The 288,358-nt window shown below is 29.0% G+C and overlaps 10 protein-coding genes across 11 annotated transcripts in view; 6 read left to right on the top strand and 4 right to left on the bottom strand.

Moving 5' to 3' along the window:
• The first annotated feature begins 2,038 nt into the window (after positions 1–2,038).
• Positions 2,039–66,544, top strand: LOC123293737 (acetylcholinesterase-like). The gene is made up of 5 exons (XM_044874639.1): positions 2,039–2,082; positions 54,245–54,344; positions 54,709–56,433; positions 65,172–65,347; positions 66,348–66,544. The coding sequence occupies exons 3-5, from the start codon at positions 54,722–54,724 to the stop codon at positions 66,458–66,460; spliced, it is 2,001 nt and encodes a 666-aa protein (XP_044730574.1). The 5' UTR covers positions 2,039–2,082; positions 54,245–54,344; positions 54,709–54,721; the 3' UTR covers positions 66,461–66,544.
• Positions 66,545–80,644: 14,100 nt separating this feature from the next.
• Positions 80,645–82,349, top strand: LOC123293191. Its single transcript, XM_044873925.1, has 3 exons — positions 80,645–80,815; positions 80,879–80,929; positions 81,826–82,349. Exons 1-3 carry the CDS (start codon positions 80,734–80,736, stop codon positions 81,954–81,956), a joined length of 264 nt encoding a protein of 87 aa, XP_044729860.1. The 5' UTR covers positions 80,645–80,733; the 3' UTR covers positions 81,957–82,349.
• Positions 82,350–84,253: 1,904 nt separating this feature from the next.
• Positions 84,254–85,595, top strand: LOC123293190. The gene is made up of 2 exons (XM_044873924.1): positions 84,254–84,385; positions 84,877–85,595. The coding sequence occupies exon 2, from the start codon at positions 84,896–84,898 to the stop codon at positions 85,448–85,450; it is 555 nt and encodes a 184-aa protein (XP_044729859.1). The 5' UTR covers positions 84,254–84,385; positions 84,877–84,895; the 3' UTR covers positions 85,451–85,595.
• Positions 85,596–88,754: 3,159 nt separating this feature from the next.
• On the top strand, positions 88,755–102,882 carry LOC123293018. Its single transcript, XM_044873734.1, has 6 exons — positions 88,755–88,923; positions 89,662–89,733; positions 90,224–90,355; positions 100,232–100,321; positions 101,467–101,538; positions 102,673–102,882. Exons 1-6 carry the CDS (start codon positions 88,836–88,838, stop codon positions 102,822–102,824), a joined length of 606 nt encoding a protein of 201 aa, XP_044729669.1. The 5' UTR covers positions 88,755–88,835; the 3' UTR covers positions 102,825–102,882.
• Positions 102,883–104,763: 1,881 nt separating this feature from the next.
• On the top strand, positions 104,764–105,957 carry LOC123293019. Its single transcript, XM_044873735.1, has 2 exons — positions 104,764–105,130; positions 105,752–105,957. The coding sequence occupies exons 1-2, from the start codon at positions 104,950–104,952 to the stop codon at positions 105,955–105,957; spliced, it is 387 nt and encodes a 128-aa protein (XP_044729670.1). The 5' UTR covers positions 104,764–104,949.
• A 3,993-nt stretch (positions 105,958–109,950) lies between these two features.
• LOC123293020 (dual specificity protein phosphatase 23-like) lies at positions 109,951–111,094 on the bottom strand. The gene is made up of 2 exons (XM_044873736.1): positions 110,704–111,094; positions 109,951–110,202 (listed from the first exon to the last, which is right to left on the bottom strand). The coding sequence occupies exons 1-2, from the start codon at positions 111,040–111,042 to the stop codon at positions 109,951–109,953; spliced, it is 591 nt and encodes a 196-aa protein (XP_044729671.1). The 5' UTR covers positions 111,043–111,094.
• Positions 111,095–115,123: 4,029 nt separating this feature from the next.
• LOC123293695 (transcription factor IIIB 90 kDa subunit) lies at positions 115,124–206,635 on the bottom strand. The gene is made up of 12 exons (XM_044874586.1): positions 206,472–206,635; positions 206,157–206,386; positions 205,864–206,088; positions 205,178–205,282; positions 121,530–121,679; positions 120,898–120,991; positions 120,126–120,258; positions 119,033–119,132; positions 118,497–118,841; positions 118,130–118,409; positions 117,602–117,798; positions 115,124–115,623 (listed from the first exon to the last, which is right to left on the bottom strand). Exons 2-12 carry the CDS (start codon positions 206,371–206,373, stop codon positions 115,457–115,459), a joined length of 2,013 nt encoding a protein of 670 aa, XP_044730521.1. The 5' UTR covers positions 206,374–206,386; positions 206,472–206,635; the 3' UTR covers positions 115,124–115,456.
• Positions 158,730–203,164, top strand: LOC123293696 (BTB/POZ domain-containing protein 6). 2 transcript variants are annotated; one of them, XM_044874587.1, is made up of 5 exons: positions 158,730–159,258; positions 198,584–198,986; positions 199,103–199,319; positions 200,973–201,338; positions 201,846–203,164. In XM_044874587.1, exons 1-5 carry the CDS (start codon positions 158,958–158,960, stop codon positions 202,314–202,316), a joined length of 1,758 nt encoding a protein of 585 aa, XP_044730522.1. In that variant the 5' UTR covers positions 158,730–158,957; the 3' UTR covers positions 202,317–203,164. The 2 variants fall into 2 exon arrangements, with proteins under 2 accessions (XP_044730522.1, XP_044730523.1); XM_044874588.1 differs by lacking the exon at positions 158,730–159,258 and adding an exon at positions 197,944–198,134 and having other exon boundaries at positions 201,846–203,161.
• Positions 206,636–217,562: 10,927 nt separating the features above from the next.
• LOC123293021 (protein turtle-like) overlaps positions 217,563–288,358 on the bottom strand; it is a 434,897-nt gene continuing 364,101 nt past the window's right edge. Inside the window, exons 9-12 of the mRNA XM_044873737.1 lie at positions 269,115–269,426; positions 232,952–233,116; positions 232,611–232,885; positions 217,563–217,877 (exon numbers count right to left, since the gene is read on the bottom strand). Coding sequence (XP_044729672.1) covers positions 217,563–217,877; positions 232,611–232,885; positions 232,952–233,116; positions 269,115–269,426 — 1,067 coding nt within the window. The remainder of the gene's footprint in view (positions 217,878–232,610; positions 232,886–232,951; positions 233,117–269,114; positions 269,427–288,358) is intronic.
• On the bottom strand, positions 238,645–240,927 carry LOC123293698. The gene is made up of 2 exons (XM_044874589.1): positions 240,870–240,927; positions 238,645–239,810 (listed from the first exon to the last, which is right to left on the bottom strand). The coding sequence occupies exon 2, from the start codon at positions 239,776–239,778 to the stop codon at positions 239,023–239,025; it is 756 nt and encodes a 251-aa protein (XP_044730524.1). The 5' UTR covers positions 239,779–239,810; positions 240,870–240,927; the 3' UTR covers positions 238,645–239,022.

Genomic DNA, 288,358 nt, shown 5'->3' on the forward strand with positions numbered 1-288,358 from the left:
TTCCTACTTTTTTTTATATAAAATTTGAAATTCGTTTTGTCATATAATTTTTTGTTTTTGATATACATTTTGAACTGTTATTTTTTAGATTCAATGTTTTCATATACATTTTTTATTTTAATTTTTTTATAATTGTGAGAGAATTTTTTATTTCCTTGGAAATTTATGAAAAATTAGCTCGCGATTTACTTTTTTAAACCACATAATGACCCAAATTATTAAACAATTATTTTAATGTTTTATATAAGTTTTTAACAAATATTTCTGTTAAATATTATGTATCTATGGGCGTTGCAAACTGTAGTTCTTTTTATTATCGCTAGATAGAGTCTTTCTTAGAATTAAAATCCATATATAGGCCTATTGCGTGATTGACCTTTGAAAATGTTTGGATATCTTAACACTATTATAAATCCCAATTGATCGCAATTAAAGGTCTATCAAACAAAATGTGTCACCAAGCAAGAGAGAGTGTATAATGTATATGCATGTATACTAGTATCTACACTCTCTCTTGTTCAGTGCCACTTTGGATTGATAGAACTCTACCTTAAACATCAACTAATGACATTCGGTATGTTTAAATTTTCTAACCGACTTCAAACAAAAAAAAAAAGAGGTTCTCAATTCGACTGTATTTTTTTTTATGTTTGTTACCTCAGAACTTTTGACTGGGTGAACCAATTTTGCTGATTCTTTATCTATTTGAAAGCTTGTGCATCCCGTGTGGTCTCGTTTTAATTTGCTCCAGTTCTGACAATGGTATTCATGTGAAAACCATACAAGTCTTAAATTTGCATTAAGTATGTCCGCGACAAATGGACGAATCACTCAGTATCACGCTAACCGATTTCGATTATTCTTTTTAGATTCACTATAAATCATAAAATAAAAAAAAAATTTTAACCGACTTAAAAAAAACAAATAAATATGCACTAAAAAGTAAAAAATAACAAAAATATAATGTAGTTACAATTATTGTAATTTTTGGAGTCGGTGTCAGCGAAGTTAATGTAGCAAACTGTACTGTACCAGTTGTTTCCTTGGCCCTTGACTGACACCGACTCCAAAAATAACAATAATTGTAACTACATTATATTTTAGTTATTTTTTACTTTTTAGTGCATATTAATTTGTTTTTGAATTGTTATTATTTTATATTTTTTTCTTAAGTCGGTTTTTTTTTTTATAATTTAAGACTAAAAAAGGCATAGACATTTTCAAGATATGATACATGAGTTTTTTAAAACGCTTCCACCTTAGTTCTTTAGTTTTTTTTTTGTCACAATAACAAATTTCACTATGTTTTATCACGGAACTTAATAATTTAACTTTACTTTAAGTCCTATCAGAAAGTGATAGTTCTTAAAGCTCATGTTCACTACGAGTTGTTTCTGTATGATATAGTACAACATATATATGGTATTATGATTATCCAAAAGCGTAGCAGCAGCGCATGCTTTTGTTGACGTCATGAAAACGATGGTAGAAAATAGGAACGAAGATGATACCCCTGATAAAGTAAGCGCCTGGACGTTTTCCAGTATGTACCTGTTTAACAATTGAAACACAATTATACTATAAAATAGTATATAACAATTACTTACTATTATATATATATATATATATACATGTATATGTATAACCGTATGTATATATATTTTTGAGTTATGTGAAACAAAATATAGTAGTGGGTTTTTAACTAAAAACAATCGAATAACCAAAAAAAAAACTTAAACTTTCTTTTGTTTTCCTATTTTTGTTTTTTAAACGTGGTGAGTGTTTTTTATAGTAGTGGCTTTAAATCTTAATAAACTATATAATTAAAAAAAACTTCTTTTTAGTGGAAGAATGTTTTAAAAACCAAAAAAAAAAACAAAAAAAAAACATAATTTTATTTCATATATTTTTTAAGATTTTTTTAATCTTAAGACAGATATTTTATTTTTGAGTGTAATTAAACATAAGTGGTACTTAATTAATATCTCAAAAACTCTTATAAATTTTTGATTAATTAAGTCCTATTTTAAATACATGTATATATTATATATATACATATTTATGGAAGCTTTTAGTCAATAGGTTAGTATTATTCTGATATATTGATAAATTTATTTATTTTTCAAGATAGATAGATAGAGCTTTTTCTCAAGACCGAATAGATACTTATTAATTTCCGGGGTCAATTCAATTTAAATGACATACCAGGAATACGCATGTTTAATGTGTTTTACGTCGGAGAAAAAATAGCAAAATTTTTTTTATTTTGGAATCAATGTGGAAATATTTGTATAAAATGGCCTTGAAATAGAATTTTTGTTGCAAAAAAATAAAAAATAAAATACACGTTACGTTTTAGATGGCTCACACTGTATTTTTATGTCGTAATTAAAGGAAATTCAATATTATTTGTGTTTTTATCCATTTTCCACGAATAATGAAGTATACCGTGAAATGTCCTTGAAATAAATAGACATACACAGACGTTGGGTTGATAACAATGCCCTCTTCGAACAGACAAGTAATTTTTGTGTTATTTTCCTATTTTTGATTTAAGTATTGCTTTTAAAAGAAACAGATTCTGGATTTCTTTTCTATGCATTTTTAGTCAAATATTTTCATAATTGGAGTAAAATTGTGAATTTGATTTTTTTCCGGTTCATCAATTGACAGAAAAAAATTTATGAAAAAATCGTTATTTGAATAAAAAATTCTTTGATCTACTTTAGTTCGAATGAAATTATTAATTATACTAATTAAATTTACATTACGATACATTTTCGATTTTATCTTTTAATTACCAAATAAGTATTTTATCTTTTAATTACCAAATAAGTATTTTATCTTTTAATCTTTAATAGTAGAAGGGTTTTGAATTTATTAGCTCAAAAAATTATGATGTTATATTACTAAATGTCAAAATAGATTCTTCTTTTGATATTTTGCGCATTAAATTTTAAAATCATTCATTAATAGAAGCGACTACTAATTTAATACGTGTAAATTAGAAAAACATATATTTTTTAATTTTTGCGAGAAAATAACTTTTGAAAGAACCTCAAATAGCTTTAGAATTAAATTATAAATTAGAATTTATAGATATTGGAATTGAAATGATATTTCATTATTGAGATTTTACAGTCTTACATACATTTTATGCATTTTAAATCAAATCCGATTACTACGAAAATTTCTATACCCTATATCTATATATGAAATATATATCAAGGTATACTAATTTAAGTTCCAAGTTTGTAAAGCTTAGAAATGTTGATGATGCGAGCAAAATTTTGGTACGGGTGTTCATAAAATCTCCTAATAATCCATTTATGAATCACCGTCCGTCTGTCCATCTCTCTACGATCACGGTAAATCAAAAACGAAAAGAGATATCAAGCGGAAATTTTTATAGCTTGCTCAGGAAGTAATAAGTGAGTTTGAGTTCATAATTGAGCAACATAGGTTAACCAGGTTTTGGGTCCGCAAGACCCATCTTGTAAATTGCTTGAGATATAACAAAAGTTTAAATGTAAAAAATTTTTAATAAACAATAAACAACTCTTGTTTGAAATATTTTTTCGTAAACATCACTGTTTCCCCTGTGAGGGCGCAATTTAAGATAAAACTTTGGTGCCCATTTCTCCAAAACTATAACAGTTATTTTTTTTACTAAAATTATTAAAAAAATGAAATTATTAATTTTAAAAAAAATTTACTTGAGATGAATTTTTCTTTGATTTATATATGAATTTGTGGTAAAAAATTAATGTAACTTCTATTCTTTTTCCAATAAATAAAAGAGTAATCGAAAATATGCTGTTTTTAGTAAGAACAATATTACAATCTGGATTAAAGGTTTACAGGGTGATCAAAAAATTCGTACAAAATTTGGCAGGTGGATTATATAAAAAAATAAAATAAAGTTCCAAATCTCAATATTCTTGGTTTGCCTATGCTTCTTTTGATAATAAAATAAAAAATAATGTTTCATTGTTTTCAAATTTGACGGTTCAGAACGTCGGTTTTTTTATTTTTGAAATATTTTGGCAAATAATTAGAAAATTAAAATAATAATATAATTTTGACTCCTTGGCACAAAAAATAAATAATAAATTTGTTTAATGGAATTATGTTCAAGTTATTCGACAGTCCTGTTAAGAAAGAGACCTTTTTACAGGTCACTTCATAGACTTAGAATGTTATACAGATTTTTCTCCATAATTATGGTTGTTAATTAAGTGCTATTTATAGTTACGATTAATTAATTAATTTACGATTTACGATTACTATGATTAAATAATTTAGGTTGGATGTATTTGAATATAAATATTTTTTGATTTCTTTAGGAAACCACGAAAATATTTATCTTTAGGAAACCACAAAAACATTTATCTTTAGGAAACCACAAAAATATTTTTTTTGAATATCAAATAAAATGCCTTACTGAATGTGATTCAGTAAATGTTATTTTACATGTATTTCTCAAGTCAGAATAAAAATTAAAAATGAATGGGAAATAAATTAACTGAAGGGAAATTTGAATGGCTAGACTGGGAATTACGGCTATTAATGCTCACATCATGAATGATAGTCTGTTCAATTCATTTTACAAGAAAAGGCTAGCACGATAAAGTACAAAATTTACAAGAGAAACACTTATCAAAAATTATAAATATCAACAACACAAGAGAGCAATCTTTTTAAATAACGAAAGGAATGAACTGTCAAAAGCACGCTTTAAACACTATAATTAACGAATTCTATAATATTTTATTCAATGAAAATGACCAAATAAAATATTCTTTTTTTACTACCGCTGTGCTGAGATCTTACAAATATTCTCGGATACCGTACGTAAGTGTCTAAAAACTAATGATGTGTATCGATGAATGCTATATCTCTTAAGAGAGTATCTTTTAGCTGAAAAACCCAATCTGGTATATATTCTAATCGTGAAAGTTTGGAAGGATGGATTGATGAAATTTGCCACAGAGATAGATTATCGCCTGGAATAGCACATAGGCTACTATATGTCCCGATAAAATGTATGGTTCCCGTGGGATAGATTTGTTTTAGTTTTTAATAGAGCAACAGTGGTAGTTTAGGGGTTAGAAAATGATATAGGCAAATTTTTATCCTAAAAAATGTACGTTTCCTACGGGATAGCAAGCAGGCACCTTTTTTTTAAATGATTTGTAAAAGTTCGTGAAATAAATTTTTAGCTCATTTTTCCCAAGAAGCCTTGATTAATTTACACATCTTAGTCTTGTAATCGCGGGTACCACCGCGGGACGCAGCTAGTGTTTTTCTAAATCAAAACATTTTCAGGAATTATTTATTCAATCACCTTGTATTCCAAAGTACGTTTCCCCAGTATATTTCCTTTGCCATTGTATTATGTAATTCAATTGTAACTTATTGAAGTGAAAAATAGATGCATTATCGATGTAAATGATTTCACATCGCTTCGTATCGCATCATACCATACCATACACATATATGCAGATATATTTTGTTGGATAGTTGCAGTTCGTTTCAATCGAGTTACAAATGTAACGTTAACGTAGGTGCAACTCTATATATATACGTACATACCATATAGAGATTGAATTTTCGATTATTTCAATTGGTATTTGATAAACTTAACAAAAAGCTTTTTGTATGAATTTACTAGTAAAATTCTCTCTCTATGTAGTTATGTGTAGTACGTACCATCATCAATGATGAAATTGTGTTATTTACATAACGTTACATCAATTACATTATTGTGATGGATGCTTTCTATTCTGAACTGTTCATTGTCTTGTAAAATTGGGGTTGTTAACTAATTATTTTAATTTCTGATTATGTTAAAATTCGAGAGTTCATACACAAATAAACTTTCAGGATATATATTTTTTTCAACTGTATACAGTGTGATTATTTCAAAAGTATCCACCCTTAATAACTTTTGACCTGGTGTGATTATAAGGAATATTCATGTATTTTTTTTTTTTAAATATTTTTAAATCATTGTTTACACCGTTATAACATAGCAAAAAAATAAAAATACTGTTTAAAAATACGTTAATTGAGTGTAAAAAAATATTTAAAATACAGAATAATTTTAAGATGTTTAAACTCAGTCTTTGGCGCTCTCTGTTGATGACGCATAAGTACGTGATCTGTCAATTGGTTACAGTTCAATGTATAATTTACACTTTAAATAAATGAATTTACAACACGTTATTATTAAATATTCTAATAAAAAGTCGTAGAATAATATTACTCAATGTAATACCATACAAAATATAAGTAATTAACAACATACAGTATGTCAACAAATCTGACAAGCCCCATACCATGATGTCACGTCCGTTTTAAAATTTGAATTTCCGTTTTTGAAATTTGAATTTCTCTCACTGAATTTGTACTTTTATTCATTAATTTTAAGTAATTAAAAAGATATTAATTACTAAAATAATAGTTTAGTTGAATGCCCAGCCAATAAAGTTACGGAAAAAAATAATTTGAACCAAATTTAAATTTCATGAATATTCCCTATTGTTTTGAGTGATAACACGTTGGGTATCGACGGGAAAATTTTATGCTTTATTCCTTAATATCCATACACCTCAACTTTGAAAAACATGAAATTGATTGATTGGTTCTTAAGATAGACTACATAGAAGATGGAGGGTATTCATTCAATATTCTGGGTAGTCTATTTTAAGAATCAATCGATCGATTTCATTTTTTTATCATGGTTCAAGAGAGAATTTTATGTCCTTTCAAATGAGATATCACAAAGTAGGAAGTGCCATTTGAAATTTCAAAGTTGTGGTGAGTGGGGGTGAAGAGAATATAACCTAAACATGTGTGTTTATTCTGTTAAGGATGTACGTGCACCAAGACAATTTTCAATGAAAACCTTGAATTTTTTGTATATAATGTTGGACTAAGTCTAAATCAATTCTGAAAATTCGGGGGTAGCCCGATTATTTAAAGAAATGAGTGAGTACAAAAGTAGGCATATTTAACATTGGTTTTATGGTAAAACGGTAGATGGATAATATGTTTTCATAGATTTCTCCAAAACTAGTCGATGGAAATGAAAAAAATAAAAAAAAATTTAAATTAAAGTTAAAACCTTAATAAATTATTGAAAACATAAAAGTTGTGCCCGATTTATTAATAATGTATGAGCACGGTAGTGTGGAAACAATTTGAAAAAAATATATAAATTTTCAATTTTGCTTGTGAATTATGTTATAACAAGACGAAATCGATATCTGGAGTAATTTTCAAAATATTGAAAATTGAAAGTTTTGTTTAAGTATTTAGCTTTCGATATTTCGAAAACAAAGGCAGATATCGAAAAATTTTCTTCTATTTTTTTTTCTTTCATCATCAAAGTTGAAAATAAAATACAAAAAAAAAAAACTTTTAACAAAACAAATTAATATGCATTAAAAAGTAAAAGAAATAATGATAATATAATTCAGTTAAAATTATTTTTATTTTTGGAGTCGGTGTCAGCAAAAGAAACAACTCTGACAGAACAGTTTGCTACAATAGCTTTGCTTACACCGACTCCAAAAATAACAATAATCTTAACTGCATTATACTATCCTTATTTTTTTTTACTTTCTAATGCATAGATATTAATTTTTTTCGGAAAAGTTTTTCTTTTGAAGGCGGTTCTTCTTTTTGTTAAAAGTTTTTTTTACTTTGTGATTTTTAGTGAATCTAAAGTACACTAACTAATTTGTCACTGAAAAAGAATCATCGGTTGGTGTGATATTGAGCTATTCGCCCTCTTGTCGTGCATACTTAATGAAAATTTAAGACCTTTAGGGTTTTCTCATGGATGACGTTGTCAGAACTGGACCAAAATGAAATAAAACCACACGGGAAACATCAGCTTTCAAATAGATAAAGAATCATCAAAATCAGTTCCCCCAGTCGAAAGTTCTGAAGTAAAAAACATTAAAAGAAATACAGCCGAATTGAGAACGTAATTTTTTTTGGTTTGAAGTCGGTTAATAATTTCAAACCTAAATCTAAAAGTGCCTTGGTGCTTGAACTACCTTTAAGCGAAAAATTTTTTAGCAAGTATTAATTATAATGTAGTATAGTATAAAATTTTCCGATTATAAAATATCATGGGATACAGAGGAGAAAACACTCACAGTACTCACTTACATAAAGTACTTGTAAATCTGATAACTTACTCAAGCAGTGTTTATTCTCCTACCGAACAAATAGCAATATCCATCCAATCATTGTTTTAAAGCTCCTTAAACCATGGCTGGTTGATATCGCACTTTATTAACAATATCTGAAGTTAGAAAAGTCAATCTTTAAACTACTGTATTTTCGTAATAAATTATTTTCGGACATATGTTTGTATTAACTTTTTTTTGCTTATTTTGAGCTAAAGAATACGTGTGTACAATAGGGCTGTGTAATTTTAAAACATCCTGTACAATGAAAGAGCCATTTTAAAGCCATTTTTTTAAATATCAAAATTAAAATTATATATATATATATATATATATATATATATATATAAGCGATTTACCTCTGACTGGCGAAATCTTCGAAACTATCGGTTCGATTAACTTCAAATTTCGCATACTTACCTCTTTCGTGACATAGACATCCACTAAGAAAGGATTTTACGGAATTCTATCACAACGTTATGTATAAGCGGTTTACCACTGACTGATTCATCACGAAATCTCCGAAACTATCGGCCCGATTAACTTCAAATTTCACATACTTACCTCTTTCGTGACATAGTCGTCCACTAATAACGGATTTTTCGAAACGGAAAATTCGTTAAAAATAAACAATGAAAAAAAAAATTCTAATAGGTTAATTTTGTAAAAAATTTCTGTTTAATGAAAAAAAAAGATAGATTATTCTTATAAATTAAATAAATAAATAATTCAATATTTACTGAAAAAAAATACTATTTAATTACAAAATCGGGAACGCATCCCAATATACAGTACTTCATGGGTGATCTTCCTATTAAAGATTTGAAAAATTTAAAATAAATATCAAACCGAAATTAAACATTTCGTTAATATAAGAAGTATAGGTTCACATTCAAATGGTTAGTGTGCCCAGCGAAGCGGGCGGGAATCAGCTAGTATATATAAATGAATCTCAACACGCGTGAACGGATGGAATAATTTTGTTAATTCTTTTGTTGTTAGTAGAAGGTTCTTATTAAAGAAAAAAAAAATTAAGGAAGTAGAAATATTTGAAAAAATTATAAATGCAATAAATGGTGGAAACGCAAATAAATGCAAATAAAACATTCTATTAGCCTTTTTCTCTGAAGATTAAAAAAGATCCTCTAGATGGCAGGATATATTTGTACCCCCTAGTGTTGCCATCTGGCGGATCTTTTTTTAATCTTCAGAGGAGAAAGACCTGGAATTATTAATTATTGTATGTCCGGATTGAATGATAATATGATAATGTTTATAATTTGTCTTATGTAGTTAGTTAAAAATCTTTATTAGTATTATTTAAAAAATATAATGCTTTAATTAGCTTTTTTACTCAGAAGATTAAAAAAAGATCCGCTAGATGGCAACACTAGGGGGGGGGTACAAATATATCCTGCCATCTAGAGGATCTTTTTTTAATCTTCAGAGGAAAAAGGATAATTACAAAATGTTCTTATGTATTTATTTGCGCTTCCACTTTATTTATCTAGAATTGTAAACAGGTATTTGAATAGTATTGAGGTTGTATTTATTATTATTCAGGTATTATGAATATGTATATATTAGAGATATATGCAAGCGCAAATGTGGGAGGCTCCAGCCAAGCCGATGGTCTTAGGCTTACCCATGAGATGGAAGTTAAATTTGGTGGTTTTAACAGGATTAGGGGTTGAGTTAAACATAGTATAGCTATTAAAGAATTCAAGTTAATTAAGATGAATAATCGCTGATCAATAGTTTTAATTAAATAAATTGTAGATGAAACGAAGTTAACCGGGTATAGTACTAACATTACTCAACACTATGTATATTTTTTTCTTCGAAAATTTGAATATTAAATAAGAGTCTATGGACCATGTGGTAGCCATAGTACAATATCATAATGTACCATATCTTATAGTATAATATACCTAGAATCATCCCAATCGGCTATATCCGAAGCCAGTCCAGTAAGTAGCAATATTTGTTTAGAAATTACAGAATAGTTCTATAGATACACTAGACTTAAGATACTACATCTTATGCCGGTTTTCCGTTAAACGGACAAATAAAGCAAATCTCAAACTGCAACAAAAACAAAACTGAAACTGTAATTGCCATTGGCTAATACGTTGACTCCAAAAACTTTGAAAAAAGTTGTAGTTTTGTTTTTGTTTGTCCGATTATTGGAAAACCGGCATTACCCTATTATTACATATTTACACTGATTAGATGCAATAGGAGAACCGTCCTAATTGTCCATATCCAGTTTAAAAAAATATATTCTGTTTGAATAATTGAATATATATATATATATATATATATATATATATATATATATATAGCCTCCTATATACAAAATTTGTTAAATATCCGAAAAATTAACATTAAAAAAAATAGGTTACAACTATGTATGACGTCAGTTTAATGCTTACATGTGTGGAAAAGAGATAGTGATATAGAAAATTGATGCTTAAAGCTTCAGAGACCCATAACATTTTAATTTATAAATTTATTTACGTTTATATTTTTATAAAACAAAAAGTTTAAAAAAATATGAATTTCATAAAAAATTAGGAAATATGAGCTCAAAAAAAAAACCAAATAATTTCTCTTGTGACACGTGTAATGGCTTTTAATTTAAATCAAGAATATCTTTTGACGTAAACGCTAAACATATTTTAAAAAGATAAATTTATATTTTATTACCTTATTTGCGTTTTAACTTTAATTTTAATTTTCTATTTTTCAATCAACTTTATGCATTTCTATTTCCAATCATGTTCATTTTCTAGTCAGTTTATATCTTGATATGATTTATAATGTTTGTTCAGAAAGATATATAAAAATAATTTCCGGGCGGATATAGATCGAAAAATTATATAGAGTACGCATTTTTAGTGTTTATTATAAAACATATCTTTTTAGAAGAAATTGAATCATTTGTATGGTGGCGATTGCTCCAATTTTTATAAAATATCCTGTTTTAGGTAAGGTACGGGAACCATGTACGGCCCACTTAAATTCAAATAATACTACTCATTGTATTTGTTGAAAAGATCATTTAGTGGGCAAATATTATGTATAAAATTGCAAAAATTTGTCTACGGTACATTTTTGGGGCACGAATTGTACCAATCAAGAAACCGCTTGAAACTGATCTTAAAATTTAGTTTCAAATGTGCAAAAAATAATCAAGAACAAGTGCCTCGTTAAATCTTCTGCTAACCCCGGACACGACACTTTTTTCAATTTTTTTTTTGTTGCGTTACTGTACCCATCGAAAAGCTAAAACTAAATTAAATTTTAAACATTTTAAACAGAAAATACATTAGTGCCACTTCTATTCTCATGAAAAATGTCTGGCACGGTACTTTATATTTCTTTAAGTCCTATGCTATTACTATTCATTTAACAAGTTTTGACTATTTTGGAGTGAAGGGAGAAAGACTCTTGTATAGTTTAAAGCAGGTATGGACGAGTTATTTAAAGTCGAAGTCACCATTGTTATAACTTTATTGTGTGCCATGTCTCTTTATGAAAGTCCGCATTGCTCATAGAGGAGGAAGCGAGACGGGTATACGACTCTTCTACCTATCTCAGTTTCTCTAATAGTAATGAGATCTCTCTGTCATACTCGTATTTTTGGTTGACACTGGTTAGGTTGTCACTATCTCATTCGTTATTTAGTTACAGAAGTCTGAGGGACTTCTCTGAGTCACATTTTCCCATGCCTGATTTAAAACAGGCAAGGCAAACGTGGCTTATAGAAGACACTCAGACTTCTGTAATTAGCATACGAGTGAGACAGTGATACCCTAACCAGTGACAACCAAAAATAAGACAGAGAGACAACATTTTTTTCTACCTATCTCATTACTATTACAGAAACTGAGATAGGTACAGACTTGCATAAAGAGACACACAATAACGTGTATTGCACCCAATAAAGTTATAACAATGATGACTTCGACTTAAAATTGCTCGCGCAAGTTTAATCATTAAGTGGTAATTTATTTTCAGTTATAATATTTTGTGGGCCATGTTGAATTGGAGGGTCACGTTGGAGGGCCCTCATCAAATTCAAGAGGATCAAATTAAATATTTATAATCTTAGAAAGGTTTGATCTCAGGCCTTCTTACAAACCACGTATAGAGTCATCATACAAAGCCTTACTCAATTGTAATAAATTTCTGGTAAAAAGGTCACAGAAGCTTTCCTTTCATTCAATGTTGAAACGTTTTGGTATGAAAATGTAATTTTGTATGTAGATGGGTTGTTCCCTTTTTGTTTGTGCTAGTTTTTACGCATGTCCACGAAATATGCAATGAAATATATATATATTTTTTTTAATTTCTTAATTATGAATTCAAATGATAAACTTTTTTATGATAGAACTTGCAATATACATAGCTTGGATTTTGGAGAAATCACTAATAACATCAGCTGTAAATATGCCAGTCATAAACAGTTAGAATTTTCAAAATACCCAGTTAGAATTTTCAAAGCATCGATTTTTTTTTGCATTTCCGGAATGTACATATATTTAAGTATATTTTTGATCCGGTAAATATTCATAAAGATAAACGCATCGAAAAAAAAATTAAGTGAGTGCAAAGTCGGTGCCAGGTGTAAATCGAAGGAATATGACTTTTGAAAATTATTTCTATATTTTAAACCACTTTAAAGTTGGAAATTTATTGAAGAATTTTGAATTTTTTTTTTTTTTTTTGGAAGCCGCCATATTGTCAATTTTGACTATAATAATAATAATAATAATAATAATAATAATAATAATAATAATAATAATAATGTGGTTTAACCTCCGTTTTTCTGACATATAAGGCTATAACAGAGGCCACCCACACTATTATTTGTAAATATTTATTTAATTAACTTACAAATTAACAATTACATTTTGATGTGGGTGGAGTCGGCTACTTCGTTCTTATCCAAGCGACGATAATGTGATCAATTCTACCGGCCGCTTTAATAATAATTGTTCACACTACCGCTGCCTGGATTTGAACCCGCAACCTAAGTCTAAGCAGGCAAACGGTCAAAGACTAACGCCTTAGACCGCTTGGCCATTTAGGCTCTTAATAGTCAATTTTGACTATTAACCTGTATTCATCTATCGACTAGAGAAATTTTCTTGATTTTTTCATTTTGGATAAGATAATTAGTTACGGTGCTCACCACCAGACACCTTTTACTAGCGGACCTACAGAAGCAGTACCGTGTCAAATTTTTGAAATTAAAGAACGGGATCTTAAAATTAAATAAATGTTCTATATGTATACGTTTTTAATTTTTATGTGAAATAAATGGTCTTACCAAAAAAAAAACTCCTAAAAAACGTGTTTTTTGCGCTGGCAACTGGATATAACCCCTTAAAAAATAGCAGTGGTCTCTGGAAGGACTAGACCATTGAAAGGGTGGGCTATGTTTTAATATATTTGTTATATTTATTACATTTGAACAGTATTTTACAAATTACTAAAGAGATCTCAATAAGGTGGAATAGTGGTTAGTATTGCCGCTACTTATGCGGAATATTTGCAGGTCAAACTATCCACGCTAATAGTTTTTTTTTCGACTTTGTTACCCAAGCACGATCCTTGAGGTCCACAAGAATAATAGTTATTCCTTCCCAGTATAATAGTTATTTTAAAAAAAATAAAAATTGGCAGTACATAGCCGGTGTTGTACTGAAGTCGTGTGAGAGCGACCCCTGTAGTCCACACGACTAACTTTCCAGAGGGGGAAAAAAAGTAAAAAAAAAAAAGGTCTTGTTAGCTTTCAGAGATTATTCTTCGAACATGTACTGCAGTTTATGCTGGAACGATCATCATCTCCATAGATAAATGATGTAATTTATCCAATTTTCAGGTTCAGTTCTTAAATACGAGATTACGGTTCGAATAAGCCTAGTCACGTGTTAATGTCATAACTGGTTCGCGAAATAATCGAGGCAAAAAAAACCGAACGATTATACGAACATAACCACATAAGCACATACACACACACACACACACAGACATCACATTGAAAAGGTTTGATTCGGATATTGCGGCCTTGAAAACGTGGAAATATGTAAAACTGGATATTTTAAAAATTGGCCCTCTGGGAAAAAAAACGAAAAAATCGACCGACTCGAAACGACTCTACCGAATGTTACGATATTTTTCTCGTATCGTATTGTCGCAAATACCTAATAAATCGTCTTCATTAAAACCTGCATGCATCAACTATAATTTTTCTACAATTTCCATAGAAAACGTCTATAAAAATAATTTTTTCTACATAATACAAGGAACCAATTATTATTCTCATTATATATTTTTCTTCTTGCTCGATACACATAACTCTACACAACCTTCAAATAACATCTATAAAGTCAAGTCAAGTTATACAATAATACTAACTATATAGCTTTCTATATGTAGGTATAGTTAGAATTCTAGGTTACATTGATATATTTTATAAAACCAGAATAAATCATTATTTATGATGCAAAAGGATTAAGGGTTTAACTTGCTTCTTTTGTGTATATCAAATCAAATTATAAATGGAGAAATAAAATCAATAAATTGTGTAATTTATATAATGGAATGGAATAATGATGAACCTAACACAAAAAAATTATTATTTTTGCTATGAAAAACTTCTTAAGAAATATTTATTTAAGTTATGAATAAAAAAGTTCGGGAAATTGAAAAGCTTTTTATTTAATTTTTTAACAAATAAAATTTTTTGGTCGTTTGTAAAATTATATTTTCATTACAAAATTATAAAATTAAAATAATAACCATACTTTTCGTAGTATTTGGAACAAGCCAAAGTTTCTGCAGTAACTGCCCTAGGATATAGTTCTTGAAATAAATACCACGATACTCAAATTGTATATTAAGAAATTTTAATTAAAAAATATAATTAAAAAACATGCAACAGACTTACATTTCGCTAAATATCGATATTTTGATTAAAACGCAACCATCGTCAGTAGCTTTTATTCATATAATACATTACAAATATTTTTAACAAAGATGAAATTAAATATGTGAAACATTACCAACAAATTACAGTAACACTTATAAAAATAAAAAATAAAATTATCACAAAATAGACCATTTTCATAAAAAACAGAAATGCTTTTGGTAAATTTTTTATGAAAATATATTTCGAGTAGAACCTGTAACTCGAAAACTTCGCATTTTTAACAATAAAAACACTATGAAAAAATGGTAAAAAAGTCACAATATTTGAAATAATTCAAAACGATTTTTTTTGGCTCCACCGCACACGTGTTTTCTGACGTCAATTCGACAAGCAATAACAATAAAACAGTGTCAACAGTCGTATTAATATATCGTTAATATCAACTTGAAAGGGGTATTGTCTATGTTATTTCATTTCTGAAAGTGAAGAATAAAATGCTTCCAAAAATTGACCCGGAATTTTTAAAGGCAGATCAAGGAAATTTACCGAAAATAACTATTTTCAGGGTATGGGAGTTTTTAGTGCGAGATGACAGGTTCAATGCACCCGAAGTTCGTGGAGTAAAAGCAACTTTGTGAGTACTAATTTTAATAAGAAAATACGTAACATTCAAGAAAAAAAAGTGAATAATAAAATTTCATAAAAAAAAATTGTTAGGTCTTCAAGGGGGAGCTATGGGGACACTGCAATTGGATGGGTTTCTGTCAAAAGAGAAAATCACATTTCCTCCAGTAACATTTTTCTGGAGGAAATTCACTTTGTTTACGCCACTTCATTGCGAGTTTTGTGTAAATGACCTTGGCGTTTTTAAAGATGCGATAATACTATGACCTTTATCTATAACTAAAATGCATTAAATTATGTATGAATTTAAACAATTTTTATGTTCATGTCAAATTTTTTAATCAAATGACAAATTAATACACGAACATGATAACACGTGCTTTAGTAATACATAATCATATTATATATATTTAATATAATATAAAAATTTGTTCAAAAAATAGAATCGATGGAAAATGTACAAAATAGTAAAAAATAATTTTTAAAGGACCGACCTCAATAAATAATAGGGAATATTCATGTATTTTTTTATATTTGTAATTCATTGTTTACACCGTTATAACATAGTAAAAAATATAAATACTGCTTAAAAATGCTGTATTTAAGTGTAAACAAATATTTAAAATACATTACAATTATGAGATATTTAAACGCAGTTTTTTGGCGCTCTCTGTTGATGACGTATAAATACGTGATCTGTCAATTGGTGACTGTTCAATGTATAATTTACACTTTAAATAAATGAATTTACAACACAGAATTTACACTCGTTATTATAAATTTTCTAGTAAAAAGTCGTAGAATAGTATAACTCAATGTAATACCATACAAAATGTAAGTAATTAATACCATACAGTGTGTCAACGAATTTGACAAACCAATACTATGACGTTATGTCCGTTTTAATATTTGAATTTCCGTTTTAGAAATTTTGAATTTCTCTCACCGAATTTGCACTTTATTAATTAATTTTAAGTAATTAAAAAATTTATTAATATTAATTAATTCATTGTAATTAAATTACTAAAATAATGGTTTAGTGGAAATGTCCAGCCAATAAAGTTACGGAAAAAAATATTTGAACCAAATTTAAATTTCATGAATATTCCCTATTCTCTTATGAGCACTTACGGTATTCTACTCTTATCATATTTTAGCTAAGTATCGATTCATTAGCGTCGACTTCAAAGCAAAACTTGAATGATGAATGATAAATAACTGATCTCAAATTTTCCACATCATCCCTTAAAAATGTAAAAATGCAGCGAGAATTCTTCACTTGAAATGATAAAAAAAGTTTAGTCATGATCCGAATTTTCCACACAAAAAATTATTGATTGGAGTTGATTACATACACGTATTAGTGCATATATTAAAAACTATTGAACCGATTTGGATAAAATAATTATGGGATCATCTGAAGAGTACAAACAAAAAAATTAATAATTCTAATTCTGAAAGGTTTACAATTGGTGGAGAAATCGTGAAACACACTTAAGAATCGGTTCACAGGTGAAAATTTTCTGAGTGAACGAACAATCATTCTTAATATTTTAGCCTTAGGGGCAAATTCACAGCCGGTTTTCCACTAAACGAAAAAAGGAAAAACAAAACAGAAATTCGTGTAAAAAATTTCAAAATTGCAACTTTTTACCAACTTTTTGTAGACTGGTAATGGCCGTTACTGTTTCAGTTTTGTATTTGTTTTTCAACAAAAACTCAACTGTCAAACTGTTTAGTGAAAAACTGGTATAAAGACCTACTTTGAAGAATACCCTATTCAATAAAAAAAGAATAGTCGAAATCGGACTACTTTGTAAAAAGTTATGTATGATCGTACATTAAAAAAATATACTGATTGAGTTAAGAACCTTCCTACTTTTTTATCGGTTAAAAAAAAAGTTCGAATTCAACGTTTGACCTATTGAACTATAATTAAAGACTGTTATTACCTTCCTCTAGACCGTGTATAGTTATATCGTATTGTGTAATATACCTCCTATATACATGTTACCGACAAAGTATATAACTCAAAATTCTGTGTTTACTTTATCTATATCTAAAATCCTTGGTCATTTAGCCACTTAATTCAAGTATTATAATTCCTCTAAAATCGTTTATAGTCCATTCCGATCATCTTTAATCACATTTACTTCAAAAATAACGAATATTTTGTCGATTTTTGCATGTTTAATTATATCTCACATGCGATCACACCCAGTTCACTATATGTATATTAAAAAAATGAAAAATTAATCGTTATAGTAAATATATAAGAAAATCATCGCTGTTGCTTAGAAATGTTTTTTGGAAGTATTCTAACTATTGATGTGACTTGTCTAACTCTAAAAAATACCGTAAAATAATCTGTCTGGCATACTTTGATGGGGAAATGTATACAAAATTTAGAAATTTCTGGAGCAGAGTGATACAGAGGGAGAAATTCTAAACAGAAAGTTTTATTGTAGCTACCTTAATTGACTAACGTTTTTCGCTTCATTAGTTATTATTTTTTTTAATATCTCGAATATCTCGATAAATATTAGCCAATTGTAATTCATATACAATTTATTCACTTATACGTTTCTCACTTCAGCAATGTTTTAGATATATCCGTAGATCATCCTTAAGTTGACGATTTGCAATAACTTTAAAGGCTAAGATTTTACCTTAACTTGATGCAATAATTTAAAAAGTATAATTTAAATTATATCAATTTTGATATCTGTACTTCGCTACTGAATATTTGTTTAAAAAGGGCTCCATGTATCAAAAAAGGTGAAAGTGCATTTTTTTACGCATACTTTATAGTATGTATGTTTCAAATATAATTTAGTAGAAATCAGATCATGAGCTATAAAGACCACAGTGTTCAAATACAATTTTAGAAATTATATAGCTTTGCAAAATGTCAGATCACATTATTTGGCGGGACCATCTATTTTTACACATTCAAAAGTATTACAACACTAGATCGTAGAAAATTTTTGTTATCACTTCAGGTGAAGAATTCTCACTGGACGTGCAAAAAAGTGGAGTCAGTTTTTAAAAATCTTTACTAGTATGCAAGATATGAACGTTTAAAGTTACTAATTAAACAAAGAGGAATCCAGTAGTGAGAGGAATCGCCATAGACATTGCATATAAAACTTTGTTTTGCTAAAAAGAGATGGTAAATATTTGAATGCAATCTTTGATTGCTTATAACTTCTTCGTTTTTTAACCAATTTTAATTTCACTTTCAAATTTTGTCATAGTATCAAGTCTTGTTTTACATTTTTATGGGTAATATAGCCAGTTTGACATCAGGATTATCCCCTATTGAAATTTGTAGTGTTTGTTTATCTCTATAAGTAAGAATTAAAAAAATGAACTAGCCATCTTATTATTATAACAGGTTGTCAAAGGCCGATTACCGACTGCTTTTTGAGTTTTATAGAATTTCTAAGTAATATATGAAATAAATAATATTATTATGATTCCCTTAACATTGGAACCATTTTATAGAATATCTAGGGATTTTTCAGAATATTTGCAGTACATAATTTACCGGTAACAGATACACTACAGCGAATATTTTTTGACATTGATGTGTAAAATGATAACTGCTGTTAAAAACCGCATAGTTATGTATACTTGTATACTGCAGAATTCTATGCCGTATAATTTTTTAACACTACAATTACATGCAGTGTTATGTGGCATTTTTTTTTTTGAACACAATGTCTGTAATATTTGTTTATTATTTTTACTTTTTTTTTTTATCATGGAATGTTTTATTCATTTGTGCTTGAAATATATTGAAATAATCGATTTTAAAAATTGTAGCTGGATACGTTTTTGGAAAAAAAAATTACACAAATTGATATTTAATTTCGATTTGTGCTGAATGATACCAACAAAAGTTTTTGTTACATTCTAAGAAACTAGTTTCATCAGCCTCGATCGGGATTTACTTATTATACTTAAATGACATGGTCTGAAAAGTATTGATTTGTTCGAAATGTTTCTTAAATGGCACACAATATTTCAAAAAAAATTATATTTAATATTTTTAAATATCTACTATATATCTTTTTCATTCAACCTTTATGAAAACCTCTTAAAGTGAATGGTAATCAAGTTGATGGATTTGGGTAAGTTATTTAAAAAACGGAGACTTGATCTTTAACCTATTTTGAACATCGAAAACTCTTTGAGGTGAAAAATATCGACTGAAATGGACACAATGGGATGAGGTATAAGTTATTTCCTAGTTTAGGAAAGTTTTTGTAATCGGTGTTATAATTCAAATCAAAATTTTTTAACAAATCTTTACGGTTAATGGTCAGTATAATGTTTTAACATTACTTTTAGATTTCTCGGATTTTCGGATTTGCACCAATCGTTGTATAATCAATATCAAAAGGTAGAACGATAACCAAAAGTGGAGACTTATAAAAATTAAACCTGAAATTTTTCTCCTATTATTAAGAAACTGGAAATTTTTATTATCAATTGTAGAAAGTAACTTAAACAATAATTCGTCCCGTGAGTATTTTTATCGAAAACTAATATTTACAGAAATATTTAAGATAATTGATTTTATGAATTTTTATAATATTATAAAAGTTGGTTCTTGATTTCAGCAGCTCTGTTGAAATATAATATTTAATTTTGAAGTGTTTTAAGCAGTTAGCATAGAAAGTTATTTCCACCATCTGCGAAGTTTATTATATATTGTATCGTGTATTCATATTCTGTCGGCATTTATTTTCCGAAAATTCTATTAATTTTCCCAATTTTTCATTGTTAACATCCAGGTTCATTGGAATAAGAAAAAGTACCTGATTGTTACAATGAAAATTGGAAAAAGTTACAAGAATATGAATACCTATAACATATCCAAATTTCAAATCGATAAAGTAAAGGGTATAATTGAAATTCAATAGTAATTTTAATCATTCTTATCTGAAAAATCGCTTTTTTTATAATTTTTTTTTTCACCAATGAATATTTAAGAAGATGCTTAAAAATATTATTTATAAAGTTTAGTTTCAAGCAAATAAAAAATGTGTATAGAACAGTCTTAAATAGAACGCATATTATTTATCATCATATTAGTTAAGTTTCATTAAACTAATTATACCATGTATATATGAAATATACATAGTATTATAAGTTTAGTCCCAAGTTTGTAACGCCTAAAAATATTGATACTACAAAAAAAAAATTGGTATAGGTGTTCATAAAATCACCTAATTAATCCATTTCCGGTTGTCTGTCCGTCCGTCCGTCCGTCCGTCCGTCCGGCCGTCCGTCCGTCCGTCTGTGGTCACGATTACTCAAAAACGAAAAGAGATATCAAGCTGAAATTTTTACAGCGTACTTAGGACGTAAAAAGTGAGGTCAAGTTCGTAAATGAGCAACATGGGTCAATTGGGTCATGGGTTCGTAGTACCCATCTTTAAAACCGTTGGAGATAGAATAAAAGTTTAAATATAAAAAATGTTCCTTACAAAAAAATAAACAACTTTTGTTTGAAACATTTTTTTGTAAAGATTATTGTTTACCCGTGACAGCGCAAATTAGTTCAGAACATAATTGATATGTTATATATATATAACACATAGTATCAATTATTTGCATAGCAACAACATTGTTTATTTCAAACATATACGTCACTTATAAGATTGTATTATTTGTTTGTGTATCCGTCTGTGGACACGATAACTCAAAAACGAAAAAAGATATCGAGCTGAAATTTTTACAGCGTACTCAAGACGTAAAAAGTGAGGTCAAGTTCGTAAATGAGCATCATAGGTCAATTGGGACTTAGGTCCGTAGGACCCATCTTGTAAACCGTTAGAGATAGAACAAAAGTTTAAATGTAAAAAATGTTCCTTATCAAAAATTAAACAACTTTAGTTTGAAACATTTTTTCGTAAACATCACTGTTTACCCGTGAGGGCGACAATTAGGGCGGAAATTTTATAATATGTGCTATACTTGATTATCAGTTATGTATGTGTCACATGTTGGTATATGTAATGTGATAAAGAAATCAACACTGACTATACATGGTATTTCAACAATTAACTCAGTCAATTGTTTGTTTTCACTTGTTTCAATCTGACTTTTAGCATTGTGGAATATATCATTCCCTGAATGATTGAAAAAAAATTCATTAAAAACAAGTGAAAAAAAACAATTGACTGAGTTAATTGTTGAAATACCATGTATAAACAATGTTGATGACGCATTTGTTTGGTTTTTGACGTCATGTAAGTTAAAAAAGATACCTACTCATAACTGATATTCCCATATCAATACATACTATAAAATTTGCGCTTTCGTGGGAAAATAGTGATGTTTACAAAAAAATGTTTCAAACAAAAGTTGTTTATTTTTTTTTATAAGAAACATTTTTACATTTAAACTTTTGTTTTATCTCTAATGGTTTACAAGATGGGTCCTACGGACCTAACACCCAATTGACCTATCTTGCTCATTTACGAACTCGGTTTCACTTTTTACGTCCTCAGCACGCTATAAAAATTTCAGCTTGATATCTCTTTTCGTTTTTGAGTTATCATGCTTACGGACATACAGACGGGCAGGCGGACACACAACCGTAAATGGACTATTTAGGTGATTCTAAGAACACCTACACCAAAATTTTGTTCGTACCATCAGTATTTTTAACCGTAACAAACTTGGGACTAAACTTAAAATACTATGATATATTTCATAATATACATGGTATAAAAATAAAGTTCAATGTTGATTATTTTTTTTTTACTTTAAAATAAAAAATGTTGTTCATTTGCACATAATAATGGTGGAAGCGTAAATAAATGCATATTACATAATAAGATAGGATATAACAACTAATTTCATTGCGTTTCCACCACAATTTACTGCAAAATTGGAATATTTATTTATATTATATGCAATGAATATTTAAGATTGTTAAGGTATTAAAGAAAAAAAAATCTAGAGGTATCGTGGCACACCCTGTAGGAACTATATTCCTTTCGTACTTTGGAACATTATAAATGTAGCGCTTACTTATTTTATTTACAATATTTTTTTGTTGTTGAAAATTTAAGGTATTAATTTTAGAAGTTAAATACTTGTTTGAATCTTTAGAGAATTTAATTTTGTAGCTTTTTTTAGTTTTTACTGTAGGAACTAATTGTAGTATTAGTTTAAAAATGATATAAGTACTTCTGATTTAATAGTCAACCCAATATGTGAGTACATTACGTTTGGTTTGATTAGGATATTTATTATGACAACATAAAAATTGCATTGTACTTACTCTATTAAATTATCTCTGTTTTCTTTAAATTCTGATAACTAAATGATGATAAATCGTAAAGTTTCGAAAAAAAATACATATTGACAGTTATAAAAAGATTTTTGCATTTTCTCAAAATTTATGGCAACCTGATTCGATTGAAAAAGTTTTTGTTTCCTAGGTAATCTAGATATCGATTTTTGGTGTCTGTTGCAATGTTTTGGTTTTAACTCTCAACCAACAAACAAATATCGTGCGATCATATGCGATCAAATAACTTAAAATTTTGAGAAAACATGTTAAGATTTTTTCTTTGCAAGCTATTTTTACAACTAACTGAGCCAATTGTTTGTATTCACTTGTTTTAAAGTAAAATAACTAAAATTTAAGCTAAAAACAAAAAAATTAATAAAATTTCTATTACCGCCTTCCATGCTTTAATAAAATTATAATTTAATAAATTATTTAATAATCTTATTTTAGTCCATAATTGTATTGTATTATTGTCCTTCCAGGAAGTTTTTGAATGTAAGACGTATTGAAATATATTTTTCGAATGGTCCTCCTACCGTAGCTTTGAAAACTTGACGAATTAATGAAGTTTTATGTATTGCGTGTTGCGTGACCCTGTAAAAAATACAAATAAGATATTCAAATATACAAACATGTACAATGAAAAACATTTTCATAAAATTATGAATCTGAAGAAATATATATACAAACTCAAAGCGTCGTTATTTTCAATGAAAGATAAATTAACTAATGCTACTTTGCTTGGTTAATTGGAGCCATTTCACTGTATTTCAAAAGCTGGTATTATCAACATTGTTATAAGTATCTATGTTCTAGTAGTGCCCTCAGGTTTTATTTTTGTGTCGTTGACATTCTAGATTTTTTACACTTTGTGTATACTAAAGATAGTTTTTGTATTCTAATTTGTATGTACACTGAAAAAATAATGACAACCTCATCCCAAAGTTGGGCCGTTTCATATTGAAATAAAGTAAAAATACTTTCAAACAATATCCTAATGATTGGAACAAGTACAGCCAAATATTTGTATTTACAATAGAATGGGATTAAATTTAAAATATGAATTCATTGATACAAAATCACTGAAGTTAAATAAACAAAATCATTACTTCGATGAAAGAGATTGATTCTAGTTTAAAGTTATTCATTTTATTTGTGAAAAAAAAATTATACTTAGTTGGAATATATAATCGTGTAAATAAAGCGAATCGATGAATCAAAAGAACATTTTTTTGCTTTTACTTTAAATATAGGATTTGTTTATTACGAACACATACCTGTCTTGCCTGTATGCGATTGTGTCAACTACTAACAAAGATTGTTTTTATTAGCTTACAGAGAGTTTGAAATAAACTTATTGGTCATTTTTATAATATAAAGCATATTTGTGTATATGCATGACAACCTTCGGTAACGCAGTTGGTACACGCGGTCGACTTTAGACACTAAAATCCATAGGTTCAAATCCGACGTGAATCCATAGGTTCAAATCCGAAGTGGTAGAACCAACTAAAAAAAGATTGTTTAAAACTATTTTACATTTCAAAACAACAATATTTGAAATTTGTTAGACAGTATATTAATTTCCAACAAACAACTCATGCGATTGTATCAACTTCACCACTCAATCCCGTGCGGTAATTGTCAATCACATTCGTGGCCCCATTCGCCATATTTGATCTCGCGATGAGGTTGAGACAATCTCATATCGGTTGATATTAACATTTTTTTTTCAGTGTAGTTTCGTATAATGTATGTTTGTTTTTTAGATCCAAAAATAGCTAGTATTGTTTTGCCGAAGATAGAATTTGGCGAGCCATGCGTTGATCCTACCTTGTAGAGATTGAAAATAACCATCTTATAACTTAAAACCCATTGTATGAAAATGACCAATTTGGCACAAAACATATGTCACAAAAAAAAAAAAAAAACTGTTTTTTAATTGTTAAATATATATATTTTAATAAATCATAACAATCATATTGAAATAAATAAGCAAAGTATTGTGTTTTTTTATTTAATTAAAACATGTTCCACAAAGTAGAACTCCAAACTATAAGAAAGGATCTTAACTTATTTTTATACCAGCTATAAACATAATTAAAGTTATGAAAAGTATATATTTACAATGAAAACTTTTATAAAAAATTATGAACATGAACAAAATTAAAAACAATGTTTACACTTACAGAAACGTGACATTAATTAACTAATTTCAGTTTGTTAAACTAAAGTCATTTCACTGCAATTCAAAAGCAGATATTACTTTACCTACACCATTGTGAGTTTTGTAGTTTTCATTTAGTCCCCTCAGGTTTCGTTTTTATATTGTTGTCACTGTAGATTTTAACACTATGTGCAATCTAAAGGCACGTTTACTCTATTATTGTTATATATGTAGCTTCAATACTATCATGATCAATATGCGCGGGTTATTACCCGTCAGTACTCGCGCTATGAGCATTTTTCTCTCGCTTGATTTAAAACATAAATAACTGTTGTTGGTCTTTTATCTTTATTTGATTTTATCTATCTTCGAATAATGAATTTAAGATTTTTTCAACCTATACAATTTGAAAAAAAATATTTTTTTTCAAGGCCTTCAGAAATTGTGAAAATTTTTTCATCACTATAGTAGAGATGTAAGCAAAAAAATATTAATTTCGGGAATTTTCGGGTCTCTTCGCGTATTTTCGTTAGTGCACTATAAGTCGTACTGAGCAAATTAAAAAAAAATTGTGATAAAAGTATGGTAAACTTAGTTAAAATGTTAATAATTTAGATTAGGTAAATACATTTCCCTGCTCTAACATTTTCGCTCTCAAATATTCTTTAATAATCACGTAATCAAACTATTTTTAATCGGATAGTGCAGTAAAAAATTAATTTTAATAAAATTATGTAGAGGTGGTGATTTACAAAGTTAAATTCTTGATGAGGGAAAAATGATTTTCAATAAGTGTTAAAGTGCGAATAATATCTTTTAGCATTTTTTTGAAATAAAATGTTCCCTTTTAATAATTTGAATTAAAAGTGCCGTTTTGTCGCAAAGAAAATAGCGATTAGACAGATCGACTTTCAAAATATCATTTATAAAACTTGATCCAACGATAAAAACCTGTGGTACACCGTCTTTTAAATTCTGGATGAATTTGTGTATCATGCTATACCGAAGACTATTTCGATATCAATATCATAAATTCAGTACAATTTTTATACCATGCAAATATGTAATATGCAAGGTATATTAAGTTTAGTCCCAAGTTTGTAACGCTTAAAAATATTGATGCTAAGCAAAAAATTTTGATATAGGTGTTCATAAAATCACCTAATTAGTCCATTTCCGGTTGTCTGCCTGTCGTCTGTCGTCTGTATGTCCGTCTGTCGTCTGTCTGTCCGTCTGTCGTCTGTCTGTCCGTCTGTCGTCTGTCTGTCCGTCTGTCGTCTGTCTGTCCGTTTGTCATCACGATTACTCAAAAACGAAAAAAGATATCAAGCTAAAATTTTTACAGCGTACTCATAACGGAAAAGTGAGGTCGAGTTCGTAAATAAGCAACATAGGTCAATTAGGTCTTGGGTCCGTAAGACCCATCTTGTAAACCGTTAGAGATAGAACAAAAGTTCAAATGTAAAAAATATTCCTTATAAAAAAATAACCAACTTTTGTTTGAAACATTTTTTCGTAAATATCACTGTTTATTCGTGAGGGCGCAAATTAGGCGTAAATTGTATAGTATGTAATTATGGGAACATCAGTTATGTATGTGTGACATGTCTGTATCTGCAATGTGATAGAGTAATCAACACTGTCTATGCATGGTATTTCAACAATGAACTCAGTCAATTGTTTGTTTTCACTTGTTTACAGTAAGTTAATGATTCGAATAGTTTTTTCGATTGAAATAAAAACTGTTAGAGTGGGGGGAGAGGATTTGGTGTGTAAACTACTAAGCTACTTTCCTCATTACCATTACTTACATACTCTTTTTGATTATTAAGCTATCGCCAATTTGTTTGGTATTTATACATTGTTTACATATATATCATAGCAGTTTACAAACATAACAATTTTAATGAGTAAATATAATTTGCGTGTTAGCATGTAAACAGACATCATACATATGGCTGGCCGTAAAATAAAATAATAAGTAATATCAACATAATAATGTAATATGTAATGAACTTAAAACAAATATAATATGAGACGTAACTTACAATATATTCAGAGTGGGGCAGAATTGAGCGATTATGAAATTGATGTGACACAAAATCCTGTCAATTTTTGAAGTGAAAACTTCTTTTGGCACGTTGAGCACTTTTTGGGTGAACAAATAATTATGGAACACGAAACATCGTCATCGCGTGTGTTTGTAATTGAACTTCTCCTAACAGGTGGACCGTTTTGGATGAAATGTTTTGTGTTTACTTCAGACTACAGAGAATTTTTTTCTACATTAAATTACAGGAGTTAATTTAAATAGGTTCAGTATCACGTACTTAATGTCAATGTACAAAATCCTTACAAAAATAAGCGGATGGAGTGTCTCCATTTTAGGGAAAACCATTTTAGGCTATATCTCCATAACCGTGTCCTTTAGACCAAAAATGGTAATAACCTTTATTGTAGATAATTAAATAACCTACCTTTTTTGTGAACTATTTTTTCTTGTATCACTAACCGTTTATGACTTATAGGACTAGGACGATTTACTTATTGACTTTTAGACCGATATCTTTTCTAATATTTGTTTAAACAAGAAAATCATAACAACTTAACTTTTAAATCTACAAATTTCCTAAAACATTTGCTTACTTGTTTTTCTAAAATTAATACTTATGACGTTATAACGCGTTTAATGTTGCATTACAGCTACAGATAATTGAGAATCTTTTCTTGCACTTATTTACAGAAGTTATTTTTTTCTAAAAATTGGTTTATTATAACGTACTGAATGTAAATACACAAAATCCTTACTTTGGAGGAGGTGCCGCCATTTTGCGAAAAACCGTTACGGCCTATAGCTCCGGGACCGTGCACTATAAGCCAAAATTGGTAATAACCTTTTTTGTAGAAAATTTCCTATCTTTTTAGTCAATTTTTTTTATCTTAAAAAAATTTCGAGGTGTGGTCACTGCTTTTGCAAGGCAAACTATATATTGCTAATTATGTCACTAACGTTAACATTTTTCATATATTTATTGAATTTTTATCATTACGTTATGAACACGTCTTTATAGCATCTTACACCCGGTGGTTGCAAAATTAAACGCGTTATAACTTATGTAAATTTAAAAGTTATGTTATTATCATTTTCTTGTTTAAACAAATATTAGATTGACTATTTTACATATCGGTCAAATATTCAATAAGTAAATCGTCATAGTCGAATAAGTCATAAACGGTTAGTGATACAAAAAAAATTGTTTTAAAAAAAAGGTGGGTAATTTAATTATCTACAATAAAGCATATTACCATGTTTGGTCTAAAGTGCACGGTTATGGTGATATAGCCTAAAACGGATTTCCTTAAAATGGAGGCACTTACATTCAGTACGTGATACTGTACCTATTTAAATAATAAAATAAATCCTGTAATTTAGTGCATTATGGACAAGAGCTAGCTAACTACCTTCTATAAAACCTGTATTAGTTCAAGTGGATACGAGAATGGTTAAGAATCATAATTCGGTCCACTTCAAAATGTTTTTGTGATATTCGCACCAAAAAATGTAAACCCATGAAATATAAATAATATATTACATTACATCTTACTATTCAAATGTATTTATTTGCGCTCCCACCATATTTATCTAGAATTGTGAACAGCTATGTATACTGTATTTATATGTGTATTTATACAATTCACAATTTACTTTGTTGTCTTTTCTATCGACAGTCCCCAAAGCCTGCCCCGCATGTTTTTTTTAAAAAGCAATCTTTAATTACTTTAAACTGCCTAAAAATTAATTAACGTATATTGTTATTTCAAGTGCAAATTGTTTCAACTGAAAAAGAATCCTAATAGGCGTAGGTCCTATTCTTTTCAATCACATTTGAATCAGCTCTTAAAGAGCTCTCTCTTTCTGTGCGTCAATATGGTTTTGATACAACGATTGCATTGCGTAACCGCGGCACTAGAAGACTCACTGATCCATTGTGACTGAATGAGAAGAAAAACTAGTTCATTTTTTCACATTTATAAGCATTTTATCTAGTTTAAGATAATAAAAAGATAATTTGAAAAAATTGAAGGGAGTATTTTTATACTGCCTTTTCAAAATCGAACTCTTGTCTACTCTACCTTATACAATTATATTGTGCCAAGATATAGATAATAATAATAATAACAGGCCGTGCTGGATATGATCGTAAGAAGTTATTATTCTTCAATCAATTCTTTTCCTATTAAGTAAATCATAAATCAACATTTTTGTCGTCAAATTAAAGTCGAATTTTAATATTATAAATTTGATTATGTTTAATATTTCGATTTTACAAATTTCAACTAAGAAAATCAACATTATGTGCAGTAAAATTTATTTTTTGAACGGTCTAGAGGACACTATAGCGCAAGAAAACCTTAGCCTTTGTTTTCTTGAAACTGGGACAGTATGTCAAATATTTTTAACTAACCAGTTAAGGTAGTATGAGCGCCAAAGCAAGTTTAGATATGTGGTTGAAATTGTTTGTACCTTATGTTCAACTTTTATGATGAATTTTGTTATAATTTCACGAATGTAGACGAAAAATAAGGATAAAATTTTTCGATATCCTCCTTGGTTTTCGAAATATCGAAAGCTAATTAATTAAACAAAATTTTCAATTTTTTTTATTTTGAAAATTACTCCAGATAAAGAAAAATTGTATTACTACTTTTTGTGTTATATTGTCAAGTTATAACATAATTCAATATCAAAATTGAAAAAAAATATTATTTTAATTTTTGTCCCCACTAGGGTGCTCATACATCAATCAGGTTTTTTTTTTTTCAATAATTTATTAAGGTTTTAACTTTAATTTAAACAATTTCTTTTTAATTTCCACCGACTAGTTTTGGAGAAATCTAGGAAAACATATAATCCACCTACCGTTTTACCATAAAACCAATGTTAAATATGAATACTTTTGAAGTAATTTATTTATTTAAATTATCGGTCAAATAATTAATCCTTTTTCGAATAAAAAAAATCAAGACTTTTATCCAAAATTGCCTTGGCACTCGAAAATCCTTAAGTAAATCATAAATCAGCATTATTATTGATTGCGATAAATATGTCGATTTTAACTAAAATTTAATTTTTGAACCATCCCGGCAGCACTATAGCTCTCTGGGTGGTTTATAAGAACACCATAGCCGATTTCGTTTATAACCGGTTACCGTTAGGTCGGTGGGTCGATTTTTGTTCTTCGCCTAATCTTCTTTCCTCTACTCAAACCATGAATTTAAAAAAAAAAAATATGAATATGATTGGCGTCTTTTATACATAAACAAATATGCCCGTAGGTTCAAAGTAGAATAAAACTTTCAGTTAACTTAGAATTGAGAAATTTTATGTTTCAGAGGAGTATTAAGTTTTTATATATACTCATTTGCTCCTTCTTTTAATTTAACTTTTCTTCATATTTACTAAAATTCTTTAGAAATCCTTCGAGGTCGGTTTTAAAGTATTTTCAGACCTTTGACCATAATAAATAACTGCATTTTTTGATGAATGTCCTTAAAGATAGCATAACATTTTTTATTTCGATTTTCGAGGTAAATACAATAATTTTCCTCCAAAAAGTTAATAATATTAATAATAATATGAGTGTATAAATAACAGCTAGCATACACACACAATGTAATCAATCAATTTATATTTTAATTAGTATAGATAGATATATTTTAGTCAAACAATACATATTATACGATTTTATTTTCAAACAAATAACACAGAGGTATCTAATATTGATTGATTATAATGTTCATAGGTGTCACTATAAATCACTGATGACCCACTAACAACCGTATGCGTACGTTCTTTAACTGAATTCGACCGTGAGCTTAAAAGAAAAGCGAAATTTTCATGATTGATTTTGTTTGTCATTTGAATAATCGATGAAGGTAAGATTGGCACTGAAGAAAAATGAATTTGGAATGGAAATCGAGTTTTACTATTTTCTTGTTTGTCTTTGTTTTGTCGTATTTGTTAAAAGAAAGTTTCGAAAGTGTTGAAAAATGGAGTGCAATAATTGGGAAAATCATCTTTCCATGCATCACAGGCAATTTAGAATAGATCTCTTATAACAGACTGAAATTAGGTTTCCGCAGGCGTTGAATAAGTAGGTACAAGGAAATTAAGAAATCATACTACACTGTTAAAAACTATTAAAAATTAACACACTATGTTTTTGCAAGATGTTGTTTAACTTTACTTGTCTGTATGTATTTATGTTTCCATGTACCTCTTGTTTTCTGAGTTAAAATTTTGCATACTTATGTAAATCGAATGATAAAACCTTTTTATGGTAAATATAATCTGATTTTCCCATCCCTTTCCGCATATTTACCTTTCTAGGAATAAGCTTTTATTTAACTAAAAAGTAGAAAATAATTTTTTTTATGAATCACTCATATATGACTGTTTGTAAAAGCTTGAGAAAAGCAGACATCATACATATGGCTGGCCGTAAAATAAAATAATAAGTAATATCAACATAATAATGTAATATGTAATGAACTTAAAACAAATATAATATGAGACGTAACTTACAATATATTGAGAGTGGGGCAGAATTGTGCGATTATGAAATTGATGTGACACAAAATCCTGTCAATTTTTGAAGTGAAAACTTCTTTTGGCACGTTGAGCACTTTTTGGGTGAACAAATAATTATGGAACACGAAACATCGCCATCGCGTGTGTTTGTAATTGAACTTCTCCTAACAGGTGGACCGTTTTGGATGAAATTTTTTGTTTTTACTTCAGACTACAGAGAATTTTTTTCTGCATTAAATTACAATTTTTGCAAGATGTTGTTTAACTTTACTTGTCTGTATGTATTTATGTTTGCATGTACCTCTTGTTTTCTGAGTTAAAATTTTGCTTACTTATGTAAATCGAATGATAATACCTTTTTATGGTAAATATAATCTGATTTTTCCATCCCTTTCAGCATATTTACCTTTCTAGGAATAAGCTTTTATTTAACTAAAAAGTAGAAAATAATTTTTTTTATGAATCACTCATATATGACTGTTTGTAAAAGCTTGAGGTGCTGAGAACCGTCATTGATATTTAAAACTGAGTGTGTCCAGCATTTACAAATAGTTCTTCATACGAAAAATTATTTTCTAGTTTTTAGTTAAATAAAAGATTGTCTCTAGAAAATTATTTTTTATTTTATTTTTTTCTGTATAATTTAACTTTACTGAAACAAATCCTTGCTAATTTTTTCCTTGTATTAAATTGAAAACTCATTTTTTTTTCGCTGAGCACTTTTTGGGCGAACAAAAATCCTAGAACTCGCGTCATGGCGTGTTTGTAATTGAACCCTTCGATCCACTAATTCGGTCAACTACAAAATGTATTTGAGGGTTCCGCAGTAAAATATTAAAACCCATGAAATAAATGATGGATACGCATATAAATAATAAATTACATTACATATTATTAGTCAAATGTATTTATTTGCACTCCCACCATATTTATCTAGAATTGTGAACAGCTATTTGAATAGTATTGTGGTATTATTTATTATTCACGAAGGCTTCAGTCAAAGTTTTAAGTTTTCTCTTCCGTCGACAATCTCAATGACTGACTATGTTTTTTTTTCTGACATATAAAGCTGTCAAATTCGTATTCATAAATTTGACACTCGAGATAATTAAAATTTCATTTTTCTTTAATACCAAACTTACCTTTATCAACCATTCAAGTGGCAGAAATAAAAACAAATTTCGTATTATTATGAGCTCACGACCTGTACGCGAGTATCCGGCACGTAGATACATATATATTTTATATATAAATGTAATATCATTATATACGTGCATATATATTGTATGTGCTCTTTTAATGTTTCATTATATTATTCATAGGTGCCACTAGAATATTTTATTTATTGATCTTGATTTTAGTTATACTATTTGATTCCGATAAGGAATACCACAATTTTGATTGGATATACGAATTTAAGCCTTTAGTATTCTAAAGGCAATAGCAGTACACTCATTAGAAACAATATAATATAAAGATCGCCACACATTTTGTTCGAGTAAGACAAACCAACCACATGTGCAAAATCATATGTAAACACTAAAAATTAGAATTTATTAGTTTAAAGAAGCCAACAATATCCGCCTGTCTGTTCGCGAACTGTATCCAAATGAATTCCAAAATGCAATTTAAAAAAATAAATTCGATCATTTCAAATGCACACTTGTAGTATTGCATGAGTAAATATATACAGCGAGTCCACTTAATGGGCTTAAGTGGTTCCCTATGGAAAACTTTTTTATTATAAGGTTTACGTAAAAAAGATATTCGTTATAAAAATCTCTGCTTTCGGAAATATTAACATTCAGCTATTCAATTTTGAAATCGAATGTACAGAGTGTTCAAAAATTGAAAAAGTTTGATAGGAATGTTAATGGTCGTTTAGAAATGTAGACTATTTAGAACAGATAATAAGGGAAACGGTTCAAGAAATCACTCCAGAGATATGTAGGGGTATATTTAAAGAATTTTGTAAAGCAACAATAACATGTATGGAACACGAAGGTAATTATGTTGAGGCAAATCCAAACTGAAGATAAGCAGATTGGTAAATTAAATCTAATATAAGATACAAAAAATATTTACAAGTTTTCATGTTTATCATCATTTGCAAAATATTTGGAAAATTTTTATTTCTATCAACTGGATCAGTGGCTTAGCGAGTAAAGTAGCCTTTAATCGTTTGGCTACTGACTGATAGGTTGTGAGTTCGAATTCAGGCAGCGGCAGTGTGAGCAATTATAATTAATCGAGCGGTAAAATTGATCACACTATTGTCGCTTGTATAAGAACGTAGTAAACAACTTCACTCACATCATAAAATTTAATTGTATATTGGATGTAGTTTAAAATAAAATAAATAAAGATAAAGAAATAATGATGTGGGTGGCTTCTGATATAGATAGATGTCTGAAAAACGGAGGTTCAACCTCTACCCCTACATTATTCATTTCTATAAACGATCCTATTTCTGCAAGATTTAATAACTTACAACAAGATTAAAAAACGGGTTTATGTTGTAAAATATTTTACATTCGCTATAAGAAACTTCAACGAATTTTACTTTATTATATTATAAATAAAATAAAGTATTGCCATAGAAAAAAATCGATACCTGGGTTTCCACGGAAATACACGTTTTGAGGGTCCCTGATTTAAAAAAAGTGGTTTTTAAAAAATGTTGCGTCCGTCGGTATACCTGTTACCAAGCTGGAGCCTTCAATTATCAACCGATTTTTCTCAAACTCGGTACATAGGTTCAGTTTGGTCATAGTTCTAGATGATTTTCTCATTTTTTCCCTAGGCCCTTTTTCAAGGGTACTTCTCTCTAGGAAAAAACAGGATTTTTGGGGTTTTCTCAAAAACGGCTCTAACGATTTCGATTAAACTTGGCACAAGGCTAGACCTAAAGGTTTTCCTAGGATTGGTATAAGCCACATATCCGGGAAAATTCGAGAAGGCCCACACCCTAGGGAAAATCTTTCAAAATACAGGAAAATAGGATTTTCTAGGGAGAAGCTGAGGGGATAGTAGTAAAACTTCGTATCAGGGTTTATATCAACAAGGTCCTAGGTTTGATATAGCTCCCCTCTGGCACCCCTCCCCCTGGAGCCGTGGAGCTGGAGGGGATGAATTCGTCAAAAGTGGTCAAATCAACCTTACCCAAAATTGATTAAATATTATTTAAAATGTCTTTTTAAGTAACTTTTGTAGCTTGGTAATCTTTGCTTAACCTCCCCCTTGCCAAACTACATCCTTCTAAATATTATATTAAATCCAATAAATACCTAAGCCTGTTCCTCATTACTTGTTTTTAAATAATTCTTACAATTGGCTACTTTCAATAAAAATATTACAAGAATAATACCGTTTATTTTATTTTTATAAAGATTTTCGAAATGTATTTCAACGAACATAAAATTTGCAGTTCTTTTGTCAAATAAAAAAATAACTTTCTTGAAATATTAAAACAAAATGTTGTTTACGATAAAATTCCTTTAAAATTTTCACTATAAACATAAGAATGTAAAAGTTTTCGTATATAATTGTGATTGAAATGGAAATGGGTATAATAATAATAATAATAACATACAAATATTTGTATTATATTTATTATACAACGTTCAAGGACATCGTTCTTCAGACATCAATACTTTTATTGTCTAGGTATTTTGTTTAGGCTATCCTATCCTAAACTAATAATAATATTGTTCTATAGAATTGCATAATAGATATACACGTGACAAAGGCCGAATAAGCTGTTTTGAACCGTAATACATATATAGGTTGATCAAAAATATAGTTTGAGCCATTTGGGTCACGCTTTTGACTTGGCTGGTTAATGTAGGCATTTTACCAAGATTTTAGCAATTTTTGGAATAAAAAAGCTATTCGTTCAAATCATGTTTATTTTCTTTCATTTTAAGTAAGTGTAGTTAAGTCAGTAAGATTTTCTCGAGAAAGTATTGGAAGTTCGTTTTGGCTAGGAACTAAGCGCCCGTCTTTTTTTTTCATAGAATCAGCTCCAGCTCCGTCTTTTAACAAAACACACCAACAGAAATTGTTCTAAATTAGTTAGAATTCAGATTGAATAAAAGGCCTGTAGGTTGAAATCAAAATAAATACCAAAAATATAATTATTGTGATAATTGTTTTTGCGGCACATTTTTTTTTACGATTTTTTGGAGGGATGTTTTTTTGACGATTCTCTCGAATCTACTTGAAAATTTTCCACAACGGGTGAGGGGATAGTAGAAATCTGAGAAAAAAAGTGTATCCTAACCGGTTGGAAGCAACGATAAGTTAAAGCATTCGTTTTTTAAGGACCGGAAAAATAGGGCAGGCAAAACTTTATGGCGGTTTCGGAGGGGATTGATGTTGAAGCAAAACGGAAAAAATGTATCCTAACCGCATAAACTCAAGTGCGATTGTTTTTGTTAACCGCATAACATAGTATTTTAAGGAAAAATAGTGACAGACTGGCAGTACGACGGTAATTTGAAATTAATCTTGGGAGTATTCCCAATACTGCAATAAACCAGTATAAAGGAAGCAAAACTGAAAATAATAGCTGCCGCTTGCCAAATAACTTCCATCCCAACCACTCCAAAAGGAGTGGTTTTGCCTTATATATGCTATATGAGAGAAAATGCTCCACATCGACTCAGGAGCTTATTTACCACGCGGCAGAAAGTTACGGTTCATGGGTTTTTTGTCGCTCTATACCCTAAATGGTTATGACTTATCGGCTCGTTCAATTGCGCTCTTATGAATCTTAATCGAGCAAGAGAAGTCTTTGATTCAAGTCCTCGTGATTGTTTAATTAAATTCAAGGCAGTTAAGTTTCTCAAGGAATTTATAGACAATTTTGAACAAAGAATTTTCAACAACAAAAAATCAACAGATTGTTTGGCTAACATTGTAGTTCAAGTTGCTATGTAATACAAATTATGAAAAACTAAGTTTGTTATCCGGTCAATTTAAACATCCGAAGGTACTCGCACCTGGCTGAAATTTGGTAGATTGATCAAGGCACCATCACAAATGAAATCTAAAAAGTCCTCTTCGATGCGGGATGTGGAAAAAATTTTATATACGTATTACGTTAAGACTGATAAAAAAATAATTTTACTTGTATTACATCTTCAGTGATGATAACTTATATATTATAACGATTACTTTTTGATTCGTTACTATCTCAGACGGTGGCTTCGGAGAGGGAAAAAAGTATTGAGACATTTTTATTTTTAATTATCTGACCTAAAATGTTCTCCTGAGCTAATTTTATGATAAAACTTACCGTTTCAATGAAAATCATGAAAAACCCGTTTTTGTGACCTTTGGCCCAACGTAAATTTTTTCCGCGTCTCGGATTGATGAGGACTTTTTGATTTCCGGGTGCGGATTTTTGTACCTTCACTCAAATTTTTTTAATTTAATTTGACCGGATAATTGTACTTTATCCACTTAGATGATCGATCAGTTTTATATGTCTCTGTTCTTATTTTGGGCTTTGAGGTTACGCTGACTGTTCATATATTGGGCCATCCCGTAATTATATACATATATACATTATGTATATATATTATTATTTAAAATATAACATTGTTTTGTGTAGTTTTGTGTAGTAGTAACTGCACTAAAGTATATAATAATATAATATTATATACATATATATCACATTTGGTATATTGTACGTGTTCACCGCACTGCGGAACCCATAACGAAACTAAACATATAACACAACCAGATAGATACGAACCTTTATAAATACGTATACGTTATACGTTATACGTGTGCGTACTATATGATTGTGTTTTGTTTTGGTAGAGAATACTATGGTTTTAGTAGAGCATACCTACCTACAGCATATTATTATACTACCAATGTATATACGTTATACTACAACAGTACAGTACAGTACTATACTTACTATACTACATCTGTATATGTATTGTATATATAGTAAAATAGTATTATTATTGTAGTATCGTAAATTATTTCTTGGGTAATATAAATTATTTTTAAGGAACATCATGAGAGAAGGTGTAGTACCGCTGTACTTAGAATCAAAATAGGAATTATTCATGTATTTTTTTTATATTTTTAATTCATTGTTTACACCGTTACAACATAGTAAAAAATATAAATATTTTTTAAAAATGCGTTAATTAAGTGAAAAAAAAAAAAAAATTTAAGTAAAGAATAATTTTGATATGTTTAAACACAGTCTTTTGGCGCTCTCTGTTGATGACGTATTAATATGTGACCTGTTAATTGGTGACAGTTCAATGTATAAATTACACTTTGAAAAAAATGAAAACATCACAGAATTTACACATGTTATTATTAAGTTTTCTAATAAAAAGTCGTAGAATAATATTACTCAATGTAATACCATACAAAATATATGTAATTAATACCATACAGTATGTAAACGAATTTATCAAGCCAATACAATGACGTTATGTAAGTTTTAAAATTTTAATTCACGTTTTAGAAATTTCTCTCAAAGAATTTGCACTTTTATTAATTAATTTTAAGTAACTAAAAAGATATTAATTACTAAAATTTTAGTTGATTCCAGCCAATAAAGTCACGGAAAAAAAATATTTGAACCAAATTTAAATTTCATGAATATTCGCTTATTATGGCACTGTTATTCATTAAGGTAGTACGAGCGCCAAGGCAATTTTAGCCTAGAAATTATTTACGATTGAAATTATTTCTACTTTATTTTCAACTCTCGATAAAAGTTGAAATTTTTTTTTCTTTCAAATTTTTCGATATCTGCTTACATTGTCAAGTTATAACATAATTCTACCGTGCTCATACATTCTTAATTATTCGGACACAACGGTTTTTTTTTGTTATTTCAATAATTTATTAAGATTTTAACTCTAATTGAAACAGTTTTGTTTAAATTTCCACAGACTAATTTTGGAATAATCTATGAAAATATATCTTCTATCTATACCGTTTTACCATAAGACCAATGTTAAATATGCCAACTTTTGATGTCATTTACGTATTTAAATAGCCCCTTCCCCTCGAATTTCAGATTTGATTTTGACCCAACATCATGTAAAAAAAACAAGCTTCTTATTTAAAATTGCCTTATTGTTCGTACATTCTTAACAAATACCGACAAAAAATTTGTTTAGTATGGTACTGATTTGTAAACCATAGTACAACATCATAATGCACCATGGTTCACACTCTAATGTTCCTAGAAATGTCCCAACCGGGTGTCTTTTACAGACACTCACTTGGTATTTTGAATGAATTCTTGGAAACCAATAAACAACAAGTATATAATTATAAAATTGAATGCATACATATTACCATGATTCAATGGTACATGGTTGTTTGATTCAAGACATATCACTTTACGTATTTCAAGCTTTACTACTTCAAACTTTAATTTTATGTTAATAAGTGGAGTATAGTATAATAATTTATTATTATTTCATGTATAGTATAATAATTTACTTCCAATTTTTTACAATGAGTGTTTATAAAAATATCTGGATGACCAAGATATATGATAATATCTGGATATATATGATAATATGCAAGTGTCGGCAATGCACAGTCAGAGTAAAAAAAAAAGTTTTTACTTTTTCTTGAATTTTAAAATTTAGTATATTCGAAAAAAATGCCACTCTTCAGCCAACCTGCATGATGATTAAAAATTTTTATTTCGATGAAAATATTGTTCAGTGAATATTATTATTTGCCGAGAAACTACACAATGGTTCAAGGTATATTTTACTCGAGGTACTACAACCTTCCCTATTACCTTACCATACATACGTACGAACGTAGCTTTGGTACTTACGTACCAAATATTTATGCCGTATACGACACTGCTTGACTGCAATGTTTATTTACATTATGAATTATAGTAGGGCTATATTGTTAAAACTTTGTTGTAGCCTATTTTGTACACAATTATATTTTTGGTTTATTTTTTTTAATTAAATAATAAACCATTGGAATTGGAGAGTTATATAAGAAGAAAAGCATTTAACCTATATTTAACTTTACTGGAGAATAAAGATGTAAAAATACATAAAGACCTATTTTTAACGATCATATTTTTAAACTCTCATAAAGAAGTTATCGATTGAAGTATTAAATAATTTATCTCAGTGAAATTAATTGTTTAACTGGGCCTAGGTCGTTGTAGTATAAAACGGATTATTCAAAATTCAAAGTAATGCTAGTGGAAGTTCTTCAAGGATCTATACTTGGACCACTAATTGAAATAGCATCATTATTGTACTAACGAAAATTATTTCTTGAGTAATTGTTTTTAAGGAAAATGATACTACCTAACCATACTTACGTGTACATGCCAAATATTTATACCGTATGCAACGTGTTCTGTTATTGATTGCAGAAACCTAGCTTCCGAAAATAAGCTCATTAAGAGCAACAAAAAAACTCTTTTCCAAATTTGGATCTGAAGCCTAATGTATTTATTTTTGTCATACACGTATCTCCCAAATTAGGTCTCATAAATTAAAGATTTCTGTAAAAATTTAAAAAATGGTAAATGTCATATTAAATTATTTTATTTTATTTTTTTAATATATATCTTTATAAATTACAGTTCAGGTGTTACTCTGATATATCAGCTATATTGCTGCACAGTTTCATTAAAAACCATCCGCTAGTTTTAGCGTGAAAGCGTAACAAACAAACAAACAAGCATGCTTACTCTCACATTTATAATATATAGGGATTACAATATTATTTGTTAGAAAATGAAGGAACTATAGACTTTTATAGTATAATTAAACTATAATTTTATATTCGGTCCACGGTGCCCGCTCCCCAAGCTGGCATGCCAGTTCGCCAATGAATGTGCCACTTTAAACTTTGTTGTAACCTTTGTTGTAAGGTACACAACAATTATATTTTTGGTTTATTTTTTCAATTAAATATAAAACCATTGGAATAGGTTGTTAGAAAAAACATTTTTAACCTATTTTTTCTAAAGAAGAATAAACATGTCAACTTTAAATGCATGCCATTTATTTGTTTTCTGACCTTTAATTTCTTTAGTAACCTCTCATAAAGAAATTATTGATAAAAAAGTTTTCAATCGTTGAAAAATTTGTATAACCAAAACTATACTAATGTTAAAAGTCTGTCCGCATTTCTCGCTTCAAATCGTCAAAATACAACGAATAGTAGTGATTTAAAATAATGGTCAGAATAACTGATGATATTTTTATTAAACATGGATAAGAATTATTCTTTATTTTAAAATCGCATTCAAATCGTTCCATCTGCTTGCTAGCTACGACGATGTAGACAGAAATACAGACACACTAAGGATTCAAACCAGGAGCAACGCTTTTTTTGTTCGGAGTCAAATCGCTTATCTGTGAAAAAGTTGATATTTTATTATAATAAAAAAAAAGTAAAATATCTTTGTCAACTGAACATTGTTTGCCCCACGTCTTTTTCCAGTCTTATTATATATTGATGCTACGAAAGAAATTTTCGTATAGATGTTCATAAAATCACCTAATTAGTCCATTTCCGGTTGTCTGTCTGCCGTCTGCCGTCTGTCGTCTGTCGTCTGTCTGTCCGTCTGTCATCACGATTACTCAAAAACGAAAAGGGATATCAAGCTGAAACTTTTATAGCGTGCTGAGGACGTAAAAAGTGAGGTCAAGTTCGTAAATGAGCAACAAGCTCAATTGGGTCTTGGGTCCGTAGGACCCATCTTGTAAACCGTTAGAGAAAGAACAAAAGTAAATGTAACAAATGTTCCTTATAAATAAATAAACAACTTTTATTTGAAACAGTTTTTCGTAAACATCACTGCTTACCCGTGAGAGCGCAAAAAATAGTATGTATGTTCTGGCTATATCAGTTATATATGTGTGGCATGTATGTATGTGTAATGTGACAGAGTAATCAACACTGTCTATACATGGTATTTCAACAATTAACTCAGTCAATTGTTTGTTTTCACTTGTTTTTAGGTAAGTCTTTACTCTGACCTATCAATGATAAATCTTTAAATTGTAGCATCTATTATTGAAGAATTTGCAGAAGTTTCTGAACATCTTGCGACATCTACAATTCTTTTTATAGAAAATTATTATTTATAAACAGTGTTGCTTGGAAAAACTTGGAAAGAATCCATTGAGAAAATTGATTTTCTAATAATTTGGAATCTAGTTTACGAGGAAAAGTTGCATTCATATGAGGTGACCATAAAGTTTATGGGATTGAATAAATGATTTAAGGTAGTACGAGCGCCAAGGCAAGTTTATACTTGTGTTTGAAATTATTTGTACCTTATTTTCAACTTTGATGATACATTTTGTTATAACTTCATGAATGTAGACGAAAAATACGAATACAATTTTTCGATATCTGCCTTGGTTTTCGAAATATTATTGAAAGCTTAATAACTCAACAAAATTTTCAATTTTCGATATTTTGAATCTATAATATAATTCAACATCAAAATTAAAATAAATATTTTTTAAATTTGTGTCCCTACTACCGTGCTCATACATCCTTAATTAGACGGGCACACCGACTTTTTTATGTTTTGACTCATTTATTAAGGTTTTAACTTTACTTTAAACAATTTTCTTTTAATTTCCACCAACTAGTTTTGGAGAAATCTGTGGAAACATATCATCCATGTACCGTTTTCCCATAAAACCCATGTTTTAAATATGCCTACTTTTAATGTCATTTATTTATTTAAATAATCGGGCAACCCCTCTTAAAGAATTAGCCTTTTTCCTCTGAAGATTAAAAAAGATGGCAGGATGGCTCTAGATGGCAGGATATATTTGTACCCCCCCCTAGTGTTGCCATCTAGCGGATCTTTTCTTAATCTTCTGAGTAAAAAGGCTAATTAAAACATTATATTTTTTAAATAATACTAATAAAAATTTTTAATTATAACTACATAAGACTAATTATAAACATTATCATATTATCATTAAATCCGGACATACAATAATTAATAATTCCAGGCATTTTTTCTCTGAAGATTAAAAAAGATCCGCTAGATGGAAACACAGGGGGTACAAATATATCCTGCCATCTAGAGGATCTTTTTTTAATCTTCAGAGGAAAAAGGCTAATTGATTTAGATTCAGTATATTTATAAAAAGAAAAATAAAGCCTTTTATTCAAGATTGCACTGGCACTCTTACATCCTTAATTGAAATAAATACATTCTTCATGATGCAAATTAAATGGTCCCTCAAACAAGTCTCAATATGTAAATACTTCAATTTTTGCATATGGAGTGTACATCGGTATACCACTGGTGTTAAATAATTAAACCATACACTTCCAGTAATTAGGTCTTATTAATATTTATAATCATGAATAATAAACTATTGCAATCAGTGTATTTAACCTTTTGCTCAAAATTTGTTGTTTTATATTTCAAGGGGCTTATTAAGTATCTACTTCTAAAAGGTCTTTCATATGATACAAAATACGTGAATGCCATTCTTATTTTTACTAAAAGTAATAAATGTCTCTTCCATAATTGGCAACTTTTTTTGAGTTGTTTGACAGAAATGTATATTAATTTTACACAAATGCTACAGTTTGCTTACTAGGATTCGAAAAGTTAAGACTAAGAGGAATTCAGAAGAAAAAAGAGTTCAAACAAGTGAAAACAAACAATTGACTGAGTTAAAACTTTTATTTTAAACTTTTTTTTCTAAAATTAATATTTTTGAAGTTATAACGCGTTCAAAGTTGCACCAAATTTACAGGAGCTATTTTTTAAAAATTGGTTTAGTACTATACGTATTGAATGTATGTGCCGCCATTTTAAGAAAAGGCGTTTCGGCTAATATCTCCAAAAATGCTAATAACCTTTACTGTGTATAATTAAATCATTTTTGTCAATTTTTTTTTTTTGTAAAAAATATTTTGACGGGTAGTCGTTGTTTTTGAAGGTAAGAATGCAAAATTATTTATTGCTAATTGTGTCACTATTATAAATATTTTTTTATATATTTATTGATTTTTCATCATAAAAGCGGTGGCACAACCAACATTGAACGCGTTTTAACTTCATAAATACAAATTTTAGAAAAAAAAGTTTAAAGTAGGGAATTTGTAGATTTAAAAGTTAAGTTATTCGAATTTTATTGTTTAAAAAAATATTAGAAGAGATATCGGTCAAATAGTCAATAAGTAAATCGTCATAGTCGTATAATATAAGTCATAAACGGCTAGTAATACAAAAAAAAAAAAATTATTACAAAAAAGACAGAATATTTAGTTATCTAAAATAAAGTTTGTAAACATGTTTAAAGTGCTCGGTTACGGATATATAGACCAAAACGGCTCTTATTAAAATGGAGGCACTTCCGCCCTCTTTTTTTGTAAGGATTTTGTGCATTTTTATTCATGACGTGATACAGAAATTTTTTAAATAAAAAAAACCTCCTGTAATTTAGTCAATAGGGAATATTCATGAAATTTAAATTTGGTTCAGATATTTTTTTCCGTGACTTTATTGGCAGGACATTTCAACTAAACCATTATTTTAGTAATTAATACCTTTTTAATTACTTAAAATTAATTCATAAAAGTACAAATTCAGTGAGAAAATTCGAAATTTCTAAAACGGGAAATTCAAATTTTTAAACGGACGTGACATCATAGTACTGGCTTACTATATGGTATTAATTACTTACATTTTGCATGGTATTACCAAGTATAATATTGATTTATATTATTCTACGGCTTTTTATTAGAAAACTTAATAACGAGTGTAAATTCTGTGTTGTAAATTCATTTTTTTAAAGTGTAAATTATACATTGAACTGTAACCAATTGACAGATTACGTACTTATACGTCATCAACAGAGAGCACCAAAAAACTGCGTTTAAATATTTCAAAATTATAATGTATTTTAATTATTTTTTTACACTTGATTACAGCATTTTTAAGCAGTATTTATATTTTTTACTTTGTTATAACGGTGCAAACAATGAATTAAAAATATAAAAAAAATACATTAATATTCCCTATAGTGGCGAAGAGTAACTAGCTTCTATATTGCCTGAATTATATCTGTACTGTGAATACTGTGATATAGGTATAAGAATGCATTATTTCTATAGAAAGAAAATGAATGCAATCATATTGTACATTAAGCACTGTATGTCGTGTTTCAAATCGAACGATTTTTTAGGTAGAAGAAACTACATAATATTTATTAATGTTTTCACTGAAAATTCTTTCTCAAGTATTTCAAATATTTGATCATTCGTTTTTATGTGTTCGTATTTACTTTGACAGATTAATTTGCGTGTCACCCTTTTATTTAATTTTGAATGATATATTTTATTACAAATAATACATTTTCACTATACAAATAGTAAGTATTTCTTATACCAGGTGCCATTTTAAATAGTCTCGTTGAAAATTTTTTTAATGAAGTGTTTTTGGAAAAATATCCCAAGTTTTCTATTTGGGGATCATCACACCAAAGCCTTAAGGACGGTGGCAGATCCATAATGATCAAAGTATCATTTTTCTAAAAATAAAGATTTTGGCATGTGGGCACGAAAAAAAATATATTTCTTTATAATTCTTTCATGCCATCATCTTCCAGTGCCATCTTCAGTTTTTCACTGTTTATCCGTGATGGAACAAATTAGGACAAAATTTTGGTGTCCATTTTCTCCAAGACTATAAAAGATAGAGTTGAAAATTTTTGAAAAACGAAAAAAGATTCTTGCAAATACTTTCGAAAATTGTCGAAAACCAAATAAATGGGGGTCGGAAGGCTGCATAATTGTGTTTGTTTTTTAAACTCAACACTTTCTACACAGGGATATTCAACACTTTCTACACAGGGTATTTCAACAATTAATTCAGTCAATTTTTTTTTAATTTTTAATTTATTGAAATCATTTTTTAATTTTTAGTTCAGCTAGTTACGAAAGCGTGTTTTTCAGTTTTTCAACTATTATTTACTAGCTTGATACCCGCCCGCTTCACTGAACTTAAAAGTAAGAACCACCGTTTTATAGCCTTCACCTCTCTTGATCTCACTTTACCCCTTTCATAACGCTTGAAGGGATTGTTTTACGCAGCTAAAAGATTTGCACAGTTTTCAATTTTTTAAATTGTAAAATCGTCATAAATCATTGAGCTTATCAGAAAAGGTGGCCACAAATTGTTTGACATTTACTATTTAAAATTTTTACAAAAATCTATAAATGATGATCATAGCTTTGCTCCATCTGTGATCATCATTTCGAACCGTAAATTAAAGATTTCTGTAAAAATTTAAAATAGTAAATGTCAGATTAAATTCAACCTTTTTAAATTTTTTTTAAAAATCAATATCTTTATAATTTATAGCTCATGTGTTATTCTGATGTATGAGCTATATTACTGTACAGTTTCATTAAAAACCATTCGCTAGTTTTATCGTGAAAGCGTAACAAACAAACAAACATCCTTATTTTCACATTTATAATATATATAAGGATATAGGGATTTTCATAGTTTCATATATAGTTTTTTTTTTAATCGATTCAAATTGATTGTTTAAAATGGAACACTTGGTATACAAGTTAAATTATTAATGGTCACTAAAAATAATGAACTGATTTCGATATAATAATGCCCTAATTTTTTTTTTTTTTGTGTATAAAAATATAACATAAATCATCACATATTTTCACATTTAAAACTAGAGTATACAATATTATATAATCATATTTTTATAAATAATAATAATAATAAATATTTTGCATAATATCTGATTGAAATTAAATGTGCTAACATAAAAATGATAAATTTCTAAATACCCTGTATGTACAGATGATTAAAAAAAATACAATTACTTTCGTTCATATGGTAATCGGAAAAAAGAGGCCATAGAATAGAACATAAAATTTTAGAGACCCTTTTTAAGGTCTATTATATAGATAATAGACCTTTTTCATAAAAAACCGAAATGCTTTTTGTTAATTTTCTATGAAAATGTAGGTCGATGTAGAGCCTGTAACTCGAAAATTACGCATTATTAACAACAAAAACACTATGAAAAAAATTGTATATGAAAAAAGTCACAATATTTGAAATAATTTAAAAAGATTTTTTTGGCTCCACCACACACGTGGTTTCTGACGTCAATTCGACAAGCGATGACAATAAAACAGTGTCAATCGCCGTATTAATATATCGTTAATATCAACTTTAAAGGGGTATTGTCTATATTAATCATTTCTGAAAGTAAAGAATAAAATGTCACCAAAAATCGACTTTGTGAGTACTAATTTTAATAAGAAAATGCGTAACATTCTAGAAAAGAAAATGTGATTATTAAAATTTCATAAAAAAATTGTTAGCCCTTCGGGGGAGAGCTAAGGGGACTTTTGTAGCATGTTGAATTTTGGTAAATTTCATCATGTATAGTAAAAGAAAATGTTCATCATGGCAATGATAATATTCGTACTGTACTTACTACAAAATGATCTTCAACAATAATAATTAGATTGCACGATTAGCACGATCAAACCACTTTTTTTTTCTAATAGCCATATCCATTGGAAACGGAAAAAGAAAGTTTTTGTGGCTGTTTTGAAGTAGTATTTGGGCACAGAGGCACAAAACACGCCTGATATATTTTTATTCGCGATTTTTCATCATCAATATTGACCGATTTATCTGTCACTGCCCGTTTATTTCATTCGCAATTCGTATATTTATGATAATTAATAAAAGTCAACTAACGAACTGACGTCACAGAGCCATTCGTAAGCTTCGTGTGTTTCAGGAACGTTTTCACCAATTTCAATTTTAATAAATTTCATTGTCTGTTTTTTCGGTCATATGGCTTCAAAAAAATCGGGGAAAAAATTAGCCCATTTATCAAAATATTTACTTTCATTTGAAAAAAATTAAAAAAAATGGGCCAATGCAGAATTTCGTCTCATTTTACGTATTTTGATAGTTGGAAAATCATTTTTTTTTCAATGTTCACTTGCGTCTAATTAAATTATATAAAATTAATAAACATAATTCTAACACCTCATAAGAAACTGCAAAAATTACATAACAAATGAATTATTTTGTTATTGAATCGTGTATCTACTTAACCCTGAGACCCTGGGCACTACCCTAGAGAGTGCAACCCCAATGGAAAAGAGTGACCTGGCAATAATAAATTCTCTCCTATATAGGCCACCTATGATCAACTATCAATGATAAATTGACAATGCATGTTAACTGACATGACACCCAGACTAATTAATAGGGTGACAGTTTTCTTTAACTTGTATTTTTTTCTCTTTTAATCTCTTTTTTACATAGTTTCGTATGTTTTTCTTTTTTTTTTTTAAATAGATTGAAAATCGATACATGTTATATATATTTTTTGTTAGTTTTTTGTTGTTTGTTTTATCTTTTTTGTGTTATCACAGTGTGAATATTATATGCACAAAGTGTGCGCGCATATGTCGCATAATATAATAATAACAGATAGCTACTACTAGAAAAAGCACTGTGTATAGCTTGCAAGCGTATACAGAGAGGCAGCAAGCACAAGCACTTTATTATCATATCAAGTGGCTATTTGTATGTTAACGCAGTTAAGTTCTGCATGTTACTTACACGTGAATTGTAAGAGAGAATATCGAAAATCGTACTTTTTAACTCATCTTAAGGTCGCCCGGCTGTTTGAGCAAGGCTGTTTGAGCAAGTACTAAAATTTTTTTTTAAAAGATACGGTATCATCTACTGCTGTTTAAAGTCCCTTGATGACAATAAACACAGTTTTGGGGCCTCTTGCGGGTCGAATTTTTGATTTGTTTAATTTTAAAACTGTGATTTTTAGCACAGTACCTTATTTTAACTCACAATAATGTTAATTGTACAAAAATTAATCGGCGATTGAGCTTTAAAAAAGTTTACATTTATCACAGACTTTGTTTATGCAAACAAAAAACTTTAACTTAGGGCGCTTTCCAAAATGAAAACATAAAAATACTTTGATTATTGACACTTTACGATATTTTTAGAGCATTTGATTACATTTACGTCATACAAATTGCCCAGTTTACGATATTTTTAGAGCATTTTATTACATTTACGTCATACAAATTGCTTAGTTGACTTGTTGACTAGTCACGTGACGGCCGGATTATTTTAACTAAAGAGGCAGGTGATAAAATATTGATTTGTAAAGTGTGTCTTTTTGAGGCTCACAACTTTGTAACATTTTTGTTTAGTGACTTTGTTTGTTTAATAACCGATTTTACAGCAGTTAATTGCTTTGTGTGTGTCTTTGTAAGCCATTTTATAATAAAATGGCTCACGAAAGAGCAATGATTACAAATTTTTGAAATATTGAAATTAAATTGAATTTGAGTGAATTTTATTATATATTATTTTTTAAATTTCACGCAAAAGAACTGTTAATTGACCTCCAAAAACCGGACCAAAATTATTTCTAACTTAAGTAGACCTTACTAGTTTAATTAGCCATTCAGTTAAGAGTCTAGCCATTTTACTAAACGGCGCCGTCAACTAGGGACCTAAATAATATTCAGCCGTAGCTTCTAATACAAAATTTGATAAACTGTCTGTAGGATGTTTAGGCCATTCAAACTTTATATGCCATTTATAGAATAACGTCTTTAACGTGTAAGTAAAATGAAGCATTATTTACACGTTAACTTGTAAATATTAACGACCTTATTAATAACATATACAGTTCTCGTTTGTTCACATGTGATAAGTATTAAATCGGTTTTTCTATACATATTTTGCTATTAACAAATTAAATATAGTAAAAATGAGATAAAGTTTTCGTATAATGAAAAAATATGGTAAACGGTTTTGATAGAGTCAGCATAACAGATGTTTTATATGCGCGGTGGAAAAGTCTTGTTGAATATACAGAATGTCCATCTGTTGTTCAAGAAGAAAAACTCAATTTGTAATTATATTCTACCTAGCTGTCCATATTTTGCAATGCAAGCATGTTGAAAAGCTTCCCCGAAATTATTTCAATTTTGAGCGATTATATCTCCCCCAATTTACTTTAATAGATCGAGTCCTGGTGCCAAAGGCAGATAGGCAATATTTTTGACTAGAATTATAATTTGTCTCCCTAGGCTTGTCATGTTATGTTATCATTCTAAGCTGATAGGAGATTGGGCCAGTGTTGGTTTCTCAGCTTGACTCAAGAATAAAAAAATCTTCAGTCAGGCTTGAAGTCAGGTTATTTCCTTGAACATGATTAAATATGCTTATTACGTCGAGTCCTAAGCAAATACACATAAATAATTTAATCGACGCTGGAAATATTAAATCTTTTAAAAATTATATCAGCAGTAACTCTGCTGATATACTTTTTTACAGGCTGAACATATTGTTATTAAACAATAACTATTCAAATTTAAAAAAAAAAAAAAATGAAATCAAATTGATTAACTTGATTGAAATTGATGATGTAGATGCATATATAGTTAGGCTATGGCGTTTAACTTAATCTATTATTTAGTATGGGACGGAAAAATAAAGGATCCAAATCAAAAACTATTTCATCCGAACTTGCAGAGATCTGAGACAAGCCGTTTGTCTTCTTTGCATTTTAGTATGGGGTTAATCATCTTTTTGGGTTTTATCTTCTTTTTGAGGTATACCTTGCTTTTGAATGACAAAGTCCAATTTTTTCAGTTCATGATAAGAAATTTATCAATATTTTTACATTTATACCACTAATATTTGACTACCATATACAATTATTATCAATGAAAATCTCTAAGATTTAAAAAATTTAACGATATACAATTTTGGACTGCTAACTTTAATCAGAAGAGAGCTGAAAAATCGCTTTGAACCTATACGAATAATTCGTCAAATACAATAGGATTATCGTTTTCTGATCTGTGAAAAATGACCAAGCTGAAGGTTTCCCAGATGGTATGACATCCTTTATTTTCAAGGATTGTGTTTTCATAAACTGGGATCCTAGTATGGAAGATATAAATAATAAGGGACCTAGAATAGTTCTCTATGGTACTTTTGCCATAATCTCAGGAAATTACATTTTTATCCTTAATTTGGAACATTGTCTGTTAAGTATAACACCGGTTTTCCACTAAACGGGCAGTTGAGTTTTTGTTGAAAACAAAAAGAAAACTGAAACTGTAATAGCTATTGCATTGCCAGTCTTAAAAAAGTTTGTAAAAAGTTGCAGTATTGTTTTTTAAGACACGAGTTTCTGTTTTGTTTTTGTTTGTCCGTTTAATGGAAAACCGGCATAAGCGAAATTCTTTTAGTTTGAAAATATATATTCCATCTGATTACAGACTCTGTTCACTTATTTTATAGTTGAATCTAAACCAGTGGCCAGGAATCTATTAATGGACATAATTACTCGAAACAATATTATTCCAAATGTATTGTTAGTAAGTTAAATAACAGTTCTTATTAAATTATAGAAACTCTAACATTTAAAAAAAAAAAACACACGTTAGTAAGAATGATAAACCGGGTTAATTATATTCAGTAACCGGAAACATGTTCGATTGATTTTTCCATACTACTGCCCTACATTGTATTGATTTTTTTTGTCCAAGATTCACATTGCAGGTACCTATTATTGTTGTTGTTGTTCATCATGGCAGCTTGTTAGTTAGTTAAAGCTTGACTAAGTTTATTAATAAACATTCTCACCTCAAAGTATTAAAATAGATGCAACACGCGAACCTTTTTAATTTGTGGGATTCGATTCACATTAATTGAAGAATTAACCTTTTGTTAAAATTTCAAACTCATTCCATTAAACATATATACATATATACTAGGGTGGCCCAAAAAAAACGAATATATTTTTTTTTAAGTCTCCTATGAAAAAAATATAATACAAAAAAAATCCGACTTTTAACGTTTTTGGAATTTTTTTAAAATTCGGAGTGATCCTTTAAAAATTTTTTTTTTGAGCTGTTCTTTAGAGAGGGCTCTTAAAACATGATAAACTAACATTAATAAAAACATGAAATATTTAAAAAAAAATTTATATAATATATGTATATATTTAATATATATATTTATATATATATATATATATATATATATATATATATATATATATATATATATATTACTAGCTAATTCCCGCCTGCTTTGCTTGGCATACTAACCATTTAGATGTGAAACTATACTTCTTTTATTAACGAAATGTTTCATTTCGATTTGATATTTATTGTAAATTTTTCAAATTTTAAATAGGAAAATATAGTGCCAGTCAGTGAATGCACAGATTTCCACATTACTATGTGTTGGGATGGGTTCCCGTTATTTATTATGGTAGAATCCCCAGAAGCCTACACCACGAAAAAATTGCCATAAAACTAAGGATAAATTTTGAAATTTGTTTTTGATAAAATATATTTATTCATTTTTTAAATCTATTAAATTAAATTTTGTAATCAATTATATTTTTACGTCCTTTTTTTTTATGTATGACAATTTTTATACATAACAACTACATTTCCATTTTTCATCACATTAATCTATTTCTCTTAATTTTAACATTTAATAACATTTCATGTATATGAAACTCATAATAATGGATAAAAATATATAAACCTGTAAAATACTTTACTTACATTCTCAAAACTTCTCTGTAAACAACATTCTTCGTACGTTTATCTGGTTGGAGAACGATGAGATCCTCAGATGAACTCACTCTTGAACACGCCACATAAAATTGACCATGAGAAAAACAATCATTTCGTAAGTCTACACCGGCTAATTTTAAACTCTGACTTTGTGCTTTATTGATAGTCATCCCGAAACAACATTTTACTGGAAACTGCAAACGCTTAAAGTCAAAATGATAGTCCGATGGAATCAGAGGAATAAGTTTACTTTCACCCTCATACTTTCCTGTAAAAATTGTTGCTTTGATAACGTTTCTTTTCATGGTTTTTACTAGTAGTCTGGTGCCATTACACAATTTTGGGGGATTTAAATTACGCAACAACATTATTGGTGCACCAATTTTTAGATGAAGAATATGAGGTGGTATTCCCGGTGGGTTGAGTGTGTGTAGAAACTCGGCAGGATAGTGAACAGTATCTTCTACCTCTATGACTCTATCTACAGACTTATAAACTACAGAAAATCCGTAGGGATAGGAATTCCGTAAAAACCGTTCTTAGTGGATGTCTATGTCACAAAAGAATTCAGTTTGCGAAATTTTAAATTAATCGGACCGATAGTTTTGGAGATTTCCTGATGAGTCAGTTAGTGGTAAATCGCTTATATATATAGAAGAAGATAATCATGAAAGTTTGTATGGATGAATGGATGGATGCTCGTAACTCAATCACGCCAGAACAGCAGGACAGATTTGGATGAAATTTGACACGAAGATAGATTATAGTCTGGAATAGCACATAGGTTACTTTTTATCCCGGTTATATGTATGGTTCCCGTGATATAGATTTGTTTTAATTTTTCATAGAGCAAAGGATCGACATTATTTTTTGCGTAGGTAGTGGTAGTTTAGGAGTCAGAAAAGGACATAGGGTAATTTTTATCCCGGAAAAAAAGCACGGTTCTTATGGAATAGCATACAGGAATCGTGTTTTTAAACGGTTTTGTAAAAGTTCGTGAAATAGATTTTTAGCGCATTTTTCTCAAGAAAGCTTGATTAATTTACACAGTAACGATAAAAACTCTCAGATACTATTCAATAATAAATCCCTTCTCTCGTGTTTTTTGAAAATTATTTTTAGCCTACTGTAATTATGCAAAGATGTTAAAGTTATTGGCATGATAAGGCGTTAAGAAATTTTTTGTGGATATCACTAGGTCAGTATTGGTGGGAACGCCATTCTGATTTGATCGTTGAGGGAATAGTAACATTAGCAATAGTTATGACGGATCAGTCAATACAATATAGGCGTCAGGCCTATACTGGTTGGCGATATCACAATACTTCAAGTGGACAGTCCTATTCAATACTGAAATATCAATTTTCCTAGCATAGATACAATAGTACCTGCCTCTATACCATACCAGCATTGTAGTAAACACCATACAGTTCTTACTTTGTAAAAAATAAAGAACAATTTTAATAAAAAAAACATTTTTTAACCCTCTCGACAGTTGTAAACTTCCTGCCTTGTTTCCCGTCAAATTCTTTTGTGTTTCAATAACTTTCTTTTAACATATACGACAGGCTTATCGATTCTCAAAAAATGATAAAAAAATGGAAATTTTGCTTCGTTATAAGCTCACCGTCTGATTTACTGTTAGATTTATTTATTTAGTAAAATCAATTATTTTAAATTTTTCAATCTTTTGTTTTATCAGTTAAAAATAACATTTTTCTTTCATTTACAGAATAAAGTCTTAAGCTTCATGTGAATTAAAGAAAACTATTGAAAACGCTGCCTAAAAGAGACTATGGTACCACGGTCAAAATTTTGCTGTTGACAAATAAGTAAGTTTTTTTTTTAAAAGATTCAATTAATTTTCAAACAAATTAATAAAACACTTTACTTGTATTTGTGGTTCCAAAAGCTTATCCATTTTTTTGTATTAAGCCTTTTCGGAAATTTTTTTGAACAAAACGTTTTGTTAAAATGATTTGTTATCAATGTCCGTTAAAAGGCGTCGTTATTCAGTTTTAAGATCACACGAGAGAAAATCTGCCTATGAATCGTTTTAGCCATAACGAAACCAACTGCGAAGTATTCTCTTTATTACTCATCTATTATTTTTTGCTCATAGCACGAAATTCTCTATACTCAAATTCTCCATAGCACGGAAGAAATTTAAAAAGAAATATTTTTCTTATTTTACAGTCAGGGGATCGGTATGGTGTGCAGATGGCGAGAGGCGGCCTCGTGTCTGCTCACATTCACTTTATTTGTGATAGTGATTCCAAATTGTTCATTATCTCAACCAACAAATGGTGGAGGTAGCTCTTCAGCCTCATCCACATCACATCGAGGACGTCATCATTTTCTTGATCCGCAACGGCCATTCGGTGAAGAGAGAGCTTATTTAAGTGCAACAGATCGATTTGATTTACAACGTGATTCTGAAGAACTCCGTCGAGAATTTAGACGTCGTGAAGAACCACCAGTACCTGAAGAGGATTCACTTATTGTGAAAACACGTAAAGGTCGTGTACGTGGTGTAACTTTAACAGCTGTTTCTGGGAAACAAGTTGATGCATGGATGGGAATACCATATGCCCAAAAGCCTGTCGGGCATTTACGATTTCGTCATCCACGACCAGTAGATCCTTGGGATGATATCCTTAATGCAACATCCCCACCAAATAGTTGTGTGCAAATTATCGATACTGTGTTTGGTGATTTTCCTGGATCTGCTATGTGGAATCCAAATACGCCATTGTCAGAAGATTGTTTGTATGTGAATGTTGTTTCACCAAAACCACGTCCTAAAAATGCAGCGGTCATGTTATGGATCTTTGGTGGTGGTTTTTATTCGGGTACTGCCACATTAGATGTTTACGATCATAAAACATTGGTATCTGAAGAAAACATTATTTTAGTTTCAATGCAATATCGTGTAGCATCACTTGGATTCTTATTTTTCGATACTGCGGATGTACCCGGTAATGCTGGATTATTTGATCAGTTGATGGCGTTACAATGGGTCCATGATAATATTCATGCATTCGGTGGTAATCCTCAGAATGTAACGTTATTTGGTGAGTCGGCTGGAGCCGTAAGCGTGTCGTTGCATTTGCTATCGCCGTTATCAAGAAATTTATTTAGTCAAGCAATTATGGAGTCTGGATCTCCGACTGCACCATGGGCGTTAATATCGCGCGACGAATCTGTTTTACGTGGCTTACGATTAGCCGAAGCCGTTGGCTGTCCACATGATCGTAAAGATATTCCGGCTGTTATAGAATGTTTACGTAATAAAGATCCAATTGAATTAGTCAATAATGAGTGGGGTACGTTAGGTATTTGTGAATTTCCATTTGTGCCAGTTATTGATGGATCATTTCTCGATGAAACCCCACAAAAATCATTAGCATTGAAAAATTTTAAAAAGACAAGCATTTTAATGGGATCAAATTCAGAAGAAGGGTATTATTTTATGATTTACTATTTAACCGAACTGTTTCGTAAGGAAGAAAATGTGTATGTGTCACGGGAAGAGTTTTTACAAGCCGTACGCGAATTAAATCCGTATATAAATAATGTCGCTAGGCAAGCTGTGGTGTTTGAATATACAGATTGGTTGAATCCAGATGATCCGGTGAAAAACCGTGATGCTCTAGATAAAATGGTTGGTGATTATCAATTCACTTGTAATGTTAACGAATTCGCACATCGTTACGCTGAAACTGGTAATTTTGTGTACATGTATTACTTTAAACATCGTTCAATATCAAATCCTTGGCCATCATGGACCGGTGTTATGCACGGTGATGAAATTAATTATGTGTTTGGAGAACCATTAAATCCAGCGAAAAATTATGCACCAGAAGAAATTGAATTATCTAGACGAATGATGCGATATTGGGCGAATTTTGCTAAAACTGGGTATGTTCATTTTTTTTCTATTTAAAAATTTGGTACTTATTTCTTGAAATTAGCATTCGCATGTTTTTTTAAACTATTACTATGTAACGTTTTGGTATTTTCACTAAAAAATTTAGTAATCCAGCCTGTCTTACAGCTGGAAATATTCGATGGATGCTTTTGCAGCATTTAAGAATCTAATCACGCTTGAATAATCAAGGAAATAAACTAGCTAGCACTTATAAGGCAAGCAATAGTTTGGAGAGTGACTGAGATGCAGTTGCAAAAAAAGTTGGCATTTTTATCTTTTATTGCCAGTTCAGCTACTACTTCTGCAGTTCGAGGCGAACTTCGTTCATCCCTATTGCTTCATTTATATTAGTTGCACATGTACAAGCCTTCATGGAGCCGTATCCAGAATATTTGGAAACTAAACTTTAGATTCACTCATTATGTGAGATTATCCGGTAGTGAATTCAATGTCATCGGTTGAATCCATCTATGAATGCCCAAAATCAAAGTTACAGAAACAAACCAGAATCGTCCATCACGGTCCGATCCAGGGGGGGGGGCGGTCAGAATTTTACCCTAAGTTGTTTTTTCGTATCCAAGTAGTTATTTTGTATAATTGTTTCTGCGAACTCTAGACACTTTTCGAAAAAAAAATTCAAATACATCCAATAGCAGTGGGGCGTTTTTCTAACTCTTCTAAGATCATTTTAGTTCAATTATTCAGGGTATATGTAGAACACATTTGTACAACCTAGATTATATTTATTGACTTGACTACTTAGGTTAGTTAAATTTATCTTTTCATCATTATTTTTTAATCCAACTTCGACAATTAATTATTCCTTGGAAAACCTATCGTAAAAGATAAGTGAAGTCACAGTGGGCTTTATTTTATTGTTATAATCAAGTATAGACGTTACATTTCGTCACGTCCGTCATGACAATTGGCATGTTGTTTAATATACAGATTGTGTCTTTACATGTTTGCACCTTTGTGAAATCCTCCAGTACAATCAATTACTAACTGATTACTTTATTTCCGGAATATCACCATCTAACAATCTAAAATTTTGCATTAAAGTACTTCTTGTCCATTCGGCCACGGAAACTCCTCTGGCGAATTGAGAAATTTATCTTAGTTGCAAGATGGTGATACATTTTGTAATTTTATTTAAATGTTACTCGCCAGGGATCATCTTGTTGCCAAAGTTGATATTAATAATTATTTAGTTCAAAGAGATTTAGCATATTATTATCAATGGAAAGGTAATTTCAAACTGACTATAAATCAAATAAGTATAAATAAAAGTATTTGTTATATGTGAGATATGTGAACGCTATTACCATATAGCCCATAAACACTTAAGCCATATGGCCCATTGTGATATCATATGTGTTTTACCACCTTTTCCGCTGATAATTTCATTTATCAGCTCCTCAATTATTCTTAGAGGTTGAGTGAACCTCCTTCATGCATATACGATGCCCCACACCAGGCACAATTTTTGTTGCGACGACGGGAATCGACACCACTATCCAAGGCATACCGCGAACATAATTGGTTACGTTTTAATCAACTGAGCTACTAGGGTTGACTAGAATGAAATTTACTATAAAATATTTGAATACGATTCGATAGATGTAGAAAAAAGCGTTGGACGTTACTTTGACTGTCAGTATATTACCTAATGATTCAATACACACATGGTACAAAATAACTTCAATATTAATGACCTTAATAGTATTCATATGTTTTTTATAATCTGTATTTGTTTTTTAATGTCTTTGCGTGAGATGTCTTGTAGTGATTGAATTTTAAGATATCTAATAAAATTCCACCCCGTCTCACATATAAATTAGGGCTTTATCTACAGAATGCGTCGTTTAAATTATACTAGCTATAATTTTCGGCCTTGCCGTGGTAAATTCTAGTACTTTCTGAAACGTTTTGTCATATTCTCATCTATATATCGGTGCACTTCGCTTCTCAGCTAATGAGTTTATTAAAAAATAATCTGAAATGAGTTTCTGTCAAAGTCTTAGTTTAAAATGAACTATATTCTGAAAGTTGAACTTGAAAAATAATTTGCATGGTAAGATGTACCCATATAGGCATTATATACAATAAAATAAAGTTCAAAAACTCTTTCTCCGAAAAATCTTTGAATATTTTTCGCCGACATATCTATTTGAAATTTTAGTTTTGTCATTAAAGATTGTTTTGATGAGTACTTATATCTTTTAGTTAATCTATAAAATGTTTCACTGATGAGTGAAGCAACTCACCCTGTATATTTAGTGGATATCATAAACATTACTTTTAGTGGTGGTTAAATAATTGAGGTATCGTCCTTGGAGTCATAATGGTTTGAGTCTAATGGTGGCAAATATTATACATTATATGGATATATATTTATTTTTTTTATTAAATTAATATTGCTATAATTTATTGCAACCTGGATTTTAAAGTGGACTATAAAATTTATACAATCAAACGCTTTTAAAAGTCCAGAATAAAACAGTCCACAAATTCAGTTTTTATTTTAGTTAGTTGATAATGACTTTTAAAAAAGATAGACACTATAATTTTGATACGATTGCCTTTCTTTGTGCCTGCATTTGAAAACAGATTTAATGTAGATCGTTGACTGTTAAGATTTTGAACTTCCTTTTGAAGAATATTTATTCGTTTTACAGAATTAAGGAAATTGACGATAGCACCGATATTTTTGTATTAATAATTTTTATGAACTTCACTGTTTTCTAATACAATTGTCTCTAAAACATGTTTATAACGTTCTGTCACGTGACGCAAGGCTTAAGGCTTAAAATAAATATATTAAATTGAGCTTTCTTACAAAGTAATTACGTTTGGGCGCAATAAAGCCTTGAAGTTCAAACTCGGGTTTTAATAAATAAAAGAAGACTAGCTCAACTCGTGCGGAATTCCGCTCCCGTAGTTACCGTAATCCGTGGCTACTCTGTACACGTGGTTTAAAACAACAGTGAAAAGTTAAAAACAACAAACAGTGAAAAAATCAAAAATTCTTAATTCAATATAAGGAAAACATTTATTAAAAATAGTAATTATATGTCTAGACCAGGCATGGGCAAACATGGAGAAGTCCCTCATACATCTGTATCTAAAGTACGAGTAAGACAACCTAACCAGTGACAACCAAAAATAGGAGTAAGAGAGGGAGACAAATTTTTCCTATCTCATTATTATAAGAGAAACCGAGATAGGTAGAAGAGTCGTATACCCGTCTCGCTTCCACCTCTATGAGCAATGCGGACTTAGATAAAGAGACACATAATAAAGTTTATGGCACACAATAAAGTTATGGTGACTTTGACTTAAAATAACTCGCCCATGTCTGGTCTAGAGTATTAGGAGAGCATCTGTTAAAACTAACAAGTTTGTCTCACAATAGACCTTTTCATCATGTCACATGCGCAAGTGCAGAGTTTATTTTTTCGTACAGACAGCAATAAGTAGGACTAAGATAGAAGATATTTGTTATGCATTTTATCACATTGGTTATAAATCGTTTAGTAAGAAACAAATGTGAGTCGTGATTTTAAAATGAAAAGCCCTATGCTTTGTGTATTATATGCCTAGAGTCTTGAGTATTTATGAAATTTTTTCGTTCAAATTATTTGTCTTGCGTGTTTTTTCATAAGCGGTACATTTTTAGACCGTGGGAATATTTTTCGTCAAACCTAGACATAATAAGCTTGAATCATGAAATTTGATAAAGGAATAAGTAAGATAAGGGTAGGACAGAAAAAACCTTGCTAGAGTAATAATATACAAGGTTTTTGGATTTAAACAGCGAATTTAGAACAGAAGTATTAATATAGCTAAAAAAATTTCTGTAAATGTTTTCATTGTAAGAATTAAGGCTGTAGTGGTAAATATTGACTTTCTAAGAAATTTCTAATAATAATATGTGCCTAATGTTTTTATTATTATAGTCATTAATTTGTTTAGTGGTTGGTTATTACTGCTCTATATATTGTATGGGTAATGGCTCATTAGTCGTTGCAATATATTCGTAACATATCATTAATTGCTTTTAATGATTTTACGATAATTGTAGTAGTTAGAAATACACTCGGCATAAAAATAACTGAATGTCAGTCATGGAGACTATCAACAGAAGTGAAAACTTAAAACTTTGGAATAACAGTGTTTTTTTTTTTTTTAATTTTTAAATTCGTTTTAGTAAGCATAATTAAAATTTCATAATTTGTAAATTGAAATTATTAAGGTAGCTATAAATAATTTTAAAAAATATTTTGACTGGGTTGGGTTGCGAACGAGGTTTTTTTGAATGGCAGTCATGCAGCGATACCACTGGTCCACCAAGCAGATTGATTTTCTAGCACGGTTGCGCGAGTTTAGTGCTTTTACCCCATCACAAAAGTGCCCAACGTGTCTAAAGTAGTTTTCACTTCAAAAATGATCTTTAAGAAAACTAAAATACTAACAAAATTTTAAATCCGGGCACGGGAGTACCATCCTTTACTGGAACCATTTCATCGCATTTTCAGACCCCTGTTTGAGAATCTCTGGATAAGACCAGAACGCAGAAATTTTCGGCATCCAGTAAGTTATAATTACATACATAAAATACAAAAATTTCAAGTATGTAGGTCATTTAGTTCCAAAGTTGCGCGAAAGCAAAGTTTCGCAATTATGTCACTCACTCACTCACTCATGATTATCAGAATAGAACTAGTACTTCCCATAAACTCAGACTATAAAAACTAGGGTAATCGAAGATCTGGAATACCTGGTGACCCTGAAAAAAATAAATCAATATGCCCACGTTTCTACAAAAAGAAGTGAAATCCCACCAAAAACATTTTGTAAAAAACTAGACAAGTCTCGATGGAGCTGCTTGTTTACCTCTAAAAAGTAATGAAATCTAGACAAAGTCGTGCCAAGTCTATGGTTCCTTACTGCGATTTCTTTATTATTATAGTTAATGTTGTGTGACTTGGCCGTTGAAGGATACACAAGGGTACAAAACCAGGTGCTCCATGATACCATTGCACCAATTTGGGACACGTCAACGTTCACGGCCAAGTCATACAACATTAACTGCAATAATAAGGAAATCGCAGTAAGGAACCTTAAAGACTTGGCACGACTTTACTTTTTTGAGATAAACATACAGCTCCATCGAGACTTGGCTAGTTTTTTACAGAATGCTTATGGTGGGATACCTCTATCTCCGAGAAAAACTTTCTTATCAAGAATATGTACAATTCATTCGAATGCTTGTATTTTTTATTAGTTTTGAATACGAAACTGAAATTTTTTTTACCAACTTTCACCGTTTTGTTTCGAGAGTAGGATGAATGAAAAGCTATCTTATAATTCTCTAAAGTTTTAAAAGTGTACACGGTCCGTAAATTTTACTTTTAGAAAAAAGTTTAAATTCGATAATATCCAATTTCATCAAAAAAGCTCAAAGGTTAGAGGGCAGAGAAATACAGAATCTTTCGAATGCATATATTAGATTTCCTACTAATTCTCGACACAAAGCATTCGAATGATTTGTAAATAACCCAGATAATTTCTCCAATATTTCAATTTTTTTAAATTAACGGGACTCTAATTTTGGTGGTGAGTGTACATATAATAGTAGTATTTTCTGGATGAGGAAAGATAGGTTATGAAAGGCTGTCGTATTAGAATCAAACATCGGAGTAGCTCTAAAATTGTTGATACTGGAGCAATTGTTGTTAATATTGTAAATAAATGTAGGAACAACCTGCACACCGTTGTATCATTAAATGGTAGAAACGAGAGATGGTATTTTTATCTTGAAGTGTCAAATGATTTTCGGAAACGTATAAGGATAACGTTTTTGCTATTCTCTAATTCAACAAATATCAAATGAAATTTGTGTATTTAGGGAATACATACACTAACGTTTATCACAAATGAATGCAGCAAAATGTTGTTAAGCATACATTTTGTCACACTCATAAACGTTTTTATCGTAAATAACTATAACTTGTATCGTAAATAACTATAACACACATGAATTCAGATATTTTGTATAAAAACATACCCAATGCACAATCATGTTTTTCTTGCGATTGAAAACATTTACTACAAGAAGCCTTGCAGGAAATGTAATAATATATTGATTGGTTGGTAGCACATATTGATTAAACATGTTCATATAAAACTATATAAACCAAATATCCCGACTAGAAATTGTAGTGAGGCATGCCGAAGAATCAGTTTGGGGCGAATTCAGCTTGCCTAACTAAAGCAATAAAAATTCGTATATTACCAAAACCACATGAGAGAAAATAAAGTGCCGAAAAAATTACAGATTAGGTTGTGATCACGGAACATTTAGGAAGTGCCTAAGTTTGCACCCAGAAATGGAAACCGAAGGTTAACCGTGGTTTGCTATACTAAAATCGGATTGAGCTAGGACAGTGTGTGCCCCCCCCGTGTAATGGGCTCAAAACATTAACTTTTTTGCGTAAATTGATATCTTAACATGTGTAAAATATGTTGGTACCGTGTTTTTTTTAAATTTGTTATAAAGATACAGCAAATAAAAAAAGAAGATATTGGCAGGTTCAGATAAGCGCTTGAAACTTAAAATGCATTTTTCTCAAATCTATTCTCCATCATAACTCGAGAATAGATTCTAGTTCGTCCATTTTTTTTTCTTTCAAATAAGCCAATCGGTCGAAATCCTATCGTAAAGGAAGTTAATGTCATTTTTATTAATGCGGTGTCTTCAGTGTGGTATAAATTCCGTTCTAAAAAATATTTTTATTTTAAATTTGTTTAACATAACCTTAAGATAATAATAAACAAATGATAAAAACCTCAAAATTCTTTCTTTTCATTGTTCATCAAAAAGAATTGCTTACACACACACGAAGATTCCCTTAAAAGACGTCAAAAAAAGTTTAGAAAAGCAACAAATTTTCAGTTATAAATTGCATAGAAAATATTGGAGACTGAAATTTTCTATTTTTATTTAATTTTTGTAATAGGAGAATTATAGTTTCCGCAAGAAAAACATTCTCTTTGCTTCATTTTAAGTTTCAAAGCTTATCTTTATTACTGAACTGACTATATGATTGCTGAACTGATTTCTCGATTCAGGAGTAGCTAGCTTCTGATTATCGTTGTGTATATACAATTCGCTGTTTATGTTTAATAATAAGAAAATTAAATTAAAAAAATGGTTTTTATATGTTTTTTCATTATACCTTACGTGCTTTTTATTTAACTACTTTCATTTGACTGACTTTTATCATTAAACAGAAAAAAAAAGATACATAAATTAAACATTTTCGTAATAATCAATACTTTAGCCGTATATTTTCATATCATACATATTGTGTATTAAAAAAATTTCCATTGAATCTTTATAAAAATTTTTTTGTATGCACTATATAGAAGCCAATTTTTCGAAAAAAAAACCACTCTTTATATGAACTTTTTCCAATTTGTGGCAATTTTAACTAAATAAAATCTCTAAATAATTATGGTTAATTGAATTTGCAAGATAGTAAGCCTTCGATTTTTTCGATTATCGCAGAATACTGCATTATGAATAACATAAGTGGAGTAAAAATATTTTCGAGCACCGGGAAACGATCAGAAATATAAAAATACATAATTTTGTTGTAATAATGCTACATAATTTTGTTCATATTGTTCATTCGAGACTTTTCCACCAGAAGTCAACTTTGAAACTCGAATGAAGAGATGCAAGTCGAATCGAAATTGACTTAGATATAAGCGTAATATGTTTTTAAATTCGAATTTTACCTAAATAAAAGTTATTTTAAATCAGAATTAAAAGATCGAACTACTTAAATTAAACTGTGTCCCTTACAAATTTGCTTTGTTTTTTTAAATGCTGGCCTCGATAAAACAACTCAAGTAAACTTTGAAGGAAGTGAGTTAAATTTAGAAGAATATTCAAGAGTTAAGATCCCATAAAAGCAAAAAAAAGGCCTTCGCCAGAATTGCCTTGCAAGACCTTGTACATATAAAAAAAATATCTCGATTTCAGTACAACATACTTTTACATGAAAGATATTTCTGTCATAATTAATTTTTGGGCCGAGCATAAGATTTTGGAAAAAAGGAATAAAAAAGATAATTTTTTAATTAATCCCAGTAAAATTAATAGAATCTATATTACACATCTAGGAAGCAAAAGTAATGAATGTCTCAGATCTTATGTTGATTGTCACCCGAGATGAATTCGAGGGTGACAAACATGAGATTTGAGACATTCTTTAGTTGAATCGTGGCGTATATACTATTTTTCTGCTCAATAGAAGCGGAAAAAGACAACTACCTCTAGCTCAGAGGGGCGAAAAGGTACCTATCTTTTCTACCCAAAGAGGGAAAAAATGTATTTTACTGTAATATATCATCCAATCCATTTTTCTGATAATTTTATATCCTTTGTCCTATTAACTATTTATAATATTTAATAAATAAAATGTTTTCCTTGATAACTACAGTTAGGAAAAGAATCCGTATAAATCAATGTAGTATCATCTCAGAAAACTATGGAATTCCAATGTGGTGAATTTTTTTAATAAATGTGAAACAATTTTTAATACACAATCAGTAATTTTATTCATTTATTGATTATTCTTTTGCAAAAAACAAATTAATATTCTTTATGATGCAAATTTTCAATCAATTTCTTGTACTTACTATTTTCTATTTATAGGAATCCAAGTTTAAAAAGTGATGGTACATGGATGTCAACATATTGGCCCGTACATACGGCATATGGTAGAGAATTTTTAACTTTGGATGTAAATACATCTGAAACAGGACGTGGCCCACGGCTTAAACAATGCGCATTTTGGAAGAAATACCTACCTCAACTTATTTCTGTGACAGGTAAATATAGAAATAATAAGTCACGCAAAGATAAATTTTACATTCAAAAAGATTAGATCAAATAGAAAAGAGGGAAGGATACAATAAATCTGATTGCTTCATCTATTTTGTCTCTATCCCTAGACTGACTGACTAATTCATTCTATAGTGCGGACCATTTTAATTTTTTAAGGATATCTCAAATACAGACCGGTTTTTCAAGCTCAAAAAATTTTTTAGCTTAAATGGGAGCATCTTTAAGACATCTTGCATTTGACCTTGGCTTTCAGGTCATCTGAAAGTCACCTCGGATTTGTTAGTAATTGAAAATACATTTTTTTTGTTCCGTTTCCATTGCTATTCAGGGATACAGGGAAAGTGTAAAATAAAAAATTATTTATAAAAATGTTTTTTAAAATTTTTGAACGCAATTTAGTTTTGTTTAAAACAATAAAAATACAATAACAAAATGAATCAAGTAATTTAGAAATAGATAAATAAAGAAACTTTTATTATTTCAAAAGAAGATTTCTAAATATTTTAGGGTAAAAAATTTCATTTTAAAATTATTTTTTATGATTTATTAATCATTTTGTTGCCATAATTATTATTTTTATTTTGTTATTATTATTTTTTTTCAAATTTGTTATTTTGTCATTTTATTAAAACAATTAAATCAAATTTTTAATATACTCTAGTCAAATTCTACATTAAAAAAACGCGGAACGCAATGTAAAGCTGCTTTTTTGGTATGTTATTTGGATTCCTTAGGTGAGTGTGAAACTACATTTAGCAAGCAAAGTCGTGCTTCAAATTTTCAGGAATTTTTTCTGTTTTCATATATTACGCAGGTAGCACAACTTTTTTTTTGATTGCAAAGCGAAGTTTCACACTCCTCTAAGAGGTCCAAATAACTTACCAAAAAATAGCTTTGCATCGCCTTCTCACATTGGTACTTGTTTTCACAAGTTTTAAAAACTACAGGGGAGATTATGTTTTAATTTCTTTATTATTTTTCCAGCAAACTTGACACCGAATCCTACACAAGAAAAATGTACGAGTAGCTCAAATAAAACAGAAATAACCTCCAGTTTAGTGGTAATCCTCGCAATAATACTTCGAATATGGGTTTAAGGCATGTCTACTAGGGTTAACCTTCTGTCGTGCTACATTTTAAACAAAAATACATATCATGTATAAAAAAAAAAAAAGAATAATTACGACAAAATGTAAAACAATACAAATGTTAAAATTTAAACTAAAAAAAAAAAACTATAAAAAATTAAAAAACCAAAAAAAAAAAAACAGTATTAAAAAAACATTTTGCACTTCCCTTTAAACAAAAACAAAATTTAAAATGCTTGACGCATTTTGCACAAAACTATGTAGCCAAGCATAGAAAAAAGTTATTAGACATATATTACAGCAGGCAAAGATGAGCAAAACATTTGCTCCTCGTAAGCAATGATTGGTGTACGAATTTGAAAAAAAAAAACCTCAAAAAATTCTGATTTGTGAAATGTTCCAACGAAACTTTGATAAGGTTACGAGTACAAATGGTGGCGCCTATTATTTAAAAAAAAACCAAGCGAATGATTGAACATGTTTTTACTGCTTTGATATGGAGCATGGATGCAGTTATAAAAAAATATTTTTATATTTATCTTATACAAAAAAAATGAAAAAAAAAATTGAAAAAAAATTTTCCAAAAAAAAAAAAATAAATAAATAAATAAAAACTTTGCATCACAAGTTTGTATTACATTTATTATCAATACATATCAAAGTTTTGTATGTAGAATATTAAACTATTAAAAAAAAAAAAATCAAAAACATACCAACAAATGAATCCATTTGAAAATTCAAAAAATACATTTGACATATCCTAAATTAAACATCAAATATTGTAGAACAAATAATTCATCTAATTTCATTTCATTTCTATTTAATTATTGAAGCCTAACAACCGAAGAATGACCACAATTATAGTAGTATCAGATTTGTTCTAAATCGGGTAACATTTTCCATATTTAATGCAATCACTACTATAGCGAAACGTAATAAATATTTCTTGTGTAGAAGTATAAAGAGCGAAAGTAATTTAAGACCATCAATACCATATGTGCTAGAATCGACAGTTTTTTACTACTAGAAAATGATCAGTTACTACAAAATCTGTGACAAAAAGTTTTTATAAGGATTTACTGTCATATTTGTAGGGTGTCGCATCAGTAAACCATTTTTTATTTATTTCTTGCAAATATATTTCGTTTTTATCAATTTTCAATATTAGTTATTCAACAAAAATAATCGCTTATTAAATACATTATTTGACCACCAGAGGCGTATTATTTCATCTATAAAGGAATATAAATTATTTCATTATATTTCCTTTAAACAATTTATAATAAATTGTAAATATTCCCCTATTAGCTAGCTCACTTTATTATATGAATTTTCCCATGAATTATGTTGTTATATCCACTCAAGCATGGCACAAGTGTCAGTTTATCACTGAAGTTAAACGTCAAAATGGTGAGATGATTAATTGTTCTACATTATTTGTTCATGAATACTCACACACAGTGTTAAAAAACATTTTATCATAAATAGTAAAGCCTAATTTGTGTAAATGAAAAAATAAATAAATCTTTTAAAAAAAATGACATCTTTATTAAAATTTTATAATTTTTTATACAGCTTCTTTAATTTTTATTATAATAATTAAAAAAAAATTAATAAAATAGTAAAACTACTTTATTTAGTTAAAATATATATTTATATAAGTGTTTAAAATTTAAAAAAAAATTTTTAATCTAAACTAAATAAAAAAAAAAACATTTGTATCGAAAAGATTAGAAACACTTATTAGAATTTTCACAAATTAATGGTGAAAAACGAAAAATGGAAAAAAAACTAATCAGAGAAATAAAAATAGTTCATGAAATAAAAAAGTGTAATAACCAAATTGGAAAATCATTGTTTAATCGCTATACATCAAAACAATTATGCTTTTCAGGCCTTCTAGTTCCTAATCTGGTTCAACAAGATTCCATAATTTTTTGTTTTTTAAACTATACAAAACGGGCCTATAAAATAATACAAAAAAAAAAAACAAAAAATGCTTGTTAAATGCACTACTGCAATGCATTTAGGAATTGTAAGTTGCACACGCGTTGAGAATCAAAAGTAACAAATTGTTTGATGGGCATTTCTGGTTTTTCATTTCAGTACAGGGCCTATTGGCAAAAACATGTCAATCGTAATAATTAAATTTTTTTCAGTTTTAAACGGGGCTTATTTTAATTCGAATAAATATACAACGCTGCCAAAATAACTAGAAAAAGTTGTTCTGCAATCTTATCGTTGCTGCCTTATCAACAATTCATGATTTCCTTACGAAAACATTTTAATCAGGGTGCCAAACTACTTTTCGTATCACATGGATGACTATAACTAATCATCAAAGTTTTTCATATTGTTATGTACCTACTAAAATCAATTTTTGAAAGTACTGTATTAAACTGATATCAAAAATTGTTGATACCAAAAATTATAAAATTTTTTGGTATAAAATGAGTCAACATGTCTGAAAAAATTCTTCACTCGTAAAATTCAATATTTGTTATTCAAATTGTTTAAACCATAAACTAGCTAGCGCCAAATATTTGAAAACAAATTATACATCAAAAAATTGCTCCGGAAATGCTCCTTCAGAATATACAATTGCTCCACTTATATAATTAATACTTAATTAGTTTGACTCCATTTAAATTTACATATAGATACTTCAATCGTCAATATTTACAAAAATATCAAGATGGCGTTAGTGAATAATTAACTATTAATTATTTAACTGGATCCATTATATTTTCTGAAGGACTAGTTTATGGTATTGTTTAAACTAATTTTGAGGACCATTTTAGTGTCAAGGGTATTTCGACAAAATAAAAACATTGGTGCAGTTATAGACATCTATTAGGTTACCAAAATGGATTGGCGCCTAGAATATTTATTTACCCTGATTCAAAAGCAAAATCAACCCAAATACACACTTAATTTAGAATTAGAAACGTCTCTTATAAAAAAAAAAATGAAAAAACAATTTACTACTATTTAACTTAGACTTCTATATAATCTATAGTGCCTCTCCATTTTAGAATTCACATAATAACAATATTTCTAGTAACAATCAAATTTTACCTTTAAAAAAAACATAATTTGTAAAAGAATTGTTACCTTAAGATTGTAGGGATTTGTAAAATTTAAAAAATAATTGCTTATACATTATTAAAAAAAAAAAAAAGACAAAATTCGACCAAATTTTCAAATTTTGAATGCTTCAAAGATGCACCCTTTTTTATTCTAGACTACTTTTTAACAATATTTAAAAACCAAAAAAAAAAAAACAACGTAATTGAAAACATATCTTCTTGGTGCAAAACTTTTAACCGTCAATATTTTATTGGTTAAAGGGTTAAAAAAATAACTGAAGAATCGAAAAAAAAAAATTTTAACAATTATATACATTTTAAAATATTTCCAAAAAAAAAATAATAAATTGCATTTATTACATATTTTTCATTAATAATATGTAAGTTTATGCTGCAGAAGTACAATGAAAAAAAAATTAAAAAATTTTTAAATTAAAAAAAAAAATTATTAAAATAAAAACGAATAAATTAATTAATAGAAAAAAAGCATTGTTTGTAAGTTTAAAAAAAATAATTATTATACTATATATATAGATTTGGTAATTAGTAATTAATAAAAAATAATTAAATTAAATTCAAGCATTTGTTGTGATCTATTTAGAATTTATAAGAGATTATTTATTTCAATTCGAAATAGCTTAAGAAATTTTTAGCCACTATAAAAAAATGCTTTATATAACAACATGTCCAAACATGTTTTTGTCTTGATGATATTCATTAAAAAAAAACTAAAATAGGGAATAAAAAAATTTTTAATTTCGAATTTTTTTTTTTTTTAATTCTTGCTAAAATAGAACGTTTACACGTTATATGTATTAAATGGTGGCATCAAATAGATGCGCGGTAGATATATGTGATCACACTTTTACATTTATGTTCACACGCTCTCGATTGAATGTGTTCTTTAATTAATTATATGTTACACTGAACTGTAAATTGTCGCAAGCTATTTAAAAATTTAAACGAACGAATATAATTTTAATAAATTTTTTAAGAGTGAGTTTTACTAGAAAAAGATTATTATCAAATGACTCTTGGCTTTAATTAAGTGTTAAACAATATTTCGATATTGCTTATGGACTAAATAATCTCGCAACTACATTGTACTTGGTGGTTGATATTCATATCAAAGCCGGGAGCTACTATGAGAACTGTCCTTTTTATTAATATTGTTCGTGCAAATTTTCCGGTTCTATGACATCTTTGTGCGAATGGCAAATAGAGAGATAACTTGAGAATAAAAACTTTCCAACGCAGTGTTGTGAAAAAAAAAATGTTAAAGCGGAACCGGCTCGAAGGACCAGCACATGTAATTGTTGATAATATTCAAGCTGTACGAAAAATAAGAATTTGGAAAACAAAACATGAAAAAATGAAGATTACATTTAAATTGCTTGATTATACTTCGTGAAAAACTGATACCGGATTGTACGTTTAAATAAAACAAATACTATATCCAGATTAGTGGTAATCTTTGCAATAATTTTCCGAATACGGGCTTAAAACATTCAATTTAAAGGCTTCCTTTGATATATTAGGAGCATCATCGGAGATGATGATCTTTATGCTGTGCTTAAGTATCGGATATGGGTTTCTTCTAATTTTTCCAATCTGGTTTCTTCTTCGAGGTCCAACGGTGTTTATATTGGGCTGTTAATTGATTTAAATAACCTTGGAGAAAAATCATAGTTTTTCCTAAAATGAATAATATTCTCCAGTGCAATTTCTTAAACTTATTTGAAAAAGACTCAAGTTTTGTGAAGACTATGCGTATGTTTGTATTCTCAATTCTGATGGAATTTAGTTTTTTTATTTGGTGTTTGATTTTACATTTTCTAGAGTCCATGAGCCGGAACATCACTAGTGCGAACAATATTTCGAGGAATCAAAAAAACTCAATTAAAACTTTTTTCTGACAACGAGATGTTTCTTATGTAAAAAAAATGGTTTTGTTTCCTTATAATATTAGTGGCTATATGAAATCCTATATTTATTAATTATATTAAATGTAATTTTATCGTAGATGTATATTTTTTATTACCAAAACAAAACTATAATATAGTATAAAAGAAAAAAAAAATATTTAAGATAAATTATATTGATTTCATTAAAAAATTTATTAATTATTATTAATTCATTCTCTCATAAAGCTCAAATATTAATTTATTTCTAGTCGTATTATAAATAAATATTTAAATAAAAGAAAAAAAAAACTGAATTTTAGGTAAAAAAAACATTTAGAAATACAATAATCAGTATAAGAAAATAATAAAATATAAAAATATATAAAACTGTATTCACCGAGAGAGCGATCTTTTATTGAAATAATAAAAAATATAATTATTATGTTGAAGAGAAAATCATATAAGTCATATATCAAAGATTGACCTCTCGGTGATTATAGCATATATTGTATATAACATTATATATTTTTATATTATATTATTTAAAAAATGCACTTTTTCAGATATATACCCATCCTTTTTCTTCCATAGACAAGTAAACTAATATTTATAATAAAAAATAAGTAAAAAACTTATAAATAAGAATAAACAAAAAATTATATATTCAATTATTGTAACATAAATTTGCTTGCTTTTAATTGGCCAAAGATATTAAGAAAAAAAAAATTATTATTAGCAAGCTTTTAGGTAAGTAAGATGAAAAAAAAAAAGTTATATAAATAAGAAAAAATATTATGAATATTACTTAAAAAAATCCACTTTGTTGTTTAGAAGAGACATTAAAAAAAAAAAAGTAATTTCATTTATGAGTTTTTCCTTTTTAGTAAGGAATAATATCCATTTTGTAAATTTACATATTCTTGTTTCTAAAAATTGAATTTGTTTAAATGATTTATGATATATGTATTGGACTGTTCTCGACTAAAACTGACCATACATGATACGTTAATCCTCTTGCAGATACACTTGTACAGGAAAAACTAGATCAAGGAAACTTGTGGAACATCTTTAAAAAGTTTTCATATTAATCTTGCAAATTGAAATGTTCCTTGCAACAGGAATTTCCGATTTATTTGTGCAAGTTATCTGTAGCGGAGTACCTTCTTAGTGGGTTAAAAATAAATCCTGTGAGCATTTGCTTGACAACTGAAACATTTTCCATTGCATATGATTTGGGCATATCGTATTAAATAAAGAATTAAATTTGTTTTATTCGTTGAATTAAGGAATATTTCGGATAAATAAAATAAAAATTTCAATTATTTTACAAAAAGGAAAAGTTAATATTTGTTAAGATTTCCAATTAGAGCGGGCGCTGGATGGGGTTGAGTGTACAAAATATGATTCAATTGACAAAATATGAGTACCGCCTTTTGTCAATTGATTCTTGATCAAAAAAAGGTAATAGATTAATATTCTGGAGCTTGACAGAAACCTCCATTTTTGGATACCTCCCCCCTCCACAGAAACAGTTAAATGACATTTTTTTGAATCAAGTAAAAGTTACTATGAGTCAGTTAACGTTAAGTTTTATGGATTATTTAACGTCAAAAAGGCTCTTTGTGATTTTTTCGTAAACTTCTTCGTTTTCGAGATATTAACAGTTTAATGTTTGGAAAAACTCCAAAAAAGCCATTTTAAAAGCTGAAAAGCGGGGCTCACAAATACATTTTTCAGCTTATCTAAATTCTAAAATAATGTTTGAACATCCTTTATAAAGTTCTGAAGAGTAATTACAGATTCTTTAATTCTAAAGCCTCAACTTTTAATTCTTTAAAGATGTTATAATTCTTATTAATAACAGTGTGTAAGACTGAAATATTAAGTATCTCTGTCTTACTCATTGTTAATAATGGGAATTAAACATCTTTTTAAGAATTGAAAATTGAGCCTCTAGAATGAAGTAACCTGAATTACTCTTCAGAACTTATTAAAGGAATGTTCAAGCATTATTTTAGAATTTTGATAAGATCAAAAATGTATTTGTGAGCTCCGTTTTTCAGCTTTTAAAATGGCTTTTTTGGAGTTTTTCCAAACATTAATAACTGTTAATATCTCGAAAACGAAGCAGTTTACGAATAAATCACAAAGAGCTTTTTTGACGTTAAATGGCCCGTAGAACCTAGAGTAACTTTTACTTGATTCAAGAAAATATCTGTTTCTGTGGAGGGAGAGGGGTATGCAAAAATTGGACCTGGTTTTGGATTGGACCTGGGGTTTCTGGCAAGATCCAGAATATTAATCTATAAACTTTTCTGATCAAGAATCAATTGACAAAATGCGGTACTCATAATTTGCACACTCAACCCCATCCAGCGCTTGCACTCAAATAATCAATCACTTTGTCTGAACATCCATTATAATTTGTTGGCAGAATTCATTTTAAATTAATTCAATTTATTTGTTACTTGAAATGTAATTCAAAGAAAATATTGTTATTTGTTTTCCAAATAGTTTTTAAAAATTTAAAAACTATATACTTCCAAAGCAAAAGAAAAAAAAAGAAATATTTCTTCCAATTAAAATAATCATGAAAATAAAATATTTATGTAATGAAGCCTATCTATTATTAAATATAATATTATTATTATATGCTATATATTTATCAATTTACTAATTAAAAATGCAAATAATATTTATAAAAATATTTACAAATATATTCTTCAGAAAAAAATTATTTCGAAAACAAATATCGATTTAGTTTAATTATCAGCTGACGTTGATTATATTTGAAGTCTATTTGAATGCAGGTGTTTCTAACTATATCAGAGAAGTTTTTGGGTGGAAAATTTTATTTTTTTTTTCACGGATAAACGGAAATTTCTCACAATTTTTAAGTTTGACTTTTACAGATATCAGTTTACTTTCTAAATTATTATTTAATATCTCGAAATGATTTAAAATACTTCGCCAGCATTAGAGTTCACTTGTAAAGCGAAAATTGATGTGAAAGAGATCAAAGAGGGAGTTTGAAGTAAAAATTTGTCCCCCTTTTACACCAGTAAGTTCTGGACTATGTAAAAAGTCAACACTTGTGAATTCAAATAAAATTATTTTTTACGTAGATATCAAAGTGTTTTACACAGGCAATAAATCGGAATGGAACGAATAGATAATTATAATATTAAAAAATCCCAGAACTACGTCGATGCAAACAGGAAAATGGAAAAAGAATATGTATTTTTAGGTGCTTTAAAATTGGACGGAAAAGGAAATGCCACGATAAACGAAAACCGGAAAACCTCAACATTTGTGCTTAAAATCAACATAATGTTGTGAAAGTAAAAATTTGAGATTTTTGAGAGATTCTTTACATAAATTTCTCATTAAAAAACGGTCTAAGATTGTTAAGAACTCGCTACCTCACTGTCTAACATTGTAAAGAATCGCGTGCCTTTATGAATTTTATACGCCGAACAATTCATTGCACAGCTCTTGTGAAACTTGTGGATCTGGAAAAAATTCGACTTTTATGTTCGATATCAAAAAAAATTTTATAAAATCAAACAATACTTTTGAACAGAAGTTCTTAGTCTTCTGAACAATATCGTAAAGAAAACACTTGAACCCGAATAACTTTAAATATGTCAACGACAGCTAATAGCAAGTTTTCTTTTCCAAATACAAAATTTTATTATATAAAAATTTATCTAATGTATATTTAAAAAAAAAAAGTTTGTTATAAAAATATAATAACTCTTTTAATAAAAACAAAATGTCGAAACAGATTATAAATGTACACAAATCACAAGGAAAATAAAAATAATTCCTTTTCTGCTTGTTTAAGACAATTCTAAATGATATATGCAGAGCGCAAACTGCAAATTGTGTAGAATTTACAAAATAAAACTATTAAAAAATAAAAATAAAAATTTTAATTGAAAACCAAACAAAAATAATAGTTGAAAGCAGTTTTACAAATTAGTTATTTATTGAATATAATCTCTAGGTGTTAAATAAAAAAAAAATGTACTTATTACATCTAAAAGAAATGCCATGTATTTATTATTACTTTATGATTTATTATTTCTGTTTTATTTTGAAATTTTATGTTTTAATATTATATATTTCAATTATTATATTTTTTCTGCAAATGTTAATTTTTAATAAAATTAACTCTTTTTCTAGAATACAAGTTTTCTTCTTTATTAATTTATTTTTTCCCCTCAAGGTGATTGTAAAGTTTTGGTTTATTGCACGGTACATACATACAAAACAAAACATACACATAAACAAAATACATGCTTTGTAGTCAAGCAATGAGTTATTTATAGCTTTACAATACCACGCAACTACAAAAATATATAATATATTGTGCACAACTGATGCTTATAAATTTGATAATATAGATATCGCTCTTCAATCATCAATACTCTAACTATAGTCGTCTGTGTTCATCAGCTGATGGGTCTTCGATGAACTCATAACTAAAATATTATAATTTTGTTTTTATATCATCGGCAACCTTATATTTTTATGGTATTATTATAAACTACAAGATTGTGTAAATATTTTAAATAGTTTTTTATCACACTATCTAGATTTTTTGATATTGAAATATCCAATTGAAAAGGATAACCTATATGATTCATCATTTTTTCAGCCAACTTTCAACAGTAAAATAATAATAAAAAGCCCGGTGACCTAGGAATTTTTTGCGATTTTTGGAAACGTTATTAATTAAAAAATGTATAGAGTTTTAAAGTCCTTAAAAATTATTTGTTGACGATTTAGAAAAAAATATTTCTTAACTAATTCAATCTTCAAGCGTAGCTTTATAAAAAGACTAGCTTAATACCCATCTGCTTCGCTTGGCCTAAAAGTAAAGACCTCTGCAGTGAAATGTCAAAGAATTATTATTTTTTAAATATACCTTTATAAATTAGTAGAGCTCATATGTTAGCCTGATGTATGAACTATATTATTGTAAAGTTTCATTCAAATTCATTCAGCAGTTCTTGCGTGGAAGTGTAATATATAGGGATATATTTCATTAAAACTTTACAGTGAAATTAATAAAACTTCAAAACTCTTAAAAGCGAAAAAAGTAAGAGATATTTGAAAGCAGAAATATTTGCCAGAATTGAACTATTACTGAAAAAAAATGGACTGTGTGCAAAAATTTATACACAAAATGGTGTGGAAAAATTGCCTCAATGTATTCACCTTCGCGTTCCATAAATTGCAAAATGACCATTAACATTTCTATCGAACTTTTTCAATTTGTGACACCCTGTACATTTCATGTCAAACATTGGTATGATAACAACGAGAATTTTTTATGAAATTTCGAATTTTTTTTATTTTTATGTGTAAATGCCGCACATTAAATTCTTGCAAGCATGCGCCAATGCTTTGTATTTCAAAATGATATTAAAGTCGATACGAAAAAATACTTTTTCATACTTAAAAATAGAAGACTGTGCCTCAAAACAGCTTAATTCCATGAGATTTTCACAAATAATACATTCTAAAATATTCTACCCTCAAATTTGTCAATTTTTATATTGATGGATGTTTTTTTTATAAATTTTAAAATCAAATGTATTGTTAGATCAAACACCAAACACAACAAATAAACCTTTATAGTGTAAACAAATCAAAGTTTAAATTAGTTAATTCTTCAAACAGAATTGTTTATTTATCTATAATTGAAGAAGCAATGAAGCATTTGAAAAAATCCCTTCAATAAATTTGCATATGAATAGTCAATATTATTGATCTTGGTATATAATAAGTGTAGAAAAAAATTCAAGGTTGTTTGATGATATAAAAATGACGGATGTAATTAAGTACTTACATATTATATATGTCCATTGTATCCATGGCTATAATTACGGAACATATTAGCTGAATGTGATGGGATCGTGGGGTAATTGGCACCATCTAAGGAATATTGTTAATATTACTCATAATATTCTATAATTTAAATTTTTATGTATTATGAACGTAAGCTGTACTTATCTGATTAGCAGAAAATTACAGAAAAATCTGAAACCTAAGTAACATTTGGCGAAAATAAAATAAATTCTGAATTGTGTCTTTCGCTCCAATTACCCAAATGTTCGGGAAATAGCAGCCAATAAATGTCCAATTAGTCGAATGGAAGCCATTTAAATTTTAATCAGTTTAGAGTAGTATTATCATTAATTTCAGTCTGTCTCAAATAAATCTAATCTTATATTCCAAAGAATTAAATTACAAAAGGAACATTTGGTGACAAAATGGTTTCGTTTGTCCAACCATTATGTGAGCAGGTGTAGATAGCTCCCGGTGGTTCATCTTTTTCCAGCTGGGGTGAGTGTCGTTGACGTGGAAAAATAAAAAGAGGTGGGATGAACATTTCTGGAGCACTCATGGCACATATTACCATCACATTTTTTCCTATTTCCCACGAAACTTCAAATTGTTATGAGGAATAATTAATCCTGCCATGGGGTATTGACAGTCATAAAGCCCTTATTACCTGCTTAACCTTGAACCGAAAAAATAAATTTTTAAAATTACATCTCGTAATCCGTCAAAATTTCAACAGTCGTACCTTAAAATAGATAGATTCATAGATATAATTAACGTAAGTACAGTAAACATATGTATTTTAATGCTTACCTGGGACATTATCCGTTTGCATTTTTTATAACAGTGTAGCAAAAAACAAACAATCGTCACGTACAACTGAATGAGTGCAACTAAGTCATTGTACGCTTAAGGCTAGCTCTATTACATATAAACGAAGACACTCGAACTTCATTTACATAATTACGGGCATTTGGATTCGCTCTCATTACCCGCGGGATCTCATTACCCCATGTTCCCCTATTATATCACAAAAAATTGTCTCTTCTATGACTTGGATAAATCTACCAGATTTTGAATCAATTCACAAAATTTTGAATAACCTCATATTTTCAACTTTTCGAAAAATGAAGAAAATGCGTTAAAATTATGCAAAAAGATGTAGCTCAAGTACATAAAACAGGGTGATGATCATAAAATTTTTGCCTGATACATAACCTGAATTATGAGAAAAACTATTTTTTCTGAAAAATTTCAACAGCTCCTACAGTTCAGGCAAGTCATCGGATTTTTTCAAATTTGATTATGAGTCAAAAAAAACAAAAATGCAAAAAAATCAAAAAAATCCGGATTTGCACCATTACTTACCTGCAAGGTACAAATTGGAAATTTTCAATTTCCGTTTTCACGCGACGGTGCAGTAGCAACCATTAGCTACTAATGTTGTTACTAAACAGAAATTCTGGTTTAACTTGTCAAAAAATATTTATTTGTTAAGTATGTTTTCATACAGAGGTTGTGGAGCTGTTCACACCAATACCTTTTTTAAATTATTTATGAGTGTGATAATGAGTAGTATTTACGTACTTATAATTATTTATTTTTTAATCTTCTTCTAATCATTGAAGAAAATTATTGGTTTTTTTATAACTGGGAAATTCCATTTTCAAAACAAATCAAATAATGCTGCGTTCTGCAAAAAATTTCGCTATGCAGGAATCAATACTACCTCGTAGAGATATTTTCACGTTAATAATATATAATAAATAGACCGTCAAAATGACAACAGCTCATTCTTCTTTTTCGTACAGAATGACAAAAAATAAGCCAAAACAATTTTCTGAAAGAATATAAAATACAGTGCCCCATAAGTACTGAACGCTTTTGTTGCTTCAGATAGAAAATAAAATTCTAAGATAAAAAGTCCACTTCAATTTTTTGATCCGATGCACGGATAGTTAGCTATTCATTTAAATAGGCAGCCAATCAGAAGCATTGTAACTAAAAATTAAAACCACTCGACTCTGACTGAGACTGACCATAATTAATTATTTTTGATAGATTAATTATTAAATAATGTTATAGTGTTATTAACAAGAAAAAAAAATTAATTAAGTATTTATTCAGTTTGAGCAGAGTCGTGAGCTTTTAATTTATTACTGTCAAACTTAATGATTCAATACTTTTTTAATAATTTTAACCTATCAAAAATCATTAATTTGTCTTAGTCAGAGTGGTTTTAATTTTTAGTTACAATGTTTCTGACTGGCAACCTATTTTAAATAATAGCTAACTATTCGTGCATCTGATCAAAAAATGGAATGGGACTTTTCGTCTTAGAATTTTATTTTCTACCTGATGCAACAAAAGTGTGCGGTACTTACGGAACACCCTGTATATTAATCCTCTTAGAACACTAAGTGTATTAACGTGCTAGTTCCCGTAGGTTCAGTTCAATAAAACACCACTAGATCTTCACATAACTTCACATAACTGTTCCACATAAAATCAATTTACAATCTTAATTTCCATATATATTCAGAACTAATATATTTAATTCCACAACTATTAGCACTTCACTATTGTAACAGCCATCGTCAATGACTGCCCGTAGAGATCTTTTCTTTAAAAACGGAGGGATTATGGTTTAATTTTTATGTTCCTAATGGAATAGATATTGTAATGGGCCCGTTTTTGCAAATTGAAAATTTGGACATATCTCCACGTTTCAAGGGCCTTAGAGTCCGTGTGTGCACATGTATGTATGTATGTATGTATGTATGTTCGGATTCAATTTTCGTCTCGCATATCTCGTTTTGAGCAAAATCGGTCTAGCCGTTTTTTATACCGAATGAAAAATTGTATAATTGTAACTATTATCACTTATCATTTATATAGTTTTAACGTCTTGAGGGGCACAGGGGCGAACCCCCCACTAGGGTTGCAAGGCGCGAAGCCCCTGGGGGATGCAGGGGGAGTAGCCCCCGTGGGAAGTCCAAAGAGGAAAATAAAATTTTTACAAATAAAATTATAAATATTAAAACATATGATATTTTTTATCCTTTCCACTGGTAAGTTAGTCGTGTGGACCTTTCGGGTCGCACCTAGACCGCTTTTTTATATTGAAAATGGGCTACTTTCATTTTTAGCATTTCTAGTATAAAAAATTGATCTCATATATAAATAAAACTCAAAGATTTTTTAATGGAAAATCTGACAAGATACGAAATTTTACTTTAATTTTTCTACGGAACCATATATTTTCATTCATTATTTTACTGTAAAGAGGAAAAAATGCATTTTCTTTATCAACAATTTGTTATATAAATAACATTTGCCTCTAAGTAATTTGATTATTTGAAATTTAGAAGAAAAACAATTCAGTTCTTGTTTAAAAAATTTATAAGTGATTATCAATTATTTTTGTCACACAATGTTTAAATTCTTGGTTGGAACATTAATTGTTTGCATTTGTTTAACACAAATCGCTCAAAGTTTTAACGTTGAGTTAGAAGGTAATTTTTTTTTCTAAAAATTTAAATCAATCATTGAACCTTCAAAATATTAAAATGTTATAGGACTTGAAGTCGGATCGCAACATGCAAGGCATATTGTAAAACGTCAAAGTAGTAAGTACAAATTTTAACTGTTTTCAAATTGTTACCAAAAAAGTGAAAATTGTACTAGATCAATCAGTGTTTCGTAAAAAAGGGAAAGTTGTCTTTCATCATGGTGATAAATTGTACCTACAATAACGATAATTCTTGTCGCCCTATTAGCTCAGTTGGTTAAGGCGTAACCAAATCCGTCTGCGGTATGCATAGAGTAGCGGGTTCGATTCGTGCTGTCGCAACAAAATTAATTTAATTAATAGTTGTGATGAGCTGGAGTAGTGCATGGTATATGCATGAAGGAGGTGCATTCAGCCTCTGAAATTGAGGAGCTGATAAATGAAATTAGCATTTTTAAAAATCATTTTTTCTTAATGAAAATCGTGAAAAACCCTTTTTTTGAGACTTTAGCTCCACCTACTTTTTGTAATTTAACTCGTATGACGTTGCTCCAAAGACATAAAATGTAGCTGACAATGTCCCCTACATTTTTTATTTGAAAAACTTTTCCCTTAAACCAATAGATTCCGAGAAAAACGCATTCCAAAATTTTTTTTTGATTTTCTCAAAAACAGCGGTACGAAAAATTCTCTTAATTTTTTTTAAAGTTATTTACATGCCCCCCTAACGATCTATAGCCTCAGATCCACCATTGAAATTTTTTCCAGTCAAAATGCCAGATTGACTGTATCATTAGTATAAATTCAAAAATTTAAAAAAAAAATAACGTGGATGGATTTCGACCTGAAGACCTTTCACATGAGGAGCGGGCACCGTAATAACAAGACCACGTCTTTATTTTAAACTTGCAATATTGCCAGATAATAAACTATAAAAAGTGTCGGTTTCTGACACTTTTTACACAAAAATCCTAATTTAAATTAATATTTTTTAAATTTGGTAAAAATTTCCAGGCTGTACTCCAGGAGAAAGATATCAAAGAGATTGTAATACCTGTACCTGTCAACAAGATGGAAGAAGTTCAATTTGTACATTGAAAGCATGTAATGATGTTAGAATTCTACGTAGACCTACAAATGTTTAAATAATGTAATAAAACTTTTAAAATTATAAAAATTTTTAATAAATACTTTAATTAATGTGTTTTCATTTAATTTGGTTTTAAAACTCGCATATCCAATATTTCAATTCAATGGAACACTACAGATGTTTGGTGCTATGAGATGACTAGTTGCGCCAAAGCTTCGTTTCTCGAAATGGGGTGATGGCCCATCCAAAATTCTTCCGTTGATTTTCGTAATTTATCACTCTTAACCTTAAATCATGAAGGGTCCTTAGAAGATTTTAACGTAAGAAATAGTCACCATTTTAATTGTCATGATTTGATGAAGTCCTGCTGTTATAACTTGGACCACTCTGTAGATACATTATTCTTTTTGAGGTATAAATCAATGTATGATTGGCATTGTGTAGGGGTCAGTTCAATTATAATAGTTTATTTTTTAAACTTTAATAAAAATATTTAATTATTTAATTAATCATTTGATTTTTTTTTAAGAGTTACATTCCTGTTCTTAAAGATCCATATAATTTTCGTTTATTCCTGAATCAAAACATAAGCAAATTTTTCCTGAAACAACTCTTCCTGTCCGTGGTTCACACACTGAAAATAAACATTTAAAAAAGAATTTTGCCTTGATTAAAATTACAACATTATAACATTCCCTGTGTAGGCAGTAATTGTTATGGGTCCTATTTTCAAAGTCGAAATTTTTATTATATCTTTACGTTTCATAGTCAGGAAAAGGGACTAACCCACATTTGGAAAATATATGTGTGTGTGTGTGTTTGTACGTGCGTACGTTCGTGGTAATTTTTTTCGTCATCGATATCGTGCGGACAAAAAAAGATATCGACTGCGTTGAGGTGTCGATCGAAGCATATTAACGACAATATGATCCAAACAGAATTTCATAGCTTTCGGTTGACTCGTTTCGACCGGGTGGAATGTTATTTGTGTGGACTTCAAGGGTTGCACAATATCCTACCCACGTCTCTCTCCTTCAAAAAATGCCACAAGCCACAAAACACTCAATTATAAAAAAAACAATTTGAAAGTGTGTGGAGGAATTTAATTAAGAAAAAAAGAATATTTGAAAGTCAATAGTGTACAATTAAGGTAATACGAGCCCCAGGGCAAGTTTATACTTGTAGTTGAAATTATTTGTATCTTATTTTCAATTTTTTGATGATGAATTTTGTTATAACTTCATAAATGTAGACGAAAACTAAGAATAAAATTTTTCAATATCTGCCTTAGTTTTCCAAATATCGAAAGCTAAATAGGATTTAATAAGCTAAATTTCAATTTTCAATATTTTGAAAATTACTCCAGATATCGAAAAATTTTATTCTTACTTTCGTATTATATTGTCAAGTTATAGTATAATTCACAATCAAAATTGAAAAAATATTTTTTTATATTTTTTTAAAATTTGTATCCCCAATACTGTGCTTATACATCCTTAATTAGTCGGGCACAACGGGTTTTTTGTTTTAAACTATTTATTAAGGTTTTTACCTAAATTTGAATAGTTTTTTTTAAATTTCTACGGACTAGTTTTGGAGAAATCTATGAAAGCATATATCATCCATCCACAGTTTTCCCATAAGACCAATATTGAATATGCCTACTTCTGAAGTCATTAATTTTGAATAATCGGGCAACTCCCTACCCTTAAATTTTCAGGATTAATTTAGACTTAGTGCAACTACATATAAAAAAATTAAGCCTTTTATCCAACGTTGCCGTGACGCTCGTACATCCTTAATGCTCACAAATTTATTAAAAACTTCTATTACAAGCAAGAGAAAATATGAACACTCAATAGAACGCATTCAATTAATGGAAAAAATGATTTCTTCCTTTTAAATAATCAGCTTTAAAATAGGCCATAAATTAGTCCAGCTTTAAAATTATCTAAAATTCTCTAATTCCTAGACACTCTGTCTATATAGATTTTAGCGAAAATTAATTTTGACATCGAATTGGTAAGATTGATGTTCATTAGTTGAAATTTTTCAATATTCCATCATCGGTACAAAACCATTTACCTAGAAAAAGAATTGTTTAATATCTAGTTTTGAACCAACGAACTTTTCAGGTTTACATAAAAGCATAAAACTGTGAAATGTTTGGGTAAAATTTGCCGTATGGAATAATCAGACTAAAAAATATTTTTTAAGTAGGTACCTGTTGTGGCTCTGTACTATAAAAAGGAGTGCTATGAAAATGTCATGCTGTTTAAAATCATTATCTTTAAAAAAAAATCAAAACCAAACCCACACAAAATTAATTTCAAACAAAAAATTAAAAACAATATTTGCATTGAAATAATATTGATTAATATTCGATGTATTTGTACAAATCAATGAGTAATTAATATTTAATTTACTTTGTACTTGGAAATAGTCTGTAAAAAAATATATGAAACAAGAAACCAAAATGATTAGGTAAATATTAGCACTGTATTTATATCTTGCGCAGATCCACATATATTTATTCGAAGCCAGTGGCGTATTTAATTTCAAAGGTACCTTAGGTTATTTAAATTGGACGCCCTATTGGCCTCGGTTATCGCAATTATACTTGCATAAGAAAACAGACATATACAGAAAGCACATTGATATATGCTTGAATGAAGTATTTATTAATAAATGCTGCATTTATTAATAAATGCTTCAAGCAAAAAATGTTAGTTGGCGTATTTATTTTGAACAAAACATGATATCGACTTCGTTGCGAAATAACGGCAATATGATCCGAAAAGAATTACATACGATATAACTGATCGATATATGTAGATTTTTTGTCTTAAAATCCACATATTACAAAAAAACAATTACCGTGTTCGATAAATTTCCATTTTATTTCTAACAAAATTTCGCCCAAAAAAATATTCTTTCTTTTCTTATATACATACATATAAATTCTTTTCAAAAAGATAAGCCAGTGGTATTACTATGGAAATGGATAAAACATTAAAAGAAGATGAAAATGAATCTAGTGAAACTGCATCTAAAATTCTAAATATTTCTGAAGAATTTCTGACAAATAAAGAAGAAACTGATACATCCACTCCTGAAGATCCACCCGTTGATGCAATATCTGAAGAAGTACAGGCTGTTTTAAGAGAGTTTGAATTAACACCGGATATTCAACATGATCAATTAACTATTCAAGATAATCATGATATCGATAGACTTGCATCACCGAATCCTCCAGATGAAGTAGTTGCATCGAATAAAAATAGATTAAATATTCCCGATTCCGTAATTGAAGGTGAATCTACCTGTAATGAAGATAAGAAAACTGAAGAGAAAAAAGATGAAACAAAAGATATTGTTGAACCATTGCCAGAGAAAATTAATGTTATAAAAGAAGACCGTCCAAAACTTGGCGATGAAACAATGTCATTAGATGAAAGCTCTGCTGATATTGTGTTGTTTGATGAAGCAACGGGCATACTATCCTCATCGTCCGATTTATTTGAGGAGGATGAGGACAGTGATTTTTAAAAAACCGGATCAAAAAGCATTAAATTTGATAGTTTGTCTAGTGATGAAATCGATCTACCAAAGCCTGAAAATTAAACTGCTCCATCACCAAAAATTCCTAGTTTATATGTAGATATACATTTGATAAAAACTCAATTGCAATGTCGTTACAATAACCCAAATTAATAAAAGTAAAAAAGCATTATTGAAGGTAGTTAAGAAGGATGTTAAGGCAGTAAGTACGAGCGCCAAGACAAGTTTAGTGGTTGAAATTATTTGTACCTTATTTTTAACTTTGATGATGAATTTTGTTACAACTTCATGAATGTAGACGAAAAATAAGAATAAAATTTTTCGGTACCTGCTTGAAATATTGAAAGCTAAATAAATAATTTTCAATTTTCTACATTTGGAAAATTACTCCAGATATCGAAAAATTTTATTCTTACTTTTCGTTAGCCGGGGAGCTCAGTGGCTTTTTTGAGTACATATTTGAGGCAGATTGATAATATTAAAGTTGATAACTTACAAATGTGTGGATGGTGAAATCGACAACCTGGCTGGAAAATTTGGGGGGGGGGGGGGGTTAGTGAGCTATGCATTATTAAATTTGCAATTTTTTCTATGCAAAAATGTTCTTGAGGCACTTTGAAACTTACAACATTTTAAAGTCTAATATTCAATTATACGAATTATCATCGCATGGCATGATTTAGTGGGGCCGAAATAAGCTGCTGCTTTTCAGCAGATTAACATATTGAACTTATTTTTCAATCGCAAAATCAGATTTTTATGTCTTTGGATTATTAAGGATAATTTAGACAAAAAAGAAACACAAATTCTAGCACATTTCGACGATAAAATGGCATTTGACGATTATATATGAGTATCATTCCAGCTATACACAACATCGTACGTAATTCGAGATATATAACGTAATAAAAGCATTTTAGTACAAAATTTTAAACGATATCTCAAAAATTACTCAGCCAATCAATAAATGAATCCGACTTTTGTAGTTTTGGGTCAAAATTACCATGTACCGTACAAAGTTTCATCAAATTATGAAACAAAATATTTTTGCGATTTTTTCAATTTGTTCAACCGCTTAAAAAGACAGACCCTGCAAAAAAGTGACTTCCTTATGAAAATAATATGAATGATTTGCTAATATAAAAATAAAAAATTAACGAAAGATTAAAAATAAAGTATTATTGTTTAAAATCCGAAGTATAAGAAAATGGTCAAAAAATATAAATAAACAAAAAATCCAAAAATACATTTGATAATTTAAACTGAAATTCCTTTGAAATCAAAAAGTATTTTTTTCATTTTTCGGAATTGAAAATTCATTTTATTTAGGTTGGAAATTTCAAAGTACACAAAATACTAAGTTGCTAGTTATTGAAACATATTTTATATAAAATTTCCATAAAAAATTAAAAAATTATCAATGAATACTGCGAAATGAATTTTTAAAATCATGCCTAAAATTCGGTCAAGCGGCATTATGTTCAGCTATTATATGAATTGTCAGTCAGATAAGATTAATTATATAATAAAATAAGATTGCCGGCACTAATTGTCTAATGATTGCTCTGACCTTAGAAAAATATTCCTTAAAAAATAATAATTTGTTTTTCAAAGTATTACTATTACTGAATTTAAATCTAAAGTGATTCTACAAAACATTTTATATTAAAGTTATCGAACTGAATCGATCGGAGAAAGTCTCTCGTATAAAATTTTCAATAAGTCAAACTTTTTATTTAAAATATTACTATATTCAATAGTTTACATTGTAATTGGTATAGTAAATGTCAAATAATAATTGTTCATAATAACAATTAATTGTTGCATTAGAAATTGTGAAAAAATGAGACGAAAGTGCATTAATAATATATTTTAAATGTTAATTAACATAATAACTTATTTAAATTTGTTGGAAAATAGTTTTAAATTTTCAATGTAAACTATCTATACAAAAACCATAGACTAATTTGATGTGTCTATTGACAGCGATCATGCTTTATTCAAGATACTATCTCCTATGTGATATTATCGCTGTCAATAGACACACCAAAGCAGTTTGCTATATGATTGCTATACAACACTGCTGTGCTGTTTTCTTTGTTTTATGCATAAGAACGTCTTACTTCATATATTATACTCTTCTTACTACGTACATTTTAAATGGCTAACGATAAGATTCCCAACTATATACATCCAATTCACATGTATTGAAAAATGTTGAAATTTGATCAGCATGTCAACGAACATGATCAACATGAGATAATTATAGCTAGGTAAAGTATTTTCTCACTGTCGGAAGATTGTAGAAGAGTTGACTTTATGCAACAGCCTACCAGCTTATAAAAAACCAATAAGGAAGGCAAAACTATTATTAATAAATTAGCAGTACATAGTCGGTGTAGTACTGAAGTCGTGTGAGTGCGACCCCTGTAGTACACACGACTAACTTCCCAGAGGGGGAAAAAGCATTTAAAAAAAGGTCTTGTTAGCCTTCTTCGAACATGTACTGCAGTTTATGCTGTAACGATCATTATCTCCATAGATAAATGATGTGTTTTATCCACTTTTCAGATTCTGTATATACAGTTTTTTTATTACCATTAAAAAACAGCTCAACTAATTCTGCTGAAAAGTTTTTCAGTTCTTAAATGCGCGATTACGCGTCGAATAAGCCCAATCATAACCGCTTCGCGAGATAATCGAGGCGAAAGAATCCGAACCAACATACGCACACACACACAGACATCACATTGAAAAAGTTTGATTCGGATATTGCAGCCATGAAACCGCTGAAACATGTAAAACTAGAGATTTTCATAATCAATCCCATTACATTAACTTCCCCTGGGAAGTTAATAAATGTACATGGAAAAATAAAAAATAAAAAATATCACTGAAAAAAAGGTAAATTATACGGACACTATCGTGTGTTGAGCGTGAGTCTCACTTTAACATAATTTATAAGGTATGTGTATATCTTGCTTTATATAAGACTGTTATAATATAAGACTTTCCGCCTTTATAATAGCATGAAAGATTTTATTTAATTACTAGGATAAATAACTAAATAAATTCCACACTCACTAATTGCAGTGAGTCGACCTTGAAAGTGGGTCTACTTAGACAACTTTCCTACATTGTAGGAAATAATATATTTGCCTAGTCATTAAAAAGATTAACAAATTTCTTTTAAGAGAACATCGGAAACCACTCACAATGTTTACAATTTTTTAAACTCATTATTTAATAGTTGTTTGCATTCAGTTTCATTAATAGTATAAAAGACGAATAAATTGATCATTAAATTATCAGTTATTATTTTAACCTTTATGAGATTGAACCAACATTAGACTTAAACAAAGATTTAAACAAAATGTTCAAGTTAATTGTGTCTGCATTAATTGTTTGTGTATTTTTAACACAATATATTGAAAGTGCTAAAATTGTTGGATTAACAGAAGGTAAAACTTAGTTTTGAAAAAGCTTTTAATTATATTTCATATAAATTTCGATCGAATCATCGCATTTTCTTTAAGGATGTGCGAGTGTCAGAACAATTTTGGATTAAAGGCTTGATTTTTATATATGAAGTTGTACACAGTTTAAATCAATTCTGAAAATTTGAGCGGGGTTATCCGATTATTTAAATAAATGAATGACTAAAGTAGGCATATTTAACATTAGTGTGATGGGAAAAGGGTAGATGGATGATATGTTTTCATAAATTTCTCCAAAACTATTAGATGGAAATTAAAAAAACAAAAAAAATATTAAAGTTAAAGTTAAAACCTTAATAAATTATTGAGCACGGTAGTGGGGACACAAATTAATTTTTTACCAATTTTGATGGTGAATTATGTCATAACTTGACAATATAAGACGAAAAGTAGGTACAAATAAATTTTTTCGATATCTGGAGTAGTTTTAAAAATATTGAAAATTTTGTTTTATTATTTAGCTTTCGATACTTCGAAAACCAAGGCAGATATCGAAAAATTGTATTCTTATTTTTCGTCTACATTCATGAAGTTATAACAAAATTCAACATCAAAGTTGAAAATAAGGTACAAATAATTTCAACCGCAAGTCTTAAAGTTGCCTTGGCGTTCGTACTACCTAAATGTTTTTTAAATATAAATTTAAATAAAATTAATTATTTGTTTAGGGTTAAGCTTATATATTTTTTTTTTAAATTACAGATGAACTTCAAAGTTATGGAAATGTTCCAGAATTCAAAAATCACGTTGTAGTTGTGAAACGTCAAACCCGCGGTAAGTATACATTTTTTGAAATTTAATCAGGACAAATTATAGTCTAGGATCTGCCGTAGCATTTGCCTTCGATCATTTTCGAACGACTAAGCTTTTTCGTTTCCACGAAAATTTGAATAAAAGAGAATATAATTGAATAAAAATACAAAAATCCGTATTGACAACTCTCTAAACAGCAAAATGCCTGTGGTTGGACGCCATGAAAATTGAGATTTTCGGACAACGAATAACTCGTTCTTTTGTATGCTAGTTTTTGTTAGAATATCCTCAATTAAAAATTTTCATCCATGTTATGAAGTTAAACTTGCTGCGCAATGACAAATTTATCAGGCACTTATAAAGAGGAGCGAAAATTATCATAGGAGGAAAAGCTTCCACCTTGATAAATAGTCTCTCTAATTTCCAACTGCTCTGAGAAGACAGTTATAATGTTTGGCTCCAGATCCCAGATCCATTAGATTTTATATTATTATAATTTGATTTTTTTCAGTGTGCGAACCTGGTCGATCATTCAAAAAAGATTGTAACACTTGCGTATGTAACGATGATGGAACGTCTGCGGCTTGTACTTTAATTGGATGTATATCGAGTGCAGGAAATACGTACATCACCCGAACAGCATAAAGCAATTTTTTTTTTTTTTTTTGTGAAATTTGTATTTTTTTGTTTTTTTTCTTTGTTTTGTTAAATTTGTGATTATTAAAGGAGTATTAATTTTTAAATAAAATTGTTATTTTCCATGAAACATGTGTTTTTTCGCCATTGATACTTCCTTTAGCCCAAAAGATTAGTAATCAAGAATGAAAACTTGCGGAAAATATTAGGAACAGTTACGTTTAACGTTAAACTTCAACCGCTTAAGCTTGGACCAGAATGTTAAAAAAAAATTATTTTTAAATTTAAAAAACGTCAATTATTAAGATGATTTTGGAGTCAAAATTTGAGTTACTAACTGTTTGAAAAACTTTGTTAGAAAAAAGTTCTTCGAAAATTTATGCCAAAAATATGGCATAGATTGTATTCCTCAGTTGGTTACAGCGTAACAAATTCCGTCCGCGGTAAGCATAGGGTAGCGGGTTCGCAGTGGCGTAGCTCGACTTGGAGGGGCCCCGTATCAAAATTATTTGGGGGGCCCAAATGAAAGGTGAAGATTTCTCACAAAAGAAACAAAATTGCTAGCATTAAATTAAAATAAATATTTATTGATTGATTATAAGTTATCACTTCCTCCTAGAAATTGACCTAGCCAAACAATTCAAATTAAATATACACTTTTCTTGCCTTTTTTCGGTAAATTGATTTATTGAAACATGTATAGCTGAACACGATTTCAGTTTTTCTATGCTTACGTAATCAATAAATGGCCCTTTAAGTGACATTGTGGATAACATTTACCAATTTTTGCTTGCATATGTAAGGGGAGTCTGTAGCTCGGGGGCCCCGTATCATTGATACGGCTGATACGGTGGTAACTACGCCCCTGCGGGTTCGATTCCCGCGGTTGCAACAAAAATTAATTTAATTAATGGTTGTGATGGGCTGGTGTAGTGCATGGTGCAATAATTGAGAAGCTGATAAATGAAAGTATCAGCGGAAAAGGTGGTTAAACACATATATGGTATCACAATGGGCTCTATAGCCTAAGTGTGTCCTTCGTGGACAGCCAATGTAACCTAACCTAACCTAACCTTGTATACCTCAATCATTTTGGACTTGAAATAAAATCCAATCATAAAATTATTTGTATCGGGTGATTTTATTAACAGAAGAAGCCGTGGTTAAGATCTGATGCGACCCTTGAGGGTCTACTCGAATAACTTCCCTTCTCCAGATTGGTGTTAATGTCTTGCCCTGACCACGAAACGTACAGATATGTTGAAAATTTCGATTTCGAAAATCGGACCTATCACAATAAATTCCTATACTGGTAATTTAAAAACTGGAACACCTTTTTAACTTTCAAAATACAGATAGTTTCTAATTAAAATTTTATGCGGTCGTAGCTGTTACATAACGCGGAGGATTAGATAATATATCATGTTCTAATTTTTTTCTGTTAAAGGGTACAAGCAAATGTTTTATTAGTTATTCTTTAGTACAGAACAACTTTGCGTCCGATTTCCACAGAATTTATTATGTTTAAGCAAAAATGTTAGGAACGAAAATTGTTTGTTATTTTACAAAGAACAGCCTTGCAAGAAAATAAAATTTCATCTATTATCAGTCACGCAGATAAACTAAAAGTATATTTTAGCTCCCTGCTTTCTTTATTTAGAACTATCTCAGACTGTGTCTGCCATTGCATTTTTTCTGTTAATTAAATTATCTATTAGTGTTAATTTAAAATCAATTATATTTGACCTTGTATGTCGCAAAATGTCAAGTGCGATATTCTTTTTAAAAAGTAAAAAGAGTTTCCACGAGTCAGAGATAAAAATTTTATGTGAATTTAAACAAAAAAAAAAACTTATTTTATTTTCTTTAACTATTATTGACCGTGACATCAATTTATTGGAAAAACATCTCTTTGTTAAGGTTTTATATATCTTTATTAGCTGATTAGTAATTAGTCACTTCGTTGGGTAATTTTAAAATTAAAAGATTTCCACGTTATGGCGTGATAGTTTTCATTTCCATTATCCTCATATCCTCCATTTGTTCACAATTTTATGGGTTTTAAACTAACTATAAAAAAACCAAAAATTTGAAGAGAAGCACTTCAAAATACCCGCTATTTTGAGTACAATAAAATCATGTAAGTATGTTTATTATACCATGTATATAAAATATACATAGTATATTAAGTTTAGTCCCAAGTTTGTAACGGTTAAAAATATTGATGCTACGAAAAAATTTTTATATAGGTGTTCATAAAATCACCTTATTAGTCCATTTTCGGTTGTCTGTCCGTCTGTTTGTTCGCCTTTCTGTCAACACGATAACTCAAAAACGAAAATGATATCAAGCTGAAAATTTTACAGCGTGCTCAGGACATAAAAAGTGAGATCGAGTTCGTAAATGGTCAACATAGGTCAATTGGGTATTGGATCCGTAGGACCCATCTTGTAAACCGTTAGAGATAGAACAAAAGTTTAATTGTAAAAAATGTTCCTTATCAAAATAAACAACTTTTGTTTGAAACATTTTTTCGTTAACATCAGTGTTCACCCATGAGAGAGCAAATTTGGCACAACTTATATAGTATGTAAGTTGTGGTGGGCTGATGTAGTGCATGGTATATGCATGAAGTAGAGGTGCACTCAGTCTTTGAAATTGAGGAGCTGATAAATGAAATTATCAGCGGCAAGGTGGTAAAACACATATATGATATCACAATGGGATCTATAGCCTAAATGAATCCTTCGTGGACAGCCATGTAACCTAATCTATATAGTATGTATTATATGGGAATATCAGTTATATATGTGTGACATGTATGTATGTGTAAATGTGACGGTGTAATCAACACAGTCTATACATGGTATTTTAACAATTAACTCAATCAATTGTTTGTTTTCACTTGTTTTTTATCTGAATTTAGAAATAAATGTTATATTCTTCATTCTTAATTAATTTTTTTTTAATTAATAGAACTGCATCTTTCAAATTTGATTGTATTTTTAATTAGCTAAATTATTAATCCAAATTTAATTATTTCTAATAAAAAATTTCCCTGGAAAATATTTTATAATGTAATGCTGAATTTATTACATTATAAAAGACAAATGAAAAAAAAAAAGTTTCTCTTATCAATAGTGCAACCAAAAACGTTGGGCATTAACAAAAATAATTAGATTTTAGAAGGAAACTGAATGGATATTTAATGGGTAATAAATTAAATTTTATTATTGGATGATTATTACACGGCACAAAGAAAGTATCGATATTTTTATTTCGAATATTAAAGTCCGAATAAAAAATATTTTACTAACTTGTTTGCTTGTACAGTAATTATATTCGTTTGTTTAACACAAAAAATTAAAAGTGATAACAGGAATGTAAGCTTATTGCAGCGATCCACAACAGGTACTTAAAAATATATTTTTTAGTCTGATTATTCCATACGGCATATTTTACCCAAACATTTCACATTTTAATGCTTTTATGTAAACTTGGAAAGTACGTTTGGTTCAAAACTAAATATTGAGCAACTTTTTCCAATCGTGCTAAAATTGCGTACAAAGTTATGATTCTATTGATAAATCTAGTATCGCTTTTTATTTATTTATTTATCGCTTATAATTAGTTTTTAATTATGTAAAATACTCTTGCAAAGACAATTTCATGCAAACGCACGTGAATTAGTATTTACAGATCATATATTTTACATTTAATATTAATGAAATAGCCAACACAAAAGTTTTGATTTAAAATACCACAAGCTTTTATCGAATCGATTCGAGATTTAATAAAATAAAACTAGATTTTTCAATTAAATTTGTATAAAAAAAACACTTAGGGTTTTGAGCCGCGTTTTCAAACTATGGTCTATATGCTATCCAGGCAAAGCGCTTAAAGATGTAAGAGTGCCAGGGCAAAGGGCAATTTTGGATAAAAGGCTTGATTATTTTTTGTATGAAGTTGGAAAAAGTCTAAATCAATTCTGAAAATTTTAGGGGGGTTTGTCAGATTATTTAAATAAATAAATGACTTCAAAAGTAGGTATATTTAACATTGGGTTTATGGTAAAACAGTAGATGGATGATATATTTTCATAAATTTCTCCAATAGTAGTCGGTGGAAATTAAGAAAAAACTATTTAAATTTAATATGAGCACGGTAGTGGGGACACAAATTAAAAAAATATCTTTTTTTAAATTTTGACTGTGAATTATGTTATATCGAAAACTTTTATTATTATTTTTCGTCTACATTCATGAAGTTATAACAAAATTCATCATCAAAGCGCCTTGGCGCTCGTACTACGTTAAAAGCTAATTTTATTATGTATGCAATTTTTAGGGGCAAATATGCGGAAACATACACGTTCATCCATTTTAGTGGACTTATCTCGTAAGTATTTGTACTTTCAAAGCTCATTCTAGATTGTTGATTCCAGCTCCGTGTAATTTTAGTTCCATGACTTTTTAGTTGTTTTATAAATATATGCCATTTTAATTTTAAAGGGCTAGCCAGAAAAACTGGTGGGTACCAAGAGCCGTCTGCAGATGCGTCAGTCAGTGAGTACTCATTTATTCAAGCCCGCCCGCAGGAATAATTCAAGGGAGGGGTTCAAATTTTTATTCGCCAAGTTAGGTTATAAATTCAATAAATTTTTTTTTTCGTGTAAGAGAACATTTAATTATGTCAAAGTTCAGTCCCTATTTTCAATAGGTTTATTCTTCAAGGTATAGAAAAAAACTTTTCCAGAACTCTCTCTGTGTATCGACGTCTACAAACGATGTATATTGAGCAAGGAATAAACCATTTAGCTGATCTTCAGATATTGTCGATCTAAGGTATGTTTTGAGATGACACAAGGTTAAAAAGGAGCGTTCATTCACTATTGTCACAGACAAAACTGCCAGAATACAAAACATTTGGTAGGCATTCGAAAACGAATCTTTATTGCAATTATCAAGTGCTTCAAGTAGATTTTTGGCATCCCGTCTGGCGTTTTCGCCATAGTTTAACTTTGTCGACCCGGATGTCTCGGGAAACATCGTGTAAAATTGAATATTTTAGTTCAAAAATTCGAACAAAAGTTTTCATCTAAATTTTTCATTTTATTGAAAAAGAGACAAGCTAAATTTGATAAATTATTGCGATGATTAAAAATGTATGTACCGAGCTCAAAATATGCGTGGCTATCTTATTCGTCAATAGAAATGCGTCTCATAAATGAGTGCATTTACAGGACTATATTGTTAATTGAAAATTTATATCAACAGATTCTCAATGAGAGGGGTTTGACCCCCAAAACCCCTACCTTGCGCACGGGCCTGCATTTTTTTAAATTATGATGATTCACATAAAAAAAAATTGTATAATTTAAAAAATTTTATTTTATAGAAAATCCTAATTCCAATTCAGACATAATTCTTACATCTATTAAATAAGTACCCTATATTTCTGAAAACATTTTCCAGATTATTTATAGCATGATTTTATAATTATATTTTTTAAAAATCAACATTGAAAATTGTTATCTTACCGAAGTGGAACGAGTCGTTTGCAAGACTTTGGAGGATGGTTTTTTGGGTATATCAAAGGAAAAGTATGATGCGTTGTTGAAAGAGGCAAATGTAAATCAAAATTTAAAAAAATTTGACTCTTAAATTTAACTGTAATTGGAAATTTTTGTATGTTTTTTTTTTTGTGTGTAAAAATTAACTGTTGGTAGGTGCTGCGGACTTTTGTAATTTTGATTATCAAGCTAGTAGAAAAAATAACTATATATGTACTTACAGAGTCATTTTTCAAAAAGTTTCAGCTTATAATTAACTTATTTTTAAGTGCAATAACAGGGTAGTTTTCATGTTCAAATTCGAGGTTAACTTTGTTCTTTGCCGCAAAAAGACACTTTTTTTTTAAAAATAACAATAAAGGGAAAAAAGTTTTGTGGGAAAAGTTATTCGATGACAAATAAGAATCTGTAATAAAAATTATTATTTTGAGAATTTGCTGGTTACAAATTTTCAAACAAAAGTGAAAAAAATTGAAAAAAGGAAAACAAAGTGGAAACTTTTTAATAATTCTGCTGTAGGTAGGTATATATTTATTTGGATTTTGAAAAAGTTCAATATTTCAATATTTTGTAATAGTTCAGTATTTCAATATTTTGTTATAAAAGTTATAAAAATAATAAATAATAAATATAACTTTTGTGTATTATTGATAGTGACCAAATCAAAATCAAAGGTTTGGGAAATTATAAAAATTTTATAGAAATGTAAATTATGGAGCAAAATCTCTTAGAAATGGACACCAAAAAACTCTTGAGACCCTCTCACGTGTGGTGGAATTTTTTATGACCTTCATTAGATCTTGAATAGTGCATGGTCTGGAAGGCAGATAATTTCATCAGCATATTACTATTATATCAACCGGAATGAATTCGATACGCATTTAACGTTACATAGTTCTAAATTTCATGAAAAGAATAAGAGTATATGACGAATGTCATTTCGAGAGTGTCATTTGTCTGACATTTCGTTCCACAATTAATCGAAGTTGCGTTAAAAGTATTTACACAAAAAAGATGTATGTCAAGTTAGCAAAGCAACTTTTCCCGATTAAATTGATAATGGGCTCTTAGATAAACCGGGTTAATTTACGGTTAAATAGCGGCTAATTATTGTCCTATTGCTAATTTAATCGGGAAAAGTTGCTTTGCTAATTATTCGCCTATTTCCAATTTAATCGGGAAAAGTTGTTTTGACATACATACAAAATAGTGTTTCCGTCAATACAATTTTTATGAACATAAAAAAGCTGAGAAACGAGTAGCCGTTGTTCATCTTGCAAGGTCATGAAAATAAAAGTTTTTTAAATGTAGGTACTCTTAGGAACAAAATATTCAAATTTTTTGTTGCTTAAAATCAAGTATTATTCCACAATGCCGCATCAATTTATTAATTTTTTATTTCAATGTTGATATAACTAATTTTATTTATTCATTAAATTGAAATAACCTACCTATTTAAATACTCAAAATTGACATTTTTGAGTGTTTAAAATTAAAATTTAGAAAAAAAAAAAAAAGAATAAACACAAATTAATTTTAAATTGAAAATTTATACCCCATGAAAATTTTGTAATAATCAACAATGTTTTCGATTTTAAAAGTACAATTATTTTGATAAAAAGTTTTAAACAAAGTGTTTTTTTACATTTATTTCAATGTTTTTCTATACTTTTCATTTTATAGAGTTTAGTTTAACTTGTGCCTGGATTATTGTCTAAAAGAATTCCTTCAATTGATTATGTGGTGTTAACAATATAAATAATCCGTCGTTATAAACAATCCGACGATATATTCATTCAACGATTCACACACATACAGTACTATCTTAAAAACAAATATAATCTAGACAATTCAAGAAATAAACAAAATCGTTTAATATATTACTTAAACAAAGATAAAACATATACAAGTGAAATATATGCAATAGATTTAATAGAACATACGTGACAGTTCTAGAATTTGCTAGACTGTACGGTAACAATTGATTGTAATTATATAAACAGTGCAGTGTGCGATACCGTCAGATTAGAATACAGACTCTTCAAGTTAACTACAGAAAGAGTCAAGTTTTATCATCAATCAGAATGAGATTAAAATAAAAGTATTGTCAACTATTTTGTATATGTATGTATTAAAAAAAAATCTTAACAATGAAAAATTTGTATAAGTATTTGAGCATAGACAGTTCATTTTTTAAATACACCAATTTGATTACGTTAAGCCCGCTACAATGATATTGAGTAAAAATTAGCTTGTGAGGCTGAATATTTTTCAGTAAAAATACCAATATATACAGAACCAAAGTATTAAAGGATAATTTTTTTAACACAAAATTTTAACATAATTTCAAACAGCTGTATCTCTGCACTTTGCGAAAAATTATCGAATTTCAAGTCGCAATAGCTCGTTTGAAAACTTGTATTTTTGTTTATTAAAGCTTTTGGAATTTGCACGCAGTGTTAAAAGTAAGATAATTGTTATCCCTTATATAAAGTTTAGAAGCGTACCAAAATTTTAAAATTTATTTTATACGAATTTGTTAAGACTACTTGAAAGCTTTTGTACTTTTCTTGAAAATGGCCTAAAAATAAGTTTCCGTACGAGCTTTTTGAACAAATATATTCGCTTTCCAAGCAAAATTAACACTTCTGGATTTAAAATCCTGTATCTTTTTAAATAATCATCGCATTGGAATTTTTTTAATATCGTTCGAAAACTTAAACTGCCTTCTTATAAGCCCTGACATATTGTTCTTTAAAAACTTTTATCACTCTCTCACTTTTTTTTTTTTTTTAAACATGTCAAAAACCATAATTTTTCCATAATTTTGGCGTTTTTTTACCTGGCCGCCGTTTTATAAAAAAAGGCACTATCAAAAACCTTATTATACTCATTAGAAAACCTGTACTTTCTAGTTTTGAAGTCAATTGCTCAAAAATCATCACGGAGAGTTGTTAAAGGAATTTTCCACGCAGTCTGGTGGTATATAAATATTTTTTATAACCCATTAGTAAGATTTATAAAAATCTTCGTTTTTCCATTTTCCAGACTTCAAACACCGTAGTTTGTGATAAGATCATAAACTTATATATTTTTTCGCAACTAATTCTGTCTGCCGCTTCTATAACATTCAATGTGACTGCCAGGTATTATCTGGTTATTATAATTATTCAGAAGTTGATGGATCTTTGTTTTTAAGTAAACACGCCTCATGTAATAATCGTTCAAAAAACGCCAACTTTAAAGCTTTGAGCATTATTTTTACGTAATTTTCATTAAAGTCCACATTAATTATAAATAAATTTTCATCAACAAGCGACGAATAGAAAACGAAAAATGTTTTTTAACGTTTTTTTTAACTATCACTTGGGCTAAACATTTAAAAGTGGAAGTTACTTTTCGACATATTTTTTAAGCCACGACTCCATGTCAGTTCCCAATTCAAATAATTAGTAATAATCTGTAGTTGAAGGCTTCTAAACCGATTTATACCACATGCTTTCATTCAATTTTTCCACACCATGTATGTAACTCTACTAAGTTTCGCTTATATATTTAGTTAATTTTTGGTTAAATCTATAAAAAAAACAAGTGAAAACAAACAATTGACTGAGTTAATTGTTGAAATACCATGTAACGACAGTATTGATTTATCTATCACATTACACAAACATACATGTCACACATGTATAACTGATAATCCCATATTAATTCATACTATACAATTTGCATCTAATGTGTGTCCTCGTGAGTAAACAGTGATGCTTACAAAAAAATGTTTCAAACAAAAGTTTTTTATTTTTCTATAAGGAGCATTTTTTACATTTAAACTTTTGTTCTATTTCTAACGTTTTACAAGATGGGTCCTACGGACCCAAGACCCGATTGACCTATGTTGCTCATTTACCAGACTTAATATACTATGTATATTTCATATATACATGGTATAAAAATTATTTTCTTCTGTCACTGTTAAAAAGGAGACCCCGTGCAATTCTATTCAGACATTTATTACTATGACTAGACAAAGTTAAATTTAAACGAAAGTCAATTTTAATTTAGGTATTTAGGTAAATGCAGTAGAGTTCTTCATTGTATTTATTTAAGCACTCCCAATTTATTTAATATACACAATGTACACTTTGTTTTATAATGTTATCAAAAATATTTATTATAAATTAGTCAGTCCTTATTGGTTGGGTGTTTATGAGGGAATTATAAATAGGAATGAATTGGTTTTATTAATCATTAGTTCATACTGTGATTTCCTTTGTAATCATTTTGTTTCACATTGATTTTATTAATTAAAAATAAATACAATGTTCAAATTAGTTTTGTGCAGTTTAATTCTTGTGATTTGTTTATCACAAGTATCTGAAAGTTTTAAACTTGAATATTTAGGTAAGAATAAATTCATTTAATTTATTTATTTGGACCTTGTTTTCCACTCAGAAACTTTCGGTACGTTTTCAAGGGATACTCCAAATGGATGATATCTTAGAAATAATTAATGTCGTTTGTTTTTTCTGAATAAAAATGACACTAACAAATTGGGCTTTATCATATTCCGTAACATAAAGTTGTTTATGCTAAAAAAATTTGTTGTATCCAATTTTGATCAAACTTGAGAATTTGACTAATAAATACAGTCTTTTTTTATTTACGGGTGAATATTTCTTTAGAATATATATTTTTTGTTGGTAGCATCAATATTTTTAAGTGTTATAAAGTTGGGACTAAACTTAGTATACCTTGATATATATATTACATTTATACAGGGTATAAAAAGAACAGTGGTCAACTGAAGCAGTTTCGTGTTATTGGGCCTAATTACTCTAAAAAAATTCCGAAATTAGAAAATTATTAAGAAATCTAATTCATAATTTTTATGATTAAAAGAAGCAAAAAAACTTCATTTAAATAGAAAAATTAGAAAAATTCATTCAATTAAATTGTATTTTGGAAAATTCCATGCTTCTATTTTCTTATAATTGCATTTTATTACCCATTTTTAATTACAAATTTATCGAATATTGAATGATCATGTAATATGTAAATCAGAAAAATTGGTATTTTTATAATAATACTAGTTGTGTCAGCTGTGTGTTGATCGATCAATCAGTCAGTTTCCTCTATTATATAAAGGTGTCTTTTTAACTTGACATTTGCAAAAAATGTGTAAAAAAAATTGAAAAAGTTTCAATAATTTCGCGGGATTAAATAAAAAACAAATCTTCACATTCTACGAATTTTCTTTAAAAACAATAGTTCTCGCATAAGAAATCAATGAATTTATGGGTTATTTTTTGCTTAAATCCCAAAAAAATGCAATAAAAAAATTGTCTTTTACGGTTCCATTTGAAAAAATGAAGTGGACATCTAAAAATAAACATGGATTTGGAATTGATCGAGGCTTTTAAATGATTTTTGACTTTTGTTTGAAATAATTTTTTGTTTCTGTCTTATTTTTTTATTTTTTTGCAAATATCAAGTAAAAAAGCACCCTGTATATAGATCGATAAACTAATAATTGAATTTATTCACAGAAAATGCTACTCCTGCATTTGAATCGCAAGATGAATTTCAAGTAAGAAGTATTGTAAAACGTGAAAATGAAAGTAAGTATAGTTAAATTTCCTGGACATTGCCAACGAATCCTAATTTACCAAATACTGGTTGAAAAAAAAATGTGTCACTTTGTGACACATATGAGTTTGTATGGTTCTTGTAATCATAACAAGTTAGTTATTCTAAATTTATTTTTAAAGTTCACCTTAGGGTAGGCATGGGCAAATGTGACTTAGAGAAGTCCCTCGGACTCTTAACTTAAAATATAACAAGTGAAAACAAACAATTGACTGATTTAATTGTTGAAATACCATGCATAGTCAGTGTTGATTTCTTTATCACATAACACATATATACATGTGACACATGCATAACTGATATTCAAGTATGTTACATACTATAAAATTTCCGCCTAATTGGCGCCCTCACGGGTAAACAGTGATGTTTACGAAAAAATGTTTCAAGCAAAAGTTGTTTATTTTTTGATAAGGAACATTTAAACTTTTGTTCTATCTCTAACGGTTTACAAGATGGATCCTAAGGACCCAAGACCCAATTGACCTGTGATGCTCATTTACGAACTCGACCTCACTTTTTACGTCCTGACTACGCTGTAAAAATTTAAGCTCGATATCTTTTTTCGTTTTTGAGTTATCGTGTCCACAGACGGACGGACGGACGGACAACCGGGAATGGACTAATTAGGTGATTCTATGAACACCTATAGCAAAATTTTGTGCGTGGCATCAATATTTTTAAGCGTTACAAACTTGGGACTAAACTTAGTATACCTTGCATATTACATATATGCATGGTATAACCAGTATAAGACAGTGACAACCTAAAATACGAGTAAGACAGAGCGACAACATTTTTTTTTCTACCTATCTCATTACTATTAGAAAAACTGAGATAGATATAAGAGTCGTATACTCGTCTCGCTTCCTCCTCTATGAGAAATGCGGACTTGAATAAAGAGACACACAATAAAGTTTATAACACACAATAAAGTTATATCAATTATGACTTTGACTTAAAATAACTCACCCATGCCTGCCTTAGGGTAATAAAACAAAAAAAATAATATATAATTCTTGATTTCTTGATCTGAAATTTGGTAGGTTTTGATTCGAAGGTATTCTATTTTAATTTTATTATTTTTAAAAAAATTTTTTTCTTATCAGAATGTACTCCTGGCGAACGAGTTCAAGTACAATGTAACACCTGTGTCTGTGGTAGTAATGGAGAGCTTGAAACATGTACTTTAAAAGGTTGCCCATCAACTGGCGATGGTGGAAATACTTTACTTGTTAAGGTGGCAGAAGGATCTTCTTAAAGAGTTTATCGATATTTTATCGTTTTATTTTTTTATGTACCCATCAGTTTTTTTTAAATAAATAGTTCTTAAGTCAGTTAATTTTTAAATCCAAAATTAACCTTTCATCAAGCCGCAAATAAGTTTAATTAAATTAATTTTTATTAACAAGCTATACAGTAGTTGTCTGATGTTGAATTGGCTATATTACTCATATTAATGAAGACTAGATTTGATGATACCATGACAAAATTTGAAAGTGAAATTGAAATTGATTAAAAAGTTAAACAATTATAAGCATTCAAAGATTTTTGTCCATCTCCATTTAGCAAAACAAAGTTTTATATGTATCTCTATGGTGATATCGGACAATAACGTCATTAACCTATGCCTTCCTCTTTGTTTAATTAGGAATTTTAAAGATCATATTTTGCGTACTTCGAAAGATTTTCAAGAACCAACTTCACTTTTCTGCCCGTGCAATGGCAATTCTACTCCTGAAGTGTTAAAATTTAGTCAACATGTCTATTGAGTGTCAGTTTTTCACGGTTATCGCGTATTTTGATTCTTTATAGTGTATTTATCACAGCCCTGGATATAAGGGGGGGGGGGGCAAACCGGGATGCTTGCTCCAGGAATCATAATATAACGTGTTTCAAAAAAATTCTAAGTTGCTTTATGAACGTATCCCAAGGATCTGCAAATACATAGAGTCTAGCACGAAATCATTCAAAAGACTTGAATAAAGTTAATTTTCATTAACTTGCCGTATTTAAAGAGCTACGAACAGTAATTAATGAAAAATAAAATGCATTCGACCTGTTACAACATCTGCACAAATATACGACCTTCTATAAACTACAAGCCAATGATAAAAATTTTCGACTGCAATTACTCACCAGGAATACTGTTGAAAAAGATGTTTTTATATGTTAAAGTAAGTTTAAGCACCATAGCGGCCGTTTTGCGGGGTACACGTGAGTACAAATGAGAATATGAATGGCACACGCCTTGGTGACTCGCCTTAAACCAGCAAATAAGTACGGCGGCATAAGTATTCGAAGCAAATTATATAAATGCCCCACAGAAATAAATCACCGTACAGAAATAAATTGACGGAATTCACTTCGAATAAATAAACAGAGTTGTGACATTCACATCCACCTGTACTCACCTGTACCGCAAAACTCACCTGTACCAAAACTGACGCCATGGTGATTAAATGTTCTGGTGGGACGTTTCACACGAAAAATTTTAGCATGAGCTTGTAGTCTACTAGTCTATGAATATAAATAAAACTATTTTTGAGACGAATTTTAATGAGCTAATAGAATCTTCCGCTAAGACGAAAGCACGTTGTGTAGATAAAGCTGCCGGGTTCTAAAAAATAAAGAAAAGTGTTTGCTGTTTCCTAGTTATTAGTTTCCTATATTTAATTTTGTGACCAGCTGTCACACATATTAAAATTATTAGCTAATAACAAGTCTTTAATTATTGTCCCACAAAAAATGCCATCCATTATTATATTTGTATCGAGTTTTTTATTAACAATTTATTTCAAACCCCGGAGAGAACGGGCGCCAGTATCAAGTTTTAAGTTCCGGTTAAGAAAAGCGTAAATGCGGGGCTGAATTAAGAAATACCATTTATTAAGAAAAAACAAAGTAGTCTATCACACGTGTTTAAAGCATGTGACAAGTGTTAAAATTTCACCGATCACCGGCACCCTATCCAATATATTCAGGTCATTTAATTGAAACATGAAAATAAAAAACAATAAATTTTATTATCGACTTTGCTTTGCTAATTAACAAAAATAAATTTATATTATCCTCAACTTGTAACTGAAGCATAAAAAAAGAAAAATATAACAAACTCTTTTCAAACAATTTTTTTTTTTCAAAGTATCTGGAAATACAGTGCATTCAAGATGTTAAAAATAATTCTAAATATTCAGATATTATTTTTGTGTATTTCACAAATAAAATGCTGCAAATTATGTATTTGTCTCTCACACGAAGCAGCACAATGTACGGAATTAGATTGTCCCTTGGGTAAAAATCCTGTTGAGACACCATTAAAAGTTATTAATTGTACACCAGATCAAGAATTTTATAATGATTGTTATAATTGTACATGCGCAAAAATGGGTTTATTTGGATTATGTTCCAAAAAACATAGTAAAAAATGTAATCAAAAAGCTAGACTAAGACGATTAGAAGAAGAATCATCTGTTGTGTTACCACATCGACCAATACCAGATACATGGTGGGCAAAATTTAGAAATTTGATGTTCCGCCAAATAGAAAACTTCGAAAACAAGGAAAGTAAATAATATTTTATTTCTTAAAGAATGTTGTACATTTCCTCTAAAATCAAAATTAATATGAAACTTTTGATTCCGCAGGGAAATGATAATATCAGACTCGCTATTGTAGCTAATAAGAGATAGAGGAACACTTTAATTTAGAAAATTTCTTGCTTCGTAAATAAAAAATAAAAAGATTTTACTCAAAAAATTTTTCGAGAAGCTCTAACTAAGGTACTTAGTCACCTTGAGTATGATTTTGAAATATATTGTTAGAACTATTTATAACGATTTTCACGTCCTGAATGCTACCCTGGGATTTTTGTACATATTTCAACATAAAATTTTATTCTCGATTCATTTCCGATGACAGAATGGGTGTTTCGATTGAAAATTCTTAAATTAAGAAAAAACAAGTGAAAACAAACAACTGACTGAGTTAATTGTTGAAATACCATGTATAGACAGTGTTGATTACGCAATCGTTTGTTTTTGTGTGTCATGTAAGCAAATAAAGATAGTTACTCTTACACACAAAGTAATAAGAGTATCTCTATTCTCACTTCTTCAGTGTACATTGTAATAAACAAACACGTACATATATATAATTTTATTCATTCAAATTATTTCTGGTTTGTAGAATGTGAGCCTGGCAACTTATTCATACACAAGTGCCCTACTAATTGTTATGTGGACATAGATGACATAAACACATCTATGAAGAACTGGGAAGTTGGAACAGATCCAGATAAAAAAGAATATGCAGAAGAAATACAAGCGAGGCTTAAACAGGGTCAACTTGCATATGAAATATATGCAAAAAATAGAAGGCGGCAAAGACAATAAAAATGTAATATTGTTATTCAATAAATAAATTTATTTGATTAAAAGAGCAGTAAAACCGCGATACTAAATTCATTCCCCCACTCCCTCATAATTGGAAAAGGGGACGAGTTATCAACACTACCAAAAGGAACTAAGTAATTTTTTGATTGTTTAACAACAAACGAGATATTTAGGTGTATAGATTAAAATAGCCCATCCTGTACATTCAAGTCATAAATGAAAAAATAGCCATTTGTGTTGAGAACAGATAATAATCGAACACTACAGGGGTCGATAAGGAGAATTAAAATGAGAAACTTCTTATGTAAAAATAATTAAATCTATCATCAAAATAAAACCAGTTTTAGACTTATAAAAGATTGGGTGAGTAAGTAATTCTAAGATCTACATTGTTTTCTCAAAAGTATTACCTAGGAAGAGTTACTTTACGAGGTCAAACTTAAGACATCCTTTTAAATATAATTACAATTTACATTCATGAGCGTAAATAAAATATATTTTTTGAGGAAAGACAAAAATTCAAAAATAACTCAAAAATAAGGCACAGTAAGAGTACATATTCTCGTTGATGATCTTGGAGAAAACCAGACTTGAATATTTAAACAACTCCAAGAGAGTAAATTTCCCAAACAAAACGAGGTATCTGGTAAAAAAATGTTTAATTTTGCTTCCTCGTAAAACCTTTCTCCATGCCCCCCTTCTCCCCGTGTATAAGTATTCAATAATCGTCTTAAGCCCCGTTTTTTAAGATGTACCCAATAGCAGCTTAAGCACGAGGGATATTTCAAACTACCATCGAATTATGTCCTATTATCCATTCAAAAAATAATTTCTACCATCGAATATATATTGAGACTTTACGAATTCACATAGAAATTTGTCACCTAGTAATTAAAACTCAATAATTATCCACTCTCTTCCCTGATTTATAGTTTGATTGATCCGGTGAACTAGTCGAAGATGACTGACTTCGCAAATAGTCAATATAGTAGTGAAAGCACAAACTGGCGGGAAAATCTAGAGAAAGTTCCCTTGTGTGTGTTTTCAGCGAAATCACAAACAAGTTAGCTAGAACCAATTTGCAACTAGTTACTAGTTCCACGAATATGGATGTTACACCAGAAGTTACTTGTGATTAGAAAGATTGATCCGCACTCCGGTTAGAGTAGGTGTTCGGGTATGCCAAATAAATACGTGTATATAAATGTCCATTAAAATGGTCAGAATTTGAAATAAATTTACCTCACAATGGCTACGCTCACATTCGCATTCTTTCCCATATAAAAATATAATTTAATATTAATTAACATATAATTACATTTTTTTTTATAACACGATAAACAGAATAATATTATTATATCCTTAAATAAATCTTAAAAACTTTTGATTATGTAAAAAAGTCATGAACTCTGATCTGCGATTCATAATAAATTTCCCAATGCTTTAGTATAGTAATAATACACCAGTTTATCAAGATACACAAAAAAAATTACATTTAGATCTCATCAAATCATTGCGAAAACATCATTCAAAATGAAAATAGTGCAAATATTTTATCTGTTGTTTGTTGTGATATTAGTGGTTAGTGCCGATAAAATCGAAAAAGGTAATTATTTTCATTATTTTATTTTAATCCTCCAAAATTACACAGAATAAACAAACAGAAACTCAGAGAAATTAAAAAAACAACTTCGAATCAGTTGTCTTTTTATTTTAATTGCTTCATCAAAACAGCAGTCTATTTTACGTATTCAAACTACAAAGTTCATGTAGTCGAAATACGTATTTATAAAACAAAAACTGATCTAAAACATTGGCGTAGTTTTTAAATTTTAGAAGATTTCATAATTACAGTTTAAGTTCAATCAAAACTTACTTTAAAATATAACCTTGGCTCACTGATTATAGAAAAGGTTAGATTAACAAACTTGAATCAATTTTTATTACTCTACTATTGTTCTTAAATCTGTGGATCGTGATCCCCTAGAAGGTTAAGCAGTTATTATAAAGAGGTCGCAGGAGCTCTATAAATAATTTTTTTATCTTAATAATGAAGCAATATTTTATTTTATGTAGAATATCATGGCTTATTTCAACAAGGTGTACACCAGATAGTTAAAAGACATGGTAAGGAATATTTTAGTAACAAGTGAAATTTTAATAAATTTAAAAACACCCGACAAATATTTTGGATACGGAGCCCTAAACTCGCACTTGAAACATAGCTAAAAACACTCTCCATTAAATTACCTCTCAAACGAAACAAAAAAAATCAAAATCGGCACATCCGTTTAGGCGCTACAACGACACAGACAGGCAGACAGGCAGACAGACAGACAGACACACACACACACATAGCGGTCAAACTTATAGTGTACCTTTTTTTTTGTTCGGGGGCTAAAAATACGATATAGAAACATGTTCCGAAGTGCGCTTATAGTTTTACGGGATGTTTCAAAAAAAATGAACACTAAAAGTTTGTCATGATAATAAGATATCGAAAAGACTGTCTAAAAGATGTTGTTGGAGTATAAAGCTACATTTAAGAAAAAATATTTCAAACAAAATTTTCATATTACGAAATAAAATGAAGCCATGCTGAGAGATACCCAGATCTGTAGCACGAAAGGTTACAATGGGGTACATATCAGCATCTTTCCAGATACTCAGGCCGCATTTCGGATCCTGAGGCGATAAGATTGTCAGACTGACTGTGGGTACCACGCCCCTCGGGTGTGAAAAAGAAAAAAGGAAAGAATAACAGCGCACTAATTCACTTGAGGCTGGCATTCCCATAGAAAGATGGTCCGTAATTTACCTAAATAAGGAATGGTTACGACAATTCTATCTTGATTAATGGACTTTACGCTGGGCATGCGACAGGACAAACTGTCTACAACCACAGGTCACAGTTGAAAAGGATGATGGGATTCTTGACACGACATTGTTGATGGAACTATCATGGGAATCATAACATGGAAAACTCTGATGATCCCACTTGTTGGATCTGTATGGAGGACGATTCAAACATGATATTTGCACCGACAGAAACGTCAGGTTTAGAATGTTTGGTTTCGAAACCTTGGATCCATAATTCTGGGAAGATTTATTCACTTTACCGGGATCATCCCGATAAAGAAGCTGAGGGTTTACTACGTGAGGTCTGGCCTCGACAGAATCCCGTTGCTTTATCTGCTTAAAATACCATTTCTTACCCAGAGATGTCTCGCCATCGGGTGACAGGTTATTCACAAGGAGTTCACAGAGGACTCCTTGGATTGGGTGCCGGGGACTCATTTACGGTATCCCTCTTATGTATTATTATTAACTAAAATAAATCGCTTTAAAAAAAATAAAGTTGGTTTATATTTGTTTCACTTTGATAATGACCCTCATGTTGAGTTCAGAGTTCAGAGTCACCAATATATATTCCGGTTTGACCCAAAAAAATTTTCACATACTTTTAAAACATCCTATAGTATATAGTTGTTCATTTATCCAAACATGTCAAGAACTTAAATTAAATATTGAAATTTTCTTTAGGACGATTTATGTATTGGACATGCGAGCCGAATCAAACTTTTATGATGGAATGTAACACTTGCCAATGTAGTTCCGAAGGACGAATAGAATATTGTACACAATATGATTGTCCAAAGAGTACAACAGAAGGTGGAAGACATTTAACAAATGTATTATAATTGTGATAAATAGAATATGGATAAAGTAATTTTTTTCATAAAAGAAGTATCTTTTTCGGCAGCTAAAGAAAGATAATTCGATTTTGAATAATATATTTCTACAAGACCACGTTTTGAATAATACATTTTTTTAAAACCATTCTAAATTTGCGGCCGGAGACGAAGGTGAAATAATAACGAAAACAAGTCTAACTATTCAAAGCGTACTCCTTTCATTAACGCATAATAATAAATATACAATTTAATTAATTTATTTAATTTATTATATAAAAAATGATACAAATAAAAAATTTTAATCATTTGTAATTAATTTCACTATATCATCCTCATAAACATCAATAATTTCAGAATTTTTAACTCCACGTAGACAATCATAGTATCGCATTACAACTCGTTCTTGTTCCGGAGTTTCAATTGATCCAGGTCTCATTAAACGTAAATTGGTCATTGCACGTTGTGGTGTTAAATCTTGAAAACGAATTAAGTAACATGCTGCCATAACACCAGTTCGTCCACGACCCATACGACAATGTATACCAATTGCCTATATTGCAAAAATTTTTAATTAATTTTGAACTTTTTTTTGTAAATGTTAAGAAAATCGAACCAAAACATATCCAAAAAAAAAGTTAGAAAATGAAACTAAAAATTTGAAAATGCATACCCAAAATTTATTGGATTACATGCTTGGTTTATCAAAATTTAATAGATTTTTTTTATAAGTTAACCAAATTTGATTCGATATAAAAAATTTAACCAACAGTTTGAAAATATGGCCCAAATTTAATGGGATTAGTTTAATTGGTTTATCGAAATTAACACAACAAACATATGCACCCGATTTTATTTAATCCATTAAACTCTTTCTACATTATATTTGATTTGTTTCTTAAGAAGCATTTTTCAAGAAGAATAAAAAAAATGTATGGGAAATTGGTTGTTAAACAAATGAACAAAAAAATGAACTACAATTTAGTAAGTTCACTTTACCAAAATATTTTTATCCTAAACGTAGTTTTTCCAATTAAATTCAAATAACACTTACCTCATTTTGTAGCTCGGATCGTTGACAAATATCAATAAATTTTAATATTTGTTTAATCGTTGGTGGCTCAAATTCTTTAATCGCTAATGGTGTCCAATGTAATCCTGTATAATCTTTAATTGGTGGAATTTTTTCTGGACTAAGCGTAATTAAATGATCAATACCCTCATCTTCTTTTAAATATTTTAAATTTGATACTGTTTGTGGCCATGCCATTGCAGCTAATTTTCCCGGAACAACCCATGAAAAATTCCAAGGTGGATAATTAATTTCACAATCATCAATGGCTTCCGGTATTGCAGTAGTACTTGCAGTAGAGTTAAAATTATCGTCCGACATTGTACAAATTTTAATTATAAATAAATTGTAAATCGAATTGTTTTATTTGTTTAACTACTAACCTAATATTCTATTTAAAATTAGATGGGACACCAACTGAACGAATGTCGATTAATTTATTTGGAATACATCCAAATATTTGCATATATAGGATATAACTTTCAAAATTTTATACACAAAATTGTCATAAATTCAAAGAATTAATAATTATTAATTAGGTTTCATTCATTTATCATTAGTAAGTTGCCTACAAGGTTCTATAAATTGAGGAGATTGTGGGTTTTGTTTTTGCAAATTTGACCATTCATATTTATGTACCCAATGGTATGAATGTTACAGGAAAAGTTGATCCTCCAATAAAAATTGACTCTTCCAAGGTAAAGTCGACTGGTATTTTCAGTAAAAGTTGATTTAAACCGAAAAGTATTGAAATTTGATCAAAAGTACTAGTCAGAGTTAACTGTAACTAGTAAAGTATAAAGCAAAGTATACTCTCTCTGTCTTGAGATAGTAAAAGTTGATTTTTTGCAGAAAACGGTCTACCAATTAATAAAAACAAATAAGAACCGCAAAACCTTTACTAATAAGTGTACATTGAAAAGTTTAAAAAACAAACAAAACAAGTGAAAACAAACAATTGACTGAGTTAATTGTTGAAATACCATGCATAGACAGTGTTGATTACTCTACCACATTACACATACATATATGTCACACATGCGTAACTGATATCCCCATATAATACATACTATACAATTTACGCCTAATTTGCGCCCTCACGGGTAAATAGAGATGTTTACGAAAAAATTTTTCAAACAAAAGTTGTTTATTTTTCGATAAGGAAGATTTTTTACATTTAAACTTTTGTTCTATCTCTAACGGTTTACAAGATGGGTCCTAAGGACCCATAGGTCAAGACCCAATTGACTTGTGTTGCTCATTTACGAACTTGACCTTACTTTTTACGTCCTGAGTACGCTGTAAAAATTTCAGCTTGATATCTTTTTTCGTTTTTGAGTTATCGTGTTGGCAAACAGACGGACAGACAGACAGACGGACGGACTGAAACGACATAACACCCGAAAATGGACTAATTAGGAGATTTTATAAACACCCATACCAAAATTTTGTTCATAGCATTAATATTTTTAAGCGTTACAAACTTGGGACTAAACTTAGTATACCTTGCATATTACATGTATGCATGGTATAAAAATAATAATAATTTTATATAATAAACAAGTGAAAACAAACAATTGACTGAGTTAACTGTTGAAATACCATGTATAGGCAGTGTTGATAACTGTCACATTTCACATACATACATATCTGACATATTTAACTGATATTCTCATATAATGCGCAAGTGTTGATGCGCAATTGTTTGTTTTTTTGACGTCACGTAAATAACAAAAGATATTCACTTTGATATTAATATATTAATACAGTAGAACCTCGATAACTTAAACCTCGGTAACATAAAAACCTCTGTTACTTCAAAAAATACTATGTTCCCTTCCCATCAGAGCCCAAAACCTCTATAACTTAAAAAACGCAACCTCTATAACTTAAATAAATAATCTCTGTATAGGCCCTCAGTAACTACATAGAAACATGTACATACCTCTATATTAACTAGGGTACATAGAAACATGTACATACCTCTATATTAACCTTTACCTAACATAGATCCTTGATAACTTAAAACCTCTATAACTTAAAATATTTTGTGTTTCCCTTGGACTTTAACTTATCGAGGTTATACTGTACATACTATAAAATTTGCACCTAATTAACGCCCTCGTGGGTAAACAGTGATGTTTACAAAAAAATGTTTCAAACAAAAGTTTTTTATTTTTTTATAAACAACATTTTTTACATTTAAACAAGATGGGTCCTACGGACCCAAGACCCAATTGACCTATGATGCTCATTTACGAACTTGACCTGACTTTTTACGTCCTGAGTACGCTGTAAAAATTTCAGATCGATATCTTTTTTCGTTTTTGAGTTATCGTGTCCACAGACGGACGGACGGACAACCGGAAATGAATTAATTAGGTGATTCTATGAACACCTATACCAAAATTTTGTTCGTAGCATCAATATTTTTAAGAATTACAAACTTGGGACGAAACTTAATATACTATGTATATTTCATATATACATGGTATAAAAAAGGGTAAGGCAATACGAACACTATCGTGTATTAAGCGTGAATCTAACGTTAACATAATTTCGACAAAATGATTAGCGTGAAAAATATTATCTAACTTGTTTGAGCTTTTAAGCAATTGCAGGAAAAATCGACTACTTTTTCCTAAAAAAAACTAAGATAATATTCTGTTCACGGTAATTATCTACTCCAAATTATCTTAAGGTGAGACTCACGCTATTCACACGGTAGAGTCCATATATCCTTACCGTAAAAAAACTAATAAACTAATAGAAATGTAAACTATTATTTGTTACAATAAGTAATCTGGCATAATTATTACACTTATTAACTAAATTAATTTACGAGTAAAGGAGGGGTAACGATGAGTGCTCATTTTCGCCCCAGAATAATGAAAAAAAACAAAGGTATACGATTTGATGCTTTCTTTGTATCAGAAAGTGCTCTAATGAAAGAATACATTTTTAGAAAAAAAAAAACTACAATTAATATTACTTCTAGGTTTCAAACTTTACCTAAACTGTAATTTTTGCTATATTTTTGTTACATTTTCATTAATATTTCAACTTTCAACAAATTCCGTCAAGATGTCGCCAATTTAGATTCAAAAGTGTAGGACGCAACAATAATTAAATATTTTATAGAAAAATAGAAACACAATATTATCGCGTTTTCTTTTTAAATATTAGAAAATTTACCTGCATAGAAATTAAAAGTTAATAAATGGAAAATACATAATAAAGTCACAAGTATCCAAAAAATAAAGTATTTTTATTTTGAATAATAAAATGGTAAATATAAAATACAAAATATTATTATTAAATTTTTAACACGTTGATTCCTGCCAAACAAAATATTAAAAACTTGATTCTGACTTGGTTCTTCTTGATTCGCTACTCCAAAATACTGAGCTAACCTCTACTGATTAAAAATGAAATGGACTTACAGTTAAATTGGGCAATAGTATATTACACTACAAAGGCAGAAAGTTTAAGATTCCTGCACTACGCGATAACTTAGGGCTCTGAAACTTTCTGCCCGTGTGATGATACTATTTTTCATTTATTTTCGGCCGTAAGTACGTACTTAATGGTTGTGATGGGCCGGTGTAGTGCATGGTATATGCATGAAAGAGGTGCACTCACTCAGCCTCTAATAATTGAGGAGCTGGTAAATGAAATTATCATCGGAAAGGAGCTAAAACACATTTATAGTATCACAATGGGCTCTGCGGCCTAAGTGTGTCTCTCGTGGACAGCAAATTAAACCTAACCTAACCGAGCATACTTGTTGCTTCTGTTGGGAGGCCGAAAGTACCACTTTTATGATTTGGTACCAAAGCATAAAGGTTTGTTTTTAATGGACTTATACGACGGACTCTGTTACACTAGTGAATAATTATATGTCTTAAGTCAATACATAACAATTTGCGAGTGCTTCAATTGAATGTTAACATTCGCTTTAGCGTATATTTGAGATAGCTATTAGGATTCGCGTACAAAATACAACACTCGTCCCATCACTGATATAGACCATAACATTTTAAAGAGGCAAAAGTCCTGTCTGTCCAAATCTAGAGCACAACGAAATTTGACAATTCTGGTTCTTGTATATTGTAGGATAAATTTACGAAGTTAAGGGATTGGTACAAATAGGCGCTAATTCATTATCCCTCAGGAGTCAATGTATTAAACTGATACTTTTTCCAATAACAATCGTTAAATATTTTTAATAATCTACCAATTATTCACCGAAGAAGTATGTGGATACGTTTCTTAAATAATATAAATATTTACAAAAAATCGTGCTATATAATAATTAAAAGTACGAAATAATGGCGAAATAAAAAATATTCGCTAATAAATAAATGATATTTACAAAAATTATTAAATCACAATTGGTTGCATTCATAAAACTTAAACCATTTGAAATTGAAAAATGTTTAATGATGTATGAAGTAATCGCAACTATCCTTTTTTAAAAGGATAGTTGCTTGGAGCCTCCAAGTCGATATTGCCAACCTAACCCTTCTCATGTGATACTTCCTTTATTTAACACAGAAAGAGTCGGATTAGCGATATTTATTATGCTTCCTTTATTGCTTTCACGTATTTGATGATCCGATTAAATGTAATTAATTCATCCAAAATTAAAAATGTTTCAATTCTAAATTTTTAAGACGTATAAGCGCAAGAAATATTAAAAACATACATGAGAGCATGCATCCATATATAATAATTAATATTCTTCATCATAGCCTTCTTCAAATCCGCCATAATTTTCAAAATCATCACCATCGCCTTCATCACCTCGATAATTTTTAAGCATTTGAAACATTCCCATTTCTGTTGATGTTGAAGGTTGTTCTTCATCGTAATATTCGTCTAAGTCTTCATCTTCCAATGCTAAAAAAGTAAAAATTTATTAATCTTTATTTACATTCTCTGTTTCTTGTAGTAAACAATTTTTATCAGAATAATCGTAGTAAAAGCTTTTTTTGTTGCAATTCAAGTGTCGTTCGTTGACTTTAAACTTAAGAGAGTTTTGATACCAAAACGAAAGTGTTATTAAAAAACTGAAATTTTGTGTGTCAATTAATAAGTATTTAATACGCCTTCTGTATTAATTTCAAGTCGATGCTCTGTACGGCTTACGATAAGTTAATTATTAAAAATAGCCCTTTTTACATGATTGTATATGAAGAAGTCATAATAAATGTTAATTTTTTAGACAAGTGCTTTTTAAAATATTATCATTAACATAAAAAACTTTTATCAATATATTCCTCAAACTTTAAGCTTTAAAATCATACCAAAATTAACAACTGATTCATAAAAATGAAAACTTTTCTTTTATAAAAGGATGATTAATTGATAAATAAAATTTCAAACCTCTGGTATCATTTTTAATTTACGATATCGAAATACCTTAAAGAGTTGAAATGAAAATTATAACAAAAATTTTAAATTTTATTTATCAATTAAGAACTCTTGTATAGGTTTTTTTGTGAAAAATTCATATCGATTCTTTGTACGTTTTATGAGAAATGTGTCCTTTTATTGGTAAAAAAAAACTAGCCCATATAGCTGATTTCTCCTAAAGCGTTCAAACAATCGATATAAATTTTTCACTAAAGACGTATAAAAGAATGATTAATTGATAAATAAAATTGCAAATTTTTTGGATCATTTTCATTTTCTTGGTATCGAAATACCTTCAATAAATATATTTTTTAAATAGATTTTTTTAATCGTCTAATAAACTTGTGACGTCACATTTTCACTATCTATTGAGGTGATATACTGATAATTCATATAATATATCCAACGCCTTGATAAAATTTATAAAAACAATGAATCGTGTGTAATTCGGAACAAAGCGAAGTACTTAGTCATCATAGACGATGTGTAGACACGTGTTACCCTAACAAGACTTGTAACCTAACATCAGCGTAGCTACAACAGAGAGACTGTTTTCTAGTCTTCGCAGAGTAAAACCCTGGTTGCATGTCTCAATGACACTAGCAAGATTATCCAGGCTAGCTCTTTTAAATATACACAAAGATATGAACCTGGATATGAATGAAATTATCAACGTTTTCGCGGAAAAAGAACATAAACTTTAATGTGTAATTTAAGTAAGCACCTAAATAAAATTATTTAATATAAAATTAAAAAAACTAACGTTTAACTTAATTTGATATACTTTGAAGTTATACAAATTTCATCAAAAGCATTAGCTAGCATTTTACAGGTTTATTAATTTACTAGTGTTCGCCCCATGGCTTTATACGCCTGGAACTATGGTTAGGTTAGGTTAGAGTGGCTGTCCTGGGTGTGACACACTTAAAGTATAGGGTTCGTTGTGATACTGAAAAAGGGTTGGCCCATCTCTGGCCACTACCCGTGAATCATTAAGAGCTGTTTAGAAACAGCAATAGTGCTTTGACGTCATCGAACTTCCAGTCGGAGAGAGTCCCTTCGTGGCAAGAGCCGATCAGTGACAGAGAAGATAAGACATCGTTTCTTAATCCTCCTCACTGCCTGGAACTATACACTGCACAAAATCTTGATCAGGGCTTCATATATTTTTTAACATCTCCTTTGTAGGAATGCACTATATCGATCATGAGCGAGTTCATACTCCGACTCACACTTGGCCGATTTTTGGATGGCTGTAACCACAACAAGTATCAGCAAGTTTAAAACGTCGGGAATAAATTTTGTATAGAAAATTAAAAGAAAACTAAAACTCCATCTTTTTGAACGACACACCATGTGTTTTCGAAATGTAAACTTGTAATTATAATTTTGCAAGAAAATTCGATTCGATTTAAAATTACTGAAATTATATTTGAAGATGATATATCAATAATGATGTTACCTGATGGAGTGGGAGTTGCAGGTGGATTTGACTCAATGTTTTCATTTTCAGTCTCAGTCTCAATTTTCTGTTTCTTAATAGCAGTTGTAGTTTCTTCACTTGTTATACTGTTGTCAATATTGTTAGTATCGTTCGATTCTGACGTCTTTCTTTTACTTGATGGAGCCTTTTTAGGTTCTGGTGTTAATGGTGTTTGTCTACAAAAAAAAAAAAAAAAAAAAAAACTTGGTAAAATACATTGGGTCTTAAATAATTCGGGGACATATTGGATATTTAATACCTTATCATTTTATAGGATAAATTTTATTAATTTTCCTTGATTCAAAAAGCTATTCATTCTAATCTCCGATAAAAAGTGGGTTATAAATTTGACGCAAAAGTTTATGGCATCATAGTTGCAAACGGATTAAGTGATATCAAACCGTGTTTATTATTTGAAAGCCTTTTTAATCTTAATGTTTGTCAAATTAAAGGATCTTCCAGGAATAACAATAGGTTAATTGATAATTTCGGTACTATTCAAATTACCTTTTTTCTGGAGGAGGTTTTGGAATGGCGAAATTGTCGTTGTCGTTGTCTTGTGTTTGTATTGTTTCTGTCGATGGTTTATTACTTTCTGATTTAATATTTAAACTCTTTAAAGCATCGTAGTTGATTTTCGATGATAAACGTTTTTCTTGTAACATTTTTTCAATAGCTTCACCAGCAGAATTTGCCGGACCTGTTTGTTTTTTACGTTGACCACTTTTCTTTTTACGTTTTTCTGTTTTACCTTCCTCTTTTTCTTTGGCTAATTTTTCTTGTTTAACTAAAATTAATATAAACATTAACTTGTTATGTTTAAAATTTGTGATAAAGAGATTTCCCTTCATTTCAGCTGAAATAATAAACTTACTTTTTTGTTCTTCTAGATAAGTAGCATTTATTTTGTTCCAAATTCCATCTTTATATTTTGCTTCATCTGCGGACATTATATAAGAATCAATTTCATCTTCGTCTAATCCATCAAGTTGAATTTCAATTCCTTCTTCTTCGGCCATTATAGTTTCTGTGTTATCTCCTTCTTCTGAATTCGACGGAACAAGACCAAATGTCACTAAATTAGGTCCAATTTCTTGTGTTGTTGAATTATTGTCTTCTGTGGATGTTTCTGTGTTATCGTTTATACAATTTTTTATTACGCCGATGGTTGATTCTGTAATAAACGTTTCTACATCCTGGCTTTCTTTCGCTGCTAATTCTAAAAAATTTATAACTATTAATACTCAATTGTTGTTGTTGTTGTTGTTATAACCTAACCTAACCTAACCTAACCTAATATTCAGTAGGCTAATGTTTAAAAAACTTATATCAGATAATTGGGAATACTTAGATTTAAAAAAAACTACAAACAGTAGTAAATCATTCTTATTGGAATTAGGAAAATTTTACCTTCGTATTTTTTGAATCTCCGTTTCGTCGAAGTTTCTTGAAGCATTGTATCTATTTCTTTTTGCATTTCTGTAATTTGTTCATAGCCTTCTTCGTGCAGCTGAAATATAAAAAAATTATTTTAATTTGATTACTCAAATTTTTTAATAAAATACTTAATAAGCCGAGAAATGTGGAAAAGTTTTGAAATAGCCCCTTTGTCAAAAATCCTTGTTTGTACGAGTACAGGTATACCTCCGACTTTCAGGAACAATCGTTTTGACTAACCTCTGCATTACTCAGAAAAATTGAAAAATTAGGGAAGTTTTTACACCGCCAAAGCACCCCAAATAGTAAAAATGAAAAAAAAATTTCAAAATTTTCATATCTGACAACAATTCCAAATTTCATCTCTGAAAGGTCAAAAGGCAACTGAGGATGATGAAAATAATTTTTGAAATCGGAGATGTTTCGCCGTTTTTTCACATTTTATCAAATTTTCCGACTTATTTACTGTACGAATACAGTGCAACGTCGATATAACAACTCGGAAGGGAACAAGTAAATATTCGTTATATCAAATAATCCATTAAACTGAGGTTTGTTATATTGAGGTTAAGTTGGTCTAAAATTTGTTATAAAGAGGTAATTAATGATGTTTCGCGACTGCGACTGATAAGGAGCACCTTTTACGTTTCTGAGTCATTTCAACTTGAATCTTTAACAAGAGAGGCGAGCAGTAGTGTCTACATTACTTTCCATCAAACAACAATGCTTGTTTTACGAAAAAAAGATGTCAGAAGTCAGAACCTGTCGCGACATGAATCACATATTACGGGATTAAGATTCATATATTGGTGGGAACGATAGATAAGTGTATTGGTTTGAAAAAGTTCGTTAATATTGAGATATTTGTACTTTTAGTTGAAAATATTTACACTTTTTTGATAGTTGAAAATTCGTTATAAAGAGGTTGTTCGCCAAAAATGTTCGCAATGTAAAGGTAAATTTTACATTGACTCTTATGGACAATTCAAGGGTATTAGGAAGAATTTTTGTAATCGAGAAAGTCGTTATATTGAGGTACGCTTGATTAAAGTTGCACTGTAATTACCTTCATTAATCGTTCTTTATCCTTTTTACGAGCAGCTTTAAAAGCTGGTGGATCTTGTTCTTCCTCCAAGTCAACTGTCATGAATTCCTCCAGCGTTAACGCACTCGAAGGAGTATCTCCAAATTCGAATAGCCTATCACAAATAAAATCAGATTAAATATATTTAATGTTTTTCATCACTTCTCTCTCATCACTTAATTTTACAATAGTAAAATTATTTAAAAAATCATGGTAAAAAGGAAAAAGAGTTGCATCGTTCGTTGAAAGGACCCCGAAGACAATACATTGATTTTTGGTTTTGGGTAAAATTTTTTGAAAACTATGGATGAAGGTATTTTTGATCATGCTGACCAAAAGTTCTTATTGATTGAACCCTCAAAAATCCTTCCTTCCGAGCCCTTCATGTACGTATAATCTTGGAAGGGCTAGAAGGGTTTTTGAGGGTTAAGTCAATAAGAACCTTTGGGCAGAATGATTAAAAATTCATAATCCATAGTTTTCAAAAATATTTAGCCAAAACCAAAAATCAATATCTCATGTAGGCATAACCTTTGAAGGGCTATGGCTAAGAAGGGAAGGGTTTTTGAGGGTTGAGCCCAGAAGAACTTTTGATCAGCATGATCAAAACGACCTTAATCCACAGTTTTAACCAAAAATCAATGTATTGTGTACATGTAAAATGTGTTGCATAAACTAATTGAGAAACGAGACACAAAGAAAATATCGAAGAGGGCCAAGGACAATTTTTGGAAACAATGAAATATATATTTACCGTTTTCTTAAAGTTGATTCGTGAACTTTAACAATTTTAACAATGTCACCGGTATTTCGAGAAAAATTATGAAGGCGTGCTGCCATCAATAATGCTAAAAATAATGAAAGTTTTTATAATATTAAAAAAACATGTGTTAAACTAGAAAATTCAATTTATTTGGTTAACAATTAAACATTAAGGTAGTACGAGCACCAAGGCAATTTTAGATTTAGAGTTGAAATTATTTGTACCTTATTTTTAACTTTGATGATGAATTTTTTTATAACTTCATGAATGTAGGCGAAAAATAAGAATACTTTTCGATATCTGCCTTGGTTTTTGCAATATCGAAAACTAAATAATAAAACAAAACTTTCAATTTTCGATATTTTGAAAATTACTCCAGATATCGAATAATTTTATTGTTACCTTTCGTCTTATATTGTCAAGTTATAACATAATTCACCATCAAAATTAAAAATATATTTTTTTAATTTGTGTCCCAACTACCGTGTTTATCATCCCTCTAAAATTTTGAGAATTGATTTAGACTTACTTCAACTTCATATTTAAAAAAAATAAAGCTTCTTATTTAAATTGCCTTGGTGCTCGTATATCCTTAAATGGTGTGGAAAGAAAAATAATCTTACCTGCTCCACATAATCCTGACGGTCTTCGCCCCGAATGTATAGAATCACGTTTCATTCTTTGCACTAATCGTAAAGCGGTTGTAGTCACCTGTTGTGTTTTATCTTCGAGTTGTAATTTATTTGCAAATCTTAAAATATAAATGCATGGATCTGAAACAAGGAAATGTAATTTTTTTAATTCAAATATTCACAATTATACAGATAGATAAATAAGTTTGGCACACTATGAGCGCAATGTTTTTAAAACTATGGAGTATAGCGAAGTAAGCGATATCAAATTAGGATCGAAGCCAGGTTAGCAATTAAGTTTTGAACTCTTCTTGTTAACAAAAGTAAAGGCCAAGTGTTCTAACATTATGCAGATATGATTGATGTAAAAATTAAACAATTCAAAACTTGCCAAGAAAAATGCACCTTTTCTACATTCTTTAGAAATAAGAGCCCGCAAAACCTTGTTAACGTTGTACAGACGATTGCTACAAAAACAAACACTCAAAATCAAAAAGGTATATAATTTGGAATATCGGAAACGCTTTCAACGATTTACATGAAATTTAGTATGCAGGGGGTTTTGAGGGCGATAAATCGATCTAGCTAGGTTTCATTTTTAGAAAACGTTTTACCAAAAAATAAATAAAAAATAGGTCATACAGGTACTATAAATATTATATTAGGTGGGGATGTGAGAATTTAATACGCAGTCAAGACACAAAATCAATTTTTGGAATATTTAATATTATTCATAATTTAGTAATATTTTGGCGAAAAAATCTATGAATGCAGAATTAAAATAATTATGGTAGTTCAAGCGTAAATTTACTTTTTTCAAAACCTATTAATAAACAAATTAATTAATAATTAAAATCTATTAATAAACAAACGCATTAATAAAAATCAAAAATTCTTTTCAACATAGATCCGTAAGGTATAAATATGTTAAAAGCTCGGAACCCAAGGATAGTCAATGAATCTTTATATAAAAAAATGTTCAGGGGGTGGGAGAGACCCTTTCTTGGAGGTGGAAAAGTTTATGTTAAAAATGACAACAGGAATCGATAGAAGGATGGATTCTAAGCAAAAAAGGCCTTTTAAGTATATTTCGAAAAGTCAATACTTTCCGAGTTGTTGGCTATTGAAATTCGGAATATTTAACGTCAAATAACTGACAAATAAAAAACATAAAAAGACAGGTACGAAAAACTTTATTTTCATAATAACTCCATCAATTTTCATTCAAATGACTTGAAACTTTTCCCATTTTAATGATTTTTTATAGCACTTTAAAAAGTGTACCGATCTACTTTCTTAAAAAAACTTCAAATTTGTCAGTTATTTGACGTTAAATACTTCGAATTTCAATCGCCAACAACTCGAAAAGTATTGACTTTTCGAAATATACTTATATGAGATTTTTTTGTGCTTAGTTTTCATCCTTCTATCGATTATCCGTTATCATTTTTAACATAAACTTTTCCACCCCCAAGAATGGTTCTCCCCCACCCCCTGGGCAAGATCGCACAAATTTTTGTTTTTAACTTTTTTAATTAACCTTTAAACAATGCAGTCGAACAGTTTTTATAAAGATTTATTGACTATCCTTGGATTCCGAGATAAAAATCTAACGGCTCTCCACTATTAGAAAAAAAAAAATTGTATAACCCTTTTAAAAATTGTCGATGTGGCAGATGAATTTACGTACAAAAAGAGTATCTTTAACTCTAGACATCATATGTGACGAAGTTAGAAATATTGCGTGTTAATTGGTACCAATAAAGTAAAATTATTCTACAGACAAATTTTTATTTTTGCATTCTTTCAAATCAAAGGAAGTGTTTTTGTATTAAATTTCTAGAGTAAAATTCCATAATAATTAAAAATTGTTAATAAAAAAGTGTTTGACCTTAACTTAGGTAAACAACAATAAAATTTTATTCAAATTTCATGGGACGTTAACATTTCAAAACCCAGTACTTTGACGTCAGTTGAAAAATTTTGTTGTGTTCTAGAATCGAATGATCTTAAATGTAAACCATGAACTTTTTCGTTTAATTATGTACGTATTTAAATAAATATAAATTTAAATAAAATTGGTGAAAATAATTTTAACATACAATTGCCTGTCTCCGCTGGTTCGTTCGAGTGGAAAATTGCAATTTTCAGTATATTGAACAATGGACATTTCATTTTGCCAAGTGCCAAACAAAATGTTTTTTTTCCTTATATATGGGGTTATATCCAATTAGAATTTGTAAATCGATTTTCGAAGAAATCGAAAATTTTAAATTGATCCGAGAAATATTCAAAAAGATAAACGCATCAAAAAAAAAAAAAATTTTTAACTGAGTGTAAATATCTTTTGAAACTTTAAACGCGTTTTTCTCGAAACAGCGTTTTCAAAGTTGGTGAGCCAAATTTCTCCGAAACAGCTCGATCGGTCAGTTTTGTATTTTTACTCAATCTCCTTAAATATTTTCCCCAGGTATTAATCGAAGGAATAAGATTTCTGAAAATTATTTCAATATTTTGACCACTTTAAAATTGGATATTATTTGATGAATTTTTTTATATATTTTTTGGAAGCCGCCATTTTGTCAAAAATCATGGTTTTGACTATTCCTTCGATTAGAACCTGTAATAGGTCGGCTGATAAGTCCCCGGTCTGACACATATATGGCGTCGCTAGTATTAAATGCATATTATTTTTATATAGTACCAACCTTCAAATGATTCGTGTCAAAATTTGACGTCTGTAAGTCAATTAGTTTGTGAGATAGAGCGTCTTTTGTGAAGCAACTTGTGTTATTGTGAAAAAAATGGAAAAAAAGGAATTTCGTGTTTTGATAAAATACTGTTTTCTGAAGGGAAAAAATACAGTGGAAGCAAAAACTTGGCTTGATAATGAGTTTCCGGACTCTGTATTTTTTCCCTTCAGAAAACAGTATTTTATCAAAACACGAAATTCCATTTTTTCCATTTTTTTCACAATAACACAAGTTGCTTCACAAAAGACGCTCTATCTCACAAACTAATTGACTTACAGACGTCAAATTTTGACACGAATCATTTGAAGGTTGGTACTATATAAAAATAATATGCATTTAATACTAGCGACGCCATATATGTGTCAGACCGGGGACTTATCAGCCAACCTGTTATTCACCTGTCGAATAACGAAATTTTCTGGATTTATTCATTTTAGATAATCCAAACCAGAGATATGGTGCTCGCCGCCGGACACCTTTTTTTGAAGTACCTAAAAGAGATCGCCTACAGGCGCAGTACTACATCAAATTTTTGAAATATATCGTACAATGGGATCTTAAAATTAAAGAAATGTACCTGTGTGTACGTTTTTATTAATGAAAATGAGTATATTAATCATGGAAAATATTTGGTGAGTCTGGAAATTCGTTTCTCAAACTATGACTGTCTCGAATTTATTACCTTGAATTTAAAAATCGAATATTTAAAAATTAATTTTCGTAAATTTAAATTTTTAATAAATAAAGTCAACATTAATAAATATTCGAAACTAAATATATCCAAAACAAATAAAAAATTGAAGGTTAAAAGGCGGTAATGTAAAAATGAGCAACTATCACAAATATGTGTATATACAGAATGTTCACATTAAACAGTTAAACGGGAAGATAATTCAGGGTGGCCACTAGAATAATCCCTAAAAATTGCATGATTATTCTCGATTTTCCTTTATATTTGATCATACTTTCCTCTTTAAAAAATACATAAATGTTAGCTACACAGAAATTTAACATAATTCTAAGGTAGAATTTTTTACCAAATACACTTTATTTTTCAATTTTCCTAGTAGAAAATTTCAAGCGATATTTAAAAAACGTAGGTCAATTGTTTGAGACTTTCTGGAACCATCAACCTTTCATTGATTTTAATTTATGTAAAAATAGAATATAAAACTTTTTTACGATTTTTTTATTGCATCCAGTTTTTGCTTAGAAAACCCAGATTTCCATTTTCCATAGTAATTAAAATACAAAAGTCACGAAAATCCAAATCATTTGATTCTTACACAAATAAATGCTAGAAAATTACCTGAATCGCTTCGAGAAATCAGATCACGTATAAACAAATTTTTCAAATTTAGGACAAAAGTCTATTGAAATTTAATTAGGCAATATGTATCAAAAGTAACGAGTAACGTAACGATCCGATGGTAACGGGTACTGATTATTTTAGTAACGAATACATACGGGTACTCAATTTCACGTTACTTTTACAGCACTACAATATCGATTGAAATAGATTGAATCGAAATACCTATTTTTAAATCATTAATTGATATAATATCAATATTTTCGTAGAATTTTACTTAGAATCCATATCTTATAAAATCTTCCATGAGATACAGAATTTTCGGACAAATTGGCAGTAGTTTTTGACACTGTTTTGTGCAAGATATTTTCACTAATTTATGCATTTCGATAAAAAGTTACTTTTTTGTAGCACTCTATAGATATTATATAAATAAAAATAGATAGATTCAAATAAAAGTAGTTCAAGTATTAAATAAAATGCCTATAATCAATACATAATGATTCATTCCATCCATATACAATATCTATAGGTGATCAAATTAGATTTATTATTTTAATTTGAAATAAAATCAAACCAGTATGAGATATTATTAGGTTGAAAAAATCTGAAAAATTTAGAATTCGAAAACAGATAAAATTGTATGAAGATAGAAAAACTTTCAACTACGCATATAACATTTAAAAAAAATATTGTTTATGTTTTAAATCGAGTGTAAACAAAATGATCAAAAAGAAAATCGACTTCAAAAAAAAAAATTTTCCAAAACAAATTAACATGCACTAAAAAGTAAAAAAATAACAATAATATAATGTAGTTAAAATTATTGTTATTTTTGGAATCGGTGTCAGCTAAGCTAATGTAGCAAACTGTTCTGTCAGAGTTGTTCCTTGGCTGACACCGACTCCAAAAATAACAATAATTTTAACTACATTATGTTATCGTTATTTTTTACTTTTAGTGCATATTAATTTGTTTTGGAAAAGTTTTCTTTTGAAGTCAGTTTTCTTAAAGTTTTTTTTATTTTGTGATTTTTAGTGAATCTGAAATGCACTAACTAATTTGTCACTAAAAAAAGAATCATCGAAATCGATTGGCGTGATATTGAGTTATTCGTCCTTTTGTCGTGCATACTTAATGCAAATTTAAGACGTTTATGTTTTTCTCATGGATGCCGTTGTCAGAACTGGACCAAAATGAAATGGGACCACACGGGAAGCATCAGCTGATAAAGAATCATCAAAATCGGTTCATCGAGTTAAAAGTTCTGAGGTAAGACACATAAAAAAAAAATACAGTCGAATTGATAACATCCCCTTTTTTTGTTTGAAGTCGGTTAAAAATATATATATATATATATACTGAGCTTTCTATTCTCTATTTTTCATGAAATAATGGATTTGCTAAGAACAGAAATTTTTTTTTTTTTAAATGTGTAACTCTCATTTGGATCATTCTTTATGTACCTATATGAGACTATATCACAAATATTACTCAGCTTAGATTAACAAAATCTACATTACAGTTAGGTAAATAAATATATACCTACATATACGGAATATAGAAAATAAAATATTTATTTAACCCAAAAAACAATGGACCACAAAGTAAAATAAATAAAACAAGTAAAAACAAACAATTGACTGAGTTAATTGTTGAAATACCATGTATAGACAGTTAGCCTTTCACCTTTCTACCTTTAAATCTACCTTTTTGTGTATGTTTTCATTTTTTTTTAAACTTTTAACAAAAAAAACCGACTTCAAAAACAAATTAATAAGCACTAAAAATTAAAAAAAATAACGAAAATATAATGTAGTTACAATTATTGTTATTTTTTGAGTCGCTGTCAGCCCAGGAAACAACTGGGACAGAACAGTTTGCTACATTAACTTGGCTGACACCGACTCCAAAAATAACTATAATTGTAACTACATTTTATTTTCGTTATTTTTTACTTTTTAGTGCATATTAATTTGTTTTTGAATTGTTTTTTTTTTTTTAAGTCGGTTTTTTTTTGTTTTTTTATTTTATTGTTTTTAGTGAATCTGAAGTACACAAACTAATTTGTCACTAAAAAAAGAATCATCGAAATCGGTTGGCGTGATATTGAGTTATTCACCCATTTGTTGCGCACATACTTAAAGCAAATTTAAGACTTATATGGTTTTAATATGGATGACATTGTCAAAACTGGACCAAATTAAAATGGGACCACACGGGATGCACCAGCTTTCAATTAGATAAAGTATCATCAAAATTGGTTAATTCAGTAAAAAGTTCTGAGGTAACAAACATTAAAAAAAAAAAAAAGTCGAATTGAGAACCTTCTCCTTTTTTGTTTGAAGTCGGTTAAAAAGAAATAAGAGATAGTGGCTAGTTTTTAAAGTGTCTACGGACACAAAATTTTTTAATCCGTCTCTGGCTTTTGTTAAACGATATATTAAATCCAGCTGTCTCGTATACAGAACCATATCACTATATCACTGTAAAGAACATATTTGAAATATCAGCAGAATGAATGAGTGCATTATTAATAAGTGCAATGAAAATGGTGTAGATTATTTATAATTGTGGGAGGATAATTCATTCAATCTATTCAATTATTTATCAATGTTTATACAGAGATTATAATTTCGAGCAAATTCTAATGGGTGCATGTATTTTATCTGTGTAAAGCAATCCCTTCGAGTGTTATAGAAGGAGGATAAGTGAGGTCAAGCGAGATGGAGGCTATAAAGTAGTGGTTTTTATTTTAAGCCCAGTGAAGCGGGCCGGTATCAAGCTAGTAATGAATATTTGTCCTTTTCTGTTGCCAGGATTCCTTTCCTGATACATTTGAACACAAATATAAACTGTATATAAACTTTTTGACTAAAAAATATCAAACACTACTATTTGGCATAGATAGGAGATATTTTGCGTGTTATTACTTAAACAGTTTTTTGACATCTGATGTCTGAAAAATAAAAAGGTCGTTTGAGTACGCAATTTGAATGCGTGAAGTAAATTTGGAGCATTTTGACAATTACTTCCTTCTCGGGGAGTAAGAAATGTAGAATAAAGTCATTTTCACGCATATTTAAAAAAAAAAAAAAATCTTCCTGTAGACTATTGCTTTTTAAATCGCAACGGGTATAAATACAATACATTTTTGAATTCTTTAAGTAAACATAAAAATTTATAATTTAAATTTAACCTTCATAATATTTACAATAACATATTTAATATTAATTATTGTCTTGTCTTCTTATATATATTTTAAACTTATATACAAGAGAATAAACAATAATTTTTTACATAAAAAGGTCGCCAATAAATAAAAACCTGACTTAAAATTGTTCTATGGTAATTATTTTTGTATTTCGTATGGTAATCGCAGTATTGGTTTAAGGAGGAAGTAAATAACAGACATCCCTTTGAAACGAGGTCTATTGATGTTTAGTTCTGCGGTGACTTTACAAATTTTCTTTGTGGGATCGATCAATTTTGAAAAAGCATTCTTACAAAAACTACATAACAGTGTCCCCACACATGGATTGCCAAATTTTACCCGAGTAAACTGAAAATAGATATCATTCGTAGAAAGAACTAACTATACTACTCCAGCACAATGTGTAATTTTTTCAACTTAACGAATTTTTTATTTGTTTATTATTTATTTGTTTACTAAATTTTGTATACAAAATTTAAAAAATTTCAGGATTACTCAGGTAAATTGACAGATGGGAAGATAAAAGTATTTTAAGATTTGTGTTTATTGCAAAATGTCGTGGACACAAATTACTTTTGTCAACACTTTACTTACTGAAGCTTGAATAGTTGAATCAGGATAAAATAACATAATTTTATAATGACAAAATATTCTCGACAACTTCGATCAAAGTTATTTTGTGGACTTCAGCATAAGCTGGAAAAAGCTTTATGTTTTCAAGATACAAAAAGTCAATTAGATGGATAAAGGATGCTTCATTTTACTTATAAAACGAATTGCTTTGGTTAAAAAACTATCAAAGGGGAAATGAGTAACCTTTCCGACGTACTAACAAAGTCGTAAAAGATGCGAATCGCCGTGATTGAAATATCCCTCTCTTCTCAGCTCTGCTGGTTTTTTATGATTTAACAGTCGCTTATAAAACTTAGAAAAGAGGTGATCAAACGACCGATCAGAGTTTTGCAAAACAACCCAACTTGAATACAAATAATATACAATACACATACTGTATAATGGTCTAATCTAATTTGCGCCCTCACGGCTAAACAGTGATGTTTACGAAAAAATGTTTCAAACAAAAGTAGTTTATTCTTTTATAAAGAACATTTTTCATATTAAAATTTTTGTTCTATCAGTAACGGTTTACAAGAAATCTCTCTCCAACGGTTCTTTAAACATCCGTTTTGAAGCTACAGAGAGATACTTAGAATCTTAGATACTTTAACCTTTTCCTTTTTGGAAGTTCTAATCAGTAAGAATTAAGAGCTGTGATACGAGTATTAACTAAGACACTTAATTGTTTATAGATAATTTTTGATACCAAACAATAATTTTACGAGCATCATTTTCCACTTAGATAAATAAAACAACTTACGCGATAAACGACGAACCGGAAACTAATTATAATAACTGTTGTTAATGTTTTAAAGATATATCATTTTATAGGAAGTAAATTTGGAGGTCGGGCATTCATCCTATACCTACACATTATAACGGCTATAACAAGTTAACACACAATATTTATTCCTTAATTAACTTTTTTTTCGTGGGTTATAATTATTTATTTATTTTTATTGAAGACCTTCAAATTATAAATTGCATTTAATTTTTTATTATAATGTACCATATAAACAATAATTGTCAAGGAGATTGGGTCAGATTTTTATCGGACTGTAGTCATTTTAAATATAGTCATTAAATGTGTTGGGTAACACAAAATATAGCTTTACCAGTTTTTTTTAGGTACCTAAAGTACGTTAGAGAACGGATAGAAAAACTACCCTCTATGTAAGTTAAATTAAACGGATTATTTACAGTCGTTTCCTTGAGAATTCATTTCAATTGGGATTTTGAAAAAACAATATTATTATTTTTTTTTTTTTTGACAAAAATGGTAAGATCATATTAAATTTTATTTATAACAAAACTGTTTGTATTTTTTATTCTTTCATAATTTTAAAGTTACAGAGAGTTAAGAGAAACGAAAAGGCCCAACAAAAAAAAAATTCGTAGAAGATCGTGTAACGTCATAATGTTACTTAATAATTGTATACAGTGTATACTATTCAATTAACATTATTACGATGTTTTACGAACATTTTTTTTGTCAGGCGTTTTCATTTCTAAAACTGTCTGTAAATTTAAAATTTAAAAAAAATAAATAAAAAAAATCTTTCCATTTTCGTCAAAAAAAATTTGGTTCAAAATCCCAGTTTAAAGAAAGATTATGTATAATGGAACTGTTTTGTAAAACAACTGAATCGGCAATCCATCTGCGACACACACATATACAACAGTGGGATTCAAATCAGATGTTTAATAATATTTTTTGACAATTTTTAAATAATTCGTTTAGTTGCAGTAAATCCCTATCCCTATATATTATAAATATGAAAGTAAGCATGTTTGTTTGTTTGTTTCTTTGTTACGCTTTCACGCGTAAACTAGCGAATGGTTTTTAATAAAACTGTACAGCATTCTCTCATATTGCTGATATATCAGAATATATCAGCAATATAGCTGATATATCAGAATAACACATGAACTATAATTTATAAAGATATATTAAAAAAATAAAAAAATTTTAATTAATTTGAAATTTACCATTTTTTAAATTTTTACAGAAATCTTTAATTTATGGTTCAAAATGATGATTATAGATGGAGCAGATCTATATACATCATTTTGAACCATAAATTAAATAATTATGTAAAATTTAAAAATAGTAAATGTCAAACAAATCATGGCCAACTATTCTGATATACTCAACGAATTATGACTATTTTACATTTAACAAAATTGAAAACAGTGTATATTAAGACATGATGGATGCTATAAAGCGGTGGTTTTTTTAAGCCCAGTGAAGCGAGCGGGTATCAATCTAGTATATTATAACTGTGAAAGTAAGCATGTTTATTTATTTATTTGTATGTTTGTTTGTTTGTTTGTTACGCTTTCACTCTAAAACTAGCGAATGGTTTTTAATGAAACTGTAGAGCAATATAGCTGATATATCAGAATAACACATGAACTATAATTTATAAAGATATATTAAAAAAATAAAAAAATTTAATTTAATTTGACATTTACCATTTTTTAAATTTATTCAGAAATCTTTAATTTATATTTCAAAATGATGATTATAGATGGAGCAGAACTACGATCATCATTTTGAACCGTAAATTAAAGAATTCTGTAAAAATTTAAAATAGTAAATGTCAAACAAATCATGGCCAACTATTCTGATATACCCAATAAATTATAACTATTTTATATTTAACTAAATTGAAAACTGTGTAAATCAAGAGAGGGTGGAGGTTATAAAGCGATGGTTTCTACTTATAAGCCATGTGAGGCGGGCGGGTATCAATCTAGTATTCAAATAAATTAGTATTGTAATAAGTTCAATACTCTATAATTATATTAAATCATGTAGTAATTGTACGTATTATATATTTCCATAAAATTGCACATGAATGTATGTACGTATGTTTTATATACAATTACAAGGAGATGTATTTGTCTACGAATTAAAAAATTATAGATTTGATTGTAATATTACGAATAATTACTAATAAAATCTTTAAATCAAATCACCACAAGTTTTGTAATTTAATTTTTCTCATAATTTAAAAAAAATTCGTAACGCAGGAGCTGCGTTAACTAGGCAAATTCCCTCAGCGATTGATAAAAAGATACATTTTTCTTTAAATCAAATATTGCATTTTTAATTTTCCAAGAATTTTTATTCCGAAAACTAAGCGCCTAGAGAGAAATCACAGCAGTACTTTTTTGCTTAAAACTGATAAAAAAATATTTTTTATTTTGAAAAATTCAAAATTTTTTTACTTTGCTCACCCCTTTTTATCTGTCAATTTTTCTCATTAACGATAAAGTGCTTCTTGATACCAAATTTTATTCAAATCGTATTTAAATTGCGACCGCTAGAGAGTTTACAGGCACATAAACGTATAGATGGTCATTTTTGACATCTATTAAGTAGGATCGATGAACATTTGCAGAAATTTTTTTTAAATTCCATCATCAGTAAAGCAATAGCTCTATTTCCTTCGACAATTCGCTAATAACGCGTGAGTAATAGCTCATAAATACAAAAATTATCTCTTAAATTATTTAAATGACTTTTTTTGAAACCTTCTAATTTCTTTTTATAGAAAATAGAAAATGCATACCTTGAACTCTTTTATACGGAAGCCTGAATGGGTCACTGTCAATTTATGAGAAAGTGGCGCTACACTAGCTTATTTTTTAAATGTGTACTACCCAAAAGTATAAATCCAACTTTTAAAAAAGTCACTAGTTCACTTTCAACAAGTGCACTTGTGACTTGTGGCATTATGGAAACGAACCTTTTTAAAAATGTTTATTATGACGTTTAAGTAGAAATCTGAACATGATAAAATACCGATATCTTCAAAAAGGTTTGTTTCCATAATGCAACAAGTCACAAGTGCACTTGTTGAAAACGAACTAGTAACTTTTTTAAAAGTTGGTTTTATACTTGTGGATAGTACACATTAAAAAAAAAAAGCTAGTGTAGCGCCACTTTGTCATAAATTGACAGTGGCCCATTCAGGCTTTGTTTCTTAATTTCACTTTCAAATTGTCTTGGTATCAAGTCTGATGTTACATTTTTAAGCGTAAAATGGCAAATTTGACATATAGCAACTACCGTATTTGCCAATCAAACTGAAATAAATGCTAATAAACACTGGACTGAATGATAACTAATTTCCAACTGATTATTGAATATCAGCCTTGTATGAGTAGGACCTAAGCTCTACTCAAGTGCAAGAATGCTAAAAAAACCGTTCATAATTAAGCAACTCAGAAGAAGTTTAGTTTTTTAATAAAGATAACTTTTCTTTTCCGATACACACGGTATTGTCAACGGTATAATTATCAATAATTAATAATTTTGCAATAAAATATAATCAAAAATGAAAAAAAAAAAGTATAGTAAAATACCATTTTTAATAATAATATAGTAAAATTGTAGTTATTATTTTAATTTATGATTTTTTAATAAAAACGTAATTATAAATGGAAAAAAGTGCATTCAAAAATGTGTAATATGCAATTCTTAATATCTTGGTTATTAGCGTTTGCATGTAACCGTTGCAGTTGGATTATAGATAAATGTAAGCACGTAATTTTTCATAACAAACATTTTTTTTTGTTTTTGTAAAAATTCTATGGAGTGGCATTTAAGAAAAGTGAAAGTATTTGCATATATTCCAAGCAAATTGGCAATTGATTATAAGTATATTTTCTTTAATTTCTGAAACGAAAACATTGTTTCTCAACGTAAAGGTTTAGATTTTTTATGTTTAAAAAAATTTTCGATAACCGTACTTTTACACCACCAAAACTATATACCTTCAAGCTTTTGTTCACCATGTTAGATCATAAAGTCAAAAAAACAAGAAATTATTTTTTCGAGTTAGAAAACATTTAATTAGGTGAAAATGTGATATTCAGTCACTGTTTTCATTAAGTTAATTCTGCGAGGTACAGGAAAAACTTTTCCAAAATCTATCCAACATCGAACTGTACGTCGCAATTTATATTTAGCGAGACCTAAACCGTTTATCTGATTTTCATACATTGTTGATCTAAGGTATGTTTTGAGACGATGAAAAGTTGAAAAGGAGCGTTCATTCGTCGCTGTTGTCACATTTAAAACTGCCAGAACGCAGTAGCAAGTATTTAGTAGACATTCGATAACCCATCTTTATTGCAAATATCGAGTGCTTCGAGTCCCCCCACCTGGCATTACGTTTTCGGCAAAGTTGAACTCCGTCGACCCGGATGTCACGGAAATCATCGTGCAAAATTGAATATTCTGGTGCATTTACAGGACTGTATTGCTAGTCCTAAATTTATGTGGACAGATTCTCAATGGGAGGGGTTTTGACCACCAAAATCCTTCCCTTGCGCACGGGCCTGCTATATATAATTTCTCGCATTTAAGATGAAGACACCCTCATATTCTCGTTATTTATAGGAATATGGATTTTGCAGTTATACAAGGTGATGGGTCACTTTTTTAAAGATACTTGAAGATGGGGCCATTCATTAATTACGTAAGCATGATTTTGATGATTTTTGACACCTCCATCCCCCACGTAAGCATACATAGATTTATTGACCTTCCCCTCCTCCTTTTTACGCAAGATTCGTTTTGCCGAATAATAAAACATTATTAAAAAAGGATCAGTTATACTAAAACTCACAGTTTGACGTAAATTAAAGATTTTTATCCTTTAGCACAAAGACTACAGTTCGCGATGTACATACATTATTTCTAATATTAAATTTCAACTCATAAAATCTTGTATAAGAAAGAGTTTAACTCCCCACCCCCACATAAGCACACGAATAGACTTTTACCGTTTTCATTGTGTTAATTAACGAAATTAGTGTAATTTAGTTTAGATCGTTTTAGGTGTGTTTATAAATAAATTTAAAAAAATGATTAATTCCCGCCATTTTTTTTTAAATAGTGCCTTACTCCAGGGAGCTTTTTGAACAACATTTCATGTTCAGTAGAGTTGCCTATCTATTTATGTAATAAACTATAATAATCTGTGATTTGAATACAAAACACTATTTATAGTATAGGAGCTCGCAACGTTTCTGAGAGAGAATATTATGATTGCTGATTTTATGATATGTTGTTCCCCTTGCTCTTTCTGTTAGACCTTGGGCCGTCTGGCTGCCGGAAGTGGTTGCGTTTAGTACTGCGCAGCCTAAATGTACAGGTCATAATACTAAATTTTGAAAGAATTTTATTATGTCTGTAATTTTAATATTATGTAATTTAAGTATACAAAAACCTAAAATTAATTTGCCAGGCGTTAATTCGGTTGCTAAACCTTTAAAAAAGCGAAAAAGTTATGAAAAATAAATGACATTTGTTAAATATATATCTTATATCATTATTGTCGAGTATGCTAAATGGCTGTGGTCGTTAAGGCGCTAGCATTTTTAATTATTTTAGTGATTAATAGTTCCGAGTTCGAATCCAGAAGCAGTTACCATTTTTTTTTTTAATTTATTATCTTATTTCTATTGAATTTTTTTTAATTTATTTAATTTTTGTTATATTGAACGTTTCTTATTTTATTTTTTGATAACTCTGTACGGTTTTAATTACGAGTTAAATGTTTACGGCCATTCACTTGAAATCGTGATATAATATATATATATATATATAATCGACCCAATCTTCTTTCTTTAAAAAATCATTGTGTCCCATTTTTGAACGCAAAGGCTAAAAACTAAGACGGTACAGAGTTATCACAAAATAAAATATGAAACGTTCAATACAATAAAAATTAAATTAATTAAAAAATTTAAAGAATTACATAAGGTAATAAATTGAAAAAAAAAAGATGATTGCTGCTGTATTCGAACTAGGAACTAGCAATCACTAAAATAATTTAAAAAATGATCGCGCCTTAACGATCACAGCCATTTACCACAATGGAAAAATATAATATAAGATATATATTTAACAAATGTCATTTACTTCTCATAACTTCTTCGCTTTTTTTCAAGGTTTAGCAACCGAATTAACGTCTGGCAAATTAATTTAAGGTTTTTGTATACTTAAATAACATAATATTAAAATTACAGACATAATAAAATTATTTTAAATTTTAGTATTATGAACTGAACATTTAGGCTGCACAATACTAAACGCAACCACTTCCGGCAGCTAAATGGTCCAAGCTCTAACAGAAAGAGCAAGGAGAACAACATATCATAAAATCAACAATAATAAAATTCTTTTTTTGCCGACGTTGCGAGCTCCTGTACCATTAAATCAATTTGTCTAGTTTTTAAATTCCATAGCACACTAGTTATAAATTTTTGTAAGTTTTAAGGACGTTCATGCGTCAACGATATTAGTAGAGAAATTAAAAACAATATGATAAAGCGATAGTTTAAATGATTTTCTATGATTTAAAACAGGAAAAATATCCTGTTATCGAATTAATTTCATTAAATTTTAAGTTTAAAAAGTGACTAAAAGTAAGGTTTAACATGAGACTAAATGGAAAATAAAAATCGATTTTTTTCAAAAATTATATCGATAACCATACTTGAAACTTTTACCAGTTAACTATTATTTAAACTTTTAATAGAATTTCAAAAAAAATTTCTATTGTCTACTAATTTAAAATTCTTTAAAATTTACATACTGTTTCCCTATGAACGCACATAGCAAAACAGGTACACGCATGAACGTCCTTAAGACTGCTTAGTATGACTGTTTTATTTACTGCATGACGTCATTAGTGACTTTCCCAATATTATTTTCTAATTCAAAATCAGGTGTTAAAAAGTTTTTGAGTTAAATTGTTGTATATTTCCAAACTAGATTTATTCTATTTGCATGAATATTTTTGATGGAGGTCTACAGTTAAATATATGTGACCCTATTTATTAAAATGAATTATATGCTAACATTTGCAGCTATTGTTTGAACATATTTATTACTATTATTATTACTAAAAGTTATGACTATTTTATATACAAAACAACTAAAATTATTTTAATAACAACAATAAATTGTCTAATTAATAACAATAAAATTAAACGATAAATAAATGGTGATATAAATTACCTACAAACAATCAAAATAATTATCATTAATTTTTTATTTTAGAAAAGTTTATTAAACCGCAAAGGTTAGTTAAATAATACTCAATTATAATTGACACTAATTATTCTAATAATTATATTTTAAATGAAAGGTTTTTCTTCGATTTGCCAGGCATAAACGAGCAATAAATTTTCACAATCTGTGAGAGATATTAGATAATTGCAGTTGCATAATGCTTGTTTGCAGCTGTTTACAATGTTAATCTCTCGAAGTTTTCAAGAATTTTTGACAGGCATGGATGTTATGAGCATATGTCTTCTAAGTTAATTATTTGGTTAAAGCAGTAAATATCGAAATTTATCATGCAATTCCTTAAGATGATTAGCTTTATTCAAAGTCTATAGTCTTTTACTAGCTTTATTCGCCTGAAAAATATTCATTCCAAAATTTAAAACAATTAAATATGGAATGTGATGGAATAAGTCACAATGAAATGTGACGGAATATTTTCTATCACATTTCATTGAGACGTAAAAAAATTTCTGGGTTTTTTACTAATAATCATAAACAAGATTTTTGTGTGATTAAAAAAAGATTATAATCTGATATGAAGAATTCAGTTTAGATACAGATCGTTATTAACATAAAATAAATAATTAAAAAAAATCAAATACTCGACTGCATAAAATAAAATCTGAAAAAAAGAAACAAATCCAGTAGTTTGTATAGCAATTTTAACAGTCAGAGCCCTTTATTGAAAATATTTGAGTCGGTCTAAATTTTAATGGGTCCCGACTGTTAACGTTACAGCTTTTATTTAACGCAGTTTTATTTAACGATTTATTAAATTATTTATTTGCTTTTAGGCATATTAGTGTACCGGTACTAAAATAACTATTTTATTATACTATATTAAAACTTTTAAAATCAATTAATTATTTCTAATTAAATTTAAACATATTTTTACAATCCCCTTTTAAATTCCTTTATTTTGATATCCTACTCGAAAAGATTGATTAACTTTTTCTTATTGGCGTTTTACTATTTTGCACCGAAAATCCGCCATATTGTCTCTTTTTTTTCAAATACCTATCTCAGGACACTTGGGTTTGTGATGAATAAAACGATACCTTAACTGTCGTAATCCATTTAACCGTTTGGAAGATACTAGATAATAAAGAAATTTATAAACAAATATACATACATACATTCAAGATAACCACTCCATGACAGTCGGGTAAAAAGATAAACATGATGTTGCGCTAATCAACTTACGTATATCAAGTGTTTTAGTAATTCTTTATTAAATGTGTAACTTCTTCACCTTCATTTTATAAACAATGACCCTGTAGACGACTATTTAGACGTCAAACAACAAATTATGACATAATTCTTATACAATTTACATCTTTATTTAATAAAGAAATATCCATTCTTACAACACAAATACAGAAAAAAGTGTAAAAACAAATATAAAATCGAACTATTATTTAAAAGTCTTGGACCAAATGCCTTTCTGTCTTAGAAGAAATGAAGTAACTTTTATTTGGTGCTTTTATGACAAAGTTGAAGGGAAAAGGCCAAATCATAAAAACAACTAGCTGGAATGATTATGTGGCATTGATACAAAAATAACTTTTTATATTTCAAAGCGGGGATATTTTCATAGTATATACATCCGACTATGTAGTTATGTAAGTGTAATAAGTCGTTTTTTACTAAAACATGATGCCACAAAATAACCAAATGAAAATGTTTCTCTATTTTGCCTAAAATTTCTTAAAACCCATGCGTCAGGCAATAACAACCCTATGAATTATTTAACAGGTTAAGTAATACGCAAAATTTTACTATATTTTGAATAAAAAAAGTTTAAAAATTGTAATTAATGTGTTGAAAAAATGTTTGTATTCTTTATAGTCATATTTCCCCCGAAAACATAGACTTAAACATTGTATAGAAGGTCAACGGGAAATGATGGGTGTGTGTTATAAGCTTGTATTGCAGGCCATAAAATATGCTTTATTAGGTTTTGGGAATACAACTATTGGTTTCCCACTACTTCTGGCACTTTCAACGATTACCTAAGATCACATGCACCGAAATTCGGTATGTAAGTTGGTTTGCTACACAGAAAACCGATATGTGGGTTGGGTTAAAGAGCTTTTTGGTAGATTCAACATCCCAGTCCTTTCCTCATTTTTTGTGTTGGAATATCGAGGATTTTTCGTGATTTTAAAGTGTCTTTCCATGGTGTCAACTCTCTACCCCCTAATAGTTCTTTTATATAAATTTTTCATGCATTTAAAAACATTCAAAAATATCATTTCCATGGAAAACATTAAACAAGCAGCATCTAATGATCGCGGAATATAGCCTTAGTGACGGAGCTTTCAGCTTCATACGTATGTTAGTATGTTTGTATGTAAGTATGTTAGTATGTAGCGGAAATTTTGAACACGATTTTGATCCTGTTCAAAACGTCGGATGAACTCGATATTTGGCATACTTATCAAAGACCGATGACAATACAATAATTTATTAAGTTTATTTTATTATCCTGATCAGTATTTTTAGGATTAACGATTTCTATATTTGAAAATATATACATTTATTTGCTCTCCCACATAGTCTAAAAAACACAAAGTAAATAATAGTTTAAAAAACTAAAAAACACGCTTTAGTTACTAGCTGAATTAAAAGGTAGAAAATAATTACTTTAAATTTAAAAAAAATTTTGGGATGCTTTTTAAAATATTTTATAATGACTTTTCTTTTACCAATGTCTGCCTATGAAATATTTACAATAATTGAAATTTAGAACCGTACGTTATTTTACGATAAAATGATTTTTGAATTTTATTTTCTATCTTTTAGTTCAGCTAGTTACAAAAGCGTGTTTTTTAGTTTTAACTATTGCTTTTTCCTTATTTTTATAACAGTTTTGACTAAATTGAATTGGAAAGTGTTAAACTATAAATTAATTTTTGCAGACTATAAATTATAGTTTTTATAAGCCATAAAAATCAATACTTACACTTAAAACTACTATTTTAAATAGCAAAACACAAAGGCAAATAAAGAACAGTTATAATACAAAGTTTATTTAATGTAAATGTAAATAAATATTGTAATTTATTGAATCTTATTTTTATTGATGATGGTGACAAATCAAAATAAAATTGCACTTGAATACCTTGCAACAAAATATCAAATATATATTTTATTATACAGGTAATTAAAAATAGTAAAATCTAGAGCTTTTTACATAATCATAATTTAACAGAATTAGAAAATAAACGTTAATAATTAAACAATAAACTCTTTAAAGATTAAATATCAATATGTTATGAAACAATTTTATATGTAATATTGTTTATTTTTATACCATGTATATGAAATATATCAAGGTATATTAAGTTTAGTCCCAAGTTTGTAACGCTTACAAAAATATTGATACTATGAACATTTTGGTATAGGTGGTCATAAAATCACCTAATTAGTCCATTTCCGGTTTTCTGTCTGTCTGCCGTCTGTCATATGACTGTCTGTCATCACGATTACTCAAAAACAAAAGAGATATCAAGCTGAAATTTTTACAGCGTACTCAGGACGTAAAAAGTGAGGTCGAGTTCGTAAATGAGCAACATAGGTCGTCAAATGGGCCTTGGATTCGTAGGACCCATTTTGTAAATCGTTAGAGATAGAACAAAAGTTTAAATGTAAAAAATGTTCCTTATACGCCATTTTGGAAAAGGCCCGCCATCTTGAATTCCAGTGAATGAAATTTTTGTTTCCTCGGATGAAATCATTCATATTGGTCCCTAGTATCACTGGCTAAAGTGGCTTGCTTTCTGCATAAAATGCAGCTTCCGATGAAAATATCACCGTAAGCCCTAAGAGTACCATACAAATTGCCTAGTTTACAATAATTTTAGAGCATTTTATTACATTATGTAATACGAAAATTTAGTTGACAACACAGTTGACTACACAACAGCCGCACTACCTTAATTCATTAATTTTCACAATTTAAGAGTTATGTTTTTTTAACTTCCACTTTTAAAAGAAGGTCCCCCGTCTTAGTTTTGCGACGAGTATTTTACCTTCTTTTAGATTACCGAAAATAAAAGAGAATTGACAGAGAATCAACGTAAGCAAAAGTCAAATTTTGTAAAATTTAGTTGGGATGGTAAAATTGGAATTTGGCGGATATATTTCCACTTCAAGTAAAAAAAGAACGACACAAAATTTATTTTAAGGCTCTTGATGCGCTGAAAGATACTTGATAGGCTCTACGATAACCAAGTTATAAGCCCAAAAACAAAATTTTTTACAATTTTAAAGTTTCGCGGGAAAAATCACAACGCGGGGGTTCCTATTTGTTTATAAAATTCTTCTTAATAACAAAAACGTAAATAATACACTTATTTATTTTTTTTTTTACATAAATTGATAATTTAAAATGTTTAATATTCCAAATGCATTACATAAGATTGATTGATTTATTACACCAAACATGGAAATTTTTTTTCACCATTTTTGTATAAATTACTATTGAACAAAACAAAAAGTTTAACCCTTTGTAAACAAAACAACTAATTATTGTAGGTAGACAAAATGGTTAACAATGTGAAAACAAACAATTGACTGAGTTAATTTTTGAAATACCATGTATCGACAATGTTGATTACACTGTCACATTACACATGCATACATGTCACACATATATAACTGATATTCCCATATAATACATACTATACAATTTGCGCTCTCGCGGGTATACAGTGATGTTTACGAAAAAATGTTTCAAACAAAAGTTGTTTATTTTTTTATAAGGAACATTTTTTACATTTAAACTTAAAAAAATAACACATTTTTCTAAAAATCGAATATTGCAAATTTATTCTCAAGAATTTTTATTTCGAAAACTAAGTGTCTAGAGAAAAAAATCACAAAGGTACTTTTTTGCTTAAAACTGATTAAAATATACAAACAAATTTTTTCATTTAGAAAAATTCAAAATTTTGTACTTTGCGGTCCCTCCCACCTCTTGTTTATCTGTCGATTTTTCTCATTAACGAACTTGACCTTTAAATACCATAACCCTTCTTGATACCAAATTTAATTCAAATCGGAGTTAAATTGCGACCGCTAGAAAGTTTACAGACGCATAAACGTATAGAGGGTACATAAATACATATATATAAATTTTAACGATGGTCATTTTTGACCTCTAGTAGGTAAGATCGATGAACATTTGAAGAAATTTTTCCAAAATTCCACCATCAGTACAAAACAATAGCAGCCCTATTTTCTTCGGAAATTCGCTAAAAGTACCTAATTATCGTAGAAAGTGGAATATGTCAGCTCATTTTGATGCCAGAAAGTTGACTAAAATATGAAAATGTGCAGAATTACATCACTTTTTGTATGTAATTTTTAATTAATACTATAATAATATAATATTTAATTAATTTAACTACTATACACAACAATGCCTTTATTGGTTGAATTCAATAACGCCCCATAACTCCTTAGCTATTGGGTTTTGGACCCTAACCCAAAAGGCACTTTCGATTTAAAATTGTTCAGAGAATATACTTTTAAACTATGCCCATCGAGCCACGGCCACCCTGTATAACCTATAAGATAGACTATACACACACGCAGTATAAGAATATTTGAACGCAAACCTAATATTCCATTCATTAGTGTCTTCAATCACGTTTTCCCTATTTCTCTTGTTTTCTTTATTCAAATCGGAATAATATAAAAAATAATAATGTTTTTCCCCTGTGACCTGTGTACAATATTATTACTAGATGAAAACAAACTTGATGATTATTAGCGTCTTTTAATTCTACTACACGTGTTTATTGTAAAAAACATGTGTTTTATAAATATAAATATAGGTATTGTTTTGTGTATTGAATCAAATAATAATTGCTGATGTCTTTTACAGAATAAAATAATATCAGGTTATTACTATTGTTTAAAAGTAATTATTATTGAATATGTTACGTTTGATAACGTTTGATCAAATAACGTGATGATTATCTTGGAATATGAAAATAAATGTGATATACAGAGTGTCTAAATTACACCATATCCTTGAAAAATGAATTCTTTAAAAGTCGAAAATACAAAATGGCTCAATTCGGTCGTTGCTTGATTTCGAATTTTCCATATTACGCATAAAAATGAAAAACTAGACTTGATATTATGATAAAATTTGAAACTGAAATTAAAATTGATTAAAAAAGGAAGAAGTTATAAGCATTCAAAGAATGTTGTCCATCTCCTTTTGGCAAAACAAAGTTTAATATATATTGTATATGTATGGTGATATCCGACAATGACGTCACTAACTTATATCTTCCTCTTTATTTAATTAAGAATTTCAAACGCTCATATATTGCGTACTTCTACTTTCAAAAACGAACTTCACTTTGTACCTGTGTAGTGAGAATTCTTCACCTGAAGTGGTAAAAAAAATTTAGTCAACATACGTATTAGGTTATAACCTTCTTTATAGAGATAGGTACAAGCAAATAATACAAAGTAATCTGAAATCAAATTCTTTTTTAATTAATGTATTTATTTCTAACGGCATGAGACGTAAAATACTTTTGCACGAAATTGAGCACAGGGATATTGTTTTCAACGAGATAAAATTGAAAAAAAAAAAACCTTCTTGTGGGTGGAAAAATATATGCTGAAAATGATAATGGGAATCGATAGAGGGATGAATTCTAAAAAATGTCATTCAAGTATATTTCGAAAAGTAAATACTTTCCGTGTTCGGAAGAATTTAATGTCAAATGATTGAAAAATTTGATGTTTTTTTTGTGTATCGTACACTTTTCAAAATACTACATTCGAAAAGTTCGAAATCATTTGCACGAAAATGAATGGAGTTATAATAAAAAGAAAGTTACTCATACCTTTTATTCATTACAAAAACTGATGAATTTACAACGGGAATTAAAATTAATGCTTTCCGCTTTCCAATTTACTTTATTTAAGTACTGACATTATGCTCAAAAAGTTCTAACATTTTCGGATATACATTTTTTAAATATTGCAATGTAAATGCAACAAAATTTGTCTTTATTGTTAAATATCATCCCTGGGAAAAAGCACCACTCGGCAGCCTATAACTTTTGATTTAAAGGTGAAAAAAGCTGAATCCCAAATTTTCATCAAAATCGGTGTTGTAGGTCAAAATTTCAAAGTCTCCTACTGGAGTAAATCAAATAATTCAAGAATAGATTGGTTCTGGGTTTTCGATTAATTTAGTGTAATATTCAATCGGATGTTTTTAAATAACTTCTTACTTAAAATTCTTGCAGATTTTTATTAATTTCTCAAATTAATATGTCAATTATAGAATGTTGTCCTTTAATAAAAAAGTTCAAATTAATAATTATTTATATTAATAATTATTTATGTTATGCAAATATGTATATATTTTATAATTATAATCATATTTCATAAATGTGTACTTAATTGTCTAATTAATAAAAATTGTCTAACATAATTAATACATACAATTATATTTCCTAATAAAATTAAAATAAATGAAATTCAGTATTTGTTTGTATTTCCCACGGTTATTTCGTTTTTGTGGTTAGGAAAAAGCAGATGAATGAACAAATTGCTTAGAGAAAAAACGTCTACGATTGACAAACTTTCTACAATAGAATTTTTCTAGTAGGATCGACTAGTTGGAAATTTATTAGGTTTTTTTTACGATTTTTTAGCATTATAAGTGTGGAATTGTTAATTATTGCCTAAACTAAGATTAGAATAGCCTCAAAATTCAGATTTAACTAATTTTTAATAAAATAAATTTTTAATTTAAATAAATGCACTCAAGGTTCCTATTTTACTAAGAATATTATACACTAGCTGGGAACTACCCGCTTTGCTGGGCAACATCCCCACTTGCACCCCTCCCTCCACATTTCCTTGCGTTGGATAACAGTTTTGTAATGTACACGTCATGCTCTTTTATTTGATACCCCACTTAGGTATATTTGTAAATATTCGATATTTCCTTCCCACTTTCTCGCTACACCTTTCTACCCTCCGAAGGTTAAAAAAATTTCTAAATGTAATTTAAAACATTCTGACCAAGTTTTGAACTATTAAAAGCCATAATTGAAAAATATGAATTTTTTATTCATGAACACCCCCGCAACCCCCCTTGTGGGTTCGTAAAATCCGTTCTTAGCTGACCTCTACTTGGCAAAAGGAATATTCCTGCCAAATTTCAAGTCTCTAGGTCTTATAGTTCCAGAGATATCGTGATGAGTGACTATCTATCTATCTATATCTATAGAAAGTCTCCTATATATTTATAGATTAGGTTGCTTTGAATTTTTACAAGTTCAAAAAATGTTGCTATTGCTGACACTTTACAATTTTGTTCACAGGGTGGTAATGGGAAAACCAAAATGAACAACAAATTAAAAATATTTTAAATACCTTTTTTTTCCTGCTGATTAAGTCAATTTTGTATGAATTTTCAAAAATTTTATATTGTTTTATTAAAAAAGCTAAATAATGAAATTAAATCAATTAAAAATGAAATTAATAAAAATATTAAAATTGAACAATAACAAATGAAACAATTAACAAAATCAAAAATATTATTTATAATTAAAATTCAAGTTTTTACAAAGACAGAAAAAGTTTTTTATCTGAATCACCAGGGTAAATATATGCTGTAGGAAAAGTAGATTGTTAGTAAAGAGTTGACTCTTCCTAGGCAGAGTAAACTCTTACTAAAAACATCAGTAGTTTTTGTAAATAGAATTTTTTTATGGATTAATAAAGAGTATCAAAAAAATGTAGGAAGTCTAGAAATTCCGAAAGGGTTGAAAAATATAATGGAATTTATAAATATTTTTTTACACGTTTTGTGTTATTAATAGCTTTTTCAAGGTCTAACAGTAAGTTTATTTTATCACAAAATAAAAAATTTTGTTTTAAATTAAATTATCATTGGTAATAAGGGTATGAAAAGTTCACCATTTTTGAGCCTAGATAAATAAAATTAAACATGTAAGCGGTGTTGTAGATTTTTAATCATCTCCTGTAGAGGTGAGAACAAAAACAAGCACTCGTGCTTAGGATATAATCTAATGCCACGTGGAATAAACTTAGCTGAAGGTTAGGTACTAACATTTATATTTATATTGTATTTTTTTTTTACATTTTTAATTCAAAGTTTACACCGTTATAACATAGTAAAAAATATAAATACTGATTAAAAATGCGTTAATTAAGTGTAAAAAAATATTTAAAATACATAATAATTTTGAGATGTTTAAACGCAGTCTTTTGGCGCTCTCTGTTGATGACGTATTAATATGTGACCTGTCAATTGGCGACAGTTCAATGTACAATTTACACTTTAAAAAAATGAATTTACAACACAGAATTTACACACGTTATTATTAAGTTTTCCAGTAAAAAGCCGTAGAATAATATAGCTCAATGTAATACTATACAAAACATAAGTAACTAATACCATACAGTATGTCAACGAATTTGACAAGCAAATACTATGACGTTATGTCTTAGTTTATTAATTAATTTTAAGTAATTAAAAAGATATTAATTACTAAAATAATGGTTTAGCTGAAATGTCCAGCTAATAAAGTTACGGAAAAAAAAATTTGAACCAAATTTAAATTTCATGAATATTCCCTATTATTTGCGATTGTGATTTTTAGAAAAAGAGCATTTATTTGAAAACTTTCAAAACCCCAGAAGATTAAAAAAAAGGTGATGGAAATACCTATATAAATTCAATATCTTCTGAAAATAAAATCTTAGATCATTTAATTCTTCTGGTTCGTTTACAAAATCTCTTGTGCAAAGACGACCTCAATGTAGACGCATCGATTGATAAATCAACATTAAAATTTGCATAATAATATTTTGGAATTGATTTAATCTGTATGAAGAAAACTTAATAGCTTATTGTACACAATTTTAAATACAAAGTGGTTATTAATAATGATGAAACTTAAGCATTTTGCGGAAAATTGACCACATTATTTATCGTATGAGTAGAGATGTTGCAACAAACAAGACTGTTTATACAGAACAAATTGGAAATATAATAATAATATTTTTATACTATGTATGCAATTTTTATTTTATTTTTTTTTTATAATCTAAAAGAATAAAAAAAATGCAACACTTGTAAAATTCCATTTTTGTGAAGTGGTTTTTTATTTTACATTTTTTTTAATGGATAGGTTTTTACTTTGGTTAATGAAATCGATTTAAAAAAAACGATTGGGAACTCTCAATTCGTTTATTCTCTTCTATGAAACCGAAAGTGCGATAATTTTCTTAGAGAAAAAATGGTTAGGCTAGATATAACTAAACCATACAATAATTTCTCTAAAGGTGCATTTATCAATGACTATAATGCATACTGACTGGCACCTTGACTACATTTTCTTATACATTTTTAAATGTGATTTTGAATCATAAAAGCACATTATTGTTTTATTATATTAAAATTAAAAGTAGTAATTTTTAATCTGTATATCACGTGACCTAAAACACGAGCTGCCATGTGATATCATATAGGTAAAAATAATATGAAATAATTACTAATTTGTTGATGGCTTTCATAGTAATTGTAGGTTATGTTACCATCAACTTTATTTATAAATATTATAATTACACGACTGTTTTTTTACCAATATTAGATATGTCACCAAAATGACTGACAGCGAGAATAAAAAAGGTTTAAAATTTAATTTCATTTTATGGCAAGAAAGCGTTTTTATTTTGCAGAAATATATTTTTTTGTGACTTTTTATTAGGAAGATCAACATTTTGAAGTAGTTTTTCATACATACTAGAATACTATATTGGTAATAAAATAATTTTTCACAATTAATTTCTAAGAAAAGTTATCAAAAAAAAGAATTTTTCATTTCACTGAAATTTCTTTGGTGCTTACAATTGGTGATAAGTTTTAGAATTAGTTCAATGGTTCAAAGTTGTTCAAAGTTCTCCCTGGCTGACGACGGTTAAGTTTACATACAAAGGTTTTAAAGTTTTAAAATAAACTGTTTTTCGTCTATATTCTTGGTTAAAGAGTGAAATTTACAAAATTAAAAAAAAACCCCGACAATTTTTTTTGGATACGGAACCCTAAACTCGCACTTGAAACATATATAAGAACACTCTCCATTTAATTACCTTTTCCGTAAAGCATTTTGAAGATCGTCGTAATTTTTTTTGTTTTTTTTTCGGGTACGGAACTCTAAACTCGCACTTGAACTAGCTAAGAATACTCTCCGTTAAATTACCTTTCAAGCGAAACAAATAAAATTAAAATCGGTTCATCCGTTAAGGCGGTACGATGCCACAGACTGACAGACACACAGACAGATACACACATACACACACAAAGCGGTTAAACTTATAACACACCTTTTTTTAGTTCGGAGGTTAAAAAATACAAGTTACGGAATATTTCCAAATGAAAAATCAAGATAAAACAATCCCAAGTATATATAAATTCTACATAACTTTTAGTATTTAAGCGTCAGATGCAGTTGTTGCACTAGATTTTTCTGTATAATATAAATATATAAACATTTAATTTACTTAAAAAGGACGTCAAGTACATGAATAAACCACACGATTTGTTGATTTTACAACTAGTTTTTTATTTTACCTATTTGAATACTTCTCTCGGTTATTTCATTTTCTAGAACAAAAAGTCACCAAAATGCTATTCATTTAAATATTATACAAAAATTGTAGCTTGAAATATACAATAACAGAAACCGTTTTTCGGACTTATTTCGCTCTCAGCCAATTTACAAAAGCGCCATACAAAAAATAAACGATATATCATTAGGCGACCAAAGATAGAGTTGAATGCACTACTGAGAAATTATCCATCCGATCATCGAAAGAAATTATACATATTTATATTTTTCGAGGTCAAAATTGCCTTAATAAGTTATACCTGGTATATTTTTTCGAAATTGAAGAAAAAAAAATCTCGATTTTTTGCAATTAAAAACACACACCAGTAATCCTCAAAAAAATCATAAAATGTTAGGTTGCTAGGAATCTTCCCTGTCAATCATATTTCCTGATAAATACCCTTTTTTAAGTAATGTAGTCAGATTCCCTTTTTTTATTTCGCCTTACTTTAATTTCAAAATTTTTAAATTTTGACTTAATCGTTTTAGTAAGTTAAAACATTGAGCCTGACGATACAGGAACCACAATTTCATAAGAGAGATTATTTGAAACGAACAAATAAACAAATTCGGCAACATTAAGATAGTACGAGCACCAAGGGAACTTTAGATTTAGGGTTGAAATTATTTGTACTTTATTTTCAACTTTGATGATGAATTTTGTTATAACTTCATGAATGTAGACGAAAAATAAGAGTAAAATTTTTCGATATCTGGCTTCATTTTCGAAATATCGAAAGCTAAATAATTAAACAAAATTTTCAATTTTCCATATTTTGAAAATTACTCTCTGATATCGAAAAATTTTAATCTTACTTGTCGTCTTATATTGTCAAATTATAACATAATTCAATATTAAAATTGAAAAAAAAATATTTTTTTAATTTGTATCCCCACTACCTTGCTCATACATCCATTATTAGTCGGGCACAACTAAACTAAATAGTTTGTTTTCTAATTTCCACCGAGTTTCGGAGTTTTGGAGAAATTTATGAAAACTTATAATATATATATTAATATAAAATATGCCTTATAATTTTGAAGTCATCTATTTAAATAATCGGGCAAACCACCCTCTTCTCCTAAACATTTTTAGAATAGATTCAGCCTTAGTAAGAATAATTCAGTTTTTATTTAAAATTGCCTTGGTGCTCGTACATCCTTAAGAGCTAAGATCGATCCTATTCTCAGTTAAGATCAATTTTTATCGAATAAATAAAATATTTCCATGTGGTTAGTAAATTCCCCATAATTATTTCAATAATAAAAAATAAAATAAATTAACAAATTAATAAATTCAATTAAACTACGTAAGTAAATAATTATTGGTAATTTACAGCTAATAAACAATGTGCATTACAACAATACTTATAACAAATATGTATTTATTACATTTATTGAATTGTGTATATAGATTACATTTACATGAACTTAATTGTAATAGCTTGACCTTGCTACATGATGCTACTATATCTATATACTATGCGTATTTATCAAATCAAATAGGTACTATTGTTATGCAAGTAATATTATGTAACGAGATATACGTACAAATGATATCAAATACTACGTCAATTATGTTATCAAATTGTAGTTTGTAATGAAATGAATTAATTGTTTTTTAACGAAAAAACATCAAGCCCTATCATTTTATGGAAGAGTATAGCCTATTTTTTATAATATACCCAAATTTTATTCGATTTGATAGGAATTTTTTGAAAACCACTAATTTTGGGTTAAACTTTAAGCTAACATTCACCTTTGTTCGAAATATCGGTACCAAGAATCCACTTTCTTCAAAACTTTCATAAATAAATTACATTTAACCACAAATTTGAAAAGTATGACCCAAATTTAGAATACTTCCATACTTGGCTAATTAAAATTGGATATAATTAGGGTGTGATAGAGGAAAATTAATTTTTTTGAATTTTATAAAACATATATAGAATATCTATCTGTTTTGGGGCGGTTGAGGTTTGAATTTCCTCAAGAGACAACAAAACTCCCCGAGTATACCTTTTTGGTCCATTTGTTTACATAATGTTGCTAGTTTGGACCAGTAGAAGACCAATTGCACTTTTTATAAATAAATTTTTGTTAATTTTTATATAAATAAATGTAATAAATGTTTGATATTCAAAGGTACCTCAATCGTACCTTGTCGGAAATTAATATTTTTAATTATAAATTCATAATTGATATCTTCTCTTTTCTTTTAAAAATGTGTGCAAATAATACCTAAATATTAGAAAATAAATTATGTTGACAATTTCACTTTTAATTAAAATTTTAATTACATCATTATTTAAGTAAAAGTAAGAATACACAAAAAAAAGCAGCTTCCTTAAATTATTATTTAAATTTCAAATATAGGTAAATACGAATTCATATAACTTGTGTTTGAAAATTTATTAGAAGGTAAGTTAATGAAGAAGATTTATTTGAAAAACAGAAAATCCTAATGCCCTAAGAAAAAAAAGTTAGGAGCTTTAAGAGTAGTAAAAGTAGCAAACGTACTATCCGAAAGGAATCATTTCAGTTCTTTTAGGCTCCTAAACGCACACTTTTGATTAATCCGTTTTTTGACTAGTCCATTCGTATATTATTAAAAATCCTAAAGAAGAAAAGAGATATTGCTAGAAGCATAACTTTCGAAGCTTTTATTAAACCTCGAACAATAAAAAGGAGTGTTATAAGTTTGACCGCTATGTGTGTTTGTCTGTCTGTGGTATCGATGAACAGATTTTAATTTTTTTGGTTTCATTTGAAAGGAATTTGACAGAGAAAAAACTAAAAAATTGGTAATGATATTAAAATCGATTCAAATAAACCTGGCTCAATTCATTTTGAAAAGTGAAATAATTCAAAAAGAACAAACTCAACTCTAATATTTCAATTTCAATTAAAATAAATATTTCCAAAAATTTAACCCAAAAAATGATAGCTCTCTCATCACTTTGATAATGATTTAAGAAGGAGTGTTATAAGTTTAAAGTGTTTATCTGTGCATCTGTGTATTTGTCAGTGTCGTCGTAGTCCCTAACGGTTGAACCGCCTTGATTGAGAATATTTTATGGCTAAGTTCCCAAAAATCGGTTTACAAGGAATAAATCGCATTTGTGGTTTTTTTTTTTAAATTTTGTAAATTTCACTTGTGTTATATTAAAGCTAACTGACATCTTTGATTATTTACGTATTCTCAGGGAAAAATATTTTTATTAACGATTTGATTTGATTTTGAGTATGAATTTCACTTAGCCGTATACTTTCCAAAAATTGAGTTTGTTAAACTTCACAATGACATGGATAAACGATGTAATTATTGGAAAATATGGCTAACATGATATTGTAAAATTTATAGCCAGTGGTCTTAAAAATTTACTCATGTCAAAGAATCGGTCATATAAAAGTTTCTCAATATCAATCACACAAAAAAAGATGTGAAAAAAGTTGTAATTGAAATAGAGACGAGAATTTAAGATTAACAAGTTTTAACATTTATCTACAATGACTAAACATATTTTTGGTTCTAAATCAACCGCAAACTCATCAGCTCTGAGGCGATTTTTATTGAAAAAAACAATTAATAATAATTTTTTAACAATAACTCTTTCTTTATAACGAATGGGTTGTTTAACAATAGCCAAAATTAATATAGTGTTAAAAATAAGAGCGTAAAATATATTAAGAAGCTCATGGTTCTGTAATGTTTTTCACAAATCTTTTTCAGAATGTGTAAGCAGAAATGCTCTTCTAAATAAATCTTCCCTCCTGCTACTAAAATATTAAAAGAAAAGTTCGAGTCATCTGATTAAGTTATTTTAAAGTTTGACCCAAAGTAGTGGGTTTCAAAAAAAATTCCATTCTGATCGGATAAAATTTGGGTGTATTATGAAAAAAGTCAATTTTTTTAACTTTATGACGTCATCAAAATCCAAAAAATTTAATTTTGCTCTATCAAATCCAATTTATCTAATTTTAACAAACCTAGAAGATAGTGGGATCCTGGTACCAATATTTCGCACACTGGAATGTTAGCAAAAAAAAAAAAACTAAAATGAAAAGTTTGACCAAAAATTAGTGGGTTTCAAAAAAAAACCATTTAGATCGAAAAAAATTTGGATGTATTATGAAAAAAAATCGATGTGAATGTATCCGGGGATTAAAAAAATTTCGTATTCTATTCGCGGTTGGTAAAGTTTTAACGTGTTTGTCGGTTTTTTACCTTGAAATAGTCAATGTTTTCATATTTTATTTAATCTGAACTTTTCTCTGGGATTTTTTATCTTTTTACCGAGGGATCTTTAATTTCAAGGCACAGATATATAATAAAGGCACAAATATAACCACAGATTAAAATTCCAATTTTTCTAGTTATAAAAATTACTTTCATGCTCCAAAGGATAGATAACAATTTAATTATCCTTGCATGCCTGCTTTTTAGTATAAACATGAAAATTTTTCTCATGAAAACAATCCATCGAACATTCAAAATTTCATGAAGCAATAATGATCATGATTAAACTAGCTCCTTCAAATAAAAAACATCAATTGAAATTAATTCAACAATATGAGATATTTGTGTGAACATAAATACATATCCTGGTGCGACTTCCGGTCAATCTTGATTATCCTTGATTTTTCAAAAAAAAAAAATGAACAAATTTTAGAAAGCAAACAATCGACCATTCAAAATTTATTTCTTTTAAAAATTTTTTGTAACTGAATCCTAAAGAAAATTTGGACCACTTCTAGCACATTTTAATAAACACAACAATAACAATATCATTCTAATATTGGTGTCAAAATGATAATAAAATAAATCTAACATCATTAAAAAAGATTTAATTATTATTTAACAATTATTAGCCTACATTTTATCATTCATAATAAACAGCATAAATGATCTTTAAGAGAAAGTAACATATTATAATGTAATTCAAGGGCTATACATAAAAAAAAACATTTCTTTTCTATTATTTATTTATACAGTCTAAATTAGTTATAGCGACATCGCTTATAATGACGGATCGATTACGTATTATAAAATATAGGTAATATCTAAGATTTTATGCTTTAAAAAAAGCCAGCAAAGAGTTGTTTGTATCTCTTTCTAGCAAATTAGAATTTTTACATGGAATTCTTATGACAAACATGGTATATGACTTCATATACCATGTACGCTCTATTTATTCTTATTTATGTACGCTCTCTCTGTCTAATATCTGATTAATTAGTAATTTTAAATGCTTATATCTTTTGTATTTCTTGGCCGATATTAATTTTAATTCCACTTTTTGTCATTTATTTGACGGCACTTTCATATTTTGTTAAGAAGTTAAATTCATATATTAAGTCACACAAGTAAAATTTACAAAATTTGAAAAACCCCCGAAAAATGCCATTTATTCCTTGATTTTTTTAAACTTAGCTATAAAATAATCTCAATTAAGTCGGTTCGGCCGTTTAGGGGCTACGATGCCACTAAGAAACACACAGACGCACAGACTAACACTTTAAACTTATAATACTCTTTCTTAAATCAATATCAAAGTGATTATCAAGGACGTCAGATGAAATGAAAGGGATACTTAGAGAGCTATCATTTTCTGGGACAAATTTTAGGAAATATTTTAATTAAAATTGAAATATTTGAGTTGATCTTGTTCTTTTGCATTATTATTTTGAGTTATCTAATTATTTTACCATTTCACTTTTCGAAATGAATTGAGCCAGGTTTATTTGACTATTCATTTCCATAGCAATTATTATTTATATGTTAAAATTATATGTCATAATCCCCAGTTTTTAGTTTTTTCGGGTTTGGAACCCTAAGCTCGCACTTGAAAGAACGCTTAGCTTTAAAAACTTAGCTAAGAACGCTCTCCCTTAAATTACCTTTCAAACGAAACCAAAAAAATTAAAATCGGCTCATCCGTTTAAGCGCTACGATGCCACAGACAGACACACACACATTGCGGTCAAACTTATAAGACCCATTTTTATTAAAAAAAAAAAGGGGTTAAAAAAAGGTGTGCATTGATAAAATTTTAACTAGATGTATCAACAAAAGTTAGAATTGCCTAGAGAGCTATTCCGTCTTAAAATCACGATCATCTACAAGAAAAGCAATCGAAAGATTTCAATGATCAATCTATAAAATCTCTTCGGCAACTCAAACCCACAATTTTCATTGAGAAACTGTCTGTTTCAGTATTTAAGAAACTAAATTCTTTATTTGCTCGGTCTCCTATTTGGAACTTTATTAACTTAATTTTGAGTCGCGTTGCTAGACGGTTTGCTACAATGTATGAAGCTTTGCTGTAAGTCAAGCGCCTTTCCTCACACGGGTATTCTCTCTCTTATCATATCTGCAGAAAATACATATCAGATATCAGATATCCGATATGCAGGTATAAATAAATAACTGTCTCATTTACAAAGGGTTCAATTAATAGAGGTCAGAATACAGGTTATTTCAGTCATAAAGGTGCGATTATTAAATAAAATAACGTATTATCAATATCATTGTTGCTACAAAAACTATGAATACCGAATCTTCGCGCGAAATCTTGTGCCTTTTCCTTAATCATCGGTACACTTACCGGAACATTTATGCTACGAAGTTGCTTGACCCGTGTTAGCAAACACTGTTCAAAAATTTTATCTTTATTCTGAATAATTCTACAAAAAGTAGATTTTGGCACATTAAATTCGACTCAGACTTCATTGCGTGTCTACCTACTTTCACAAACGGATATTAACTTCAGTTTTTCACATAATGGTAACGATTTATGCCTTCATTTCGACATTTTTCAAATAAACATCCGTATGATAGTAAAGCAAAACTAAAATTGGAGGTCATTGAGGCATGAAATTAGTTAAGTGCGGAATGTGCTGGTAGAATAGGAATAAGTAAGTAAACAAACAAAATGATGTCAGTTACAGAGTTACAGATGTTAATGCATATAAAACTCGCTGTCTCACATAGAGGTAGCTAGAACTATAAAAATCGAAAAAACGAATTACAGATATAGAGGTTTACTTCTTCCCACTAACAGAGGTAATTCAGTGACAAAGAGCTGGGACCCCACCATGAGTTCCAATTACGAATGTTTCTCACTTATCCAACTCTAACTGAACCAAGTTCCACGGTATAAATTGACAACAAACTGGGTTCATAAAGATTGGCAAACCAATTCTATCAACCTTAGGCAAGGACAAACTTGTCATTGCCCAATAGTTTTGCCAAGTTTTACTAATTTTCGCTTTATTAGTGTTATCCGAGGCCGACAAACAAAGATTGGAATCATTATTTCTTCCTTGTCTTTTGACGAATAGTCACTAAATTACATTTATCTTAGAAGATGATTATTACATTTATATAAAATGTACATATCGCTTTTAACGACCATAATAATTGTCAGACCCTTCAAAATCGTTGTAACAGTTTTTCACTGTAACTTCTAGACTTCCACATAAAAAAACCATTTCTTTTCTATTATTTACAAAGAAGAGGAGAAAGAAGAGAGATGACCATTATAATAGAAGTTCCTGACCCCTACTCTTTAAAATGTGAGTATTATTTTTTTCATTCTGACTTATGAGTATTGTAATAGGAGTTTAAGTAATGTTTATATGTACACACATTATATTAATTTGATTGGCCTTGAAGTCTATTGTGTATGTGTGTAATATAGTGTATACGTTTGTGTGAATTCTATAGTTGAAGCGCATCGCTGGGAATTTCGATACTGTTACGATTTTAACGTTGATAGGTGAATTGCCAAGCATTTTCCTTCATGGCTTAGCTTATTATTCTATATCCTCTAGTAACGAAAGGAAATAATACTTAAACGATTTACCCCTGTATGTAGGTTCGATACAATAAAACACCATTACACGCATTCTTTGAAAACTTCGCTATTCTTTAATGTTTAATACAAAAGAACATTTTACAAAAGTGCGATTTTCAAGAGTTATTAGGGCTTAACACGACTTCACTTCATTTGACTATTGAACAAATAGTTGGTGAGAAATTGCCTGAAAGCGATTTGAAATTTTGAAATATATCCCAAGAACTATGCACTATACCATTAAACAAATACATTTTTGAATTATTTAGGTCAAAATTACCCTATGTAATGATAATTTTATCGAATTTGGAGACAAAAATCGAAAAAATCACATAAATATTTTTTTTTGGAATCTTATGAAAATTTGTTATATAGGGTAATTATTATCAATAAAAATACAAAAATCGGATTTGTATACCGAGTAGGTGAGTAGTTTTTGAAATTACACCCAAAATCCTTTGTGGAAAGCTTCCATTTTGGAGCGATATTGGAGATATCATTACTCATCAAGTCGACAAATAAACTGAATTTTTGAATGGTTTTTTTTTTTGTCTTTTTTACCCTGCAGACTCCAAAAACATAGCCAATACAAATTTGGGATATTTAAGTATCTTTTAAAGGCGTTTCTATATGATATCAAAAATAGAGTATGGATAAAACTGAAGAAATCGTAAAAACTTTGTGATTTAAATAATAATAATTATTTAAAATAATTAAAATTAAAAAAAAAGACAAAAAACCCTTTTATTTTTGGATAGTTTGATTAATTTCTGAGATTTTCTAATTTCTTGTCAATCATATTCCTTCACATCTAGTATGGAATTCTATCCGAGTTAGAATTTTTTTCTTTCCAGATCACTGTTTTTATTTTCCGAAGGCGCTTTTGTATTGTACGAGATAATCTGTATATTGAGGAACTTATTTTTAAAATAGAACTACGATAAAAGGCTAAAACTGTGTTTCGGCAGGGAGCAGATGTTGAATAAATAGATGGATATTAAGAAACCGTAGTAATTCACAACAATACTGTTCAAATGTATGAAAGGGCTTAGTTGTTATTCTAGTTCATAATGTTATTTCCTAAAATTAAGTCTGCGTAATAGTGCCTATGAATGCCGTGATTAATGCCAACGCACACCTGATATCATTGGGCTAGAAGGATTTTGGAGAAACGTTCCTAATGTGACGTAAGTGTGCACTAAGAAGAGATTTTTGAAAATTCATCCCATAAGGGGTTAAAATGAGCATGAAAGTTTTCAGTCATTTTTGAAGTAAGAAATGTAAATATTGATGTATGTGTTTATGGTTTGAGACAAAAGTTTACTGTATCAATGAAAATTCATTTTTAAGGGGTAGGGGTAGGGGATGAAAGTTTGTATGAAATTCTGTCATTTATTAAATATTTTACCCAGCGAAGCGAATGGGTAATTGGTAGTATATAATATAGCTATGAAAAACATGTTTCATTAGTTTGTTCACCCTCTTTAGAACTAGAGAATTATCTCATTAAATATCATTAAGGTACAATTAAGATCTATTTTAAACAAATTTTCCCCACCAGCTCCTTACCTATTATGAATGTGTGTGTCTATATTCTACCTAACCGGTGAGAGTAGTTTGAATTTTTCAGATTATTAACTGCTGCATGCATATATACAATAACAAGTAATTCTACCATTGATACGACAAGACGTATTTGTAAAGGTAGCAGACTTACAAATTAACACTACACCACCGTCAGTAAACAAATCGTATCAACAATAACAAAAAAAAAATGTTAACACAATTAAAAACATAAGTGTCTAAAAATCCAGTGATAAAAAAAGTTTAAAACAACGAAAAAAGTTTAATTGAATTTAACGCCCTAAATAATCCGGTTTCTTTAGCAAAATCATGCATGAAACTGATAAAAGCGCAACAGTGCATTTGGTGAAGTGGCTATTAACATCAGCTGATATTTGGTATTTAGTATATAAGTGTGCTGATTACGTGAGTAAGGCTCAAGGACCTGCACAAAATAGTTTAGCGGTATTAGATACAATATTTACGGTGGAAGAGGAAGAGGATTTAAATAGTGCAGTACCGTTAAACGGTGTTGGTGAAGCACGCGTTTTACAAGTGGCAGGTGGAGATCATCCACATCACGTAGAAAATAGACAACAACCACCAACGGCTGGTGCTTTATGGTGGCGACGTAAGTTTTGTGAATATACATATTAGAATCATGTAACAAACACCCTCTAAAATGTAACATGTGACTATATTATCATGTACCTACACTGACGGTGAAAAATTTTGTATCATATGCAATGTTTCATGAAAACAAGAAAGAATAAGCTTTGGGTAAAGTCTGGTACTAGATGCCCACACGAATACCTTTCCAGCATAATAAATAGTTAGAAAATTCGATCGACACCTTAACGAAGTCGATATCATTACTTGTTCGCGCAATGTCCATCAGGGAAAAATTTAAAAAAATGACCACACACAAACACACAACATACTCTTCCAATTTTGTGTTCATACCTTATTCTGACTATGAAACGTAAAGATACATCGAAAATTTGGATTTCGAAAATCGGATCCATTTCAATAACTTCCTATACTGGGAAGTTCAAAGTTTTAGCTAGAAAATAGGCTTTTTTTTATCATGTCAAACACTTCGGTGACGGACGGAAGTAAAGAGCTTAAAATTCAGCTAAAATAATTCATTTAAAAAAGTGCCTGCAAAAATTCCAGTACCAAGTTCAAGCAAAATTTCAAAATTTTGTACCATTTTCGGGATATTAATCGAATTAGAACGTAATGGTTGAATTTCTTGATGTCCAAGCTTGTTGTGAATTTTGCGCGAAGTTCCTCTTTTTGATCACAAAAGAGTTAAAATTGAAAATTTCCACACGCACCACGGAATAATTTGGAAAATTTTTAACTTCACTGATTAAATATATGAAAGTATTTATTTACCAAAATTTGCTATTTTTTTCTTTATATCTTATGCGCTTATCAAAATTATCAATGTATGGATTTAGAGGCTCCTATGCCTTAATTTTGGATTGGTTCGAACATTTTTTAGGGACTTTTTAAAAATTAAGGCGCACACAAAAATTCGTTACTTACGAATCATTACGTTTGCGTATTGGTGTCAGACTTTTGTCCGGTAGTGTACATGATGGTGTCACAATATCTCGAAAAAATTATTTTCATGAAAAATAGGAAAATTAAAATCCGTTTAAATAAAGTCTGAACTTCAAAAATTCTGTACTCATTTATTCTTGAAATGATGAGATAAAATCGTAGTATGCAAATCACTATCAGATTACAATGTGACTTTTACAAATGGCGGGAAAACCACAGATAATTTGATTCATCACTGAAACGTGCGTCAAATATCATTTAACAGGTTCTTTGAAAAATAGTTATTTTTATGTATAATATGCAAAATATGAAATTTTAAAAAGCAATTAAACACACAAAAATTCCGATATTGTATCTAAAAAGAATATATTTTTTGGGTAAGTAAAAATAAAAACAGCCAAATTAAACAATCAAATTTTGTTCAAAAATCTACTTGTGTTTTTAATTTAGTGAAGTTATGTCAAGGAAAATCGAATCGCATGATTGATTCTTAAAAAAGTGAGACTTAAAAATTTATTTAAAAAGATACAATCAAGATGAAGCCAAACTAAATAAAAATATTTATTAATCGAGTTAATTTAGCCTTGAAGAAATGTTAAACTAAGATTTTCCCAAACAACAAAAACAATGCTCCTCCAATGTCAAAATATTCCATAGTCGAAGACGTATATTAATTTGTTGTTTATAATATTTATCAACAAAAAATATTTAGAAAACTATGAGGTTTGAAGAAATAAATAAATAAAGATATATGAACCCATTCTCTATTAATTTTGAAAGGCTTTACAAAATTTTCAAAAGTATGTTAGAAATGCTTTGTAAATTTATCCTTCAAAAACCGAAAAACACGTGGTATTTAGGAAAAAGTTGTTTAACGAACTTATACGACAATCTGCGATTATCAAAGCATAGAAGTAATAGGAAATTTCTCGGTATAGAAAAAAAAACCGTTCTGACTTATTCAATTTAATTGGAAAGAACTAGAGGTACTGCAGCTTTGCAACGAATTAAATACCTTACAACTTAATAATAATAATTGAAGATAACAATATGGTTTTAAAACATGTATTACGGTTATTAAAATCGAGGAAATCGTGCTTAAAAATGTACATAAACATATGAATATAATCGACATATATTTAACTACATATATAGTATCGTTATTTTTTTACTTTTCAGTGTATATTAATTTGTTTCGGAAAAGTTTTTCTTTTGAAGTCGGTTTTCTTTTTGTTTAATTTTTTTTTTATTTTGTGATTTTTAGTGAAAAAATCTAAAAAAGAATCATCGAAATCAGTTGGCGTGATATTAGTTATTCGTCCTTTTGTGCATACTTAATGCAAATTTAGGACTTTTATAGTTTTCTCATAGATGCCGTTCTCAGAACTGGACCAAAATGAAATGGGACCACACGGGAAGCAACAGCTTTCAAATAGATAAATAAATATCAAAATCCGTTCACCCAGTCGAAAGTTCTGAGGTAACACATACATAAAATAAAAAAAATACAGTCGAATTGATAACCTCCACCTTTTTTGTTTGATGTCGGTTAATAAATAATTACTATTTTTCAATTAATATAATAAAAGAAAATAAACTGTTTATAATTTCAATAAATTTTAGTTATTAAATATTATTAAAAATATTTAACAAAAGTAAATAAAAACATTTCAATTCATTGTTTTGTTTTGGAAAAAAAATATATTTTCTATTAAATGGCTCGAATCAATCATAATTTTATTGTAAATATTTTATTAATAAAATAATAATACTTATTAAATAATGTTTTATTTAAGAAAAATTTGTTTAAATAAATAAATAAAACTGGGCGTAATGTATGATTTATTTATTTGGGTTAGAAACAGTTATTTTATTAACGTATATACTCAGAACAGGTTCAGGTCAATTTAATAATTTTTTTTTTATAAAATCACTAATAAGCCCAATTAAACTCTCCAAAATTTTTCAATTCATCTCCAAAAAGCTGTTTTCAATTTTTTGACAATCCTGTTCTTACTCTTTTATTTTATCAGACGACCTATACAAGATTTACTTTTTAATTACCCATAATTAAAATTTTTATACTTCAAAATGTATGACTTTTTTTTATGTGGAGAAAATTTGATTTAACGGTGAGTCATCGGACCAATAGTCACCTACATAAAACAACTCTAAACATTTCACTTTGGCCACATTTTATGAGCATAGTTAGGTATGTTTTATTTGCAACATTTAACGTCCTAGCTGAATTTTATTTGCAAAAAATACAACGAAAATCAAGAGAAAAAATTTTTTACTAATATGATATCAGACATAGAAAGTTTAAGATTGAAAAGGAAAAGTAAATAGTTTTACATAAAGACTGATTCATATAAATTTAATTCAGCCAGACACCGTGGAAAATTTTATTTTATTTTTTATACTGTACAAATAATAACAGATTTTCCACAAAAAATTTAAATTAGTAATCAATAAATAAAATTCTATAAACATGTCGTAATTTATATTATAAGGATTAGATTGTTATTGTAAATTATACAATAATATTGGATAAACCATTAGACTGGTTTTTCAGCGCTTATAGAGATGCCCGGGGTATATTTTAATAATGTATATATATTTTCAAAAAATACATTATTTATTTGTTTGTAAATATTTATTTTGATATCCGGTTGCATTACGGGTGAGTTAGTTTTCGATCAAACTCACATTACTGACTTTAAAATTTTAACAACACCGTAACCAAGTGTTTCAAGTGTAAATTTTAAAATTTATAAAACTTCTAAAGTGAAACAAACCGCACTATATTGAGTGAAATTTTACGAGTACCGAACCATAAACTAAGAACACTCCATTTCATCCATTAAATTACCTTTTTTCTTAAAACCTTCTCCAAACTGAACTGACCATGGCCTATTTTTAGTTATTCAGGGTACGGAACACTTTCCATTAAATTACCTTTTAAAAGTAACAAAAAAAGTCAAAATCTGGTCATCCGTCTAAGCGCTAAGATGCAACAGACAGACAGATAAACACACACTAATAACGGACAAACTTATAACATCCCTTTTTTTGGTTCAGAGGTTATAAATATGTCAGTATTATACAGCTAAGAAAAAAGGTAATCAGTTTTCATATTTTAATCAAACAAAATAGCTATCTCGATTGACCGCAGCCTACAAATAAAAAACACCGACATGCGCTCCAAAAGTATATAAAAACTAACATATTTAATTGTTTAAACACTCTTTATAATCTTAAGTTTGATTTCATTAAATGCTTTGTTGGGTCAAATCAAGACATTTTTGTCCAGGTTCTGAATCTTTGTCTTACACATTATTCTTGACCTAGAATTTTTACAAGACTCAAATTATTGTTAACAAAAAGTAGGAGGAAGATCGATATAATGGAGTGAAATCTATAGGTGGCTCATCATTATTTAAAAATAAAGCGTTTTGAAAAAAATCATAAAAATAATAGCCCAACCTTTATCGCTCCCAAAGGTATGCTTTTACTAACTTGCAATCACGGTGACCTATCATTACTAAACTTACTGTGATGATATTGGCATAAAGCTCAAAATGATCACTAAAAAGGCACAGACGCAATATGCATCGATTTGCATTTTAGCATGCATCGAAAAATAATATGTTATTTGCACATGCTTTTTTTTTATATAAATTGCAACATATATTTTTTTGAGGCTAATGAACTTGGAATATTATCTAAGAATAGAATAATGAACAATACGATATATGCAAAATATTATATTAATAAATATATGTTAAGCAAATATAACATAAGTAAGTGTTGTATATGAAGAAATTATGCTATTAGATTTAATCAAAAATTATTAAAGCTTAGTAAACAAAATTTAATCATTTTACATATTATTTATTTGCTTCTTTCTAATCACAAATTATTGTTGATAGTATATTTTTTATTTTTAACTCAAAACAAACGCATTAAGTAAGGGGAATATATAGGAAATTGGTAAAATAGTACTTTTTAAGAAAGAAACGTCCATAAACCCACTTTTTTATAGGATGGTATTAAATTTTGAATATGTGTTAAGAATAATCGCCCCTTTAAGAATTGCTTAAGTCAAAATTTTGTTATCGTTAATTAGAGAAATTGTCCTCTCTGTCATCGTTATACCTTTTTGTATGGGTCGTATTACTGTAATTGAAACGTAAACTTTTCTACAGATTTTGTTAAAAATAAAACTTAATTATATTTCAATTTATGACAAAATGTTTGGTCATAAAAATTTGACGGGTCTTGCCAGTCTTGTTAAAAAGATAAACTTAAGATTAAAAAAATACAGCTATCTGTATAATTTGTATATGTATACATACGATGTATATGTATTATGAACAGTTACACGTTTGTTGTCACAAATAGTGCACACCTTCTATCTTAAAGCAGTTCAGTTTTAAGAATTTGAAGAGTTCGATACAATTTTCCAAAGTATTTTGAAGAATCTTTCACAACACCACTAGTTGAAGCTACCTGAAAATTTTCAAACTCCTATCTTTTATAATTTAGGCGAAAATGGACACCAAAGTGTTGTCCTAATTTGCGCCCTCGCGGTTATATAGTGTTGTTTACGAAAAAATGTTTCAAACAAAAGTTGTTTATTTTCTTAAAAGGAACATTAAAACTTTTGTTCTATCTCTACCGGTTTATAAGTTCTGCGGACCAAAGAATCAATTGACTTACATTGCCAATTTACGAACCCAAACTCACTTTTTACGTCCTGAGCACGATATAAAAATTTCAGTTTTATATATCCTTTGGTTTTTAAGTTATTGTGTTTACGGACGGACGGACAAACGAAACGAACTTATTTCGTACCATCACTATTATTAAGCGTTACAAACTTGGGACTAAAATTAGTATACCATGATATTTCCTATCAGTATAAAAAGCCATCTATAGATTAAAGAGCCCTTCAATAAAGGTTTTACAAAATTATCTGCGCTCCCACCAATATGGAGATCCATACATTAAATGTTTTAAAGATTCTAATAAAAAAGCATTCAAATTAATGAATCCATTTGGATGGTACAACATATTCGCTCACTTCCGAAATTAACGTAGGTTTTGTTTAAAATATATTCAGATTTTTTAAGTACTTTTGTCGTCTAAATACCTGTATCGTACTGCGAAATACCAAATTAGATCAGGTGTCATGGTTGAACAAAATTGGAATAATTTCTCAATTTTTTTTTTTGCGATATCATTATAATTTTTTTTTTACTTGATTGTAAATAATAAAAGCTAAAGGTCACGCTCGCATACATAAATTTGTATGAAAACAAATAAAAATTTTGAAAATTACTTTGTTTATTATTAAATCGAGATTATACTTTTACTGACTTTTAATTTTTCTATAAAACCTTGAGTTTTTATGAGCTGTACATACAAGATTAATTGTAAAAGCATGAGGCGCTGCGAATCATCCTTGATAGTATAAATTTAACGCCTTCAGATTTTACCAACAGTTATGTGGCTCATAAAAATAATGATTTTCTACTTTTTAGTACAATAAAGGTCGTCTGTTGTTTATAAAGTATTTTTTAAAAAGTATTTTTAATTCAAAGTTTAATATGGAAGCCTGAACTGTCAATTTATGAGAAAGTCTTTACTAGCTTATTTTTTAAATGTGTACTACTCACAAGTATAAAACCAACTTTTAAAAAGCCACTAGTTCACTTTCAACAAGGGCACTTGTGACTTGTGGTATTATGGAAACGAACCCTTTTAAAGATGTCGGTATTTAGTCATGTGCAGATTTCTAATTATAACGTCATAATAATCACTTTATAATACTTTTAAAGGTTGGAAATTAGGAATGTGCATATGTAAAAGAAAAACATCAACAATTAAAGCACTATATTTTTTAAATAACACTAAAGAAAATTTTGAACTAACTGCATAAGACAAATTATAAACATTATCATATTATTATTAAATCCGGACATATAATTATTAATAATTCCAGACAGTTTCGGTAGTGTCTAATTAAAGGATAATCATCACCGACTGACATCTTCAAAAAGGTTCGTTTCCATATTACCACAAGCCACATGTGCACTTGTTGAATTGAACTAGTGACTTTTTAAAAGTTGATTTTATACTTGTGGGTAGTATAATTTAAAAAATAAGCTAGGGAAGTGCCACTTTCTCATAAATTGACAGTCATTCATTCAGGCTTCCGTAGTTTAAACCGAATGTTACTTTTAAGAAATTAAAATACTACCTTGATTTTTTTACTAAAACAATTTTTAACAACTTCAGTGATAAAGAAAATATTCAGCATATTTGTTCGTGTTTACTTCAATTATTATTTGCCTTAAAGTATGTTTTTACAAATAAATATTTGTTCACGTAATACTAAATAACTTCACAGCTTAGAATTCCATTAATTTCTTTGAAAATTATCAATATATAAATAAACATAATATTAATAGAAATATATTTTAGCAACATTGTGATAATTTCTTACAGTTAAAAAATGCATTAAATTCATTTTTTCATAGTATAGTCCAGCGCCTAGATGGCTACAGGTTGCAAATCGAATACAAGTCAAAGTAAGGGAGAGAAATCGAACGGTGCGTTAATCCATTGAAGTTTACCCTCTCGCTCTTATATGTTATGAGGTATAATGTGTTGAGATGGAAAAATATATGACTTATAGGTTAGGTTGGGTTATATTGGCTGTCCAGGAAGGACACGCTTAGGCAATAGAGCCCATTGTGATACCATATGTGTGTTTCACCTTTTCCACTGATAATTTCATTTACCAGCTCCTCAATTTTAGAGGCTGAGTGCACCTCCTTCATACATATACCATGCACTACACCCACACATCACAACTATTAATTAAATTAATTTTGTTGCGACGGTGGGAATCGAATCTGCTACCCTAAGGATATCGCGGACGGATTTGGCTACGCCTTAACCAACTGAGCTAATAGGGCGTACAAAACAATTTGAAACAAATGTTATTAAAATTTATTTTCATAAAATAAAAATATGTAGTTGGTAATATTCCTAGCTTATCTTCATGTTAGAGATAGATACTAATGGTTTATTATCCACAGTTTATTTCATTCCAAATTTTTTCGAAGTAAAGAATTCATAAGCAAAAATTCGTTTTTTAAGTTTTAATAATCATCAAAACACTTCAATTTTATCAAAAACTTTAAAAGCTACTTACAAAGTTATATAAGAATACGGGGGGGGGGGGTTCCGTATACTCGACGAATTCTCTGAAGAAGCTATATACCAACAGTCAACCATCTGACCAAAATAGATTTAAATATTGAGCATGTAATAAAATAAATATTACAAAATTTATAACTATAATTAGCACCATTACTAAATTAATAACAATTTACAAGAACTAATCAAGCCAAAATCTCTACATATACCTGGATTATGGTTTTATCATTAAGGCGCCCAGGCAATTAATTTTAGATATATGTGCAATTTAACAAAAAATGTTTCATAACTTGTTAACCTTCTAATAATATTTTTTCTGCTTTAAAAGAGAATAACCCTAACAAGCGCCCGGAATTGATATAGGGTGATATATGGAAAGCTAACATAAGCAGCTATGGTAGCAAAGTCTATAAAACAAGAAGTGCCGTGGGAATTACCACCCAGTAGGAATTATATTGGTTTTGTACCTTGGTACATCATAAATGTAGCACTTACTTTTTTTTTAAAGTTAATTTTATAGCTACTTTTAGTTTTTGCTGTATGACTTTATTGTAATTGTAGTTTAAAAAAGACATACTTCTGATTTAGTAGTCAACCCAATATGTGCGTACATTACGTTTGCTTTAATTAGGATATTAATTATGACAAAACATAAAAATTTTCTTGTACTTACTTTAAATTATTTCTATTATCTTTAACTTCTGATAACAAAGTTCATGGCAAGCTGAATCGATTGAAAAAGTTTTAATTTCTTAGGTAACCTAGATGAAAATAGTCGGTTTTTGGCGTCGTTTTTTTATTTTGTTTCACTTTTTTTGGTTTTACCTTCCAACCAGCAAACAAATCAGAAAGATAACGTGATAAGGAACATAGTTCCCATAATCTCTTTACTAAAATTTCTTTCCCTGTACTAAATTGAAATATATCCTCCATAACAACTAAGTGTTCTTTTTTCTTCTTATAAAATTTTTCATAGCCAATAGTCACGTCCAGGGTCACTAAGAGTACCCTTGAATTAGAAAAACGATATAGGTGGTCTAATAATATATTATATGCACAGAATTCCTAGTATTGATTTATTAGATCAGATGATTAAATAATTGAACGATTGATCATCATTGAAAAAATGATCTTGAATTTCGAGAACAAGAGAACAAAATAGAAAAAAAAACAACAAAATTAATGTATTTTTGAACAAATAACGCATACCAAAATAAATAAAACAAAACCTTAAACAATTAAATAATATTTGATTACTAAAATGATGTATTGAATATTGTATTCAAAATTAATGCAAATATTATTTTTATTTATTGAATGATGTCACAAATGTCCACATTCAATCGAGATAGATACTCAAGATTTGTTAGTTTTAATCAAGGATAATCCCCTTTTAAGCGAGCTTAACGTTTGGGCAATCACTACAGAAATGGTCGTTGAAATTTGAATCTTCTAGAGTCACGAAAAAGTTGATTTCAAAGCAGCTACATTTCTTTTTTTATTGAATTTATGTAGAAATTAAATACAGCTAGCACCTGAGAGTGGTTGCGTTAACTGCCTTTACTAGGGCGAATTCCCGAAAAATTGCTGATTTTAAAATCACTTTTCATGTTCTTTTAGAAATATAAATTATAATTGCCAGTTTTTTCATGTAGTGTCAGTCACATATAGAATCATCCAACACGTGTATCACGACTATTGCAGGAGCTGTCACAGTGATTAAGAGGAGGAGACAATGTCTCATCTTCTCTGTCACTGCCCAGCTCATGCCATGAAGAGATGGTCTTACTTGAGCCAGCCTCTCTTTGACGACCTCTCCGACCCAAGGTCCGTTGACGTCAAAGCTCTTCTGCTGTTCTTAGAGTAACAGTTCCAAATGGTTCATGGAGTAATGGCCGAGGATGGGCCAACTCTTTTTCGGTATCACAATGGACCCTATGGTCTAAGTGTGTTTCACCCCAGGACAGATACTCTAACCTAACCTATCCATTTATTAAACAAGTGACAATCTACTACATGATAGAAGTTAATGAAATAGAAAATCCATGCTACCCGCAATCTATACTAAGTGTACATATCTATGTTAATATTAATTGTTTTAATGTAGTGTTTATTTTTAGCATTTGTTATTGTATGATGTTTTGTTTTGATTGTAACGTACTTATTGATAACTAATTAATAATTATTTATTTTTAAATTTTTTTTATATGATGTCTCCTTTTAATTGTTTTTTCTAAGAAATGAAAACAATTTTTAGAATAACTAGTCAACTTAATTTTCTAGTATTTCTTTGTATTGTCTTCATACATTTTTTCCTTTTAACGGAGGATTTTCCAATTTTGAATGTTATAGATTAGAGGTTATAATTAAACAACGTGATATGATAGTCAGATAAAAGTTTATCCAAATAATCCTATATATTATTAAAAATTAAAATTTAATCAAAGTATACGGTAAGAAATGTATGGCGTTTATTATAATGCTGGCATGGTATAGAACAGATACTACAGAGAGAAACAGATACGACAGGATCTATGTTAGCATAACTAATATTACAGAATTGAATAGGGCTATCCACCAGAAGTATTGTAATATCGCCAACCAGTATGGGCGTCATGCCCAGTCATGTCGAGTATGGCGTTTACACCGATACTGGCTTTTAAATATCCACAAAACAATTTTTACCGTGTAAAATGGAGTGATTTATTTATTTTTATCTTTGCAATGTTAAGAACGATACACAAAGTTTTGGATTTTCGCAAATAAATTCAAAAAATTACATGCATACAAATTTTCGTTTTGTAACAAATAAGTCCAAAAGATATACGATAGCTTAAAACTTCTTATAAAAGTTTAAATTTAGTAATTGAAAAGAAAATGCATAAACACAAGGCTCTATCTCTATATTTTATAAATGCAAAATTAAGCATGTTTGTTTGTTTGTTTGTTTGTTACGCTTTCACGCTAAAACTAGCGCATGATTTTTAATGAAACTGTACAGCAATATAGTTCATACTTGAATATAACACATGAGTTATAATTTATAAAGATATATTAATAAAAAATAAATAAAAAATTAATTTAATTTGACATTAACATAATAACAGATTTCTGTAAAAATAGTCAATATAAAATATTTCACGGCCATCTTTTCTGATATACTCAATGAATAATTACGACTATTATACATTTAAAAAAATAGAAAACCATACATATATATTACCTGTGTAAAAGAATCCTTAACACTATTTCGAGTGTTAAGAAAGGGGATCAGCGAGAGCAATCTTTATCAATCTTTACTTTTAAACCCAGCGAAGCGGGTGGGTATCACTCTAGTTCTTAAATAAAGATTCAATTAAATAACAAGAAAGAAAATGACAATTTTTTAAAGTTAGAATGCACTCGAATGACCTACTAATTAAAAGTTTCAACTTTACCTACCTTTAAGGTATTACTGTGTGGTCATAAATATGCTTGTAAATGGAAACATAAGCATACTTGCATTCAATGTTTATCTGTATAATTTGAATGCAAATTATAATATCAATATTAACATTTTGGCAAAATGCCGGCGTCGCCAACAAACTTAAAACAATTCAATTGAATATTGTACAATCTTCTTGACTCCAAAATTTTTTTTATATAGCCATGAACGACTGACAGTGAAGTTTTTATGTCAAATATCTGGCCAAAGTATAACAAAGAGGGATTTTAATGCTCAAAATTGATTAAAAAGACTATTTAGATGTAAAAGTACAGTTTATTTGGCAATAATTAAAAAAAAAAGTTTTTAATCATATTTATCTTCAAACCAAATTGATTCCTTTTCTTTTTCAATTTGTTTAATGTCTTTTGCTTCTGAGCCACTTTTTATCTTATCTATGCTTGCTTTTATTTCCACGTAACGGCGCTTCTCTTTTTTAGCCTTAAGATATCTTAATCTATCCATATCTTAGTCTTTAAAAGTCTTTAGTCGCCCTGGTAGCTCAGTTGGTTGATTTTCACTTGAAATTTTTTACACATAGTTTTCGTAAGCTTCTGAAATTCCCCTTTCAGTCACCATTTTTGCCCCCTTTCATTTTTTTTCTAAATTTTTGTGAAAACTAAGCTATAGAAAAGAAATTTACATACAAATACAAATACAAGATTTGCGCGAAAAACATTTCCACTCCAAAAACCACTCCTTGACAGACGGGTAAAAATAATTAAAACAATTTTGCATGGTAACATTACAAAAACAAACCTTAGGAGTTACGCACGAAACAAATGAACACATATTGTAATATTGCATACACAAATGCACATCAAATTTTTATTGATTTTTTTTTTATTTTATTGATTTTTAATGTATGTCAACAATCTTTGTGATTGATTAGTATTGATTAACCTTGAATAATTTTACAATCAATAGATTTTATTGCATTGTCATTTGCTGATGTAAAATCGATAATTTCATCTTATTTCAATAATTCCTTTTTGAAGTTGTTACGCATTTTCATTAATTACATTTATGATTAAATATTTTATTTTTTAATGGTACGATAGCTGAAACATTTTCGAGATTTTATAATAAAACAACTGAATTTCGGATATTTCTTTTCTTATTAAACTAAGAAAGGGATTAACAAAATCGCACCTGAGATCAGTTACGTTAAAGCAATCAAATTTCTATCTGACCAAGTAAAATACCATTATATTAATTCTGCTGAGTGAAGTTTTGTGAAGTTATTAGCTCTTATATCATTAAAGATCTAATCAAATACTTCCAACGTTAGGATAGAAAATATTAAGGAAATATTAATCGACACTAGACCCTTCTTTTCCACTAGACACTGCTGGACAAGTGCCCACAACTGGGGGTCCCAGTTTGCCATCAAAAAAGCATTCTTTAAGGGCGGCGTTCTATTATACGCATTAAGAACTCGATTTGTAATTCTAGCCCCGAACTTATAAAGTATTTGTATTATGTTTCTGTAAAATGAAATATAATACTTCAAAGATTGACAAGTCTCTCGGCAAAATCCATAGAATGTTCTGTGTTTGACGATTTTGTTTATTTGTATCATATTACAATTATCTGTTCATTTATTGTGATTGTACAGAAAAAAGAAAAAATTGGAGAATAATTTCAGAATTATACTTATCCGCGTTTACCTACACAGGAGGTCCGTGCTCCTTCTGTACCTAGGGACTTTAAAATGTTAAAGAAGTGGCCTCGAACGGTACACACATTTAGATATTTAAGAACGTGATATTTAGGTTTTCTTGAGTAATAATAAAATTTCGTTTTAGAGATGACAAAGATTTTTCATACGAAAAGATTGAATCGCTCTTCGGCATGGGTACGTGATGTAACTTTTAAATAAAATAAAGATTGGTCATCAACATTATAGTCAATAACCCCATAATATCTAGTCAAGAAAAAGTTAATGACCATATTCAAGTCTAACTGTCTATGGAAATAGTTACTTTACTAATAGAATAAGATTTAGTAAGAGTAAGATAGTTTGCTCGTATAGGCACATCTGTGATAAAACTATGCCAAAAAAATTAAATGAAATGGATACACTGAAAAAAAATATCAGATGCAATTCTTAAGGTAGTTGCTCCGCAATTTTAATGGTCAAAGAGACATGGTGGATCTTCGCCCATCTGATAACCAGATGAAAAAAAATTATTATGAAATATTATTGATTTTTAAACACTTCTATATCATAGTTATTATATCGAAAAATGTTCATGGCTGTTTTTAATTAAATTAATTTTAATCAATTTTTTCCATTTTTTCAGACAAGCCTATACCCTTATTTTCGTAATTAAAATATCTTTCTTCTTATACCAATTTCGATTCGTTAACAGATTGGTGTAGTTTTTTTACCTATATTGACTTAATTTTTCATACGGTATGAACAGATCTACACCGATCTGTTAACCAATCGAAAATGATATCAAAAGAAAGATAATTTAATTACGAAAATAATAGTAAAATAATATATTCATGGAAAAACTATTGATTAAAATTAATTTGATTAAAAATAGCCATTAATATTTTTCGATTAAAAAAAAAAAAATAATAATCAAAATTTCATAAAAAATATGTCTCATCTGGTTATCTGATGGGTGAAGATCGACCTTATACCGTCTTGTACTGTAATATATTTTTAAAAAATTTATAAAACTTACAAAAAGTAAGTAAATGTACAATACCACACCGTGTTAAAATTTGAAGGCGATTTATACCATACCAAAAAAAAGTTTATGGTAGACAAAAGAAGCCAAATCTTATTCTCTACAATAATGGCTTTCTAGTGCATAGTTTCCGAGGGATCGGCCAAAAACGATTTTTTTTTTCAAGATGGCACCTAAAGCTTATCCGGAATCTGCCAGCATTTTGTGATTATACAATCAGTAAATGATCCTAAACCTTTAAAAAAAAGTTGGGTCAATAATTTAGTGTGAAGTTAAATTGTATGTTTACTGACCTATTATGAGATAATTGCGATTAAAATTTACATATTCTACATGAGAGAGAAAATATAAGTCATAATTTTTTTATTTTGCTTAGTAGAAATATCACCATCTTTATGAAAAACTGATATTTACTAGAATTATAATATTTAGTCTCAAAAAATTGAAAACATTCAAATATTTAGACGATAATTATGATGGACGAACGCTAATCTTAATGTGTTTATTTCATCGAATTTTTAATAGTTAGTTTACGAGTTAACTACCTTAATTTAATAAAAAAATTTTTTTGTAAAATTAAAAATTTTTATTTTAGACTTTTTTTTTATTTAAAAAAATTAAAAGTATTCAAAAATTTAATAAAAAAAATAATTTTATTCCTATATATACAAAAATATAGGATCTCAAATTTCAATAAAATACCTAATTAAAATTCAATAAACCAGTTTTAATTTATAGTCATTAAAATAATTTGATATACGTATTAAAATATAACACAACTACACAGAGGTGTATTAAAAAATATATAAATAAATTTACTCACTGGCTCACAGCGATAATAACAAATTTTAAAGGTGAATGCCACATAAATTTTTTTTATTAATATTACTTATTATTTCTTTGTATATGAAGAAATGAAAGTTGCATAATAACAAATACACACACAATTCAAGGCCAAGATTTCACTGATTTATTTTTAATTTATATATGTTTACTATATTTATACACATGTTTTTTGAATTCTTGCATGAGAGATATGATGCATCATTAAATATAAATTAAAAATATGATTCGTAATGCCCTCTCATCCAAAAAAAGATTAAATTTATTTTTGTGGATAAAATTGATAAATAAAAAGACTTTTTGAGTTAAGGTTATACGGCCACTAGAGCAATGTGTAGATAAAAAAAAAATCACCCTTCAAAATGTCTCTCCGATAAAATTTGCCATTATTAAATAGGCCCAAGTACCTTAATGATGCTTTATTTTACACGTGTATCGTGCAAAACTTTATCTACGCCTCTAAAATGTGAAAATAAAAATATAGTACAGTGGAACCTCAATAGCTCAAACCTCAAAGAAAATGCAAAAAATTTCGAGTTAACGAGTTTTCGACCTTACAAGTAGTTTGAGATACAGAGGATTTAATTGCTAAAATTTCGACTTGGAAAGGCGCCATTACATTTTACTAACTACGGCGTCATTATATTTGACTAACTACGACCAACGGTGTCTTTTTTTAAATTCGAGTTACACATTTTACTCTGTAACTCGCAGGGCAATTACATTTTGTTCGAGTTAAAAAGTCTAAATAATTCGAGATATCGCGTATTTAGGGGTTCAGCGGGAGGGAATGGCATTTTTTTTTGACTTACTGAGGGTTACAACTTAACGAGGTTTGAGTTATCGAAATTCCACTGTATATATAATACATCTAGGGAGCAAAAGTAAAGAATGTCTCAGATCTCATGTTCATTCTCGTCAAGACGAAGCCTAGGGTGACAAACAAGAGATCTGAGATATTCTTTACTTGCTTCTGGGGTTGTGGGACGAAAGTAATATATTAATGAATAATAATTTTAAGATATTTTTTGTTTATAAGTCTATGAAGACAGAAAAATCCTCTGTAATAAGAAAAAGTTATTTTGGTTACATCCCCGAAGACATTTAAAAAAAACTTCCGCAGTTTGTACCAATAAAAATTAAGGAAATATATGAAAATAATTAATTTAAAATTTTATATTCAAAAATATTTTAAAATAAAATCGGAAGTATTAAAAATATATTTATAGTTGACCTTAATAATAATTTAAGAAAACAAAAAACTTGAATTGATTTAAGATACAGATCCAGATCGATTTTATGCTCATTAAATTACAATTTCTCTTTTAAAATTGAACAAAAAAAAGTGAAGTTTGCTAGGAACCTTCATACATCCTCCATATATAGATTTTTAAATTTTAAAAAGTATTTCATGGCTTAACGATTAATGAATCACACAAACAGTAAAATGGATTGAATTTCTGACTTTTTTCTTTCTTCTTATTCAATTGTTGTTTTATTCAGCCTCTTCCTAAGAACTCGATTGATAATTCTTACTTTTTTGCATGAGAGATCAAAGAAGATGATAACAAAATATTGGGAATAATTTAAATCAATTTATTTCAATTTTTCAAAAATTGCCTGTTTAAAGTTAAAAAATTGAAATTTAAAAAGGCAACGTTAAACTAAACATAAGGATTGATATTTTTTATTAAAATAATGTGAATGTTGAAATTTTCTATAAAAATTTAAAAAATAGGACATTAAATGCCTGCCGGAGTCATACACGCAGATTTATTGAGTACGATTGCCTCAATCAATCACAATTGTTTATTAAAAAAAAGACATTTTATGATTGTAAATGTCATTTATTATTTGAGGTTTTGTAAATTATTGATTGCAATAAAATTATTAATAAAAGTGTTTATACGTCCATATATAAATTACATTAGGTATGCCATTAAACTAGAGATTTTATTTCATCAGCCGTTACCTGCCTGCGTCGCTGGGCAATTTCAATTTTAAAAGCAAAGATATCGCGTTATAGACTTCTTTCTTTACCCTAATTGTTGTAAATAAAAAAAAAGCCCATGTTACTTGCTGACAGTCGACCTATTAGCTCAGTTGATCTTTCGATTCCCGCCGTCGCAACAAAATTATATTAATTAATAGTTGTGATGAGCTGGTGTAGTGCATGGTATATGCATGAAGGAGGTGCACTCGGCGTTTGAAATTGAGAAGCTGATAAATGAAATTATCAGCGGAAAGGTGGTAAAACACAACTTTATAGCCTAAGTGTGTCCTTCGGGAACAGTCATCATAACCTAACCTAACCTACTTGCTGACAATATAGCAATCTATAGGTGAAAGAATTTTTAAAATCAGTTAAGTAGTGGACTAAAAAATAACGGATTTTCATACAAACTTTCATCCCTTATTCCGTCAATCATGTCATCATTCATGACAAGGCAATAATAATATGTATAGATTACTAATATGTATAGATTACTATCCATAAAAAAAAAGAGAATTTAGTCAGGCCAAAAGGATAAACTTTCAAAATTCCCTTATAATTTCCTATTTTGAAGTTTAATTTATCATAAAATAATTTATTAACATTGAATTTTTTGGCCAAGTAAACATGATTTTTTTAATTTTTTTTCAAAATATTTAAATTCAAAACTTTTGACATATTTTCGATTTTACCGGCTCTCTATTAACGAATTCCGAGCCTAAGTGGTCTATTTAGGCAGGAGCAGTGTGAACAATTATAATTAACGGGGGCGGTAGAATTGATCACATTGTCGTCGCTTGGATAAGAACGAAGCAACCGACTCCACTCACGTCAAAAATGTAATGTAAATATGGATATAGTTAAATAAAGATTAACAAATAATGATGTGGGGGGCCTCTGTTATAGACGTAAATGCCAGTGAAACGGAGGTTAAACCCTATTATTTTATAAAAAAAATCCCAATTAATTTCAATGATTAGAAATGTTACCAGAAATAATATAAATAAAATAATTATACACATTTATGTTTTTTAAGTTTACAGAGGTCGTGCGAGTGTTTCAATTAAGTTTTTTTATTTTTCGAAATACATAAAACTCGAGTATCTATCATTATTATTTGATTTTTCTGTTTTTCAAAAATAAAGGTTTGGTTCTAGCAATTACTAATACAAAGTATAGTTAATTAGCCAACAAAAATAATAATTATATTCATTTTATAAATGTTTTTTAAATTTTGTTTAAATCTGCTGGTATGCACTTTTTGATATAAAAGCTTGATCTTTTTAGTCAGGTATATTGCACTGTAAATAGAAAAAGATAGTTTTATCACAGTATAATAACAGTATCTTTTTCTACTTAGTAGACTAAGTTTACTTACACCAAGCTAAAAAAGACAGCAACATAATTGCATATAATTTGCATTTTTTTTCATGAATTTAGAACAGACGCATGTACATATATAATGAATTAAATCTATGTTATGTATTTCGAAATCATAATATTATGGATAAAATTTTAATTGGCATTAAAATATATCTAATACTGTAATTTAGTAATTAAAACCTATTAAAAAAGTGTATATTTGATATTTAATATATGTAGTAATAAACAACTGTCTGAGTTAATTGTTGAAATACCATGTATAGACAGTGTTGACTAACATATACCTATACATGTCACACATACATAACTGATAATCCCATATTAATATACCTATACTATAAAATTTGCATCTAATGTATGTCCCCGTGTGTTTACAAAAAAAAGTTTCAAACAAAAGTTGTTTATTTTTTTATAAGGAACATTTTTTACATTTAAACTTGTGTTCTATCTCTAACGGTTTACAAGATGAGTCCTACGGGTTCAAGACCCAATTAAGATGCTAAACGGACCCAAGACCTACGCTATGTTGCTCATTTACGAACTCGACCTCACTTGCGCTCTAAAAATTTCAGCTTGATATCTTTTTTCGTTTTCGAAAATGGACTAATAATTAGATGATTCTATGAACACCTATACCAAATTTTTTTTCGTAGCATCAATATTTTTAAGCGTTACAAACTTGGTACTAAACTTAATATACTATGTATGTTTTATATAACAATAAAACATTCATTTCCATACGCAGTATGCCTATAGAGTAGGGTGTTGCGATTCTAACCGTCTCAACAAAAAATTAATAGCGGAACTGTATTGTAAAAGAACTGATGGATTTGCAAAAAAATTAATCCGGGAATCCATCCATATACATTAACCTAAAATATAGTATCAATAACACTATATTTTACTCTCATTTACAACTTGCACTCTAGTGTAAAACAAAATTAGCTACAATTGTACTTTTATCTCACTTAAAATCCTACGATCACAGTGACATACTACAGTTATTAAATTATCAATATTTAAATCAGAAATTTAATTATGGAAAATATTTTTAAATATAATAACATATTTGTTAATGAACTTAAAACAGAAGAAAAAACTTGCAACTTACTTTTTAATAAGGAAGTCAATAATAATAATTATTAAAAACTTAAGTAACTAATTTATATAATTTCGTGGAAAATTTCAATGTATGTTTTATTTAGTCCGGGTGCCTATCAGTATAGATTTTTCATTGATAAATACACCTAGAAATTGATATGAGGCTTTATTATTGCTGACCGTACCATTTTTTTTTTTTTTTTTTTTTTTTTTTTCAAAAATTCTTGGTAAGTGAGACGTTATTAATTCTCTCGAAAAGTTTCACGAACAAACTTCAATTTTACGAATATTCGTTTATTATTATTCTAGGAGATAATCTAATAATAAATTCAAAAAAGTATTTTGCCCTAGAGTGAATAATAGAAGATATCGGTTGCAGCCGATCTTCCCTTTAATGTAGTGTCGGATGAAGTATTTTCCTAATAGAATAACAAAACAAGTGAAAACAAACAATTGACCGAGTTAATTATTGAAATACTCTGTACAGAAAGTGTTGAATGTTAGTGTTTGCATTATTTTTAATAAATTACAAATATTTGGTTTCTGAAAATTTTCGAAATTATTTTCTAGAATTTCGTTTCGAGAATGTTTCACAAGTTTAAGAGTTGAAGCTACATGCAAACTTTCAGCTTCCTATCTTTTATAGTTTTGCAGAAAATGGACGGGTAAACCCTGATGTTTACGAAAAAATGTTTTAAACAAAAGTTTTTCGTGTTCAGAGACAGGCAAACAGGCAACCCCGGTTACAAGAGTTTACGTAAATTAAAAAGTGGTTTACCTAAGCATAATTAAGCCACACATAATTTAGCTAAGCATAATAAAGACACAAATTCTAGAGTTGTATTTACCAACGATTAGATCTTGTTCAGCAGACAGAAAGCAGAGTTAGTTTCTCTGTAAATTTAGCACTCATAATATTATTTTTCTGCGATAAGAAAGAGACTGATAATGGTATGGAGGTGCTTAATTAAGAAAGATGATGCTCAAAAAAACGATTACTTTTCAGATTCCACGTTTTCTGCTGAACATGACCAATGTTGCTGACGAACAGTGTGACAGGGCAATTTTGGATAAAAGGCTTGATTTTTTTATATGAAGCTGAACTAAGTCTAAATCAATTCTGAAAATTTTAGAGAGGTTTCCCGATTATTTAAATAAATAAATGACTTCAAAAGTAGGCATATTTAACATTGGTCTTATGGGAAAACGGTAGATGCTTGATATTTTTTCATAGATTTCTCCAAAACTAGTCAGTGAAAATTAAAAAAAAAAACTATTTAAATTAAAGTTAAAACCTGAAAAAATTATTGAAAACAAAACAAAAAATCGTTGTATCCGACTAATTAAGGTGAATTATGTTATATCTTGAAAATATAAGACTTATATCTTGAAAATAAAATAAGAATAAAATTTTTCGATACCTGGAGTAACTTTCAAAATATTGAAAATTGAAAATTTTGTTAAATTATTTAGCTCTCGATATTTCGTAAACCAAGGAGTTCGACTACATTTAGAAAGTTATAGCAAAATTCATAAAGTTGAAAATAAGGTACAACTAATTTCAACCACAAGTCTAAACTTGCCTTGGCGCTCGTACTACCTTAATAATGTTATAATATACATTTTACCACAATATATTTACGTAGATTATAATAAGTAATATTTCCAATAAAAGGAAATTTCAAGGATAGGTACTAAATGTGTGTGTACATACAGAGCAAAATTATTCATTTATAATGACAGAAAACTTTTATTTCTATGTAAAAAGCATGAAACATCTAAACATGGTGTGTTTTGTTTAATTGTTAAATATTTAAAATTTTATTAAAAAAAAAAAAAGTAGATCAAATTGAGTGAGTCAAGTGTTGTGTGACTCTGTGAGTGTTATCAGTTTAATGTTTCTTATTATTCGTAAGTAAATTAACTTTTATATCTATGTCCAAGATAAATTACCGAATCAGTTATTTTAAAAAACTCTTATATAACCTCTCAACGACAACTTAATCTGGATTGTCATTGAGAGCCTAAGTAGCCGAGCGGTTTAAGTCGTTAGACTTTGACTGTTTGTTTACTTAGTCTTAGGTTGAGGGTTCCAGGCAGCGGCATTGTGAACAATTATAATTAATGGGGGCGGTAGAATTGATCACATTGTCGTCGTTTGTGTCAATCATATACAGGGTGGATCATTTTAATATATAATGGCTCTACAGATCGTTTTGTGGTTAACCAATCGAAAAATAACTTAAACCAAAGTTGTAGAGTTTGATGGGGGCATCATGTTCTGACATCAGATTGCACCTAGTTCTTCAGGTTGCTCTAAAAGCCAATTTAGATTCTAAATGGTAAGAGATAGAATAACAAATTTTTTCAAAAAAAGTTAGCTTTCGGAGGAAATGAGACTTATAAATATGACATTATTCCATTTAATCGAAAGAAAATACGCTTAAAGTTTATCGATAATTGTAGGTCAAAGTCATGGACACGCGATTTGGCTTAAGCATTTTTCGGTATTTAGCTTGTTTTCTTTCGATTAAATGCAATAATGACATATTTTTAAGTCGCATTTCCTCCAAAAGCTGGCGTTTTTCGAAAAAATTGGTTGAGATAAAAAATGCTATTTTTTTATGAGGATCAACTTTCTAATTTAAAGCGTTATTCTATCTCTTACCGTTTATAATCTAAATTGCCGATTAAAGAAACCCGAAGAACTAGGTTCAATTTGATGTCTGAACATGATGTCCGCCATCAAACTTTAGTTATTTTTTTGATTGGTTAACTACAAAACGAGCTATAAGCCGTTATATATTAAAATGACCCATCCTATATATTCATTGAACCTGGCTTTTTTTCGAGTCTTATACTCCATTACACGATGCACGCGGTAATCATAGACTACAGTTTGATATTTTTGCACTAACTGCAAAGTGTTTTTACTTTTAATAATAAAAATAATTGGTAGGCATGTAACGGTAACCTTTAATTTTATTTGTTTAATACTTCTAAGAATCATCGTATGATGACATATTAAAATATAATTTTTGATATAAAACTTTTTTTTTTCAATTATATAATAATTAGTACCTATTTATTTGTCTTTATTTATAATAAAAGTTATTACATTTTAATTAAATATTTCTATTAAAATGTTAATTGTCTATATAAAATCATTACGAAATAAGTAATATAGACGTCTGTTTATTAAACTGTTATAAAAATTGTTTGCGCTATGTGAAAAAAATCGCGAATAATTTGAATTAACGATGTTCCAGCATGGTATTTGCAGTTTCTATGTTAAAGCAATGGTACAATTTTTTTTCGACAGAATTTAACGAAAAATTAAATTTAAGAATTTAATAATGCTTACTATTAATTCCCAAAGTTTCAGAAATTTTGACCGTTTAAAATGGGAAATAATTATGCCAACGTCCCAATTTCGATCAATTTACGTCAAAATTAATATCTCGAAAGTGAAAATTAATTTCTAAATTTTTTTTTTAGAATTTTATTGTATAAACATTTTTTTCTACTTTTTCTTCAATATATAATAATATCATAAAAAATAGTTGGAGAGACCGGACATTTTACATGCTTTAAATGGGACATGAACCTCAAAATCGCGAACTTTGTCTTTAAATATCTCGCGATCTAAACGGTCAAAAATTATGAAATTTTAGGAATTCATAAATAAAGCTATTATAAACCCGAGAAAAAAAATTCGGCCAAATCTGTCGAAAAGTGATTTCATGCTGGTACTACCTTAAAATAAATAATAATTAAAACAAAGTAAAAATATATTGCACCAAAAAAGTGGATAATAATTTTAATTGTAATGTAAAATTCAAAGCGTGTGGTATTCTCTACAAACATTCTTTATTTCGATACCGAAAAAATGAAAATAATAGAAAAAATTTGAAATTTTATTTATCAATTAATCATCCTTTTTCTTTTGTGGTAATATTGATTCACTGTACGGTTTAGGAGAAATTAACTATCAAGTCAGTGTTTTTTCCAAGAAAAATTTTCATTTTTATGCACAGTTCTTAATTTTGATATGATTTTAAAGCTTAAAACTTGAAGAATATTAATAGAAAAATTTTTATGTAAATGGTAACATTTTAAAAAACACTTTTTGACTAAAAACCCTAATAGTACGACTTCTTTATATACCACCATGTAAAAAGAGCTGTTTTTAATAATTGATTTATCGTAAACCGTACAGAGAATCGATTTGAAATCGATTCGACCTATACAGAAGGCGTGTTAAATACTTACTAATGGACACACAAAATTTCAATTTTATGGTAACACTTTCGTCTTGGTATTGAAACGCCTTAAATAACCAAGGAAGACTGAATACCAGGATATCACCTATGATTTCCTTTGATAAAAAAAATGGTAAAACTGAGATCATAAAAGATCTAGTTATACCTTAGTAGATGTACATTTGTTCTTCTGCGTAGATCTACTTACATCAAAATTGATGTACAGTAGTTCATCTAAAATATCTGATAATTGTGAATTAACAGAAATTAAAAAATACGGACTGTATTATCTTTGTGGTTGGGCAGTATTTGTTTCGTCCTCTGATTCCGAAGTATGTGAAAGAGCAATTAATTCTCTAGTACCTTTTTCAAATGCAAGCTCTGACAGCACAGATGTAATAAATCCTGGTCACTTAAAGCATCTTAGTGAGGCAGTATATAAACTTCTGAAAAAAGCCGAAGAAGTTTTCACTAGCTATAATCATTATTGCATCTGCAGAATGTTCATAAGCATTTAACAAGAATTATTCAGGAATGCTGTTAAACATTCACTTTCCTGAATGCCACAAAAAACGCGATAAAGTTTTGGAGAAATTCATTTCCTTACGGCTTCACATTTTTGCTAAAGAACGGTGCAACCAGAGAATCAAAATCTTGTTGTTTTTAGTTTTCGAAGTGCATATATGCATGCGTACGTACTTTTATATTATAATATTATAACAACCTGTTTTTTAAATGATTTTACTACTGGGAGTTATGAGAGTTAGCATGAAAGTACTTTAGTTGACAGTTAATATGTCAAACGCTGCCCAGGCATTCATAGGAATGCCCATCTTCTATATTGTCCTAGCGTACATCAGTGTTCAGTCTACATTTATATCAACAGATGTATAGTATAGTAGACCAACGCTGATGTACACTTATGTATACTTAGTCTTAGTGTCACAAAAAATATACGGATTACAAATAGTATTATATGCAATTCGTGCATTTTTTGTGACACGGAGTATGCGTTCATGCAGTATAGTATTTCTGTTGATATAGTATGAATAAATAATATTTTAAATTAAATTCTGAGTGTATTTAGAATATAAAAAAAAGCTTCATAAAAGCAACGATGCTATTTTTATGATGCAATCCCAAAAATCACAAACAAACATAAATTGAATTTTAATATTAATGTCAATAAAATGTTATTATACAGACGACAATGAATAAATTTATGATGCAACGGAAAATGAAGTTATTAAAAAAGCCTGCAGGCTATTTTGACAACTTAACAAAGGTTTTATAAAACTATTTATTCATTACATATTATTATTATTATTATGTTAAACAATTAAAATGAATTTAACAATAAATTAGTAATGTTTATCAAAAAAAAAAAAAGAAATGTCTTCAAGCAATTTTGAAAAATTTTTATAAATAAATTTTGGGGAAATCACTAATGACGTCAAGCCACCATAAACTAACTCAAATTAAAGCGGCTGGTAGTCGAGCTTGTTAAGGCGTCTTAACTTGCTTTGACTACTGGAATTTTCAAGTTAAAAATGTAAAAAATTATAAAAAAGTAAACTCATGATTAAAAAAAAAAGTTTACTGTATGACTATTTTCAAAAAATTTATTCTTCAAGGGGCTAAGAGTTTATATGCATTTTTTTTGTTCATTCGTTAACGTTAACGTTCAATTCGTTAAAATAACAAACAACTTTTGTTTGAAACCTTAATTCGTTAACTTAATAAATTCGAGGGAAATCGATTGCAAAATCAAGATTTTTTTTCATGAAAGCAATATAAAAAATTTAAACTTTAAAATTAAATAATTTTTCAAAGATGACACTCCCCCCCCCCCTTTTTAAAATTTTTTCTTAATTTAACATAAACAAACAAATCGATACATAAATAGAAATAAATAAAATGTAAATATAATAAAATAAATTAAAATAATTAATAATTAAAATATAATTAAATCTGCATATTTATTACGTAATCTAATATATTATTATCTTAAACAGTTTGTTTATTTAATTCCAACATACAAATAATTAATTTATATGGAAAAAATCGATTCAGAATTCAGATCATTCAAAAAACTACTACAAAAAAAATGGGATTTTTGAGTGGTTAACCTTTAATATAAATAACCATTAAATTTTTGCTTGTTTTGTTTAAAAATATGATATGAGAGTTCCGTACCAATTTATTTGTAGAAATCAAGTTATATTTACTATGAAATACAATATTATTCACATTTTTAGGACGTGAACTTTTTTTTTATTCGCTCCTTGGTACACGAATCAGTTTCTAAGATATTGAATAGAATTTTATGTTTAAATTTATTGAAACTAGAAACCAAAAACTTTTCTTGATAATAACAAAATGGGTTTTGTTTCCTAATTAGATAAAACTCAGTTTATGAGGTACTTATGAATAAAAAACACGTGAGGTGTCGTTGCACCCGGTAGGAACTATGCCCCTTGCGTTATAAAATATGTCCTATTGAATAACACAATGAAGGAATGGTAATAAAATTTTTATTTTATTATTTTTATTTTATTTAAAATTTTTTTACAAGTTTTCGCTTGTCAAATTCTGAAAATAAACAATTTATTGTTAATTATTATTACAAAAATATAAAGAATTCAATTCTATAAACAATAATCAGAAGTTACAAAAGATCAGAATTTATTAGTTGTAATCTTTCTACACGGAGGTGAGAAAAAATTATTTCACTTGATAAATACGTCAACAACCGAACCATAGAATTAACCAAAAATTCATCACCCCGCACACTTTACCGATGCGACTGATTACAATTAACGAAAACAAATAAAAAGTGCGGTTTTTCTTGTTTATACTTTGCCGTAACAGAAAAAAAAAGAAGATACACAACATATCGTGAATTTTCAAGGGCAAAATTGTCAAATAAATACAATTTCTATCATGTTAAGGTGTTTAAAAGATGCTTAGAATTTTGCGCATTTAACCAAGACGGACAATATTATGTTATTGCTTCCGTGTTTTCAAAATAAATAAAAAAATTTTTGTTTAATTATAGTAATGAAGCCAAACATCGTTTATGTTAATTAAAAATACCTTTATTTTGATTTTTAATTAATTTAATTGACATTCTTAGAAATTTATAATCACAAATCAAAATGATAGTTCAAATCTTTCAAATGTAAAAATCCGAAACATAGGTAAAATTTCTCGAGTTTTCGTTTCATTATGGATTCGAAGTCTATTTTATATAAGAATTCGACCGATGGTTGTGCGAATTCGATCTAAGTCTAAAACGTTTGACTACTGACTGGAAGGTTGCGAGTTCGAATCTAGGCAGCGGCGGTGTGATTATAATTAATGGGGCGATAAAATGTGAATATTATAAATGAATTTTGGTTTTTAAATTTCCTATGTTCTTTAAAATGTTTAAATTCATGTTTATATACCGGTAGACAGACTTCCATTACGTTTTTTTCAAAGCCCTTTTGTTAAAATCTTTGCAATTTTTTTTATGATAGAAAAACCGCTCCATTACATAACAATGCAAAACATCTCATGCGAATGGGCGTTCCTGTTTGAATGTGATCTCAAGTTATATCAATAATATAAATATAAAAATAATAATAATAACAAAAATCATTTTAAAAAAATTGAAAAATACACATTTAAATATCCGCATTTATAAAAAAAAGTTCCATATGAATAATTATTAATGGACCATATCGACGCCACGCCGTATTCAAACTGTAAATTTATATAGTTAATATATAGGGAATACTTACTAGGACCGGTCTAAGGAATATTTGTCGAAAGTTCAGGGCATATAATGTGTATCTGTTTATAATACCTACTAGTAGTATATTTAATATTGTTTTTGAGAAAATTCGGAAAAATAAAATTAATTCTTCTTGATTTTCACCACCTTTAACGAAAATTTCACCACCTTTAACTGAATTTTTTATGCATCAAAATCTACGCCTCAAAAAGACAGATTGAATAAAATGTTAAATTTAAAATATAATTTAAAAAACCCTAAAATTTTCAAATTAAATTCCACTGTTGCTTGGATTCTAAGCTATCTTAATATGCTTATTTTTATATCCCTTAATATGAAAACAAATTCGTAGCCCAGGGGCTGCGCTAGCTAAACGATTTTCCTCAGAGATAACAAAATAACACATTTTTCTTAAAATCGAATATTGTTGCATTTTTAAGTTTTCAACAATTTTTATTTCGAAATCAAAGCGCCTAGAGAAAAATCCACAAGAGTACTTTTTTGCTTAAAACTGATCAAAAAATACAAAAACTTTTTTTTTTATTTTGAAAAAATTCAAAATTTTGTACTTTGCGCTTTAAACCGGCCCTGATGGTAATAGTACTTCGAATATAAATAAAATCATAAGAATAAAGACATTAGATATTATTAATAAAATGACGTAATTTATAACCTCGACATCTTCATTACCTTATATACTTCGACACTTTTTTAATTACTTCGAAATAACAAAATATTAAATATTTTAATTAGTTTAACAGGCGACATTTTTCTAAAAATATTTTGTATAGCTTTATCTAAAATATTTAGAAATAATTCTTGTAAAGAATTCAAAATAGTTCTATAATGCTATAATTGTACCCTGCACATTAGGGATAGATGATTCTCACAAAATTTTCTGAAGGTAATGGCTATAAATCCTTAATTGCTGAAATTGGTTCCTAAATATCCTTAACGATTGTAGTCTTATTCCAACAAGAGTTCTAACTGTTACATTTTTTCCGTTCTAAATGTTACATTTTTTATTTAAAATAAAACTTATTTAAGTGAAAATTTAACCGATCAAACTAAACCGATTTTGAAGATCATCGCCTATTTTTAAGTTGTACCGGATACGGAACCTTAACTCGCACTTGAAACATAGCTAAGAACACTTCCCATTAAATTACCTTTCAAACGAAACACAAAAAATAAAAATCATTTCATCCGTTTAGGCGATACAATGCCACAGACAGACAGACACACACACACACACATAGCGGTCAAACTTATTACACCCCTTTTTTGGGTCAGGAGTTAATAAAAAATCATAGTTAGAATGGAATCATGAATCGCATTTCCATAAAAGTCACATTTCACAGGAATCACACTTCCATAAGGAATGTGCGGTATATTTTATTTAAATTTGAAATAACATTGAATTAAAAATTTAAATGTATTTAAGTTTATTAAATGGTGAATTGGATTTACTTTCTATAACTTTATTGGTTTGGTATCTATGGTTTAAAAAAAAAAAAATTATTAATTTCAAGGTGACTGATTTTGTTACATAATATGAAAAAACTTGTAAAAATATTTTTAAAAAATCATCCTAAAATTTGGTACCTACATACTAAGCAAAACAAAATTTTTACCAACTGCCTGAAATCAAAAGTATAATTTTCTTCAATCTATTAAGGTAGTACAAGCGCCAAGGAAAGTTTAGACTTGTGGTTGAAATTATTTGTACCTTATTTTCAACTTTGTTATAAATTCATGAATGTAGACGAAAAATACGAATACAATTTTTCGATATCTGCCTTAATTTTCAAAATATCGAAAGCTAAATAATTAAACAAAATTTTCTATTATCGATATTTTGAAAATTACTCCAGATATTGAAAAATTTTACCCTTGCTTTTCGTCTTATATTGTCAAGTTATAACATAATTCACCATCAAAATTGAAAAAATATATTTTTTTAAAGTTGTGTCCCCACTACTCCCCTCATACATCCTTAATAGTCGAGCACAACGGGGTTTTTTTTCAATAATTTATTAAGGTTTTAGTTTTAATTTAAATTCTTTTTTTTAATTTTCTCCGACTACTTTTGGAGTCATTTATTTATTTAAATAATCAGGCAACCTCCCCTAAAATTTTCAGAATTGAAAAACTTTATATAAAAAAAATCAAGCTTTTTATTTAAAATTACCCTGGTGCTCGTACGATCCATAAATCGTTTATTATAAACTAGCTTGATTTCCGACCGCTTCGCTGGGCTTAAAAATAAATACTGAAAAAGACCACCGTGTTATAGCCTTCACCTCTCTGGTTCTCTTTTTATTTAATGTAAAATATCGCAGCGCACGCCGTGTAAGGAAAGGATTTTTTCGGATCATTTTTGTACACCATGGGTTACATTATTGGACTTTTAGTAATGATCACTAATTTTTTTATAAATATAATATAGCCTATAGCTTTCCTCGATAAATGTACTATCCAATACTGAAAGAATTTTTCAAATCGGACAAGCGGTTCCTGAGATTAGCGCGTTCAAACAAACAAACAAACAAACTCTTCAGCTTTATAATTAGTATAGATAGATATAGATAACTCCATAAAATTAACTAACTAGCATTCGCTCAGTTATTGTAGTGTTGAAATATATTTATCTATTAAATAAGATATTATTTAAAAAAGTGTTATTTGGTTTACTTATTACATATAATTATGAATAATTTTCTTATCATGTTTAGTAAACTGTTACTTATTCTAGGTAATAATTATAAGAGTTATTAATTATGTATAGGGTGTTTGATTTTGTGATAAGAATAAATTAAAAAGATCGAAAAAATAAATTGTATTAACACTACAAATTCTAAGGTGTAATTAATAGTATTTATAATGTTTAGTTATATTTTGTAGTCACTTTTTAAAGATTTAAGACAGTTCATTCGTGAGATGCCAAAAATCAAGTTTATCCAATAATAAGGATGCATAGTTTTCAAGATATTTATACAGAGTGTCTTTTAGAAGTTGACATATACTTGAAACTCGATAAATAAATTTAATCAAGGAAAATGCTTCAAACGAAAGATGTTAGTTTCAAAGACACACATCTTATACCAGCATCGAATTCTATCTAAGTTTTCAGGTTGAATTAAAACCTCACTCTGATTCGTAACTGACAAACATTAGATGAACGCTTTAAATTACAAAGTTGGTCTTGATAAATTCGCAAACATTTTTTGTATAAAACATTTTTTTGTAAATCGAATAGTTTAGACAGTCATAGATCTAGGTTTTTCTGCGTTTCTTGATCCAAATGGAAATGGTCTTTATAAAAAAACAAACCACTTTTATTGGATTTATTCAAAATTTTTTTTCGAAGTGTGCCTAGATTTCGCAGAAACAGTTACACAAAATAACGATTTTGATACGAATTAACAATTTTGGATAAAACTTTTCAGTCTTTTTGCATAAACTGTACGGTTTGCGGAAAAATGTTTCGAACAAAAAATGTTACTTTTCTAATCAATAACAACTTTGTAATTTAAAGTGTTCATCGATTACCAGTTATGGTGTAGAGTGAGCTTTCCATTGAGCTTGAAAACCTAAGTCAAGCTTAATGTCCAACACCCAACATTTTTCGCTTGAGGTATTTTTATCGATAAAAATTATTTTTAAAGTTTCGAGCATATGTGAACTTAAAAAAGCCACTCTGTATATTTGTGATTCAGAAAATGGATCCTCACACACAATTTTAAAAACTACGGCTGTAAAGTTACAGACTTTATCAAATTCAGAAGAAGAAGGAGGCCGTAAAGACAGTATAGAATCAAATTCATGAAATATTCAATTTTCGTATGAATAATACGAGTTTTGAGAAAATGAAATTAAGAGTATCACTTTCATAAACCAGTATTCTCTTTCACAAATGATAATTTATTTACAGATCCTTTTTTAAGTATTATTATTAACTTAGATATTTAAAAGTGAGATTACACTACACACATGGTTGACCGCATGTGTTTAATAGTAGTTGAATATAATGAAAGTTGTGTCAAGTTTACATTAATTAATTACTATATTAAAACAAGTCAATAATTTAATATAAAAATGGTGCTATTAGATCTTGGGCCAGTTTAAGATATTTGGTTACTTAAATTCTAAAGACGTGAAGTTTCTTAACGTAAAGTTGTAGCTTTTAATTTTTAACAAGAAATTGCAGGACCCTTACTCTCACAGCGCTAGAAAAATTATGTACAGTGTGCCACATTTAAGATGAAGACACCTTCATATTTTTGTTATTTATAAGAATATCGATTTGGAATTGTGTACAGGCAGGGTAATGGATCATATTTTTTAAGATACTTAACCGAAATCTGAACTTTAAACTCATCCTACTATATATTGACAAATAGGGCTGATATTTAATATTTTGCCCAGCGTCAGAGATGGTTAAAGATATCCAAAAAAAACTATTGGCAAAAAGTTGCTTAGAATACTTTTTATACCCATATAACGACTTTCAAAACAAAATTATCATTTTTAATTTTTCATTAGTCTTTAATCAAAATTTTTACAAGTTTATTGAAATACTTTAATAAATAACACTATTAAATTATCAATTTGTCCAGTTTTTACATTCCATAGCACACTTGTCATAAAACTTTATTTTTTATTTTTATAATTAGTGAGTTATGGATAATGAAAAACTAGACAAATTGATAATTTAATACTGTTATGTATTCAAATATTTGAATTAACGAGATCTCTAACCATCTCTGTTGCTAAGCAAAATATTAAAAATCGGCCCTATTTGTCAATGTATAGTAGGCTGAGTTTAAAGTTCTGATTTCGGTTAAGTATCTTAAAAAATGCAGCCTATCACCCTGTATGACTGTGTGTGCAAAATTTCAAATCGATGTTCCTATAAATAACGAAAATATGAGGGTGTCATTATCTTAAATGCACACACTGTATTTAAAGGAGTATTTTCACCAAAAAAGTTTTGAAATATAGGCAATTTTTTACACAAATATGGTAAATATAGTATGAAACTATTTAAAAATGATCAAATTTACACACATTTATATAGCAAAAATATATAAGCTGCAATAAGGGCTTAAAAAACATTGTTGATGGTAAGCTTCCCACACACGCCTGGCTCTAGATCTATTAATACATATATGTGTTGTTTTAAAAATAAAAATCACTTTCAGCTATAGTTCATTAATATTTATAATTCAGGTCAATGATATTATTTATGCAAAATTATTAATGAAGTTTTATTTTGATATTTATACGGTAGTTAATTGGAAGCTATTTTATTCAGTCAATCAAAAATATGAATAACAAAGAAAGTAAATTCTAAAATTAGTGTATCTTCATTGTAGACATCATTTTATAATTTTAATTGTCATATAATGTCTTATTTCCGCAAACAATTAAACAATTAACGATTAAGTAGGTATAAAGGGTTTTTTTTATACTATGTATTAATTTTCCTGATGATAAATCAGATTCAAAAAAGTTTTTGGAAAATAGATTTCAAGATAATTTAATAAACGTTGATCTAACATTCTATCGGTAAAAAAAATCGATAGTATCAAAGTTCAAAAAAATCAAAATAATCACATTTTGATAATTTTAAACCATAAAACTTGGGTGGTAATAAAAAGATATTAGCTATACAAATAAAAAGTAATTGTCGCATGTAAGACTGCGTTCATCATTTTAGAACGGCCCAAACGATTGGCTCCTTTGTTTTCTTTATATTTGTCATTATTGTAATAAGGTTTGTATGAAAGTAAATTGTTAGAAAATCCACCAGAAATTTCGAAAATTTTGATGGTATTCTTATACGAAAATAAACGAGTGTATCAGTAAATTGCATCCGTGCGAACTCGGGCGTGTAAATTTTAATAAACTCAATGTGTGTATCATCGGCTTATATTACATCCATGCGGAGTCTTGCGAGTCGTGAGCGGAAGTTCTCTATCACAAAGGTTATATTTCTCTTTCATTAGATGCTCTATTAGAACATATTATTTCGACATAAAAAAGAGAGTAGGTGACTGAGAACTTTACATTCTTCAAAAAGCTGTTTTTACACTAGGCTAATTAACATACAAATTTTTAAATTGCCAACTCAATTTGGAAGAGCCTTGAACTTATGCGCAAAACTTCAAAACAAAATAGGTTTTCCTGTCTCTTCCCTTGGACCATCGATACAGTAAAAAATTAAAAATATTGCAAATAAAAAAACAAAAAATTTCTAAAAGAAATGCAGATAAACAAGTTAAAACAAACAATTGGCTGAGTTAATTGTTGAAATACCATGTATTGACATTGTTAGTTAAGCAAGATAGCCACTCTTAGATAGGCACAGTCGTGTATATATACCACGACTGTGGTGTCACACACACATAATTGATATTCCTATACAATACACACTATATAATATTCTAACTTAATTTGCGACCTCGTGGATAAACAGAGATGTTTTCGAGAAAATGTTATAGGCAAAAGTTGTTAATTTTTTACAAGGAACATTTTTTACATTTAAACTTTTAGCTCTAATGGTTTACAAGATGGGTCCCACGGACCCATATCTTGACGGTGTTGCTCATTTACGAACTCAACCTCACTTTTTATGTTCTAAACTATAAAAATTTCAGCTTGATATCTCTTTTCGACAGAAATTCAGACAGACAACCGTAAATGTATTTTATGAACACCAATACCAAAATTTTGATCGTAACATCAATATTTTAAGCGTTACAAACTTAGGACTAAAGTTAGTATAGCTTGATATATTTCATTTACACATGGTATAAAAATGACAAAGTAGATCACAAATATAATTAATTTTATGTTCCACAAATACACATTTAAAATAACACCCGTTATAAAACTTAATTTTCAAGTATTGTTTACATAAATTTTATATTATTAGCTACCGTAGCGTTCGTTTTTGATGAGATATGTCTATAATGTATTATTAGTATGTCATCGATAATTTCTTGTGCCACTTTTAGATAATTATCTAGTGCTATTTGTATTAATTATTATCATCTATAATGAAATGAATCAAAATTAATTGATTCTACTATACTGTTAATGTTTAACGACTGTGTCTAATCCGTTTGTGAAAATAAATTTTTCAGATTTCTTATTCATATATTCTAAATTATATTTTTGATTACAAGCATAATGCATTAAAGTTTACTATTTGTAATTGTTTATTCCCTGTAAATTCAATAAACATACAGGGTTTACAAAAGTAATCGAAACCTTTTCTATTCTCAAAAATTAAGGACGTTAGAGAAAAATAACCACGGTAAAAGTTGTCTGAACCGAAACAGACAAATGATTCCAACCTTTAAAGATGTACGAGCCAAGGCAGTTTTGGATTAAAGGCTTGATTTTTTGTATATGAAGTTGAACTAAGTTTCATGAAAATTATACTACATTTTTGAAAATTGTAAAAGGGGGTTGCTCGATTAAATAAATAAATGACTTAAAAAGTAGGTATACTTAACATTGGTCTTATGGGAAAACGGTAAATGGATTATATATTTTCATAGATTTCTCCAAAACTAGTTGGTGAAAATATAAAAAATAAAACTATTTAAAGGATGTATGAGCACGATAGTGGGGACACAAATTAAAAAAATACATATATATTTTCAATTTTAATGATGAATTATGTAATAACTTGACAATATTTCGAAAATCAAGGCAGATTTCGAAAAAATGTACTCTTATGTGTTGTCTATAACATTCATGAAGTTATTAACAAAATTCATCATCAAAGTTGAAAATAAGATACAAACAAAGAGTTTTGATAAGTCTAAGAGTACAAATAATTTCAACCACAAATCTAAACTTGCCTTATAGATAAATAAATTTTGTTAGTAATATCTATTTCTAGTCTCTTTAAAACGGTTTTTTGGTCAAATATTGATATTAAAAAGGCAATAAAATAATATTTATTACAATTTCTTGATTTTTTACGATTAATAACATAAAATCAAATAATTTTATGCGCATGATTGCCTTCTTTAATAATAATAATAAAATCGATTTTATCGATATAAATTATCATTTAATTTCAAAGATTTCCGCATTAGTTTCCAATAATCGATTGAAATATTTTATTAAACGATTAAAAATATATGATATAAATAATAAATATATGTTTTTTAAATTTTAATGGCTCAGTACTTATTTTTTAAGGCGAGTCCGTCAATTGATAATATAGGAACATACGATCTCATAAATAATAACAATCATACAATTAACTAACCAGCAGGAATAGATTCCGTGCAAAATTAGACAATTTTTTGTTAAATTCTCATTTTTTGTTTTTCCTCAAAATCTAAATTTTAAATGTAAGTTATATTAGTGATAAAAAACTTTTTAGCGAATTGCCGAAGGATATTTTCATAAAAGCTTTGTATATTGAGTACCAAATTTTGACCCAAAAAATTCAAAAATCGAATTCATTTAAAAATTGGTTGAGTAATTTCTACGATATTCCCCGAAATTTTTTATGAAACCCTATATTTCAGAGAAATTTAGAACAATATTTCTAGGACAATTCATTTAATAATCAAATGAACTAGATTTTCGTTTTAAGCATACTGTATAATCAAAATGTAATCCTTAAAATTTTATGACTTTTAAATTTATTATACTTCTTAGATTTTCCTAATTTCCATAATAATTTCCGGTCAATAATATTCCTGAATTATTCCCAATTTTCGTGGTATTTGGTCACTCTTACTATAGCCGAATTAAGACACTCTAATTAACATTTATATCCTCGAAATCAGGAACTATCAAAATTCTATAAATACACCCAATATATGTTAAAGAATTTTATTATTTCTAGGCTTTGTAAATTATTATATCATAATAAATGCATACTTTCATAATTTAAAGGTCAAATTTTGCCACATCCATAAAACTAAACAAATACCTAATAATAAAATAGGTAAAAGTCTTGAGTCACCTTAACAATTTTATATGTCTCGCACAATTTAATGATGTGCCGACCAGATGTAATTTTTTTTATTAATTGATTGTAAAAAAAAAAAGTGATAAAAATGTAATTGTTTTTAAATTATTACAAAAAGTAAAAGTTTAATGATATCATTTATTACTATGAGTAAGTGATACTTTTTTAAAAATATATATGTGAGACAATTTATCGATACTTTTTCTTAAATTTCTCCTTTTGTATTAAAGAAAGTGACAATAATTCAAAAAATGACCGGTCATATTCATTTTTAATTGCTCTTTTGTGTGTACTTTTTGATCAGTTTTAAGTAAAAAATTATTTTTCTGATTTTTTTACCAGGTCAATTGGTTTTCGAAATAAAAATTCATGAAAAATTAAAAATACAATATTCGATTTTAAGAAAAATGCGTTATTTTTTCAATATCCGAGGAAATTCGCTTAAATAACGCAGCTCCTACAACTTTTTTTAAATAATCGAATTCGGTGAATCAATTCGAAATGATATATTATTTTGTTCCTAAAATATCCAATCAAAAACTTCAATATTCGAAATACAGAATAATACAAAATAGACATTTGATGGTATTCTTCGAAATTGAAACCACTTCAAAAGCGTTTACAAATTCAATTCTAAATAAACGAAAATTAATAAATTCTTCGAAGTTCGCTTTCAAATATATATTAATACCTACTAATATAAATTCTAAAATAGCCGACCTCATTTTCTGCAAAACCAGAGTATTATTACAATCAACTTTATTAAAAACCATACGCTAACATTTTACAATCGTGGTCATAAAAAATGTTCCAAGTATTTTATTCTATTTATTTTAAAATATGTCTTTTGTCAACATTTGACAACCTTTTAAAAGTATGTATTTACGCCGAATCGATTGATACGCCATGTTTAGTCAAAACTGATTCATGTTAACCCATCAGCACTCGTGTCAACCGTTTGGTAATCTTTAGCCTCGTCATGAAAGATTTGAGCACGCGTTCTGCACAGCGTAAATCATAACCTCTACATAATTTTATAAATTTTTATTTTTTAATGCATTAGCAAATATTAAAAATAGTTTGATTATGTGATTATTAGATCATGTTTGAGAGTGAAAATAAGAAATAATATAAATAATTAAATTCATTTTAACTAATTTTACCATATTCTACTATAAGTATTTTCTTTTTTTGAGGACGGCAGATCCGAAAAGTTCCGAAGTTTATATTTTTGCTTGCAACTTTACTCTCGTAATGAGAGAAATTCTCACTTTATTTGAATGACTTGAAAAACATATATTTGAAAAAACTGTTGATAGAGGATGAATAAATCTGAAAAATTCATAATTCGAAAATAGGTAAAATTATATGAAGATAGAAAAAGTTTCATAATTCTGATAACGCGTGTGCTGAAGGATTAAGTTTCAGACAATTTAAAAAAAAAAAATAACAAAAGGAAATACAATATACACAAATTTTAACATGTTTTTAAGGTGACGAAATTTAAATTTGAATAGAAATTCTTAACCTTTTTAATTTTTTGCTCTCAAAAATTTCAATGAATAGAGTAAATAATGACGTGGGAATCATTTAAATATTCCCACTGACCTCATACAATAATAATTAACCTTAATGGAAATTTTAAGTATTAAATAAACAAAAAGTAATTTTTGTACAATATTGATAAAACAAATAAAATGTAAAAAAAAATGTACGCCACTGTGATTACCACACAAATATTGAGGGCTATTGAGGGTATAACATACATTTTCAAATCGATCTGTCCATTGCAAACTTGGTTGGCTAACATTAACCGAGACATACTTTGTCTCTTTGTCTCCAACATGTATCTCTTTTACTTTTACACACATGAACATAAATGCTCCATCTCAACTTTGACTATAACTAATAGATAGAAATAGAAACATAACTGTTGTATTACGCGAACGCTGAACAGTCAGTCTACCCATTATAATATTTTTAGTAATGGCTGCTACAATGAGTGTTAAGTGTATTGCGTAAAAATTGTTAATAAAATTTGTTTATTAAATAATTGCAATGTCGAATTTATATGCAAAAATATCTACGAAACCAATGAAGAGGTTACAAGATACCATACCTGTGTCACAAACTAATGCGTGGATGAATGGTAAAGAGCAAAAATTTTTGTTTTCCAAATATTGTTTATGAAAAACATTGCAAACACAGTTTTTGACAAATGTAAAAATACGCATGCGTTCTAAAATGCTTTATAATTTTTTTTAATTATTAATATGAGATTGGTTTGATATATTATATTTTAATTATATATGTATTGCAATTTGAAAAATTCCCCGAAATTTGTAATTAGTCACATTCCCCGTAAACTTTTTATAAGGGTCTGTTCTCTGTTGCAGTTAGTTGTACTGTAGACATCTTGAAAATAAAATGTTATATGATAACAATCAAGTTAGAATTCCCGTTTATAATTAGATTTATTATATTTTCCATTGAATTGTACGTCAGGTTTTATTAATTCTAAGAAATTGCAAGGCGCAGTTTCAACATGATTTTATGTTATTTTTTTTTAAATATATTTTTTTCTTTTTGCATTTACAGCCGAAACGTTAAACATTGGAGGTTTATCGTTATCTCCACCAAACAGTATTTCACAACGTGAAAATTTACAAATTACACAACCGGCAAGTGCGCCGGGATCACCTCCACCGTTAAGTCCGTGTTCAACAATACTCAGTCCTCTATGTACCTTAGATCCAAATTGGCAGGCAACTAAACCAACCGTACGTGAACGAAATGCTGCTATGTTTAATAACGAACTTATGGCCGATATAAAATTTGTTGTTGGTACGCCGGGTATGACGAAAGTTATACCCGCTCACAAATATGTTTTGGCAACGGGAAGTTCAGTATTCTATGCAATGTTTTATGGAGGTCTCGCTGAGCACAAAGAAGAAATTGAAGTGCCTGATGTGGAACCTTCTGCCTTTTTAACTTTATTGAGGTAAGAATAATTTCCAATTATTATTACGGGTTATTCGGGAAAATAGTACAAACCCTTTCCATTTACATTTTTGAAATTACTTAAATAAAATTTAATTCCAATTTTTTTATTTCTAGATATTTATACTGTGATGATATTCAACTCGAAGCTGATACAGTTTTAGCAACGTTATACGTAGCCAAAAAATATATTGTTCCTCATTTGGCGCGCGCATGTGTAACATACTTAGAAACAAGTTTAACTGCGAAAAATGCTTGTTTATTATTAAGTCAGTCACGTTTATTCGAAGAACCAGATTTGATGCAACGTTGTTGGGAAGTGATTGATGCTCAGGTAAGCCTGTCGCAGTCGCTATCATCACTTGATTTAGCAGCTTTACCATTTTATCCTCCTTCAATTAGACATCTACAATCTATACCCTAAACCAAAAACGTACTCTTGCCTTTTTCATTTTTAATTTTAATAAAAAAAACTGTGATTTCAAATAAGATAGCAATATTAAGACATTCCAGGGGTACAAAAATGATGGTGCCTCACAAGTATTTAAACGATTAAATTCTAATGCATATCTACATTCGTCTCACAGATCAAACTTTTTATAAACACTGCCATAATTAAGATAGATATTACGTCACGATAGATTTTTAATTTTTCGAAAATAATAATGCTCAGTATGTGACTCAAATTGTAACAGAATTGTGATTGAAAAAAATGTGCAAAATAATGTGTCCTATTTTAATCCACATATTAATGTTTTTGTTAATTTAGAAAATTTATTGTTTTTTTTAATTAATTTATTCGATGTGTAAATTTAAAACAAGAAAAAATTTATTGTACATGTATTATGGAAAAAAATCGATATTAATATATGGATTAGATTAAGTATACATTGTTGTTTTCTTCCAATTTTTTGTTTTTTTGCCTTATTTTGTTCCAAAATGGGATCGTCCAAATCAATATAATAAAGAAAAAACCATATTAAAACACTCTGTATATACTGAAAGCCATATTTCACGTTTTAAAAGACAGTTTTTTGTCAGAAAAAATATTGGACTAAATTTGCTTATTCATTATTTGTGTAAGAGATAGAAAATTTTAAGGTTGTTCTCTCGCTACCAGTATAGTGTTAGAAAATTAAAAATGTTTTATACTTATTATGGATATTATATTACAATTACCACACAAAATTTGAAGTCGATATCGTCTCTAACTCGAGAAAAATTTAATTAAAGTTCAGATAATTATTATAAGAGAGTTCATAAGAAAAAAATGAAATTATTGACCGTTTATTGTTGAGACTCTAAGTTAATCAATTTTAGTGTTGAACAGAAACGATTATAGAGTATAGGTGATTGAAGATATATATCTATATGAACAGAATTATAAACAACTCTTTTTACACTATATATTGTATGAAAAAGAGTTGCGTGATACTGTAAAGTTAAAAATAACACATTAGGGAAATAAACACCTTAAAATGAAATCTCTCTATAATAGTAAAATATTTAAGAGATAAACTGATTTTTGTTTAATTTAAATTTTATCAAAATAATATTTTCCCGGCTATGATAAGCATATCCCTGTCTTTTCCTTAATTTTTTTCTTTAAATTAATTTATTAACAAAACGACTGAATAATTTAACTTACGACTATTCCTCATTTGTTATTTAGATTACTTATTTCCTTGAATAGGAAATTTTTTTAGTAATTCCGCATGGAAATTTATTCGTAAACTATGAATGGAAATTCGTTATTCAAATAACTATGCATACCGTTATGCCATGAGGTTTTCCCATGACAATCTATTTTTGGACTAATTAGGTGATTTAATGGAGCACCTATCATTTTCTTTGCACAATTGTTTATGTTTGATAACATATTGTATAAAAATCAATCTAGACGATCCTTTTTTTGCAATTAAAACAAATTTAGAATTTAAATTTAACTAAATTTTACAATAATATTTAATAATTTTTATTTTTACAGGCGGAAATGGCATTAAAATCCGAAGGTTTTGTTGATATTGATATGTCAACATTAAAATCAGTACTAAGTCGTGAAACATTAAATTGTAAAGAAACACATTTATTAGATGCAGCATTAAAATGGGCTGATGCTGAATGCTTGCGACGTGAATTAACACCATCACCACAAAATAAACGAGCGGTATTAAGTGATACGTTATATTTAATACGAATACCAACAATGTCGATAGATGAATTTGCAAATGGTGCGGCTCAATTAGGAATACTAACATTACAAGAAACAATTGATATATTTTTACATTTTACGGCAACAAATAAACCTAGTCTGTCATATCCAATTAAACCACGTACAGGATTAAAGTCACAGGTAAATTTGATACATTTTTTAACTCTAAAAAATAATCGAAAAATTCATACTTCCGTTTCAAAAAATTTGTCGCTCTTAAGAATATTGTCCTGGGTTCTAGTTTCGGATGCATGGTCCACCCGGTTTTTGATAATTATGAGATTTACGCATCTCTATGCCAATGCATATTGCTGCCTGCCACTGAAACGAATTTATCAAGGAGAGCCTTTCAGTCGACTCTTAAGATCTTTAAGAGATAAACATCGATAGTTAAATTTTTATCTCAAATCAGCGGACTCGAAAAAAATTACCGGTTTTTGAATACGATGAAATCTACTTCCAATCTGCCACGGAAACGAGTTTATTAAAATGTACTTTCAGACGATGCCTTTAAGAAAACAAATGACTAAATTTTTTGATTTTAATTTCGGTAGTTTCAACTGAACATCGATAAATATGTCCCAGAAACCGGACTCGTAAAAATGATAAATATGAAACAAGCGTAATTATTAATTTGATTTTTTTCAGGTATGCCATAGATTTCAGTCATGCGCGTATAGAAGTAATCAATGGAGATATCGAGGACGCTGTGATAGCATACAATTTTCTGTAGATCGACGAATATTTGTAGTTGGTTTTGGCTTATACGGATCATCAAACGGAGCCGCGGAATACAATGTTAAAATTGAATTAAAACGATTAGGACGTGTACTATCAGAGAAAAATACAAAATTCTTCTCAGACGGTTCAAGTAACACATTTCATGTATATTTCGATAATCCAATACAAATTGAACCGGAAACATTTTACACGGCATCAGCAGTTTTAGATGGTGGTGAATTAAGTTATTTTGGACAAGAGGGTATGAGTGAAGTGCCTGTTGGAACTGTTACATTTCAATTTCAATGTTCATCGGAGAGTACAAATGGTACCGGTGTACAAGGTGGTCAAATACCTGAATTAATTTTTTATGGACCATCTTCGACAGATGAACACTAACAGTTAATTGTATTAAAATTAAAAGATATTGAAATATGTGATTTTCATAAAAATATGCCTTGTGTGGGGGCCTGGCCATGTGATTGTGTTACATGCAGTTTTTTGGGAACATATTAAAACAAAAATAATAAAAACAAAATGTTGAGAAATATTTTTAAAATTTCTACTTTAATTTGGTGGTGTTTAGAATTGTACATGCAATAAATTCTAAAATAAGACCTGAGTAGTCAGATAGCGCGAATAAATTTAGCTAAACCTCACACATGAATAATGTGTGATTTGTAAATACCTATTTATTAATTATTCTTAGCTATTTTATAATTTAAAAAAAGTAGCGCATTGATGATTACTCAGCGTTTTTAAAATCTAAACACGGCTATTATTTATATTTTTTATGGAACATATTGCCGTATTTCAAATCGACTCGAATTAAATATTTTGTTTTGAATATGTTTCGTAAAATTCGCGGATCAAAATTTTGAGAATTATTGTTGAAAACATTCCTAAATTCTCCCAGTATGTACTTTTTAGATAAAGCCCGCTTGTTAGATCCAACTATGTATAAATGAAGTATTTTAATCACGTATACTTTTTTTTTGGAATCAGGTCGAAGGTATTTTCAGAACTTTTTTTTCTAGCATACTAAAATTAGAAAAAGAAAGTTGCAAAGGCATTATTTTTAGTTTTTTCGTTGCAAAGCAACTCTCGTATATGCATTCCAAATGCATTTTCACGTATTTTTTAACTTTCATTGGTTTTGACTCAAGGGGGTAAAAGAGATGATTTTTTTTTATTGAAAGTTGAAAGTACCTGACCGAAAAAGAAATTAATTTTGCACTTGTAAATACTGACGCAAATATATAAATGATAATTAAAAAAGAAAATGACGAATCATGAATTTAAAAAAAAAAGTCGGTTCATAATGAACGTAAAAAGTTTAATTATTGTAATTGAATGCTGCTATTTAAATTAATTATATATTCTATTATTGTATTTAAAATATTAAAAAAGAATAAATTCAAACGACAAAATTAAAAATTCATTCTAATTTCCTTAAAAATTTTTACAGGCTTATATAACACCGTAGTTTCTCGTAAATTAAACAAAACGAGAATCATATCTCGAGGTAGCCACGAAAATAATATTACAAAAACGAGGATCTCGATTTTCAAATATAATGTATCATTCATTTCCCCGATTTTATTATAAATTTTTACAGATTGAAATCATAGAAAAGTTTTACGTTAAAATAATGAAGATTTTTAAGAATAACAAGCGATATCAGGAAAACTACGTTAAATAGTAAAACGATTTTGTTGTTTTTCTACTTATAACTCTTAATACTGATTTTTATTTGTCAGATTTTTATTGATTTTTGTTTTTTATAGTAATTAGGGCCTAAAAATACAATTTATTTTACTATACTACAATTTTTTTCTAATAAATTGCCTAAAATCGATCCGAGAAACTACTCTTCGTATGAGATTTTAGACGATATTCCAGAAACGGATTTAATTATCAAATGAATCCGATTTTTGTTTTTATATAGTAAAAATTACCTTATGTAACGATTTTTATCGAAATTGTAGACAAATAAAACATTCCCGATTAATTAAAATTTTCTTAAGGGGTAATAGGATTTTGGACGATATTTCAAGAACTATTAATCCAATCTTATAACAAATTCGATTTTGTTTTTGGTCGAAGTTATTTTATTTGCTGAATGAGTTTTATTGAAATTAGAATTAAGAGAAGAATAATAGAAGAATTAATTTTTTTTTGCTTTTGTTCCTAAACGTACGTATTCTTTGAGAAATCACAAACAATTTTTCGTTTCAAAATTTGATAAAACTCGGTGTGTAAGGTAACATTGTCCCAAAAAAATTTACAAATAGGTGACCTTTACAAATAGGAAAGCTTTATATTTCGATTCGATTTTTGGAGATATCATGTAGTCTTCAAATGAACTAGATTTTTGGCTTTTCGTAAGTAACAAATTTATTGTTAACTTTTTAAGCCTACCGGTGAAATCCCAAAAATTAAGGATCGGTTAAATAAAAAATTTATCTGTGATAGTCATTCATGAATAGTTTTCCAGAAATACTAGTGAAAATTGTGACTATAAATTGTTTTTATCGTGTAACTGAAGGCCAAAAAAAAAACACGATAAAAGATAATTTATCATTTCTAAATACTAAAATTAAATACACAAATATATACACCTATTTTCGATTAAAAGAAAAGAAAATGGAGACAAGGAAATAAAGTGTAAAAAATACCTTCAATTTAATGTTTAATTTTCCTATTATTTACTTGTATATTTAAAAACATAAAATTAATGGCATTCGGAAATGAAACAAAGTTTGAGGGCCCAAACAGTGTGCTACAATGAATCCTAATAATAGTTACTATGAACCTAATAATACTGATAACGGCCACGCTATCTAGTACCGAGTACTGAAAAGTTATTCATGAGTTCAGCTCGTTACTGGCATTTTCGTAACTCAAATTTTTTATTTGTAATATATACACTTCGACTTATATAGTTAAACTATAACGGACATAAAATCTTACGAATAGGAATTTTGTTTAGGTAATATGTATCAAAAGTGACGAGTAACGAAACGATAGTAACTGGTACTGATTATTTTAGTAACGAATACGTAAGTGTACTCAATTTATCGTTACTTATACAGCACTTATAATAGTACATTTGTGGTCGTAATAATACCTAAAATAATTAACAAGCGCCGAGAATGCTAGAAAAATTTAACCCTTAGTTTCATAGGATGTTTTTACAACAACAACGAAAAAAAACATTTAACTGAGTCGTTAATAGTATATAACAAAATTCGACTTACCAACTGATGGAATATTTATACACAAAGCTTTCGATAAACGCAGGTAAGTTCTTCCTAATTCGTAGCAGCATATTTGTAGAGCATCGCTGATATCAATTAGTAGATCTATGTAAAAGTTAAGGCAAAAATTTATGGGAGCGGAAATTAAGAAATTAGTGAACTATAAATAATTTATAATATAGCGTGTTGAAATAATTTTTACTATAAAATTTTAATTAACGCCGTGTCTAGTCACACGATAGTATAATAACTTTTTTTATAGTCCAGAAATAAAAACAATTATACAAAAATTGTGATACTTTTAAGCCCTGTCACTCTATACTTTGCCATTCGAGGAGAAATAATACGTTTACGTACGTTTAGTCTTTTTTAACCTAAAAATTTATAATTGAACTGATATAATTTTAAAATTTAATTACAAATATTATTTTAAATAGTTGTTTAAAAACAAATTGAAATGATTATTTAAAAAAAAAATATTACCCAGGCCAGGATCGAACCCGGGTCTACTCAATCTAAGCGCAGGTATTCTACCCACTACGACAATATCCTTAAACTAGATAAGGAAGTTTTTTTTATAATATGCCACTGTAATTCTGTAAAGCATAAAAAACGTAAAATATTACAATTTCCAACAAGTTACTAAAATTGGATATACATAAAATATTCGATCGAAAAAAGGATACGAGAAGTTCCAGATGTTCTGCAAGTTATATAAACACATGCTGCAAACACATGAGTATTCTTTCGTCCTCGTGTCAATTGTCGTGATAAAGCCATTTTAAAAAAATTACAAGCTGTGTCAATGTAATGTTGATTTAAATTTAGCTGGTTACATAATGTTGTGATGCCTTGACGAGCTTTTCGTAGTGTTATTTCACGAGATTCCGTACCCATTCCAACATGAAAAGCTGTCATGAAAAATAAAAAAATTAATTTCTATACAATTAACAAGCTATATCCTCCAAATACCACTTACAATTTCCAAAATTTCCACACATTCCTCCTTTCGATTCCGCGGAAACGAACTGTCCAATAGCACTACTAGTTCCATTTGCATCTTCTTGAAACTGTATTTCGCTAACGATAAGATTACTTTCTAAAACGGCTCCACAATTCATGCATACGGCATCTCCACGGGCTGGATCTTCTTCGATCTCAGAGCTCCCACAATGTTTACACTTATTCCCAGCCATTTTTTACTCAAAACTGACAATGAAATATGAATTTTAAATTAATTTTCATTTGAATTTGTTTAAAATATTGACATATATTAGATTAAAACATGTCATACCTTGAGGTTAAGTAGAACTTGATGAACAAGAATAACTCAAATTAAGCTGAAATTAATAAATACGATTATCATAAATCGTATTATAGTTAAGTACTTTCGATAATTAAATCATTTTAAGTGTTTTCCAATTAAAAATTCGATTTGACAGACAGTATCTAACTGATGTAGATAAAATCACTTTCTACCTTACAAGATATGGGTATTTAAATAGTACGCAAGGAATAAGATCTATAATATAATATATAACAATCTCTACTTGTATCTAAAACTATTGCCCGAATACATGAAGCTGATTCAAAAGTCGCTTTATTTAAAGTTTTAAAGATCGATTTGTAGCAAGCATTATAAGTAACAAATATGTAGTCACTTTATTTAAAGATCGATTTGTGGCAATCATTGTAAGATACAAAAAAGGTATGAAGCTAAATAAATTTAAGAAAGGTACAGTTTTAGGGCTGTTTCTACGTTTGTAATTCTTTAACGGCTTTTTGGGCACTCCGGTGTTTTGATTTGACGGATCGCGTAATTTGAGGATGTATACCTATGTCTTGAAATAGATCTTCTTCTGATATATAAAGTTGCACGAAATAATTAATCGAACTTCAAAGTATGAATTTATGAATCGGAATAATAATCATTTATACAAATTAAGTATGTTGTTATGGGAAATACAACGGCACAGCCTTCCTTATACTATTAATTACTTGAATACTTAATAGCTAACAGAAATATGTGTCCGTTACTTATGCCGTGAGATTTCGAGGTGAAATCCTACGATGATTGGAGTAAAATTATTTTTCATAGTAAATAGGAATTATTATTCTTTTTATAAAATTAGGCATTCAATCACGTGACAGCAAATACCAATCAGAAAGTATTACGTCTCGCCATGACAAACGCAATGTAAACAACATTAAATTTTAATAGAAATAAGCAGGTTAGTTGATTACTACTGTTTAAATTTGCATACACAAAAATGATTGTATGCCAAGTCGTGATGTCATGCAAGACACCATGACACTCTACATTGTTTGAACTGGTTTTTGGAAATGAAAAATACATACCTAATGCAAATAGTGTTTTTTTTTTTGCTTTTTTTTTTTTTTTTTTTTTTTTTAAATAATACATTTTTGGCGAAAATCAGATACTAATGTAACATCTAAACCAATTTTTACTAGACAAAAGCCTATTACAAACAATTTTTACTAGAAACATATTTACGAAAACCCAACTATTCGCTACATATACGAAACACTATGTAACATAAAAAAGGGATTAAACTTTTTCAAGGATAGTTTATGACACTTGGTTGTGCTAGAGGAAATTGGAAAAATAATCAAGAATAATTTATAAGTAATTTTTTATTTAATAACACACACTCCAGAACGTGCGGAATTGCATTTTTTTCATATTCCATTCATAATTTTTTTTATACAATGTTTTTATTTATAATATTTTTCAAAATTTTTTATCATTTTTTTCATTTCGAATAATAATTTACAATTTTCCAGTAGAGCAAGTTATACGTATTATATACATATTATAATATTATATTCATATATATATAGTGTGATTATTTTTATGTATATAAATATGTATACATGCATTTTTTTTTTTTATAAAAGTTTTTGATGATAAATATATAATTTTTAAAGTATATTTTTATTTGGTAGGAAACATTCGATGATGGATAATTTCTATAAAAAAAGTGTTTTTTTAATTTTATTTATTTGTTATATTTACAAAATTATGATATATTTCGTTAGCCCAATAGTAAATGACATTGGCGGATTGAAAAGTACCTACCTATTCGCTTGAAATGTTTTCATTTAGAAGTGAAAAAAAAAAAAATACAATTTCATAAAAATAACTAGCTTGAAACCCGCCCGTTTCCCTGGGCTTAAAAGTAAAAACCACCGCTTTATAGCCTGCATCTCTCATGATCTCACTTAACTATCCCCCTTCCATAACACTCGAAGGGATTGTTAATTGTTTTACACAGCTAAAATATATGCATTTTTCAATTTTTATTTTAAGTGTGCAATAGTCATAATTCATTTTAGATTTTTACAGAAATCTTTAATTTATGGTTAAAAATGATGATCATAGATGGAGCAGTAAAATGTCAGTTTAAATTAAGTTAAAAAAAAAATATCTTTATAAATTATAGCTCCTGTGTGATTCTTATGTATGGGCCATGAAGCTTATAAGAAGGAGAACGATCGCTATAGAAAATATTGTCCCCGAAATATGGATAAAATAAGTGAGGCGCTGTGACCGCTAAGAAGTATCAATAAAGGCGGGCTGTTGTGCGCTAATTTGAAATGATATATCAATTTTTACATTATGCAACTAACTTCATCCACTTCGCAGATACTACTACTTGATGACAGGGCGGCTGGTGGCTTAAAAATTAACTATAAATTCTACAAATTTTCAGGGACAGGTGCGCTAATGCTTTAGTACATAGTGATCTTTCTCCTTCTTTATAACCTTCATGGTATGGGCTATATTGTTGTACAGCTTCATTCAAAGCAATTCGGTAGTTGTTGCGTGAAAGCTCAACAAACAAACAAACAAACATCCTTACTTTCACATGTATAACATAATATAGGGAAGGGATGTAACTTTTCTCACACTTAAAAAAGTGAAAAAGCAACCGCATATTTTTAATACGTCCACATTAAAGCGAAAAGCTCTCAAAAATTTTGACCAGATTAAAATCTTGACTCATTTTCGGGGTCGAAACCTAACGAAAATATACATATAAAATTCGAATCATTTTCAATACATCAGTGCCGTTTCATATTGGACTAGATTTTTTAATGGATGAGTGAATATTTTACAAAAGTTCGTTTTTTTATTATTTAAATATTAATTCCCTATCCACTTTTCATTCAATGTATTAAAAACAAAATCATCATTTTTATTTTCTAACAAGTGTATTCGTTTTTTATTCTAGTATTTTATCGAAAAGCTTTTACCGAAAAGTTTATTAATTGTAACGTATTACTTTTTTTTTCTGTTAAAATATTGAATAATCAAAATTAATTTTTATAAATGTATTACAACTTATAATCAACTTATCGTATTAAAAACTTTTAATAGTTGATTAAGGTAAATTATTATTTGATCGTAAGATATTACATTAAGCATTTAAAAATAAAAAAAATATTAATGATCTGAAGTTTGAAGCAAAACTTTTTTGATTTGGAGAGAGGATAATTTTTTCCCTTTTTACCCCGACGATGGTGAGGTTTATATGTTTGACTGGTATGTATGTTCAATGTTCATCTGTTCCCTCATAATTTTTTCTATACTTCTCATAATTTGACAAATGAGGCATCGTGGTAATCGTCTTGATAGTCCGCTGGTTATAGGCTTTGTAACGTCACTATTAAATAATGACAATCAGACCTTACTTTTTTATTGGAAATTTGTATATTTTCGATTAAAATTTTCAATGACATTATTGATTTTTTTGCTGATCAGAGAAGTCGGAAAAAGATTTAATAATAATATTTTGTAAACTTTTAATCAACTTGAAGTTCCGGTCATTTCATGTACAAGTAAATAACAAAATTTTTCAACTAAAACTTAGTTAATTTTCCCGTTACAATCAGAAATTTTCGTCTCAAGAAGGCGCTCACAAAAACTTCGCCTATGGACCCTTGGAAAATAAATTCGGCACTGAAACTATGAATAGAGCCCCATCTTTAGTCACTAATATATTTATATTCTAATATTTTGACAAAAAAGAATAACTTTACGACACGTCCATATTTCAGTGCCTCTAATGGCAATTTTTAGCATTTAGAGACGAAATTAATTATTTCACTAGATATTGAAATAAGTACCACGGTACTCAAAATAAAATTTTATTTCGAGTATCATGATATTTATTTTAATAAATATGTCTCAACTCGAAGTCAACAAAAATTCATCTACTACAGTTGACTCGGAGAATTTACATGGGAGACTGTAGTAGTGGTAACAGTTCCTAACCGCTAAGGTTCTTAGGAATTGTTTAAAGAGTGGTACATCTAAGCTACCCAAAGCTTTGTGACTAATTTGGTCGAGTGTGAAAACGAAAAAGTTCCTTAATTATAGCGTGCACTTTCGAGCCTATTTGGGCTTTTGTTCTATATAAAATGTATTTTATCAAAAGAACGAATAGAGAAAGAAATAATAATCATAATCAGTAAATTAGAAGACATTAGAGTTAATGAGGTGAAATTTTGACCGCCAGGATAATTATTTATTTTTATTAAATTATCAACAAAATAAAAATGCTTACAACAGATGCGTTATAACGATTGCCTATATACTCTATGCCAATGAAGTGTAAATAAACATTACAAATAATATATAATCAATAATTTGATAGCTTAAGGTGATTCTTATCAACAATAAAACTGGAAAATTTGCTTTGTATAAAAATATAATTTTTGATTATAAACAAGCGTTATAGACTTTTAATATCATTTGTTATTGTATGTATTATATATAGATAGAGAGCAAGCAACTTTGAAATATATATTTTTAATTCATATATATTTCGAATTTAATTTTGTTCGCTTTAAGGCAAAATATTTTTATGTTTGTTTACGTTTTAATATATCCTGCGCATATGAGTTTCCTGATGGAATGGTTCACGGAAAATCATATTGAAAAAAGTTATATATGATATACAAATCAGTCAACCATTTAATAATTATTAGAAGTATTTCATTTTTTGTTAAAACAATTTGTCGAATTATAAATCAACTATTTATTTGTCGAATTATTAATCAACAGCGGATTCAAAAATTTATTTTTGGAGATAATCAGTTTTTTTGAGTAATAAATTGAAGGTTAAAAAAGATTCCCTAGATGGCAGCACTAGGGGAGGGTGGTATATTTAAAAGCCTTTTCCGTTTCCGTATGACAGAATTAAAATCCTCTTCAACACTAAATCAACATGAAATATATTGAGTTAATTGAATGTATTTTTTTAAATTCCCTAAGATCGTAAAAAAGCAGAGATGTGTTGACGAATATTTAAATTCTGTTATACAGAAACGTCAAAGGCCTTTTATATGTACCTTCTCCCTAGTACTACCATCTAGCGGATCTTTTTTTAATCTCCAGAGGAAAGAGGCTAATTAATAATTGTAGGATATTTTATGTTTTTAGTTTCATTGCCTACTGATACTGGACTTTTTTGTTTACTTCATTAGTTTTTATTCCATTCCCAGCTATGAGGTATTCGTGTGTTTTATTATGGGTTTCGGGTCTGATAGATACTTAAATATGTTTCCTTTTTCGAGGGTTCAAGAGCTCTGATTGCCTCCACTCCCGTTGACTCGAGATAAAATATAGACATTTTACCAATCATTTCATTCTTTCTTGAAATGGCAGTGTTATAATTTAGAATTTTTTCCAAAACGAAACGAAATGTTTTTACTTGTTTAAAGTTGAAGTCACTTTAGACAATGGTCAAAATTACATGTAGTTACTTGTTTGCGCTTCAATGTGCTTTGAAATTAACGACCGTAAACTGTGATGCTAATGAATCCTCGGTTATTTCTCAAAAAAAGTTTAACATTTTGCATTTCTCTATAATATTTGAAATCAGGAATATTACATTTTCACTTAATAAATTCAAAATTCATTCAAACAGTTTTTTTTATCAATAAAATATTTTGCTAGATGAAAAATGACCAAAAATTAAAAAACTACTTGGACCGTTTTAATAATTCCTGGTTTTTTTGGGGTAAATTCATATTTATTCTTGAAAATGGCAGTGTGAAATTTAGATTTCTCTGTCCCAATCTTTTTCAAATATGAAATTAAGTATTCAATTGGGATTTTGAACCAAATTTTTTTTAACAAAAATGGAGAAGATATACATGTTTTATAACAAAACTATTTTTCTTTTTTCATTCGTAAAACATCGTTGTGACGTAATAATGTTAATTAATAATTTTATACAGTGTATGCTATTCAATTAACATTATTACGTCACAACGATGTTTTACGAACATTTTTTTTGTCGAGCGTTTTTGTTTTCTCTCCTATAACCTCAAAATTATCATGAAAAAATAAAAACAGTTTTGTAATGAAACTTATATATAATCTTTCCATTTTTGTCAAAAAAAACGAAAAAAATTTTTTTTTTCAAAATCCCGATTTTATTTTCAGTTCTTTGAAAATCCAATTCTATATGAACTTTTTGTTTTTAATACATTATGAAAATTAAATTATCTTTTAATTATTATAATTATTAATAATTAATATATACTGTTTTGAAATGTACAAATAATGAAATTTTAACAAGAGTTTAATTTAATTCAATTTTTTTGTTTTTTCTGTTATTTAATTATTCACCTATATTTATATTAATTTTATTTAGTATTTACAAAATATGCTATGTACAGATACAAATTTTTATGTACAATAATTTATTTACAGAATTTTCATTTTTGATTGATTTCATCATATATATATATAATTGTTTTTTATATTAATTATTAATTGAAATTAATTAATTAATTTATTTAATATATAATATATCATATAAAAACATTTTGGACAAACCACAAAAATATTAATATAATTTTAATAGAGCCTATTGTTTTTTTTTTATTTTTTTATTACAAATATGTATGTTGAAGAATTTTCCCAGAATATTTCTAAAAAGGTGCTAAAAAGTTACAGAATTGATAGCAGTAAATTAATTCAATCCGCTATGACTTCCATTAGATCAGAATAAATTAATTCGTAATTTCTCAAAATTTTACCGCTCTAGTAAGTTCTCTTCGTGTAAGTTTGTTTAAATCACCTTTTAGAAATTATCTACATAAAATATTTCAACGGATTTACAGACTGAACCAAAAATTATTTTACTATTCAAACAATTTTAAAGCGGAAACTTGGAAAATATAAAGCAAAGGAAAAATGTTATTGATTTAACATATCTTACTTATTTAAAATTTATGATTGCACTTAATGGCAGCCAATTTCCAAAAAGGAGGGAAGCAAATTTACTTCAGAAAGTTAATTAAAGTACTCAGTCACCATTGATAAGCGGGTAGTTTTATCACGAACGTATAATCAAATAGATGTCTCGTTGACTCACGCTTGAGGTTTGATGTATTGACTCAGTGTTTCATTGATTTCTTCTTTTACACCTTCTTTCTTTTGTGAAGAGTTACAGAAATAAAAAGATCTTTTGCATTTGTTACAATAAATAGTAGCTTCCAGATAGGGGAAAGTGCTATATAATGATCCCTCAGGATAAAATGATTCCTCATACTTTCAAGTGAACCATTAAAATCATGTAGTATACTTATCGATAGATGGCTTCTACGTGATCAAATTAATCGTTCGACAAAGACATATGGCGATGTATAAGTTATTTTGTGTTTCGTAGCAAAAATATTAATTTTTCTGATTATGATATAAGGTAAGACAAATTTTCATGAAAAATTTCTTTTTTTGTGTTAGGTTTCGCCGGCTTGTTGTTTTAATCTTGGCTTCTGTTGACTTCTAATAATGATATAACACATTTTGATAGGCGTATAATAAATTTTAAGGTCTGTCTCTATATTTAAATATGTCGTTGCAGGTAAAATGATCCCCTTTATATACGTTAAAATGATCCCCATTTTGTGTGTAAAATTATAATCGATAAAATGTTCCTCCATCATGTGACGGGTTTTGAATGTTTTTATTTAGATAATTTTACCAGTGATTTTTGCTTTCATACTAATCGTTGATGTAATGGAAAAGATCAATTAATATTTTATGTAAACTTTTTGGTAAAAAATGCAATGGGACCATTTTACACACCAATTTTTACAAGGTCAGTAAAACGATTCCTTTCGAGAAATATATAACAGTTCTAAGGATTCGAACAAATCAAAAGAAATAGGCATGTCAATATCACAAAACTTGAATATAGATACCAAAAATATTTCGACGTTATACATATCTCGTATAGTTTGGCTATAAACTATACTTATTTTAGGGGCGATCATTTTAGGACATCTTCTCCGACTCTAAAAATAAGTGTGTTATTTTTATACATTTATTTAATGTATATTAAGTTTTACAAGTTTTTGTGCGTCTGGATTTTAATGCATGGAAATTTGAAGTACCTGTAGTGTACTAGTTTTAATAGTAAATTACTTAACAAAGTTACTACACCGAATATCACTCATATTCGTTGTGTGCGTAGTCATGGTAGGGACAATAAAATCGATGCCAGCGCTTCCAGTGAAAAATTTTGGCGATAAAGAAGGCTGTTATGACTAATTTGCAATTCTGTACATGTTAATGTTATACAAAATGTCAAATTAAAATTATTGAACAAATTGAAAACACTTATTAATTAAACTTAATGCATTAAAAATTGTGAAAATAAGAAATCAAATTGCACAAATATTATTTTGCAAACGTAAATTATCATAATTATTTATTTAAATTTGTGAGACAATAATATTCAATTTTCAATGTAAGTCATAAATGCAATCCATACAATTATATATGCATCCATACAATTCTATAATTAAAGTAGTGTATCGTTACTATGGAAACGCCTCAATAAAACTCACGCACGTTGCGAATACCTAATGCGTAAAGATAACACACTTTTTACAGTAAACCACAGTTTCAAGTAAACTCAAAAGTTATTTATTGTTAAAAAGTAAACAAATTTTTAGTTCAATCTCTATTAATTCACGTTTAAAAATGTTTTAATTTCATAAACCTAATTATATTAATTTTAATAATTTTTTTTTTTAGTTTTTACATTGATTTATTACGATTTTTTGTGTGTTCTTTTTTTTTATTTTTATTTTTTTAAATATAAACTAATGATAATTTTTTTTTATATCACAACCTTAGTCTCTTATAAATTAATTTATTTTTTTAGTTACCTTTAATTAATTTTTTAAATATTTAAAAAAATCTATCATAGTTTTTTTTTTTATTCCAAAATTTTTTAATTTTTTTTAACAGTAAAAAAATTTATATTTTTTCCCCTGTAAACCGGTAGCTTGTGGTACATATTTTGATGGTAGAGTTCTTTAATTAAAAAAGAAAATAATTTTTATATAATGATTTGTCGATGAATTAAAATTTTTTTTATTTTTGAGTCTTTTTCGTTCTTAAATCATATTTTATAAAATGTTTAAGACAACGAATGAATTCTAGATAAAAAATAAAAAAACATCAGCCCGGTCAGAATTTAAGAATCATCCGATGTTTCTGTTTAAACAACTGTTTCGAAAATTCATATTGATCAAACAAAGATGTATTAATTTAAAAAAAAAAGACTTATTCTTAAATAATAACATAAATTTTAACATTAATTAACCCTGAGAAATTTATCTATAACTTATATAAGTGACAGTATTTATTAGTAGTGTTCGAGTATTTAGGATTATCAATGGATAAATAGAAAAAAATATTTAAAACTGAATTTTGTTATGGACTTAATTGAAAATGGTTTTTTCTTAACATTTTTAATAAAACTGTATCAAGTCCCATCATTTTGTTGAAAATTAATGTATATTTTATCAATTCATCAACATGTGTTTATGACGAAACGGCCATGGCCACGAAACGGAACCTTGGATTGGCCATGAAAACAATGCTTAAATTAATTTGTGGTGCTTATATATAAAAACGTTTATGCTTAGGCGTATAACGTTTAAGTGAGTCAAATTTAAAGATATCGAAATAAATCTTATAGGTATACTAAGTTTAGTCCCAAGATTGTAATGCTTAAAAATATTGATGCTACGGTCAAAATTTTGGTATAGGTGCTCCTAAAATTACCTAATTAGTCGAACCTTCTGTCCGTCTGTCTGTCTATCGATACGATAACTCAAAAACCAAAAGAGATATCAACTTGAAATTTTTATAGCGTGTTCAGGACGTAAAAGTTTTGAATTCGTAAATGGAGAACATAAGTCAATTGGGTCTTGGGTTCGTAAGACCCATCTTGTAAACCGTTAGAGATAGAACAAAAGTTAAAAATTTTCCTCATAAAAAAATAAACAATTTTTGTTTGAAAATTAGTTTCGTAAACATCACTGTATTGTGTATATTTTCAATTTATACGTTACATATGTATAATATGTACGTTTTTGTTTGTTTATTACTATATCCACATAGGAAGAGAAAGGGAAGATATTCTTAATGTTTTGTGTGTAAGAGTTGCTATCTTTCATTACTTACATGACGTTACAAAACAAAAGATTGCGTAATCAACACAGTCCATACAGGGTATTTAAATAATTAACTCAGTCAATTGTTTGTTTTCACTTGCTTTAAGTTGTCTTTTCTACTATTATAGAATATTTCAAAATATCGATAAGAAAACAAAATTTTTAAACAATGAGAAATTTCCTAATTAAGCTTCCTTCTAGGAAGATTTTTTATCTTGAGCAAATGCCTTTTGGGCTCTTTTAAATTGAATTGACGACATATTCAATATTATTTCAAAATATATTCACATAAAATTTTCGATAGTAGTTATACTATCCTAATTATTAGATTATGTTGCTTAAAATTCTTGATTATAATTTTAATTCGGCAAAAACACATTCCATACAAAATTGTTTTAAATATTCTCTATTTTCGCACGATAATAAAAGTATTAAAATCACTAAATCCAATTAATAATCAGAAAAAGATTTATTTCATAGTGTGACGTCATTAAATAGAAATAGAATGTCAATAAAATGTAAAAAAAGTGTTAAAATGACGTTTATTTTTTACTTCGTAGGTTATTAATTGTATTTAGTTATTTCAGTAATAAAATATTATTTAAAAATATTTAAGAAAAACGGCAAGAATTTAAGTAAGATCGATTTCATAAAAAACTGAACTATCTTTAAAAACATCATTATTTTATAAAAAGATAATAATATTATATTTTATACGATTTACTTAATAACAATAATTAAATAAATAATTAATAGCACAATTTTTTTTTTATACGAAAAATATTTTTTTTTGTTTTGTTTATATTATTAAATTATCGAATAAAAAAATTTATATTCCATCCATCAAAATATGTGCTTACAGCTCGGTTACTTGTCAAACAGAACTTTCACGTTTTTTTACCATTAATGGTGTATCGACTGTTGGTTCTTCCTCACTAGACAATGGTTGTAATGGTATTGGTGGTTGTTCAGCACGTGGGGCTGCAATTGGTGGCACTCGAGGCATCGGCATGGTATGCTGTACAGGTGATGGTCGACATTGTGCTTGTAATGGATATATTCCCGTGGGAACTGCTTGCAGATGACGCACACCAGCTATCGCACCCGAATATGTTGGCCAATGTTGTCGTGGTAATGTACAACCACCACCAGGAAAACTTCCTGACATTACGCCGCCGGGTGTTACATGCTGTTGGCAAAAGAATATACTGTTTTATTTAAAGTTATTATTGTATATAATATAATATAATTGTTTTGTTTTGTTTGTATACAGTGTGTGTAAGTTATCAGTTATCATTAGGTTTAATCAAACTTAAGTCGAAACGATTTGAAAAAAGAGTTTCTGAAATAGATATTTTCTATCAATCACTTTATTCCATTAGAATGCTATCATTCAAAAAGCTATTGCAAAATATCTCACATGTAAAAGGATGAATGAGCTTGACAATTACCATAGACAATCCGGCCCCCCGCCATTTTGCCAAGGGTTGTCCATTTTAATCTATACCTACACCCTACACCTAAATACCTCGTTTTTTAATTAATAAATAAAAAATAATTTAAACAAAAGTTGCAGAGTTTGGTAGGGGACATAATGTTTTGAAATCAGATTGGACCTAGTTCTTCGGGTTTCTTTAATAGGTAATTTAAACCTTAATCGGTAAGAGATAGGAATCGGTAAGAGATAAACTTTAAGCACATATGCTTTAATGACATATTTTTTATTCGCAAACAAACAAATTTTGAGATAAACTTTTCATTTTTAATGTTATTTTATAGCAAAAATGCAAAATTGCACCTTTGTGGAAAATTTCGGTGCCAGGACCCTACTATCTTCAAAACTTCTTTAAGTAGGTTAAATTTGACCACAAATTAAAAAAGTTCCATACTTCGTTCATTAAAATTGGATTTAATTTGGTTGTGATAAAGAAAAATTAATTTTTTTGGATTTTGATGACGTCATAAAGTTAAAAAAAATCGATTTTTTAAAATAATATATCGAAATTTTATCCGATCTGAATGGAATTTATTTTTTTGAGTTTCAAAAATATGCCAACTAAAAGAAGCAAACTGTATATTAATTTGTGGCGAAACAAAATTAATATAGCTTCTCTATTATGGATACTCACAGTCACTCATAAAATTATAGGAAAAATAAAATTACTTAAAATTATCTTAGATCAAACGCAAGAAAATTGTATGTAAGTCATGAAATAATTTGAAAAAGAAAATTATAATTATATTAGGATTATTTCAGTCTCAATTAGGGACAAATTAAAGTATTTTAAGGAGATCAATTTATAAAGGATTGTCTGAGTCCAATTGAATGTGTATAATAAATAAACTTCATCGAAATCAAACAATAAACATATAATTAATTTGTGTATTTATCTCTGTGTATTGTTGTGAATGAATTATCAAGAACGGGGAGGATGACACCTTTTAGAACAATCAAACAAAATATAGTAATTAAAACACTATTGTGTTAGGTTCATTGAATTTATTTATACCCCAAAAACGTACATTTTATTATATAAAATATGCGTCAATTGAATGTGTGGAGCCTGTTCTAGGCTTTGTATTATTTGTGCACTAGGTTATACCTCCTCCTGGTTGGAAAATCGATACTGGTCCACTCTTTGAACATACATATATACCTATATATATGGTTACTAACACACATAATATTATACACACAATTTAGACTCCAAGATACTGACATAACTATTTATTACAATATCGCGAAGCTTCTAATGGAAAATAGGTTTCAAAGCGATTGCTATTGGAATTAAATCAGCGGATAAGGAAACGATGTATACAGATTTTGATTCTGAAGAAGAGGAAACTGAAATTCACTTTCAGTGTGAATGGAAAAATCGTATTACTCTCAAACGACATTATCGCTTGGGGTTGCACTCAAAAATGCCGCCCCATTACCAAAATTTTCTATAAAATGAAGTTTCGATATAAAATTATTATGGAAATACTATTATTGAAATTTTTCGACAGCGATATTTTAAATTCATATATTCCATCAGAATCACTCGATTTTAGATAATTCTATTGAAATTTTTCGACAGCGATATTTTAAATTCATATATTCCATCAGAATCACCTGATTTTATACTTTCAGCAGTCGACCAAAACCTTGTAACTTTTTAGAACGCCCTAAACCGCAATTCGATCGGTCAGTCTTTTTAAAAGTTATAAGGGGGCTTACATATATACATTACACGGAAATGGTTCGGAATAGATTCCGAACGGTAGCCCAAGGTGAAGGATTTTAGCGCTGCTTGGCTGTCGGTGAAGATAGTAATGTCGCTGTAAATGATTGTGTCCAATCTTATACGTTTGCGTATTTCATAAATAACCATCACTTCCGCTTCATAAACGCTACAGTGATCCGGCATCTTTAATGATAGCCGTAAATCTAGATTTTCAAGAAAATCTCACGAAATATCTTCTTCTCTAACTTTAGACCAGTCGGTATAGAACACCACGACTCTTGGCTAGCCTAAGTTCCCATCCTATTCCTGTCTGGTGGATATCTTTATTGAGAATTTGTTCTTGAAGTTAGGAAGAACGTAATTGACGAATTCTGGAAGTGAGAATCATCGTAAGATCCGTACATGAACGTAGTAAGTCTTCGTCTCTAGATGAGGTATTAGCTTCAGGCTAATTTTTATAACTAATATTTTTTCTTCTTCAAATAGTGACTATACATAGGCGGCATATTTGCGACGGTATGGTTTCTATTTGGAATCGTCGGAAAACTATGGCATGGTTACTTTCGTGAATCACAGAAAAGAAATGATTAGTTATAAAGGTATCCTGAAACATTTAAAAAATGTCCGTAAATAATTTTTTAATCGTTCTTCGAGAACACTTCCAGCACCAGCTTTGTTATACCCTCATTTTCCTTTTAATAATCGTGTAATTTGATCAATTAATAAGTCGCCGTACCTTAACAAATGGCTTGAAATTTCAGTGTCTCCAAGACTAATTGGAGTTATATTCACCAACTACGTGTGAGAGTGTGTTGTCGTTACGATAAAGCTAGAGTGTTCTGTTCGTTATGAACATTGCGTTATTTATATGTAAGTGGAAATAGAAATCGATCAAACACTTAAGAAAAGCTCGAAAGATTTACTGGATATGGAGGATACAAGATGAATATTACACTCCCGACGATGAAAAAAAACTACGGATAGGTTGATTTCTGATAATATGAGAAAATATAATAGAAGTTTTTATGAAACTCGATACGATTTGCGCTACAATTATTTAAAATTCGATCAAAGTTAGAGTATCCTATACCATTTTTTTTCTGTTAAGATCAAAACATGTTTGAATGTGTCAAAAATTGTACATATTCGATTTTCCCGCTAAGATGTCAAGGTAAAAAAAATTTAAACCATACCTAAACAACTCAGCTGATTTTTTCATTGAATTAAAAGGAAAAAGATGCCTACTTTATTATACATTTTAATGAGCTGTACTCTTCTATATGTGTATCTATGGACGTTGCAAACTATAGTTTTTTTTCTATCGCTAAATAGAGTCTTTCAGTATTAAAATAGTATTATTAAAATTCAAAACTCAAAGAGAATTTTTGGAGGTGAAAAATCTTGATTAGGGCCAATAAGCTTTTGAGATTCACAAATCGTTGCGAGATATCGTGCTTAATACTAAATTTCGGATTATATCTCAGAAATTGTTCGTACATTAAAAAATCAACATGAGTTTTGTGTTTTTTGAGTCAAAATTACTTTATATACAGGTCTAACTAAGAATGATTAACTAAGAGGAGAGTAAATAGTTATGATTAACTAAAAGTAGTCTAGTGGTCAAATGAACTGAGCTTTCATGACTTTTTTGCTAAAACTTTGGAAAACTATTTATATTATAGTTATTTGCTAGACATTAGCAGAGCTATTGGATTTCCAATTTTGTTGCCTCCATAGATGTATAAACAGAAATTCTAAACGTTAACGATATTATAGAGAAGAATAGCATATATTTTTAATATATCACAATTAAACAAGCTATCTCGTTTTATCAACGTGATGTATCGTACGTTTGTATATAAGTTACAAAATATATCCGCAGAGAAATCTGCACTAAACAATGTCTCCGAACTCAACATAATGTTTTTTATTTTTTTACTTTTTTTTCACTCTTTTCTGTAAAAATGCGCTTTAATATTTTAATTTATTCAGTATTATTTATGTAGTGTTTTTCTAGAAAAACAGTGCTTTTAATTTTATTTAAATAATGTCGTTTTATTATTTTTTTTGGTTTTTAAGTATCTTATGAATTTATTATTAGTGTTTTTCTTCTTTATGTAAGATTTAAAAATAGTTAAGTATCTGACATGACGATAATTGTTTTATAGAACGCGTTGAAATCATTGTCAATTTCCTTTTTTTATTTCCATAATTTTAAATTTAATTTTTTTATTTTCGATTAAAAGTAAGCTTGACGAAGATCTAGGGCCACCCAAGAGCATAGAGACAATACCATATAGAGCTGTAAAGAATTAGGAAACGTAATAAGTGAAAACTTCCTCTCAAAATTAATTATTGGTTGTCTTGTACAATTTCTGAAAGAAATATTCTATTCAAACAGGAGGTAGTTCAGTAAAAGATGTTAAAAAATCGGCTAATAAAGGAAAATGAAAGAAACCTCTCGCATTTTGCTAAAAATGGAATGTGTTTCTTGGTGTCAAATATCATTAATAACGCATGAAAAAATTATTAATTAGACAACTTGCATGACGTAAATGTTAAGTGTTTATCATATAATCGAAAACTATTATACATGTATAACGTATACGTAATTCAAGTTGCCTATATATTAATTTTGTAAGTCAACTTTAACATTAACCGTTCCATTGAATTAACAAATTATTGTATGTTAACAAATAGAAACATTTGCGCAACTAACACATGCGTTACTAATGATATTTTACACTTAAGAAACATATTCCATGAGGCTTTAGCAAAATGTGAGCGGTTTCTATCATTTTCCTTTATTTTTCTGTACTTCGGGTTACTCTTCATATCTGATAATCTACTTAACACATTCTTAAACAAATAAATAATAAATAAAAACACCCTATATTTAGGAACTAACTTTCGAAAGAAAATGAAAACAATTGGAAAACAAAGACTATACATAAAACCGATATCTTTTAACCATGGCTACGTTTATTTACATGCTAACATGCTAAATTATCTGAACGTGAATGATACAGTTACTATCGGTCCTTTTTAAGCTAGTTTATCAAAAGGTAGAAAAGTTTATGATAAGTAGGTTATACTATTGACATAACACTATCAAGAATTTAGTCCAGTGAGATTTCAAACTGTGCTAATGGCGTCGCATATATGCGTCGTTTTTTATTGCCTAAAACGGGTTTTATTATTCTTTTACCACAATTAAATCAGAAAATATCGTTTATGATTCAAATAAATCATGAAATACTAAGATTGAGGCCTAGGTTAGGTTAGGTTAGGTTATATTGGCTGTCCACGAAGGACACACTTAGGCTATAGAGCCCATTGTGATACCATATATTTGTTTTACCACCTTTCCGCTGATATTTTCATTTATTGACTCCTCAATTTCAGAGGCTGAGTGCACCTCCTTCATGCATATACTATACACTATACCAGCCCATCACAACTATTAATTAAATTAATTTTGTTGCGACGGCGGGAATCGAACCCGCTACCTTAAGCATAACGCGAACGGAATTGGTTACGCCTTAACCAAATGAGCTAATAGGGTTACGACTGTGGCCCAAGATGAATGTACATAAAACTATTCACCTTAGTAGAAGGTAATCATAGGAAACCGCTTAGTTACGGTGAACTTGCAAAAATGAAAAATCACAAACGACAATTAATAAAACAGTATAGCGAGGAGGGAAAACCTACCTAACGTTGGCAATTAATCGCTCCATTAAAGTGGGAGATTTTTTTACATGACCTAGAAAAGATAGAGGGAAAATGCTCTAAGCCAAAGAATGAGAAAAATTCTTTCGAAAAAATGGGTTACACAATGAGTGGTCCTCTCAGGGATATCGCTTTTTGGCCATCTTTATATTTTCGAAAATAAAAAGATCGACCTGAGCTGCAATGAAATTGTACTATGATTAAGAAAATAACTCTAGGCAATTAAGGACCTTAAAAATACCCGCCGCAGTGTTATATAAATACATTAGCACTATTCTTCTTTTTAATGACGCTTTTTCCGTGCGATTAATCACAATTCTCTGCCGTTAGCATGTGAATAAAAATAAAGTATTTTAACCATTCATTTATTCTTGTTTTCAACTCTTATACACATCGCATATATAAAACCATATGTCGGCTGGTGGAGTTTGGTTGGGTATATTTTCATTTTCTTATTGGTACTATTGTTACGCGTATAAAAAGGATAATAACACCATTTGTTTTGCATATTTTAGTGAAAAACAATTTATTTCAAAAGAGTGTATAGTCAGAAAATAAGAAGAAAATGATATGCCATCATGTGAAAAATATATATTTATATGTATTGTGTACATAATATGAAAAGAATATCTTTCTAACTAGAAATATATATAGAAAGTAGGCGTATGTTATAATGTGTCCTGGGAAAAACTGCAAAATTTGTTTACGAGTTTCTCATTTAACAAAAATAATTGATTTTTTTCTTGAAAGTTTGCTTAATTTATTCCGATGTGTTAGATTAAATAAAAAATTAGAAAAGTATACCACACAAAAACCGAAAAAAATAGATCCGGAAATATAAATCTCAAACACATTGACTTGGTTGGGTTCTGAAGTTTTTAGCCCTGGCGTTCAAAAGTGGGTCACTATTACAGGAAACGGAGATATTATCGTAAACGATATTTTCTTTGTGCAAAGAAAATTGTTGATTTTTGATTTTGATACATAATATAATAATAATTCAAAAGTTTGTTACTACATTTAAAGTCGCCCAACTAGTTTAGTTGGTTAAGGCGTAACTAATTCCGTCCGCGGTATGTTTAGAGTAGCGGGTTCGATTCCTGCCGTCGGAAAAAAATTAATTTAATCAATAGTTGTGATGGGCTGGTGTAGTGCATGCATGAAGGAGGTGCACTCAGTCTCTGAAATTGAGGATCGGATAAATGAAATTATCAGCGGAAAGGTGCTAAAAAAACATATCTTATCACAATGGGCTCTATATAGCCTAAGTGTGTCCTACGTGGAGAGCCAATATAACCTAACCTAACCAACTACATTTAAAATGCAAAATAGTTTCATTGAACGAAAATTTTAATTATTTTTATCATTATGAATAAAACTTCGGATATAAAGAAAAAAATTACGGTTTTATTAATACTTGACACTCATTACTATAGAATGCATTCTTGCCAGTTTCTTTTTTCAAGTGTTATTTTCCGGATCTATTTTTTTCGTGACTATTTTTTCAAATTACCGATATATATTTGGATTATTAAAATTGGATAACGTTTCTGTGTGATAGAGAATTAATTTTCTTTTGAATTTTGATGACACAAAATTTTAAAAAATCAATATTTCGGATAAGTTTGATGCAACAGGTAGTATCAAACTAGAAATTTGAAAAATATGACCCACATTTAGTATGATTACATTGTTGGATTATTAAAATTCGATAAAACTTGCGTAGTCTATGGAAAATAAATTAATAATTCAGACCCGATTCAAAACGTCGGATTAACTCGAAATTTGACATACTTATCGAGGACCGATGACAATAAAATAATAAGTTTATTTGATTATCTTGATCAAGATTTTCATATCTGAAAATATATAAATTTATTTGCGCTCCCACCATATTTAAACTAACTTATTGATAAATAAATAATAGTCTAAAAACCACAAAATAAATAATTGTTTAAAAAACTAAAAAAACACGTTTTTGTAACTAGCTGAACTAAAAGGTAGAAAATAATATCTTTAAATTCAAAAAATCATTTTATCGTAAAAAAGCATGGGGTGCTTTTTAAGATATTTTATAATGACTTTGTTTTTACCAATATCTGTCTATAAAATATTTAAAATAATGAAAATTTAGCACCCTACGCTTTTTTACGATAAAATGATTTTTTTGAATTCAAAGAAATTATTATCTATCTTATAGTTCAGCGTGTTTTTTAGTTTTTTTTTAAACTATTATTTTTTTGATATTGGCTGCTTGTCAGTAGTAATTTCCCAACAAAAATTCAACATCGTTTTTTTTTTTTTTTTTTTGGAACAACGTATACATTTAATGTACTTTTAGTATGTTGAGCGGTTTCTATATAAAGTAAAATGTATGTTCTTTGAATTTAAAATATCTAATTCGAAACCAATATGTGTATAAATGGTGAACAAACAATGTTTTACTTATACTTGGTTATAACGGTATACGTTTGTATTTATTTTTGCACCAATATTGGGAAACACAATGCGATTATAACATGTCTCAAATGTCATTATGCCATCTTCTGTTTTTTTTTTGTTTTTTTTTGGCAAAGGAATTTTTTAACTTAAATATTCATTTGAAAAAAATTATTGGAAAGATATTTTTATGGCAGTAAAATGTTTGAAGATGATTTCGGTCACTTGACTGCCGCGATTGGCGTGGAGATGCCGCAAACTGAATGCCTAACTTTCACACATTTTTCGCAGCAACTGAAATTACATATTCCATTAACCCAGAAGAGAAAAAAAGCTGATGAACTTTTTTCGATTTGAGGTAGGTTAGGTTAGGTTATACACACATACCATGTATGTGTTTTACCACCTGTCCGTTGATAATTTCATTTATCGACTCCTCAATTTCAGAGGCTGAGTGCACCTTCTTCATGCATATACCATGCACTCCACCAGCCTATCATAACTACTAATTAAATTAATTTTGTTGCGACGGCGGGAATCAAGCCTGCTACCCTAAGCTTACCGCGGTTGGAATTATTTATTGGAAGCATACCGCGGAATACGAAATTGGTTACGCTTTAACCAACAGAGCTAATAGGGCGACTCGATTTGAGGTATAAAATGATTTTTTTTCATTTTTATTGTCTCAATTATGTATTATGTATATCTTATGATTTTTTGAAGTAGATTTAGGAGTACATTTTTGTCAAATTGAATTTCGCCAGTTAACCTTAGCTGATTATCCTACCTTTTAAATCATTTGTTTCGTCTTTGCGAAATTTTTTAAAATTATTTTCCAAGTTAATTAAGCGTGAATTAAACCGCAAACTCTATTTCATAAGTACAGCGTTTATTGTAAAACTTTCTTTATATATTTTCGACCACAACGACCATTTTAAGAAATGAAATGAGAGAGAAGAAATAATATAGACCATCTACTGCGGCAATCCCTGAGATTTAGACAGCGAAAATGTAATTAAATTTATAGTATAAATATTATTAAAGACAATAAATGAGATCTCTAGGATATTTCGAAATAAATTTCAATTTTTGCATCAACTTCCTAGATTTTTTGTATTTTATAAATACGTATTTCGACTACTAAGTAGTCATCATCAGTATGAATTAGCTAATCGTAATTATTCTTATTGTGTATGTTACTCGTTGCTAAATTGGTAAAGATTTTATTTTTTTATAGTGATCGATAAAAGTAGATATTAAAAATACAGTACCAAACCACAATATTGGTCTGATTTCTGCGTTTGGGTGATCAATGCTAATCGCACACTTCAGCTTAACCTTACTATTGAGTGCGAGAATCAAAGACATTGACAATGGACTGAGCGTGTACCATCCAGCTGTAACTTAAATATTGACCATATGTAGAAGAGACAAAGTGATGATGATCTCATGATCACTAGATACTATATCGATTGTTCGTACGACTGTTTTCTCTCTTTTTAGAGAGTGGTCAATTTCATTAGGATATTGCTTTGTCCATTGTTCATATCTAAAAAAGAGATGGTAGGACTAAAAATATATTTGAACGATTTGACATTACTTGTATTGATCAATTAGTCCGGTTCTGATATTTGTCCTAATGGTTTCAGACAATGCATTAAGCACACCACCTGCACCACCTTAGACCATTAAGTACAGTAAGAGGTGTGCGAACACTTGAGGTAATTGCTTGGGTCAGCTAGGGACATTTATAAAAAAATATATTTATCAAAAGAATATAGGAACATTTATAAAAAAAATATACATTGAATATAGGTACATTAATAAAAAAAAAACATACATTGAATATCTAATATTCTTATCACAAAATGTTTTACATAAAACATCGTGATTTCACTGAACTTTTTCGCTTTTTGGCTTCAAAAAAAGACTTGTCACGTATCACTTTACATTTTTTCTTACGAATATACAATGACAAGTATGACAACAATACTTTCTTTTGACATTTCTACATTGCCGCCATGATGGATTTGACCCAAGCAATTGCCTCAGATGTTGGCATGCTTAAAATCATTTGACGCTCAGTTTATGTAACTTAATGGTCTAAGTGCACCACACACAACAAAGTATATTCACATCAGATCTCATCTATAACATTTAATAACAGTGAAACCAAACTAAAGCAAACTAGTTGTACAACACAACCAAAGAGTTAGAGTTGTTACATGAGAGTTAAACAATAAGAGAAGAAGACAGTTTAGCGTATATTTTTGGCATACAGTCAAGAGATTGTACAATAAGATAAAATTTTCATCGAGACAAATAGAGCACTAACGGTTCTCATATATTGTTGTAGATTGTACATTGATTTTATATCAAAAAATGAAAAACAGAATAGGAGAGAATTGGAACAATAATTCATATTAATCGAGGAAATAAAACCGAAAAAGACCAAGGAAAAAACTCTTTGCTAGTAGATTTTTATGGGAGCCGATGGATAATGTTTGTAGTTCAAAGTTCAAACATGGTACTTTGTAATTTTAGGTTTCACTCCTTCACCCCTAGCCACCCGGACTTCAAATGGCACCCTTTACTTTGTGATATCTCATTTGAAAGGACCGACAATTTTCCCTTCAACCACGATAAAAAAATTAAATCGATCGATTGATTCTTAAGATAGACTACACAGAAGATGGAAGGTATGAATTCCATCTTCTGTGTACTTTATCTTATCTATCAATCGATTGACTTCATTTTTTTTTTATTATGGTTGAATAGAGAATTTTATGCTTTTTCAAATGGGGTGTAACAAGGTACGGGGTGCCATTTGAAATTTCGAAGTTAGGGCGGCTATAGGTGAAGGGTTGAAACCAAAGACTTTCTAGTTACCATTTTTGAACTTTCCCCTTCGATATCTCAATCGATGTGATTTCACTCAAAACAATATTCGCATCAGTTCAAGAGTAAATTATAATCTTGATAGTTTGGATGAATGGAGTGTGATAGTTTGGCTCAATCACGTCAGAACACAGAGACAGATTATAGTCTGCACAGAGGCTTCTTTTTATCTCGGTAAAATGTATGATTCCCGTGGGATAGATTTGTTTTAATTGTTCATAGAACAAAGAATTGACATGATTTTTTAGCATAGATAGTGGTAGTTTAGGGGTTAGAAAGTGACATAGACTACTAAGGGTTTTGTACAAGTTCGTGAAATCGATTTTTATCCCATTTTCTCAAGAAGGCTTGATTAATTTCCACAGTTACAATAAAAACTCTCAAAATATTTTTTAATCGCGGATAACACCATTCTTTTTTAATCGCTGGTAACACCGCGGGCGCAGCTAGTATTGAATAAATGAAGAATCAATTTTAAATGGAACACATTTTAATTTGTTTATAAAATCCGTAATAGTTTTAGATTGTATTGTTGTAAGTATAATACATTGTTGGAGGTACTCCAACACTTGGATCGTGTACACCAACAAACCCCCCACCAAAACGTAAATATTATATTATTATTTTTATTTTCCACATATTTTCAATAAAATTTTCTATCTTACATGCTGCAACTCTTAACTAAAAAACAATTACATTGAAAATATCGAAGCTGCGATATGTCGATGTTATTTTTTCTTTCACATTTGTAATTTTATATTAGAAATAACCACCAAAGCAATCGATAGTATAGATCAAATTAATGCATTCGTTAGGAAATTTTTCCACTCTAAATATTTTCTCTGAAATCGTCGAGATCTTAGATATCAGCAACGTTAATTAGTAATCAAAGATTGTCGTTAAATATAGTGTAAAGTTATTGGAGCTAACACAAAAATTTATTACGTTTTTTTTTACCATTTTCCGTCTCAGTTCATCCACCCGTGATCATGATAACTCAAAATCAAAGGGAGATATCAAGTTGAAATTTTTATAGCGTCTTCTGGACGTAAATAAAGAGTTTGAGTTCGTAAATGAGCAATATAGATCAATTAGGCTTTGAATCCGTATAATCCATCTAGTTAACTGTTAGAGCTAAAAGAGTTAGAGTAAAAAATGTTTCTTAAAAAAAAAATAAACAAATTTTATGAAAAAAGTTTTCGTTAGCATAATTGTTTTCCCGAGAGGGAGCAAATGACAACATTTTTGTGTCGATTTTCCCCAAAACTATAAAAGATAGAGATATGAACATTTTATAAGAAAGAAGAAGGGCGCCGTAAATTTATTCAACAATTAGCTCAGTCTATGCTTTATTTTCACTTGTTTATTTTTGTATTTTGTTTGTTTTTTTATTTCTTGGAAAATCTACTTTTTTTTTTTAAATTAGTTTTTCATTAATACTTACTCAAGAAGATATAGAGCTGAGCAATATAGTTCACATCCAGATTAGTTTTTTAAAAAGGCTCGATTCTCGAATTTTTTTTTCTAATGCATATCTAAGTTGTATTAATAATATTACATTAAAAAACATAGAAAATATCTATTATAATCTGTCTGTCACGTCGTTTTCTACTTTCTAGTAATATGCATATATAGAAGTGAAAATTTATTCAAACCAATCGAAACAAATTGAATATTCAGCATTTTTTTATTTTTCTTTGTCTGTACTCGAACATCAGTACAACAGCCATTACTGATAATCTGATACGAAATAAAATGGTGAACAGAAAATTGTAATCGAATTGAAGCATGCATTTATTATGAAATATCAAAGCTTACTTCCATAAGTTTTTAATCTGCGCTCTTATGTTATTTTGAAAAAGTACTGAAAAATCGTATATTTTAAGGTTTTTCGATACCAAAACGAGAAGTGTTACCAAAAAACTGAAATTTTGTGTGTAAATTAATGAGTATTTAATACGCCTTCTGTATAAATTTCAAGTCGATTATCTGTACGGTTTACGAGAAATTAATTTTTAAAAACAGCCCTTTTTACATGGTGATAAATGAAGAAGTCGGAATAAGTAAATGTTGGTTTTTTAGTCGATAAGTGCTTTTCAAAATGTTTTACCATTTACAAAAAAAAACTTTTATCAATATCCTACAAGTTTTAAGCTTTAAAATCATACCCAAAGTACTAATTGTGCATAAAAGTGAAATTTTTTTGGATAAAAACACTGACTTTAATAGTTAATTTTTCATAAACCGTAGAGAGAATCGATATGAATTTTCACAAAAGACGTATAAAAGGATGTTTAATTGATAAATAAAATTTCAAATTTTTGATACCAATTTCGTTTTTACGGTATTGAAATACTTTTAAAAAACTTATATAAATTGTGTAATGTTGAATTTTGTTTTGTAATAATTAATGTAAATTCATAAATCAAAATAATTAACTTAAAGTTACGACATAAACTAAGTGCGAATTATGTTTTCAAAAACGTGCTGGAGCTTTTTTCATGTTTGAACAACTAAAGTTCTTCTTTTACCTTTGAGGTAAAATGCACAAAATACACAATCTACATTTTTTTCCATGATTATGAACTTATTTCACTGCAATTTTGCTTCTAAATTTTTCTTTCGAAACACTACTTTCGACTTATATATTAAAATATTAAAATATTATAGTGATATTTCATTGAATATTATTAATACTACAGGCAATATAGAAATTAGCTACTCTTGTCTATAATGAACTAAATTACAGGTCTTATTTTATTTTTATTATTTGAATATGTTTAGTATCACGTATATTGAATGTAAATGCACTAAATCCTTACAAAAAATGGTAATAACTTTTAATGTAAATAATTAAATTAGCTACCTTTTTGTGAACTAATTTTTTTTTGTATCACTAACCGTTTATGATTTATACGACTATGACGATTTACTTATTGGCTATTTGACCGATATGTCTTCTAATATTTGTTTAAACAAGAAAATGATAATAACTTAGCTTTTAAATCTACAAATTTCCTAAAACATTTGCCTTAAAAAGTTTTTTCTAAAACTAATATTTATGAAGTTATAACGCGTTTAATGTTCCCTACACCAGTGAGAACACGCAAGAAAATTATTAGCTTTTATACTTTAACGTGTGTCTAGCAGGCGCTGGCTCTTACTCTATTAGCTATGTTTACAAAATAAATAATCATATTATAAATTTAATATCAATTGAACACACAAATAAATACCAGTTCAGCCAAATAAATATTGGTTTTATTAATTTGATAATTAACATGGAATCTTGGGTGGTCCCTGAGGTCCCCATAGAGTTTTTTCTTTCCTGTTTGAACAACTAAAATTTTTCTTTTATCTTCGAACCATCTGGCTATGATCAGCTCAGGATCAAAACTCTTAAGTCAATCTACTTTTTCCTTTATTGTATAAAACACGATGAATTTTAAGGACTATGCAATCCTATTTACTCTTATGAAGTTTATTTAATAGGTACTATGAACTTAAAAATATGAGTATAATGGAAGTTAAATTGAGATACTGATCAATTCTTAATATTTTTTTAACATCTGAGAAAAGAATTGGTAAAATCAGTGTATGTAAAAAAAACCACAATCAAAACTTACCATTTTCTGTTGTGGATACTCTTGTATGGGCATACCATTCCTTAACGTACAATAACCCATATACCCGGATGGTCCATTCGCACCACCAGGTTGTTGATGTAACAGACTTCGTGTCGGTGATGATGTTTCTATTGTTGATATGTGCTGTCGTTTTCGTAAGAAATCTGTTTGTTCATCTGAATCGACCGGTTGTGGTATAATATCGGGATTCTTTTCATCACTTTCATTCCCATCACCAGCACTTGAATCATGTTTACTAATTGGGCTACCCCCGGCTCCACATCCTTTATCACTTGATACGGTACCACAATTAGAGCCACGATGCTCACCCACACTAGCACCATTACGTTGCACTTTATGCCGTTTATTACGACGTCCATCTGCTGTTTGTGTACATTGAAAACGTAATACAATTATAACAACTAATGCTACAATCAATAATGCTGATATGACACCGATTAGTACGCTCATCATTGGTGTAAAACGAAATCCGTTACGTGGCCGATCTGAAACAAAATTATAATAATTAGTGAATTTATATTTAATAAATTTGTAATTAATTTGAAATTGCTGGATTAAGATTTGTTAAAATTCTGCCGAAATTAAATCTTTGCGGAATAGGCTTTTGTCCTAAATTTTAAAAATTGGTTTATACGTTACATTAGTATCTGATTTACACCAAAAAAGTATTATTAAAAAAACACTATTTGCATTTGGTATTTCGCATTTTCCAAATCCAATTCAAGTTTACTTCGAAAACAATATAGAGTTGGCATACAATCATTTTTGTGTATGCAAGTTTAAGCAGTTGTAATCAAGTAACTTGCTTCGTTCAATTAAAAAGTAATGTTCTTTACATAGCGTTTGTCATGGCGTGACGTAATAGGTACTCTCTGATTGGTGTTTGCTATCGCGTGACTGAATGCCTCAATTTACTAAAATTATTTTATAAAAATAATGATAATCCTTATTTTTTATGAAAAATAATTTTGTGTTTTGTTTTCTACATATATCATGATAACCATTAGAAACTTCTATTGGATAAATTAATGACTCTACTCTCAAATTTTTGACTTGAAAATATCGAAAATTCGTGAAAAAGCTTTCTGTTTAAATTTTCTCGAAAATGGTAATAAATATGGAAAAATTTCAAACAGTGGGAAATTAAATTTTATAAAAAATATGTCAAGAACTTTTTTCATCCTTTGAAGACAAAGTTATAGTACCCTAATTGTAACCAATTTTTCACCTTCAATTGCTAAAACTCTATGTGTATAACTTTATTTTTATAAAATTGAATTTGATACAACTTTTGTCTAAAACCTTTTTTTTATTTGTAATAGTAACGAAATTGCAGTGTCGTCTAAATCGGGCTGAGATAGAATCATTTAGAGACCAGATAAAATTTGTCTATTTTAACATTTGCAACCCAAACTGAAATCAACCTTTTTTACCTTGAATTCACGGAAAAGTACGTCAGCATTGCGCTTACATCAACCCACTGATTAACGGGTTGGTTATGCTTTAATAAGGTCGAGATAGCACCGGTTTGCGAATTTGGCTTTTACGAAAACCCTGTAATCTATGGGTTAGTCATACAACCCCGAGATTGTATACATCCTGTGACACAAAGATTGCCTACGCCTTTAATGCAAGCTATTCCTTAAAATATCTAACGTCTAAACAATTAACGACGTAGTAACTAATGCAAAAATTTCACCAAAATATCTAAATATGGCATCGTTTGATTATTATGCATTAGATATTTTCCCGTGATATTCTTGCATGCGTTCTTTGTTGTTTTAGACAATTTTGCAACAGTTATTTAGATTTGACGCCAGTCATTAGGGTATTAGATTTTCATACATAAATCATTTAACAAGTGAAATTTACAAAATATTAAAAGCCCCCGACAAAAAGACCAAAGGCACTTCTTAGGTACTATTTGAAGTATGATGAACTCATAAAAATTGTAGAAAATGTGAAGATGCGATGTAATTGCTGGCCCCAATAGTTATTTTTTCGGTATTATCTGAATCAACAAACAAGTGAAGCCTTTAAAACGCCCAAAAATGTGGTATATTTTCTGTGAATCTCTACAAATTGAATAGAAACATAGCTAATTTTCAAACAAAAACAAAAAATCGATTCACCTGTCAAGAAGCTACTATGCAACAGGTCACACTCAGTTACAAACGTTTTAGAGTGATAACACCCATCTTGTCGCGTCGAGGTTTAATAAGTGACATTTCAAACAAACAAAAACTGAAACAAAATCGGTTCATCCGTTTAGAAGTAACGATGTTACAAGCAGACACACGGTCGGGGATTAATTATCAAAAGTCATAATTAATCCCCGACCGTGTGTCTGCTTGTAACATCGTTACTTCTTTCTCTGTTCGACTAAAAATATAATGGCAATCGTCAAATATAAACTAATAACGTTTCATTAATTAACACGGTAAAACGGAATGTCATATTTTTTCATTAAAAGTATACACGCTGTGAAACTAATTATTATTTTCGATGTTCGGGAAACGAATAGTTTTTACCTACACCGTTGTTATAATAAAAATGGCATATTCGATATATGCATTTTTTCATTCATTAACGGGAAATGGGAAAATATGAGTGTTCAAAGGATGTACAAGATGCTTGAAAAATTATTGCAAAAAAATTTAACAGAAATAAAACTAATATTTAATAATAATAATATATTAAAAAGAAATTATTGCAAAGAAATTTAACATAAATAAAACTAATATTTTATAATAATAATATATTAAAAAGAAATTATTGCAAAAAAATTTAACAGAAATAAAACTAATATTTTATAATAATAATATATTAAAAAGAAATTTTTGCAATAAAAAATTTTTACATATTTTTTATAGGGAACGTAGACTTTCCTCGAAAAATCAACCTGAAATATTGATATTCGATTCTATTTACTTTAGCGCGAAACATTGTCTAATAAGCCTTTCTATATCTTTATCAATCATTAACCCATTATTAATACAAGTGAAATTTACAAAATTTAAAAAAACCCACGAATAATTTTTCGGATATGCAAGCCTAAAGTCGCACTTGAAACATAGCTAAGAACACTCTCCATTAAATTACATATCATCCGAAACAAAAATTATCAAAATCGCATCTTCCGTTGCACGATTCAGTCATTTGCCTTTTTAAATAACGTAAACACTTTACTTACACATTTTTTATATCAATTTTATGGTGAAATTAAATTCATTAATAACATTATTTTTAATCCCCGAATTAAAAAAAAAGGGTATTTGACCGCTATGTATGTGTGTCTGTGTGGCTGTCTGTCTGTGGCATCGTAGTGACTAAAAGAATGAACAGTTTTTTCATTTGAAAGTTGGTAACACTTGAAATTTAATTTAACGGAGAGTGTTCTTAGCTATTTCAAGTGCTAGCTTAGAGTTCCATTCTCGAAAAAACTAAAAAATTGGCAATGATCTTCAAAATCGATTCAGTTTAGAAAATGCATGACGTATAATTTTAACATAAATAATTACTATGGAAATGAATGGCGAAATGAACCTGGCGATTCATTTTGAAAAGTAAAATGGTAAAATAATTAGGTAATTCAAAACAATAATTCAAAAGAACAAAGTCAACTCAAATATTTCAATTTCAATTAAAATATTTCCAAAAATTTGTCCCAAAAAATGATAGCTCTCTAAGTATCTTTTTCATCTCATCTGATGTCCTTGACCATCACTTTGATATTGTTTGAAGTGTTTATCTGTCCGCCCGTGTGTTTCTCAGTAACATCGTAGCCCTTAAACGGTCGAACCGACTTGATTGAGATCGTTTTATAGCTAAGTTTCCAAAAATCGGTTTACAAGGCATTTGTCGGGGGTTTTTTTAAATTTTGTAAATTTCACTTCTTATAAACTGCAAAAAACAGTTAAAATAATGACAATCTCAACACACTCAGGGAGTGATATCTAAATATTTATTCAAATTCACTGAAATATCATAATTAAATAAATTTCTGTATGATTTAGAAAAAACACTTACAAGCATAAATTAAAACATTAAATTTATTAATCCAAAAAATCAGACAAAACGTAATAAACATAATCTCTTACTTTCAGTTTGTTTATAACTCATTTATAACCCGAATTAAATGCATTAAACAATTTTTTTTATTGCTATTTTCAAATTGTATATAAATATTTACAATTTATAGGCAATTTTAAACAAAACATATTTGTGAATGAAATCATGAATATCAATTATTTTATTACATTCATAAATATTTTTATTTTATTTTTATTTGTATGCAATGGGTCAATCAAAAGTGCTCCAGCTGGTGCACAATGTTTAATATTCTGTTCATGCTTAAATCCTGACGATAATTTAACGCCTGAAACGTGCAATGGAACATTTATACCAGCATTTACAACATGTGGACAATGTTGCCCAATATGTACGCAAACGAATCCGATGCGGAAATAAATACAAAGAAATTTTTGGATGGAATTAATGATTTTAATTGTGGAATCTGTATAATTATTTCAATTGTGGAATCGATACATTTTTAATAGATATATCTGTATGTAAATACATTCTGAAGTTTAAAAATAAAATTTAAAAAAAAAAACCTTACTTAATTGTACTAAAAAAAACTTTAAATGTAAATTGAATGACACGGTAAATCGAGAGCGACAACATAAATAACATGCATTTTTAAGAGCAGGTAGATTGTGGCTTACAAAAAATCCGAAGAGCGAGGTTGAGGTAACTCAAGTGGCCTGTTTGTTATGGAATGATTGTCTAACTGCACCAAAAAACAACTTTCAATGCAAAACAAAAAAGTTGAATTTACTGACTTTTGGATAGAAATTTCATATAAATACTCCACAAACGCTGGAGAATTCGTTGATGGAGAAATATTTAAGCAGACTCTCTGATCTACAAAATGAAAGTAAAACTTCAGGAAAAGGAAAAATCAGGTGTTATTAATCTTATTTGTTCAAATTATCATCAATAAAATAAGAATGCGATACCAGCTAATAGTATCAATAAAAGGCAATAAAATTAATTATGTTTAAAAATAATATTTATAAATGATATAGAATGTAGGTATTTTAAATTTTATTTTATTCTAGCAGATACCCGCCTGATTTGCTGGGCCATTTTTACTTTAAAAACAAAGACTATCATGTTATAGCCCTCACCTACGCTACCTTTTGTTCACAATTTTATGGCTTTTAATTTTTTAAGTTTTTGAAAGAGTTGATTTGCCTATGATACTCGCTGACATTGCAACTGTCTATAGGTCTAATCATTAAATTAACCTGATATTTATACTTTTTGGATCCAAATTACCCCATCCACTGAGTTTCATCAAATTCCAAAACTTTTATTTGCGATTTTCTCAATTTTTTCAAAGGGCCCCTTAAAAAAATTGCAAAAAACCGAGAAATTTTTTTATCTCCAATTTCGATAAAATTCAGTGTATCAAGTAATTTTGACCCAAAAAGTACAAAAATGGTGTGCATTTGTTGACTGGTGGAATAGTTTTTGAGATACGGACTAAAATCGATCCAAATATTGCGATATCTCAGAAACTCTGCATTGTAACTTTTTATAGGGGAAATAATTTTTTAAATCGGTTAAGTTGTGAATTAAAAAATGACGAATTTTCATACAAACTATCATCCTCTTTTCACCACCAAAATTACAGAGTATGCACATTAAAAATATGGTACTGCGGGTTTCCTACTTAAGCAGTAGAAGAAAACAAAAAATACCGTCTTTTACCGTCTTTTTATCGTTTTATCGTGTTCTATTACTTGTATTGCTGCTATTAACTTACCTACCATCTAGAGGTTAGAAATTTTATTTAAAAATGTATGTCCGTTCCTAGACTATAAGATTAACCAACGCCAGTAAAATAAACAATTTCCGTTCAAAAATTAAAAAAAAATTATCTACAAATAATTTTATTCTAAAATCATTTAAATACTAACAATAATTGATATACATAATACAAATAAAATGTAATAGCACCTTGAGTCGAGGAGGCAGGTCATGGCAGCTGTCTTTCGTCCTCTCCCGAAAAATTACAGCGCCCTAGGCTAAAAACTGAGGACGCTCGTCAATATAATACAAATAATATATAATAATAAAGTTTGATTTTCTAAGATAGACCACAACTGCTAACATGATGAACTAAGGGCATCAACTACAACTAAAAAGAGGATTATAAACTTCGTCGCCATTTTCGTTCTCAAGCCATCCACAAAGAAGAGTAAAACACTTATCATAACAATTTTCCTTTTCTTATCTACATAATATGCAATGTAAACAGATGTTGAATTGCATGCAATCTTTTCCTTCTAGTGGTGCACACCGAACCGTTTGTTACTTTTTTTTAACAATTCTTTTGCGGTGGTGTTGAAGGCTCACAAGTAGCACAACAATTACAATTTGTTCCTGCAGGAGTGTAAATGCCATCACAATCTTCCTTCTCGAGACGTGCACAAAGAACCGTAGCACATTTATCATAGCAACTTTCTTCTTTTTGTTTACATAATCCACAGCAATTACAATCAGTATATGGTGGAATGTAAACAGATGTTGAATTACAATCTTTTTCTTGCAGGTTTGCACAACGAACTGTTTCACATTTTTTTAAACAATTTTCTTCCGATGGGGTTGAAGGCTCACATGTAGCACAACAATTACAATTTGTTCCTGCAGGAGTGTAAATACCATTACAATCTTCTTTATCGAGACGTGCACAAAGCACAGAAGCACATTTATCATAGCAACTTTCTTCTTTTTGTCTACATAATCCACAGCAATTACAATCAGTATATGGTGGAATGTAAACAGATGTTGAATTACAATCTGTTTCTTGCAGGTTTGCACAACGAACTGTTTCACATTTTTTTAAACAATCTTCTTCCGATGGTTTTGAACGATCACATACAGGACAACAATTACAAATTGTACCTGGAGGAAGAATTCGACCATCACAATTGTCTGGAGTAATATTTGGACATCGTTGTTCTGGTCGACATACAAATAAACATTTTGGTTTATTTTGCAGTTGAATAACAGAAATTGTGTGAATACCATTTAGAAATAAAATAAACAGATTGGCATAAATAATGTGTTTTGCCATAGTTTTCGAGTTGAAGTCAAAGAATGAAATTTCTAAAAGTTAAAAAGAAAATTTTTAGACAGCATTTTTCCTTGAGCAATGGAATAAAAAAGTCAAATCAGAAGAGATTTGAAAATGCTTGTTCACAAAAAAATTAAGCTTTAAAGAGACGCATAGTCCGCTAACGCAGCCAGAATCTATATAAGTCTCTCCTAATCTCAGAAGAATCATTTGGTTATCATCGAGTCAAAATAAGTAAAGAAGTTTTTGTATCTGATATAGCACTGACGATATACGACTTGTCGTAAATTATCGCTCTTAATTTTAAGAACTTTGCTTTTGTATATTTTGACTTAACGAATTCGTTCTTCCGAGATTCGGATGATCTTATGGACCACTCTATATAAAGTTAGAACAGATTTTTATAAATTTCTCTTAATAACTTTAAAAAATGTAATGAATCAGAAAGGACATTATTTTCAATTTTATTGAATGATACGAACTGACTTTGTCTGTTACAAGCCTTAAAATAAAATTAATAATTAAAAAAAATAAAAATTCAACTGCATTAAATAAAATCGGAAAAGAAAGGTCCAAGTCCATTAGTTTACATAACGACTTTAACAGCCGTGACCATTATAGAAACGATTTGAGCCGGTCTAGATTTTAATGGGCTCGACTGTTGTCGCAATGTAAACTATTGGAATTGTTTCTTTCTTTTCAGACTTTATTTAACGCAGTCGGGTTTTTTTTTGTTTTGTTTTGTTTTTTTTTTTTTTTTTAAAATACTTTTTAGTGTCTCGGTACTAAGAAATCTGTCTCATTTTTCTACATTAAAACTTTTTAAAATGAAATTTTAATTTCCTTTCACGAAATCTAATGACACTTGGGTTTTTAAAACAAATACAACGATACCTTAACTAAACTGTCGAAATCCATCGAGCCATTTGGAAGATACTAGGTTATAAAGAAATTTGCAAACGAATGTACATACATACATAAAATGATACGTGCGTAAATACATTACCACTCCTTGTCAGTCGGGTAATAAATAATATTGTATAAATTCAACTTAATTTTTGTATTAAAGAATAAAAATCGACTTATCTTACCTTAGAGGATTAAAATGAACAATTTATGTTTATAAAAATTTGTCACTTAAGTATTAATTTGAGACGTGTGATTTATAATTTATTTCATATTAATTTTTATTATTATATAAATATTTATGATGATTACATTTGTTTAAAAAAATATTTAAAAATAAATAAAAATTTTAATATATTTCCTCTTTCTTAATAAAACTTACGTGCAAATATTTAATATCGATTAATGGATATAGTACTATCGATTTGTAATAGTTTCAAAATTGAGAGCATTACTGCGTCGGGTTGAAAATAAACACCAAGATCATAGAATTTCTTCAAGTTTCTTCAAATTTGTTGTTGTTTACCTTCGATTTACAAAATTAAAAATATCTACTACTGTATGTATTTTCACGAATAATTTACGAATAAAAAACAGCAAGTTCCCAGTATGGAAAACTTGGAAAATTCGAAAAGTGATCCGTTAACTTAACATAAGTGTTCCTTATAAAAACGCAAAAATTTTTTGTTTGAAGAACTTTTTGTAAACCGAATAGACGGTAATTGATAGAAAAATATTCTACAAAACCCTGTAAAAAATACAAATAACAGCTTTTTGCTCGTTTCTTCATACAGATTGAACAAAAATACTGCCCTAATAGAAGACCAAGCTACTTTTATTGGAAATTTTTTTTTCGAAGATTGCCTAGATTTCACAGAAGGCATACGAGAAAACCATTTTTGGGCAAAACTTTTCAGACAGTTTTTGCTTAAACTGTACACTTTGCGGGAAAATGTTTCGAACAAATATAAAATAATAGCAACTTTCTAAAGTGTTTATCTTTCTATTACCAGGTATGGAATAGAGTAAGCATTCCTTTGAGCCTGTAAATCGAGGTTAAGTTTTAAGACAGCGTAAGATGTGAGCCTAGGCCCAACATTTGCTTGAGAAATTTTATCGATGAAACTTATTTTTCGAGTTTCAAGCATATGCCAACTTAAAAAACCAGCCTGTATTTGTAGGCCCTTGGTTGGATTTAAGTTTTGAATTTGCAAAACTTTTTAATTGATACCAAACACGATACATTTTTATAAAATTTTTACGACCGATTAGGTATAGTGTCTCATTTATCAGTTTCTAGTCCAAATGGATGCAATTTTGACCCATGCGAGACAGAATTGAGAAAATTGGTCATCCATGGCCTATAACCTTCTTACAATCTAAATTTTTAATGTAAAAATACGACGTTTTTTCTACATAAATAATCAATTTATTTTATAAACATACAAAAATACAAATGAAATAATTGTCCATTTAAGTTCGAATTATTATATTTTCAACTGCAATCAGTTTCCTAGAAGACAGTACGCACAACAGTTACATTCAGATCCGCCGTATTTTGGATGAACAAATTTTTGTGCATCGAGGCAAGGTTGTATGTCTGGACACTCTTCATTTCCTGTACATCGATATCTACAATGTTCTGGCACAGCTGGATTTCCTGTAGCAGCAGTATTTATTCCATTAATAAATAAAATAATCAAAATAGCATATAATATTATTTGTTTTGCCATGTTTTCCAAATCTTGATCGTTGAAATTGTAGAATAAGATTCCTAAAATTTATAAAGAAGTGTTTTTAAAATTGCTTCCTTCACTTATCCCTTTACAGTTGGAATTATACACAAAATATTATTCAGAGTTTTTATGAACGTTCTTTTGTTAAGACATTTTTCGATATTTTTTCTATGTGGTGTCGTTAAATAATTCCCTTTAGCTCAGTCAACTTTGAAATGCTATCGTGTTCTCCTTCGGTACAACAATTGTATTGTCAATTGATTCTGAGCTACTATGTCAAGTCGAGTTTAGCTACTAGCATGCTAGATTAAAATCGGTTACAAACAACAGACAGGCATAAAAGCAAGTTAATAAAAATCTTGTAAAATTACAAAGCATCTTACCTGAAGGTTGTAAAAATACTTTGCAGATCTATTTGCTACACATCTTTTTATACGACTTTATTCGTTATATTACTGCATTGTCTGAATAATTACGTAAGATAAATTATCTCCTATGATGTACTTAGATAGTTCACGTAATAAAATGTATTTAAGATAATTGATATGTATTATTGAATTTGATAAAGATGTAACATTTAGTTTATAAATCTCAATCTTTTCTTCGTGTAAATATTTATTATCAGTAAATAATGAATGTTTAATTATCGATTTATTGTTAAAATTATAACATAGGCAATTGTAAGTTATCTTGAAATATCGTCTATATATTGTTTCTTTCTATTGTTTCGTGTATTGTCGTTGTACTCATCCTAATGGGTTGAGCTGATTTTGATTAATTTTGTGGGTGTGCTTGAATGAATCGATCTGGATGGTTCCGACAATTTCAGCCGGAATATTTTTTTCATCAAATTTTTATACCATGTATATATGAAATGTACATAGTATATTAAGTTTAGTCCTAAGTTTTTAACGCTTAAAAATATTGGTACTACGAAAAAAAGTTTGCCATAGATGTTCATAGAATCATCTAATTCGTCAATTTTCGGTTGTCCGTTCGTCTGTCCTTCCATCCGTCCGTCTGTGAACACTCTACTCTGTGATAGCTTCAAAACGAAAACAGATGTCAAGCTGAAATTTTTACAGCGAACAGCGCACTCAGGACGTAAAAAGTAAGTCGAGTCCGTGAATGGGCAACATAGGTGAATTGGGTCTTGGGTCCGTGGTACCCATCTTGTAAATCGTTAGGGATAGAACAATAGTTTAAATATAAAAAATGTTCCTTATCCAAAAATAGACAACTTTTGTTTGAAATTTTTTTTTTGTAAGCATCACTGTTAACGCACGAGGGCACACATTAGATGCAAATTTTATATTATGTATTAATTAATATGGGATTATATAATTTTTATGTATGTGTGACATGTTTAGGTGTGTATAATGTGTTAGAGTAATCAACAATGTCTCTACATGGTATTTCAACAATTAACTCAGTGAATTGTTTGTTTTCACTTGTTTGTAGTTTTTTGGTAATAACAAATATTCGAGCAGGACAATGTAAGCCAGAATCACTTTTAAGTAATATAATGTTAAAAATGGCTGAATTTCATTTTGAAATACCTTTGATAAAGGATAAGCAAATATGAGACATATAATTTTTATTTGGAGTAAAAACAAAAGTGTCTAGGATATTTTTTTTGTTTTTAAATTTTAGACTTTTGGTATTTTCAATTAAAAACGATTTCATGGAAAAAGTAAGTTGCCTCTTAGGCGTAGAACAAATTTATTTTTCGTTTGGGATTTTAGTTTACTTCTAAGATATAAACACACACCAAATTTTTTAATTTTGTGGATTTTTGTTTGAATGGCTTCGTGAATAAGCAAAATTGTCACTTTGGAGCTAAGAGTACTGATCAATAATCATGTTTAAATCTACCCATCCACAAAAATTAACTGAAGTAGCATGAAAATTTAAATATTCTATAATCTTTCCCAAGAAAATAGCCTTTTGCCGCCCTAAAAGGCGCTCGTCTACAAGAAATCCAGTTTCAATGGTAATTGAAATGTCCACGGTCTAAAATCAAAATCGTATTGTAATTTCATTTATTTCAAATTAAAATCCTACTTGATCCATGTATACTTTCAAAAATTAACAAAGACGTATAAAAAATAACACAGGTCTGCAAAAAAATGCCAGCTGCATGAGATATTTTTACTAAATTATATGTTTTAGAATGCGCTGATTTCAGAAGTGATGGCCATTTTTTTCTATCACGTAAGGTTTTTTTGCAAATTGAAACACAAAAATTGGTAAAAGCACTTTTTAATAAAAATTATACAGTAGCCTGCAAGGATTGTGACATCCCATGTTCCTTGGTACCGTCTCTCGATATCGCGGACATCCTGGTGAAACCGCTCCCCCTGTTTTTCACTGTAAACTCCCAGGTTTTCAGGGAAATATTCTTTGTGGGAGTGTAAAAAATGTACCTTCAGGCTCTTTTTGTAGCCCTGAGCTTCGTATGCTGCTAGTTGAACAATGGTTTTGTAGTCAGGATCCTTAGTATTTCCCAAAAACTTTCGCACTACATCCTTGAACGATACCCAAGCTTCTTTTTCCTTCTCAATCATACTTTCCACAAAGAGGGTGTCAGTTAAAAGCCTTCTAATGTCGGGGCCAGTGAAAACTCCCTCTTTCAATTTTGCTTATGACAGCTTCGGGAATTTTGTACGTAGATATTTAAAACAGTCTCCATTCTTTTGCAGGGATTTTACAAATTGTTTCATCAACCCCAATTTGATATGGAGAGGTGGCAACAAAACTTTTTCTTGCGGCACCAGTAATACTGATAACATTTTTTTCCCCGGGTTTAAAATTTTCTCGAGGTGGCCAATCACTTTTAGTCCAGTGCTTTTTTCTAGCTCTACAATCCCATAAGCATAAGAAGCATGGATATTTAGTATAGCCTGACTATTTTGAAGTCCCCACAAACCCTCCATTGATGGTCCTCATATTTGATTCTTTCCAGGATAATGGCCAAATTGTTATAGTTAGTTTTCTTCCATATGCACAGAATAACCCATTGGAAGCGAAGCTAATTTATTTTTATTGTGCAATAATACTACTTTAAGACTAGTTTTATATAATATTACTATAAAATCCTATATAATACTACTTTAAGACTTGTTTATGTTGTTACTAATATCTATGAAAACCTATGTGATAGAATGTTTTGAATAGTTTTCCTGTTTTTGGGAGGTCAAAATCTATAGGAAAATGTAAAAAAATCCTATGCAGTTTTATAGTCGCAGACCTGTGTAATTTATTTACAGGTATAAAATTGTTTACAAGTAATAAGTACTTATAATTTTATTTATACTCTGAGGCAGGGATGATCACATCGCTGATAATGATCTACAATGCGCAATCAATCGTTGGAAAAAACTGTTAAAAACCAACTATTATTCAATTTGTATGGAATTTTTTTTGAATCCCACCAATTTTGGGTTACTCTTTTTATCTGTAACGGTAGTTTTTCGCTACACTTAACCTTTCCGCTAATATTACCAGGACTCCACATTCTTGAAAACTATTACAGTGAGGTTAAATAAGACTCAAAATTTGAAAAATATGGCCCAACTTTAGTCGGATTACATACTTGGTTATCAAAATTTTATTTTATTTGGAGATGATAGAGCAAAATTAACTTTTTTGAATTTTGATGACGCCGATTGCGGTACATCATATTTTTATCTGAGGGGGCGTCCATTAATTACTTGAGGCATTAAAAAATTTTTTTAAATCCTCCCTCCCCTTTTGGTAGGATGTCGTAGGATTTTTGAGAATTTTAAAACTTATACTTTGAGTAAAAAAATTTTGGATTTATTAAAAAAAATTTGCTCAATTACTTTTATTTAAGACTATAGCAAGACTAGTATTTGCGAATATGGCTGTAATCTTAAATTACAGTGAGAAGCTGTATTAGACTGAATTAGAATAAATATTCTATTAAATTTAATTTAACAATTTATTATTTAATTTTATCACTGTAATTTAAGATTACAGCAATAGTCGCAAATATATATATCCCACCAAAAATATACGGTAAAAAATTAGCGGTAAAAATTATAAAAAGTCTCGATGGAGGTGTTTGTTTATCTCTAAAAAGTAATGAAATCTAGACAAAGTCGTGCCAGGTTTAAGGTTTCTTACTGCGATTTCTTTATTATTATACTTAATGTTGTGTCACTTGGCCGTTGAAGAATACACAAGGGTACAAAACTAGGTGCTCCATGACACTATTGCACCAATCTGAGACCACGTCAACGTCCACGGCCAAGTCACACAACATTAACTATAATAATAAAGAAATTGCAGTGAGGAACCTTAGACTTGTGCGACTTTGTCTAGATTTCATTACTTTTTAGAAATAAACAAACAGCTCCATCGAGGCTTGGCTAGTTTTTTACAGAATGTTTTTAGTGGGATTTCACTTCTTTTTGTAAAAACGTTGGCATTTTGATTTTTTTTTCAGGGTCACCAGGTACTCCAGATCTTCGATAATCCTAGTTTTTATAGTTTTCCTTTTATGTGACCATTAAACCCTAACTCTGTACCAAATTTCAGCTCTTTGAGTTTTTTGGGAAGTACTAGTTTTATTCTGATGATCATGAGTGAGTGAGTGTCAGAAATTCGAAACTTTGCTTTCGCTTAACTTCGGAACTAAATGGCCTACAGACTTGAAATTTTGGATTTTAAGTATGTGATTATTTCTGTGTTCTGGATTTATCCAGAGATTCTCAATAAGGGCCTGAAAAAGCGGCGAAATGGTTCCAGTAAAGGATGGAACGGCAGTGTTTGCAGTGTTTGCACGACTTGGTGGGGGCACTCCCGGATATACGTTCTGTTAATAACTGCAGATAGTCGGCCTACAGAATAAGCTCATAAAGAGGAACAAAAAAGATCCTTACCAAATTTCGATCTGAGCCCTGATTCGGAAGTTGTGGCTATTGAAAAAATAGAAAGATTTATGAATTCACAAACCTATCAAATTCAATAAATTAGTAGGGGTCACTTTAGAATATAGAAACGTCGTTTTGATCATGTTTTCCGGCAAAACTGAAATACTTACTGTAAAATGTGCCTCTTCCTGACATCTATTGGTGTTTATCGTAGTTAACGAAATAAAATACATTACCGGGACATTCAAATTGGTATTTGTGTGGAGACATTTTAAACGGTTCTTATATTAGTGACAAAATTTGTGTTTTTTAACTCAAAAAATACCGTGCAAAGCTCGGTCATCCAGATATTTTCTACTTAAAACTGATATATTCTTCAGTTTCCTTGAGGAAGAAGTAAAAAAACGTCGTTTATCTATAAATAAGTTTTATTTTATAAACATAAAAAACTACAAAATACATAAATTATTTAATTTCGAGTTATGAATTTTTCGTTTTACAATTTTATTAACTTTTAATTTGTTTTTGAAATGATTGCAGATGTCAAGTAAACTTTCCTCATTGAAATGAATTTCATCTTCTTCTTGGTTGATAACCTTCACAAACCGGACAACAGTCACGTTGAACTATGCGTCCATCACAACTATTTATTTGTCGACATTGCACCCCTGCACATGGATCTCCACTTCTTGCAGACACTTCAGTAACAATTCCATTTAGAAGTAAGATAATTAGAAAGGCATAAATTATTTGCTTTGCCATGCTCTCCAAAATGAAATTAAATTTGGATAATTAGATTCCTGAAATCTAAAATAAATATTTATTTATTTATTATCCTTTCAACCAAGATTTCATTCAAATTATCAGTTTTATCTACTTAACTGTCCTGGTCAAGATCCTTTTGCCTAAACATTTTATATATAGTCAAGCCATAGGGCTACGCAAAGGAACATAATTTTATTTTTAAGGTAAACGAGGCTTGGCAGTTTAAGATTAAAAAAAGGCGCAAAATGGTATCAGATTAGAGTGGCTAATAATTAAAAGTGTCAGAAGCAATGAAATAAAGACGCATTTTTAAGTAAATACAAAAATCTTTCGCGTTTTCAGTGTAAAAGCGCATATTGTGTAAAGATCACAAAAATGTTTATGTCAAGTAGAAATAAAGGCAAGCAAAATGTTTTCATGATTTTCGATATGTTTTCTATGTGATGCCTTTTAAAAGTTTCTCGGAAGAACGGAAGAAAGTTGAGCGTTTTAATCCAGCATCTTAGTTCTGAGCTAAAAGTCTTTAGTGTTTAGCTATAAGCAAGTTAGTTTGAACTCGATTACAAACAGCACGCAGGCAAGACAGCGAGTTACTCTATTAAAAAACTTGTAAAATTCAAAACAATCTTACCTGAAGAATATTTGTTGTAAAAATACTTTTCAGAGCATTTGCTACACATCTTTTTATACGGTATTATTTGTTATAATCATGGCGTGAATAATTACGTGAGATAAATTATCTCCTATGAGATACTTAGATAGTTCACGTAATAAAATGTACATAAAATATTTAATATGTACATAAAATATATATTTTGATTTGATAAAAATGGAATATTTAATTTATAAATCCTAATCTTTTTTTCGTGTAAATATATTTATAATCAGTAAAATAATGGATGATGAATTATCGATTCATTGTAAAAATATTAGCATAGGTTTTTTTTTTAATTACCTTAAAATAATGAACTTCAAGCCAAAATAATAGGCAATAATCCTACCATATTGCCACCTTCGAAACCGACAACTCTCATTAACCCAAGAAAATAAAGGTTTTTCTGTTTCAAAAATCCAAGTGAAGTTTTTTAAGCGGGATTATTTATATTCGGAATCAATAAATGACCTATGAACAACAATCCATTGCAAAATCATGTTGCCCAAAATAATTATCCAAGATCAAGAGTCTAGAAAATGGATGTTAATTAGTCAGTTTTAGCTATTATAAAATTTATTCGTGAGTTAATTTTACATACAAAAGTTTCTGTACAAAATTTCCATAGAAGCAATAGTTAGTTTTATTAATATTGCGAAGAGTTAGTTTTTTAGAAGCAATAGTTTTCGTTTGAAGGATTTTTCCCAATTAAATTTATTCGTCGAGTTTCAAGCATTTGTGAATTAAAAAGCATATCATTAAAAGAGGACACCCTGTAGATGGAGATTTCGTTACAGTATGGCTTCTCAGTCTATCATCTAAATTAAAACGAAAAGATCTTACCAGTTATGAATGTAAGTTTAGTTTGAAGAACTTTTTTGTAAATCGAACAGACAGTAATTGATAGCAAAAATATGCTACAAAATACTGTAAGATAATACAAATAACAGCTTTTTGTTCGTTTCTTCATTCAATTTGAACAAAAATACGGTCCTTAGTAGAAATCCAAGCTACTTTTATTGGAATTTTTTTTCGAAGAATGCCTAAATCACGCAGAAGACATACAAGAAAACCATTTTGGGTAAAACTTTTCAGACTGTTTTTGCCTAAATTGTACGCTTTGCGGAAAAATTTTTCGAACAAAAAATGAAACAATAGCAACTTTCTAAAGTGTTTATCTTTCTATTACCAGGTATGGAATAGAGTAAGCATTCCTTTGAGCCTGTAAATCGGGGTTAAGTTTTAAGACAGCGTAAGATGTGAGCCTAGGCCCAACATTTTTTGCTTGAGAAATTTTATCGATGAAACTTATTTTTCGAGTTTCAAGCATATGTCAACTTAAAAAAACAGCCTGTATTTGTAGGCCCTTGGTTGGATTTAAGTTTTGAATTTGCAAAACTTTTCAATTGATACCAAACACGATACATTTTTATAAAATTTTTACGACCGATTAGGTATAGTGTCTCATTTATCAGTTTCAAGTCAAAGGGATGTACTTTTGACCCATCCGAGACAGAATTGAGAAAATTGGTCATCCATGGCCTATAACCTTCTTACAATCTAAATTTTTAATGTAAAAATACGACGTTTTTTCTACATAAATAATCAATTTATTTTATAAACATACAAAAATACAAATGAAATAATTGTCCATTTAAGTTCGAATTATTATATTTTCAACTGCAATCAGTTTCCTAGAAGACAGTACGCACAACAGTTACATTCAGATCCGCCGTATTTTGGATGAACAAATTTTTGTGCATCGAGGCAAGGTTGTATGTCTGGACACTCTTCATTTCCTGTACATCGATATCTACAATGTTCTGGCACAGCTGGATTTCCTGTAGCAGCAGTATTTATTCCATTAATAAATAAAATAATCAAAATAGCATATAATATTATTTGTTTTGCCATGTTTTCCAAATCTTGATCGTTGAAATTGTAGAATAAGATTCCTAAAATTTATAAAGAAGTGTTTTTAAAATTGCTTCCTTCACTTATCCCTTTACAGTTGGAATTATACACAAAATATTATTCAGAGTTTTTATGAACGTTCTTTTGTTAAGACATTTTTCGATATTTTTTCTATGTGGTGTCGTTAAATAATTCCCTTTAGCTCAGTCAACTTTGAAATGCTATCGTGTTCTCCTTCGGTACAACAATTGTATTGTCAATTGATTCTGAGCTACTATGTCAAGTCGAGTTTAGCTACTAGCATGCTAGATTAAAATCGGTTACAAACAACAGACAGGCATAAAAGCAAGTTAATAAAAATCTTGTAAAATTACAAAGCATCTTACCTGAAGGTTGTAAAAATACTTTGCAGATCTATTTGCTACACATCTTTTTATACGACTTTATTCGTTATATTACTGCATTGTCTGAATAATTACGTAAGATAAATTATCTCCTATGATGTACTTAGATAGTTCACGTAATAAAATGTATTTAAGATAATTGATATGTATTATTGAATTTGATAAAGATGTAACATTTAGTTTATAAATCTCAATCTTTTCTTCGTGTAAATATTTATTATCAGTAAATAATGAATGTTTAATTATCGATTTATTGTTAAAATTATAACATAGGCAATTGTAAGTTATCTTGAAATATCGTCTATATATTGTTTCTTTCTATTGTTTCGTGTATTGTCGTTGTACTCATCCTAATGGGTTGAGCTGATTTTGATTAATTTTGTGGGTGTGCTTGAATGAATCGATCTGGATGGTTCCGACAATTTCAGCCGGAATATTTTTAAAATTATAAAATATGAATAAATATTGTTTTATTTATGATAAATTCATAATATGAACTGTAATTTCATATTCATTAAATATGTATAAATATGAAGAGTAAAATATGTATATATATGAGAAATATACGAATACATCCAGGAAAATATCGTATAATTTTACTAAAACAAAAAAAAAAGGATAGTAATTGTACAACAATGTATATAAAAAGGTTTATTATAGCAGTCAGCGTATGTAGAGATATTATGTGGGTAAATGATATTAAGTAAAATATATATTATTATCCATTCATCGACTAGGAGAGTTTGATGATGCTATTCTAGGCAACAGCTACTTATCTATCTATATATATCTTATAAATATATATACTGGAGTAAATCTAAGCAAAAAAAGGGTGTTATATGGATTAAAAGTTCGAGCAGCGAAACTTTGGGGTTTTTCTTTTCACATCAAAATAAGTATTTTTTGAAATTTTTTACTTCCCCGGAGTGGTGCAACATGTTTAAAAAACAAAATGGCGTCAAAAATGAAATTTTTTTCAGAAATTTTATCATTTTTATTTTATATTCGCAAAAGGAGACATCGGTGCATATCCAAATTTGGTAGGTTTGTAGTCAATGTTAAGAACTACTCCTCATATTTTTTTGGTGGGGTTTCATCCCTTCCCCTCCCAGTTATATATATATGTATACATACATATGGTAAAACAGTTCATTTGACTATAACTTGAAAAATATTCGATTGATTTTAATGAAACTAATATCAATAGTAGGTTTTATTACTTACAACTTTCGGTTAAAATTTTAGCGAAATCCGTTAAATAGTTCGGCCAAAATTTCCAATTTAGGGAATTGTTTAAAATGGCTGCCATTTTATGCCATTTTGTCCTACGAGGTTAAATTTTTTTTTAAATTGTAGCATTTTTTATTATCTTTCGATTTTATAATAAGTGGCTTACCCGTAAAATGACTCCTTGATCCATATTTTTGCGAAAAACGGAAAATTTAACACTTCCTGGAAATAATTTTTTGGGGGGTGTATGGACTGGCTTTGGGGGGTGTTTTTTGCTTTGGCATGATAAAACTATTTTTGAAAGAGGTCTATATGGTTTAAAGCAAAATTTTTAAGTTTTAACCCCCGCGCTGTAAGGGGGAAGGGGTGTATGAAATAAATGTATCTTAAAAGATTTTAAAAAGAGGTCAAAATAGCTTAAAATGCTAAAGTGACCCAAAATTTTAGATGTTTTTATTAATATAGCACTTTTTACAACATCCACCCCTTCCCCTCCCGCTTTCATATTTTTTTGCAAATTCAAAATTTTTATGACGTATAAAGGGGTTGTGGGGTCGCTGATCTCGAATTTTGCAATAGATTATCAAAAACAATTGTAATATATTCAGGGGGTGTACTTATTTGGGCCAAAAGCTCGAGATCAGCGACCCCCAAAACCCCTTTATACGTCATAAAAATTTGGAATTTGCAAAGAAATATGAAAGCGGGAGGGGAAGGGGTGGATGTTGTAAAAAGTGCTATATTAATAAAAACATCTAAAATTTTGGGTCACTTTAGCATTTTAAGCTATTTTGACCTCTTTTTAAAATCTTTTAAGATACATTTATTTCATACACCCCTTCCCCCTTACAGCGCGGGGGTTAAAACTTAAAAATTTTGCTTTAAACCATATAGACCTCTTTCAAAAATAGTTTTATCATGCCAAAGCAAAAAACACCCCCCAAAGCCAGTCCATACACCCCCCAAAAAATTATTTCCAGGAAGTGTTAAATTTTCCGTTTTTCGCAAAAATATGGATCAAGGAGTCATTTTACGGGTAAGCCACTTATTATAAAATCGAAAGATAATAAAAAATGCTACAATTTAAAAAAAAATTTAACCTCGTAGGACAAAATGGCATAAAATGGCAGCCATTTTAAACAATTCCCTAAATTGGAAATTTTGGCCGAACTATTTAACGGATTTCGCTAAAATTTTAACCGAAAGTTGTAAGTAATAAAACCTACTATTGATATTAGTTTCATTAAAATCAATCGAATATTTTTCAAGTTATAGTCAAATGAACTGTTTTACCATATGTATGTATACATATATATATAACTGGGAGGGGAAGGGATGAAACCCCACCAAAAAAATATGAGGAGTAGTTCTTAACATTGACTACAAACCTACCAAATTTGGATATGCACCGATGTCTCCTTTTGCGAATATAAAATAAAAATGATAAAATTTCTGAAAAAAATTTCATTTTTGACGCCATTTTGTTTTTTAAACATGTTGCACCACTCCGGGAAAGTAAAAAATTTCAAAAAATACTTATTTTGATGTGAAAAGAAAAACCCCAAAGTTTCACTGCTCGAACTTTTAATCCATACACAAGGCGTAATTTCACTCTACTAATAGGAGACTTTCTATAGATATAGATAGTCACTCATCACGATATCTCTGGAACTATAAGACCTAGAGACTTGAAATTTGGCAGGAATATTCATTTTGCCAAGTAGAGGTCAGCTAAGAACGGATTTTACGAAATTCCCCTCACAAGGGGGGTTGCGGGGGTGTTCATGAATAAAAAATTCATATTTTTAAATTATGGCTTTTAATAGTTCAAAACTTGGTCAGAATGTTTTAAATTACATTTAGAAATTTTTTTAACCTTTGGAGGGTAGAAAGGTGTAGCGAGAAAGTGGGAAGGAAATATCGAATATTTACAAATATACCTAAGTGGGGTATCAAATAAAAGAGCATGACGTGTACATTACAAAAATGTTATCCAACGCGAGGAAATGTGGAGGGAGAGGTGCAAGTGGGGATGTTGCCCAGCAAAGCGGGTATATTTTACGCCACGCAAAGCGGGCGGGTAACAGCTAGTTTTATATATAAATAATACTTGATCCATGTATTCTTTCAAAAAGCAAACACATAAAAAATAATTTATTTACAAGTATAAAATTATCTACAAGTAATAAAAATAATTTTATTTATTTGTAATTAACATTGTAATTAGAAATTTGTCGATATAAATTTAAAAAGAATTTAATTCAAACATAATGTCATTCATTAGCTCTGAGGCAGACATGATCACATCGCTGAAAAGATATACAGCACGCATTCAATCGTTGAACAAACCTGTTGCACTGAAGTCTCTAATTCTGCCCATAATTCCAGTTTAGTAGGTGTGACCAGATAAACAACGCATTTTAAAAACCTCCAAAAATAAAACTATATTGGAGTTATATCCGATGATCTTGTAGAACACTCCCTTAAACCACTTCAAACTAATTAGCTTTGGGAAAAGTAATGCAGTGGGACACTATCTAGTTGAAACCACATTCTATTCCGTGCAGCTAAATCCACATTTCTCACTAGTAATAGAATTGGATATAATTTGGAGATGATAAAGCAAAATTAAATGTTTTGAATTTTGATGACGTGATAAAGTTCAAAAAATTAATTTTTTCCTAACACCGCCAAATATTGTCCAATTTGTATGAATGTTTTTTTGAAACCCACTAATTTTGGATTAATTTTTTCCTATGTGACGATAGTTTTACGCTACAAATAACCGTTGAGCGATAAGTCGGGACCAGGACCCCACATTCTTGAAACCTATTACAATGAGGTTAAATTAGACAAACGATGACCTAAATTTAGTTAGATTACATACTTGGTTAATTAAAATTGGATATAATTTGGAGATGATAGAGCAAAATTAAATTTTTTGAGTTTTGATGACGTGATAAAGTTAAAAAAATTAATTTTTTGATAAGACAGCCAAATAATATCCAATTTCTATGACATTTTTTTTGAACCACTCTAATTTTGGGTTACTTTTGTCCTCTGTGATGTTAGTTTTACGCTACAATTAACCGTTGTGTTAATAGTTGGGAATAAGGACTCCACATTCTGGAAACCTATTACAGTAAAATTGGATATATTTGGAATTTGGATCATACTCTTATTTCTTATCAAAACTGATATACTATTAAATAATAAGTTTTATTATATAAACATAAAAAAATACAAAATACACAAATAATTTAAATTCGAAATCTAATTTTTTCGTTTTATAATTTCAATAACTTATCATTTGCTTCTGAAATGGTTGTAGATGTCAAGTACACTTTTCTCATTTAATTTAATTTCATCTTCTTCTTGGTTCATAACCTTCACATACCGGGCAACAGCCACGTCGAACTAGGCGTCCATCACAACTATTTATTTGTCGACATTGTACTCCTGCGCATGGATCTGCACTTCTCGCAGACACTTCAGTAACAATTCCATTTAAAAGTAAAATAATTAAAAAGGCATAAATAATTTGTTTTGCCATGTTCCCCAAAATGACATTCGATTTGGATAATAAGATTCCTAAAATCTAAAATAAGATATTTTTAAATTTGCTTTCTTCCAATATTTCAAAATCCTTTAGCCTCAAAATAATCAAAAGTGACGAGAGCATTTAAATATAGACGCATTTTTAAGTAAATACGAAAATCTTTCGCGGTTTCAGCGTAAAAGCGCATATAGTATAAAGATCACAAAAATGTTTATGCCAAGTATAAATAAATACAAAAGCAAAATGTTTACGGGATTTTCGATATGTTTTCTACGTGGTGTCTTTTAAAAAATTCTCTCACTTAGTCAACTTTATTATACTATTAAGTCTCTTTCAGAAGGACTGCGAGAAAGTGAAGCTTTTTAATCTAGCATTGCACTTCTGAGCTAATATGTCCAGTCTTTAGGACATAGCTATTAGCAAGTTAGTTTCAAAATCGATTACAAGAAAAACAGGCAGGCAAGAAAGTGAGTTACCACAAAAACTTGTAAAATTCAAAAGCATCTTACCTGAAGAAGATTTGTTGTAAGAATACTTTTCAGTTCATTTGCTACACATCTTTTTATACGGCTTTATTCGCTATATTCATGGCGTGAATAATTACGTGAGATAAATTATCTCCTATGAGGTACTTAGATAGTTCACGTAATAAAATGTACATAAAATATTTAATATGTATTTTGATTTGATAAAAATATAATATTTAATTTATAAATCTTAATCTTTCCTTCGTGTAAATATTTATTATCAGTAAAATAACGGATGTTGAATTATTGATTCATTGTAAAAATTGTAGCATAGCTAATCTTAAATTGTCTTAAAACATTGAACTCAAAGCCAAAATGATGGGTAAGGTTCCTATCATATTGCCACCTTCGAAAATAACAAGTTTCATTAGCCCAGGAAAATAAAGGTTTTTCTGCTTCAAAAATCCAAATGAAGTTTTTACAGGGGGTTTATTTATATTTGGAAGCAAGAAATGACAAAGGTCACGAAAATGGGCATTTTTCAAATATCGCGGAAACTATTAAGTTTATGTCAGTTTTAGCTTTTAAAAAATTTGTTTGAGTTAATTCTACATAAAAAAAGTTACTGTACAAAATTTCCTTAAAAGCAATAGTTTTCGAAATATTGAACTGCGAAGCGTTATTTCCGTCGAATACTTTTCGTTTAAAGGATTTACCCCAATTAAATTTTTTTGTCGAGTGTCAAGTACGTGTCAACTTTTAAGCAACCTGTAGATGGAGATTTCGTTACATTATGGTTTCACAGTCTATCATCTAAATAAAAACTAAAAAATCTTACCCGTTATGTACAAGTATATTTAGGATCCGTTAATTTTTTTTATACAGTATTAGAAATGTCTATGATTAATTTGTAAATAAATATTTAATTATCGAAACAATATGGATGTCGAAAAATTTTATAATTTTTGAAATAGCGATACTTTTATCTCTTCGACAGTTTTACATAATGGACAACACTGTCCACACCATAACGTGTTCGCTGGTAGATATATTCCTTCACATTCATCTTTCGCAATAAAATTTTTGATTGGACAATCGCAAATACATCGAAATTTTGAATATGATAAATATGATCCAGAACATATGCAAATGAATAATAAACAGACACTTAAAAATAAATCAGTTAATTTCATTTTTATTTTGTTAATAAATATTTTGTTAAAACTCAACAAATAATAATAAATAATTTTTTATTTAAAAAAAATATATAAATTTGACTGATTAATTAGTAAACAATTCTTCAAAGTAGTCTGTTTAAAGTATGATGTTTATATAAATTATATAAATGGATTTATTGGGATTTTCAATAAGATAAAATTTAAATAAAATTTAGGAATCCGTACCTAGTATATGGTACTTTTATTTTGGGCTTCATGCGTGCTCTTCAAGGTAACAGCAAGATCTGTTTTTAAAAACATAAAAAAGAATACTGCTCATGTTACTTGCTGATAATGTAGCATTCTATAGGCGAGATAATTTTTAAAATTGGTTAAGTAGTGAATTTTCATATTAATTTTCATCCCACTTTTCACCATCTTAGGAGTTAAACTTTCAAAAATCCTTTTTTGTCCAGCGCCTTAAAGTCAATCGGCTGTACAGTTTATATCGTGATGAGTTCGGCAGTTAGTCAGTTGTATTTCGCCTATTTTGATATGTTATTTCAGTGTGGACTGTGATTAAAGGAAATTTGAGAGGTAATAATGGATAAGATATCTTAAAGGTGGTTTTCTAATTTCCGAGACAATAACGATTTCCTCGGGACAACCATGCGAATAGAATTCTATAGATCGTTTCAATACCCTGTTTCTCAAGGAATGCTTCTTACACTTTACATGTTAATACCAAAAATTTTTTCGAATTGAGGGTTTCATTAATTAAGTTTCTCTTGATGTTTGTATTATCTCATTGAAAATAATCTCACCTAATAGGCTGCAAATAAATTTTTGCGAATCCTAAAGTTAAAATAATATAGTCTTAATTATGTTCAATTTATTTGCAAATTTTATGAAATTAATTGATTAAGATTAACTAATTATAAAATTTCTGAGTAATTGCATTAAAATTTGATTTCGTATTTCATATATTTATTCATTATTTTCCAAATCGTATTATCTCTGGACGACATACTTAATTTGTACTTGTATTGAATTAAAAATGCGTATGTAATCGGTGATTTAATAGAAAATCTTGGTAGGTAATATTTGATGAAATCAAAATTAATTTTCGTGTTTTTGAGCAGATTTCTTTTATGGTAAAAGAAAACTTTTGAACGCAAAGTATATAAAAAAAAGACAACAACGTAAAGGCAATATTCGATTAGATAGAAAAAAGATTTCAAAATTTGTTAAAAAAATAAATAATTTTATTTTCTTCATTAATAAATGTTAAGTAATATACTCTTTTTTGTATTTTTTTTTTTGTCATCGAAAAAAAAGGTTTCACAAAAAAAACCAATCCGAAAACCCCAAAAAGAGACCCTCAATAGTCACTTGCAGGTTTTCCTTAAAATAACAAAGTATATATCTACAATTAATTTACAGATGTAAATCATTTGGAATGTGATACACAATTTATTGGTATCGAAACAGCACTCAACTATTCGAAAATAAATCTTATTCTTAAGTGAAGTTGTTATTTAGATTGGTGTATAAATTATATAAAGATACAAAGTATACAGCGTGTCAATGATTGAAGTTGAGTAAGTGAATGTCCAAGAAGTTGGCCGTAATATGAAGCGTGACTAGTTCATGATACGGATTATTAAACTTTTATTTACATCACGTCTTAAAATTCTAATTACTTTTAATAATCCCTTCTTGTAAAATTTGGGACCTAATTATACAAAAAACGATTGTTATCGAAATCAAAGACAAAATTTAGTTTATTTTTTGAAGTTTTACTTAAGGTAGTACCAGCATGAAATCACTTTTCGACAGATTTGGCCGAATTTTTTTTCTCGGGTTTATAATAGCTTTATTTATGAATTCCTAAAATTTCATAATTTTTGACCGTTTAGATCGCGAGATATTTAAAGACAAAGTTCGCGATTTTGAGGGTCATGTCCCATTTAAAGCATGTAAAATGTCCGGTCTCTCCAACTATTTTTTATGATATTTTTATATATTGAAGAAAAAGTAGAAAAAAATGTTTATACAATACAATTCTAAAAAAAAAATTTAGAAATTAATTTTCACTTTCGAGATATTAATTTTGACGTAAATTGATCGAAATTGGGACGTTGGCATAATTATTTCCCATTTTAAACGGTCAAAATTTCTGAAACTTTGGGAATTAATAGTAAGCATTATTAAATTCTTAAATTTAATTTTTCGTTAAATTCTGTCGAAAAAAAAATTGTACCATTGCTTTAACATAGAAACTGCAAATACCATGCTGGAACTACGTTAAGGTCGTAATCTTGAAAAAAAAGGCGTAATATATGAAAAAATTGAGAAAAACATTAAACAAATTTGTGTTTTGAAATTTATAGAAACATTGCTTATAGGGGAGTTTTAATTCAAAAAAATCAAAAATTGTATTCATTGAATGATAAAGTGAATAATTATTGAGAAATAAGAAAAATTTAGAATCAAAAGTTTTGTTTTGGATAATTTTTTGGGCCCTTTAAAAATAAGTTTCTGATGTGCTGGCTGAAAAAATTATTTTGAAACATCAATCCCTTGTATAAGGTATCTCAGAATCTATTCGTTCAATGAATAAAGGAATCAAATTTCCTTACTTTATGAAACAATAGCCTTACAAGCTTTTATTGTACTGAAAAGTACAAAATAATTTTATTCATAAGTCGCTCATACCCGACTATTTGTAAAAGCTTGAGGCGGTTAATTTAAAATATCAAAAATAAATCGGAACGCCTCATCTACTCCGCATGCCTAATTACTTTTCGATTTATCTTTGATATTAAGCGCCTCTTAAGCTTTTCCAAATAATCGGATATGAGTGACTTATATATACAATTATTTTCTACTTTTTAGTACAATAAAAGCTTGTCCCTTAAAAAGTATTTTTTATTAAAATTTTTAATTTAAGACTAAAAGAATGTATTTATATGAAATATGGTGGAAGCGATGAGAAAATCAGGACGGCGCAACCTTACCATGCATTGTCATCCAAACTAAATGTGCATGCAAAATTTCAGGTCAATCGGTTGAAGATATCTACTTCAAAATTGAGTTCAAAGAATCTACCGTAACATACATACATACATTGCAAGTTAAATAAAAGCTTTTAAAAGTGATTGTTATCGAAATCTGAAACAAAATAGCTTAACGAATTTTTTTCAACCTTTAAACAAAATCTAGAAGTCATGAAAAATTTTTTGGTTCTGGAGCTTATTGAAATTTTATTCATGGGAGAGCTTGACCTAAAAATTGAAAAAAGAAATTATTTAACGATTGCTTGAGTAGATTTGAGATATCGTCTTAAATTCAATAGGAAAATTTAATTCGTTTCCGAGCGATTCGGCAAATCGAGAAAATAGAATTATATAAAATAGTTTACCCGTTATATCTGAATTTGCGTTTCAGTCAAAAGACCCAGAAATATTCAGCACGATTTTATTTTGTTGGGGAATGTTTGAATGGTTTGACATACTTTATAATAGATTTGGTATTGTATTCTCTCATCGATAATAGGTAGAAATACAACATAAATACAGTAATAGCAATGTAATGCCCTCAATATAATCGTTAGGTTATTCGTAAGTATCTTCTTGAAAAGCTCACACTTTTAAGTATATAAACGAACAATATCGAACAATTTAACTTGATGTTCTTAACATTGTTCTCAATTCAATGAAATTGAAACAATTTTCTGGTTTCGTAAGTATAATTGACGCGCTTCGTATGTACTATTGATTCCAGTACATTGATTCATTAAAAAATTGGTGATACATCTGCCCTGTACGATACTTTCTGCGACAACCTATATAGTTCGGGCAATTTAACTTGACAAACTGGAAGTTGTTCTCAATTTCATGGGTACTTTCGGTAGTGAAAAATAAATTATGAAATTTGAAAAAAGTTAAAGTTTATGTAAAAATATACTTAAATATGCTGATTTCGAGTCATAAAAGCACATTTTTATTTTAAAATATTAAAATTAAAAATCGTAATTTTTAAACTGTATATCACGTGACCTAAAACGCGGGCAAGCCTTGCTGCGATGTCATATCGATACGAGCCATAGACCATCAAGTTCAGTGTAGACAGCTGGGTATAATATATCCATAGATAATAAGTATTTATATTTATTATAATCAGATGTGTATGAATATATCTGTCAAACTTATTTGTGTTATTTCGTGTAATGATACCGATATTACGTCATTAAATAGGATACCCGCGTTTTTGATAGTTTAAACAGGGGTTTGAAATTTAATTTTTAGTTTTCAGTTTAAACAGAGGTTTAAGTTTTTGGCAAGAAAGCGTGTGTAATTTTCCGAAATAAATTTTTGGTGGCTTTTTAAAAGCAAAATCAACATTTAGAAGTACTTTTTCAAATATAATAGAATACCCTATTGAAAGAAGCTTCTGGCCTTATATGTATAACTGACATCAAAAATGATGTTGCAACAATTTATCACAGGATAATTAATTAATCCATACATAAATTGATGCGTCGGCATCTTGCATTGACTCGCACGAATTCCTTAATAGGTACTAGTAACCAATTTCATACTTTGTGCTAAAAAAATAGAGCCAGGAAGCCGAAGATAAGTCGTACATATCAGATTTCATCGAATCAATTAAGGTCATAATTGCCTAAAATAATACATTTTTAAAAATAATACGTATTTCGACTACATTGTAATCATCGTCAGTATGAATTGCCAAATCGTTCATGTCAGAAATTTGTTAATTTGGTGACAAACGGTCCTTGTTGTCTGTGAAACAGTCACAAATTAGCAATGAGTAACACATCTCCCAAGAAAATAATTACGATTAGCTAATTGTAATATTGACGACGACTACTTGGCAGTCCAAATGCGTATTTATATAATATAAACATTGATCTAGGACGTTGGGGCAAAATCGAAAATTAGGAAATATTAAAAAATTTATTTTCTTCACTTCAAAATTCTTTTGTTTTTCAAAATATTGTTTGTTATTTTTCAACACATTAAAAACATGTAAATTCTAATATATGATTCCTATAATAAAGGTCTAAAGGCCCCAGTGAAAGAGCTACTTTTATGTGTTCTAAGATTTGTTATGTTATCGAGCCACATAAGTGTAAACCAAAAAATCTTTTATACTTTTATCCTGGGAATCAAGAAAAAAAATGTTTTCGTCGAAATATGTTATGATTATAAATAAAAATTGATCTAGGTATTAGGATTAATTATAAATTTTATTATTAATAATTGAAATTTACCAATTTTTTCAATGAATGTTAATCAGTTTAAAACATGAATTATAAAATATAACACGTTCGTTTATTTATCGAAAAGTGGAATATAATTATCTAAAGAATTTATGAATGAATTCAAAACATATAAATATTTGTCAAAATTAATTTCATGAACATTTTTATATAATCGATATTTTATATTTTGCAAACAAATTATAAACATAACATAAATCTATTAATAAAACTGTAAGCTCATAATGAATTGAAGTAAATTTTCGTATAATTTTTTTTGTCATATAAAGAGTTGTAAATTTGCAATTAATGAAAAATGAGGGTAGAATTTAGTGACAATATTCGCGTTTTTTCGATGATTTTTTGTTTGTCAACATCCAAGCCGAATTTAAAACCTTACTATTCTATAATACCAAACTTATCTTTTCTTTTTCAATCTAAATGGCAGACAAAATGAATCATAAAAATTTCACTTCAATGTCGGCTTTCGGTCTTAAAAATGATTATATGAATCGTATATACATTTATTATCTTTAATAATCCTTGAATATATTTAACCATGATATTGAAATTATTATTGAAATTTAAATAAATAATTAACAGTTCTCTATGTGCACCTTCATTTACGTGGTTTATAGATTCAATATAGGTTTATAGATTTTTCATGCTTTAATAAAAGCTCATTCATGTCAGAAACAACAGAGAAAAATTGTTTTTCGAATAAGCTTAAAAACAAACAAGTGAAAACAAACAATTGACTGAGTTAATTGTTGAAATACCATGTATAGGCAGTGTTGATAACTCTGTCACATTTCACATACATACATATCTGACATATTTAACTGATATTCTCATATAATGCGCAAGTGTTGATGCGCACTCGTTTGTTTTTTTGACGTCACGTAAATAACAAAAGATACTCACTTTGATATTAATACATACTATAAAATTTGTACCTAATTAACGCCCTCGTGGGTAAACAGTGATGTTAACAAAAAAATGTTTCAAACAAAAGTTGTTTATTTTTTTGTAAGGAACATTTTTTACATTTAAACTTTTATTCTATCTCTAACGATTTACAAGATGGGTACTACGGACCCATGACCCAATTGACCCATGTTGCTCATTTACGAACTTGACCTCACTTTTTACGTCCTAAACACGCTGTAAAAATTTCAGCTTGATATCTCTTTTCGTTTTTGAGTAATCGTGACCACAGACGGACGGACGGACGGACGGACGGACGGCCGGACGGCCGGACGGACGGACAACCGGAAATGGATTAATTAGGTGATTTTATGAACACCTATACCAATTTTTTTTTTGTAGCATCAATATTTTTAGGCGTTACAAACTTGGGACTAAACTTATAATACTATGTATATTTCATATATACATGGTATAAAAAGGTAAAAGCCGTCAAAGATATGCTGCATATCTTTCTGGCAAAACAGAATTTAGCATGGAGTTCTTATGGCGAACATAGTATATGTCGTCACATATCATGTTTGATCTCCTTGAATTTTAGTAGTTTAAAATGCGAAATAAATCATCGATATTCCCTATCGGAGACAGTAAAATCATAATGATCCAAAGTCACATTTTTTTATATGTGAAAAAAAAGAAAATGTGTTCTTAAGTTATAAGGAAATTAATAATTTAATATCTATAAAAACATTGTCGAAATATTAAATGAAATTATCATGAAAAAATATAATGAAACTTGGATCATTATGATTCTATCATTGCAATTTTCCTATGTTAGTGTTAATTGAATGAGGACAATATTCTGATATCCATGAAAAATCTGTACAAAGTTTTTCCAAAAAGTAGACACAAATTTTTGTCTTAATTTTTCTCCTTTTATACCATGTATATATGTAATATATCACAGTATGTTAGGTTTAGCCCCAATGTTGTAACTCTATAAATATTGATGCTACCAACAAATTTTTGGTATTGGTGTTCATAAAATCACCCAATTAGTCCATTTTCGGTTGTCTGTCCGTTTGTCCGTCTGTCCGTAAGCACGATATGTCAAAAACGAAAACAGATGTCATTCGAAATTTGTATAGCGAGCTTAAGAAGTAAAAAGTGAGGTCGAAATTCTCGTAAATGAGCAACATCGGTCAATTGGGTCTTGGGTCCGTAGTACCAATTTTGTAAACCGTTAGAGATACACAAAAGTTGAAACAAAAAAAAATTAAACAAAAGTTTAAATGTAAAAATTATTCCTTATAAAATAAACAACTTTTATAAGAAATTTTTTTTTGTAAACATCATTGTTTACCCACGAGGGCGCAAATTATTTTTCCAATTTTATAGTCTGTATTATATAGGAATATCACTTATGAATATGTGTTTATCTAAGATTGGATATCTTTCTTTACTTACGTCATCAACACTGTCTATACATGGTATTTCAATAATTAACTAAGTCAATTGTTTTTTTCACTTGTTTTTGTTTAAAATTGATTTGCAATTTTGAGCCATAATTAATGTTTGAGAATTCACCATTAAATTGCCCAAGATTTACCTAGACTTTCTTTATCTTTGGATCAAGTTGTCGCTCGTTAGAAAAATCGTGAAGCTTTTAGAACTATACAAAAAATAAGAAAACAAGTCACTTTGGAATTTTTCAAATGATGTATGTTTTTAAAAAAAATTTGAAGCAATCTTTAAATTGGGATCGATTTAGTTCTTGGTTAGGCGTGACTGAATAGAAAAATCGTTTAGGTAATTATTATCATTTATCAGCGCTTTCATTATAACTACTTAATTATTAAAATGATTTTTTTTGCGTTTGCGAAGCGAAGTTCGTACTAGCGACAAATTCTCAATACGTCCATGACTAGTATTTTCTTGTTTTGGAAAGCTAGAATTGTTGAAATGTGCTTACATTAGAAATATAATAAATGATTTTATTCAAAAATAGAACATCTTTTGAATACCATTTTCTGCATGAGTGATTCTAAACATCATTTGTCTTCGAATTTAATGTCAATTTTCGTTAATGCATTTGAATCATCAATATGGTATTTTTGTTTTGTATTGTTTTGCTGTATGAAAAATCCTTGTTAGTTGAATATTTAATTTTAGGACGAATGGTCAAATAAGTGGCCGCTTCAAACCTTCTTTATAAATACTAAAATTTAAATTGAATAAGAGGAGTTTCCTTTGAATATATGTTCGATTTGGAAAAATAATTCAGACAAAAAAATTTAATTTTTATCCGATTCATTTGTTATGGATTAGGAAACGACGGGAGCTGACTATTAAATGATCATAGAAACCATGATCAAATTCAAGGCCTTCTTAAACTCAATCAATAGTTGTTTGACTTTTTTTTAACCCCCGAACTAAAAAAAGGGGTGTTATAGGTTTGACCGCTATGTGTGTGTGTGTCTGTGAGTTTGTCTGTCTGTGGCATCGTAGCGCCTAAACGGATGAATCGATTTTAATTTTTTTTGTTTCGTTTTAAAGGTAATTTAACGGAGAGTGTTCATAGTTTCAAGTGCGAGCTTAGGGTTACATACCCGAAAAAACTAAAAAATAGGCGATGATCTTCAAAATCAATTCCGTTTGGAAAAGGCATGACATATAATTTTAACATATAAATAATTACAATAGAAATCAATGGTCAAATAATTAGGTAATTCAAAACAATAATTCAAAAGAATAAAGTCAATTCGAATATTTCACTTTTAATTAAAATATTTCCAAAAATTGGTACCTAAAAACGATAGCTCTCTAAGTATCCCATTCATCTCATCAGATGTCCTTGACCATCACTTTGATATTGATTTAAGAAGGGGTGTTTTAAGTTTAAAGTGTTTATCTGCGCGACTATGTGTTTCTCAGTGGCATCGTTGCCCCTAAACGGTTCGAACCGACTTGATCGATATCATTTTATAGCTAAGTTTCCAAAAATGGCTTTACAATAATTAAATCGCATTTGTCGGGGGTTTTTTAAGTTTTGTAAATTTCACTAGTTGAATATTTTTGAAGGTATCAATTACAACAGGGTAAAATGGTATTTCTGTCTATTAGGTATGTAATTAATTTGAACATGTGAGGAAGTAATTTTATATATGCTCATATAAAAAAAAACTAGAGAAAATAACTCTTACAACCGTTTTATAAGTTTTATTGTACTTGTGAAAATAATACTACGTATAATAAATATATTTTCTCTCTTTAGTTTTAATATATTATAATGACATGTTAAAGTAATAAATTTCATTATAATTCTTCCTGTAATTCATGAATATGTTAAGAATTAATGATAACAGTTTTGTATAAATATTGTACAAGATGTACAAACAAGACAATTACAAATTACTTCATGGTCCTAGAATCAATTATGAAATTTAAGCGGTAAAATGTTGAGTGGATGTATTTTGAAGATGGATTGAGCCATTTAGATTGTAACAGACCAAATTACTACAAGGCTGAGAGTTATTATTTGTGGCTTAAAAAACATTCTAAGTACAGAATAAAACTCAACTAATGAAGTTAGCTAAGATTTTAATTTTTTAGAGACTCACAGCGATCATATTTTTTAGAAGAAATTAGAAAAATACAATTATTTTTAGATTGATAGGTTTGGTTAAGGTGTTTATCTCTGTACAATATTGTAAAAATGTCGTGTACTATATTCATAGAATTACAGTAGAATCTCGATAAGTTAAAGTCCAAGGGAAACAAAAAATATTTTAAGTTATAGAGGTTTTTAGTTATCAAGGGTCTATGTTATTGAATGCATCAGAAGGATGGGATGTTCTAAATTAGGGAATTCGGCATTTTTTTGTCTTTTACATTGAAGATTTCCTCCTGATTCTTGTTTCTTCAAGATTTCAGCTTCTTTTTTAATGATGAGAGACAATGTACTCTCATGTATTCCAAATTGAGCCGCAACTTCTTTCCTTTTCAATCCATTTTTCACTGCTTCTATAGCTTTTAATTTATCAGCGTAGGTGAGGGTTGTTAGTTTTCTTTTTGTACTCATTTTAAGACAGTTTTATCACACAGTAAGTAAAGCGATGTTTCCAGAACAACAATCAAAAAACTTATGATGCAAGTAAGTCGTTGTCACAAAGCTAACCACCGCAAAGCTTTGAAGAATTTAGATAAAGCAAACAATAGGTAATGTTATTGTTTACGTTAACAAGTAAAAACGTGCAAGCAATAAATATCGAAACCATTTGTTTTGACACTCTTTCAAAATGACTCATTCACACAATTTTATGTTATAGAGGTTGTGGAAACATTTCTTTTAGTTACTGAGGGCCTAACAGAAATTATTTATTTAAGTTATAGAGGTTGCGTATTTTAAGCTATAGAGGTTTTGGGCTCTGATGGGAAGGGAACGTAGTATTTTTTGAAGTAACTAAGGTTTTTATGTTACCGAGGTTTAACTTATCGAGATTCTACTGTAGTACACCTGCTTAGTACACGTACATAGTCAAATAAGGTATTCTTTTGAACTCTACTGTACAAACGCATGGTATTTGCGTAGTCAAACTTCTTTATTATCGTCCTCAAGTCTGTATGATAATAGACATCTCTCTTCAACTACTTATATTCTAAATTTAATTATTTCCGTTCAATAATAAAACTAGCTTAAAGTATAACTTTGTAATGGCTCGCGAATGGTATCATATAAAATATATTTCTAAAATAAAATTATACTTAAATACTTGACAAATATTTTTTATTTAATTGTTCCTCAATAACGTTTATTTCTTTAAAACATCGTGTTGTAAACCAGGACCCATATTATTATCTGCTGTGAAAATATTCAATTCATTTTTTATTTTAAATTTATGAGAAATACAACAAAACCCATCTTTATTAATTTGTAAATCAAACCAACGACTATGACATACATTACATACTTCAAAATTCAAATTCTTTTGAGCAATCTCAAAATTTTCTGCATACATTTTAAAATTAAAATCATCTCGATAAAGCTATAATTCTTCTTGATCTTGTTTTCGTCGTTTCCGATCATCACCCATTAAAATCGATTACGATCACCCTCTTTACGACAACCCGTCAACGTACGACGTCGTGTCATTTTATTGCTTTAATAACAATTAATTAATAACTTTAAAATTATAATAACTATAATTAAAATTTTTTCATTAATTGTATTAATATCACTTAATTTTTTTAGTTATCTACTGTAGAACTGCAAAAATTAATTGTTTATAAACCAAATAAAAATGTGTATAAAACAGCCATAAGCTACCTAAATAAAATTATTATGAACAATAAAATTTTTTACTATGTCACACAATCTTTGTAACACATTGTAATTTTAAAAAGATAAAATAATATATATTATAAAGCACAATACCTTTTTCAGATGTAAGTTGTTTTTCAGGTAGACGTAGTGTAGCTGCTTGAAGTATAACCGGTTCAGCTTTTCCTTTGGGATTGTATGCATAAACAGCAGCTTGATAATGAGCACCTGGTTCTAACCCATTCGTTACATTAAAACGTGCTACTGGTGATGTCATATTTGCACGCATTTCTTGTGTATGACTTTCGCGTACTTCCAACATAAACGATTGTGGTAGACCACCATTAAAGCCTTCGTTACATCGTACTGCGAATGATGTCATTGAAATATACGCAATCGAACAATTATGTACTTGATCGGGGCGACCTGGAAAAAAATTTTTTATTGTAGTTGAAAATATTTAAATGTATTGCAGTTGAAAATATCAAATTTCACTTTTTAATAAACACATTGGAAATGATGTAGTAAATAGCGATATCATTACTTAAGGCACTTATAATGGCATGAGACTTAAAGTAGTTTTGCAAAAATTATACAAACAGGTAGTTTTCAACAACATAAAATTGTAAAAAAAATTTAGAAACATACACGAGAAAAAAATTTTATTTTTCTCTCTAGTAGCTGCTATAAATTTTTTAAGTTGTAGATATTTTACTGAAAGCTCAAAACATCCATAATTTGTTTATTAACATATACCATATTTAGTTTTTGTAGTAAAAGCGCGATCTAAAAATGATCAAAAATGTCTTCTAAATATTAGAGTTAAATATCTACAACTTTGAAAATTTATAGCAGTTAATAGAGAGGAAAATAAAAAATTTTTCTCGTGTATGTTACTAAATTTTTTTTTTACAATTTTATGTCGTTTAAAACTACCTTTTGTATAATTTTTGCAAAACTACTTTTAGTTATTATTCTACTTAAGCAAGATGGATATAATTGATCATTTATATTACGAAAAAACAAAAATTCGTAGCGAAGGAGCTGCGTTAGTCAATAGATGAGAATTCTTTAAAAATAATTTCAAGAATTTTTATTTCGAAAACTAAGCGTCTACAGCTAAAAATCACAAGAGTACTTTTTTGCTTAAAACTGATAGGTTAGGTGTTAGGTTAGAGTGGCTCTTCTGGGGTGGGACTCACTTAGATCATAGGGTCCGTTGTGATACCGAAAAAGGGCTGCTCCATCCCTGGCCACTACTTCATGAACCATTTGGAGCTGTTTACGAACAGCAGGAGTGCTTTGACGTCGACGGACCTTAGGTCGGAGAAGTCACCAGAGGCTGACTCAAGTAAGTCCATCTCCTCATGGCAAGAGCTGGACAGTGACAGAAAAGATGAAACATTGTCTCCTCCTCCTCACCATTGCGACAGCTCCTGAGTAGTCGCGATACATTGCCAGGCCCAGGCGTTCAGTATGCCTGCCGCCCAACCAGTGTACTGTAATAGCCGCAACAACTTTGGTAACAGAGGCCCTTGGAAGTGATATAAGATCTTCGGAACAATTGTACTCAGACCATATCTGTCCTGTATTATCACAAGTACGTTCCTACCTAGATCTAAGATTGGCCGTTTTTAAGATATTCTCTTGGAGGAGCAATTTGCAGCTTCCAAATGGGACTCCCGGATATTTATTGATGCTTGTGTCTGGCAGCATTGTGCCATTTCTTGTAAGCTCGCCGGTTTCACAATTTCCTGGAATGTCTTTGTGTCCCGGTATTCATAGCAGGTTTACATTCATTTGTACCGCCAGCTCGTTTAAGGACTTACAGCAGTCCTGGGCTACCTTTGAGGTTAGATAGACTGAGCTGAAGGGTTTAAGAGCTGCTTGGCTGTCGGTGAAGATTGTAATGTCCCTGCACCTAAGGGTGTTCAGTCTTAAAACTAATAAAAAAATACCAACAAATTTTTATTTTGAAAAAATTCAGACTTTTGTATTATGCGCAAACGGAAGGGTATGAAAGGCCGAGTCAAACATTTTGGTATAAGAAAAATATGTCCGGAGAAAATGAGATAAGACACATAGATAAACACTGAAGCCAAAAGTTTAGTTCATATAAACTGAGGGGATAAAATGAAAATCGAAATTCATTTGACACTTGAGAAATATTCTCAAAAAGAAGACAAAATTGTTTGTTCAATCATTTGAACAGGAAAATCAATTTTGGAAAACAAATATTTTCCGATTAAAAATAAAATTAATAAAAATTATTCTAGAAAAGTTTGTTTCAATGAAAAATATATTTCGCTTAGAGAATTCTATTTCGATAAACGTATCAATTGAGATGCTTAAAAAAATATATATAATAATCATTTGATTCCCAGATGAAAATGAAATTTCAATTTTATATAATTGGAAAATATATGCAAATAATGATTTTATGAAAAAACAAGTAAAAACAAAAAATTGACTGAGTTAATTGTTAAAATACCATGTATAGTCAGTGTTAATTAAGTAATCGTTTTTTCTTTAACGTCATGTAAGCAAAGAAAGACAGACACTCTTGGATAGCGACACATACTTAAATGTCACACACATAACTGATATTCCTATATAATTATATATTACAATACATACTATATAATTTAACCCTAATTTGCGCCCTCACGGGTAAACAGTGATATTTACGCAAAAACTTTTTAAACAGAAGTTGTTTATTTTTTTAAAACGACTATATACCATACATAAATGAAATATACATAGTATATTAAGTTTAGTCCCAAGTTTGTAACGCTAAAAAATATAGATGCTACGAAAAAAATTTGGGTATAGGTGTTCATAGAATCATCTAATTAGTCCATTTTCTTCTGTCCGTACATCAGTCCGACCGTCCATCCCTCTGTGAACTCGATAACTCGAAAACAAAAAATTATATCAAGCTGAAATTTTTACAGCGCACTCAGGACGTAAAACGTGAGGTCGAGTTTGCAAATGAGCAACATAGGTCAATTGGATCTTGGGTTCGTAGGAGCCATCTTGTAAAACGTTAGAGATAGAATAAAAGTTTAAGTGTAAAAAATGTTCCTTATAAAAAAAATAACAACTTTTGTTTGAAACATTTTTTTGTAAACATCACTGTTTACTCGCGAGGGCACACATTAGATGCAAATTTGATACTAGTATTAATATGGGATTATCAGTTATGTATTTGTGACATGTATAGGTATATGTGTTATGTGATAGAGTAATCAACACTGTCTATATATGGTATTTCAACAATTAACTAAATCAATTGTTTGTTTTCACTTGTTATTATAAAACTTATGTTCTTTCCGTTTGACTTATGTTGTTCATTTACGAACTCGACCTCACTTTTTACGTTCTTTCAAATTATAAAAATTTCAGCTTGATATCTCTATTCGTTTTTGAGTTATCGTGATTACAGACGGACAGACAGACAGGCAGACAACGGGAAAATTGCTCATTAGGTGACTTTATGAACATATGTACCAAAAATATGTTAATTAAATTAAAAAACTTGTGATAGAAATATTTCAAAATTACGGTATATATGTTTAATACCAAATTGTATGTACCAAATTATATATCAAAAATTTGTTGATAGCATCAATTTCATATTAACATTTGATTAAAACTTTTTAAATTACAGTAATGAAACAATATTTACTTTTATATACTAGTAGGTAATGTTTCGTAGTAATATTCAAGATTTCTGTATGTCCTGAAGCCCAAAATACATTCTCGGAACGATTAAATTATGGAAAGTTTATTGAATTCTGAAAATTATATTTTTGGAAACATTATATTTGTGTTGAATTATTATAAACCATGGAATATAATATATGGAATAATCTATTTATTTTCCTGGAAATCTTTGAATAGAAAGCCTTTTGTATTGTAACTAGAATCAGGCCTTGCTGCATTCATCAAATTACAAATACAAAATATGAAAGGGATTCTGTATAAATGGCAACTGCAAGAAGAAAGGGTATCCCGTTGCTTAGAATCATGTAAAGTGTTGTAACACAACTAAATTGACAATAATTATATAAAACAGGATTTATTACGTTTTAAAATAAGTATGCGAGAGAGAGCGAGAGAGAGATAATAGTTCAGTCTCCCATTATTCAACGGGAAATGCATACAATTATTATTGTTAAACAAAACATATTGAATACGTTGCGTTGGCTTTAAGCTAACCAGAGTTCAGACTTGAATGCAATTTAATAGATAAAATAAATTGAATTATTTAGTGGTCATTTATTTATACCAGGTGTCTATGAATTCATAATATATATACTAATTTTGTTAATATTAAAAATGCATATTTCAATTTGGAATTGGGGCTATAGTTAAGGTAGTACGAGCGCCAGGGCAAGTTTAGACTTGTGGTATTTGTACCTTATTTTCAACTATGATGATGAATTTTGTTATAACTTCATGAATGTCGACGAAAAATAATAATCAAATTTTTTGATATCTGCCTTGGTTTTCGAAATATCGAAAGCTAAATAATTAAACAAAATTTTCAATATTATGAAAATTACTCCAGATATCGAAAATTTTTACTCTTAATTTTCGTCTTATATTGTCAAGTTATATCATAATTCATCATCAAAAATGAAAAAATATATATTTTTAATATTTGTGTACCCACTACCGTGCTCATACATCCCTAATTAGTCGGACACAACGGGTTTTTTTGTTTCTAATAATTTAATAAGGTTTAACTTTAATTTAAATAGTTTTTTATAAATTTCCACCGACTAGTTTTTGAGAAATCTATGAAAATATATCATCCATCCAAAGTTTTTCCATAAGATCAATGTTAAATATGCCTACTTTTGAAGTCATTTAGTAATTTAAATAATCGAGTAACCGTCCTCCCCTAAAATTTTAAGAATTGATTTGCAACTTTTTAAATTTACTATGCCAATATTCACAAAACCTAGATTAGAAAGTTTTTAATACAAGGTAGGCCTCGTATACTTTATACCATTATCTACATAATCCAATATGGATTCCACCATTAAAGAGATCATCTAATTTAACAGCAGGTGTATCATTTTTGAAAATCAGAGTAAAAATTGAGTCACACAGTATAAATAAGTTTTCTTATGGTATTAAATTCAATAGTAATGGTACTCAAATACCGAACAACCAAATTGTGTAGCAAAACAGAAGAGGCTAAGCTCATCATTATCATCTGATTGTCTATTTCGCCTTCTTGTTTCACCCCTGTGTTAACCTTACAACAAAACTGACTATACATATATATATATATATATATATATATATATATATATATATATATATATATATATATATATATATATATATATATATATACATATATATATATATATATATATATATATATATACTTACTCAGACAATATGATTGTAAACTTTGGGAGCTTGGGGCCAAATTTATTTAAAATACAACATTTTGTGTTACTTTAATTCTAAAAGAAAAACAGATATTTGAGAAGGTCAAAATTGAAAGTTTTTAAAGCCGGTGAAAAAGTTGTTCATTAATAGCGATACTCAATTTAATTTTTGACACATATGTTACTTTCGAATACATCGTGAATCGATAATGAAACGAAAACATGATGCCTTTAATTAGTCTTTGGAGAATAAATTGGAAGATAAATATGGTTAAAGGGAAAATTGAGAGTAGCTCGAATATCAATTTCCTAGTTTAAATAAATTCTTGGTTAATCAAATACGCAAATAACCTATACATTCAATATTTAAGCAAACTTATAACAAAACCAGGTCTGATCGATTCGTTTGTGGCATCGTGAACTCCAAAATCGACGATCTGAAACCTTAAACATAGCTAAGAACACTCTCGATTCAATTACCTTTAAGAAAAATGCAATCTAAATCGGTTCATCCGTTCATGAACTAGGATACCACAGACACACAGATATATTAAACTTATAACAGCTCTCTTTGTTAGTCGGGGATTACAAAATGAATGAAGGTTTGCAAACGCCGAAAGGGTTGAAAAAAAAACGGTTGCAGACTTCAGAGGGTCTAAAAATTTAAACTGTTTGAGAGATATATTGCTATCAAGTATTCAAGAATTAACTACTACTGATAGCTACCAAGATCTTTCGGCTTTTGATATTTACTGCTGTGAAATTTTTCTAAATTTGATTTTTCAGCTGCGAGAACACTAAAACTGCACTGCACCTTCCATCTGATGACAAAAAACGTCATAAATCCTCGAATTTTATAATTTAATTTTAATGGCAAACACAGCGACTAAACTAATTTATTTATAATATTCTAATAGACTCGTAGTCGCATCGTCTATTTTAGAAGACTGCACAATAATATTCCACATAATATTGGCATGTCGTATGCAATTTGTATTCATTGCTTACTAACACCCATTTTGTAAATAATTTAGGTTCGACAAACTGCATTTGAATTTTGTATACATACAGGCTCTCTCAAAATTATGTTTCATAACTTGAACATGAAGCTAATTTCTTATGTTCCTTATCGCACGTTAAAGTATGTTTGCTGGTTGTGAGGTAAAACCAAAAAATGTGCAATCCGACGATGTATTACCTAAAAACTAAAACTTTTTAATCGATTAAGCATCCCATGTATTTTGAGCATATTTTGAAAATAATTTACAATCTGTCAAATTTGTTGTCCAAAGTTTATGTTTTTCATTAAAAAAATGAGTTGTGAGTTACCAGAAGAAGTTAAACATAATAGAGATAATTTAAAGTAGTAAGTACAAGGAAATTTTATGTTATGGCATAATAAATATCTTAATCAAGCCAAATGTAGGTAATGTACGCACATATTGGGTTGATTACTAATTTAGAAGTATGACTTTTTTAAATTAGGTAATAATACAATTAATTTATAAAGTATATATAGAGTTAAAGTATTACTATTGCACAGAAACGCAAGCAGTATCGTGAGAAAAAAAAAACCATTTACAAGAAACTAAAAGCAAGGTAGCGTACCACAACGTATAATTTCCATTTTTTTTGAAACTGTGTTTTTTTTTTATAGCAAATCGACTACAAGTCACAATGAATATTTAAAAAAATAGACAGAAGAAAAAAAGCATGATCGTACAAAAAAGAACATGTGCATAATCAATCATTCAATCCAGGAAAAATCAAAGCAAATCTGAGTAGAAAAGTAAGCGCTACATTTATAAAATACGAAGAAACGATAGGAACATAGTTCCATCCGAGGGTCCCACGACACCTCTCCTTTTTATTTTTGTTTTGAAAAAGTTGGAGTTTCACAAGTATCATTTAGAATATTAAGAATGCAGAAGCCACGGTAGCTTCAAGAACACTCTTGTCTGGTTTGGTTTTGATTTTCGTTGAAAATTATTTAAAGAGTTGAAATGAAAGTGATAAAAAATGTAAAATTTTATTTATCAATTAATCACCTCTTTACACGTCTTTCGTGAAAAATTCATATCGATTCTCTGATCGGTTGATGCGAAATGTGTCCTTTTTTTGTAAAAAAACTGACTTTGATAGTTAATTTCTCATAAACCGTTCAGAGAATCGATATGAATTATTCACAAAAGAAATATAAAAGGATGGTTAATTGATAAATAAAATTTCAAATTTTTTGTATCATTTTTAATTTTTTTGGCATACAAATATCTTAAATGAAGAGAGGTGAGTTTTTGTATCACTCTGTCAATGTAATACATAGACACGAACATACTGTATATATTATTTAAGGTCACTGCATGTTTTAGTCGAAATATTAGAATCAATTTTACTTCCAAAATTAATTAACTCATTATTATTTAGTGTTGAACTAAAATTGTCAAAATATTTGTTATCAAGAATCCTTATTTCAATCTCATCAGAAATAAATAAGTAAAGATGTTTGACTTCTGGACATGAAATCATATTCGATTTTGGAAAAAATCACTATGGAAATTTGGACGATTTTCTAGTTTTATTAGCAATTGTCCTGTATTTGGTGCTTAACGAGATAAAACCAAGCCATATTCAATATCGTTGTTGACCTAGAAACATGAGATCTAAGGGTGAAATTATCTTCATGTACGTTTTTATACCCCCAAGTTTGTAACGCTTAAAAATATTGATTGATGAAATTTTGATATAGGTGTTCATAGAATCACCTAATTAGTCCATTTTCGGTTGTCTGTCCGTCTGTCATCACGATTACTCTAAAAGAGATATCAAGCAAAACTAAAAGAGATATCAAACATTTTTACAGCGTGCGTATAAAGTGAGGTCGAGTTCGTAAATGAGTAACGTAGGTCAATTTTGGGTTTTTTTCCGTAGGTCCCACCTTATAAACTGTTAGAGATAGAACAAAAGTTTAAATGAAAAAATGTTCCTCATAACAAAATAAGCAACTTTTGCCTGCAAAATTTTTTAGTAAACATTACTGTCTACCCGTGAGGGCGTAAATCAGTCGCAAATTGTATAGTATGTATTGTATGGGAATATCAGTAATTGATTTGTGACATGTTTGTATGTGTTATGTGACAGTGTAATCAACACTTTCTATATATGGTATTTCAACAATTAATTCAGTCAATTGTTTGTTGTTCCCTTGTTATTTTTGTTTTATATTGAAAAAAGTAGCTAATGAATGTTATTAGTTTCGAAGCAATAACTATTTACTAATTTGTATTAGTATAACAATTGACTACTTTGTAATAAAATAGTATTAAAAAAAGGACGAGAGGTGTCGCTGGACACCCAGCAGGAACTTAATCCTTTTCATACCTTGGTACATCATAAATGTAGCGCTTACTTTTATTATTTAAAAGGCATATTTCTGAAAATTTGAGATATTCATTTTAGAAGTCAAATACTTGTTTCATTCCCTAAAGAATTTAATTTTATATCTAATTTTTGTTTTTACTGTATGAATTAATTGTAGTATTAGTTTAAAAACAGGCATACTTCTGATTTGGTAGTCAACCCAGTCTAATATGTACGTACATTACGTTAGGTTTTCTCAGGATATTTATTATGAAACAACATAAAAATTACATTGTACTTACTTTAAATTATCTCTGTTAGCTTTAACTTCTGATAACTTTCAAAACTCGATTTTTTAAATATTTTTGCATTTTCTCAAAATTCATGGCAAGCCTGATTCGATTGAAAAAGTTTTAGTTTTCCAGGAACCCTACATGTCAGTTTTTTGTTGCCCTTTTTTGGTTTTACCTCCCAACCAGCAATCAAATCAGAACGATACCGTGCGATAAGGAACACAGTTCCAATAGTAGATGTTAAAAACAAGTAACAAAAATTTTGTTATCCACTTGGTTAAAGTTACGGACACAACAACAGAAAATTTTAACTAAAAAACTATATACCCGTAATATTAAGGATGATCTCTGGGGTATCGAATGAATGTTAAGAATTGTTGATTCAAGATTTATTTTATCATAGATGAGCAATAAAATTTATTAGTTTCCAATGAAGTGTAGGTAAAGTTGTCTAGCTGTGAAGAATTGAAGATACACCCACTACACCTGATTGTGGTAGCAACCATCTGCTATATTGGGTTGGAGTGTATGCTGTAACTAAAATGTAACACAGCAGACACCCACCAGAATGAGAACCTAAATAGATGGTATTTTTTAAAACTGGATATACCCTTTGTTTTAAGCATCGGTTTGGTTCGAAAGTATGCGTATAGTGAAAAGGCATCAAAGTCGACCCGTTGTTTAGGTGAGTATCGGTAGTTCCAGGCTGATTGCATCGGTTTGGTTCGAAGGTATGCGTATAGTGAAAGGGATCAAGATCGGCCTATTGTTTAGGTGAATATCCGTACAAGCTCCCGATCGATTTGATCCTCAGTAGTTTGGCCTACGGTGTTGAAGCCATAAAAGACAGGGAGAGTCATGACAAGGTCATAAACTTGAGAGTGTTGAATACCTGGGAGTAACCTTTCAAAGGCAGTTGACTTGGACACAAAACGCCAAAATGCGTCTTGCGTCTTGCTCCCGTAAATGCAATTTTTGCGGAGATTGATTCAATCCTCAATCTGCAGTGTAAGCTGCATAAACGTTTAAACCCTCCACATTACAAGCCATGTATCCTGCCCGTACTCACATGCACGGCCGCAATATTGTCGAAGGTTGCAATATTGTAGCTAGAGGTGATGTCAAAAATTCAAAATCTTTGCCTTGGGACGGTTTTTTTCTAAAACGGGACGGGTTTTCTCTTCACAGAGACATTGGGAACTCCATAATCCGAACCTTCATCTTAACTATTTCCAAATCCTGTTTCCGATCACCTCGCAAAAATCCATTTCCAGAGACCAACGAACTCGGCCAATTTGACCCGCGTAAGTTGCTCTTCAGAAAAAGATAACGCTTGCCGTATGACGAAGTAAAGTTTAAGCTAGGCTAATTTTTAAGACGTCTTATATTTAATTATTGTAAACCGAAATTAATAATCTTCAACTTGAGCTTTGAACAAGAACATAGAGCCCCCTTGCTACGTTAAGTCAAGATTTGGATAAAATTTCATGGAAATATTCAGAATGTAAGAAACCTTATATTTTGAAGTTGAAAATCCTAACAATAAAGCTAAAAGTGAACAAAGGGTTTTTATTCCATTCAATTAAATTTTCAATATTATTTTCAATCATTGTAGCATAAATATTTCGACAATTATAAGCGATAGGAAAAAATTTATTCTGATTTGTACTTTACGGTATTTACAAAGCCAAAAAATACAGCCTGCATTTCTATAACACCGATTGAAGAAGAATCTATTTTTATATTTAATCAAGATGAAAAATATTTTCTCCGTATTACCTTGCCTCCCTATGACGATGATTCTATCTATGCGTGTGTGTGTAATTTATTTGAAATGTTCATGAAAATTTTCGTTACTCAATAAAATTCTATAAAAAATTTGAGTGTATTATAAATGTATGGGTGGACTTGTTAAATAATAATATGAATAAATTTTATATCTTTTTTTTATTTGAATTTAAATAAGGTTTAAATTATTTTAAATAAATACGGTTCAATATCTAAGGAAATCGAGATGGGGTCAGTCTCGTAAAAACTTTGAATTGTTTAATTTTGTCACCCATTTTCAATGATATTAATTTCAACACGTAACAAAGTAATTGATATGGCTTTACTTAGCACGCAAATTGTATCATTAATAAACCTCGTATTTAAATTCACTTGTTTTGAGGGAAATTTTTCGAGTTTTTCACAATAAATTTTGCAACACAATCAAAATGTATCTCACGAAAAAGCTGCGAAAACAATAGTTTTGAAATAAAAACTATTCTACAAATCAAAAGTAAAAAAGTGCAACTATTCACTCTGTGCGTAGGTAATGCTGAATCAGATCGACGCCAGCGCTTTCAGTGGTCAATTTCGGCAATAAAGGAGATTTTTATGACTAATGTTCAATTTTTTACACGTAAATGGTATAATGTAATACTGTGTCCATTTGAATTTAAACTGCGAGCGTTTGTTGTGTATTATGAATTCCTTCCGCCCGACCAAACAGTCAACAAGGAATATTATTTGAACGTTATGTGAATTGGTGGAATTGTGGAAAGACAATTAATGATAATGCCCCATCCCATACTGCACTCATAATTCGTGATCATTTCGTCAAAAAGTCAACCCATATCGTTCCGCAACCACCGTATTCACCTTTCAGCAAGAACAGCCAGATCAGGAACACCCGTGCGACTTCTAGCTGTTCAGCAAGCTCAAAAGGCCGCACCGGGGACACCGTTTAGATACGATAGAGGAGATTCAAGCCGCAGCGAAGACGGAACTGAAGGCGATCCCGGAAAGTGACTACAACCAGTGTTTCGAAGATTGAAAAATCCGTTGGCATGCGTGCTTTGCATCGGGGGGGATTACTTTGAAGGGGATGAAATTGAAGTGTCAATGCATTAAAAATAGTGATAATAGAAAAGGAATTTCATTATTAATAATTTCGAAATGTAAATTAACATAAAACATTTAAATTTGAGAAAATAATATTCAAATTTCAGTACGAACCATAATATACAATTTACCAAAGACTTTTATATTTACCCATACAATTATATTTATAAAGTAGTTCACCGTTTCTATGGTAACTGTCTAAAATAAAACTCATGCTCGAAGCAAATAGGTGCATCATTATTTTTGAAGCTTCCTAAGCTTGAATAAGAAAGTAGAAAAAAATTATACAAGACTTCAAGGTAATTGTACATTTAATTCCATAGATGCAGAAAGTGATTTTTGTTTATTTTTATTCAAACTATATTCATCTCTTTTATTCATCCCTCAAACATATTAAAACAGCTTCACCCATGTCAGTAGAGTAGTGAATTAAAAATAAAATTTTCGCTTATTGTGAAATTCTAAATACGGGTTGTTTGCTTTATAGAACAGGAGACATCACGGGTTTTTTTAAATGATAAATACATATTTGAAACATTAGGAGTGACTTCCTTTTGACCTTTCCTTTTTTGAGTTTAGCAAATTTACTTCCTTTTTTGCGAAAAGGCTGCGTTTTAAAATGAGCATGATGACGTCATATTAGAGTTATCGGTCTGAAAAAACGTAGCAGAGAATTTGTCGGATACTATGACCACTCGATAACATAAATAATTATTAAACAATAAAATATTTTGCCCGACAAAAATACTGCACCGATGAGCTTGTATCCCACCTCGCACATGCCGTACTTAAGTATTTTTGTTTTTGAATACGTACATGGTTCACTTTTCCTGAATTGTTTATTAATTATGTTAATGTTATCAAGTGTTCATAGGGTCCGACAAATTCCCTGCTGCGTTTTTTCAAAACGATAGCTCATATTTGACGTAATCATGCTCATGTGAAAATGCAGCGTTTTCGAAAAAAATTGTAGAAGAAAATTTGGTAGACTCGTCAAAAGGAAGCCATTCTCGAACTTTCAAGCTGTATTCGTCATTTAATAAAATAAAGTTCGAAAACTGAATCTCGACAATTACAGGATTGCCCACTTGAAAGTATGAAAACAAGAAAATCTGAAATTTTTATGATAAGTAAAATCGTCATTATAGTCGGGGGACCTCTAAGATTAAACAGTTTTCCACCGGTCAAAAAAGTACCCCCGACTCTAATGACGCATTTATTTATCATAGCAAATTCAGATTAAAATATTTTCTTGTTTTCATACTTTTAAGAGCTCGATTCTGTAATTGTCGGGGTTTTAGTTTTTATACCATGTATATATGAAATATACATAGTATATTAAGTTTAGTCCCAAGTTTGTAACGCTTAAAAATAATAATGCTAGGAAAAAAATTTTGTCATAGGTGTTCATAAAATCACCTAATTAGTCCATTTCCGGTTGTCCGTCCGTCCGTCGTCTGTGGACACGATAACTTAAAAACGAAAAAAGATATCGAGCTGAAATTTTTACAGCGTACTCAGGACGTAAAAAGTGAGGTCAAGTTCGTAAATGAGCATCATAGGTCAATTGGGTCTTGGGTCTGTAGGACCCATCTTGTAAACCGTTAGAGATAGAACAAAAGTTTAAATGTAAAAAATGTTCCTTCTCAAAACTTAAACAACTTTTGTTTGAAACATTTTTTCGTAAACATCACTGTTTACCCGCGAGGGCGCCAATTAGGCGGAAATTTTATAATATGTACTATACTTGATTATCAATTATGTATGTGTTACATGTTTGTATGTGTAATGTGATAAAGAAATCAACACTGACTATGCATGGTATTTCAACAATTAACTCAGTCAATTGTTTGTTTTCACTTGTTTAGCTTTATTTTATTTAAACCATTTTGGGGTTATTATTTCCTGAGAAAGTATAACAACATATATATTTGAATAGTGCTATCAAAGCTTTATGTCCTCTAGAGGGCGCCATATTCAATTTAATGTGACGCCACATAGCCTTTAACCTGCTCATTTGCCTCATTTGCCAAATTATGATATGTATTTAAGAAGCTAAGTGGGAACAGACGAAAATACATACATTTTAAACTATTTTTCGGATATAATTTCGTGATTAAGATATATATTTTTGAAAAGTGCTTATTAAGCTCTTTAATTTGAAACCAAAGACGCTATAATTAAATCGAAATTTATTTTTCGATCATACCTTTATATCCTCTAGAGGGCACCATATTCAATTTAATGTCATTTGTCAAATTATGATAAAAAGTTTAGAAGCGAGGTCCGAGCAGATGAACATACATACATATGGGTCAAACACATAACCCCCCATTGTATAGTCGGGGTAAAGAAACCCATAGTGTCCCACGGTCTATTATTCTATTCATGTGTTGATAAAATGCGGTTATTATATATAACATCCAATATACATTAAAAACAAACATTAATAAAAATTTCTTGTTTATTTTTTATCAAATTTTATAAAATTTCACTTGTTCTTTTTCCTTTAAATAATTTGTTAAAAATGTTTGTCTATCGTACACACAAAACACAAACACCGTATTCGAATAAAATGTTTACCATTTAAATACCTTGAAAATATTTTATGAGCTCACAAAAAGGATAATACTAATAAATTAAACATAAAATTATGGTGGAAGGTTAAATGAGGTTACAAAACCTTCTATATTAAAACTTTTTGCTTTTAAATTTTATAATATAGAATGAGATAAATATAGATATATGGTTTTATAGGCATTATGCATTTGATTTATTCTTTTAACCCTTGAAATTTTCAGTTATTAAAAGTGATGGCTTTGGTAATTAATACAAACATTTATTATATGTAAGTAGACCAAATCAGGGAAAAAAAGAATCGTGTTGGTATGGGGACATTGGTTTCAAGAATTGAGGTATTACATTCGTTCTATATACTCATGTCCAATGGTATGCGGTATTTCAGGGAGATACTATCTTAATATCTTACTGCCTCTCTTACTTAAGCCAATTGAATTACCTTTGTCTGCTATAGGAAATATCATTTAGCCATGCGAAAACCGATGCCTTAAAATAGTCTATTTTTAACCCCCGAAAGAAGGTTTTATAAGTTTGACCGCTATGTGTGTGTGTGTCTATCTGTGGCATCGTAGCGCCTAATGGATGAACCGATTTTAATTTTTTTGGTTTCGTTTAAAAGGTAATTTAAGTGTGAGTGTTCTTAGCTATGTTTAAAGTGCGAGCTTAGGGTTCCGCACCCAAAGAAAACTAAAAATGTAATTTAATGGAGAGAGTGTTCTTATATACGTTTCAAGTGCGAGCTTAGGGTTTCGTTCCCGAAAAATTTGTCGGGGGTTAATTAAATTTTGTAAATTTTACTTGTTAATGGTCTAATGAGTCCAAAGATCCTTTTTTTAAACATTTTAGCCTGGTTATGATTGCCATATTGACTGCTTGGCGTCATTTGAATGTTGTTTTATTCGAAGAAAAATTTTTCAGTAAATTGGAATTATTTTTGCTTTCTCAGAGTTTCTAAGAGGCTTGATGAGGGCGATGAGAATTTACGAGACGTTGGTGATTATGTCCTTCCGTACATTTCGGTCGTATGCCGAATGTACGATAACGGATGTTGTTAAAGTGAGTGGTAGATTTTTTAGAAAGCTTCTTCTTTTCCTCCCACTCCTCTTGCGTCCTCCTACTTTTCCCAGCAATGCAACGGCATAGTTCATTTCTTCAGATGATTCCCAAAAATTCAATTTGCCCTTTATGTATTTTTATATTCAGTATTTTATATTGACCTGATATTTTCCACAATTTTTCGCTACCTTAATAGTAATTCCATTTAATTTTGAAGACTCTTCGCTTTATCCAAATTAAGAGACTTATTTCTTGTTAACAAAGGGATTTGACTAACTGAGTATAAATATCTAACATAAATATACGCGAATGAGAAAACGTTTTGGAGCATTAATACTTCTAGAAACTTCATTCACTAAACTCAATATTTGATTCAAATCGAATCAAAACCACCGCAAATGTAATAAACTTCTTAAAATAAAAATTTCTATTCTCAAGACATGAGACGAAAGTAATAGGATGGGAAATAATTTCTTAAAACGTTTAATTAACTTAATAAGATTTGTTGATCTTCATCTTTGACGTCGTTTGCCATATCTGCATGGGCTAGCAAAACTGACTCTATTGGCCATGGTTAAGACTCGGAAAAAATTGGTTAACTTGGCTTGGTTTTATTTGATTGATTAAGACTTGGCCAAAAGTTTGCGAGCCAAGAATTGACTGGTTGTCATCTATTAGTCTTAATGATACTTTGGCAAAAATTAGCAAACTAATAAAGTTTAACCGAGAATATCGATGTTTTTATTGAAGTGAAACTTTTTATGGGACACTAGCGTTTTGTCATGAGAGTTAACTCGTAGAGCTAACAAGCTAACAAACTGTTAAACTCCTTGTCTCTTTCTTATTACCATTTACTCCAGCAGAGTGAGAGAGGCCGTGGGACTTGATAACTGTACATATACCATTTATTTATTAAACAAGGATAGTTCAAACCTACCCACATTTAAATCTTATATGTCGATCTTTATTTATTAAATGTTATTAAAGTATATATACCATTATAAAGTACTGTACATATACCATTTATTTATTAAACAAGGATAGTTCAAACCTACTTACATTTAAATCTTATATGTCGATCTTTATTTATTAAATGTTATTAAAGTGAAACTTTTTATGGGACACTAGCGTTTTTATTAAACAAGGATAGTTCAAACCTACTTACATTTAAATCTTATATGTCGATCTTTATTTATTTATTAAATGTTATCTGTATATATTGTTTTCTGTATATTGTTTTTATTCTCTATTATTTGTTGTTATCTGTATATCTATTATTTGTTGTTATCTGTATATTGTTTTTATTCTCAGTTATTGTCAATGAAGATACAAAAAATGTATGCGTCAGTCCAAAACTAACAGCGTCAAAAGTGAAACTTTTTATGTAATTCAAAAACTGTCAATGAGTGTACAAAAAAATACATTGCAGCAAAGAAAAATTGACTGGAAATTATAATAAAAATGATTTATAATAAAAATCAAGAAAAATCTACAGACTATCCCGAATTAATTACTACGGAAGTTTCACTCGTACGTACTATTATTTACATATACATAAAACTATATGCATATACGTACAAGTGAAACTTCCGTAGTAATTAATTCGGGATAGTCTGTAGATTTTTCTTGATTTTTATTATAAATCATTTTTATTATAATTTCCAGTCAATTTTTCTTTGCTGCAATGTATTTTTTTGTACACTCATTGACAGTTTTTGAATTACATAAAAAGTTTCACTTTTGACGCTGTTAGTTTTGGACTGACGCATACATTTTTATTTGAGTACTTCAACCTTACTATGGCATGGATGAAAAAAGTGGAAATCAAGTTAATATGAATGAAATTCTCAACCAGATTCATTCTGATCATCACTAGTAAAAAAAAATATTAAATGTATTTTACTTTGTAGCTTACGTTGTATAGAAACTATTTGGAGAATGATGAAAGGCTCTAGGTTGTTAGTATAGGCCCCCACTACTCCTACAATATACTATATTACTATTTAGCTAGCTACTCTCTAATGCCTAACAACTAGTACCATATTCGATACCTCTTGCCTCTTCGCAGCCAACATCAATCCAACCATTTGTGTGTGTGTGTGTGTGTGTGTGTGTGTGTGTGTGTGTTTCTGTTGTGCCTTAATGCTTATGCCAATTTGATTGCATATTTATTAGTGAAACGAGTACTATTTGGCATTGACGTATTGTATATTTTACCACATCAGTCCAGATAGATAGATTACCTTTATATATAACCAGATGCTCCGTTTGCTATAATAGTTACGAGAGTACATTAATGGTTACAGGGTTATCCATTTCTTATAGTCACTCTGATAGAAAGGTAATGTATACGCACAATAAATGGTAACAAACAAATGATATCATTTTCATTTAGAGTGTTTGTCAGAAACAGGTTGCTTTTTCATTTGAATGCTGGAATGTGGAGAAGAAATAATAAGAACTTGATTGACGTCTTGAAATCCACTTTCTGAGGGTAATTGGTTCTTAGCGTAACCAAAATAACATATTCGAGATGGTCCCCATGGATCTCATTAAGGCAACAAATAAGAATCACCAGGCCGTTACAAACTATATGGTGAAGTTTTTGCCGTAAGATAGTTTACAGCACAAATCCTATAATAGTTTTAGTCACTTCTCACAAGAGGTTGAACATAAAATTTGCAATTTCTCTAGTAAAAGCAGAAATAAAAAATGAGGAGCCAGGTGGAATAAGCCAATTAGGACTTGTTCATTGACTCCGATTTGTGTTTTTAGAATTGTGGTGTTGTTTACCTACCAAATACATTTCATTACGATAGCTTATAAGTTCTAAAATACAAATGTTGCCTAAAATTGATCCTTTTTTTTAACTATGCCTTATATATTATTTCTCTAGCCTTTTTTCCCTGCGTGCGCAATATCTTCCTTATTATTTTATTAAATTCCATGATTTACACCTCATTTTAAAGCTTATGTGCTGACTAATGATGAAAAACAGACTCACGGTCTAAAAATTTACTGCTTAATAAAAGACAGGCTAGAAAAATAATATTAAGATTTAATTTCGTTCATTATGTTATTTTTATATCATATCTGGAGTAAAATTGCCTATAAATAAACAGAAAATCATTCACTTATATATTATTTATCTAGCCTATCTTTATCGGGTACAGCACTGCGAAGCTTTGTGGTCGAAAATATAAATTATAAATCAAATAGATTGTATATCTTTATAAGCGCTTTTTCTCTTCAAAATACAATTACGTCTTTACACTAACTCCTCCATCATATAAAGCAACTTTAAATAGTGACTGAATAAATTGAAATGAAGAACACTGTCATTAGGTATAATATTGAATAAGAGATTTTGGCAAAAGCTATAAACTGAAATAATAATAGGTACTGTATAGTAGTAATAGACTAGTATGATAGTTATACTAGTAGAAGTAGTATTGTTAGTTCAAATAAATAGTAAGCTTTTGTACATGAAGTTAATTAATATAATTCTATTTAAAATAAACATTTTGGTAGCCACTAGCACACATCATTTAAATATAAATATTATTAATCAACTGTATTCAAGATAATTAAATTTCTGATGTATATACAAAAACTTATCTTAAATTATAAATATTAGAACGGTATCTGGCACGAAATATGGGCTGTGACACCACTCAAATAAATACTCTCAAACCTTTTCTAACCTAAACCAAAAATTTCCGTTAAAAAACGTTGCATATAGCGCAAGATTTATTTAGCTGAAAGTTTAGTTTAT

This window comes from Chrysoperla carnea, chromosome 2, assembly GCF_905475395.1.
Source record: "Chrysoperla carnea chromosome 2, inChrCarn1.1, whole genome shotgun sequence".
Classification (NCBI taxonomy): domain Eukaryota; kingdom Metazoa; phylum Arthropoda; class Insecta; order Neuroptera; family Chrysopidae; genus Chrysoperla; species Chrysoperla carnea.

Coding starts and splice junctions, on each gene's coding strand:
- LOC123293019 (XM_044873735.1), top strand. CDS start 104,950: ATGGGTTTATTTGGATTATGTTCCAAAAAACATAGTAAAAAATGTAAT. Junction 105,131..105,751: donor AAACTTCGAAAACAAGGAAA/GTAAATAATATT, acceptor TCTGGTTTGTAG/AATGTGAGCCTGGCAACTTA.
- LOC123293020 (XM_044873736.1), bottom strand. CDS start 111,042: ATGTCGGACGATAATTTTAACTCTACTGCAAGTACTACTGCAATACCG. Junction 110,203..110,703: donor GATCCGAGCTACAAAATGAG/GTAAGTGTTATT, acceptor TTTGCAATATAG/GCAATTGGTATACATTGTCG.
- LOC123293737 (XM_044874639.1), top strand. CDS start 54,722: ATGGTGTGCAGATGGCGAGAGGCGGCCTCGTGTCTGCTCACATTCACT. Junction 56,434..65,171: donor GCGAATTTTGCTAAAACTGG/GTATGTTCATTT, acceptor TTCTATTTATAG/GAATCCAAGTTTAAAAAGTG. Junction 65,348..66,347: donor TCAACTTATTTCTGTGACAG/GTAAATATAGAA, acceptor TTATTTTTCCAG/CAAACTTGACACCGAATCCT.
- LOC123293696 (XM_044874587.1), top strand. CDS start 158,958: ATGCATGAAACTGATAAAAGCGCAACAGTGCATTTGGTGAAGTGGCTA. Junction 198,987..199,102: donor GCCTTTTTAACTTTATTGAG/GTAAGAATAATT, acceptor TTTTATTTCTAG/ATATTTATACTGTGATGATA. Junction 199,320..200,972: donor GGGAAGTGATTGATGCTCAG/GTAAGCCTGTCG, acceptor TTATTTTTACAG/GCGGAAATGGCATTAAAATC.
- LOC123293191 (XM_044873925.1), top strand. CDS start 80,734: ATGTTTAAATTCTTGGTTGGAACATTAATTGTTTGCATTTGTTTAACA. Junction 80,816..80,878: donor TTTTAACGTTGAGTTAGAAG/GTAATTTTTTTT, acceptor AAAATGTTATAG/GACTTGAAGTCGGATCGCAA. Junction 80,930..81,825: donor TATTGTAAAACGTCAAAGTA/GTAAGTACAAAT, acceptor AAAAATTTCCAG/GCTGTACTCCAGGAGAAAGA.
- LOC123293698 (XM_044874589.1), bottom strand. CDS start 239,778: ATGGCAAAACACATTATTTATGCCAATCTGTTTATTTTATTTCTAAAT.
- LOC123293018 (XM_044873734.1), top strand. CDS start 88,836: ATGTTCAAGTTAATTGTGTCTGCATTAATTGTTTGTGTATTTTTAACA. Junction 88,924..89,661: donor AATTGTTGGATTAACAGAAG/GTAAAACTTAGT, acceptor TTTAAATTACAG/ATGAACTTCAAAGTTATGGA. Junction 101,539..102,672: donor TGTAAAACGTGAAAATGAAA/GTAAGTATAGTT, acceptor TTTTCTTATCAG/AATGTACTCCTGGCGAACGA.
- LOC123293190 (XM_044873924.1), top strand. CDS start 84,896: ATGGAAATGGATAAAACATTAAAAGAAGATGAAAATGAATCTAGTGAA.
- LOC123293695 (XM_044874586.1), bottom strand. CDS start 206,373: ATGGCTGGGAATAAGTGTAAACATTGTGGGAGCTCTGAGATCGAAGAA. Junction 120,259..120,897: donor GAATCAACTTTAAGAAAACG/GTAAATATATAT, acceptor TATTTGTGATAG/GCTATTCGAATTTGGAGATA. Junction 117,799..118,129: donor AAACCTCCTCCAGAAAAAAG/GTAATTTGAATA, acceptor TTTTTTTTGTAG/ACAAACACCATTAACACCAG.